General features: G+C 42.3%; 2 protein-coding genes across 5 annotated transcripts in view; one reads left to right on the top strand and one right to left on the bottom strand.

Annotated features, from left to right (window-relative positions):
* LOC134401817 (poly(rC)-binding protein 3-like) overlaps positions 1-41,329 on the bottom strand; it is a 355,457-nt gene extending 314,128 nt beyond the window's left edge. For all 4 annotated transcript variants that reach the window (XM_063131119.1, XM_063131129.1, XM_063131092.1 and 1 more), the window contains exon 1: positions 41,148-41,329. The gene's annotated coding sequence lies outside the window, so the exon portion shown is untranslated. The remainder of the gene's footprint in view (positions 1-41,147) is intronic.
* A 42,969-nt stretch (positions 41,330-84,298) lies between these two features.
* MOCOS (molybdenum cofactor sulfurase) lies at positions 84,299-232,319 on the top strand. The gene is made up of 15 exons (XM_063131242.1): positions 84,299-84,492; positions 103,533-103,622; positions 105,136-105,202; positions 117,221-117,859; positions 154,122-154,198; positions 174,995-175,194; positions 187,080-187,196; positions 188,475-188,930; positions 197,202-197,364; positions 209,621-209,702; positions 212,363-212,487; positions 213,881-213,986; positions 219,294-219,420; positions 224,758-224,862; positions 232,045-232,319. The coding sequence occupies exons 1-15, from the start codon at positions 84,360-84,362 to the stop codon at positions 232,186-232,188; spliced, it is 2,631 nt and encodes an 876-aa protein (XP_062987312.1). The 5' UTR covers positions 84,299-84,359; the 3' UTR covers positions 232,189-232,319.
* Positions 232,320-243,899: the final 11,580 nt, after the last annotated feature.

Below are 243,899 nucleotides of genomic sequence, written 5' to 3' on the forward strand. Positions count from 1 at the left end.
AGAATTTTACTGTGCTCTAAATCTCAGGAGCCAGATCTATTGCAATATGTTTCTTCAATTTAATAGCATCTGAACACTGAGATTTGGAGCTACCACAATATTCCTTTTGATTGGACAAATAAGGTTATTCAGGGGCATGCAATGTAACGCAATATGATGGGTCATGTAAGAGCATGCCCTGTGTTGAAAACGCAATATCCACAGATACTATTCCCAAGTACCACGGAGACTGCTGCACAGACAGTCCTGATTTAATCATTATTCTTTACAAACAACATTCAGCCTCAAGGTACCGTGGGTTATTAGATTCCTCTGACAGAAGAAGATTGAGGAGATCCCACCCTTTCTCCAGAATGGAGAAAGAAAACGGTTTGCCTTAGACTTCCAAATAATTACATGACAGAAGATGGCAGGAAAGAATCTCTCTCCACTCCCCAGTGAACACTTAATGTACCTCACTGATGCGGTGCGTGGCACTGCAAACCACAAATATAAGAACGGCTATCTAGAAGCTGTGACGCATTGAACTAAACCAACACAATACAACACAGTGCTATACAATAGGTGTTGTTAACTTGACTGCACTTGCACCACTATACAGGCTGGATTACAACTGAATGCTCACAGTAATGATTGCTCCTATTCTTGCCACATATGGTTGTGTTTCTCCCTTATCACTGCCACAATAGCAGAAACAAAGCAGGAGAAAAGTGACCAAGGAAATGAAAGAAAGCAGCATGGGGACAGAGCATCGGGAATTACATGCAGGGATCTCCAACCATTTGGGCCAGTGGGCAGATTTGAATTTTGAAAGAGTGCCATGGGCACTGACACAAAGTGGATGCTATGAAGGGGAGCCCATTCAATTAACAACTGCTGTTGTGGACATAACTAGTCAAAAGACACACACATTTCACAGAAAGGTGAAGACTAAAAATTAAATAATTCACCCCAGTACCGGAATTCAAGGCAGAGATGAGGTCTGAGCCCCCAAACACAAACCCACTCCTTTGAATCCATAGTTTCTTTCTTTCTCTCAGGATCACACCCCAAAACTTCTCTCTGTCACCCCACACTCCCACAAAACATGATCCACTTAACCCACACCCCAAAAGCCACTCTTTTTCAGGATCCTCTCAAAATCCCCCCTTTCAGATACACACATACACACACACACACACACACAGAGAGAGAGAGAGAGAGAGAGAGAGAGAGAGAGAGAGAGAGAGAGAGGCATATTAACCTCACCTCCCCAATCTCTCCCCCCTCCCACCTCCACTGGCTTCCCCAACTGGTTTACTGTTACCTGCCTAGTCCCTCCCACTGGATTTTGACTACCCTTTGACTTACCTTTCCTAATCCTTCCCTAGCTTTCACAAACCCTCTCCCACTACTCTCCAAATTACCCTAAATTTACCAGGTAGTGGCAATGGGAGCTGCTTTCTCTCTTTCTTCTCTTTTGGTAGACCAGGCATGGAGAGCCTCTTTCAGCCCAATCACCATATTCCGTTTCAGAGAAGCTCTCAGGGCTCCCATTCCAGTGGCGGGTGGGGCTAAAGGCAAAAGCGGTGGAGTCAAAAGTGCCAACAATACCAGTGTATTTAGCTTAAAGCTCCTTATTGCCAGTAACTAAAGCCTTACTAGAGGCATTTCAACCTTCTAGAATGGGGGAAACCTGCACAAAAGCTGGGAAACCCCCAGACAACTGGCCTGAGACGCACCCCTGTGCTGGGCAAAGCTCAAGCCTGTAGCCCAGTGTCATCTTCACTTACCAAGAATGTCTCTGGAAAAATAAAGAATGTGGGAGCTAGAGTCCAGAATTTAGCTTTAAAGTGATTACAGCTGTTGGGAATTAAAAAAAAGATGCCCCCATGGGTACTGTGTTGCCATTCCCAGAAGTACACAGTCTGAACAGAGAATCGTGCATTAGATAAGGGTTTTAACCTAGTGAAGTCACTAGGACTGTGGGTATTCAAGCCTCAGGGATCTTTTCCGGCACAGAAGGGAATGGAGTGTGCGGTAAAGCTCTCATGATCAGCTGGTTGGGAAATACTGGGAGTTGTAGTACTTATTTCCATCTAAGCATGTATAGGATTGTGCCCTGAGTGTCTTTACACTTGCATCAGCCTGTTTTAGAGACTCCATCTACCTGTCTATCTCCTTCAGACACACCAATGAATTCCCCTTAAATCCTTTCTTGATTATAGCTTGGGGTTTTCAGTCTCTCCACTTTCAATACGTTCTGTAATTGCACCTTTATCAGGTTCATATCTTGGACTGCCTTAAGGCCCAACACTGGTATAGCTCTCTGGAGACCTACAACTACCAGCTCTAGCCAGTGTTTCTTGTTTGTTTCTGAATTAGCAATTTTGAGTTTGAATTTTCCCAGTGGATTTAACTTAGCATAATTTTACATTTTTTGAGAACGTAAGAGCCACGCCGGATCAGACCAAGGGTCCATCTAGTCCAGCACTCTATTCACACAGTGGCCAATCAGCTGTCAACCAGGAGCAGGATACGGGTGCAACAACAACCGCCTGCCCATGTTCCCCAGCAATCGGTGTTTATAAGCTTACTGCCTTTGGCTGCTATTGCAACAGCGACATACTGACTGAACTCCTCTTTCCAGGTAATCCATGCCTGAGCTAAATTCTGAGATTTGCAGATTTAATGTGCCTGGTGGCTTCAGAGCCTCCATTTCCATCCCCCTTTTCTCTCCACATCTCGCGCCAAATTCACTGTTGTTCTTCTATCTGGGATTCAATCATCATTACCCCCTGATTTCAATATTATGAAAATAATTCCTTCTTTCTACGCCAAATTTATTTAAATCAAAGTCTATAGAGCTCGCTCAGTCTGTGGTCTCTCTCTCCTCAGGCCAGAAGCAATGGGCTCTGGTTCCTTCCAGGAAGCATAACACACTTAAGTTTCATTGAGTGGCTCTTTCACAGGGGCCAGGTTTGCACATAATGACAACCCAGAGTACAGGTTGAGTATGGGTTGTTATTGAATTGTGGGTGGTTGTTACATGTGAACCCAGCACTATGGTTTAACTATGGGTTGTTAACCACAAACAACTGAACATTCACAACCCAACAACAACCCATGTAATCGCTTCCTGTGTTCTTCGATGTTGCAGCCTTAAAAACCAACTCTTACTCAATGCAAAATATGCCCTATGTTTTTTTTTAAAAAAATAGTTGCTGGCAAGGCCTAGGCCGACCTTACAGTTGGCATGGCAACCAAGACAGCTTCTTAAAGGGCCAGTATTCTTTTTTGTTGTTTGTTTTTAAATGGTTAGGATTAATTTAAGGATATTACCATGGCTAAGTGCTTTATAAAGAAGTGCTGAGGGAAAAAATGTTTATTCCAATATGATTTTATTGGACTCAATGACCCATGAGATTTTCTACTAGGAAGGAATTTGCTTTCTTACCCTCCAGATGTTTTAGACTACAACTCACATAATTTCTAATCATTGGCTATGCCAGCTAGGGTTGATGGGATTTGTAGTCCAAAACATTTGGCGGGAACCAGATTGCCTATCCCTGAGGTACATGTTCCAGTGATACCAGAACATACAAAATCTGTATTTACATAATTTTTAAAACCTAAGAAGAATTCTTGGAGCATACTATATATTCTTTTAAATAATATTTTGGTACCCATTGTATCTAGCACTTTATTGTGTGTTGTTGTTATTGGCCCCGTTCAGACAGCACGCTAAACCATGCTGCTTAACCACAAAATGGTTAACGGAATGCGGTTAAACAGCATGGTTTAGCGTGTTGTCTGAACAGGGCCATTGTTTAAAATGGCTGGTCTCTCTCCTTTGTTCTCCATTCACTGTGACCAGACCATGTTGCTCATTCCTGAACAACTAGGATGGGAACCACCAGCCTGTCAACTAGATATGGCCCATGATGCCTTTGGATCTGGATGTACTCTGTGGTGCCTTTCCTCCTCCCCCCACCACTGCATGGCAATTAGGGTTTCCCAACCCCAATCCCCCATAAGCTCCCATTCACACAAATGGGAGCTTTTCTCCTAAGTCTAATTGCCATGTGGAAGAGATTTGTGGGATAGTGCTAGCTGGAGAAGGCATGGCTAACCATCCAATTCTCTATGAGCTCCCATCCCTAAGTCATACATACCCTGCATGAAAATTAGGCTGGGGTGGGGGGAGATTCCATTTGAGCTAATAAGTCTTTTTAAAAGTTCCATTCATTCAAATGGGACCTTTTTTTAACTACCACACTGGAAGGGATTCTGGGCAGTGGCAGATAGGAGGGAAGGGCTAACCCTCCCCATGTACTGCCTCCCCTCAGAAATTTCCCTTGAGTGGCAATAATTCTTAGACAGCAAAGTCCTACTCATACAAATGCCACCTTTTTTCCAAGCTTAATTGCCCCATGTGGTGGTGAGGACATTTGACAGGGAGGAAAGGGGGAAAGGAGAGAAAGAGAGATAATGAGAGAGAGAGCGCAGGATCAGAGCAAAGGCATAATCTCATCCAACAGCTTCTTTCCCATGGTGGCCAATCAGACACCTCTGGGAATCTCACAAGCAGATGTTTCCCAGTGACTCGTATTCTGAAAGACATTGTCTCTGATAATGGACAGTAGTATATAATCATAATCACCCCTCATCATCCATGAGTTTTGTCTATTCCCCTGTTAAAGCCTTCTAATTTGCTTGCCATCAGTTCCATAATTTATCTATGCATGGTGTGAAGCACTTCCTTTTCGCTGTCCTAAATTTCTCCCCGTTCAGCTTCATTGGGTGACCCCAGTTATTATTAGACAGCAAGAAAAACTTCTACCTATCCACTTTCTCTACACCATGTAGAACGTTGTCTCCATTATGTCTCCCCTTGCTCACTTTTTTTCTCAGTAGCCAAAATCATAACTTTTTCTTATAGGGGAAATCGTTTTGGTTGATATTTTCAGCACCTTTTCCAGCTCCAATAACCTTTGGTGGCAAAAAGTGCACATAGTAGTCCAATTGTGATTGCACTATAGATTTGTATACAGCAGGGGTACACCACCCATGCACCTCTACTGCCTCTCTGTGGTCCACCATATTTTGTGCTCCTTTTTGTTTTCCTCATTTGGGTAAGACTCTACTCTTTAACCACATGTATCCTCTTGGATGTGGTGGTACCTTTCCTGAACTGCAGTATACATCCTAGCTGGGCTTGTGTTATTGTGGTTTTGAATAACCCCAAAAGTGTTCTGGAGAGATTTGACTCTATTGTCTTTCCCTTTCAGTTCCCCTTTCTATCAATATTCACGTATTTTAGAAGCTTACTCTTTTGAAGATAAACATGACTGTGTTGGACTTCCTTGGTAAGGTCTCACTTACATCTAAATTGAAGTTGATAGTATTTTCAATCTATCCAACAACACTTGCATTTTGCACCAGCTCCTGGATGCCATTTAGGATTAACTGCAGGTTCTGGCTAATTCCATTAGCAAGTATTCTGGGGCATAGTCATTTAGAGAAATTTTACCCAATCTATGTCAAGGTAATTGAAGCCATTACAATGCTATCTCCTTTGGATGCCTTCCTGAGTTCATTCTCAATCTCAAGATCACTCTGAGTTTTTTGGTCACGGGGATGATAGTTTGACCCAATCTTAGTATTATCACTCATAGCAATTATATGGAGAAGTCTTCCCCTTTTCAGATTTTTGTTTCTTTGACTCTATGCAATCTTTGATGTGGAGAGCATCACTCTCCCCACCACCACCATGCACCCTTCCCTGTCTGTCCTATAGAGTTTGTCTCCAGAGAAACCATGGCCACAGCTAGACCTAAGGTTTATCCCAGGATCATCCAGGGTTCGCCCCTGCCTGAGCACTGGATCCCCTGTGTGTCACCTAGATGAACAGGTTTGACCCCTGGACGATCCAGGGATAAACCTTAGATCTAGCTACGGCCCATATCCCACTGATTCTCTCATCCCAACAGGTTTCTGTTGAGAGAGGAGCTATTTCACAAAACTAAATTACTGGGTCAATTTCATAAATGTTTGGCTGAATCATGGTTTCTTTCCAACCCTAATAAAACATACACCTATATATATATATATATATATATATATATATATATATATATATGTCCCTCGCCTAGACATAAAACGCAAAGAGAGTGCCCGTCAGTGGGAGGAAGTTTACTCCCACATCGGACACATTTTCTAAAAGGGGCCTTAATGGCCATGCGGCGAGGCCCGGCGATCAAGGATCGCCGGAGTAAGAACGCGAGTAAATAAAACGCAAAACAGATAGAAGAAGGATTAGAATATAGAAAGAGGAGATGAATAAAATAGAACGAATAGAATAACAAGATTTTTTTTAAAAAAATTTTAAACTCTAGGAGGTCTGACGAACGGAGAGATTCCGAGATGAAGTTGCCACAATGGCGGTCAAAGAAGAACTGAAGAGGTGGGTGGGAACCCCTGGGGATATGCGCAGAAGGAACAGGGTTCCCGCCAAAACTCTAGGCTATGGAAGTTTCCCGAATGAAGCTCAGCGCAGGCGCAGAGCCCATCAGTGTGATGCACAGAGACCACGAAGAAGAAATATATATATACACACACACAAACACACACCACTAGTAATTTTGACCATATGATACCACTCCTCAGAAACTTACACTTCCCAATGCCTCCCACATTTAGCAAAAATTGATTGCCCGTACACGTTAAAGCCCCTCAAAGACATGGCCCATGCCTCTCTTTCTGCTCTTACTCCTTGCCTGTGATTTTTGCTTCTCTACTCAGCAGTTTCCTGCTCTCATAAATTATTGTCTTCCTTACTGCCCTTTTGTCTGGTCCTTCCTTCAAATCCCAGCTCAAAACCCAACTTTTCTGAGAAGTCTTTAGCTTAATCTTTAGTCCTCATTCCCCATAGCAAAGCCTAAATACATATAACTAGAATCATAACTACCTTTGCTCCTATTCTTACTGGAAGAGCACTTGACAATGGCTCACATAGCTCTATGTAATGTCAGTGTTCAATTTCATCCCTATGTCTTTGGATGATGCACATCAAGAATTTTAAAAATAACCAATTTAGATGCTGCAAAATATTTTTACAAGGGCTGCAGTTTTATTACCTAGAAAATGATTTTCAAGTGCATATATCTAAATTTCTCTTCACTTTCAAAAGAATTTCCGACTTTAACAATCTGTCTTAAAACTCAAAAGGGGTTTTGTGTGTGTGTGTAGAATTACTTTTACACAAATCATATTAATTGCAAGTCTTTTGATGTGGTATAATCTCAGAGAGATGAGCCTTCCTGTGGAGTGCTTTAAAATGCAAATGCAGAGAATCACTATCCATTTTAAGAAGGCCTACTTGGCATATAACACCTAACCAATCTAGATTTGCCACTGATGTTTGATCCTTTAATATTGGTTCAAAGTCTTGGTTATTCTCATAAAAATAGTGCAGTATCATTCATCAGAGAGATTCTCAATTTGGTACTTCCTTTCAAACTAAAGCTTTGTTGACCTAATTTATCTCTCATGCAGAGTTTCTATTCCACTTGAAGTATAAATGCAGCATTGGTAAAAGAACTGTACAGGAGAAACTGGAATGTGAAAGAATGCCAGCTTGTTGCTTGTTATATGAATGTTTAAAAAGCATCTTATTTTTCTCATTTTCATCAAGCAACAGCCCTTAGTTCAAAGGCTAGCACATTTGAGAACATTTGTCAATTGTCTCATCAACATTGTTATTCACAAATATCTGCTTGAAAAGCTGTTTTTAGTTGTTCTGACCCTAGCAGTTCTCCATGCCCCCCACCCCAACAATGCTACTTTGTGCTTATTTTCTCAATGGATGATAATTACGAATCTCTGGATTCAGGGCCAGCTATTTCCTGTATTTTCCATTTGGCTTGCATAATTACATTCTGGAAGCAGGGATGCAATTTGCTCAAGCAGAGGCATGGCATTTTGAGGATGTAAAGCCCACCACTTTTAGAATGGTGAACATTTGCTTTTTGACAAGATTTCTAATTCTGTAGTCACCCTACAATCCCAGTCTTTCAAATGCTTCAACATGCAGTCCACAGAGGGCAATCTGAAAGCCAGTTGTGTAGTGGACAGCGTATTGGACTTTAATTGGACTTGATTTCAAATCTTTGCTCAGCAATGAAGGCATTCTCAGCCTAAATGTCAGGCCTAGCCCCAGACCCACTATCTCCAGTGCCAACGTGGGGCCCATGGGTTCAGAACCAGACTTTGATTCAGGCTTAGAACAGGATAATTGGGAACAGTCCAGTCATGGGAAACGCAAGGCCTGGGAGCGTGGATCTGTCACACTTCCCCTCTGATTACAGGCCAAAGGAGAGCAAAACTCCCTCTCAGCCACAGATCGAAGATACAGCTGTGAGTCAAACCCCTGATTTAAAGCATGAGAAATCTTCTGTGGGAACTGAGCAGGAGACTTCTGCAGGGGAGGAGGCTTTGAAGGGTGTCACACAGATTGAGACACCCTCTCCGACATGGTGGTTGCTGACGGGTCAGACTTCCCTGTCAGGGCAGCCCTCCCCCATATTTAAGCTGGTGTACAACCTGCAAAGCCTTTGCTGGAAACAACATCTCTAATACCTGGACTACTTTCTTGTTTGGGCTTCGCCCATATTTAATACTTGGGCCAGCTATACACCAAGCAGGATATAGCACTATGAAAGCGGTATATAAGAGGCAGGAGCCACACTACTGCTTTATAGTGATATTGAAGTTATTATTATTATTATTATTATTTATTTATATAGCACCATCAATGTACATGGTGCTGTACAGAGTAAAACAGTAAATAGCAAGGCCCTGCCGCATAGGCTTACATACCATATACCTCTTTCCTAGTGCTATATCCTGCTTGGTGTGGCTCCTGCCTGTTATATACCACTTTCATACCACTTTTGTAGTGCTATATCCTGCTTGGTGTGGCTCCTGCCCTGGACTCATCCTGAAACTTGAGGTTTTAGCCTGCTTGAGATCTAGTATAGTAGAGACCCTGAAAGGGAAACTTCTCTACTATCCAGTGCTCCCTCTTGCCTGGACTTATTGATTTAATTGCCTGAGATACTGTCTTGCCTGGACTTATTTATAAATCATGAATTTGAGACTCTTGTCTGCCCTGGAACTGATGCAGGAGCTGGAGCAAAGGCTGGCAAATCTGTGCTGGGTATCTTGTCTGTCTTTGCCAAATAGCTTCCCTGCCTGGACTTATCATGAACTGCGGAACTCTTGAATCTTGTACTGAGCCTGTGCTTGGAATCTTGTCTCCCACCCACCCTGAAATACTTCCTTGCCTGGACTTATTGTGAATCTTGGACCCTTATTTGCTTTAAAATGGCTGGATTACTTGTGAGCTATTGTTTGCATTGAATCATGTACCTCTGTCTTTGATTGCCCAGAATGTTTCCATGCCTGGATTTGTTGTGGTTTCCTGAAATCTATACCATTGAGATTCCATCTTAGAATCTAACATTGGCATTGATTTCTGACCATGTGTGATTTCTAGCCTTGAGACTCCCTCTTGAATAAAGCAATGTGCAGTAGCTTTGCCTAAGCTACCTGATTTACGGTGGGATTATAAACATTTAAAGCTAAGTACCATGATCTCTAAAGGTCTGATTTGTGTAACTTGATCTGCTACGGAGATTCACTGGGATCTTTGTCTGTGTCTGGTTGCCAAGGGTGTAGCAGAAAGCCAGGCTCTGACACTAAACTGCCTCACAAGACTGTTATGATGATAAAACATATTGATGACCATATATGTCAATCTAAGATTTTTGGAAGAAGGGTGGGAGTCACCCATGCACTTCATTTTAAAAGTTTACACGGATTTTTATAGTGATGAGATAGCATAGCAACATGTTACTGGAAATAGTTAAAAGAACTTTAAAGAACTTCAAAGATGCAGTGTTGTTTCGTAATAGCAAGCATGTCAATGCTGTGGCATCAAGAGAGAGAGTATCTATCTGGCCAGTGTGGTGAGAATCTGGAATGGAAACCACTGCCCCAAAGAGATGTGAATTACTAATGTTTCCACAACACCTAGTTCATAAAGTCATGATTTGGTAATGGCAGTGCCATGATTGAATCTCAGGAAAAACAAGAAAATTACATGATAAAACAAAAGAAAACAGAAAACACAAGAACACTTTTACAAAATTTGCTTCCCACATAAAAGATAGTTCCACGGCTACTTTACATTTTTGCTTTCTACCAAGAAATTTCCAGTCTCAAAGCATTCTGGTTCAGTCCCCTCGCTAAACATGCCTTTTGCAGACTTCAGAAGCCAAATCCCTACATGCTGTCATCTGTAATACAGTAGAAAATACAACAGAAAGATAAATGCCAAGCCGAGGAAAAACTAGAAACTGCATCCTCACCTCTTTCCATGCTGAGGTAGTACAGAGTTAAACTACCAGCTTGGAGTGATCTGGCTTCTTCTATCGTCTATGTGTCAAAGCTTTCCTTGAGGAGCAATGCTGACATCAGAATAGCCCTCATGCTAAAAGACAAGACTAAGAATTCCAGAAATTCTCATGGTCTAATAGATTTGGTTGCCTCCATTTTGTCCCCATCTTTTCATTTTGCCTGGCTGCTTCCATCTTGTTTGTTTAAAGTTGCTCAGCTAGTAAAAGATGACAACCAAAGACAAGAAAGACCGAACTATGGCCTTTGCTAGACCTACCTTTTGTTCCGGGATGGAGGAGGGGAGAGCCCGCGATACAACTATCCCGAGATCTTGTCCTCATTTGCACTCGAGGTGCGACGAGCTCTGGAGAAGAGCCGTTGCGCCTGCCATTTCTCTTTAAATTTTTAAAGGGGAAGCAGCGCGGGAGCGCTCCAGCGACTGAAAGGTGAGGGTTTTGTTTTTTAAAAAAACTTTCCCCGCTCCCCACACCCTGCCCTCGATGGGTGCAGTGTTTCTGGGGAGCGCTGCGCCCCGTGCGTGGCTCCTGGCTACGCGCGAGTAATCACACAACGCCGGGGAGAAGCCGCTTCAACGGGCCACACGCTTGCGGTCTCAGGCTCAGCCGAGACAGTGGGAAAAACCAGGCCCAAAGTGGTGCCCATTATCCCAGGGCCAGGGAGGGTTGATCCCTGCCTGAGCCCAGGATCCCCTGTGCGTCATCTGGATGCACAGGGGCGATCCCGGGTATCAGCCCGGGATAACCCCTCATCTAGCTAAGGCCTAACTAAACTAGCTAACACCCTCCATTGAAATGGAAAAGAGATGAGGTTTTTAGACATGCTATAGCCAACCTCTCTAGTGTCCTATTGCAATCAAGGCAATGCTATGCCACTCCTTAACTGATAATACCAAAGAGCCCTGAATGACTTTCCACCTAGTAGTGCAAACAACACCCATCCAATGTCAGTTGCCCTCTTTCACTGCTCCTTTTGTTCCCCCGAAAAACCCCTTGCTGCATACATCCTCTGACACTGTAATTGCTCCTCGATCCCTGAATGAAGCGTGCTTGTTGGTCTTGCTGCCCACAACTCTCTTTTGAAGCTCCCACCCAATCCTAGAGTTTCTGTCCAGAGGAACCCCTCCTGTAGACTAGGAGTGCCTGAATGGGTTTTTTTTCCTGAATTTTTGCACACTTTTTGAGAGAAGTCCTGCATAGTAGTGTGGTGGTAAATGTTAAACTGCAGTCTCTCGTCATGGCAGCTCCCATAGCCATGCCTCCAAGGAGAGCCCAAAAATTCAGACAGCCACGTTGATCCATATTAACAACCCAATTCTAGCCATTTTCATCTTCACCAGGGGCTCATCCACACGGGCGCTTTGCCCTGGATTGCTTCAGAGTGGCGGCACGTGATCTACTATTATTTTTTTACATTTCTTTTCCTATGTTTTAAAATGTATGTTTTAAACTTTGTAAGACCGCCTTGAGGCCCAGTATTGGGCAAATGGCGGGATACTTGAAGTGTCCCTCATACTTTTGGCTCAGTTCTAACAATGGTAGGTTTCACCTGTGGCATTATTTTAAAATTAGGCCATAGATTCTAATTATTCAAATTGAATTCGAACGCTTCATTTTTGAGGTTTGGCAATATTCACCCTTTAAATTGACACTATCAACAAGTTGAATCCTGTCTATAATAATAATAATAATAATAATAATAATAATAATAATAAGGATTCCTGGGGTTGTGTTGGTGCTGGCAGATGATGTCATTGTCCCTGCTTATCAAAAGGTCCCCGTGCTTCGACCCTGAACACCCCAGTACCACTACACCACTCGTCTTGTAGAAAGATGTTCTTCCCAACTCACTCCTGGAAGCCCATTCTTGTATCTCCAACCAAGCAGGGGCTCTGGGATGCAAAGCTCTACTGCAGCCTAAGAACACTCCCCTTCCCTTCCATCAGGTACAACAGGCGAAATCTCTCATTTACACTCACTCCTTTCCTCCTGCCTGATCTTTTGGCTTGCTTCTGCCTGCTCTTTCCTCCCTCACTCTGCCTGCTCTATGCCCAGGCACAGCCGCTTCTCCTTGACTGGCTGCCACCCCCATTTTTCCACTCTCATCTCTCAGACAGCTTTCAGTCACATGACAGTGATATTATCTCTTGCTGTCTTTTAATATAACTCCTGTCTTGAAGTCTCCACTGAGTTTGCCTGCCTGAGAATCCTACGGGAATGCTCCACTATCCAAACCAAAGACCAAAATGTTCCCCGTGCGGTTAATTTGGAACTTGTACTACAGCCTGTCCTCTAACAGAAATAGATCCAGAAGGCAGAAAGGGAGGTTCCCACTCTGCAGTTTTTATTATTTCTGCCATTTTTATTTTTTAATTGTATTGGTTTGATTATATTTTATGTTATTCTGTTTTAAGATTTTGTAAACCATCTTAAAATGGGTATTTATCATGACCACCCCCCAGCCCTGGGGCCCTCCAGTGAGCAGCAGAGGATTCTGATGAGGACAAGGCACAGGCTATTTCCTTGTGGACAGGATAGTCACTGCCTTATTCAGGGCCCTCCTGGCCAGAGGACGCAGCCCTGTCATCATCCTCAGAAGATGAGCTTCAAGCAGAACCTCCATCTCCCCAGACTCGCAGAAGTCTCAGGCCACAAAATCAGGTGAGGGCCCATTAATGGTCAGCTCCTCCAGGAGGGGTGGAGCTGATCACACTACTGGTCCTGCCAACAGAACCCACTCAGAGCTATTCAGGGTTCTACTTTCTTCCTGCCTTTGAACTTACTATAAGCTTTCGTTGCGAGCCTCCGGAGGCCCTAGAACGAGACATTTTAACAAAAATAAATACAAATAAAATGTGTAAGGGATGAAGAGCCATCCCAGCCAATCATTGATCATGTAGTGATCATGATGACAAAAACACCACATTGCTGATCAAATATGGATATGCAATTACATTACTGAGGACAAACACTGCCTATTGCCTCATGATTAGACTACTGTAATGCACTCTGTGTGGGGCTACTCTCGTGTCTGGTTTGGAAACAGCAGCCCCAGCTATACACATATTACACTTGTGTTAAAAGATCTACACTGGCTGTTCTAAACCATGTTCAAGGTTTTGTTGTTGACATACAAAACCCTAAACAATTGAGGACCAAGATAACAAGCTGACTGCCTTCCGTTACAAACACCCAGTCAACTCCTAAGATCTTCTGAGGAATTGGTCATTCCATCACCTACCAACTAGCAGCAGGTAACAACACATAAGCAGGCCTTCTCAGCATTGGTACTCACCCTCTAAAATGCCACACACACCCCGACACACATGTTGTTTGAGAGGCAGAAACTGTTGTGAGCCTTTCCTGACTTGTAATGGATTGTAACACTTCTGTTTTATTATTGTCTCCATTTATTTTTAAAATTAATTATTACTTTATATTGTTTTTACATTGCTTTTATATTTTATTATATATGTATTGTGAATCACTTAGATATGTTTAAGATATTAAGTGGTAGAAAGGTAGTAGAAATAAATTAATAATACCTTCACTCAAAATGTCTGCTCTTGATATTATCAGCCTGGTTGTCAGTCAAACGGGCCAGTGGTTCGCTGCCTGCCGTGTGGTGCACTTGCAAACCCTTTCACACATAAGCCTGTGAAGAAAATCACCCCAAAGGCAGTGCTTTTCACTGCCTGCAAAAATCTTCGAGAGAAGCATCCCTCATACTTTTGGCTCAGTTCTAACAACCTGTGGGCAGGGACTGTCAAGAAATACTCTTGTAAGCCGCCGTGAGAGCCTTTTTTGGCTGAATGGCGGCATAAAAATCCTTAAATAAATAAATAAATAAATGGTAGGTTTCACCCGTGGCATTATTGTTAAATTAGGCCATACATTCTAATTTAGGGTGACCCTATGAAAAGGAGGACAGGGCTCCTGTATCTTTAACAGTTGCATAGAAAAGGGAATTTCAGCAGGTTTCATTTGTATATATGGAAAACCTGGTGAAATTCGCTCTTCATCACAACAGTTAAAGGTGCAGGAGCTTTTCTAGAGTGACCAGATTTAAAAGAGGGCAGGGCACCTACAGCTTTTAACTGTGGTGATAAAGAGGAAATTTCACAAGGTTCTCTATATATACAAATGACTCCTGCTGAAATTCCCTTTTCAATACAACTGTTAAAGATACAGGAGCCCTGTCCTCCTTTTCATATGGTCACCCTATCTAATTATTCAAATTAAATTAGAACTCTTCATTTTTGGTGTTTGGCAATATTCACCCTTTAAATTGACACTATCAACAAGTTGAATCCTGTCTATGTTAGTATATTCTTCTTCCAGTTTACTTGCTTGCAATAGAACTACAAAGACTGCATTCCAAAGCAATTCTGTTTCTCTAACAGCAGAATTTCAAAGCTTTTCAAAGATGGGAGTTCAGGGCCTAATTACATGTTACTTTAAATGCATCGCTTGGGGTGATGCCAGGGATTTTAAAAAATTAAAACCAAGCAAGGGGGCCATTGGGTTTACCCCTCCCCTCCCCTGCTGTGATCCTGAAAGAAATCACATACACCTTGAGCAGTAACCAGGGATAGTAAGAAAACCCTCCCATTCATGCTAATTGCAGGACTTTTCACTAGTCTATTTGCTGCTGGGTCTGTGTATGGTGTTTTTGAAATAATTTATAGCTAGGCCTTAAGGGTTTGTGATACAGGATGGGGTTCTGCAGGTCAAAGAAAGGTTTGTTTTAAACAGGGTTGATTTGATTTAAATTGATTTAAATTGATTTTGTGAAGAACTCAATTTTAATTATTTTAAACAGTGAGGAAGATCCTATTTAATCATAATTTTTAATAGAAGTACATTGTTTTTTAATATAAAAGTAATACTTATCTAGAGATGTAAGCTTCATTACAAGGTAGGTACACACAAAACCATTATTCTGAATTGTTTTCAGCTAATTTTCATCCCAAAAAATATGGGATGATAATTTGGTCATTTTAGTACTAAAGCAGAATGAACTTGTGAAGTCATTCAGGAGATGAACCAGCTCCAAGTGTTCAATTAATTATGATACTTTTGTCATGATGTGCCAGAAACACCACCACTAAACAGACTTTTAAATTATACTAGTTTTCTTCTTCAACAAACAACATTAACAAAATACATACATGGATGTTGGAAGGGTTATCTATTTCAGTTTTTAGATAAATGTAAAGTTCTTTTAAAAAAATAAAGTTTAGGTAATTTTAACCTCAGCAGGTACAAAAACAAAACATTCCCAAGCGCAGTCTGTTTTTACAGCCTGCTGCTGCCATGTACACTGATGGTGCTATATAAATAAATAATAATAATAATAACTAAATATTTCCTTCTACAGTGGAGGAAGTAGGAAGCAGCGGATGTTTCATCAGGAGTCAGGACTGCATATATTCTGTTTGCTATTGGTTTCACTTTCTATTCCCCCCCTCCCAACCCTTGCATTATAGCCAGATTTCTCCTTGTTCAGATCTCCCAAACTTCTCTATTCATTGACCTTCTCTATCTTTGCACTTAGAGGCAAGGCCTTGAAAGAGGGTGTGTGCAAGACCTTGAGTGTGCCTAAGGTTATTCATTGGATCCTAGCCCAAATATTCCAAATGTTGATTTTGCCACAGTACTTTAATCAGTTAAATGTTCTTTTCAATTACCAAACTAAAGCTGGACTCTCCATGGTTAGCAGAAAATGTCTTTTTCTCAGTAACTGCATCAGTTAACAAATTGATCTGGTCCTTTGTGAATTAAATGGACATAGCCGTCTGGCTCTCAGAAGACTGATCAAAACAAAAGATAATTAGACAGGCAGGTGGGGACAATTTCCCCATGGATATGGCCCAACATGGTTACTAATTGGGGGTCATCTCATCTTAATATAATACAAAGAGATTAAGGAGGAAAGAATATCTCCTGGGAGCACTTCTTTTCCCTTCTCTAGTGTGTGTGTGTGTGAGTGAGAGAGAGAGAAGAATCTTAGAATTGTAGAAGCCAATCCAAAACAGAGTTTAGCCTTATGCTAATTTTTTAGCTAGTCTATGTAAGATTCTGTATAAAAGTGTTCAATAAAACCATTGCAGATCACAAGGATGCATCCCAGGATAAGATGGGATTCTACCTTCACTGGAATGGTTTCACCAGATCAATGATTCCCTTGTTACTGAGAAGTTCAGCCATGATGGCTATTGTTTCACATGCAGTTTGGATTTTATATTTCTGTTGGCATCAGCCTAGCACTTTATCTGCTATGCAATGTACCTAAATGTGTCATTTTGCTAGCACAAATGACATTGTACTAACAGAAACTAGGTTCCAAACCATGTGCAAGGGAGAATCCAACTAAAATTCTGCTCGTGCAGAATTTTTGCACACGGGGTTACACAACCACTTTCAGGAGTGAGTCATGTGGCACAAGCATTTGTGCAACTGAAAGATTCAATGGAGCTTCGCTAGAGCTATTTGAGTTTGCAGAGTGACACTGTTTTTTGTTCTGGGAAATGCTATGTGAACAAGAGACTCATTGCAGCTGGAGCAAGAGGGTCATGTTGGTAGTTTGCTAGGCTACCTGCTTTTAGTGCAACTGAAGTTTATTGAACTGTGTTTCCTGCACTGCAAAGCACTCTAAGTTATCTGTTAATTTCTGTAGGAATTCAAAGAGGAAGATTATGAAAAGAGATGTGGATTGAAGCATTCAAACCAAAACCCTCCGAACAGCATGTTGTACAATGTGCTAACCCAGGAACATAATGACAGAATTACTTTTTCTGAATAAAAAGATGGACTAGAGATCACTGACTGCTCCCATTTCTTCTGTTCAGCTATCTAACCTTTTAAACAATGGTGTAATAAAGATTAGAGTTTTGAATAAGGCCATAGCTGAGTTTCATCCATTCCAACGTTCTGTTCTTCATCGGGTTGGGATTTTTCAAAGTCTTTTATATCTGAAGCCCCAAGACATTAAAGCAGGGGGAGCACTAATGTAGCCAATAAAATCGATTAGAAAGAATTGACAGGGTGGATAGAGTACATTAGGAGCAAATGCGGGAAGCCAGAGGGGAGACCTGGTTGCTTTTCTTACACATGCTAAGAGAGCCAAGAGCAAACAACTGGGGAGGATCTAATTTAGCCAGCCCAATTTAATGTGGCATTAATGGCTAATGGAAGATAGAATTGAATTATATCAGCAACTTGATGACATTGATAGGAGTAAGGAGGGTTCTGAAAATTGAATAAAGCGAGACGCTTCTTTTTAGTTCAGTCTCAAAACATTCAGAATGTAATTCTCCTTCTGAAATCATCCAGTGTCCAATTTCTGTGTTTGGATAGTGTCAAAGTGCCTGATGCAGTCAATGTGGCTAACTTCAATTAAGTAATGTCAGGCTTGCAATGTTCATTATATACTGCCAGGTATCTTGCAAAGCTCTACCACCATTATAACTAAGCCTTTGGCATCGGCTGCAGACAAAATGCCTGTCCGGAGAAGACAATGTACTTCAGTATCTTAGAAGCAAATGTATACATTTGTGTAATTTCAGCTACTTCTGGGGGATGCGTGGGATTAAGAAATCTTCTGTATGCATTTTAATTAAAGCTATTTGAATAGGCAATTTTTTAAAGGCTGAATTAAAAAACACACCTCTGAAATTAGTATTACGTTGAAGTGCATTTGAAGTGCATTTTTAATCTCAGCTTTGAATTAAATTTCTTAGTTCATGCTAGTTCTAATAGCAAAATTAGGATGTTGCATTTAATGTCAAGAAGGCACACAATGTTTTGTATCATATTAGCTGGGGATGAATTAGATGTTCTATTACAAACTAACATTTAGTGATTAAATTAACATATCCTTATTGTGAAGTGATCTGTTTTCAAAAGTGCACATTAACATACATTACCTAACTATTCAAAATTCTGTATTTCTCTCTAGTGTGGACAATCTCCAAAAACTGACATTAAACTTGATACAAGCACCTAATCACAGCCACAACATCCTTGCAGAAGAACCAAACTTACACGTTACATGAGAGAAGCATTGGGGGGGGATTTATAAATTTATGAGTCACCTTCAGCCCAAAAAGACACCACCCATGGCAATCTACAGTTAAAACTATAAGTCATATGTTACAATTTTCTCCCAACCATTAAAGAAGCATTTTAGTTTCCCAACTATTATTATTAAAATAACAAACAATGATAGGATGCAGCAAATTTTAGGCAGGGATTCAAATCATTCAAAACTTGCATTATGTTCACTGATGTAAAGGGTAACTGATAACAGTGTGAAAAGTAGGTAGACTAGGTTCCTCTAGAGCCCCAGACCCACATCAATCATCCCCATTTCACCCCCTACCAAAGACACTCCCATATTCCACTGCTACTCTACCCAGAGTGCTCAGCAATGGTTCAAAGATGAAGGTACAGCCTTCCCTATCCTGGTGCCTTCCAGATGTTCCAGATTATAACACCCATCAGCCTCAGCCAGTAATGGTCAGACCTGATGAGAACTGTAGTCCCAAACACCTGGAAAGCACTGGGGTGAGGAAGGCTGTTCCAGAATATGGGAACTTCTTTCCTGACAAGTCATATGACGTTGTCAATATTATGATAAAGGCAGTGATGCAGAAAAATGTCTAACGTTACATTTTTAACAGGAACCTTATTGGTCCAAAGACGCATCAACATTTGTGTTTGAAAGCATAAATGCAGCACAGCAGCCAGTCTGGTCCCCAATGGAGAAAGCCTTCTTTAAAGCTATTTAAAAATTCTGCTCAAGGACAAAATGACTGAGTTTCAAGAAGAGATACATCTTCTGTCTAGATTTATCATTGTAAAGACAAATCATCCGCATATTGACCTCAAAGAGACACTTGGGAAGTATGAGTTCTCAACTCTCCTAAGATCCCTCTTCACTCTAGATGGAAATATGCTCTCCATCTCCTTATATATGAAAAGTCAAGAGTCAGCCATGCCTTAGGGCACACACACTGCTCTTTTCATCCCCACTCACACAGCCCTCCAATCAACAGAGCAACTCGCTCAGGCAAAGCTCCCAAAGAGGTTGTCCTGTTATTGGATGCTTTGATTATACCTCTCAAGACCAGGGAAAGACTCTCCATTTTTAGCTGTCTGCTCCAACTGCCTGACTTCTCGAGTCCAATTGCTTATGGCCTTCAGGAATATGGAAGAGAGGTTATCTCAGCAAAACTCTCTACATGTTTAAGAGGCTACTGCTTTTTTTCTCTTTGGGGGCATGGAATATATGGTAGAAGAATTCATACTTCTTTAAGCATTGAATTCCTAGTTGTACACTAAGGTGTCACAGTACAAGTCTGCTGTACCGTACTTGTGAGTCTCCATTTTTCCTCTTGTGCTTAAGTGTGTGTTTTTCGTCAATATCCCTCGCTCCAAATATAATGTTGTTGGAATTCATAATGCCTCCTGTGCAAAGCTTGAATACAAACTCGTCTGTATTAGGGCTGCCAAGTTCCAGGTTTGAGGATTTCCTTTCACTCTGTGTACACTTCAAAAGCCACCAAATGCACTTCAACATACAGTCTTCCTCAGTGGTCTGCCGCAAAGGACATGTTCTAATGTATAAAAGGTAAACAAATACTTGTATACAGACACAATGTATTCATTTGGTATATTTACATTGGTTTAATTGGCATTGGTTATCTTTGCCATGGTTAGGCTTTTATAGCACAACATTGCATTCTCTCTTATTGATTTGATTTATGTTTTAAACTACACAGATAAAAAAGCCTTTATCATTAGACTTTGTTATACGTATTTATTATCACCAGTAAGCCCAGCCCAGTTGTTTCATTGCAACAGGGAGGAAGATTCATGGGAACTGGGAGGGGAACATAAAGCCTGGGCAGTGAGTTGATTTCCTCGCCCTATGAGTTTGGGGAGGGGGCGGGGGACAACTGGCAGATTTACAACTTTTTGACAATGACATTTAAGTCCAGATGCTTCCTAATAATGCTAAGAGCAAAAAAAAGGGGGGGGGGAAGCCTGTACACCACCCTCAAGAACACTCCTTCCCACCAGGGCAGTGGCAACAGGAAAGAAACTTGCCCAGGCACCCTCAAAGCTACTGGTGCCTCCAGCTGTTCCATCACACAGGCTTGGAAAGAAGGTGTTGGGCAGCTCTCTAGTCTGCTCCAGAGTAGGAATGTCTCAAGCACCTGACTGAGTCCAGGAGTCCAACAGACTCCCCAACATCTGCCCCCCACAACTCACTCAGGCGCCTGTGCTCAAGCACTCACAAGACCCCAGTGAGTGCTTGACAGCCATTCGCTATGTCAATGGCACCTTTACAGCCGCCATTAATGCTGCAGGGGGGAAGCGCACAATTTCACCAGCGGGAGTGGACTGCGGCTGAGCACTCGTCAGGCTGAGCTGAACCTCGGAAGAAGCTTGCACAGCCCAACAAGCGAGGGAGGATGGCGGCAGCAGCGGCAGGTCTAGGGTGAGTTTCCCCACCCCTACGCAGGTCGTCTCTCTCTGCAGCTTGCTTCTGCCTTAGGTTTCCTTGAATACATAGGGAATCAAAGTCAGACTCAAGACTTTTAAGAGCTAAGCACTCAAAGCCCTCTCCCTGGATGGATGAATCTGTCAGTTTCTCTTTCCACTTTTTTAAAATCTCAAATGCTTTCCATCCCATTTATGAAGAAATTTGTGAACTTTGGTAACTTCTTGCAAAAATATTTTTTTTAAAAAATGAACTCGATGAAATTCTCACCCATCCCTAGTGCTGCCTTTCTACTTCGAAGAGATCCCTGAAATAAAGTGAACAATCCCCTGAGAAAGAGCCACTAATGGTTGAAACATTGGAAGTTATATTTGAGCTGCAAGATTTTATCAGTTTAATCACTGCACGCTGCAGTTGATGAACGTACTGATTTAATCAGTTGGGGCCAATTTTAAGTTGGTGGTGCTGTGAGCGAAAGGCACAGTTAATAATAATTAATATGATGTGCCAAGCATCTAAAACAAGTTAGATGCTGTGTACAGAGATTACACGACTCTGCCTGTAATGTTTCAGTCTCTGTGTTTTTACAGTGTTTTATTCATTTACATTTATTATATAAATAATCATAACTGTGTATTCCAAAGATTGGGATTCATCTTCGCTTCTGGTTTATACTTTATTAGGGAATGAAAGGAAGCATTGATGACAGCCTCTCTTTACAATGATTAGTGGTAATATGTGTATATCAAATTACACATTCTCACACTTCAGGACCTCAAAAATGCACCCATGTTGAGATTTTTATAATATGCAAATGTATGTAAATTTAATTGAGCAACCATTTACAAAGAGATAATCGAGTAAACATATCGCATGAGCGCATGTCTCTAATCACCTACTGCCCGAAGAATACTCCATGGGCCTTGCTAGACCTGCCGGGATAAGCCGGCAGGGAGGCGGGGCGACGGCGTGCAAACTTTAACGCGCGCCGCCCAGCCTCCTAGACGGCCGACCCGCAGGGACGACGGAAGCCCTGCAGCGTCGGCCATGTTTTTTTTTTTTTAAAGGGGCCATGTGGGGCCCGAAGCCGCCGGAGAAGGTAAGGGTTTTTTTTAATTTAATCCCCCCCATCCGCCCCCCTCGCCGTCTCCTTCGTCGCCCTCCGCCCCCCCACCATCTCCTTCGTCGCCCTCCGCCCCCCCACCATCTCCTTCGTCGCCCTCCGCCCCCCCACCATCTCCTTCGTCGCCCTCTGCCATCACTTCATCGTCTCCTTCGTCGCCCTCCGCCCCCCCCCAACATCTCCTTCGTCGCCCTCTGCCATCACCTCGCTGTCTCCTTCGTCGCCCTCTGCCATCTTCCCCCCCCCGGATCACCCACCTCCTGGCACGATGGGCACAGCGCATCGTGCCAGGTCCGTGGCTTTTCGCGGCTCCTCGCGAGTAAGCGAGGAGCCGCAAAAAGCCGCGGAACTCTCCACACTTTCCCCAGCTCCGGCCTGAGGCCGGAGCTGGGGAAAAGGCGCGCCATAAGCGACTTCGCTTATGGCGGGTAAGACCAGGCCTCAGCGCGGCCTGTCTGCGGATTCCCCTGTGCGTCATCTGGACGCACAGCAGGGAAGCCGGGACAGAATGCGCGCTAAGGCCTCGTCTAGGAAGGCCCCATATCTCACTTGCAGCCAGTAAATTACTCCTTTTCATTTTACATGACAACCCTTTTGTCAAGAGCAATTTCTTCCAACTCTGTAAACAAGGAATGTAGCTCATAATTAGATTGTACAAAATATTGCATTAACTATATTACGGCAGTTTTGATTCTGCTATGACAAATGGATATATTTATGACTCTAGCTCCTATGTTTAACACCCCCAACTCAGGAAAACAATTTGTATTCTGCTTTACTTATCCATGAATGTTTTCCAGTTGCTTGATATATACCTAGAATATAGTGTCATTAGCTCTGGGTATTATGTGTTTATTTCCACCACCACCACCACCGCAGTGCTGCTGTCACAGTTTAATTTCCTGTACGCTACAAATTTAGCAAAATGGTGACAACACTCCCTGTATTAAAATTTCCCTTTTTGCTATTACTTTCTACGGCTTATTTTCTTCTCCTGTTCAATGGAAGCCACTAAAACATTATAAAATTTACAAAAGTATTCAGGTATCTCTTAATACTTGTTCTATGACTTAAAAAACTACATTTGCATCTTCAGTAACTAGTTCCTACACTATAGTTTCACTAACCCATTTATCTTCAGCTGTTGAGTTGGGATCCACAATTGGGTTACTCTCTTACCTAAAATGGATTGTACCAGTGATTTTTTTTTATTTCCTTTTGTTAGTGTATACTTTAAAAAGAAAAGAGAGGGAGAGGAGAACATGGGCACATCATTCCCTCTATCTTTGATGTTCAGACATGAGTGCCAATGCTTATGTAGTGTTGCCAAAGATGCCTACTTTCCCTGCCATTTGAGTATTTCCCCAGTGCTTTGTTTCAGAAGGTTTCATTTTACCTGGCAAGGTGATCTAATCCAGGATTAGTTACCAAGAGCAGAATGGGTTGCAAGTAGGGCTATGCACGGACGCCCTGAACCACTTTGTGGCCCGATCCACAATGTTTGGTTTGGGACGATCCACCTCTCCCCCACTCCGCTCTGCGGAGCAAGATCTGGAGGGGCGGATCGACATTTTGCCCCCCCTACTTACTTGCCTCCGCAGCAGGTGGCGGAGGCAGGTAAGTGGGGAAGGGGGCAAAATGGGGGCCAAATAAGCCCCTCCCCCTTACCTGACTCTGCCATCCGCCGCTGCACTGACCACGCCGGCAGCGGATCCAGGTAAGCCCTCTCCCCCCCCACTTACCTGCCTCTGTCGCCATCTTCAACTGACGCCACAAGCTCAAACTGTAAGACCAGGCCACGGCCTGGTCTTCCGGTTTGAAGCCGCATCATCAGTTGAAGCCAGCGACAGAGGCAGGTGAGCCCTTCCCTGCCCCCTTACCTGGCTCCATCGCCGTCGCTGCATGGACTGTTCCCCCCCACTTACCTGCCTCCGTTGCTGGCTTCAACTGACGCCGCAGGCTCAAACTGGAAGACCAGGCTGGCCTGGTCTTCCGGTTTGAGACTGCGGCGTCAGTTGAAGCTGGCGACGGAGGCAGGTAAGCCCCCCTCCCCCCTTACCTGGCTCCGCCAGCACGCAGTCTGCGGCGGCGCCAGCAGCGGCACTGACGCCAGGTAATCCCCCTCCTCCCACTTACCTGCGTCCAGTTCGAGGCAAACTGCTTCGCCTCGATCCGCAGCTCCCCCCACCTGATCCGCCTCCGCCTTTAGCAGAGGCGGATCGAGTCGCTCCGCTCCGGATTCATCTATCCGAGTGGAGTGGAGCACAGCCCTAGTTGCAAGTATACACTGGCTTCACCCTATTAGCATGAACAGGAAGAGCATTTCTCACCCTGGATGTGTGATACTCCTTATTCAGCTCCACTCTAATCAAGTCACACAGCATCTCAGTTGTAAGAGGCCCTTGCGAGTTTGGGCTTTCCTACATGAGGCATTTCTCGTGTGCTTATCATTCCTACTAATGGTTGTTTATGGGTTGTTTAAATGACATTGCGACCAACCAGGATTTTCCATAAGTAATTTAGAGCAGGGAATTGTGGCATTTAGTTGTGAAAGTAAAGAAATTGCAATATCTTATATTTGTGTTATTCTGCTATATCACAGTACCCCCTAAAGGTTATGTAGCAGAAAACCATTAGTTTCCATTCAGGTTAGGAGCTCACACCCAAAAGGTACACACAGACACACCATTTTGCACCTTGCACATTTTGCACTCAACACCCTTAAGAGAAGAAAATCCTACTATAAAAAGACCCTCCAAGGAGTTCCAACCTTTGGAATGTTATCTACACTTGGTTCCTTTGCATTTTGATTAGCGTGGTAGGACCAGGCTCCAGTGGATTGACATTAAGTTGATTTCTGTTGGAACAGACCCAGCAGGGTTGCACTGGGAAGAGTTTGAGCTAAATTTCCCCAAGGCATTCTTGCTCTGGAAGGGCTTAATCCATCCCAAGACAAAACATGCAGATGTGTTTAGAGACATGTGAGTGTAGACAAAATGGCACCAATTCCCACAGAAGAGGAAAGAATCAGCAGGCTTGGTGGAGCCTTGAGGTTTACAGAAGTACAACAACAACAAAAAGCTAAGGGGCGAAAAACTCCAAAACAGCCTGATGGGGACAGGGTGCGATCAGTAGTCAGGAGAGGAATCAGAGTGGAGTATTGTGACTGAGGGCATAGCTGACTGAAACAGTGAATAAGAGCACTCAGTGCTGTAACACCTTGTTGCAGCTCCCAGTTGCATTGTAAAGTATTTAGAAGTAGTTGCCATATTGCTGGTTGGGCCAGAGGAAGACACCGCTTCCCTAAAGTTGGAGAATACTGCACCAAGCCATGTTCCAATTGAAATTCTATTTTTATTTCAATGAATTTGACCATTTTGCATGGTGATGCCTCTTGAGGTCATTCTCTGCAATATGGAATTGTAGTCATAGGCCACAGCTAGACCTAAGGTTTATCCTGGGATCATCCAGTGTTCATCCCTGCCTGAGCACTGGATCCCCTGTGTGTCACCTAGATGAACAGGTTTGACCCCTGGACGATCCAGGAATAAACCTTAGGTCTAGCCATGGCCATAGCTAGACCTAAGGTTTATCCCTGGATCATCCAGGGGTCGAACCTGTTCATCTAGGTGACACACAGGGGATCCAGTGCTCAGGCAGGGGCGGACCCTGGATGATCCCAGGATAAACCTTAGGTCTAGCTGTGGCCATAGAGTGCCATGGATGTTAATAACTCATAGCACTCCCACTAGATCAGTCTAGAAGGGAAAGCCAAGTGCCAATTGTTGACCCTAGTATTTGGTACAGCTCTTCAGCCTCCCACCATACTTAAGACTTGGGACAGTACATAGCTACTCTGCCAGATCAGGAGAAATTAGAACATAAAGCTGAATCAGAGAAGGCAGGAGGAAAAATTATTCTGGGGTTTGAGGAAATATATGGAAAGAATTGGGGAACCCTGAGTACCTTTTTCTCAACTGAACAAAGAATTCTACAGAACAGCTTTCCCCAACATGGTCAATGGCCATGCTGGCTAGAGAGTTGTTATCCGACACATTTGGAGAGTGCCAGATTGGGGAAGGCTGTAGTAGAATATTCCCATCATTTCAACCTATGATAATTGAAGCAGGCATTCACACAAGTTCTGAAATAAACATTCCAGGGAAAGGGTGGGTGTCTACTTGCCGTCATTCTTGGTTTCGAAGGCACAGGCTTGGTTTTACATTTATTTGTGTACATTATTTATAGGCTTCTCTTTAGCTGAAGCTCTCAGAGCAACTTACGAGAATAAAACCATAACACACAGTAAATAGCAATGGGTTGAAATGGATCACAAGAAAGCAGATAAAATTCTGGTATAAAAGAAACAATAGATCTGTACAATTAAAAGAAATAAATTCACCTGGCACTGAATAGGAAATACCTTGTGGTTCCAGGTGAACCACCCTGGGAAGGAAATTCCAAAGTCAGGGCACCACAAGTGAAAACATCTGTCCTCTAGTCACTGTTAACCTTGCTTCAAATGGCAGGGGATGTGAATCAGGGTCTCGGAGGACAACCTTAATGTCTAGACAGAGTCATGCGGGAGCAGCTGATCCTTTAGATACACCGTTCCCAAGCTAGCTGGGCTTTATAGTTTAAAACAACATATTAAATTGTGCCTGGAAATAGACTGGGAGACAGTGAAGCTGCTCCAAATACTGGCAAGATGTATGCCCATATGTCTGCTCCCAAATACTCCAACATGATGCTGTATTTTGCACAAACTGTAGCTCCAAATACTCTTAAGACTTTTACATGGCAAACAAAACAGACTCCTAATGGGTACCCCGCCCCCTCCTGTGAAAAGCCATGTGGGAGGCTGCCAGTCTGAGAAAAGCAATGGCAAGGGGAATTTCCCCTTTGAAGATTTCCTATATCACAGCTGCTGGAGGTGTTGTTACAGATTCTGAGAGAACGTCTTTTGTTAGTCTGATGGCTTGCTAATAATCCAGAATGATAGTTCTTGTTTCATCCAGGGGGATGCTAATGACAGGAGATGTTCTCCTAATAGCTGGGAATCATGCTCCCACTTTTGGAATTTAATATCCAGTAGAGGTTGGAAAGGTGATACCCTCCTTTAGGTGGGAGCAGGTAGAGAAAATGTTTAGAATCAATTTGAATTTGGGGATAATTAGAAGCAGAGAAAGCAGAACCTGGGGTATAGGGGCTCTCTCTGGGAATATGACGAAGGGTTAGCTAAAGCTTTTTTTAACTTAAGAACATAAGAAGAGTCATAATGGATCAAACCAAGGTCCTTCTAGTCCAGCATTCTGTTTACACAGTGGCCAACCAGCTGTCAACCAAGGGCCCACAAGCAAGACACGATCTTTCTTACCTTCTCACCCATGTTCCCCAGCAACTGGTGTATATAGGTTAATTTCCTCTGATACTGGAGGTAGCACATAGCCATCAGGACTAGAAGCCATTGATAGCCTTCTCCCCTAGGAATTTATCCAACCCCCTTTTAAAGCCATCCAGTGGCTATCAAATTCCATAGTTTATTTGCTGAGTGAAGAAGTACTTCAGATATGCTGCTCTTGTATATTCAAAGATATTATAAAGACACCATCGATCTCCAGTGCTCTCTCCTCCAAAGGAAGCCAAACTCTGTGGGGTTGCCCCCAAACCTCTCACTGCTTGGGAAGTGGTGGGCACTTAGCACTACTGTGTACCAAATGAAAGCCTCTTATTCTATACCAAATGACAGAATATTGGTTGCCAGTAAAGAACCAATAGCCGGTTTGTCTAAACACTTGAAGTGCTTCTATTAATTATTTAGAGGTACACCAGGAGCAGGAATCCATTTAAAATCTTCTGGGAAACCCAGATATAAAACAACATTCATCTACATTTCATTCACAATGTTGCCCTTCTTTAAAAACAGACACAACCCCCACCCTAATTAAAGCTCAATGCGTAAAATGATTCCTGACAGCATAACCATCTTTCTTACTGTTCTATACTTTAGCTTATTGGGTACACAGAAAGAAAGGGTTTAAAAAGAATCAACCAATTTGCCAAATTGAGTCTAACCAAAGAAGTACTTGAAACATTTTCTCCCTCCAGAGAAGTGATTTCACTATGTGCAAAGTGCTGCTCTGGCAAGAAAAATGCTTCCAATCAATAATTAAATATAATGAAAGTTTGATGTTTCAGAAGGACACCCACAAAGCAGGCAGGGAAGGAAGGAACAATTTAGCCTTTAAAATTATTATTTTTAAAAAATTAAAGTTTCTGAAGTCAAACCAACTAACCAAACATGTCCAAAACATATTAAAAATGTTGCTAGTTTATTTCTCTAGTCGTGGCCTTCTTTAGACAAAGCCACTATTATACACGTTATACAAGCCACTATTCAGCTGTTTAGGAAGCCCAGCATATTGAAAGACTTGTCTAGAACAAGGATCCCTAATATTTTTGAACTTATGGGCACATTTGGAATTTTGAGAAAGTGGTGTGAGTGCTGTTACAAAATGGCTACCAAGAGGGCATGGCCAGTCACAAAAGAACCATTTCAGAGAACGCAAATTGGTGGGGTTAAAAGCCAAGCAACCTGCCCAAAAACCCAAGTACAAGATGGAGGTGGAGTCTGAACCACAAATAACATGTTACACAGATCTTTATTTCACGCTCTGTTAGCTATCTCCTTAGCCCAGCCTTTCTCAACCTTGTTCACTCCAGATGTTTTGGGCTACAGTTCCCATCAGCCCCACCTTGCATAGCCAATGGTTGGGGATGATGGGAGTTGCAGTCCCAAAAATCTAGAGGGCTCCAAGTCAGGGAAGCCTACCCTAGCCTATGTTTTCTCTTTAACTTATTGTGAGACAAAAACATTTTCCTTCCAGATGCCTTGTGTTCAGTGCAGATTACAGTATTTGCACTGAACATGGGGACAGGGAGTCCTCCATAAAAGCCTAGAGTGAAGTGAAATAAAATCCTGTCCCTCCCCTGTGCCCTCTGATGTGTGCAACTGACTGGGAAATGGCTGAAGTCTCTTCTATTGTTTCACAGCAGGCTTTGGAGAGGGAAATCATCTCACTTGCTGCTTTCCCCTTCCTTAATGCCTGGTGCAAAGCCATTTGTGACCTGAAAAAGAAAAGAAAAAAAAGAAAAACCCCAACTCTGTTCTAAGTTGCAAAATCTTCCTGGTTTGGTCAGCAAGGAGATTGGCTATTTACAAGTCTGACTCCAAATCTACATGCTATTTTATAGGCTTAAACATTCATTTATTCAAGCTGTGTCCAGCAGGTTATTAAGACCACAAGAGATATCAGGGTTTTGTTTTTTTTTAAAAAAAAGTCCATTATGCTTTGTACTCATGAACCACTCCTCAAGTGTACACTGGCTTAAAAACCGAGCCACTTAAAAGCCCCAGCATCATGACACAGCATTTTCTTTGCACTTAGGATGTTATAGACGAATGCCATTATTTAGCTTTTGCAAACTCATTAATAACAAGATAGTGCTTGTTTGCTTCTGCCACTTTGAAACTAGATCTTTAAAAAAAGAACTGAAAGAAGGATAGAGCCACCCGCCCAATGACATAAACATTGCATTTATGAGGCAGTTTTACAACACGGTTTATAACATAACCAACACAATTCTAAAATGCATTAAAAGTCAAAAATCATCTATCAGAAGCCATGAATAAACTGGAGAACAGAAAGAATTAAACAAAACAGATTGTTAAGTGAGCTTTTGAGAGCCCTAGTGTGTAAGTGACCTACTCAAGAAAGGATAGAAAAATGTAGAATCACTGTAACAAAATTAATGGGAAATCATCAAACACACTTCTTACATTGCTAAATTTTCTTAGGACTGAATGACTTCTTGTGCATGTGCAAATATGTTAAAACAAAATCCCCTGGGGATGTTTGTTAAATGGCATCCTTGGCATGGATGTGGCTTAAGGAAAGTTGCAAAGAAAATAGAAGGCTAAAATACTACTGCTTTTTTAAAAATTGTGTTTACTTATCTTTGTATTACTGTGTTACATTGATTTTGGTTTACACTGATGTTGTCCCAAAAGAAGAAACAAAGGGATCAGCTATTGTAAACCTGATCCACACCAACAGGGAAAAACTGATTGGTGAAGTTAAAGTGGTAGAGTCCTTATGTGGAATCATCTTGGAATACTGAGGAAATGGAAATCTCAGCATGTACCCTTGACTTTAGGAAAACTGATTTCAACAAGGTGAAGGAAATAGTGGGTGGGTTTCCATGGGTTGAAACATTCATCAAAAATTGAAATAATGCAATATTAGCACTTTTTACAGATTGGAAGGCACTTTGTTACTTTAGAAACATAAAACATAATTATGTCCAAGTTAGCATTACATTTGGTATATTAAAAGTACAGTGTATTCAAACAATTATTACAAATTGAATTTACTTTTATTTACTTTTTTTCACTTCTTTTGGTAACAAATGGAGCTTCAAGCTCTTGAACTGTTAGGAACTCCTGAACTGTAAGGAACCTCTTTGGTTTTGCCAGTTTATGAGGAGCAGGCCAAAAACAATTTAAAAAAAACATTAGTAACAAAGAAAATTATTTATGTCTCCGCTAGTCCTCCACAGTGTCAAGCAGACATAAAGCACCCATTCCCATGAAAAGAATTGAGAAAAAGGGGGGACCAAGATTCAATAAATATGCATGAAATTTAATCAGACTCATATTCTGAGCTATAGTTATCACTACCAGTTTCAGGCTCTGCTTCAATGGCAGTGCCCCCTAGAGGCAGAAATTTATCTTGTTCCTGCATTTGAGAGTTGTAGTCTCAGTTTGCAACCTAGGACTTGCTTGTCCTTGGTGCACAGAAATTCTAATAATCTGATACTATACATAAGTTTTTAGAAATCATTTGGAGAAGTAAATATCTGAACACTTTGTCTTAAACATTTTATTCATCATACTAAAATAAAACATCCCATAATCCATTTGGAGAAGTAAATATCTGAACACCCTGTCTTAAACATTTTATTCATGATGCTAAAATAAAACATCCCATAATCCATGTTTCTTCATTTTTTTTCAATTTTTCCAATTTTTCAGAAAAACAAAACAAAACAAAAAAGGCTTTGGTAAAAAATTGGGAAATTGGTTTTCCCCTGAATTTTTTCATTTTTTTTTTTTCTGGGCCTTCACATCTCTCTGTGAGCCCTCCCAGGTATTTGCACATAAACTAATGTTGAACTAAGCAGTGTGGTTAGGAGACAACTTGAGATATCTCTGGAAGATTGTGAAATATCAAGGCATAGATATTTCACAGGTCTGTAATTTCCCGTGCAAGACTGGAAAATCCTTCCCCACAGGAAAAATGAACGTGTTGTCCAGCCATGGCCGAAGGCATGTTGGTATCTAAGGGAGAAAATCCAAGTGGAGCCCTGATAGTAGTCAAAAAACCACCTCTAAGCAATACTGTTTCATCATCTGCCACTTGAGGCCGTCAGTCTCATCTTGACTAACGGTAGGGCTGGCCGTGATTGTGTCGGTGGGGAAAGGGTGGATCAGTGCACATTCCGCTTCATGTTCCTTTAAAGGAAAAGGTTTTGCTAAGGAAGGAGGAGAGATAGCAAAACAGCTAATATGAGGAGCATCACCTGATAACTGTCCAAACAAGAGCAAAGGATATTGATTGGAGGAAGGTTGGTTTCAATTTAATGAGGCATTCACTTTGGCACAAAGAAACCCGGAAATTGGAATGCTGATCAAGGGCAATCTGACAAGACACAGTATGAGGCAGGCGGCCTGATCTTCTTGTACTATTTTCAGTGACAGATTGTCTGAAAATGAGCTGGTGTAGACTGGAGACATACCTTATATTTACCCAATGAACATTAAGTGACACTTTCCAGCACTGCTAGAGATTTTCTTTTTCTCTAATTTCACTCATACTTCTGATCTGGCAACAATTCTTTGCCCTAAAGCAATGATCGTCATGCATATGCCCCCAGATGGAGTTGTTCATAGTTAAAAGACCTGCACATATATTGTTGAGCAACATATATACTTTCTGTTTTCTATCTATTTAAGGCTGCTCATCAACATTGTTAGTATATCCCACATACACAGCATCATAAATGTTATGGATCTCTATTTTTGAAACAAGGGATCGTCAGTAGAATTTGATATCTACATTTAGATATGTGCTAAATTTAGTAATAAATTAATATTGTGGTTATTTCTAAGATGAGTGAGCAATTGCTGCTCAATTTTATTCTAGTTGTGGATTTAAGCTTCTATATTATATGTTATGCTGTACCTTGTGGTTTTAATTTTTGTGAACCATCCAGAGAGCTTTGGCTATTGGGCAGTATAGAAAGAAAGAAAGAAAGAAAGAAAGACAGACAGACAGACAGACAGACAGACAGTGAGTTCTGTCTAGCTTTAAAAAGATTTCCCCCTTCTCCCCTCATTTTAGAAACCTCTGTCCTGTCTGCCTCCCTTTCCTCCCTAAACTAAGAAGGTTCAAATGTGTTATCTGTTCCTCATAGGGAAGGCAGTTTATGCTGCAATGTCAGTTGCCCCTTTCCTGTCCTTTTTCCAGCTCTCTGTCTTTTCTGACCAGAACTATGCACAAAATTCCAAAAGCAGCTGCACCGCCAATTTAAATGAAAACATTATGATACTTGTTCTATTTTCAATCTTTTTGCTAAGAATTACAACCATGAAATTGGGTCTTTTTTCACCTCTGCTGCACGCTGAGTTGATGTTCCCAGTGAGCCATCCAACACAGTTCCAAGGTATCAGCCTAGGAGAGTTACAGCCAGTTCAGATTCCATCAGTGCTTATTACCAAACACCAGGCCTTCCGGTCCAACGTATTGAAACTTCTCTTAACCAAGGGGGCAATGTTCATGGCTCAATCATTCCACTGCAGATCCTTAGAGTTATTTGGATATCATTCCATTCATTTTACAACCTGCTGTCGAACTAGCACCAGCCCAACTGGGATGCTTCCATGAACACTGGCTACTTGCATTCCATTTTAGCCATTGTCTATTCTTTGGCATTCTGTGGTTTCCACACCAACCTCTATAGCAGAACTCCTTACAGCCAGAGAGCCAAATTCCATTTAGGAGATGCTCTTAGCAGATGCACTCACAAGACAAAAGAACCTTTTAAAGGTAGCTGTGAGTATAGTGCTAAGTAAGGAATGCTTACTGCTCCATATGTGTATGTGTTACTCATGCCTGGCTGGGGACTCACTTTGCTGCTTTTGCTACGAGATGACTTTTTGGCACAAATAAATACTGCAGGCTGCCCCTACACAAGCCATTCTTGGTTTTGTGGAATAGTTGGCTGCTATTATCAAGTCTCGTCAAAGAGTACTCTGTCAATCAAGCAACTCTATAAGGTATTTAGTACCTGCTCACATTCGCCTATCTTTCTGTCTGTCCATCTATCAACATCTATCTAAAATTATTTCTAGGCTGCTTTAAAGGGTAGAACTATAATAACAGCGGAGTGGTGGGAAATGTGTTCCCCTTTCTATCCTGAGTGAAATGCTATCCATGCAAGACTACAACATCAGGGCTGAGGAGGAGACAGCTATGGCAGGTGCTAGAAAATCCTCAAGAGGGGAATTTATTTTCTTGTCTTGCATGTGCACATTGACTAATTGCTGCTGTCATTTCACGGAAGCTCACAGTAAAATCTGGAAACCCAGAAGACTCTATTGTTCTAGGGGTGAGCTTTTCAATCATCACGTATACATTGCTCAAAAATCCATGGAGCTGCTTTAAGCATTCCACCCATATAGTTATTCCAAATGGAAACAGATGTAACATTCAACTTATTGAACATATTACAAACATGCTGCCAAATTAGTTACATGGAGTAATGTATTAAACAAATCTTCCTTGTGTATATTTTGGAACAAAAGTCCCAACACCAGTTATGCAAAAATACCAGATGCTTTCACTTTGGTTTTCAAAAATATACACAAGTTAACCTCTTCCTACCCAGAAGCTGCAATCTCATGCACTTTGACTTGAGAGTTAAAACTCTGGATTTTGCATAGTAATGTGGAGTAAACATGCATAGGATTGACCTGTAAACTAGAATTTACTATTAATATCTTTTTTTGTTTTATCTGAATAATTCTCAAAACAGAATAAGTTTTCAAATTGCATCGGAATAACTTGTACAAAATATCCAAAAGGGAAGAAGATACTATGATATTCGAGTGCAATGAAAAGTGTGGGAGCATCTGAATTCACTAGAAAACCTTTAAGGAGAGTGCTTATATCAAGCTTGCACAACTTGTGACCCGCCATGCCAAATGCAGCATGTTTTGTGGCCTTTCAGATGTGCAAAACATAAATAAATCTGTTTTTGCAGTCCCAGGCACATAACCAAAAATAAATAACCCCAAGACTCTGATGGGCCACCAAACAGAGCTGGAAAGGTGCTCTTCGCTTGGCATACTGTGCTGGCCTGCCCTATATTTATGTAGTAAGTAAACTTAACTCCTATTTGTGATTGTGAAATGATATACGTCAGAGAAGCACTGGCAGCATTCTCATGTAGCCAGATGTAATGATGGCCACCAACTTGGATGGCTTTTAAAAGGGAATTATACAAATTCATGGAGGATAAGGCTATCAATGGCTATATGCTACCTCCAGTATCAGAAGGGGGATATCTACGTACACCAGTTGCTGTTGGTTTTGCCCTACCCTGTGCCTGTTTACACTTCCCTGTGCCTGTTTGCATTCTCCTTCCCTCTTTATTGTTTACTACAACTTATTAGATTGTAAGCCTATGCGGCAGGGTCTTGCTATTTACTGTGTTATCTGTACAGCACCATGTACATTGATGGTGCTATATAAATAAATAATAATAATAATAATAAGTCATGTCCTACTTGTGGGTTTCCGACAGGCAGCTGGTTGGCCACTGTGTGAACAGAATGCTGGACTACATAGGCCTTTGGTCTGATTCAGTGTGGCTTTTAAGTTCTTATGATTCATTTTAACCATGGTTTGTTGACAAGGGCAAAAAAGAATCCACAGTGGGCTGGTTTGCAGTGGGCTGGTCTGTTGCAGATTTGAGGATTGTTTAACTTTCGAACACCCTTGCTGCTCGGGTTTGGATGACACAACAAACCATGGCAACCACCAGCTGGGAACTGAACGTTCAAAATGACTACTGGCATGCACTGCAACTCAGTGTGGCTTAAATAAATAAATAAATAAATAAGCAAGCCACATTGGGCTGTGGTGATCATGCAAACCCAGTCAGTGTATTTCTTACAATCCTGGTCTGTTCCATCTGACCCCCACCCCATCCCCTAGCTTTCTCTGCCAGTTCCTAGTTGATATCCTAAATGGTTCATGGACTGGTGTAGCCTCACTACATTTGCACAGGCAGTATGTGAAACTGGCTCGACATCTTTCGCTGCTCTAAGTGTGCCATGAGCCAAACAGTATAATGGAGGCCAGATTGCTGAATTTTTTAATCCTTACCTACTATCATGGGGGAAGAGGTGGGGAAATTCTCTTCAAGATGCTCACAGCAGCTCCATGGGTTTTTCCTGATATCTATGACCAGTCAATACAATTGACTTAGAAGAGGCAAAGGGACAGGTAAATGCTTATCCTGTTGACCACCCCCAGATGAAAATACACATGATGGAAACAAACCTGCCTCTTGAGGTCAGGATTGATTAGGCCTTAAACAGGACAAAGGGGCTGGAACTTCATGGCACCACGAATATAGCTTTCTGGGATCACTGTTATTCACTGAAGTGCTAAGGACTTTACTGGATTTTCCCAGTGACAGAAAAAGGAAAATTGTGAAGGGGAAGGTCAATAAGCCTTTGCTCTCTTTGTGAGTTATTTATTTTATCCTCTGTAGATATGAAGTTGTCCTTTCAACATATGAAGTTGTCCTTTCAACATATATTCTGGGATAGATGCTGCTAGCAAAGTAGACAAAGGTCCTTTTGATTTTCTTGTAATTGCAAAGCAAAAAAAAATAAAGCAGCAAAATTAGGTATTCATGCTTGAAAAGGAGGAGTTGGGCAGGGAAAGAATCCTGTTGCCAGGAAGAATGAGGAGGGAGGGTGAATTCTGGAACAGTGCCATGGAGTTGCTTAGCATGTAGAAAGGTTTCATTTTCTATCCACTCTTGCCTCGTGCATCTCTTGCCTAACAAGTGGCTGGGATGCCAAAACAAACTAGGAATAACTCATAATCCAACGGTCAGATGTAACAAAAAAACTATGGTCAAAGCAAGTCATAATTCGTAAGCCAACAACAGCCCTTCCTGAGAACTTCAGAAGAGGCCTAATTGGTTGTTCCACGACCAATAGAATGTTGTTAGTTAATAGCAGATGAATGGGCCTTCTCTGCAGTGGCACCCACTCTCTGGAACACTCTCCCATGCATGGTTCGAGAGGCAGAAAGTGTGGCTGACTTCAAAGGCCTCTTGAAAATGTATTTCTTTATATAGGCTTTCCTGACCTGTAATGGACTATGACACTGCTCTGTTTTATTGTTGTCTGTTGCAAAGTTTTTTTTTTAAAAAAAATTATTTTATATTGAATTGAGTATGCATTTTAGTGTGAACCACTTAAAGATGCTATTATATTAAGGGATATCAAAGTATAATAAATAAATAAATAAATAAATGAATGAATCATAAGTTGTGGCCATAAAATAAACTGTGGTTTCTCATCCAGGCTGAGTTTGAGTGTTCAAACAAACCACAGTTAGGCAAGCATGCTTGCATGTAACACACCTGGCTTAGAGCTATGTGCAAGCACAGCCTATAGAAGTATGATCTTCCAGGAGGTCAATTGCACACAAGATTACAAACCCAGTGGAATTTTGACTCCTTTTTCCCTTTGAAAAGCTGATACCATCCCCACAAACTGCTTCCACACACACACACACACACACACACACACACACATCAACTAAAAACAACAGAAAATAGATTGCTGAGCAGTATATGTGAGATTGTTGCTTGAGGGGAAAACAAATCTAAATCTAATGGATGTTGTTACCATAGTCAATATTAGGGTCTATGTGTCACTACAACAATTATAACAATTTCCAGAGAGGGAGCTTCATTTGTCTGCTGCAGCATCTAAAAGACGAACAAATATGGCATAAAAGAAGTAGGTTTTAGTTCATGAAAGTTTAGATGATAATAAATGTGTTAGTTTTTAAGATGCTATATGACTCTGTTGGTTTTACATACACACTGCATTTTTAGGTGTACACCAAACTTGTGATAAACATACACCCAAAAAACGTGAAGTGTGAAAGTAGAAAGAAAGAAAGGTGTCTGCAAACACCTCTCATACACTATAGCAGGGGTATCAAACCTCTTTCAGCTCAAGGACTGAATTCAATTTTGAAGGAACTCTGGAGGGCTGCATTTCATTGGTGGGCAGGGCTGATGGCAAAAGAGCGAGGCTAAACTCCCAAAAATACGAGGCTATTTTAGTTTAAAGCTCTTACTGCCATAACTAAGCCTTAGGAGAGGCATTTGAGCCTTTTAGAATGGGGCGGGGGATGTGGAAAAGCAGGGAAGCACCAGTGGAGTCTGGTGGCTCTGATGTCCATGGGGCAGTGAATCCATGCCGGCTGTCAGTCAGAATTCCAAAGAAGCTCTCCAAGGTGCTAGATAGCTCCTTTAGAGAGGATTCGCCACCCCACCAATATCAGAGCCACCAGCCTCCACTGGAAAGCACCAGATAATCAGGGGGAGGGGGTGGTGGGGCCATTTGGGGAACACCAGAGCAGTGGTTTGGGACATCAGGAGGACCAGATTTGGCTCACAAGCCTGAGATTCAGCACCGCTGAACTATCAGTACACAACACACATCTAATTGGCTTTAATTCACTGTCTTGTGTACACCTACTGGCAAAACTGGGTTTGCTACTATGTAATGTGTGGAATGGCCCTATAGTTCTGCCTACTGCTATTCTAAGGGGATATCTGTTTCATCTCAGGTCAGATCTACGGGGAAAAATGGTTCACAACATGTCTCTAAGCCTTAACTCCTAGAAAATGGACATTAACGTTTGCAAACCATTCTCAACTACCTTAGCCAAGATGGTATTAGTTAGCTATTTTTCAAAGGAAGTTGGATGTTGGAAGATGCTCCTCCTATAATAAATGAAATTGTCTAGCTCCACTGTTAATTAAGAGTTTATATGACGTAGAACAAAATTGCATTCACTGGGTAATATTTTACCCAGAAAATCTGACCTACTTGATTATAGTACTATGAAAAATGAATGTAAAACTTATTTACCACATTCATTCACACTGCGGCTTCAATCATCTCTGAATTCAGTTGTTTCATAATCAAGCATGTGAAACATGGCATGCTGCATAGTCTACTGAATCAAAATTCATTAATTTGAATTGATCTTAAGCAGTTTTCTATAAGTACTTTTCTTTAGATTTAACAGATGATAGAGATTTGCAAATGCTAATTATGGATGTGGTCTAGCCAAAATGTGCAAATGCTAATTATGGACATGATATAGATTTCCAAATGCTAATTAAGATGTTATCCAGTACTTAGGTTTATCTGTTTAGAGTGGTTGAAGATATACTTCAATAAACTGCTGGTGAAGCCAATGTGATAAAAGTGTTCAAATTGGGCTAGATTTTGCCCTACACTTGCAACTGTAGCACTAGGCATGTTAGGATACACAGAGCACCATATTCTCCACTTCATGACCTATTAAACTATATTTGAGGGGGCCACAATGGAATGTTTTCATTAAGAGTGCTAAGGAGCAGACAAAATTAATAGTAGACAGACGTTATAAAAAGATCTTCCCTTGTAGCATAGCGTAAGTCAGGGTTGTAGACGGGTCAGTTTGCAGGAAAAAGATGCATACATCAAAATAGTTATTTGACACAAATTTCAGTCGGAGTCTATCAAATTAAGCACTACATATTTTGTGCAATCACTTACTGTAAGGGGGGCAAAGAGGGGATTAATAGTGACAAATAGATTTGCGAGAAATGACAATAAAGCTGAACAAACAACAAATATTAATTTTCTCAAATTGGGGTAGACTGAATTTCATATGTCACTGCAAGTTCATGAGTGAAACAATTAATTTTTTGCAAGCAGCACAGGGGGAGAGCAAAGGATAGTGTATGAGGGGACAGCACTCAGTACAATTTTTGACATTCTGTACTTTGAATTGAGTTGTAGATGACTTTTGTAGGGAGTGTTTTCATACTTGAAGATTCAGATATCAGTCGTAGGCAGCTTTCTAGGGACATCTCTTTATGCAGACAAGGAATTCCATAATTATGTCAGCCACACTCCACAATCACAGGTCAGTCACAGATAACTGTACAGTCTAGATTACAGGTAACAGGGAAACATGGGACGCTGTCCATTATAAGCGTTGTTGTTGGCTCTCTTTTAATGCTCAGATCAGAGGTTAAAATGAATCAAGAATCTGTTAAATCAGGATGAGTGATCATACAAACATGTATTTGATCGGAATACCTATAGTCAGAATTGCTATTTTCCCCCTCTTTCTTTTTTGGGGGGCTGTATTTGGGCTGAAAGACAACTCATACAATTATTATTATTAATAATAATAATAATAATTCATCATTATTTAATAATATTCACTTTTTAAAAACTAAAATCACATTTAGAGCACTTCCTTATGCAAAGTTTGAAAAGACAGTTGAGATTGCATAAACATTTGAAATAACACATTTTTCCCATTAAGTTGTTCTGGTCCAGTTCTCCCCTCCCCCTCTACTGATATCATAGTTGCTAACTTGTTCAACCACCGCTGATGTGACTTGAAGAACAGGTAGAAGCTATGCATAAATTTCCATTGCACTTTCATTACATAAAGTCATTTTGACTCAAGAAGCTGTAAGGTGCATAACCACACCTTATGACGTGAATCCATCTAATAGATTGGTATTCCCAAATTCAAGAAAGGCAATTGTGTTTTGAAAATTATTTGCTGTGGCTGCCCTTTAACAGCATTTTCTTTCAGGTTTTATGCAGTTAGGGGAGGGGGTGGAATCACGCTACTGACCGAATTCCTTCAAATGAAAGCTTTCCACAACACGAGAAAACTTTGTGATTTGCAGAACTGAATCTGACTGAAGTGTATTTGACTGAAGTGGAGGCTAATATGACGGATGGTCAAGGTGTTTTCTCTCTCCCTCTCTTCTCAAATGATCATTGCATTTTCCTAAACCCAGAAGGGCCATTCAAGCAGTTTGGCATTTATTAGCTAACTGAGAAGCCCATATTTTGGGGCAGGTTCGCTAGCGGCCAGGCAGGGCGGGTGGGGAGGAGCGCGCACGCCGCCGTGATAAATGAGCGTGTGAAAGAGATCAAAAGAAAAGAGATCCTCCAGGAGCCTCGGGGTAGATCACTTCACCAGCTCAGCCCAGCCTCCCTCCACCGCTGATCAATTCCTCCATCCAAAACCTTCAGCTGCCTTTCCTTCTTCTCAGCTGCCCAGTGGGGGGTTGCAAACTGTACCCCCTCTGGCCACGAATGGCAAATACAGACGCGTCCCGGGGGGGGGGGGGGCGGGACACGCGCATCCCGGTTAGTTCTCAGTCAAGTCCCAGGAGAACAGCTCAAATCCGAAACTGGGGGGGGGGGGGGGAAGCAGAGTGGGTAAGGAAAAAAACGATGGGTGTGTGTGTATTGGGGGGGGGATATGAGATTTGCTGCTGTTTTTACTCTCCTTGATCCCGAAGCATGCAAGACCATTGAGATCAATCCTAGTAGTTTGAGTCTAGGGTTCTACATCTCTGGAAAGAAGGAGCTGGTGGGAATGTTGCTGAGACTGCAGGAGGGAAAAGGCAAGTTGTTGGCTGTTCTAGGCTCTTCTTGTTGTTGTTTTGCATGGATCTTTTCTCTCTCTCCCCCCCCCCACAACCTACGCGCCCCCAACACACACACACACACACACACACACACACACACACACACACACGCCCCAAGAGAAGAGGGAAAGAAAAGTGAGGGAGAGAGAGAACTCACCTTCACGGGAGGCTGTGGGAAGGCTGACAAGAGGAAAGGTGCCTCGCACGACAGGTTGGGGAGAGAAGCTCGCCAGACGCAAGACCCGAGTCGCCCAAGCCCAAACAAGCGGGGAAAGGGAGGAAGAAAAAGGCGCCAATCCGGAATGGCCAAAAGGGCAGAAGGAAACGGTCTTGGGAGCAAGGCGGGAAGGGCAATTCAATCGATTGGCCGAATGCTGGCCGCTTCGCAGAAGGTCTTGCTCTTGGGGGGCGGGGGGGCGGTGTAATTCCCAGGGTTTAAGGCGGCGGCGGCGGCTTCGCCTTGCTGCTGCTGCTCCCTTCGCAGCTGGCGGCGGCTGGGCTGTTTCGCTCTCGCTTCTGCTGCTCTCGTGGTCTCAGCCCGCGCTCTCGCTCAGGCAGGCAGGCAGGCAGGCAGGCGCGCTCCTGTGCGCGGCGGCGGCTCGAGACGCTGAAGGATGGGCTCCCAGCAGCCTCGGTCAGGCGACGGAAGAAACGGGCAGGACGCGAACCGAGGCGGCGGCGCGCGCGGCTCTCTCTCTCTCTCTCTCTCTCTCTGTGTGTGTGTGTGTGTGTGTGTGTGTAGATGCGGGCCAGCCGAGCGCGGGGAGGGAGGGAGGCGGGCGGAGGCGGGCGACATTAGCCCTGGGCCCCCCAAGGCTCCTGTCAGTGGAGGCTGGTGGCTATGATGTCGGCAGGGCTGTGAGTCCGCTCTGGGTTTCAGCCAGAACTCTAAAGGAACTAGCCGAGTTGTTGAACCCATTTGCGGGGGGCTGGGGCTGGGGTCCAACACCCTGGATAGCTCTTCTAGAGTTCTGGCTGAAACCCAGAGCGGATTCACAGCCCCACTGACATCGCGGCCACTCGCCTCCACCGGCTCCTGCCCCTTCTCCGCGAGGGACAGAAGGACACAGTTCTTGTGGCATTAAGCCTGAAAGCAAAGCGGATGGAGGAGGTGTGATGCCCTCAGAGGATCCTGCAAGGACTCCTCTGCTGGATCTTTGCTTCTTCTCCCTATAGCCCAGCATTCTGATTCCAGCAGGGACAGCCAGGAGCTCAGAAGACATGAAGCTGGCAGGCCCAGTTTGTGTTTGTCTCCAGAAGTCCATATTGCCATCATGGTCAATACAGTGCCAATAATAATAATAATAATAGGCCATACCTCAGTGTGTTTGTCCAATCCTTTCAAACTAACAAACCCCACCTGGGCATAGAAAGCAAGTAGCCATCACCATGGTCTGTTCTGTCTGAAGAAAGACTTCCTTTTCTCTGTCCTGGATTTCTGCTAACCAGTTTCATAATAACACCTTTGCTCTTAGGAGACAGGAAGAAAAAAGGCCCTGTCCTCTCTCCACACTGTACATAAATTCATATAACCTCGATACTTGAGGGAGCGCCACTCCTTATATATGCCTGCCTGAGACCTGAGATCTGTTGGAGGAGCCCTTCTCTGCATCCCACCAGCACAACACATTCGCTATGTTGGGACAAGGGAGAGGGATTTCTCTCTTGTGGCACCCCCACTGTGGAATGCCCTCCCCTTGGAGGCCCGACTGGCACCAACACTCATTTTATTCCAGCGCCAAGTGAAAACATGGCTTTTTAACAAAGCTTTTAATGATTGAATTCACTAGGCACATTGTTTTAACTGTTTTAATAGTTTTACTGCTTTTAATTAATTTATTTATTTATTACATTTTTATACCGTCCAATAGCCAAAGCTCTCTGGGCGGTTCAACTTGGTTTATGGTTTCATTTGTTTTTTGCTGTGTATATTTACTGTTTTATACTGTATGCTTTTATCTGTACGCCGTCCTGAGATCTTATTGATATAGGGCGGGATATAAATGTTTTAAATAAATAAATAAACCTTTATCTCGGGCTCCGTTGAAGCAGCCTCCCCTTAGGCATCTCCCCAACCCCAAAATATTCCCAGATGCTTGACCATCTTCCCCAGGAGGAAAAGTCCTACCCTTAAGATGCAATCCTCTGCATAGTTAGACAAACAGCAACACACCCACCCAAAGTCCTACAACTGCTAACATTCCCCAGCCAGAATAGCTTGGAGTTGGAATGACTTTTCCCCCCTGTCTAAATATGCATGGAATCGCACCCTAAATCATTTTGATTGCTCATTCTCTTGATGTGATATCTTCTTATTTTTGTTTATTGTTGAGGGGGAGTGACTGGAACTGCAGTAATGTGGCTCCATCAGAGATATATAAAATGGTCTTACATGACTTTGCCATTCGAATCTTAGTCTCTTCTGTAACAACTCTCTCAACACTGAGTTTGCTGTTGCAGTGCCATCATATTGGAGGGGGTGGGGTGGGGGGTTCAGCTGTATACCAAGTGTAAATATATGCACATGGTTGAAACTTTAAAGACATCCATTCCTTTTACAACCAGTGTTCATTGCGCAATACTGTTAGGACTTAGCTAGACCTACCTTTTGTTCTGCGACGGAGGAGGGAAGATCTCGCATTGTGATTAACGTGAGATCCCTCCTCCGTTTACAGGTGAGGCACAACGACCTCAGCAAGAGAGGCGTCGCACCCACCATTTTTTATTTTTAAAGATGACAGACCACATGAACGCTTGTGCACTGAGGGTAAAGGTGTTTTAAAATTTAATTTAGTTTCCCCGCTTCCCCCACCCTAACCCCGATGGGCACAGCTCCCAGTTCCACACGAGTAATCGCGCGGAGTGGGGTCAAACCGCAGAAACAGGCCACACGTTCCGCGGTCTCGGACTCAGCCTGAGACCGCAGAAAAAACAGGCCCAAAGGGGAGGGCTCTATCCCGGGGCAAGGGAGGGATGATCCCCCCCTGATCCCGGGATCCCCTGTGCGTCATCTGGACGCACAGGGATGATCCCAGGGTTCGCCCCATGATAAAGCCTGGTCTAGCTAAGGCCTTAGTGTTGCCCATAGCTAGTCCATAGTTATGGAGAGGAGCTAGTGTGGTGAATTAATTAGTCTCTTTGACTAGGAACAGGAATCATATGAAGCCCACAGGGTGAGTTGGGCCACTTACTGTATCTCAGTATAATCTGGAGTACCTACAGCAGGAGTGAGCAGAACGTAGATTGGGTTCTCCTGCTAGATCACTGGGCGAGTTGCAGTAGATCCAGTGGTGGCTAGAGCCCCTTGTAGCTGGTGAGGCAGTTGGCAGAGCAGCTAATGATAGGAAGAGCAAGTGGCAAAAGTAGTCAGGCATTCTCTCACACACACATAGGCCTCAACTACACCAAGCAGGATATTATACTATGAAAGCGGTATATAAAAGGTAGGAGCCACACTAAGCAAGATGTAGTGGTATGAAAGCAGTATATGGTATGTGTCAATGGGCCCCAAAAGTTGTCAGTGCATTCCAATACCATTATAAAGCAGTAGTGTGGCTCCTGCCTCTTCTATACAGTTTTCATACCACTTTCATAGTGGAATATCCTGCTTGATGTAGATGAGGCCTTAGTTACTGGGAGCCAGGCCTTTCATGTTTCTCTGGGCTCCATCACACCTATTTTTCCCCTGGTTTGCGTCCACATTTTTTACCTCCATTTCATAAGCCCTGCAAGCGCTCCTCCCTTCCACGATCATAGCTATACCAGTGAACTCTCTTTTCACTTGTTTGCTCTCCTGCTGCTATTGTGCCCACCCCACCTCACCCCACCCTGCCCGTTCTTCTTCCCCCTCCAGTTCATTGGTTCTTGTCATTAACAGATATTGTGATGGACGTGGCAGCCTTCCCCCCCCCCCCCCGTGCTCATTGGAGCTCCTATGGGAATTAACTAAAATGCTTACAGCTCCCTCATTTTTAAAGATAAAGTGATCTATCTTGGCACAGTGATAGCTCTTAAGGAGGGCTTTAGGCATGTTATGTTTGAATCAGATCAGTTCATCCCTTGATTTTTAAGGAATTTTTAATTCCCCCCCCCTTAAACCGTTTCCCTGATAGACCACCAATGTGAAAGTCCACCTGTTTGCATTTGTGGAGGATCTATTTTCCTTTACTTTGATAATGCAAAGCTGTACGTCTCCAGTTCATAAAATAGAGATCTGCTAGTTCCCTTACTCAAGAGTAAATCCCATTGATTTCAACTGTATTTACATCCAAGTCATGCTAAAATCCCAGGCATCCTTACCTTTGAGTAAATCCCAGTGAGTAGAGAGAGACTTACTTCTGAGTAAACAGAAGACCTCAGAAGTAAGCATAGGGTTGCACAGCACTTCTTTCCAGTTTGCTGTTTTAGACTTAAAAAAAACAACTTCTGAGTGACTACACTATTAAAAGTCAGTTCTATATGTGTTTACTCAGAAGTAAGCAAAGAAACAGTAAATATTTTTCCCTCCCCCAAATATCCTTCTAAGTAGTTTTCCTCTCCAAATTGTAAATATATCTTAGCATTATAGAGTCCAGCCATTTATCCCAAGTAGGATTTCGGGTCTGATAGCTACCATACACAATCATAGGCACTTAGGTACAGTATATTACAATGCAGTTTAGACAGAAAAAGGCCTACAACTCCCAGAGCTGTAGGCCTTTTTTCTGTCTAAACATGCATAGGATTGCACCCTTAATTATTAAATATAGAGTTGGAAACCAGGTCACTAATGCCTAATGCTCATTAAAGTTCACATAGTATCACACTCAGCAATTTTAGTTTTCAAAGCAACTATGACAAAACCCCTATGCATTATATTTCTACAGAACAACTTATTTTTATTCGTTCTTTTTCAAAAGAATGCTTGCATTTTAAGAAGATGCTTGCATTTTAAGGATATTGGTGGAAAGGACAAATACAGGTTTGTTCAAATGCACAACTCTGCCTTTGCAAAGGTTACAAACACAATGTGCATAATGCATTTCCTACAGATTATGGAAAGAGCTCTCAAAATATGAATAATCCATGAAATTATGACAGTTGGCAACTGTAACGTTCAGGAAGTGGGGGATGTGGAACATTAAAAAAGTGGGTGAGGAAGACACTTCTTCCGTATGTAGATCAGGAGTGGGCAACCTGTGGCCCTCCAGATGTTTGGCCTACAATCATCATGCCTTACCATTGGCTCTGCTGGCACCATGTACATTGATGGTGCTATATAAATAAATAATAATAATAATAATAATAATAATAATAATAATGGGAGCAGTTGGCAAAACATCTGGAGAGCCACAAGTTGCCCACCCCAGATATAGACCATGAGTGGCAAACCTGCAGCACAGCTGCCACAAATGGGTCAGAAGAGTCCTATGGCAGAGAGGGAGGCCTACATTCTTGCCTGACTTTCTAGTGTGTCACTGCTTCCACGGTCAAAAAATGTAGAGAACAAGTCACTCAAAAGGAGGCAGAAGGTGCATATTGTAATGAGATTTGGAAATGGCCTAAATGACCTTTCAGGGATCCTTTAATTCTAGGTTGTGTGATTTGAGTTTGATCAGAAGTAGGGATGAATTAATCTGTTAGTTTGGGGATTTCTCGTTTTCTCTTTTTTCCAATCTTAAATTCAGCTTGTCTCAAGTGGGTTTTTGTTTTACAGTCTTAAATTGGGTTCATCCTGAACTTTGTGGAAAAATGTATAAAGTTTGCATGAAAACGTTATTGCATATTTGTGCACATTTTCCCTAATGTTTGCACAATTTGTGTATGCAATTTGAAAATGCTATGGTATAGACCCTATAGGTGGGCATGATCAGCTGGAAGAAGGAAAGGTTTATAATACCTGCAACTGGGAAAAGCCCATCAGGTGGGAAGCATGAAGCTTTGTGGGTGGAAAGAGAACTTCTCCAAACCTTGAGAACCTGCCATATATGTAAGATACTGGATTCTAAGGGAAGTTTTTGGTGAAGTGGAACTGTAGTAAGGCCCAAACTACATGTGATGGGGCAGAGCAGCATCTTTCAATGCAGGCCCTACTCCATTCACATGTGAAGCAGAGTGGGAGTATATGTATAATTTTAAATGGTCAAAGGGACACATGGGCAGAAGGTGCTGACCTCCCCCACCCCCATAGCTTTCCCCCTACAACTGCTTCCTCCAAGCACTTTTTAGACTGGCTTCCAGTATCTGTGTCTGGCTGGGAGCAAAACACTTGAAAGGAACAGACTGCAGGGATAAGAGCCCCAGGCAGAACAGGATTCAGAACAGGAGAGGGGCTGTCGCTCAGTGGAAAAGCATATGCTTTGCATGCAGAAGGTCTCAGGTTTGATCTGTGGCATCTCGAGGCAGGTCTGGAAAAAACTGCCTGAAACCCTGTAGAGCTGCTGCCTGCTGGTGCCAACAATACTAGGCTGGATGGAACCATCTGTCAGGGATGCTTTAGGCTGGATTCCTGCATGGAGCAGGGGGTTGGACTCGATGGCCTTGTAGGCCCCTTCCAACTCTGCTATTCTATGATTCTATGAACAATAGCCTGACTCAGTATAAGTATGTTCCTAGGGTTAAGCATGCCTCTGGAAAAGGTATTAGATTTTGATATTTTTTCTCTTTCATTTTCCTGATCTAATTCTACTAATTCTCCATTCTACCCCTTGTGATGCCCAAACCTTTTGTCATTTATTTATTGAGCTTGCTCCATTGCAAGTAGCCCTTTGATGTAGTTTGCCAGGTCCCTAGTGCCCTTCCATACCCTTATTTGGCATCAGTAGCTTCCCCATTTCCATCTTGCTTTCTCCCTGCTTCCCTCTCAAAACCTGTACATTTAATCAAATAATCTGCCAGCCTGAGTTCCAATTTGTCTGCATAGATATACTTATATATACCAGTTTGGCATATTCATTTATCTCTCTCTGTTTTGTAATAAAATACATGCCCTTTTAGCTAGATCTTCTACCATAATCTATTGCTAATCCCACCCACCCCCATAATCTATTGCTAATGCCCACCTCCCAGGGGCATTCTGGGAGTTGTAGTCCAACACATCTGGAGCGTCCCAGGTTGAGGAAGGCTGCTCTAGACCCAGAATGCAGGAAGCATCTGTCAGACCATTACATGTGTACATGTGTAATGTACACTTCCAGGTATGATCAGAGACACACACTAACATTTGAACTTGCAGAAGTGTTAGCTCCTGAGAATATTTCAACATGTTCTTCCAAAGGAATGAGCCCAAATGGGAGGAGTTCCCCCCCCCTAATGCCTTTTCTTCTGACAAAATCTTGGAGAGGAACAAGGAGATCCATAGAAGTCTCTTAAAATATGGGCTGGAAGATGCTCCTGTGGATCATCAGCCATGTACAAATAGAACCAGGGCCAGTTCCAGACTTTTGTGGGCCTTCCGGCAAGAGAGTATCAGTGCCCCCCCTTTTGGCACAATCCATTTCGCACCCCCCTGCTGTCTATTACCACGTCCTTCCCTCTTTATGTCGTGACCCCAGGCCCCTAACCAATAGGAATAGCCACAGTGCTGTTCTCCTCCAATCACAGTGTTCAGGGAAGTGGGAAACACTTAAATGGTGGCTGCTGAGATGGAGCACGTTTCTGCTCGGACTCAAAGAAGACAATAATAATAATTTCCACAGTGTGAAAGCGCTGGATGGTGAGTGAGAAAACTTGGCAGGCTCCTTCAGTGTCTGGGTGCAGGACAGGGGGAGGGGCAGGGGTTCCGTTCAATAGATCTGGAGGGCACCAGGTTGGAGAAGGTTGGAGTGGAGAATTTTAAAAAAAGAATTCCTAAAAAATCAAGGCATAAACTGATCTAATTCAAACTTGGTGAAGCTAAAGCTCTCCTTACGAGCTATCAACTTGCCATGGTTCATCTCTTTATCTATAAAAATTCCACAGATGTAAGCATTTTGTTAATTTCCATTTTAAAATTCCTAAAAAAAAATCAAAGCTTGAACCGATTTGATTCAAACTTGGTGGGGCTAAAGCTCTCCGTAAGAGCTATCACTGTGCCAAGATTTATCTCTATCTTTAAAAATGAGGGTGCTGTAAGCATTTCTGTTAATACCAGTTACCTGAATACTGAACGGTCCTTCAAGAGTAATTCGATGAGACGGAGAGAGGGGAGGGGCTCCAAAATCAAGGCAAAGAATCACCTCTATGGAGCTCCAGATCAGATTTTGAGGCAGAGAAGACCCACTTTGTACACCCCTACTAAACAATCCCAGCTGTTATAACCTTCCTTCATAGGGGAGATGCTGCAGCCTCTTGATCATTTTCGTTGCCCTTTTCATTCAGATTCACTGGATGACCTTGGTGTCTACTACTATGAGAGAGGGCGTAAAACTTCTCTCTATCCATTTTCTCAACACTGTGCATGATTTTATACACCTCTGTCATGTCCCACCTCCTATTTTTCCCCCTGAACTAAAAAGCTCCAAACATCATAACCTTTCATCATAGGAGTTGAGGAACCTCTCGAACAAAATGTTTGAAGAACACAGCATAGATGTACCTTTTCCAGTTCATTTTCAAAATAATCATAGGTATTTTAAATAAAAGTAATTTAAAACATGCTTATTTTGCCACTATGCCCTGTACCGAAGCAATGACATCCTGGAGCACTTTTCAATACATCAGACTGACGTTAGCCCTTCCCCCTTGGTATTAGCTCTTTTATCAAACTTTAACAAACTCTCTGTACAGGCTTATTGGTAATTCTTATCTGGCCAAGGAGATTACTGACAGGTTCATCCATTTTAAGAGAGTGTAGAATGGATTTCTCATTTGGCTGTCAGTTTTTCTTTCATTTGTCAAGACTTGGGTTCCCAGTCATAACTAGCAAGGTAGAATGTTACTATTCATCCCAATGATTTAACAGAAATGCTTGAAGTACAATATTAATAAGACTTCCTGTTTCTGAGAGATGGAAACCTCAATACATCAGAGGTTGAGACAAAAGATGAAGAGCCATGCTGGATCAGTCCAAGGGTCCGTCTAGTCCAGCACCCTGCTTTCAACAGTGACCAGTCAGGTACCTCTAAGAAGCCTACAAGCAAGTCATGACCCCATTATGCATTCCCAGCATCTAATATTCACACACACACTGCCTCTAAACAGATACTTTGCCTAAAGTAATAATAGCCAGTAGACCTATCCTTCATTAATTTATCTGAGCCATCCATGCTAGTGGCCCTCACCACATCCTGTGACACTTAATTTCACAAGTTCACAATATGTTCAAAATAATACTTTGTTTTATCTGTTCTGAACCTGCTATCATTTTTACTAGTGACCCTGAGGTCTAGAATTATGCAAGATGGAAACAAAATAACTCTCCACTCTTTCTATATCATACACAATTGGGAACCGCTTACCATGTCAGGGATACCATGAACCCACAGGACACACTCCCCCTGTCTAGTCCTCCATTTAGGTCATCCACCAAAGTGACCAAGTCTGTAACTGTCCCAAAACCAGGCTTCAACCCAGACTGGAAAAGATTCAAATAATCAACTTCGTCCAAGAAATCCTGGAGTTCTGATGCCACCCCTCACTTTAAGACCTTCCTTTTAAAAGAAAGAATGGAAATTGGACAATAATTAACTAAGGTAGTGATATTCAGTAGGGCTGTGCTCCGCTCTGTTATGGATCCCTGGATCCGAAGCGGAGCACGCCAATCCAGACCTCCAAAGCCTGGTTCTGGAGCAGATTGGGGGAGGTCCAGATCGGCCCGAAGTGGTTCGGAGCAGTCCAAAGCAATTTGGACCATTATGAAGCTTCGGAGCCAGGTAAGTGGAGAGGGGAGCTTATCTGGCTCCCCCATCCACCGCCACCACGGTCCATGCGGCGATGGTGCATGGACCGTGGTGGTGGTGGAGCCAGGTAAGGGGGGAGGGGGCTTACCTGGCTCTGTCGCCACTGCGGTCCATGTGGTGACGGTGGCGGAACCAGGTAAGGGGGAGGGGGTCTTACCTGGCTCCGCTGCGGCATATTTCTGGCCTTAGGCCTGGGCGGCAGTTGAAGCTGCTGCACAGACCATGGCGGTGGTGGACGACAGAGCCGGGTAAGTGGGGGAGGGGGGCTTACCTGGCTCCACCATCCGCTGCCATCACAGTCTGGGCGGCGGCAGATGGAAGAGCCAGGTAAGGGGGAGGAGGGTTTATTGGGCCCCTATTTTGTCCCCCCTTACCTGCCTCTGCCATCCGCCATGGAGGCAAGTAAGTGGGGAAGGGGGGCAAAACATCATCTGAATATCAATCCGTACTTCTGGATCTCGCTCTGGATCTGGTTCCGGAGCGGATCGGGGGAGGTCCAGATCGACCCGAATCGGTTTGGGCCCGATCCAGAAGGTCTGGATCAGGATCCAAAGCGGTTCGGGGAGGGAGTGCACAGCTCTTATATTCAGTGATGGCTTCTTTAGAAACTGCTTCTTTTAGAGGAGTTGGAATATCACCCTCTTTCAAAGAAGTGTTTATAGTCTCTTCCAAACAACCTGTCCACATCCTCCAAACAACTTGTCCACATCCTCAGGCTGTACAAGATGAAACACATCCATCAAAACAGGACAAGCAGATGCCTGAATCACCACCAAAGTCTGCTCTCAATGTGGAGTCCAAGTCAGAATGGATGTGTGTGACTTTATCAGCAAAGTGTTTTGAAAATTTGTCACAGTGGTTTGCCAAAGGCTCCCCCTCACTACTTTCAGGTCTAGAATATATTAACCACTTAACCACTGGGGGAAAAACTCTGCAAAACCACACTGTCCTGTGATACAGTGGTGACAGAGAGGAACAGCATCTTTGCTGCCCTCACCACCACAGAGTAGGCCCTAAAATGGGTTGAATGTAGGGATGTATTCCGCTTCTCCTCGGACCGGAGAAGCAGGAGCGGATTGGGGGGCTTCGCCTCTGCTTAAGGCGGAGGCGAAGAGATCGGGGGAGCCGCGGAGCGTTGCGGAGCGGATCGAGGTGAAGGTGGATCCTTCAAAAAAGGTAAGGGGGGGTTAGTTGGCCCCGCCGCTGCCGCCCGTGCAGCGATGGTGGCAGAGCCAGGTAAGGGGGCAAGGGGGAGGGGGGGTCTTACCTGCATCCATCCGCGGTCCCGCAGCTGCTTCAATGGAGTCTGAGGACTCAAACAGGAAGACTAGGCTGAGTCCTCGGGCTCCGTTGAAGCAGCCGCGGATCCGCAGACGGATGGAGGTAAGGGAGAGGAGGGAGGGGGGTTACCTGGCCCTGCTGCCGCCACCGCCCATGCAACGATGGCGGCAGAGCCAGGTAAGGGGGCAAGGGGGAGGGGGGTCTTACCTGCATCCGTCCGCGGTCTCGCAGCTGCTTCAATGGAGCCCGAGGACTCAAACAGGAAGACTAGACCGCAACTGTGGCCTTGTCTTCCTGGTTGAGGCCTCAGGCTCCGTTGAAGCAGCCGATGGTCAGCGAACGGATGGAGGTAAGGGAGAGGAGGAAGGGGGGTTTACCTGGCCCTGCCACCGCCGCTGCCCGTGCGGCGATGGTGGCAGAGCCAGGTAAGGGGGAGTCTTACCTGCGTCCGTTGCGGCCCATCCCAGCTTCACTAGAGCCCGCGGCTCAACCAGGAAGTGTACGCCGCAATCAGGGCCTACAGTTCCTGGTTGAGCCGCGGGCTCTAGTGAAGTTGGAATGGGCCGCGATGGACACAGGTAAGGGGGAGGAGGGAGGGGGCCTTACCTGGCACCACTCCCCGCCACTGCGGAGCTCCGATTCAGAGCTGGAGCTCCTCAGCGGAGCGGAGTGGCCCCTAGGCGGATCGAGGCGGGGCGGAGCGGGCCCGATCTGCAATTTGCGGATTGGGCACGAAGAGGATCGGGGGGTCTGTGCACATCCCTAGTTGAATGTGTTCCGTTAGATTCATCCGAGGCTTTCTCCACAGTCACTCTAGTCATCCACCTAAGGCTTAGGTCCTAAGCTAGCTCTAGTGGCTGGAAAATCCCCCTCCCCCTTGTGGATCCATCAGACTCAGAGGGCTGGCCATTTGATAGACACCCCACCAGCTCCAAGCTGGAGCTTGTTCAGAGGAGGGCAACCAGGACGATCAGGGGTCTGGAAACAAAGCCCTATGAAGAGAGACTGAAAGAACTGGGCATGTTTAGCCTGGAGAAGAGAAGATTGAGGGGAGACATGATAGCACTCTTCAAATACTTAAAAGGTTGTCACACAGAGGAGGGCCAGGATCTCTTCTTGATCCTCCCAGAGTGCAGGACACGAAATAACGGGCTCAAGTTAAAGGAAACTTCCTGACTGTTAGAGCAGTACGACAATGGAATCAGTTACCTAGGGAGGTTGTGGGCTCTCCCACACTAGAGGCATTCAAGAGGCAGCTGGACAACCATCTGTCAGGGATGCTTTAGGGTGGATTCCTGCATTGAGCAGGGGGTTGGACTCGATGGCCTTGTAGGCCCCTTCCAGCTCTGCTATTCTATGATTCTATTATTCTATCTCCTACAGAGGTGAGGAGTCAGAGCAAATCTAAATTCATAAGACAATGATCTGTCCATGACAATAGGGTATTTTTGAACTCCTCTACCCACAGATCATCTTCTTCTGACTAACAAAAAACAGGATGAGGGCTACATCTAAATCGAGACAGGCCCATAGTTGCCATGGAAGCCATGAAGTCCAGAGGCCTTGACATGAGTGTTAAAATCCCCAAGACGATATGTTTGGGGGATGCCAGCACAACCTCTGTTCAGGCAGGGAGATAGATGGGCAATATACCAAAAGAATCCCTATCACAACTTTCCCCAACCTGGAGCCCTCCAGATGTGTTGAACCACAGCTTATTTGATTGAGGGTTGCTGGGAGTTGTAGTCCAACACATCTGGAGGGCCCCAGGTTGGGAAAGGCTATCCTATCTCACTGCTCTATCCCCACACTCTCAAATCTTGGCGATTGCCAGCCAGGGTACCTCAACAGTGAAAGAAAGTAACCAAAAGTAAAGCTACTTTTAAAAGCACTTATTAGGGAATAATTTGGCTCATATACCATAACCCAAGGCAGACAGCTAAGAAAAAATAACTTTCTGTTTTACAAAAGGCAACTGTATTATCAGAATTAATGAAGCCGCTACACTTTTTCTTTTTTTGCTGAATATTATATGGTATGACCTACCAGGTCACTCACTCTTGTATGAGGAAAATAAATTGTTAATATTGAGACTTTATGAACACATTTAACTTCATTTGCTTTGTGACATGCTAAAGAGTTCCATACAGACTGGTTTAATGGCCATTAATTGAATGAGAATGGTGTAGTAAAAGTAAGCAGCCCCCAAAGGCTTGTAGCTGAAGACTGAGGTCACAATCTAATGCCAAGTTTTGTGCATTTACACAGCAATCCTATGGACCCTGGAAGGGCATTGCCCCCAAGTCTGTAGATACTTTAGTTCCACTCTTTGCCCCTTGACAGAATCAGATCTTTTTTTCAGTTTCTGAATTAGTGCAAATGCGAATCAGCACAAATTTGCACATGCGCAACTGTGCAAATTCCTCCAAGATGCAAATCCCCACAAACACATATTTTTATGCTTTAACCTATGGGAAAACGTGCATCTTTGTCCATGTTTTAAATGTTTTGCTTATTTGTGCAAAATTTCCAAAGGTTAGGAAAATAGCTCACAAATCTGCAAACTCCATCCGACAGGGGAAAAGCCAGTTCGCTGCAGAATCCACAGGTCGGATTCATTAAAATCTGAACTCATTTGGTTCCGTTTCAGATTTCTCTGACATTCCTAATGAATATTAAGGAGAAATATGCACAAACATGTATACACTAGTGGAAATAACATTAAAATGCATTATATTAGGAAAAATTGCTTGCAAATATGTGCATTTGACAAAATGCACAGAAAAGCATGTATTAAAAGAAATGAGCACCAAAAATGCATACCGTACTTCTTCGATTGTAAGACGCCATCGATTGTAAGACGCACACTAATTTCAGCACCACCAACAGAAAAAAAAACCTAAGACACACCCGCGATTCTATGACTTTAAAACTTTTTTAAAAATCTCAACGTTTAGGATGAACCAAATTTAATATTAGAAAATTCTCAAAAGTACAGGATGAATCAAAGTTAAGACTGGAAAACTACTTCCCAAATAAATTCTCAAATGTTGGGACAAATAGAACTTAATATTGGAAAAGTAAGAAACCAGGAGAAATGAAAATTGACAGATTCATCCATCCCTAGTAACATGTTATTAGCCATCATAATTCTCCACATGCATCTCCACAAGAGTATATAGAATGTCCTGATTAATTGTCATAGTGGTTTGAAATGTGATGGATAGCTATGGATGGGTTTAGGTGCATTTTTACACACGTTTAGACAGGGGGGGGGGAGTTCTACAACTCCCAGCATTTCCCAGCCAGGATAGAAAATTGTGTTTGCTAATTGAATGCTGGCTGGGGGATGCTGGGAGTTGAAGGACTTTTTTTCTGTCAAAACACAGATAGCACTGCACCCTAAATTGAAGACATTTTTATAGTTCCTTTGCACCTCTTTTCTGCTCTGTCCCCAACAAAAATATGTATCATAACTAACAAAGAGGCAAATGGATAAAAATCAGTGCTATCAGATCATTTCAAAACAGTATTAACAGAAAACTGAGATCCTGTGCATGACAGCAACCTTGGGATGCTATAGGATATACAAGAGCTTTGAAATTAATGGATGGTGACAGTTCCTTCCAACCACCAGCATAAGGAGTTTGGTTGAAGAATGACTAGGTAATATACAAATGCTCTGAGTACCTGCTTGCTAATAAAGGTGTGCTTATTTCTGTACAGCAAATAGGAATGTTCCAAAATAGCTCATCCTTGTGAAAATATGACCCAAATACTTCCACCACGCAAGGTCAGCTAGACACATGACTCAGCAGATACAATTGCTGAATTGTGGCCAATTAGCGAACACAATTTTCTACTGAGGTATTTTAGAAACAACAATTTCCAACGGAAACCTGAAAACTATTTCCCCCATGACTTTTAAAGTAGTGATATAATAAAAACAAGTGTAAAGTAATAGTATGAGCGTCGACCTTTATCCTAGTTCGATACAGCAAATTGCGGATAATTCAGTCATTCAGGGGGGTAATCATGGCCGCCTACTTACAATATAATTATTATTAAACATGGAATTGGAAAACTGGTCACTAATGCTTAATGGTCAGTAAAGTCTTTCTGTTATTCCACTCAGCAACTTTAGAGTACATATGACAAACAAAACATTCTGCCTTGTTTGTTTCCACAAAACAACAGGTTGCAATCCTTGATAGACTTACTTGGGAATGACTCCCATTGAACCCAATGGGTCTTACCTCTGAGTTGGCATAAATAAAATTGCACTGTTACTTGTATCAGGAATTTTAGTAAAACATTATTTGCATTTTTGTGTATGTGTTTGGACAGGATTAATTTAGATTTCTGCAAACTTGCATTCTTCTGGATACATTTATTGCTGTTATTGTTGTTATTTTTATTGATTTATTGTTGTTTTGTAAATTGCCCTGAGGGCATATGCAAATCAATCAACCTATCAGTAAGTGGCACAGTATGTATGATTTATTAAGTGTTTCACTGTGCCACAAATGTTACATGAAATTCTGTTATACAGATTTCAAATGGGAACCCACAAACCCTTGTAGTATAGCTATATTGTATACAATTTAGAGGGTTATCAGACGGAGGAAATCACAGTTTCTTACCGTCGCTTCTCCACCCCCACTCCTGTCCCACATCACTTCCTCTTTCTTCCCAGAGAAGAAAGAGGAATTAAACAAAGACCAGGGGGCGTTTTTATCATGCCGCTTTTTCTGCACACAGCAGGAAATGGCGGACATTCTGCTTCCAAAACAAAGTCAGATTAAAAGGGGTCCATTTTGTGATGAGAAAAAGGCAAGAAGGAGAGGAAGTGTTGTGCATGGCAGATGGCGTCATCTAAAGGACGTGTGAAAAACCATGAATGGGCAGTAGTGAGCGTACGATAAAACGCTCGTCTGATGAACCCCTTAATTTAGTATTATTGCGCTTTAGCATTAACTAATGATAGGATCCTACAGGGCTTCACAAGTCCCGAATTCTAAGCTGAGATGCCACTTTCTTTGCTGACTGTGTTTATAACAGCTGTCCAATAGGCACAGCTTCTCCATAACTGAACCTCAATGAGGTTGCACTGAACATCTGCACCTGTTGAATTTCTGATGGATAAACAATTGTTACACACTCAGGCTTTGTAAGAGACAAGACAGCAACCCACACTCCTTCTGAAGTAAGATTAACTAGAACTCTCCCCTGGACAACAATTATAACCTGGTAAACGTCTCTTAAGTGGAAGCATCTACTGATAGCTATTGCAAGAGGCTGGAAGGATGAGATAACCCTTGAAGTCTTTCCAACTCTTATTCACTTGAATATTTTTTTGGTGATAGTAGTAATAATTATTATTTTGCCTTTGGGTACAGATACTAACAGGCCTTTAAAGAATTAGATTTTCAAAATGCATTATGCTTGTTAATTGATTTTTCTTAAGATACCAAAGGAGCAGTAACATTTCCTTTGCCATTTTAATGATGCATGCGTTTTATGGATTTTTAATCACTCTTTTCTAGAGGGAGTGAAAGTTATGACTGGTATCTAATTTATCTGAGATGCCATTTGATTAAACCTTTGGAGAATCTGTGTCAGAGCATTACAGTCACATTTGCATGATAACGAGAGCAGAATTTTATGTATCCCTCTTAAGAAAGGCACTTGTCTGCTAAGGAGCCTACAAGAGGTCTGCTGTATGAAATTGGAAAACCAATACAGGAAAAGTTCATACTCATTAAATGAAAAGGATCCTTTTGGATTAAAATGGAATTCTTTGAAGTTATAATTCTTAGTAATGCTGCATATATTCTTATCTGTGCTCAACATACTAATTATGAGCAAATGCTACCCCAGTATGTTCTGGTGATAGCTGCAGGCCCAGATTTTAAACTTTCACTGCATTTGTACTTGGTTTATGTGAATTGCCCTGAAGGCATATCTCAATTTGGGTTAAAGGGTACCTATACCAGGGGATATGTCAATTGCATAGGATTGTACTCTAATAAAGGGAAATGTCCTTAGTGGTCTGCATGTTTTAAGACAGAGAATCTCATTGTTTCTATGTGCAAAGCTTTTGTGAACTATTGCGAGAAGTTTAAACCTGAAGGATGCATGTGCTCCTTGGATGTAGTGATATGCATTTTGTGGTGTGTGCAGGAAATGCCATTGGAACATAGGTCGTTGGTCCACACTCATGACTTTCAAAATGAAAGAAAATAAATCTAGTTTTGGCCTAATGGCTTCAATATTCAAAGTGTGAACCTGACATACTTCATTTTGAATAATTGTAAAAAGCTGGAATTCCAGGTTAGGTCAGTAACATGATTAAAATGTTCTCTCCAGATGTCAAGAGATGATGAAGAGTTTATTGAAAATGTGATGCACAGGAATGATTCATGCCAGCTGTGATCATCCTTGATGCAAAACTAGCAGGCCACAATTCCACTAGCTGAAATAACATCTCAGATATCTTTGACAACCAAGTGTGGTCTTTAAAAAAATAGAAGGGGAAATAGCAGTTTTCAACTCCCCTGTGTCCTGTTCCATCTTTGCAACAAATGCAGAGTAATACATATTGTTTTTCCAGATAGGTGGTTTCACAGATGATATTATTTCCTCAAAGAATAAAATGCCTCATTTCACTTTTCATAACTACAGTTCAACTACGATAGTGTGCATTTTCAGTTTGTTGATGTTTAGACAGAAAAAACACTGAAAACTCCCAGCATTCCCCAACCAACATGCAGAGGATTTCACTGCACCTTAAATGTAAGCCAAGAGAGATAATTATTCTGTTGGCTAAAGGTTTGCCCAAGGAGTAGTATAACACATATTATGTATGTTCTCTTAAGGAAATTATGTTTATATTATTTTATAAAAGGCATGTTACAAAATGCTACACAAACAGACATGTCTGTTCAGAGACCCCCCTAGTAGTTTACTGTCTACTTGGATAATTAAACTAAGAAAGGCAATCAAGTTAATTATTGTGTTTACCTTGTTCAAAGCAGTTACAAATTCTGCCTGGAATTAATATTGCTATACTCTTGAAAACAACTCATTCTGTAAAAACAACCACAATGGTTGTTTAGGGTGACATCCTTTTTTTTTTTTTTTTTTTTTTTTTTAATTTTTATTCATTTTCAACACTATATAAACATAGATAAACATTTCCAAAATATAACTGAAACTAACACAATAAGAAAAAAAATACATCAAATATCTGCTGCATACATATTGAATAATTGTTGAGTACAAATATCAAAAACTATTACATATGCCTTATCACTCTACAACATCTTCATTCTTAACATAAATGTGCACCCCCCACCTCGGGATCATTCTTGAGTCCAAAATCTAATCATTTCTTCTGCTGGTGGTTTCCCACTTCCCTTAGTAAACACGAACACTAGGAACTGTTTCCAGATTCCTTCGAACTCATTTATTTTAATTACGCCTTTTCTCCACTTAATATTACATGTCAGTTTATCATTAATGGCTATGTCCCATACTACTTTATACCATTCCTCAATAGAATATTCCCCTTGGATCTTCCAGTTCCTAGCTATCATCAATCGTGCTGCAACCAACAAACTCGATATCAGCTCTATAGTTCCTTTTCCACACTTTATATCTTCAAATAGTGACAGCAATGCTATTTTTGGTGTTTGTTCTATTTTCATTCCCACTATTTCTTCAATTTCTGAAAACACCATCTTCCATAATCTTTGTACATATTTGCATTGCCACCACATATGTAAATACGTTCCTTTTTCCCCACATCCTCTCCAACAATTTGCTGAATGTTGATCACTTATCTTATTCAATCTAACCGGGGTTAGGTACCACCTCCATAAAATTTTAAAATAATTCTCCTTTATTCTTACTGATAAACTTCTCAACACTCTTTGTTTCCATAGTCCCTCCCAGCTCTGTCGCCCTATTTGTATCTTCAAATCTGATTCCCAAATCATTTTCTCTGTATTCTCTCTAAACTCCTTCTCTAACAATATTTTATATATTTCACTCATTAATCCTTTTGAAACTATACTACTTCCTTTTCCTTTCTCCTTACTTACTACTAATTCTTCAAACCTCGTCATCTTTCTGCACATTCTATTATCTTTAATCCACTTTTTATTCCATTGCTCTAATTGACCATATTCTAGCCAAGATAGCTTCTTCTCCTTTAACAAATTTTCCATATCTTCTCTTGTTTTAATATCTCTTACCCAATCCTTTAATTTTATTTTATTTTTCTCTTTTAATATTTTACATAATCTACCCTTTAGATCCTCTGGGAAATTCTTTAACATTATTATCGGTGCTAAGGGAGAGTTGCTCGGAAGCAGCTTCCCTTTAAATTTACTCCAAATTTCCCATTGAGTCCTCAGGAGTGGATTATCTATACTTCCAACCCACTTTCTTCCTCCATCTTTAAAAAAAACATTCTCCAGATTCATCTCTACCTTACTTATAATTTTTTCTTCCATCCAATATAAATCTCCTACTCCCATAATTGCTTCTACAACATGCCTTAATCTATTTGCTACGTAGTATAATTTTATGTTTGGGAGACCCATTCCCCCCTTTTTTTGGCTTAGGTACCAATTATTTTTATTCACTCTTGCTCTCTTTTCTCCATTACAATATTTATTAATAATATTTTGCCAACTTTTTATCTCGGTTTCTGATATTTTTATAGGTAACATCCTAAATACAAAATTAATTTTAGCTAATATCTTCATTTTTATCAAAGCTATTCTCCCAAACCAAGATAAATTTAATCTTTTATATTTTTCCAATTTCTCTAGTACCTCCTTCTTTAACCTCGTTAAATTTTCCCTTTCTAAATTCTCTAGATTTTTTGTAATTTTAATTCCCAAATATTTAATCTCGTTCTTAACTTTCAATTCCATTCCCTTAACTTCCCAATCCTTTTCTTCCCTCTTAGTATAGTTAAACAACATCATCTCTGATTTAGACCAATTTATTTTTAACCCTGTAATTTCCTCAAATTCCCTCAACTGATATTTAATTCTTTCTAATTTTCTTAATGGATTCTTAATGGTCAATAAAGTATCATCCGCAAACATGTTTAGCTTTATTTCCCTTACCTCTCCAATTCCTTCTAATTCTTTATCCTCCCTTAGTGCCTTCGCCAAAACTTCCATAACCATTACAAAAAGGACCGGCGAGAGCGGACATCCTTGTCTTGTTCCTCTGGCTAGTCGTATCTTTTCAGTAAGTCCGTCATTTACCACCACTACCGCCGTATTTTGGGAATATAGCTGTTCTATTACATTTTTAAATTTATTTCCAAATCCCAATTTATCTATAATACTCTTTAGTGCCTGCCAGCTCACACAATCAAAAGCTTTAAAAATATCTAATGCCATAATACCTGCCTTAATATTTGCTTTTTTTATTACATTTATTACATTTAAAACTCTACCCACTAAATTATGCATATGTCTTCCTACCACAAACCCACATTGATCTGCTCCTATATATTCTGCCAAGAATTTATTTAATCGTTTGGCCATAATAGATGTAAAAATTTTAGCATCCTGATTTATTAAAGAAATAGGTCTATAAGAATCGGGATTAGTCAAATCTTTATCTGGTTTTGGGATCAGAATTATCACTGAATGTTCCCATGATTCAGGTATCTTCTCTCCTGATAATATCCTATTATAAAGTTCCATTAATTTTGGAACTAGACAATCTTTGAAGACCTTATAATATTCTGGACCCAAACCATCTGCTCCTGGTGATTTACCCACTTTTAACTTATCAATAACCTCTTCAACTTCTCTTTGAGTTATTACTGACTCCATTAACTCCTTATATTCTGATTTTATTTCCTTCTTTATAAACCTTCCAATATACTCCTCCACCTTTTCTTGATGAATTTCTTTACCCTTGTACAATTCCTGATAAAATTCCTGAAAAATTTTTATTTTAGCTTTCATTGCATGACAATAATTCCCTCGGCTATCTTTCAACGTTTCTATCCCATTCCTCCCTTTTTCTTTTTGTGTGAGCTTGGCAAGCAACCTCGAGTTCTTATCACTATTTTCAAAATATTCCCTTTTCATATACATTAAATTCTTTTGAATCTCTTCTATATTTAAATTTTCTAATTGTTTCTTCTTAGCTTGTATTTCCACTAATTTATATTTATCTTTACTTCGCCAATATCTTTCCTCCAAGTTTTTAATTTCTATCTCTAACTTTTCCTGTTCTGCACGTTGTTGTCTTTTTAAACTACATGTTTCTCTAATACAGATTCCTCTTGCTACAGCCTTCATGGTGTCCCAAATGACTGACCCAGCTGTTCCTCCTTTTTCATTAATTTCCCATGACTCCGACAGTTCCTTCCGAATTTTATCTACTATTTTATTGTATTTCAATATCTTTGTGTTCAACTTCCATCTATATGCCTCTTTATAATCTTTCTTAACTGTAAATTCTAAACTTAACAAGGCATGATCAGTTACTTTTATTACCCCCATTTCCATTTTACAAATCCTCGTTGCAAAGTCTTTTGAAACAAATATATGATCTATCCTGGAGTATGTATGATGAACTGGGGAAAAATATGAGAATCCAGGCCTATTCCCGTTAAGTAAGCGCCACGAATCTAAATAATCATTTTCTTTTATTAATTTATTCAATATAGTCATATTGTTTCTCTTTTCAACATTAGTGGGATTTGACCTGTCTCTTTTATTATCCATAACCATATTAAAATCCCCCGCTAATATAACATACCCCTCCTTAAATTCTTCTATTTCTTTAAACAACTTTATAAAAAACTCTCTATGCCTCTCATTTGGGGCATAAACATTAATCAAAGTATAGACCTTTCCCTCAATTTTACCTTTTAACATAAGATATCTACCCTTATCATCCTTTTTTACCTCTTCTAATATAAACCCACTTTTTTTTGAAATCAAAGTGGCCACTCCATTTTTTTTTGATGTCCCTAATGACTTTTCATAATAGGCTAGCCACTTTAATTTTATCATATTCGAATTCTCGGAGCCTTGGTGTGTCTCTTGGATCATTATAATATCTGATCCCTCTTTATTAAGCATTTGTTCTATTCTCTTCCTTTTCACGACTGCCCCTAAACCTTTAACATTGAGTGTTGATACCTTTATCTTTTTATCCATAATCACCCTTTTGAAATCTCTTCCGATCCCTTGTGCTCAGCAGTTCAAACTTGCTTACATAAAAACACAAACTCCATACATAAAACCCCCACCCTCCTACCCCAATCCCTCCTCCCCTACCTTCCCCCCCTCCCCACCCCCCCACTCTAATCCCCCCCCCATATCCCCGTGAGTCTAGTACTCCAGCCATCTACTTTAAAGGGGGAGGGGGGAGGCAGTGCTGTGCCTGGCCGGCAGGTTTCTATATTAGCATTTTTATTTGCAATTATCTCCAAACATAATTAACAATTCTCTTACTCTCCAGATGTCCCAGCCTCATTCCCTCCCCCACCCACTCCAGCCCCATCTGCTTCCCCATCCAGACCCAGCCTCTTCAGCAAATCTTTACCTTGATCCAATGAGGTTACTCTGTGTTCCCTCCTCCCATATGTAAATCTTAAAAAAAAACCGGGTAACCCCATGCATAAGGAATTTCATTCTTCATTAATGTTTCCATTATTAGTTTAAGACTACTTCTCCAATTTAATGTACGTTGAGAAAGATCATTGTAAATTTACACTGGTTTGCCTTTATATTATATCTGATTCTTAAATCTCAATTCTTTCATAATTTGCTCTTTTTTATAATAATTACCAAATTTCACCAAAATGTCTCTTGCCCCTTTGTGGTTTTGCCCCCCCACACGATGGACTCGATCCGGATCCAATCCGTCTATTGATATATCGGCATCAGCTCCTTGAACCAGTTCACGATGATTTCTCTAAGATCTTCTCCCTGCGACTCCTTTAGCTGCTTTATTCAAAAAGTAGATCTACTAGATTAATCTTCCGAGGCAATCGATCACAGTACCCATTCTTTAAATTGTATATTAGTTGATTTCTCAAAAGCCTCTTATTCCTTCTGGTCCAAGTCCGCTTTAGCCTCTATCTTTTTGATCTTATCCGAATTTTCCACCTTTTTTATCCGCTAAATACACAATTAATGTCTAAATTCACTCATATGCTGATCCATTTTTTTAAAATATAACAATGTTATTTTCAGCTATAATGGGCCTGATCTCCATCAACGAGGGAGGGTTACTACCACTTTCTCCTCCTTCAGTCATATTTTTTCTTTATTTGGTATTGTATCCAAAGGGACTGGGTCTTTATCTTCCTCCTCTTGCTCAACTCCAGGGGCTGTCCTTTCCAGGAGGGAGAGGCATGCCAAATTATGATTTGAAAGTTCCTTTTTTTTTTTATAATTTGAAGGTTTCTTTTTTTTTTTTCTTCTTTTTTTCTTTTTTCTTTTTTTTTTTCTTTTTCTTTTTTTGTGTATTAAGCTTTGCCCAACTCTTGATCTTTCTTTTAATGTTAGGCATGGGACTCTTCTGGGTAGGGCATAAATCTTAGAGTGTAACTCGCTTCCTTAGCAACTTATGCTGGCTTCTCTGTTATATATCAAACACTTTTTCTTTCTTCATGAGGGGGGGGAATATCCAGTTCACAACAGCATTCACTAGAGGGGATCAGTTTAATCATTCGCAGCCTCTCAGCTTCCCACATCTCCCTCACCGAATGCCGAATGCAGCTTCTTCCACCTTCTCTCCCCCCCTTCTCACCACGCCAATAAATCCAATCAACAACTTCCACCTTACAAAGCCAGCATTTCAATCTTTCCCATGTGAGATAAGAATGAAAGGTTATAACACAAATCAATGTCCAGCAAGCATAAATTCCTTCTTTTTAAACTGCGTCAGTGTTACTTTCGGTTTCGATAGTGTTACCGTTTATACAGACATTGTATTAAATATCAATCATCTCACCTCCCTTCTTCAAATCTCTCAGCTTTTCCAGCTCCTGTGACTTTTATAATCATTTTCTGTCGTTTGCTCAAAGATTTATGCCCATTAGAAGAGAGATAATTGCTTTTTCTGGCAAACGCCGCTTAGAGCCTCAGAAGAAACCCGCCATTGCTCAGGCGGCCAGCTCCGCCCCCCCTAGGGTGACATCCTAAACTCAAGTTCCGCCAGCAAGGAGCCATTGGATTTGATGGAAGTGCTGCTATGCTGGCAGTTCTTGACATGTGCCCCTGGCTAGAAAGATGCACCAGCAGAACTGCGCAGATACACCTGCAGAATGGCCATAATGGGACAGAGTCATGAGTAGGATGTGGATGGCGTAGGGGAGAGGAACACATACACCATATTCTATAAAACGGGTGCAGAACACAGGTGGGATGGGAACTGGGCTGGATGACATCAGTGGGCATCGCCACTGCCTCTGACTTCATCTAGCCCCGTCCCCCACTCAGTTTCTCTCCTCGGCATGGAGAAAGGGACTCACTGGTGCTGGGAAGGACAGCCATTCCTCCCAGTGCTGGCTGATTCCCAGGGTTCGCATATTTCTTGTCATTCCTATGGGGTTGGCAAGTGTCACATGATCAGCTCTGGACCCCACACTTTAAGAAGGATTCAGATAAAATGAAATGAGTTCAGAGAAGGGCAACGCAGATGATCAGGGGACTAGACATTAATTTCTAGTGGAAAGATTGAAGGAACTGGGTATGTTCAGCCCTGAAAAGAGAACACTGAGGGTGATATGATAGTACTTTTCAAGTACCTAAAGGGTTGTGACACAGAAGAGGGCTGAAACCTGTTCTTCATCATCGGAGGCCTTGGCTAGACCTAAGGTTTATCCCGGGGTCGTCCCTGCCTGCTCCCGGGATATCCTGTGTGTCATTTACATGAACAGGGATGACCCTGGGACGTTCCCGGGATAAACCTTAGGTCTAGCTAAGGCCCAAGACTGTAGGACATGAAATAACAGGCTTGTGTTACAGGAAGGCAGATTTTGGTTGAACATCAGGAAAAACTTTCTAACCGTCAGAGCAGTCAGACAATAGAATCAACTGCCTAGGGAGGTGGTGGGCTCTCCATCTGTCAGAGTTGCTTTAAACTGGATTGCTGCTTTGAGCAGAAAGTTGGAGATGACCTAAATGGCCCCTTCCAACTGTATGATTCTGTGAACAGACTCAAGTGGTGCATGAATGAGTTGGGTACTTCCATCTGCCTCTTGCTGTGCCCATCATGGACATCCAGAGGTGTATAAAGGAAGACCCGGGTCCCTGACTGCATCCCTGCAATTATCTCCAATGAGAGATAACAGTAGTGATAACCCTATGTACAGTACCTCCCCCTGCCATTGGGCCTCTGAAGTCTTCTAGAAGATATTTTGTACTAAATTCATGTTTTAATATAATCAACAACTATTTATTTATATTGAGGAGGAGGAGGAGGATAATTTTGTTCTGGAATTATATTATGCCAAAAAAACCTCCTATGAGGATGTTTTTTTTCATCCGTTCTTTTTCTATACAAATAATCATTGAGAGTTATTTTAGATTTAAAATGTGGTTGCATTTTATACTTCAACACAACCTAAATTAAAATATATGTGCCAATATTTAATTGGTCAATTGATTATGTGTTTTGGTGTGTGTGTGTCTTGTTTTTTTGTTTCCCTGGTCAAGTGCCAACCCTACTATCTGGATTGCATTTGAATGGATGTTATTTTTGGTGAGGTCATTGAAAATGACACTTTGGGCTTTGCTAGACCTACCTGTTAATCCGGTCGGGAGTAGGGGCAAGCCCGTGCTGCAGCTAGTGCGGGCCGTCGCCCCAGTCTACATGTGACATGCGATGGGGTAAAGGAAAGCCCCATCGCGTAGGCCATTTTTTTTAAGGTTAAAGGGGTAATGTGCACAGGAGCGCACCAACGACAAAGGTAGGTTGTTGTTGTTGTTGTTTTAAAAAGTGTTCCCCACTCCCCCTGCTTGATTCCCCCCCGTGATGTCTGATCCCCCCTGCCCGCAATGTCCAATCCCCCACCCACCCGCCATGTCCGATCCCCCCCATCGCCCCTGGGACGCAATTCCCCCTCGATGTCCCGTGGCTCCACTCTTCCCCCCATCTCTCCTGCCAGGTCCGCTCTTCCCCCCCAGCCCCAATCTCCCTTCCCCCCACTCTCCCCCCCCCGGCCCGATGGGCACAGCACTTCTGTGGAGCACTGTGCCCAATGCACGGCTTCTCCCAGCTACTCGTGAGTAAGCCGCGTAGCTGGGAAAAGCTGCGGAACCGGCTAGACCTTCTGCAGCCCCGGGCTCAGCCCAGGGCTACGGAAATACCGGGCCACAACTGGTGCCGGTTATCTCGGGCCAAGGGAGGGTTTAGCCCGGGCTGACCCCGGGATCCCATGTGCGTCATCTGGACGCACAGAGGTGAGCCCGGGTATCAGCCTGGGCTAAACCCTCATCTAGCAACGGCCTTAGTTCATGGTTAGGCACCTGAAGTTCCTTCACCCAGTCATGCATGCACCATTCCATTGAAACAAAAATAAATTATCCCCCCCTCCCTCTTCCTCAGCTGCAGGATTGCAACCAGATCATGTATCATATTCAGTCTTGAGGCCTAGTTCTTCTGAGGTGGTAAACTTCTGTCTGGTAAACTTGTCCCAACATATCCAAAGTCTTGGGGAAGCTTCTACTATCCCCTGTCCCCATCATATGCAGCCATGGAAATAATCAAGGAGAGTGGGGTGACTTCTAATGTATCTATTAGCTTGCTTAATTGCTACAACATCAGCGATAAAAGCCTCGCCCTGATTAAAGTAAACTCCTTCCTTTATCTTGGCCCAATTCAAATGGTAACGTTTAACTTCACTGGGAGCTGGATTGAGACATCTACATCAAGCAAGGCACAGTTGATTGGATTAAGAAAAATAAAATACCCCGGCCACTTACATTAATTGCATATACACTCAACACTCAAACCTTTGAATAAAAGCCTTCTAATAAAATACTGTGTTAAAAAAAAAGGCACATAGGCTTAATTATTATTCATCTAGATTTACATGCTGTGCCATCCCTTCCAAGGATTTATGCCTCATATATCAAATTGTAATTAGTAAAATGGGAAAACGCATTCATCTCCTCTTCAAAGAAGAAAATCCCACACTGCGAGATGCTCAGAAATGGCAAAGAAGTACAGGGAGAACAAAGCAAGTGATCAAAGCGCAACAGTTGATCTTTCTCTAGCGTAGCCATGGGAAGCTTTTGGCAAAGGCTAGCATGAGTGAGGTGTTTTTTACACGGATGTAGCAGAATGGAAATGCAGGTGGCTCTGTTTTGAGAATGGCAGCCAGCCTTTTAGAAGGCATGCTGGGTGCACAGGAAGGGTTAGGCACCTATAGATTGGCTTTTCCACCTCCGATTCTCTACTTCTTTCTTGTTTGCAAGCTGACAGCAGTAGCTTTCAGTCGCTTTCACCAAAATCTGAAACAAATATTTGGTACGCTGTGCCACACATTGTAGTAAAAAGGGTAAATGTGTCAATTCCCTGCATGGTTTAACTTGTTGGACATGCGGCCATTTTGATCACATTAGTTTGAAACACTGATGTACCTTCAAGGATTACAAGATAATGTATGTGAAGCCCCTTAAATACTCTAAAATATTTACATGCCAGTGTTGGCATATGAAGTGTGGTGTAGCGCCAGCATGGTGCAGTGGTTTGAGTGATGTACTGGGTTCTCATTCCCGCACTCGGCCATTGGGTGACTTTGGGCCAATCACTGATCCTCAGCCTAACCTACCTTACAAGGTTGTTGTGAGTCTAAAATGGAGAGGAGGAGGACATAAGCTGCCTTGGGCCCCTTGCAAGAGGGAAAAAAGACAGGATATAATAATAATAATAATAATAATAATAATAATAATAATAATAATGATGATGATGATGATGATGATGATGATGATGTATGCAGGTATTAGAAATGGGGAACCTTCAGCTCCTGGGCCAGGTAAGCCTTGCTTGGCCAGTCATTATTTGCCCCAGGCCCTGCTCTTCCCCCCCAGATTCCCTTTTCCCACTGCCTTTTGGTGCTACTCTGCACACAGCATGGAAAGGCTGTGCTTTGCACACTGCTCTATCAAGTATGGAAAAGCAGCCATTTTGAACTATTCCCCCCAGTTAGCTGCCTTTCCATGCTGTGTGGTGCTTTCTCTTCCTGAAACATGGGAAGGATGTGTTTGTGAGCTGTCCATGGAGTGATCTCTCCCTCTAAGGGTAGTCAACTGCTTTTCCATGTAGGGTGTGTGCACGTGTGTGAATGGTGTGTGTGCACGTGTGCAAATAGGGTGAATGATACAGCTATGCATGCGGGGTGGGGGCCGGCCAGCAGCTGTGGCTGCATACCAGCAGTGGGGATGATCCCACCCATTTTTCACTAAGGCCCCGCCCACTCTGGCAAGTGGCTCCCCAGTGTGCTTGCCTAGAGATCTTCGGGCCAAAAAATGCTCCCTACCCTGCCATACTAGGCATAATTATTAACAAAAAAGCCAAACAATCCATTATTGATTATACTTTTAAGACAAATGACATTTTCGCACCTGATACAGTCAGCCAATCATAGACGCTTTAGAAGACTTACACCCGACTGGAAGCGGTTAAGATAAATGCCTAATCAGTTTATTAATGACGTGACACAGGATTGTTTAGTTAGTGGGTTCTCTCTCCGGAAAACATTTACTAGTTTTGTACCTCTTCTGATCATGTTAACATCAGTTTGTAGCTTGGTCAGACATGACGTTGGTATATTTGTCAGCATTCATGTGCTAGTTCTCCCTCTGCTTCTCCTTGCATTTAACTAATGTGGCCTGAGAATGTGTGATGCCTCGGAGTTATTGTGCTGCGGTCTAGTCTAGTCTAGTCTAGTCTAGTCTTGTGCTGCAGTGGCCTGGGAAGGCCTGATCATCCCGCCTTATGCTAATGATTCCCTCTCTCCTTCGCAGTTCATCTCACCAGACAGGTAAAATCTTCCTTTCTGTCTTTCCTGCCTCTCTTCCTTCCTGATCTCTTGGCTCATTGCCCTCTTCTTCGGCCTTCGGCCTTCTTTTCCTCCCCCCTTCTTCATTTAAGCATAGCCACACAGCTGACCTTGACTCAATTTGGCTCTCCCTCCCTCCCTTTCTGGGATGTCCTTACAACTTTGTATCTTAGCATCATTTCATAAAACACCTTTCTGGATTATGTCCCGAAGCCTCAGCTCTGTTCTTTCTTCCTAGGAACCTTAAAAGCATGCTTCACTGTCTACACCAGGGATGCAGTCTAAACCAGTCCATGGGGCACCTCAGTCTGGCCTGCGTCACCTCTTGGGGTTCCTCCAGAGGCAGGGTTTAGGCTCCCCACTTCTACCTCTGCTTTGAGATTAAAGGTAACCATGGGGATTCCCCTGCTGGTGCACAGATCGGAGATAGTGGTGGGGATGCCCAGCTGCTGGGTTAAGACTCACCTGAGCATGGGGAAGAGCAGGTGCTCTCCCCGCCCCCCATAAGCAAGTCCTGCCACCTCTCATTCCTGTTGCTGTCTCTGGTCTCTAACGTAGCAGTGGGGATGAGAGGTGGTGGGGTTTGGGACTTGCCCGTGCCATAGAAAGATCTGCTGCTCATCCCCGTATGTGGGTGAGTCCCAACGCCTGTCACCAACAAAGAAAAAAAGGTGGTGAAGTCAGGTGACAGGACCACACCGAAGACATGACATCCGGGGTTGGGCCATGCCCACTGACATCATCCAGCCCATGGGGAAGGGGACAGTCCAGCCCTCACCCCAAACAGTTCTGCACCTCTTGACCCACAGTGTGATGTTCCTGCTAAATTTGACAAGATCTCATCTTTTCTGAGCTAGCAGAAATGGACTTCAGAGAAAAGATGTTCTCCTAGCACCAGACTAATTTCCCCCATCATCCATTGTTCCTGAAGGGCTTATTCCCTGGAAGTATGTTCAGACGTATGTTATTGCAACAAATCTTACGATTCAACACTTGCTTAAGGCCAGTCGTACGTTGGGTGAATGAGGAGCACATGGTAGAGCTCCTCTATCGTGGAGGGGAAGGAAAGAAGTAACAGGATCACACACAGTCCATTTATAGATGCTTAATTGAGCTTTAAGTGTAAATTGTCTTGCCCGAGGCTACTGAGAGCAGGAATAGAATGGAAAGGATCTTCTGAAAACTTTCCTTTCAGCAAGCTTCGAAACATGAGCTTCACAAGGGCCACACAAGATAGCATCCAATTCTTTGCGGTCCATATAACTTCATTTCAATTGATAGCATAATTCAAGAAGACTGTAGTGAAGTGCTTGGTGTCTTGGATGATAAGGGCATAGCCAGAGAGGCTTTGTTGTGACCTGGTATATTGCTGTGACAGTCCCTTCCTATTCCTATGTTCTGTCCATGTTTGCACTGCAAACAAAATCGTAGGCTAGCCATGTGGTGTTTTTTTTAAAAAAATACTTGTACAAGCAGCATGTTGAAAGCAGGCACCCGTACCAGACCAATGATTTGATGATGGCTAATGAGCAAGGAATACAAATTGCAGTCCATAATATGAGAGGATAATCAGCACACCTCTCCTATTTCCATGCAAGAACATAATAGATCATGCTGGACTTTTGCCTTCAGACCAGCCCACCAGTGCAATGCAGCCCCAAAAAGTTTATACCCCTGGCATAGAGGAACTCTCTGATGGTTGTTTAATTGTTGATGGTCCTGTTCAGACAACACATTAAGCCATGGTTAGGCCACTAACCCTTTTGCAGCAAATGGTTAGTGAGCATGTTTAAACCATGGTTATGTAGCCACTATGTTTAGGAATGATTCACACAGTACATTAAGCCATAATTAGGGTGACCATATGGAAAGGAGAACAGAGCTCCTGTATCTTTAACAGTTGCATAGAAAAGGGGAATTTCATCAGGTGTCATTTATATGCAGTTGCGAAAGCAAGGAAAACCCCGTGGGGCAGTAAAAAATAGCCAAAGGCAAGGGTGGAACCAAGTAATCTTCAACAATAATATTAGCAAAAGTTTTATTAAAGTGCCAGGTGCCTACGCGTTTCGAACGCAGTTGCGTTCTTCCTCAGGGCTTTATAACATTCGTGAAGTTGTCTGCAGAAGCTGCTAGACTAGAGCAGAAGCTGCTAGACTAGCGGTCAACCTAGCCATAACGTTTAGGTCAAAGTGCTTAACCACCGTGGCTTAGCATATTGTCTGAACATGGTCTTTGCCTGTAAAAGAAGGCATCACATCATCTCTAACAGAGGAAATTTGTCTTGTGAATGTATTCCTGATCCCAGCCCTGCTATTGGGTTCCCAAATGGTAGCTATGGCTAAGAATATCTTTTATCAGCTTTTATCCATATCCTGATAACCTCAAGGCTCAACATAAAGCTGACCTTAAAGCAGGGGTGAGCAACTTGTGGCCCTCCAGATCTTGTGGCCTACAACTCCCAGAATGCCTCACCATTGGCTATGCTGACTAGGGCTGAATGGAGTTAACAGGCCAAAGTTGTTTGCAGACCATGGAACATGGAGCTAAGATGGCACTGGGTTAGAGGAGGTTCTGTATTGTTAAGCATTTCCTAGAAGAGGAATCTCTGCTAGGTATGATTTTTCCTATTTCTGAAACTCTATAATCCTCCAACCTTAATGGGCAACCAAGGCCACTAGGAGGTGGACTGGGGTAGGATACAGGGTGGACTACTAATTTGAACAAAACATGGCAGGCTTCTGGTATAATTTTTATTTTAGTGCGCTTTGATTACAATAATTTAAAGTGACAGAGCTCTGCCCACTGACATGGGAGTGATACCGGATAGTAGGACTTACAGAACAAACAGCTATTATATTTAATTGAATTATTCATATTTCTGTGTAGCTGTTTAGATGCTCTTTTGTGGTGCAGATGTACTTGTATAATACCTGTAGATTGCGAAGCAACCTCACAGATTGTAGCCAAGGGTGAGATTAGATGAGAGACTCCAGGCCGTGGCTTTTCTCTTGCCAAGACTCATGTGGGTGTGATTTTGCTGCTGACCAAAGTCTCATCCGAACCATTTGGCAAAGCCCTTATTCAGCTGAACAGATGGATTTTTAATTGGTTCTGTCACTTCATTTTCTGTTTACTAAATACACATTAGTCTGTATGTCAGGGAACATTAGGATCAATTTTAAGAACAGAATCATCCCTAGAAATCATAAACTGATCAAAACAAAACATAATTAGAGACTAAATTAGATGCTCCGTGATATGCATTGGATCGATGCACAGCACTATGGGACTCATGGCCCCATTAAATCCCTATTAAGGCTGCAATCATATACACACTTACATAGGAGGGAATTCCATTGAACTCAATGGGATTTGTTTTTGAGTAAACACACTTGGGACTGCACTATAAATCACTGTTAAGATCATGCCTGTTTGGCTGCAGTAGCCATGACACAGGTTTTATGGCAACCTGTTGCCTGTGGCTATCATCCAGTTTTGGGGTACGAATATGTTGTCTAATTAGATTCCTTCCAACAGAGGTGCCATTTAGGATTTCATGGGGAGGGGTGCAAGGATTCTTAGCAAGGTTCAGAGGCCTGTTCTTAGATGTTTTCAAGAGCTAAATTGCTCTGGAACAATGTATTTAAAGGTATTTGCTGCTGTTACCTTTTATAGATCACAAGCACTTTTATCACCATAGAGTGCCCAACTGCTTTGTTGTTTTAAACCCGATGTGTTGCACCTCTTTCATCTCAAGAGCCAAACTCCACTTTGGAAAAAAAAACAAAAAACCTCTCAGGGCCTCATTCCAGCAGTGGCTGGAGCCGAGGGCAAAAGGGGCATGGCCAAAAGTATCAGCATAATCCAGTTTAAAACTCTTACGGTCAGTAAGTATGGGCCAGGTCTACACCAAGCAGGATATTGCACTATGAAAGCGGTATGAAAGCAGTATATAAAGAGGCAGGAGCCACACTACCTTCATTCCCCAAACTGGAATATTTCTGGCAGCAAAAAGCAGTGGGCAAGTTTTAAACCTCAGCTCACTAGAGCTGGGAGTTCTGGTGGCTGAAGATAGACAAGCAGTCTGCTTCTTTTTCCCCTTCAGCCCAGTTATAGCTCAAACGTAATGCACTATCTGAAGTGAGGCCTCACAAATATTGAGAATGCCCTTTCAAAGGAGATATGATTGGCGCAATTATTTTTGTTTTGATGCCAAGTTATGTTTCTTCTTGTACAGGCATTTTAACATTTTAATTTTAATATTTTAAATTCAGATTATTTTTTAACTGAAATGATATTTGCTTGGTTTGCTGGTTGAGGAGTTGTTTATGTTGTTATTGTCGTCGTTTGGTTTGCTTTTTTAATGTGTAATTGTATGGCTTTTATACATTTGTGTTTTTTGCTTTTAAAAACAAATAAATAGCTTTTGTCTGATTTACATAGGATTATACTGACATGGTTCAACTGGATCAAGATGTTTGAGCTTAAGTGAATTCATAAGATTTTGCAGATGACCGATGTTTAAATGAGAAGGTGTTATAGCAGTCTTCCCCAAACTGGTGCCCTCCAAACATGTTGGACTGCACCTCCCAGAGTCCTAACCATTGGCTATGCTGGCTGCAGGTCAGGAGAAGTGCAAAATCTCCTGAGGGCCCCAGGCTGGGGTATGCTGTACTCTAGTATCTGTTGTGCTTCATCAAGGAATCAGTCACCTACTATCACTCTGGCTCAGACAAAGAGGCATGAGATGAGAGAAGTGACTCGATCACGTCTGGGACTAGAGTTACTTTCAGGACCTTGGAGAGCAATCCTGGATCCAGAGAACAACTAACTGAGAGCAACTGGCAAGGTTTTATCCTCAGGCCAGGAGAGACTTTTTTGGAAGCTCCACCCTCAGGTGTTATAGCTGGTTGTTAAAGGGCCAGCGGCCTTTTCTTGCAGGGGAGTGAAGGTTGGAGGAGTCAGTTGGGGCGTGCTCCTCAGGGTCTCCCGATTCACTAGAGGAGTCTGAAGTCCACTTCTCAGAGTCAGGGGCCAGTGCACCTCCTTGGGTCATGTGGCTAGAACATGGAGTGTGATGCAGTGGGACCCAGCTCAGAAGGGTCGGGGATTGGTTCTGGTGTCTCCCAAAAGACACTGTCTCTGGACATGTCAGTCTCTGCAGACTATCAGTATCTTTGTTTACAAATGTTTACATAAAGTTAGCTTGCTTTCTGACAGTGTTACTAGGCTACACATGTCTAATCATGCACATGTTTGGAAGCCTGGGCATGGCTGGCATGTGTCTTCACTTTGTCCCACAGCCAGCTGAACTAGAAATAAATACAGTGGTGCTGGATGTGAACTGCCCATGGAACTTCAGCTATTGGGTGGTATAAAAAGGCAATAAATAAATTAAATAAATAAAAACGTGGCTTAGTGCTGCGGCATTTGCCTCATGCTCCTCCATTTTTCTTTCTGCCGCATAAAGCCCAAGATAGCTAAGGGGAAAGAGAGGAGAAGGAAGTTGAGAGAGGAAGGTGGGCCGGGAAGAACACATCAGAGCAGGCAGGGCTCCCTGTCTGCTTCTTCTCCCCTACTGCTGTGGAGTACCTATGTGATGAGTATGGATCATAGGTTGCCCACCCCTGCCATGAATGGCTGGAAATACATCACTTTCCATTTATGTGTGATGCATGAAAGTAAGAGTTGATAAAAACATCTTGCAGTTGGACAATCATTCATCAGAAGCCACTATCTAATAGCCAACCAGCAAAAGGTTTTGAAGCAGAGACAGTTCCAACTTTTTGTTGCTGTTGAGAATCAACATTCCTTAAGATTTGTCTAAAATAATAGGCCAGGCAGAATGAAGCTTGCCGATTCAGCATTCTCCTTTTGAAACACAATATCTCCTTGGACAATGAAATGTCAGAATGAAGTACACAGTTCTACTTTGAGCAACTCCTATGCCCATGTTTAAGGGGGAGAGAGGAGAAAAGAGGCAAAATGCATTGTTTTAGAGGACAACTATGGCTCAGCCCACAGGACCAAACACATTTGCAGCCCTATTCAGGTTCTGAGCTGGTAGTTGTCTCTCAGTCCCAAATTAGTTAAAGGGCCATAGCCCAATGGTCGAGCAGCTGCTTTGCATGCAGAAGGTCCCAGGCTCAATCTTGGGCTTCTCCAGGTAGGGCTGAAAAAGAATCCTGCCTGAAACCCTGGCGAGTCACTGCCAATCAGTGAGACCATACTGGGCTGGATGGACCCATGGTCTGACTCGGTATAGTGCAGCTTCTTACGTTCCTAGTGCATCTGCCCTTAATGAAAATTGGACAGGGGAAAAATTCCCCTCCAAAAAAGTTGGAGAGCACTCTCAATGTCGTCACATTTAATTTTTGGGGTTGAGGCTGTCCTTGCCTCAGTAAGCTGTGGGTGCATCTGAATCCCTTCTCTTTCTTTTGGGACAAATCCAATGAAATTCTTAGGGCTGGGACTGGAATGGGGCTTCCCCCCTTCCTTCTTGAATTGGCATCTTCTGCCATGGCAGAGCTCCTGATTTTTCCTTCACAGTATCCATTGGGTGTCCTCCCTGCCCTAACAGAGGACAGCCAACAGATATTGGGAGGGAGAATCCAGAGCTCAGTACTCTCCGGGTGACTCTGAGGCAAGCAAAGGGAGGGAATGCCAGTCACGTTGATCTTTCTGCAAGATGATAGCTCAACGTGGCTTCCTCAGGGTCCTCCCCTCTGTATGGTTCGTACTAGAGTTCCTACGCCAGATCCAACCCAGTGGAGACAAGAAAAGGAGCTAAGCTCATGATTGAGGGCAGATCTGGTAGTGCCCCACCACACATGAAAGAGGGAGGGGTTTGGGGTGGGTGATCCTTGAGAGAAAGTGTGTGTGTGTGTGTGTTAGTGCTAGAGATGGCATAATCTGTCAAATATGATTCTGCCCAATGTCTCATTTTTCTGGCATTAACTTAATTTCATCTTATTTCTTATCAGTGTGCTTTTATTTTTCCTCTAATATATACATTTTGTATTCCCTTCCCTAAATATGGAAATATATGCATTTCTTGCATCTCTAATATAATGCATTTTATGTGCACTTTCCCTAATATTTTTCACTATTGTACACATCTTTGTGAGATCTTTTTTTATCTGCAAATGGCATGGTAACGTTCAGAGAAGTATGGATATTATTGTGGTCCTTGCATAGGTTCAGAAAGTGCAAATTTGGTAAGTTCACATTAAAACGCAAACCAAATCATTTTCTCACCCATTCCTAGTAAGTGTGCATGTGCTTCGTTGGTGATCCTGTGCGAGAAAAGGTATGCATGAGTGTTTGCTTTGTGACCCCACCTAAAAAAAGATGTGCATTTTGCCAGTCAATCAGTTTGCCTTCTGTGAAAAGTGAATTTTGTTGTGCTTTGAGTGGTCAAATATGTGGTTTGGCATTTGGGACTCAGACAACCCTTGTACTCAGTTTCTTGGAAGTAATTGGTCCTTTGTTATTAATTACATCACAGCCATTTTGTGGGGGTGCTGACACTTTCTCAAATTTCTATGGGCCCAAATTTTGAGGACCCCCTAGAGCAAAGTCTTCAAAAGCAGAGGGGATACAAAGCAAGGTCTTAGTCAGTGAACTTCAATACTTTCCTAGCTGGCCATCTCCCCTGGTTTCAGTGTACTATCTTCCTGCCTGAACTCTGTCACTATGCCCTCTTCTTGCATCATCTGTTCATTTTACCTCTACAATATACTATGGTGGTATTTATTTATTTATTTATTTATTATATTTTTATACCTCCCAATAGCCAAAGCTCTCTGGGCAGTTCACAAAAATTAAAACCACAATAAAACAACCAGGCAGGTTAAAAGCACAATTACAAAATACAGTACAAAAAGCACAACCAGGATAAAACCACACAGCAAAATTCATATAAGATTAAAATACAGAGTTAAAACAGTAAGATTTAAATTTAAGTTAAAATTAAGTGTTAAAATATTGAGAGAATAAAAAGGTCTTCAGCTGGCGACGAAAGCAGTACAGTGTAGGCGCCAGGCGGACTTCTCTGGGGAGCTCATTCCACAACCGGGGTGCCACAGCGGAGAAAGCCCTAAATATTCTTCTTTCAATTTGTTATCTGCCCCCAAACCTATACATCTAAATAAAAATCATTTGAAAACTCAAATATATTGAAGAACTTTTCTGGTTTGTGATGCAGCACTATTACAACATTCAACGGCTACTTTACCTCCAGTCCCATAAGTCAGATTCTGAAGTAATTTTGGATAAACAGGGAGTTAATGAAAAACAAAAACAAAATGATGTCGAGAACTGCTACACAATGCCCAATGGGTCAAAAATTGCTTGCAAACAAGCGAATTCTGACCCTTTGGGCATTTCATAGCAGCTTTAGATGCCATTTTGTTTAAAATCAGTCTTCCTAAAATTTAGGGGGTGGTAAGGGCCACATGTTGTCACCCCTGCCCTAATGCAAATCTAGTGAGTCCCAAAATGGCAGGGAGGAGACTTAAGAAAACTTTCTAGAATAGACCATACCTAATTCCAGTGACTAATTAATTCTACACAGTTTTTCTGCCAACAGATTGGGGATGGACTTCATGCTCTGCTTTTTTACTTCCTGTTAATATCTGGCTGGCTGCTGATGGAAACAGGATGTTGGACATAATGGAAATAGATCACTTCCTGTTTCATTGGTGCATGTCCCTTGTCCTTCTCAGAGCCTGGGTAGAAACCTCTGCAACCACATGGGGCCTTTGAAGACCCCACAGAAGGGAGGCCTGCAGTGCCTGGAATGGTCACCCTGTGAGAAAGCTTGCCCAACAAATGGGGATGAAAAGATGAATAAAACCAGTTTTGCATTGAGCTGGACAGCACAACTTTTAGTATGTTATTTCTAGTGCTGTGCAGAATCCTGCCCCTTATTTTCAGGAATTTCCTCTCTCTACATATCTTTTTAAGTTTGAGAGATAGCTGGAAGATCTATTTTTTATTATTATTATTTTACTTGAAAAATGCCCCAGCATGAGACTCTTTCCAGAGAACCTGACAGCTCTTTCTGAACTCCCAGGAGACCATGTCACCTGGCCTCTCCTTTAGGCATTCAGGAAAAACCCTCAGGCTGCAGTAGTGTTGCAAAGAGTCAAGAGCTGTTCCAAGCAAGAACAAAAGGGAAATTTGGAGCTTTAGAGAGAAAAAAACACCCCTTTTTTCTTGCTTGTTCTATGTGCCTGCAAGGAAGAAGTGAACTTTTCTAAAAGCCTCGTTTGTTCTAGCTTTGTGGAGCTTTTGCAGGCCCAGAGCCTTTGCCGAATGCCTATTAGAGAAGCTGAGGCCACATGGTCTACTGAGAGCTCAGAAAGTCTGCTGGCTGGAGAAGAATCCTGGGCTTCTACAAATGCAAAATAAAAATAGAAAGAAGCCCCCTCAGCCTCTGCCTACACTTAAAAAGGTAAGCAGAAATCCTGTCTACTCCCCAAAGAGAAAGTTATTCGAAATTCTCACCTCTCCCATCCTCGTTCACCAGAGTTTTAATTTTACCCCTAATGCCCCACAAAATGCCAAAAATGGAAGATCAAATTCTAGTGCTAGAATGACTATTGAGGGAATGATTATTCTCTCAAAAAAAAAAAATCTGTTGCAATTATTTTAACGTTTGCATGTATTGTTTGCTCTCTCTCTCTTTCCTGGGCTAGTGGGATGTTTCTCCAAAGCTGTTAGATATGTACAGAACTCAGAGGCAACTCTAGACTTCAGCTCCCCACCATCCAATCAGTATCAGCTCAGATCCCTGTTTCATTAAATAATATTTGTGCTCCATTATCTTTCAGCAGTTTATTTACTCACACAATACAGCTATAGCTTTTCCTCAAACGTTTCTGCTAATAAAAGGATAGCTGGAACTTATTTTCTGCCTTGCTTTCCTTTTCCACTAATCTCAGCTCTTGTGTGCTATAAATACCCGATCATTTCTAGTACTCTGGGGATATTCTGGCAAGCAAAGTACCGGACTGAGAGCTCCCAACTGTCAATCAGCTGGGGTGGAACACTGAATGACGCTTCCGTGTCCGCAGACATGTAGGTGTAACGGCTGCCACATGTCAACTTCAATTACAGAATGCTACCTCCAATGGCTTTAGAAATGCATTTCCTTATAAAAGTGTAGAGAGCTGCTTAATTATAGGAAACTCCATTTTTTCCATTATTTATGAAGTGAAACATAAAAGATTTAGGTGAAATCTTTTAAGAAAATACAAGAATAATCTTGCTGTGCTGCCATGGCACATGTCAACACTTCAATGCCTCATTTGAACGTATTTCTATGGAGCGTGAGGTGGCAGAACAGAACGTGAAGAATCAATTTAAAAAAAACAACTGCTATATCAATCAGGCCCCAAACAGGAACTGTCATTTCTTCTTGCATACTTCTGGTTTTGTAGCTTGAATGCCTGAATTATAGTTGAACCTCTTTTAGCCTGAGGGCAGGATTTCGTAGGAGAAGCTCTAAGGGGATACATTCCAGAGGTGGGTGGCGCTGAAGGCAAAAGGGTAGGGCTACAATGCCGATATGGTTTATTTTAAAGCTCTTGTGGCAAGTAACTAAACCTTTGGAGAGGCATTTCAAAGTTTTAGAATTGGGCAAAAGCTGCACAAAACTCTGAGAAACCACCAAATGATTGGTGGGAGGGAAAAGAGAGTGGGGCAGGGGAAAGAGAGTGGGGCTGGAGAAAGGTTGTTTGGCTTCTGGAGATTTGTCCCCAGGGCCTGAGGTTCTGGGGTCCTGCTTTAAAGGCTGAGTGAAAACATTTCTCAAACCTCAGTGGTCTGAGACCAAGGTCCTTGAAAGTATGCCTGCTCCCATATGAGCCTGTCTGGCAATTGAAATTGTTGTTGGAGGCCCTTCTCTGAAATGCATTCACTTGTAGAGGCTACTGGAGAGAGAGGGCATGTCTATGTGGGACTTTTATCCCAGGGTTGTCCCTAGGTTGTTCCCGTGCATCCACATGACTCCCAGGGGCAACCAGGGACAACCTCTCCATTTCCCCCGGAAAACTGGTTCCCCAATTAACCCGATTTCCCCCGCATATGAATCAAAGACCTAGACATTAATTTTTCTAGACCCACAATGAATGAGAGAAGTTACTTCCATTGAGAATTTTGAGTGGCCAAGAAATAAGTTCAACTTAATGTAGAACACATACTGTATTTGGGGGGATTTTGGTGGCTGCAGGTTGTCATACAGGCATAAAAAGCTGCACTTGTTGAAACCCTCGTCTTGAGAACTACTGAAGGCACAAGAGTCCTTTCCTCCTTTTGGATTAGGGTGGTGTTTTTTCAAACTTTCCACCATCAGGGAAAAAAAACTTCCAAACTGATTCATCTGCTGAGGAATCTCTTAATGGCTGCCAGGAATTCCTAGTGCATCACTAAGATTCTGGGGCATGTTTTATTTATTTATTGTATATCCTGCCAGTATGCTAGTTTGCACAAGCCAAAGCTTGAAAAGCACATTCTGCACAGTGGCAGTTTGCACAATCCAACACAGAAGAACTATCTGAGGTTTTACTTTTATTTTTCTTTTGTTATGTAGCAGTTCCTATCTTTTGGTAAGCATTCTTGATTTTAAAATATCCATTATTTTTATCTTTAAAAACAATAAAGAAAAGTTATAAATAAAAAAAGGTATCCAGTTGACCTCTTACAGCTTGATGATATTATTATTATTATTGATATAGTGCTAATAGCGTTTACAGTATTTGAAGTAGTAAGTGCTCAGTAACATTGCTTCAAAGTAAAGCTGAGTTCCACTGATTTTTACTAGCACAAATGACATCAAAGTAGAAATTGCAAAAGAAACATACTTTCAAGCTAATTGAAAGAAGATCATTTTTTTAATTAGTGCCGAAACAACCTGTAGATCGTTGGGGGGTGGGGGTGGGGGAGGTTACAGGCACTTGCTTTTTTGCCACCCTGGCTCACTGCAAACAGTACATTAAAACGACAGCTACAAAAAAACTGCCAGTAAGCTCAACTTAGTGCACCCTTCAGCTCAGCTTGGTGCCCCTTCAGCTCGGCTGGCACCCTGGGCAGCCACCTAGCTTGCTTATCCCTAAGGCCAGCCCTGTCCTGTGGCCTCCTTTGCGAAACCCGGTTGGCAACGTCACTTTGCAGTTTTCCTGCCAGCTAGAAATCTCTTTTTGTTCCACAAGGCACCAAGGGCTAATGATGCCAGTTGATTTAGGGCACGACCCTATGCATTACTAGACCGGGGGGGGGGGGGAGAGGCCAAGAACTCCCAGCATGCCCCAGCCAGCATTTTTCTGTCTAAATGTGCATAGAATTGCACCCTTAGTGACTATTAACAGGAACGTATGAAAAACAGGTGCTCACCTTAACCAAAAGTTAAACAATGGGTAACTACAAAGTTAAGGAAATAATGAAACAATAAACTACAAAAGAATAAAATGTGGAACACTTTTTAGAGGCATACACACAAAGATAATAAGCATACAGACAATAGTTATACAATAATAAAGCTGCTCCACAATGCCTGTGAGTTCTCACAGGCATTGTGGATCAGCTTTATTATCGTATTGCTGTTGTCTCTATGCTTATTATCTTTGTGTGTATGCCTCTAAAAAGTGTTCCACATTTTATTCTATATATGATTGTTTTTGTTATAAGTTTATTGTTTCATTATTTCCTTAATTTTGTAGCCACCCACTATTAACAGGACCATTTATGACTGGCTGGGGAATACTGGAAGTTGTAGGACTTTTTTCCGTCTAAACGTGCATAAGTTTGCATCCTAGATTGTTAAAAGAAATATCATTGGTTTTTGCTGCTTTTGCTTGATGCTGCATATGCTACTGTGCTGTGTTTTATCTTGCTTTCAAACTTTGTTATGTCACCTGGTAAACTTAAATTTTGTGAGTGCTAGGAAAGGTAAATTCAAACGTACTTTTATTAATCATCATGATCGTCATCTCACCTTGGCAGTTCACTATTGAAAGGCAACTTTAGGTTGTAATTGTAAGTCATCTTGGAAAGCCTATCAGGGTCAAAAGGTGACTCATAAATTTGGAAATAAAGACAAAACTTTTTTTTGTTTTGTTTCTTAAACAAAATTCATTATACATATTGCCAACCAACATTAAATCTGTGTTACATATACAAACATAGCATTGCATCCAAATATTAACAGAACTTCATAGCAACCTATTACCTTCCCACCCAGACAGCAACCAACACATTTATATGTGCAACCTATACCCCAACCCCTAATTTCCCTCCATATGCTGGTTTAAGAGCACAATCCTAAACATATCTACTCAAAAGTACATCCCATTGAGTTCAATGGGGCTTACTCCCAGGTAAGTGGGTATAGGACTGCAGCATTCATTTCTTTGATAAGAGTACCAGGTTTCCTAATAAAACCATAAATAAATACACATAATAATGTAACAATTCATTCATACAGTGACATTTTTAAAAGTAATAAATGGTCATGTTAATAGTCACTAAGGGCACAATCCTACGGATGTTTAACAGAAAAATGCTGACTAGGGAATGCTGGAAGTTGTAGGACTTTTACCTGTCTAATCGTGCATAGATTAGCATCCTAAGGATCACAAATGCAATAAAATCTTTATAAATGCTGTTGTTATGAGGATTATGAAGATTATCGCTGCACTTCCTCCTGCTCTTCTTTTTCTTCTTCATTTCTCTTTAAGGACACGGTAATCCCTGCCAGAGATCAGTGGAGGCTAGTGGCTCCGATGTCAGTGGGGCTGTGAATTCGCCCTGGGGTCAATCAGAAGCAGACGGCATTCTAACAGGAGCTATCCAAGGTTCTGAGTACATTTTGAGGATCGGGTCCAGCACCTTTAGAGTCATGACTGGTTCTGACTGAAACTCTGAGCGGATTCAGAGCCCCACTGACATCGGAGCCGCCAGCCTCCGCTGCCAGAGCCAGCTGTAGCCGGGAAAGGCAGAATTGCAGCGCTCCGAAGCGTCTATCTCTATCTCCCCGGGAAGCGGTGGGAGGAGCCGGGGCCGGAGCCAAGGCCGGCCTCTCTCTTAAAAGCCGAGCTGCCTTCCTGCTCGGGGCAGGCTGCGCTTCGCGGCTCGTGTTTCAAGCCGCCCCGGTCGCCTTGCAATGGCCCTGGAGCCGTGGGGAGAGCGGTTGTCCTTCCAGTCTTTCCTAAGCAGGCTTCCCCCGGGGGCTGCGTATGGCTACGGTGGGGAGAGCCCGCAGGGGGTGCGCCAGAGGGAGTTCGCCAGGCTAGGAGGTAACCCGAACGTGCGGGGAAGGCGGCGGCTGGAGGGGAAGAGAGAGAGAGAGGCCAGCAAAGCCCAGAAACCCGCGTGACTCTGCCCTTGGTCTGGCCCGCCTTGGGCCAAGCAAGCGCTGCTGCCCTCTGGCTTGCCAAACTACACGCAGGACGGGGGAAGCGCGCGCGCAAGCAACACCGCGGGGGCAGCTAGGGCTGACCTTGGGCGCAAAGTCCAGCCCTCCCCCCCCCCATTAGAGAGTGGCACGTGGCGCGGGCAGCCGAAGCAGCCAAGGTTTTACTCCTGCGGTGGTATGGTTTAAGTGAGGTGAAAATGCAAAACTGCACGTGCTTCGGGTATTTCTTTTTTTAAAAGTGGTTTTGTTGTTATTGTTCTAACGTATCAGGAATGTGGACGCAGTTGTAAAGCATGGAATGGCAGTTGGAGCCCTGGGTAGGGTCGCCATAATCTGAATCCACAAAACCGGGACATTTTTTTTCAGCGGAGGGGTGCGATTTTTTTTAAAAAAAACCCTGAGCAATATGTAAAGGTCTAGGGAAAGCAAGCAAGCTATCTAAGCTTTAGTTATCTAACACTGCAATCCTATGTGTGTCTACTGAGAAACGAATCCTATTAAGTTAAATAGGGCTTATTCCCAGGTAAGTATACATAAGATTGCAGCCTAAAGTAGTTAAGCACCCGCAAATAAATAATAGTCAAAGAACATTTTAAGCAAACAAACAGAAAAAAATGACACTAAATTACATTTCTCCACTAGTGCTCAAAAGCTAGAGGAGACTTCAATATGGAGACTTACACTCCACTGAGCAGGCTCAAGGCACCGTTTCGGAGGTTGGAATTTCTCTGGCCGGCTGGAACAGGAATCCTGGATTCTTGACTGACTGGCAGGGACATTTTGGAAATGCTTGGAAACCGTGACATTCCCGGTTTTCCGGGATGTATGGCAACCCTAGTGGCGGGGGATGGGGACGGGGAAACAGTTGTGTGCTTCACAAGGGAAGTAATGCACATGGCTGCCTGAAGGCCCCCGGCTACACAAACACACACACACACTGTAAGACCGGTAAGTCCAGTGTCTGAAATTACCTGACTGCACCACTGCTTAACACTGCCACTTTTCTTTTGAAGGAGAAGCAGCTGATTGGGTGACTAGAGGTGATCAAACAAGTAAAGAGCTAACTCCTTCCTCTCCCCTTTCAGCAGAGGCTGGAAGAGAACAGGGCAGAGGAATTCCCAAGCCACCAAGTCCCCTCCCCATTTTACCCATCCCACCCTATATCTGTTCAGCTTATCCTCTTTGTGAGGGTGGGCAGGAAAGTGGCTGCCCCAACCTCTTCTCTCTCCTCCTCTCTGTTGGTCTCCCTCTCGGGGTACCACTGCAGGAAGGCTGCTACCTACAGAGAAAGTGAGCAGGCACCTCTGTCTTGGGGCAGTGCAGCATAGTAGGTTGGTCTCTGAAGGAGCAGGCATCTCTCATCCTCTCACTCACTCACCTGTGTGGTCTCTCTCTGAGTGGCATAGTGGTGGTGGGGATTGGGCCCAGTCAGCCCAATCCTCCACACTACCCTGAAAGGCTGGGAGAATGTGCAGGCGGAGGTGGGGTCTGCTCCTTCCCCTCTGCACCAGTGAGAGAGGACAAGTGAGTGGGCCATTGCCTTCTTTTGCTCCCTCCTTCCCTTCAGACATCCTGCTAACCCCAAGCTTTCCTGCTGCATTAGCAAAAGAGACAAGATGCAGAAGCAGGTCGAGCATTGCAGAGGGAGAGGGCACTTGCAGACCGCGGCAACCATCCCTCGCCCAATCCTTGTTCTCCCAAGGAAGAAAGGCCGAGCAATGATGATGCAGAGGCAGTAGCTGATCCTATGCAAGGAGAGGCTGTTGCCTCTTCCTTCCCAGCCCCCTCTCTCTGGGTGGCACAGCAGGAAGGATTGGGTTCACTGGGCAGAATCCCTACCACTGTGCTTCCCAGAGGGAGAAATTAGGTGAGGATGAGGTGGTTGCTCTTTCCCTAACCAATCCTGTATGCTGCACTGCCCAGAGAGGGTGTGTGTGTGAGAGAGAGTGAGTGGGTGAATCATAGAACCATAGAATAGTAGAGTTGGAAGGGGCCTATAAGGCCATCGAGTCCAACTCTCTGCTCAGTGCAGGAATCCACCCTAAAGCATACCTGACAGATGGCTGTCCAGTTGCCTCTTGGTTGCCTCTAGTGTGGGAGAGCCCACGACCTCCCTAGGGAATTGGTTCCATTGTCATACTGCTGTAACAGAAAGTTTTTCCTGATGTCCTGCCGGAATCTGGCTTCCTGTAACTTGAGGCCGTTATTCCATGTCCTGCACTCCGGGAGGATTGAGAAATGATCCTGGCCCTCCTCTGTTTGACAACCTTTCAAGTATTTGAAGAGTGCTCTCATGTCTCCCCTCAATCTCAGTTCTTTCAGTCTCAGTTTTTTCAGTGAACAGGCAGAGGCAGCACTGCTCTCTTGGGCCTAGTCTTCCATGCCCAGAGAAAGGAGGTAGGAAACAGTTTCTGGCTTGCATGCTTCTCTGCCTTCCTCCAGAAGCATGCCACCCGGGGAGAGGGGGGTGGTGAGCAAAGGGATGCAGTGTCTTTCAAACACCCCCACCCCTTCAGCTTCCTCCCCACAGTCACTCAGCTTTACTTTTTCTTGGCAGGGTTGGGCAAGTGATGTCTCTGGTTGCTCCACTCCCCTCTCCTGGATCTTCTACCTGCTTGCAAAACCTTGGGCTATGTAAAAGGAGCAAGCAAGCAAATGGAGGTCTACTCACACTCTCTCACTGGGTGGTGTGGAAGTTTGGGCCCAATCCTCACTGCCATCCCTTCTGGAGCAAGCATCTGCAGGTGGCTGAGTGAGAGGATTAAGGAACTTCTCCTTCAGTGACCAACCCTCACTGCTGCACTGTCCAGAGAGAGGAGCTGAATAAGCAGGCAGAGGCGTCTCCTAATATTCTGCCTTTATGCAGCTATGTGGGCCCAGTGCACCTGCCATCATGCCCAGGGAGGGGTGAGCAAGAGAGAGGAAGTAGCAGCTGGCTTCTCTTGAATGCATGAGTTTCTGTCCCCATCCCTTGTGGGAGAATTTAAGATAAAGCAGCCTTTAAAAAAAAAAAGTTTAATGTTATGCATAGTTTGGCTCATATTAGAGCCAGCAAATCTTCTACTTGCTGTCACAAAGCCAGCCAACTATTCTTAGCAATCCCTGAAAAATAGGACTTGAAAGACACAGTCGGATAGAACTCTCTCCTTTTCTCCTCTCAGAGGTATTGGGCCCTGACAAGTTGGAACTTTGCACACATGTCAGTCCAAACCTAAACCAAATTTGCAAACTGTCTGCATGTCTCAAATGGCTGTTTATTAGCCCTCTCTTCCTTGTTGACTTTGCCCTGCCCCCTCCCTATCACTTCTTTTGGCACCTACCTGTATGTTAGGCAGAGATTCAACAGGTGCAGTTTCCCCTAATGTAGCTCAACACCTCTTGGAAGTTTTTGCATGTTATGATCCTGTTAAAGGAACAAGAGCCCCCACAGTGGGGAAGGGAGATTCCATTTCCAGATAGATTGTGGGGAGGGGAGTTGTGATGTAAGGTGCTCTAGTATCTTAAGAGTTTGTTCTAGATCTGTCAGGTCCCGAAAGTTCAAAGCAAGTAACAAGCACCTGCCCCAGTTTCCGCACTATTTCCTGACAGGTAGAGTAACTAAAGAAACGCTAAGCCTTAATGGGTTTTCATAGATGCATGACTGACAAGGTAGTAGGTTGTCACCTTAGGGTGCAATCCTATGCATGTTCAGGCAGAAGAAAGTCCTTTAACGCCTAGCATTTCTCAGCCAGCAATTTTTGATTCCACCCACCCAATTTTTCAGAGATAATAGAAGCCTGGCATCTTTCTTTTTGTAATTTCCCCCTTCTTAATGGGTTACGCATGCATATGTGTGTTTGGTGTGGGGACAGAAGAGCTGCGGCTGCAGGGGCCTGTTCTCTGCAGTTTCTTCCCCCCACCTGTTGAACATTCAGCTTTCCATCTGCTGACCAGGTGCTTCGCCTTCCTTTGGAAGTATAAGACCCAGCCTGCCAGAGGCAGCACCTCGGTGACATGCAGAGCGCAGCGCCGAGTGCGCACTTGGCACTGCACTTTGAGTGGCACAGAGGAGATACCCCTACTACTTGTGCCTGTCTAGATATCACCAGCCAACCAGCAGCAATTTGCAGCTTTTAATACGATTTTATCAAATTTTAATATGTGCATGGGATGCTCTGGGGGATATGGGATTCCCCACATAATTGTGGTCATGGGTAGGGGGAGGTATGGTGCTGGGGGAGGAGAAGAGGGGCTAGATTCTTACAGCTATCCCCTCTTCTGGTTCTTCCCCCAACCGGATAGTTCCTGGCGGCCTTATCAACTTCCTCTCGGGTCTGGTGCTGCTGCTGCTGAATGCCAGGTCAGTCCAAAACAAAATCTCCCTCATACGTGATCTGATTGTGGATGAGGGGGCTGACCTGGTATGTATCACTGAGACCTGGGTGGGTGAACTGGGAGGGGATACTCTCACCCAGCTCTGCCCTCCTGGGTACTCAGTGCACCACCAGCACAGACTCGAGGGCTGGGGAGGTTTTTTTGCCGTGGTCTATAGAAATACGATCTCCCTTTCTAGGCTTCCTGTTCATTCTAGTGCTGGTCTTGAGTGTTTGTACTTTGTGTTGGGTACTCTAGACAGAGAAGGGATTCTGCTGGTGTACCATCCACCCCGCTGCCCAACAGTCTCCCTGCCTGAGTTGACAGAGGTTGTCTCAGATCCGGTGTTGAGGACCCCCAGGATGGTGCTTCTGGGGGATCTCAACTTCCATGCCGAGGCTGCTGTATCCGGGGCGGCTCAGGACTTCATGGCTGCCATGACAACCATGGGGCTGTCTCAACATGTCATCAGCCGAACGCATACAAAAGGACACATGCTTGATTTGGTTTTCTCGACTGGGCTGGAGGATAGTGATCTGAAAGTGGGGGAACTAACATCCACCCCTTGTCATGGTCGGATCACTTCCTATTGAGGTTTAGACTCTCAGCAGCCTTTCCTCTCTGCAAGGGTGGGGAGGCCTATTAAAATGGTCCGCCCCCGGAGGCTAATGGACTCAGATGGATTCCAGAGGGCTCTGGGGGATTTTCCTGCTGATATGGCCGGTGCTCCTGTCGAAGCCCAGGTTGCTCTGTGGAATGCAGAGATGACTCGGGCGGTTGACACGATCGCGCCCAAGTGTCCTCTCCCTCTGAGCAGAGCCCGGTCAGCTCCTTGGTATACATCTGAGCTGAGGGCGATGAAGCAAGAGGGGAGACGGCTAGAACGCAGGTGGAGGAAAACTCGTGCTGGGTCTGATCGAACACGGGTTAGAGCTCACTATTGAGCCTACTCTGTGGTGGTGAGGGTGGCAAAGAGGCAGTTCTTTCCCACCAGCATTGCGTCTTCTCAGTGTCGTCCGGCGGAGCTTTTCTGAGTGGTTCGTGGCCTGTTACACTCTGGGCCAGGGTGTGAGATAGTTGAACCCTTGGTAGCATGCTGTGACGAGTTTGCACGGCACTTTGAAGATAAAGTCTCTCAGATTCGTCATGAATTGGACACCACACTTAATGCAGCTCCACTAGTAGAGGCGTTCAGAGTGCCATCTGGGCCAGTTTTATTGGATGAGTTTCAGTTATTGAGGCCTGAGGATGTGGACAAGGTGTTTGACCAAGTCCGGTCGACCACCTGTGTGCTTGACCCTTGCCCTTCATGGCTCATTACATCAAATAAGGAGGGGATCGCTGGCTGGGTCCAGGAGTTCGTAAATGCCTCCTTGAGAGAGGGAGTGGTGCCGGCCTCTTTAAAAGAGGCAGTAATCAGATCACTCCTGAAAAAGCCAAACCTGGACCGGGAAGATGCTAAAAACTATAGGCCGGTGGCGAACATCCCCTTCCTGGGCAAGGTGCTTGAGCGGGTGGTTGCAGGACAACTCCAGGCACTCCTGAATGAAACGGATTATCTAGATCCATTTCAATTGGGTTTCAGGCCTGGCTTTGGAATGGAAACTGCCTTGGTCGCCCTGTGGGATGACCTCTGCCGGGAGAGAGACAGGGGGAGTGCGACCCTGTTGGTTCTCCTGGACCGCTCAGCGGCTTTCAATACCATCGACCATGGTATCCTTCTGGATAGGTTGTCTGAGCTGGGAGTTGGAGGTACTGCTTTGCAGTGGTTCTGCTCCTACTTGGATAGCTGATTCCAGAAGGTGGTGGTGGGGGATTATTGCTCTGTGCTGTGGCACCTAAGCTGTGGGGTTCCACAGGGCTCTGTTTTATCCCCTATGCTGTTTAACATATACATGAAGCCGCTGGGGGAGGTTATCCGGAGATGTGGATTGAGCTGTCATCAATATGCGGATGATACCCAGCTCTGCCTTTCCTTTTCATCAAACCCAGGTGAGGCAGTGGCTGTTCTGAACCAGTGCCTGGGCATGGTAATGGACTGGATGAGGGCTAATAAACTGAGACTCAATCCAGACAAGATGGAGGTACTGTTAGCGGGTGGTTCATCTGTCCGGTGAGGTGATGTTTGCCCTGTCCTGGACGGGGTTGCACTCTCCCTAAAGGATCGGGTCCGTAGTTTGGGGGTGCTCTTGGATCCAGACTGTCACTTGAGGCACAGGTGAACTCAGTGGCAAAGAGCACCTTTTCTCAGCTTAGGCTGATATACCAGCTGCGCCCTTATCTGGACAGAGATAGCCTAGCTACAGTTATCCATGCTCTGATAACCTCTCGTTTGGATTACTGCAATGCGTTATACGTGGGGCTGCCTTTGAAAACAGTCTGGAAACTTCAGCTGGTACAAAACAGGGCAGCCTGTTTACTAACAGGGACTGGCCAGCGAGATCACATTACGCCAGTCCTTTTCCAGCTTCATTGGCTGCCAGTCCAGGGCCTGGCCCAATTCAGAGTGCTAGTACTAACACTCAAAGCCCTTAACAGCTTGGGGCCAGGTTATTTGAAGGAACGCCTCCTCTCATATGTACGTGCCCGGACCTTAAGATCATCCACAGGGGTCCTTCTCTGTGAGCTTCTGCCAAAGGAAATGAGGCAGGTGGCTACTAGGAGGAGGGCTTTCTCCACTGTGGCACCCTGGCTGTGGAATGAGCTCCCCAGAAAGGTTCGCCTGGTGCCTACACTGTATTCCTTCCGTCACCAGCTTTTTAGTTTCTCATTATTTTAACACCTAATTTAACGTAAATTTAAACTTTGCTGTTTTAATTCCGTATTTTAATCTATATCCATTTGTGCTGTGTGATTTTATCCTAGTTATGGTTTTTATATTGTATTTTGTATTTGTGTTTTTAGACTGTTGGTTGTTTTATTATGCTTTTCATGGTTTTAATTTTTGTGAACCGCCAGAGAGCGTTGGCTATTGGGTGGTATAAAAATGTAATAAATAAATAAATAATGCATATCACAAACTGGGGGAAGCAGAAGCAGTAATAATAAATACGTATCAGTTAGACTTGAAGAGTAGGACCAGGTGGCCCACCAGATGTTTAGGGCATACAACTTCCATAATCCTTCACCATTGGCTAAGCTGGCTAAGGCTGATGGGAGTTGCAGGCCAAAACATCTGGAGAGCCACAAGTTGCCCGCCCCTACTTTTCAGCAACCATAAGCCTTCATACATGCCAGACTAGTTCCATCTCTCTCCAGCATGAGTAAAAAACAGAACCCAGGAAAGGGCTCTGTAGACTTGATTATCTCCTTATGTAAATTTAATACAGCAAAGATAATAGGCTGCCCTGTGAGATATAGTGAGGAGGGTACAAAACCTACCATTCATCCCAGACACTGTGAGGTTTTCAGGGAGTAGATGTAGCCCTCATCCCAATGATCGTCCTATAGAAGTTTCATTAATCTAATCTGCAGTACATATCTGTGCACTGAGCACATCCATCCTGCAGTATTAACCCACCCACCCAGAAATGACCCATCATAATGGTGGAGTATTTAATAGTGACAGCTTTACTAAAGTGAAGGAAGAAAAGAAAGAAAAAAACCCTCCAAGCTATAATATCTTTCAAAGAACACTGTATTATCTATTAAAATAAAATGGTGTTTGTCTGCTTCAGACATATTCTGAAATGACAAGCCTCTGCAGTGTCACCATTGTAAAGACTCTTGCTTGATGTCACTAATTTATTAGATATGCTCAGAAACAAGATTTAACGCCTCAGGGTAGCATTTATCCATAAGGCTCTTCCTTAAAGGGAATGCATTCCAGTGCATTTTACACACTATATTTCGCTGGTATATTTACTTCCACTTGTGAATTAGGTAAAATATGCTGATGGAAATGATGTAATTGCCTATTTTGTGCAATAGTAAACCAAACTATTAACCTGAATTTCTAGATCAGAAACAACTGTCATTGATTCCCTTAAAATGTAAGCTGTCCTTGGAAATGGGTGCAATTCAGTCATGATGGTTTATCTATCCTCTGTGGGGGCTAGGTGTAACTGACTGTCTCCGCTGACCTGCCCTCCTCAGGTGCTGCATCGCCTGGCCTTGGCCAGCTCTGCCCAAGAGTTATATGATCCAGGCACACCTACTGGCTGTGGGCCAACCTATAAGAGGGCAGAGAAGCCAGAGGGCTCGAACTTGTGGGGAGAGGCAGAGTAGGCCAGGCACAAACTGGCTGTGGTGTCTTTAATGGGTGACTCTGCCCATAAGGTAGGGGTGTGGAACCTTTTTCAGTCCGAGGGCCAAATTCCATTTTGGAGAAGCTCTTGGGAGGAGGGGGGAATTCCACTGATGAGTGTGGAGCTGAGGGCAAAAAAGGCAGGGACAAAATGTGAACAATACAAGCATACTTTAGGTTAAAACTCTTACTGCTTGTAACGAAGTCTTTGGAGAAGCATTTGATCCTTTTCGAATGGGGGGGGGAATTGCATGAAAGCCAGGAAACCACCAAAAGATTGGTGGTTAAGGAAAGGGGCGTGACCATCCGGGGAAGCCTGGGGGACTGGAATGGGCCTCTGGGCCTGAGGCTCTCTACTAGGGATGTGCTCCGCTTCTAATCGGACCGGAGAAGCAGGAGCGGAGCGGGGGGCTTCGCCTGCCCTTAAGGCGGAGGCGAAGAGGATTGGGGGGCCGGCGGAGCGGATCGAGGTGAAGGCGGATCCTTCGCCTCGATCCGGAGCTCCGCCGGAAAGGTAAGTGGGGTTTATCGGGCCCTGCCGCTGTCGCCCATGCGGCGACAGCGGCAGGGCCTGGTAACCCCCCCCCCCCCGCCCTCCTCTCCCTTACCTGCCTCCGTCCACGGTCCGTCAGCGTCTTCAATTGAGCCCGTGGTTTCACCAGGAAGTCTGGGCCGCTTGCGGCCCAGACTTCCTGGTGGAACTGCAGGCTCAATTGAAGACGGTGACGGACCACGGACGGAGGCAGGTAAGGTCCCCCTCTCCCTTGGTCCCTTACCGGGCTCTGCCGCCGTCGCCGCATGGGCGGCGATGGTGGCAGGGCCCGGTAACCCCCCCCTATGGGGGGGGAACGGAGCTCCGATCCGGATCCAGAGCTCCGAGTGGAGCGGAGTGGGCACAGGCGGAGTGGGGGCGGGGCGGAGCAGCCCGATCCGAAAATGGCGGATCTGAAAGTGAAGCGGAGTGGGGGGTCCGTGCACACCCCTACTCTCCACCCCTGCCATAAGGCAAGGGGCTGGAGACAGAAGCTATGTGGAATGCCATTTCTTTCCTAGAGAAGACTCTGACAAAAGAGAGGCCATGAATGTGCTGGGATCATTGCAGAGAATCGCCGTGGGAAAGCGCAGGGTGAAAGGGCACTGGGTGGGTCAAGAACAAGGGTAGACTAGGGCTCTGGATAGAATCTTCCTCCCAGGAGGGATTGGGGACAGAGTTGCCAGATACTTTAGCTGTGCTGCAAAAAGGGATACTTTTAGAGTAAAAATTCAGAGGACCTGTATGTGTTCATAAAATGCAGGTCTGGGTCAGGCTCTGGATTTGAAGGCAGCAAGTTGAGATCAGACATTCATGGAGAGACACAACAGACAGCCCCCTTGGAAGGCAGGTGATGTGCTGCATTGGGAGTGATTGAAGAATCCCATCACACACATTACTGTAACTGAGAGCAGGGTTGATAGGAGGCAAAGCTAGAGCAGTAAATTGTTCAGAGCCCCAGTGGGGTGCATACTTTGGCTGGCAGAAAACTTTGATTATTTCAGTTCATTTCATTGGCACTCTCATGGGGCTCTTACGGCACGTCGTTTGACAAGTCCAGACTAGATGTTGCCTGATTGCAGAGGGGGCATATTTTTAAAGTGTGACTCCGTTCTATACTGTGCCTCTTAGTCACATGGAGGCATTTCCCATCTATATGCCTATAGACAAGCCTGTGTTGAGAAACACATGGAAGTCACAAATGCAGTCTGAGAACAGTCTGAAAGGGTTTTCTGTCTGGCTACATGGAGCAGACATCTGTAATCTCCAACATCTAATTTGATTAGTCTGGATGAGCTCCAGCTGAGAGACTTTTACACCAGCAATGCCTTCTGGCAATAAAACAGCAAAGTCCTTTAAAAGGGGAATAGAATTTCCTACAAAACTCAAGTAGGACACCAGATCTAATTAAAACCTATTGGAACTTTTAAACATATGATCTCTCTCTCTCTTAGTATTGAGTAACGGTGTGGGAAAGAACGTGTGTGTTACTGAATGCCTCAAGAATAGCCATTCAGACTATGTAACAGCAGATGGAATCGAACGGACACGGAGTGGGCGAGAAGTGAGACTGCCAGCAAAGTTTAAGGACTATGTTATGGGATAGTGGTGAAGAGCTGAGATTGACGAGTTAAGATTTAATTGAACAAAAGTTATTGTTTTTATGGAGAAGGGGGGATGTGATATGTGGATGTATGTACCTTTAAGAGGCCTGTAGCTGCTAGTCTCCAGGTCCTCATCGAAGGCCTGGGCGGGGCCTCTGTTTCAGCCACTTGGTGGTGTGGGCCTTGCAGCAGGGTTTTGGTGTGTCACTGTTCTAGGAGGTTTTAGTAATAAAGGAATCCAGCAAGGAAAAGACTCTGAAGTTATTGCCTGGTAGTTGCAGGCTGAGCAGGTAAGCTCACCCATATGGTCCCTATGCCTGAGGGATACTGCATGGGGGAAGAAGAAGGACCGAGGGGACAGGAGCAGGCAGAAGTAACATCGGGGCCTGCTCCTGCTGGACTCTTCCCCCCCCCCAGGGCAAACTGCCATCTTGGCCCTGTGGGGAAGAAGAAGGACCGAGGGGACAGGAGCAGGCAGAAGTAACATCGGGGCCTGCTCCTGCTGGACTCTTCCCCCCCCCCACAGGGCAAACTGCCATCTTGGCCCTGTGGGGAAGAAGAAGGACCGAGGGGACAGGAGCAGGCAGAAGTAACATCGGGGCCTGCTCCTGCTGGATTCTCCCCCCCCCCCCCACAGGGCAAACTGTCATCTTGGCCCTGTGGGGAAGAAGAAGGACCGAGGGGACAGGAGCAGGCAGAAGTAACATCGGGGCCTGCTCCTGCTGGACTCTTCCCCCCCCCCCAGGGCAAACTGCCATCTTGGCCCTGTGGGGAAGAAGAAGGACCGAGGGGACAGGAGCAGGCAGAAGTGACATCGGGGCCTGCTCCTCTTGGACTCTTCCCCCACCCCCCACAGGGCAAACTGCCATCTTGGCCCTGTGGGGAAGAAGAGGGACCAAGGGGACAGGAGCAGGCAGAAGTAACATCGGGGCCTGCTCCTCTTGGACTCTTCCCCCCCCCCAGGGCAAACTGCCATCTTGGCCCTGTGGGGAAGAAGAAGGACCGAGGGGACAGGAGCAGGCAGAAGTGACATCGGGGCCTGCTCCTCTTGGACTCTTCCCCCACCCCCCACAGGGCAAACTGCCATCTTGGCCCTGTGGGGAAGAAGAGGGACCGAGGGGACAGGAGCAGGCAGAAGTAACATCGGGGCCTGCTCCTGCTGGACTCTTCCCCCCCCCCCCCACAGGGCAAACTGCCATCTTGGCCCTGTGGGGAAGAAGAAGGACCGAGGGGACAGGAGCAGGCAGAAGTAACATCGGGGCCTGCTCCTGCTGGACTCACTCTCTGTCTCTCTCTCTCTCCCTCCCTCCCTCCTTGACTCCTTTTCCTTGTGTGTCATGTCTTTATTAGATTGTAAGCCTGAGGGCAGGGACTGTCTTTTTTGCTAAGTGTAAGCCGCTCCAGGAGCCTTTTTTGGCTGAGAAGCGGGGTATAAGTATGATAAATAAATAAATAAATAAAATAAAAATTCTATAAGTGAAGAATATAAAAAGAGTCCCACTGAATCAATTAAAAGGTCTGCCTGGTCCAGAATCCTGGTATACCTGGTGTGGCAGGAATGGTTTTAAACATGTAATGACCTCATTGTAAATGGTGATAAATGACTCTGTTCGGAGATAAGGGTAGGGGCTGGTTGATGACCTGGGGATCTCCATCCCTGGTTTAAAGCATTACTTTGGCTGGAGGATCCTAGGCAATTGCTTTTACTTTCCCTCCAGGGTTGGTGTACAGATAGTTATTTGCAGCAGTTGTAGGGGTTATGTGGAGAAACAACATGAAGTCAAATGGCTAATGAACAAGTCAACCTGGGGGGAAAAGCCAGTAAATCTAGCATTTCTGAGCATGAGTTATATGAGGTTGTTGAAGATTTTTAATTTGGAATTTAATTTGGATAATCCCAACAAATCTGTACCTGTACCTTTATTTGATGTCAGATTTCTGAATGTGGAGTGAGAAACAGGTTAGTCTCAGTAATTGATTCATCTGATATACTGTACTCTAGAAATGAAGATTAGGTGTTTTTTTTTACCAAGCCCTTCTGCATTGAAGTGGGATTGTAGTGTGTGTGCACGGAAATAAATGTTGTTTGGACTTGCAATTTTGGGGGAAAGTGATTGAGAATTGACATCCCCCCCCCAGTTTACACTACACTCAAATAAAGCAATCTATTTCCTTCCCCACCCCAAAATATAGGGAGGAACTACATATTATGAGAAACATGGGGCTACCACCCAAAGTGTGTGTCCCTTTGAGTTCTTCCTGCTTTCATTCCACATACAGTAAGATTGGTAGCTGATAACAAGAGGTTGAAATTTGGAATGCTATAGCATCACAGAATATGATAAGAACATAAGAAGTGCCCTGATGCTGGATCAGACCAAGGGTCCATCTAGTCCAGCACTCTGTTCACACAGTGGCCAACCAGCCGTCGGCCAGGAATGAACAAGCAGGACATGGGTGCAACAGCACCCCTCCCACCCATGTTCCCCAGCAACTGGTGCACATAGGCTTATTGCCTCGAATATTGGAGATAGCACACAACCATCAGGGCTAGTAGCCATTGATAGCCTTTGCCTTTAGGAATTTATCCAACCCCCCCTTTGAATAGGGTGACCATATGAAAAGGAGGACAGGGTTCCTCCTTTTCATATGGGAGGGATTTTCAGCAGGTGTCATATGTATGCATACAGCATCTGGTGAAATTCCCTCTTCATCACAATAGTTAAAGCTGCAGGTGCCCTCCTCTCTTTTGTATCTGGTCAAGAGGGCAGGACTCCTGTAGCTTTAACAGTTATGATGGTCACCCTACTTTTCATATGGTCACCCTACTTTTGAAGCCATCCAGATTGGTGGCCATCACTACTGATGAGTCAATATTGGTTGGTGTTGATTAAAACTGCAATCTTATACCTACCTATTTACCTACCTGGGGGTACCGCCAAACTCCATGTGTACAGGATAGCACTCTAAAAAGTATAAACTCACTGGTTCAGGTTTTAGTGCTTTGGAAACAGCTTAGTTTCTTGAATTATCTCAGTTTCATTTAAACTGAGTTATTTAATTTACTTTGAGTATTTATTTTTGATCATCATAGATTCCACCTGGTTCTAATGAAGACATTGAGGCTCAGACTTTGAATGTTAAAAAAGCTAACCATAGACTGTCGTTCCAGTGACATCTCATAAAATGACATACTCAACAAAAGTGTGTTTAAAGCTAAACAGCGGTGGCCAGGCTGTTTTTCAGTGTGCAAGTATTCACATGCCATTGGAAACAAAACACCTGCCTAAGCAAGTTGAACTTTGCAACACAAGCATTGTAATTACCTTGTGAATTGTGCCAACTTAACTTTTAATGTATGATTACGAGGGTTAGAAATCTTGGCTTTCATCAAGATCCCAGACGCTGTGGATGTAGTGAGGGTTTTTTTTTTAAAAAAAAAAAAGGAAAAAAGTTTGCTATTATGGCTTAATATAGAGCTGATCTGGGAGGGGTTGTTGGGAGATACAAGCTGAGCATTCAGCACTCTTCCTTGTTCTATCACTATGGGCCTTATTGTATTTCACCTATATGTATATAATGCTTATCAATATGGCCAGCTAGTGTTTCTGTTCTCCAAAACACTGCAATGAAACTTAAGAACCACTATTTAGCACAGGAGTGGGCAACGTGCAGCCCCCTTGGCCATTTTTGCAGGGGCCACAGGTATGTGGGGAGCCTTGGTTAATAGAGCATTAGGTTAATGACAGCATTAACCCTCCAGCAGATCCAGCTTCCCCATTAGGTCTCTAGGGAGACCACCAGTTTCTTCACATGAGGACCCTGGATGAGTACATTTCCCAGAGCTAAGCCGTAGTTCCCAACTGGCCATCTTCCTCTAAAGTAGTCTATCCATTGAGAGAGAAAAGCAGCACAGTTGGATAGTCTGTCACAGCCATCAAGATAATATCCAGGCTACTTCCATTACACCTCTCCTAACTAAACCCCAGTCGTACAACTAAGAATCACTGGGCTCTAAGGGACATTTCAAATGTTATCCAGACGAATGCTCCAAACATAGAACAATACGCAAAGAAGCCGCTATGAACACAAGCCAATTACAAATTCGGTTGAAGGGCACTTTAAATAGAAAGGTCTTTACTGTTCAATTAAGTGCCTGCACAGAAGAGGCTACGCTCACGCCACTAGGATGGGAGTTCTTCCACAGTGTTGAGTCCACCATTGAGAAGGCCATACCTCCGGGGCAGGCCAACCTAACAGATCTTATTTATTTATTTATTACATTTTTATACCGCCCAATAGCTGAAGCTCTCTGGGCAGTTCACAAAAATTAAAACCATAATAAAACAACCAACAGTCTAAAAACACAAAAAATATAGTATAAAAAGCACAACCAGGATAAAACCACGCAGCAGAAATTGATATAAGATTAAAATACAGAATTAGAACAGTAAAATTAAAATTTAAGTTAAAATTAAGTGTTAAACTGCTGAGAGAATAAAAATCTTAAGAATGGGTACTCATGAAGGACACCTAACATAGTATGTGGGCTGGATTACATGGACAATTTACAGTGTGAGAGGTTTAAAGCTTCCTACTGAGCCACCTCCCCCCCCCAAAAAATTTACCCCTCCATGGGGGCTAAAACAAAAGGGAGTGAAAAACGTCTACTGGCTCCAGTGAAGGGTTTTCTTTTCTTCTTCTTTGTGGTCTCTGTGCATCACACACATGGGCGCAGAGCCTTGATCGTGAATGTTCTATAGCTGAGGAAAACTTCTTTGACAGGAACCCCTCCCGCTCCCTCCTAATGCGCACGCCCGTAACGGTTCTTGCTCGTTCCCTCAATTCTACTTCCACCACTGTAGTGTGAGCCTCATCCGGAGCTTGTCTCTTAGACATTGCGTATTTAAAACTTTGCTGAGGTGTTTTTTTCTCTCATTACTTTATTCTTTTATTCCGACTTTCCTTCTCATATATTTCTGCCTCTCAGGATTTCCATTTTCAGTTGGACGGTTGTTCTTTGTTTTCTTTTTTGTGATCTCCTCTCCTTTAGGAGGTTGTCCTTGGAGGCATACGACCTCCAAGGCACTCTTCCACAAATGTGTGAAGTGTGGCAGTAAAATCCCATCTACTGATGGGCATTCACTCTGTCTGATGTGGGGTGCATTTCGTGGGGAGTGGCTGGATGGGGAAGTTTAAACCTTCCCTATCTGCATATGGTGGTGCTAGTCTGGATCGGGGCCCTGCACACTTACTGTGAGATAAAAAAGGAAAGCTAGGATCAGCTGCATACTTAGTGTAGCCTTTAGTTTAGCCCTATATTTCAGCTTGTCCTCCCTCATTCAGAGATTTATTATTATTATTATTATTATTATTATTATTTATTTATATAGCACCATCAATGTACATGGTGCTGTACAGAGTAAAACAGTAAATAGCAAGACCCTGCCGCATAGGCTTACATTCTAATAAAATCATAATAAAACAATAAGGAGGGGAAGAGAAAGCAAACAGGCACAGGGTAGGGTAAACAGGCACTGGGTAGAGTAAAACTAACAGTATAAAGTCAGAACAAAATCAAGTTTTAAAAGCTTTAGAAAAAAAAAAGATTTGTTGAAGAGTTGCACTGGCCCTCTTAGAATTATAGGTGGAAAAGGGCTGCAGGTGTTTTTTTTAAAGGCATACTAAGCAGTTCTCTTCTGGCACATGATTTGGCAACTGTAGCCTAATTTAAAAGGATGGGGAGCCGTGTAGACACCAAGACTGAATTTAAAAATCTTTTTGCTATTTTTTTTTAGTGCTGCTGCAGGAACAGCCATGGGGGAGATTATTAAACAGATGCATAATATAAAAGCCAAACCCACTTCAGCCTTGGGGTGGCATGGCGTGGCAGGGAGGGATTATATTGATCTCAAACTCTAAGGGATTAATGGCATAGAAGAAAAGCACAGGTCTGTAGCCAGGTGGATGGATAGTACACAGTGCTCAGTACTTTGAGTTAAGATTGAAGTGGGTAGAAATTCTACACACATCGCTATAGCATGAACTGTATGACCCAACATGCCAGTTAAAGTCCACCCTGTGCTATGCAAACTGTTGCTCTTCTGTTAAGGTTCAATAGTCTTCTAAGGTTTTCAGAGTGCCAGGGAGTGATGGGGATGACAGCATTTGCATTCAACTGTTTTGGCTTCATCATTGAGTGCTTGAAGTGTGCTACAGCTTTGGAGGTTGAGTACCCATATGAGAAGTTGCAGGACTTCAGTCCACAATCTGAGAAAACAGGGCCCAATTCAGATACCATGCTGAACCATTGTTTAGAATCCAAACCACGGTTTTAGCTTCCAAACATAAATGTAGGGTGACCATATGAAAAGGAGGACAGGGCTCCTGTTTTTTTAACAGTTGCATGGAAAAAGGAATTTCAGCAGGTGTCATTTGTTTATATGGAGAACCCGGTGAAATTCCCTCTTCATCAACACAGTTAAAGCTGCAGGAGCTATACTAGAGTGACCAGATTTAAAAGAGGGCAGGGCACCTGCAGCTTTAACTGTTGAAATGAAGAGGAAATTTCACCAGGTTCCCCATATATACAAATGACACCTGCTGAAATTCCCTTTTCAATACAACTGTTAAAGATACAGGAGCCCTGTCCTCCTTTGGGCTGCTTGTCCGCATTTGTTGTTCTACACTTGAATAGTATTGTAATTTGCATTTGGATTTTGGGCATGACATGTTTATCTGTTTATAAAAAATCTGCCGCTTTAAGGCCAGATTTAAGCCTATCATATTTCTTCAATTGTAAGACGCCATCGATTGTAAGACACACACTAATTTCAGTACCACCAACAGGAAAAAAAAAAACCTAACACACACCTGCGAGTCTAAGATGCACCCCATTTTTAGAGATGTTTATATGGGGAAAAAAGTGTGTCTTAGAATTGAAGAAATACGGTATTTCATACTCGTTCAAGTTCCACAAAGCCAGTAAACTGGAAGCCAAGGCTGATGCCTTAATGGGTGGCCTAGTAATCAGTGTCCCGTGATCAGTGACAAGGTTGCCCAATGTCACCAATTGGGTTTGCTTCAAAGAAACATAGAATAGTAGAGTTGGAAGGGGCCTATAAGACCAGCGAGTCCAACCCCCTGCTGAATGAAGGAATCTACCTTAAAGCATCCCTGACAGATGGCTGTCCAGCTGTATCTTGAATGCCTCTAGTGTGGGAGAGCCCACTACTTCCCTAGGTAATTGGTTCCATTGTCATACTGCTCTAACAGTCAGGATGTTTTTCCTGATGTCCAGCCAGAATCTGGCTTCCTGTAACTTGAGCCTGTTATTCTGTGTCCTGCAGTCTGGGATGATCGAGAAAAGATCCCGGCCCTACTCTATGTGACAACCTTTCAAGCATTTGAAGAGTGCTATCATGTCTCCCCTTAGTCTTCTCTTCTTTTCTCTTCGCTTCTCTTCTCAAGGCTAACCATGCCCAGTTCTTTCTGTCCTCATCGGGCTTTGTTTCCAGACCTATGCTTACAGCCACCCAGCATACACACTTGTCCTTGGTCTTTCAGTATTGTCTTGTTCTGTATTGCCTTATGAAGCATCTGTACTTTACTGTATTGCAAGGAGAATACTCTTTTGAGTTGACCCATGCCTGTTTGTTGCTTACATCAGTAGCTGGCAGGATGGGTTAAGCAATGAAGGGGAGCCGTCTCCTATCACCCTTCACTATTTTATGCTGGCTTAATACAGTGGGGGTTTTTGTGTGGCACTACAGTTGTGTGCAACTCAAGTTTCTTATTCTGGATTTGGAACTGCAACATGATGAACGAGAGAAGAGAAATAACTCACAACCATGTCGCATTTTTCACCAGCAGGCGAAAATCATTTCTCAATCATTCTGTGAGAAATGAACCCGCTGCTTCTTTTCAGTGGTTTTAACCAAAGAATGGATTATTGTAATTTGTATTTAACCTCTGTGCCATTTCTTTCTTATAAAGCAAATTTGAAAGGGGTAATTTGGAGTTGGAACTAAGTGTGTATGTGTTCCTTAACTCTTTTCCAACACACATGATTTGCATAATTAGTAAATTGGATTAATTGGCAAATTAGGCCACCTGAACTTGGAGAATGGGAATATGACCATCCTAATAGTTCAGTATGTAATACATTTCGATTTATTCCGTTACAGGAATTACTTACCTTGACCATGCAGGCACTGCACTCTTCCCACAGAGTTTACTAAAATCCTTCACTGATGACCTCAATGAAAACGTTTATGGTAAGGAAAAGTCATGCAATGTAGTCTTTCTCTCCCTTTCCTTTTGCAATGATTGAGGTTCTAATATTTTGTTCTGAACAGTCTCTTTAAGGACTTGTTTGATGCTTTGATTTTTTAATGGCAGACATATTTAGCTTTGAGTAGGGGCTTCACACACTAACGCACTGTGCAGTTAGCTGAGGCCAAGGGCCTCTTAACCCTACCTCCCCATTGGGAACTGTAGAAGAGGATTTGGCAGAGTTCTTCACTTACGCCAGGGGTGGCGAAGCTATTTGTGTCTGTGGGTTGAATTGGCCCCTGGAGCCCGGCCCCCAACATGGCAGGGGAAAACTTCTTCAGTTAGGGAGCCTGCTTTGCTTCACCCAAGCTTTTCCCAGCTGGGCAAAGCACAGGTGGAACAAAGCCCACCAAGTCTCTGGTTTTGCTCCTCCGCACTGCTGAGGCCATCAGAAGGAGAGGAGACCACAGCCCTTGCACTGTGGCCATGACCTGCTGACTTTGCAACTAAGAACCTAATGCCTTAGTTTCCTGTTTCCCTCCCCTCCCCTATTCCCTTTCCTTTATGTGTGCCATGTCCCTTAGATGGTAAGGTTGCATGTAAGGATTATCTTATTTCTGATCTTTGTAAGCCGCTCTGGGAGACTTGCCTGACAAGTGGGATAAAAATGCTTTGACTGACTGCGTAAATTAATAACATTATTATGACTTAAGATCTATAGGCTAGTTGGTAATCTAATTACTAACTAGCCTTTAGATCTTAAGTCATAATAATGTTATTAATTTACGCAGTCGGTCAAAGCATTTACCTCCTGTTTTAATGGCTAAGCAAGTAAAAATTATAGCAAGATTATTATTTTTAAATATTCTACTGTGCATAATTTCATTTTATAATCATACTGATTTTTAACAGCAAAACATGAAGTACCTGGCTTGAGTTGAATTGTATTTGCATTAAAGGAGAGCCTGCTTTATTGAAAGCAAAGATAATGCGTATAGTACTCTCACAATTATCATGGCTTATTATATTTCTGGTGGGTAGCATTGCTCTTGGAAAAGCACAGCATTTCTGTTGATTAAAATATAACCCAAATTTACTGGCAAGCGCTCCAAAAAAGCCAAAATAAAAATCTTTCCAGTTGAATATGAAGAATTTACATTCCAAAGAGTCAGACATCAATGCCGTGTACAACTAACAATAGCTTGATTGGCGTGTTACACTTGTATTCAATGGTGGTGCCATCCACTGTAATTGTAGTGTGTGTGTGTGTGTGTGTGTGTGTGTGTGTGTTTTAATCATACTTGATTCCACCAAATCTTTTTTGAGAGTTTTATTGTTATTGCTTGCTTTGTTAATTAGTTCCTCTGAAAACTTGCTAATAGCTTCTGAGCACTGGAGTGAAGTGTAAAGTGAATGTTATGTTTAATCACATCTATAAGTGTTTTGGGGGGTTAGTGCTTTACTAAAAGGAGAACTGTCTGTTTATGAATCACTGATATCTCTTTTACCTCCTAGGGAACCCTCACAGTCAGAACATCAGCAGCAAATTGACATATAACACTATCGAACATGTCCGATACAGGTACATTGACATTCAGTTTATGTGCTAGGGGCTGAAAATGCTTAAATATATTTATAAGGACTATCTGGTTAATGAAGTCTTATTTGGAGGGTCCCTTCCAGGTGCCTCCACTATCTGAGGTAAGGTAGGTGGTGATCAGAAAGTCTTCTCCCAGGGATGCCTACATGGCAATTGCTTTGTTATCCTTCAATTCCAGGCAAAGATGTTTCTATTTTCCGAAGTCTTTTTTATAGTGAATTCCTATGCATGTCTACTCAATGAGTTGCTTACTCTCTAGGTAGGAGGGCATAGGAAGTCAGCCTGAATTTATTGTTTTAAGATGTTGTAATCTAATACATTTGGGTTTTATGTTTGTATTTTACCTCGTTTTGTAAATCACCATGGAAGCTCTCTTGAAGGGCAATATATAAACAAAAAAATATAAAAGTGATAACTGGATGATATGTGAAGTTAATCTTAGTTTTTTATCAGGCTGTGGTAGTTTTGTTGTTAATTGTTTTTATCTGTTTCAAACTGTTTTAAATTTTTGCAACTTAACAGAGCAATCTTATGGACCCTGTCAGAGTATCCCAAGGACCATAGGGTATGGATTCCCCCTCTCAAGGCTGTAGACATTCCTATGACCTCTGGAGGGGGAATCTGACATTGGCCATGACCTTGCTCCCTTGCAGCCATCCTGGAAAGCACCATGGCAGCTGCTCTTCTGAGATTGCAAAGGAGACCTTAGAGGAGCTCATGGAAGGAGGAAAGGGTGGCATTTCAGTGGGTGGAGATAAGAGGTCATATCCTGACACCTCTCCATTGCCACCCCCCGCCCACTGCTAGTAAATGAGCTAGACAGGCTCAGAGGCCCATGTAGCTGAATTTCACTCTTTTTTGAGGAGGTGGGAGGGAGAATCGCCTCTGTCTATCCTACCCTCTGTTCCTACCACCCTGCCTGGCTCTTGCTGGCAGGAAATAGGATAGAGGGAGGGCTCTGATCTTGGAGCCCTCTGTGTATCAGGAGCACATTCCATAGGATTGTAATTTAAAGGTTTTATATTATGTTGTGGACTGCTCAGGGAGCTTTAACTATTGGGTGGTGTAGAAATGTAATGAATGAATGATGGCACAGACTGGGCTTGCCATTAATTCAAAGTAGCTCAATACTACATCTGTTTGAGATAATCTGGGATGCCACTTAGGCCCTGCTTGGCATTTGTGTTTCAGGCTTCCTCTGGGAGTGAGGGTGGGGTTGGTTGGTCAGGATCCCCTATATCTCCTGTTTGCTCACTGGTTCTTTACCATAGGTGGCCAATTTCTGGCCTTCCAGATGTTTTGACCTACAATGCTAAAGGGCTGGTAGAAGTGGTTGGCCCAAGCATCTGGAGGATCACAAGTTGCCCACCCCTGTTCTATACACTGGAGGCCAAACTAGACATGACATGACATGTGAATAGTCTCACAAAGGGTTTTGTTTTAACTTCCAAGTTCACAGCCAGTTCTAACTTTTATGTTCTTACCTCTTTGCCATAGTGTGCCACTTGGAACCAATTAAAAGCAACAAGAGTGCCCCAATCTTTTTCTTTCTCATCTAAGTAAGTCCCGCTGATCTCAATAGAAGTTTTCCACATACTCATACTTAGAATATTATTGTTGATGTAGGGGGAAAAACAGTTGACTAACATCAGTGCCCTATCACTGCTGGTTTTGAGATCATTCAGGCTGTATTGAAACTTTCCATGGTTTTGCTCTCAAATGTTAGTAGTGTTTGTCTCAAAACAACAGTGTTGCAACCGTTGACATACATGACAGTCTCTTTTGACCTTTAACGCACGGTAAGAAACATCTGATACGGTCCCTGCTTAGTATTGGTTTGTCCTTTTGAAAGGTCACTAAGTAGAGACTGTACAAAGGAACGAAACGAGAGCTCTTAAAAGCCCTGTTTCAAAGTTTGGATGACTCAATTGCTAATGCTTGGTTAAAAAATTCCAGTAGGTTGTCTAATTCATTCTCTATTTATTATTCTTTTTTTAATTTTTCCTTTTGTTTAATTTTTTTGCCTCTTTTATCCTAAAGCGAATAAATTTAATAAGAAATATCCCATGGCTATTTTTAATGATTTAATCCAATGCAGTTTTTAAATGAGGGTTTTACCCTGAAAAGCGGTCTTTAAATCTATTAAATAATACATAAATGCAGAATTTTTGTGCAGGCAAATGAGAGGCTGCTGGGCATAAGCCAGAAAACTGCCAATGCAGTGCAGCCTTTTTCTCCTGGGTGGTTGTGCTACAATAATGTCCAAGTATAGATTAGCAAGGTGCCTACCTGGAGCTAGAATAGCAGTTATGGGAATGAGCTGTGAGCTCAGAAGTCCTGGCTCTAGTCTCACCACAGCCTTTAACTCCTAAGTAGTGCAGCAGCCCTACCTTACCTCCATGTTTATCCAGAATCTGAAGTAGGTGCTCTTGCTTGGAGCCTGGTGCTCCAATGTTACTGAGATACGTTCAGCTGAACCCTTTGCCTTCTGAGCCATGTAGGGTGGGCAAGTGTCCTACTTTACAGAAGACAGCCTTCTATTTTGGAGAGCTGGTAGAAGAGAACCTTCTATTTGAAGATGTCCTCTTTGTCCAGTCTGAGTATGGTTTAAAGTCAAAGAACCATAAGAGGGGAGAGAGCAGGGGCATTGAAGTTTATTTATTTATTTCATTTATATCCCGCCTTTTTTCCTCAAAGGAACCCAAGGCGACATACCTAATCCTCCTCCTCTCCACGTTATCCTCACAACAACAACCCTGTGGGGTAGGTTGGGCTGAGAGTATTTGAGTGGCCCAAAGTCACCCAGTGGGTTTCCATGGCTGAGTGGGGACTAGAACCCAGTTCTCCTGACTCCTAGTCCAACACCTTAGCCACTACACCACACTGCTCTGTAACAGTTGTCACCTGGTCAGCAGACTGAACAGGCACACAGGTCACCTAATTAGTCTTCCCCACTATGATGAGATGTTCCGCATTTCTATTTAAATAGATGTCATTTCTTAATTTGTACCTGAACAGAAATGTTTGCATATGCAAATGTTATGCAAATTGTTGTTTTTGGCAATGTGTAAGTGACTATGTGCCAGGAACTTCCAGGGAAGTGAGGGGGCTTGGGAATTGGGGTCAGGATGAAATTATGAGTTCCTTTTCCTTATTGAAGGAATCTACTCCTCTGGCCTCAGAGGAGCAGTGGAGGACATATTGCTGTAACATAGCTCCACTTAGATATTTCCATCAGAATCCTACTGCTGAACTGTGCACTAGTTGAAGTTTCCAAATCATCTTCAAGAGCAGCTCCATGTATAACACATTACAGTAATCCAACTGGGAGGTTACTAGACCATAGATCCCCCAAACCAGAAGACCCCTATTTTGTAAGCAAAGAGAGGTAGGACCTATGCACATGTCATGCCTGCCTATCCTATCCTTGGCTTGCAGCCGGTCCTCAGCTGTGAGCATTTTCTTGACCTGATAGTCTAGTAGTTTTTCCATTTTAAATATTTGGTGATTGTTGCTGTGTTGATATGAAAGAACAGGAGATCTAAAAATGGGGAAGATTTTATTGGGCTAATTCCTTTGGTGCCAGAGTATTAAAGTTTTTATATTATATACAACATTAAGCAGAATGTAAAGAGAGCTAATTTTCATTAAAGTAGACCACAACGTTCATTACAAAAACACATGATCTCGGCCCCTTCTAATAACCATGTTTAGTACTTCAGATGCAATACAATAACCAGCAAGGGGTTAAAAACACTTACAACACAGTACTGTTTTTTCACCTCTTGGGTACAAAAGAAAACCATGTACTTGTTAAGAAACAGTCTGGGTGACAACTTTTGATTTGGACAAATCTTGAATAATATAACCAGGCGTTCTTGGCTCATTAAGAACTTTCTTTGGGGCTGGCCTCCTGCCTCCAAACTTCATCTCATTATATCATTCTAAAAATAGCCCCTGGTCCAGAGCAGTGAACTAGGAGTGGATCTGTGAGAGGAAAGGCAGCAGTTCTGGTCTGTGCAGAGACAAGGTGCCTTTCTTCCCCAGAATGCTTGCCTTCTTGGAGTTGCAGTGTATGTGCTCCTCTTATCGAAGAGTAGGGCAGATTCCATATGGAATAAGGAGATCCATGTGAGCAAGAGTGTAACTCTCTCACACACAAACATAAACAGAGCTTGCATTTTGCAAGCACAACTAATGCCTTCCACTGCAGAACTCTTCCCTCCCACCTGCCACCTAATTTGAGCTGGTTCATGCATGGGAAGGAGGAGCTACTACACCCTTCCATTCCATGATATGGCGTTGGAGAAGCTACTTTTCAGAAAGACTTCAGGACCTGGGTTTTGAGGAAGAAAGGTAAAAAAAAACCACTTCACTTTGGTGACTTTTCTTGAAATTGAGTATCTTTTAGATCAGGGGTGGGCAATATGTAAGCCAAAACATCTAGAGGAACACAAGTCCCTTCAGCCCTCACCATTGCCCATACTGGTGGAAGTTATAGGTCAAATTTCTGAAGGGTCACAAGATTCCCCACCCTTGTTTAAAATTGTGTGTGCGTACCAAACTTCAGACGTCTGTCTTTAATGAAAGTATCCTTATAATTGGTGCTGGCCCAAGATATTTTGTTTCCCAACACAGAGCTCATTCATTCATTTCTTTATTTACAGTCAACAGACCAATATAAAACAAGAAGATACACCGTTATATAAAACAATACAAAGTAGGGATAAGGAAAGAAGAGGGAGCTCAATTGGCATCCCACCACTTTAAAAAGTCTTTCTAACATCATTTTGTCACCATTCCTTCCTTCATCTATGCCTCCCACCCTTTCCTAGTGCCACCTGTAGCAAGTCACTTCGCCCTGCAGTGTGGCAAGGATGGCCCTGATATATAATTTTGGGACTAGGGCAGGATCTGCACTACTGCTTTAAAAGGATTTATAACATTCATGACAACTGTTGGGGCCCAGGACACACTCCATATACAGTTTTCAAAGTGTCATATCCTGCCTGGTGTAGATCTGGCTTCAAGATCTGGCTTGGCAGTGTTCATGATCATCTTCCTATGAGGTAAGTTAGGCTGAGAGTCAGTAACTCATAGTGAGCATCATGGCTGAATGTTGGGCTTATTCCCAGGTCTTCCCAGTCCAACACTCCTAACTTCTACATAAAATTCTCTCTCACTTCCCAAAGTGGTGAGTCATTTTCTGGGACAATACTGCCCAAGTCAACTTTCCTGTGGATGAGAGAGCACTGGAGACTTAAGTTCTCTTTGTTATATTTACTTTATGTTTAAATATACCTTATACAGAGCTCATACTTGTTCCCTAAAGTCCCTAAAACTCCCTAAACTGAAACATACTCCCTAAAAGTCCCTTTTTTTTAATCCTAGGTCCTTAAAGTCCCTAAAAATGGGTATATGCATTTTTTTGAATAATTTATGTAAATTTTTATTATTTTCAGTATAATTTTTTAGGCAAGTTGCAGCAATTCAGGCCCGATGTCTTTAAAAATTGGTAAATTTCAACCTTTCGTCCCGGGCATGACGTTAAACTTCAGGGCCCTTTCCCCTTGTTAAGGGTTGGGGGTTTTTTTGCCCTGGAGGCTTTCCTCTTTGGTTAGTCAACAAGTTGACAAAAGAAAACATTAAAAAAACCGTGAAATAAAACTTGGATCCTTACAGTTGAAACTAGCATTACAAGGAGCTGAGGTCTGTTCAACTGCTTCAACTTCAACATCAGAACTTATTTCTTCACCATTAGAGAATGCAGCTTCAACTTCAACAAGCAATGAAGAATGTAGGCCTGATTCGGGTCAGTCTACAGTTGGAATTCTTAAGATGATAAGTGAGAAGGATGCCTCCATTTCTGCAGAACTGATCCTGGCCATGAAATATGTTATTTGTCACTACTCTTATGCATCTTGCTCTAATTTCAAAGAAACATTTCAAGCTATGTTCCCTTGACTAACATAAGAACACAAGAAGTGCCCTGATGCTGGATCAGACCAAGGGTCCATCTAGTCCAGCACTCTGTTCACACAGTGACCAACCGGCCATCGGCCAGGGATGAACAAGCAGGACATGGTGCAACAGCACCTTCCCACCCAAGTTCCCCAGCAACTGGTGCCACAGGCTCACCGCCTCGAATACTGGAGATAGCACACAACCATCAAGGCTAGTAGCCATTGATAGCCTTTGCCTCGAGGAACTTATCCAACCCCCTTTTAAAGCCATCCAGATTGGTGGCCATCACCACATCCTGTGGTAGTGAGTTCCATAACTTAACTATGCGCTGTGTGAAGAAGTTCTTCCTTTTATTTGTCCTGGATCTCCCACCAATCAGTTTCATGGGATGACCCCGGGTTCTAGTATTTTGAGAGATGGAGAAAGATGTCTTCCTATGCTCATTCTCCATACCATGCATATTTTTGTACACCTCTATCATGTCTCCCCTTAGCCTCCTTTTCTCTGAGCTAAACAATCCCAGTTGAGTAACCTTCCCTCATAGGGGAGATTCTCTATCCCCTTAATCATTTTAGATGCCTTTTTCTACACTTTTTCCAGCTCTGTAATATCCTTTTTTAGTTGTGGTGACCAGAACTGTACACAGTATTCTAAGTGTGGTCACACCATAGATTTGTATAAGGGCAGTACGATACTGGCCATTTTATTAATTCCTTTTCTTATAAAGCCTAACATGGAGTTTGCCTTCTTTACAGCAGCCGCACACTGAGTGACCATTTTCATCGAGCTGTTCACCACAATCCCAAGGTCTCTTTCTTGGTCGGTCACCGCTAGCTCACATGGCACCTACTTTACTGCCTTTTTGGCACCAGGCAAAGACCTTTTTATTCTGACTCTGCAAGGTTGCTGACCTGGAGAAGAACTTAAAGAGTTAATATGCATTGAAAAGAGTTTTTAAAAAAGTTTTTTGGTTTGACCTTAACCGGCTTAGTATTAGGTTGTGTTGTGTGTGTTTTTTAAAACAAAACAAAACACCAACAACATTCTTTGGAGTGACATTTTTGTTGTTTCCATAGTTTTTATGAGGTCCCTGTTTTGGTCCCTTTGTTTGACCTGAAAGTACCCTAAAGTCTCTAAAATAGACCTGAATACGGAGTATGAGCCCTGCTTATATAAACCTTCTTTTAGTGGGGGAAGAGTGAAGTGCCATCTTCTCCAAGCTGTGGTGGGTATCCCATTCAAACACACATTGGGATTGCCAAGTATCACCCTATCCTCCCTCATTGAGAAAACATCAAAGATCTATTCTAGGCAATTAACCAGCAGTGTACTTAAGAAAAGAATCCTCTTGGCCATCAGGTATAACACTATGTGAAGGCATGTTGAGATTGGCACATTAAACCCAATTAAGTCAAAACATATCTAAGGATGTGCATCCCTAATTTTATTCCCTTGCAATTTTTGCTGAGATGTATTCCAATTTCGTTGCTCATGTACAAATGGATGTGGCTGGACTAGATGTTGTTGTTGGTTGTTCTTCAATGCATATAATGGTCAGTGAAGGCATTGATTTTATGCTCTGTGATTTCTCAGAAGTGTTGTACTGGCACAGTTCCTGTTCATTTAACTACACAAATCCATTTAGAAGCAGCTGTCAATCACTGCGTACAGATGAGGGCTAATAAACTGAGACTCAATCCAGACAAGACTGAGATGCTGTTAGTAGGTGATTCCGCTGACAGGATGGGGGGTGTTCTACCGGTTCTGGATGGGATTGCACTCACCCTGAAGGAGCAGGTTCGTAGTTTGGGGGTTCTTTTAGACCCATCATTGTCACTTGAGGCTCAGGTGACCTCAGTGGCACGGAGTGCCTTCTACAAACTTCGGTTGGTGGCCCAGCTACGCCCCTATCTAGACAGGAATAACCTGGCTTCAGTTGTCCATGCTCTGGTAACCTCCAAGTTAGATTACTGCAATGCACTCTACGTAGGGCTGCCTTTGAAGATGGTTCGGAAGCTGCAGCTCGTGCAAAATGCAGCGGCCAGATTGATTTCGGGAACCAGAAGGTTTGACCATATAACACCTGCTCTGGTCCGCTTGCACTGGCTGCCTGTATGTTTCCGAGCCCAATTCAAGCTGCTGATTTTGACCTATAAAGCCTTACACGGCTTGGGACCACAATACCTGACGGAACGCCTCTCCCAACGTGAATATACCTGGTCACTACATTCAACATCTAAGGTCCTCCTCTGGGTGCCTACTCCAAGAGAGGCTCGGAGTGTGGCAACAAGGGATAGGGCCTTTCGGTGGTGGCCCCCAGACTGTGGAATGATCTCCCTGATGAGGCTCGCCTGGCACCAATGCTATCTTTCTGGCGCCAGGTTAAGACTTTCCTCTTTGCCCAGGCATATGGCGGCACATCCTAATTACCCACATGTTTAGTTTTTAATCGGTTTTTAATGCTTTATGTGTGTATGTTCAGTGTTTTAGAGTTTTAAATTTTGTATACTTGTTTTTACCTCAATTTTAGAATTTCTGTAAACCGCCCAGAGAGCCCTGGCTATGGGAGCGGTATATAAGTGTAATAAATAAATAAATAAATAAAATATATTGATTTTGGTTGAAGAACATTCTGCCACCTGGTAACAGGAACTGCACAAAATATGGTACGATAAGTTAAACAATAGTAGCAATGAGTGAGACCTGTAACAAAATGTTCCAGTGTGGACTGCTCCTGTCAGGGTTCCGGCCATGCCCTCTTCCAGAATATTCCATTCTTTCTCATCTCAATTGTAGGTTTTATGCTCTCCCCTTGCCACAGTCAATCAGCATTCTGTGCCTCATTGAACAAAGTCAGTCCCCACTAGACTGTTTGTTGTTGTGTCGTGTCCCCGCCCCACACACATTAGAACCACCCTAATGTGTATTAGTACATCTGTAAACTTTAGGGATCCCCAAGCATGCTAATATTTCTCTCTTGTGTATCGGAGGTACTGTTCTGACTACATAAGGATCCACACTTGGAGAATGAGTTCACTATTATTAATATATAGGATTCTGAATAAGTCTGGAGTTAAGTCCTTTAATGCTGCATTTGTCTAACAAGGCATTTAGGATGGCAAAAAAATAATCCTATAAACATATGGCACTTTGTAGTAAGGTATCTAAAAATTCTGTTGCTTATAATGATATTTCCAGGGGATTATTCATAATGCCATTGATATGCACGGTACTGCCATACAGAGAAGCAAAAAGTCAGGTCCCTGCCCTAGGGTATATACAATCTAAAAAATTCAGCGCATGAGGAAAAGAATGGTAGCAGAAAGAAACTTAGCAGGATGTGTAAGCACTCTGGTGAAAAGAGCTTGTTCTGGCTGTGACTAATGATTCCTATTGTGAATTGTAATGTTGTACTGTTTGCAAATCTCTGATTTTCCGAAGCACTTAGATGGAATCCGTGTTCAAAATCATATCTAGGCTATTTGAATCAAACTTCAGCTTTTCATTTCTGTGAGAGTAAATGCTGATATAAACTTGTCCCACTTCTTGAAGGAAACTTTCTCTTAAGAAGATTAGACAAATTTAGACACTGATTTTTGCGTACAAGGATTATGCAAAAACAGCATTGAAAAATGTGTTCGTTAGCAAATCCCAGTTGCAAACTAGTTTTGTGCTTAAAAAAAAAAAGTTTGCAAGGAATTGATTTGAGCCTGAACTGACCTCATTATTTATTTATTTATTTTAAAGAATTGGGATGGGGGGGGGGATCACATCTCTGTCTAAAAATAAAATTCTTTTTGCTTCAGAGATAATTGCAAGATTGTATATGTCTAGGTAGAAAAATAGCAGACCTAAATTTTTGTAGAGTAAGCTAGAACACTGCTGAGTGCAGTCTGCAAAGGGAAACTCATCACTATTGCATATACAGCTGTGCCCATTAGGAGGATGGAATGGCTAGGAGATGTATGCTACTAATCTTTCAATTCAATGGCACAATGTTTGTTTTGAAAAGATGATGTTCTAATTGGTGGATATGTTGGATGCAAATAGAATAAACTGGAGTTGTAAAATGTATGTTTATGGGAGACGTAAAAAGGTTTGGTCTGAAATTTGATGCTGGTGGAAGAGGGAAAAGTTCTTCCGTATGTGCCCTATTAAAGAACGAAGTTGGAGAATATAATAACCGACACACCTAGTTCAGTTTACAGCAGATCAAATGTTGCAATCTTTATCAAATTAAATGTTGCAATCTTTATCAAATTAAATGTTGCAATCTTTATTAAATTTTCAGCCCAGCACTCCAGCCTATCAAGATCACTTTGAAGTTTGTTTCTGTCTTCCAGGGTGGGATAGCTAATACCCTGGAAGACAAACTTCAAAGTGATCTTGATAGGCTGGAGTGCTGGGCTGAAAACAACAGAATGAAATTTAATAGGGATAAATGCCAAGTTCTACATTTAGGAAATAGAAACCAAATGCACAGTTACAAGATGGGGGATACTGGGCTCAGCAATACTACAAACGAGAAGGGTCTTGGAATTGTTGTAGATCACAAGCTGAATATGAGCCAACAGTGCGATATGGCTGCAAGAAAGGCAAATGCTATTTTGGGCTGCATTAATAGAAGTATAGCTTCCAAATCACGTGAGGTACTGGTTCCTCTCTATTCGGCCGTGTTTAGGCCTCACCTAGAGTATTGCGTCCAATTTTGGGCTCCACAATTCAAGAAGGACGCAGACAAGCTGGAGCGTGTTCAGAGGAGGGCAACCAGGATGATCAGGGGTCTGGAAACAAAACCCTATGAAGAGAGACTGAAAGAACTGGGCATGTTTAGCCTGGAGAAGAGAAGATTGAGGGGAGACATGATAGCACTCTTCAAATACTTAAAAGGTTGTCAGGACATGGAATAACGGGCTCAATTTAAAGGAAGCCAGATTCCAGCTGGACATCAGGAAAAGCTTCCTGACTGTTAGAGCAGTACGACAATGGAACCAGTTACCTAGGGAGGTTGTGGGCTCTCCCACACTAGAGGCCTTCAAGAGGCAGCTGGTCAACCATCTGTCATTTATGCTTTAGGGTGGATTCCTGCATTGAGCAGGGGGTTGGGCTCAATGGCCTTGTAGGTCCCTTCCAACTCTGCTATTCTATGATTCTATAAGGAAATCTGGGATTATGTACTTACTGGGTATATGCCTTTCAAGGGCATGAACGTAAAGCGGCCATTCTTAATCTTTGTGTACTCTAAACAATGATGAGTTTGTTCTCTGGGATTCTCTTACATTGTGTTTGGCCACTTAAAAGTCTTCTTTATTGAAATTCAATTCCTTCTACATTGGTACTGGACACTGAGGGTAAAGGGAAAATTAGAAGCATTGCAAGAAATGGAGCTTCTGGGTTCATCATTGCCACTTAAGGGCCAGGAGCGCCTTTTATCAGCTATGGTTGATACAGCAGCTGTGACCCTATTTGCGTAGAGATAGCCTGGCAACGGTTATCCCCGCTCTGGCAACCTCTTGGTTGGATTACTGTAATGGCTACACATCCTGTCTGCTTAGATCTTAGTTTAGTTCAGGTTAAGGGCCAAATTCTTTCATCTTAAGGGCCAAATTCCATTTTGGAGAAAGTCTTGGAATTCTAGTCCAGTGGTGGGTAGGAGCCAGGGGCATATGGGGTGGGGCCAAAATACTAAAAATACTAGCGTATTTTAGCTTAAAGTTCCTACTGCTCGTAAGTAAGCCTTAGGAGAGGCCTTTCAACCGTTTAAAATGGGGGAAAATGTGCAAAAGCTGAGAAACCACCAAATCCTTGGTGGGTAGGGGAAACAGGGTGGGGTCAAAGAAAGGGGACATGGCCATCTGGGGAATCACAGTGAGCTGGACTTGGCCCGCAAGTGGACTGGCTTTGGCCCATGGACCTGAGGTTGGACACCCCTGGTTTCAGTGCTGGAATAAGAGACAGTAGCCAAGTAGTATAACATAAGGAGTGGGTGAAATACCTCTTCAGCGTGGCTGTTTTGTTTTCCTCCTTTTTTTGCAGGATATTGCAGCATTTCAATACAACTGTAGAAGACTACTCTGTCATTTTCACTTCCGGAAGTACAGCTGCACTCAAACTCCTTGCAGAGGCCTTCCCTTGGATGCCTGAAATCTTGGGGGATCCTGGGAGCCGCTTTTGCTACCTCACAGACAGCCACACGTCTGTGGTGGGCATGAGAGGGATCACTGCTACAATGAATGTCTCGTTTGTTCCTGTGAAAGCAAGGGAGATGTTGTCCAGGACAAATAACATGGCGACTGAAGAGAAGAGCTGCAGAACACCTCACCTCTTCTGCTATCCTGCTCAGAGCAATTTTTCAGGCACTAAATATCCCCTTGCATGGATAGAACAGATAAAATCTGGAAAGCTCTGCCCCATCAAGGCCCAAGGGAAATGGTTTGTACTCTTGGATGCAGCAACTTATGTCAGCACTTCTCCATTAGACTTGAGCATTCATCAGGCGGATTTTGTGCCCCTGTCATTCTATAAGATGTTTGGATTCCCCACTGGTTTAGGTGCACTGCTGGTAAAGAATGAAGTTGCTTCTTGCTTGAGGAAAACCTATTTTGGAGGTGGAACTGCAGCTGCCTACCTGGCAGAAGAGGATTTCTATTCACCAAGATCATCAGTGGCTGAAAGGTAAAAACATAAAGCACCATCTCTTTTAATCATCCTCAGTTATTCTTCTTTTGTATACGTTCCTAGTCCCAGTGACTAGCTCAGTTTAGATGTCATGTACCTGATATGGCAAACCATAGTTTAGAGGATGAGGAATTTACAGTACACAGCCATCTCTCCTTTTCTCTCTGTATTCCTTCCTCCCTTTCCTGGTTTGCATAACCACAGTTTATCATGATATTGGAATCAGGCAAACTATAATTAGTGCTAACCATGATTTGATGTGGGCTTGTAACTTATGTTTTGGAAGCAATCCTAGTTAGTTTGTTCACATTCGTTCACAGCCTTTCTTACTGTGTTTTTCTAATGTGCTACGGCTATAATTGCAGCGTACTGCTCCTTCTGTGAGTTAACATTTAATAACAATCTCTAAAAGAGCAGTTAGTTGATACGAAAACTGTTGTGTGCTCTTTACGTCTAAGGATAATTATCTGTCTTAATCTGTGCTCTGGTTCAAATCTGTAGATTACATTATCTGGATTCATATTACAATTATTTCTGAAATTCAGGGGTGGGGGTGGGGGAGAATGGATTTCACTTAAGAATATTGCAGTCCAGGATCCTCATGGCTAGTCTGATTTCCCCTCACACTTTAAATGTGCTTATATAGCATGTATTTACAATATCTGCATTTTCATGATAACTCAACCCTTTTGTGCTGTATCGTCTGTCGTCTTGTAATGTTTTAATCCTTGCATGCCCATTTAGTCATCTTGCTTCTCATTAAATATCTGCATGCCAGAATACCTCTTTGTTTATGCAGATGTAAGACTACAAACCCATGGCGCATCTCCAGTGGAAGGAAAACATGGGTGTGAAAGATCAAGGGTGTTTTAGTTGAAGTGAGTTATTAACCAAGTTGAAGAAATGACAATATAAGCCAATACAATCAATATTTAAATAGGCAGACAGGTTTTCCTATGTGCTTTCCACAGAACCCCTCTGCTACTCAGACTTGGGGAAATGGCCCTTCTGGCAAGTTTCACACTTACTCTGCCAATATTCCTTGGTAAAGTACTCTAATGTACTCTAGGGATGCCTAAGTATTCCTGCGCTTGTCCCCAAAGTGACTGAGGCGTGGTGCATTTCCAGAGCAAGTGCTCGCCAAGCCTTAAAGGGAATCAGAAACAGCTTTTCCATTGCTGCCACTGCCTTCCCCTTCTTCTAGGACGAAACATACTTTAGGGCAGGTGAAGCAAATGGCAGAGGAGGCAGCCTTGTAATGTCCACAGTTCAACCTGCTGTCAAAGGAACGGGCACAGAATGCTTACAGAAATGTTAGTGGCTCTATTTCCAAAGTGTATGTGTGGGCTCTGTAGTGTATCCACAAGAGAACTACTAGGTGGCTGCAAGAAATAAATGACAAGAGAAGTCCCTGTAAGGGCTAGATAGATTGTTGCCGCTGCATCTCTGTGAGAGTCACTGCTCTTGAGTACCTTCCTCCCATGGTTCTTCCCACTGTGCTTTTGCATTGGGAGCGATTAATTCATTCAGTCACACAGTAGAATAAACCTGTTTGCAAAAGAGGCTGTTCTGGGCTTGAAGACAGCTAATCAGGAAGAAATACCAAATCAGTGGCTCAGGCAGAAGTACAAGGGCTGAGCTCCTCTGAGGATGGGCAGTTCTTATGGAAATGTACTTGGGAATAAGTTTTTTTTTTTTTACTTTAGAGAAAGTCTGCCAATTCAGATCAGGACCACTGCATGCTCGAGGGGAGGATTTGACCTCCCCAAAAGCTTTCTTCCCCCAATTCCACCCCCCAGGGGTTAAAAAAGAAAGAAAAAAGCCTGCATTGATGCCAGTAGAAATTTTTTGCATGTGTGTGTGAGGGGGGTTAATCCTCTTACTACATGTAAGGGGGCAGGGAGGGTAATTTCAGGAAGCAAAATGTGGTGGGGGGAGGTTTAATCCTCTCTTAGTGTGTGGTGGTCCAGATTTGAATCAGGGCTATGTGTCAAGTAAACTCCCAGTGATGCAATTAAAGTAATGTGTAATTCAATCCTCAGCTGTTAGAATTCTGGGAAACACTGTATTAAGATAGGTGTATATTTTGAAGTTTGTAGCTAAGCTCAGTCATCAGTTAGCTCTTCCCAACTTTTAAAAATGAGTCTTTTATTCCTCCATAGGAGGAAAAGGTCAGGGCATGTGTACAGTAGATATGCAGCTGATGAATGTTGTTGGTGATTGATGCCTTCTTGGTGTTTGGCTAGCAGAAGCATCCACAGTGGAAGCTTTGGTTACAGACTGAAACGTCAGAAGGAACACGGACATCTGATATTACAAGCCATACAACGTGTTCTGTAGAACTTCTTTGGTTGTATAAAGTTTTATGGAGCCAAAGTTTATCTGATAGATGGCTTTAGCCTCCTTAGATGCATTCCTTGGAACTGTGCTTAAGAATGTGTAGTGATACTAGACTGACTGATTTTGGGAGGCAGCTAAAAACATAACTTTATGTAGGTAGCTTTTGCCCTGTGAAGGCTTTATTTTCTAGATTTTGACCATCTGTTTTTACAATGTTTGATTCCTTTTCATGAACATCCTCTTAGGCAGGGTTTTTTTTGTTTTTGATGATGATGAAAGGCAATTGATAAGTGTTTAAAACATATGTGGATCAGCTTTACATTGACATTTGTTAAGAACCTGTGTACTTTCAAAATCCTCCATCTTCAGAAACTGGTTTCATGTCTCTTTCACAGGCATATAATGAAATGGCTCAGAGAACTGGGTATATATAAAATAGCAATCAACACTACAGCTCCCCACTCCATTCCACCCCAGTAACTAATCTAATCCAGTGCTAGTCTTTCCAACTAAAGGCTTAGCCTGCTTTTGTGCCTTTTACAGTAGCTTGATTTGTAGAAATCGCCTTGCAAACCTTTGACTTGCATGGAGATATCATTGCTTGCTAAAGTGCTTGGTCACTTGATTGATTTACATCTGTTTGGCTAACCATGGCAGCATAGTACAATATCCAAAACAAAACAAATAGTATCATTAGGGTCACCCAGAAGGTATCTGAACCTGTTGATCTGTATAAGAGGTGAGAATGCTTCAGGATTGAGATAAATTTCCTGCCAAGGTTCTGGACTGGCCAGTTCATCAGCTGGGTGGTGGCATAGCAGTCAGGCAGGCCTTTGCACACTTCCTTTAATCTAATCAATAGAGGAAGCATATACACATTGGTTCGGGCCCCTATGTGGCCATCCAGAGCCTTATTGATGTTCCTGGTAGCTCTCCATAGTGCTGCTTTTGGAACCAAAACAGATTCTTCAGCCAAAGTAATGTCATTGAGCTCCATAGCATCGGGTTATGAGGTACAGTACCAAGCTTGGCTTGTGGGGCAGGCAGGTGTGGGCACTGTGGTTTTGGTTTATAAGGATTCCATCTTCCTGATTAGGTACTCAACCCAGAAGCCTGCCCATTTTCAAGTGCCTGTTCCTGGTGTACCTTGAGACAGGATTAAATGTCATTGATCAAATTAGCACAACATTAATACTGGTTGTAGAAGCAGCTCAGTGAGCATCCCACAAAAAGTTGGGCCTAGTTTTCTGCAAGCTGGAAGTATTCCAGTACCCAGAATCTCCTTGTATACTATTGAGAACCAAGCAGTAGGAATGTAGAAAATAAATGGAATTCCTTTCAGGAAAAGTTATTACTATCCAGGCATGGATGAATCTATCCATTCCTGTTTTTCTCAGTTTTTCTTTTTCTAATCTTAAATTCATTTCATCCTGAACTTTAAGAATGTTTCTAGTCTTAAGTTTGATTCATCTCAAACTTTGAGAATCTTTTTGTTTAGAAAGTTTGCATGAAAAATCATATGCATCGTGCTGCACATTTATGCATTTTTGTATACAATTTTACCTAATATATCTTTTTCAGCAACTGTCAAAATATGCATTTGAAATTAAATTTTCACTAATATATACATTTTATATGCAAATTCCCCTAGTATATGCATTTTGGCATGCATTTTTGACAGGAGAACTCCATTACGACATTCAAAGAAGTGTGAATTTTGATGGATAACAGGATTTCAGTTCACATATAGGTTCCAAAGTGTGAATTTGAGTAAGATTGCATTCAAATGCAAACCAAACAAATCCCCCCATCCGTATTGTCTTTCACTTGGGTAACAATATTTTCTGTAGTGCTTGTTTGAGGGGTTAAAATGGACACATAGAGGCAGCAATTGGAGTTGGGTAGGGTCACACACTACAACAGTACTCTAGTCCCTGAATGTGGCTCCTAGTTGTCTTCTGGGCACAGCTAAAGGTACTGGATTTGATTTCCTAAAGTTCTTAACCTCTTAGAACCTGCCTTTCTACCACCATGACCTTTTTCTCATTCTCTGTATTCAAAGTGCAGTATATTGGTGTGTCAGGGTGTTCCTCAGTTCTTGTATTTGATTAATAAGGTCAGTTGGGCAATCCCAGTGAATAATAAACCTTACTTTTACTATGAAAGCCAGAATCACAGTACAGGTGACGAAGGCTGCTTCCACACTGGGGTCTTTTAGTCACTATTCTGCTGTCAGCAGGGACTGGAATTAAAATGCAGGTTGCACATGGCGTTGAACATTCTTTACCCAATTGGAATGCTCTGTTCCTGTCCATACAGCAAAGGGGGGGGGGAATGTATGTGTTTTAAAAATAATGAGGTTAGACCACTTCCTGAGTCAGAGAAGTGGTGAATGATCTCGGAGAATATCCAGCTGTGCACTGGCTTGAAAAACTCTAACATTGCAAACTTTGTGGTCCATGCACACAATGTGTACATTTATAATGTCTTGTGATATTCTGAGGACGAGACACTCTATGAACCAAGGCTGTATGAACCAATCTGTCTGCTAAATGAAATGTTCTACAGAATCCCATGAATGGAAGCCTGCTGCATCCTGGTATGTCCTGAACCAAGTGCCAGTGTTTATGAATGACATGTCTAATACTCTGGGATAAAAGGTTAAATTCCAGAGGTCAAAACAACTTGTCAGCCCTAGAATTGGTCTGACAATCAAAAAGGGACTGATAAAGACCATGGCATCCAAAAAGGGAATCTGCAGACAGTAAATGTGACATGTAAAGTTCATGTCCACATTGATGGAATTGATCCAGTGCAGATGGAAATTTACTAGCATAATATGATCACGTTGGCCAATCACCATTAACAATCTAGCTGCCGCATTTTGGACCAGCTGAAGTTTCTGGACCATTTTCAAAGGCAGCCCCACGTATAACACATTGCAGTAATCCAAACGAGAGGTTATCAGAGCATGGATAACTGTAGCTAGGCTATCTCTGTCCAGAATAAGGTGTAGTTGGTATATCAGCCTAAGATGTTAAAAGGTGCTCCATGATACCGAGTCCATCTTGCCTCGAGTGACATTTTTGGATCCAAGAGACCCCCAAACCTGATCCTTTAGGGGGAGTGCAACCCCCTCTAGAACACTTAGCTGGGCAGATAAATCAACCACTAACAGTACCTTCATCTTGTCTGGATTAAGTCTCAGTTTATTGGCTCTTATCCAATCTATTACCATGCCCAGGCACCAGTTCAGAACACCTCTGCTTCACCTGGATTTGATGTGAAAGAGCTGGCTGTTATCTACATGCTGATGAGACCTCAGCCCACATCTTCAGATAACCTCCCCCAGCAATTTCATATAGATGTTAAATAACAAGGGGGAAAGAATAGAGCCCTGTGGAACCCCATGGCACAGCTGCCAGGGCACAGAGCAATAATCCCCCAGCATCACCTTCTGAAATCAGCCAACCATGTAGGAGCAGAACCACTGCAGCACAGTGCCCCCAATTTCCAGTCCAGACAACATAACCAAAAGGTTAACCTAGGTTGATGGTAGCAAAAGCTACTAAGAGGTTCAAGCTGCTAAGAGGTTCAAAAGGGTCACATTCCCTTTGTCCCTCTCCTGGCAAAGGTCATCCCACAGGGCAATCATGGCAGCGATCCATATGAGACCACCTACTTGTTGAATGAAATGTCCAGTGTCCCTAAGGTATGAATTAGCCAAGACAGGTAATAGAAAAGTATCTAAATACTGGGCTAATGGTTCCAGCAAAGAACCAGATCCTGAAACAATCGGTCTCACTGGGGGTCGAAAACGTTCGTTAAGAATTTTAGGTAGAGTATAAAACACTGGCATTCTGGGACAATCCTTGATAAAAAAAAATGTAACTGTACTAATATCTACATAGCCCAATGCTAATATGTTCTGTACTCCAGTCTTAATAAAGAATTGAATGTCATTAGTGGGTCTTTACTAAGAAACGTATAATTAGTAGTATGGCTCAGTTGACCTTGCACTTCTTGACAATAATCGGTTTTGCCCAGAACAACTATGGGTCCACCCTTATCAGTTGACTTAATTATAATATTGGGGTTATGAGCCAAAGAATTAAGTATTCCTTACATGAAGGCACAAATTATGCCATTAATAATTTTGCTCAAAATCCCAATATTAGTCAATCAATCTTTATATGGTAACAGACCCTTTAGAATACAGGATAACCCAAAAGCAGACTACATAATACCAACAAACAAAACAAAACAACGATACAGCAGCTATTACAATATTTTAAACCTAAAAATCATCAGCCAATTATTACTTATGAGTCTGAAGAATAGCCTTGCAAGTCTTAACAATGGAAAATAATTTTTTTTTGGCTACGTATTTATTAGTATCAGCCAGTAGGTAGGTCACGTACCAGTCAGAGGACCTTCCAGGGAATTTATTTAAGATAAGTTCAATACGTCTTTTTCTCTCATCTCTATAAAAGTATTATTACTAAAGTAGCTGATAAAGGTGAAACTGAAGGAGAATATTTAGCTAAGTAGAGATACATTGCTGATACAGACCACCTTTACGTACATTCAGATAATGCCTTAACAGAATGCCTGTAGTTCCACTGGCTTCACTGATGATGTAACACAGTAGTACAAAACATGTATTTGTCTTTTAAATGAAAATCCTGCAAATTATATCCAGGTTTATATCAATATTCCAGGATTATATCAATAAATGTAATTTGAGGCTTCCTTTACATATTTAAATGGGGCCACGACTCCAGTGTTGAACCATACTTGTGGATGTATTTCCTAAAGTCTTATGCGCTCACATTATTTTCTGGAAAAGTATCAGGCTTCATTCATTTTGTAGAAGAGGCCATCAAACAAAGGTTGCACCTGTAAACATGAGTATTGATTGTCCTTGTTGTTAGCCAATTAAAGGATTGTGAAGTTTCTAAGGAAATTCAGCATAGTATTTCTTGACATGTCTATGACAAAGGAGCACAGTACATTGTCTTCACTGGCAGAAAAAAAGGGACAGGTTGACAGGTTATTTTTCTGTGCTGGTGGTTACAAAACTGAGCTAATTAATTGTCAGCATTGTCTCTTGTGTCACAATTGTCACCAGTGTTTTTCTCTATGGAAGTTAGAGGTGTTAACTGACCTATTCCCTCCCCTTGAACTGTTGACTCCAACTGTCTTCAGCTTGGTATTGTAATTTACAAATGTGCTACATGCAAGGGATTTGGAGTTAGTGTCAGAGTGACCTAGAGAAGTGAATAACCAATATATGCATTCCTCAGCATTAGATAAGGAAGTGCATGTCAAATGCAGATGCAACAGTCTTTTGGTTCATGTCATGAGCAATGTTTGCATTCAGGGTACAGTGATACCTGTAAACTTCGTTTTCCACTGTAAGCATCTTGTTCTCTGCCTCTCTGGCTTGTATATATTTTTAAAAATATGTAGACTCCTCTGCTGAAGAATTGGTACATGCGTATGATGCTTATGTAACTACTCAAATAACACAGTTAATGTTTAGAATTTAGAAATGGTTCCTAATGTCAAGCTGCAGGCACTTTGACACCAATTACCTGCTGGCCATGGGTCTATTTGGACTTCAGGCTTTTGTAACATCCACCTCTGCCCCGCCTCCCCCACTGCCCCTGATTCTATACAGACCTGCTCTTTTCCTACTGCTGCTAGCGCTGAGGAAAGTGATCTGTATCATAATTGCTAGAACAGAGGGAGGAGAGAAGGCCGTCTACTCCTTTCCAGTGAGGAAAGTGTGTCCATGCGCAGCCCCTGAGCCAGCATCACATGTGTTCCTCGGGACCAAAGATTGTACACTCCTGCAATAGATCCTGGTCTGTCTCTCTGATGCAACAAACTCCAAGAGTTCTGCTGGCACAGGAGGTTAGGTGCTGAGGGCTGGCTGCTAGAGACGCCTTGGTGCCTTACACAACTTTTCCTCTGTACTCTAAAGTGAACAAATGTTCTCTTTGTTCCTTCCTTTATATGCAGACTGCTCTGATATAGAATCCCCCCCCCCGAGGGCAAGGATGCCATAGAGCAGCCTTTCTCAACCTGGGGCGCTCCAGATGTGTTGGACTACAACTCCCAGAATGCCCCAGCCAGCTCTGCTGGCTGGGGCATTCTGGGAGATGCAGTCCAACACATCTGGAGCACCCCAGGTTGAGAAAGGCTGCCATAGAGGAATATAAATAAAACACGCAGGCTAAATTTAGGGTGCTGAGTTGTCACCTTCCCGGTTCAGTGATTTCTTATAGTTTGCAAGCACTAATGCATTCAGCTGCCCAGGGTTTCTCCATTCAGTTCAATCGAGGAAATGACATTGGGTGCCATTTTATGGTGCCAAGATTGGGGTGGGGGTGGGGAATCTCTGTTCCTGGACATATATGATTATTCTTCGGGATCACTTTTTAAGTACACAAGAGCATAAGAAGAGCCATGCTGGATCAGACCAAAGGCCTATCTAGGCCAGCATTCTGTTCCCAGAGTGGGCACCAGATGCTCAAATGGAAAAACCATTAGCTGAACATCAGTGTAATGGCATCCTCCCTGCTTATGTTTCCCAGCAACTCGTATGTTCCCTTGTTGTTGTTTTTAAAAAATGGTGTTATACTGACCACTTTCCAATCCTCTGATACAATCTTAAGGAAATAGTATATATTTTTAGTTAGAAAATCAGCAAGTTCACATTTGAGCTCTTTAAGAACTCCTGGACATAGATGCGCACAGCACATTTTGTTAGGGTGCGCACCCAGGGAAATTTATTAATTCATTTATGGTGAACATTTATGAAATAATCATGAAGGACATTATTTTTATTTATTCATTTATTAAACACTATAGACACTGATGCCTTACACCGTATTTAGCTTGCCTGTCCATGGGAGGACTGTTGCAGGTGAGTGAGGGAATGAGGAGATGCTCCCCAAGCTCCAGCATTGGTGGCGCTTTGTGGTAAGACTGACCAGAGGAGGGTTTCACAAGGCGATATTAGCTTTTGGGGGCCCTCCTCCTGGCCTCTTTGAAACGTGGCTCCCAGCAGAGCTATTCCTTTTCACTCCTGTGAGCAACAGTATTCTCTTGGAGGCAATTGTTCTTCAGCATGGCGGTGGAGCAACTGGAGGGCAGCCAAAGGACTGTTCCCTCTGAGTCTGGATCGTCCTATAGATGCCTACTCAATGGTCCCCTCAATTCAATGCATATTGCTGGAGACATTAGGGTGTGCCTGGGTACACCCGTTGCGCACACCTATGCTCCTGGATGAGATACCTTCTGGACTCAGTGATTTGTCCTCACTGCCTTGAACTCCCCAGCCCCCCTTTTTTCTCCTCCCCACTTCAGCACTCAGTGGAATGCCAAGAAAGAAAAGAGAAAGATTAAAAGTGCTATGGGGCTCAGAGTAGCACAGGTGGTGTTGGTCCTCTGTTGACACTCACCCACCTTAAATATTTATTTATTTATTTAAGGTGAACATTGATCAAATAATCATAAAGGACATTATTTTTATTTATTCATTTATTAAACACTATAGACACGGATGCCTTACAACGCATTTAGCTTGCCTGTCCATGGGAGGGGCTGTTGCAGGTGAGGGAGGGAATGAGGAGATAACGGTATTGCAGGGAATAGCTTCTCTTCCATCATCCACCAGGGTGTGGTAAGCCCACGGACGGAGTGGAGCCATGGAGGGCATTTTTCCAGGGCTCCCTCAAACCTGGAGCCAGACCTGGTTGCTCCCCACTCCTGAAATAGGGCCCTAGAGAATGGACCTTGCTGCTCTTTCCATTTAAATGAATGTTGCATTCTACACACTGGAGTGTCTCATTTGTATGTAAGCATTTGTGGGGCTCTCAGGATGATAGATGTTAAATTTTATTTGAAGACTAAATGTTTATTAAGTAACAGTATGCTGAGCAACATTTTCTTCTGTACCCCAAAGGTAATTTTTGCTAGTGAATGCATCATATGAATTGCATTTCTTAACAACAGTAAAGTTTCCATCAAGACAACAACAATTTTAAATCCACATGGTATGAGGCAAATCATTCTCCTTTCCATCAAAGGAATCTTCCCCAGATGCAAGAAAATGAGGTTTTAAACATCAGGGAATAGCAAGCAGTTCTTGCCTGTTTATTTCTGATCAGGAAAGAGAAACAATGTAATCTGCGCTTTCTAATTGGTATGAAAAGCCTGTTTGGAGAGTGTCTTCTTTAGCGCTGGACCAATATTTGCAGCTGACCTGTTTTTGACCATTCACAGAGGAGGTGGGGTAGAAGCTGTCTGGCACTTACCTTAAGAAGTAATGTCACAATGACATTTAGCATTAAAAACACACCTTTGTCAGCTCTCCGGTATCTTTTCAGCTGCTGTGCTTCCTGGAAGGCCCATGGGAGAAGGTGGCATCATGACATCCTTCTAAGAAGCTTTCCAGGAAGGGCAGCCAGCCTTGGAGGCTACCTGCAGATATGCCAGAGAGCATCACAAAGCCTTTTTTTTAAAAGTTAAAACATCCTTTTAATTTTTTTTAAAAAATCCTCACTCCACTCCTGCGTCTCTGCTGGCTGATCTCACCAGTTTTTGAAGTGGTGTCACTTCTAGGATGAGGGAGGGGACAGCCCTCTCCCTGCCCCAGGAGGGAAGGCAGAGGTCTTTGAAAGCTGGCAGTCAGACAGTTAAGACTTGCAAAGATACCAGAGAGCAGTGTAAAGGTTTGTTTGATTTTATGTTAAAAGGAAGAACCCACCTGAGTAGGGAGAATGCTTGATAAAGCATCATACCAGCTATCAGCCAGTGCAATCTGAACTTCCACAGCACTTTTCTTGCTGGTTTAAGAACGCCGCTGGGAACCATGATGTGTTATGTTGTTTCTCTGGGTATTCTGTTCCAGCCTCCCAAGAAACCCACCTTGAGCCACTATATAAAGACGCAAAGGGGAGGAAAACCTTTAACCCCCTCATAAAGTTAAGTATGGTAAGTTCAGCCAAAGCTTCCACCACCATCCCAAAAATGTCAGGGAAATTCCACCCCACTCCTAGAGATGTGAAGGCCCAGAAAAAACGCCAGAAAAATTCAGAAAAAAATGTGGTTTTTTTCTGTTTTTTTCCAAAGCCCCTTTTGTTTTTTTCTGAAAAATTGAAAAAAATGAAGAAAAAATGGATTATGGAATATTTTATTTTAGCATGATGAATAAAATGTTTAAGGCAAGGTGTTCAGATATTTACTTCTCCAAATGATTTCTAAAAACTGTACAGTATCAGATTATTACAATGTCTGTGCACCAAGGACAAGCAAGTCCTAGGTTGTAAACTGAGACTACAACTGTCAAATGCAAGAGCAAGTTCCATTTCTGCCTCTAGGGGGCACTGCCATTGAAGCAGAGACTGAAACTAATACTGATAGCTGTAGGTCAGAAAATGAGCCTGCTTAAATTTCATGCATATTAATTGAATCGTGGTTCCCCCTTTTTTCTCAGTTCTTTTTATGGGAATGGGTGCCTTATGTCTTGACACTGGAGGACTAGCAGAAACGTAAATAATTTTCTTGGTTACTAATGTTGGTGGTTTCTTCTGTTGTTGTTTTAAATTGATTTTTTGCCTGCTCCTCATAAACTGGCAGAACCAAAGAGGTTCCTTACAGTTCAGGTGTTCCTAAAGTTCAGGAGCTTGTAGCTCCATTTGTTACAAAAAAAAAGTAAATTAAATTTGTAATAATTGTTTGAATACACTGTACTTTTAATATACCAAATGTAATAATTTTATGCCAAACCAACTTGGACATAATTACAATTTATGTTACTAAAGTAACAAAGTGATTTTCAATCTGTAAAAAGTGCTAATATTGCATTATTTCAATCTTTCTGAAAACTTGTTTTTCCCTGAAAAAAACGAGGGGGGAACCGTTTCCCCCCCCCCATGGCTTCAAAATTTCTGGAAATTTTACATCTCTACCTACTCCCCAAACCCAAATGTAGGCAGTAGAAAAATGCCCTCTATTTTTCCATGGCCTTAGTGGGTTTGCAAAGTTAGGGGCGGTTTTCAGTCCACTTTAATCTTGCTGTTCTAAACATTTATGACTATTCTTGCTCACCCCCCTGCCCCCACCAACACACTTTGGATATGAGCGTGCTTCAGTACTGAATAGGAAGTGATATTATAAAAATGGTGAGGGGAATGTTTTGTGCTTATAGCTGCCCTCTTGCATTTGGAGAAAAATGCAAAGGACAGCTCCCCAGGTATATAGTGTGCAATAAGCAATGCATTATGTGTACGCATCATAATGTAGCTTTTCACTGAACCCCTTAGCTTTATGTCATAGTGGCAGGTGGGATTGGGCAAAGAGCCAGTGTTCAACTCTCCTCTCAGGCATGAAGCTCTCTGAGTAGCCATGGTTCAGTCACTGTTTTTTAGCCTAGCCTAATTTATAAGAGATTCTTTGTTTGTTTCTTTATTACACTTATATATCACCGCCCTTCTGCTCGCCGGCCTGGCTTTCTCCACTTCTCTCAGGGCACACAGTCATGAACTCATAGACATTTTTAATGCTAAATGTCATTGTGACATTACTTCTTAAGGTAAGTGCCAAACAGCTTCTACCCCACCTCCTCTGTGGATGGTCAAAAACAGTTCAGCTGCAAATATTGGTCCAGCGCTAAACAAGACACTCTCCAAAAAGGCTTTTCATACCAATTAGAAAACGCAGATTACATTGTTTCTCTTTCCTGATCAGAAATAAACAGGCAAGAACTGCTATTCCCTGACGTTTAAAACCTAAATTTCTTGCATCTGGGGAAGATGTCGGTGAACCTGCTTCAGTGTCAGGACAATCAACTTGATTGGACACTCGGAAAAGATTTCTCCCCTGAAAGGGCAGGTATGCTTAAATTAGTGCTGAGCTGAAGTATTCAGCTCAGCTGAATTTCATTTATTTCAGCAGTGGGGCAAACATGTCCCCTGAAGATTGCATTCATTGCCAACAGAGGGAGATAAGATGGGAAGTGGTACCATTCCACCAACCTTGCTGGAAGGCTACACCTATAAAGGCTCCTCTTCCCTCACCTGTCACCATCAGCAGCCATTACAGCAGCCTGTACTAGACGGAGATGAGTGGGGAAGTCAGGCCATTCCACCAACCCTGCTGAAATACTACTTTCCCGCTCTCTTCCCTTCCCATCCTGTTTCTATTTGTGCCATGTCTTTTTTGGATGTAAGCCTGCGTGCAAGTACTGCCTTGTTTCACTCATTGCATGCAAGCCAGGAGGAATTTTGGCTGAGGAGTGGCATACAATTTATTTATTTATTTATTTATTTCATTTCTATACCGCCCAATCGCCGAAGCTCTCTGGGCGGTTCACAAAAGTTAAAACCATGAAGAGCATAATAAAACAACCAACAATTTAAAAACACAAATACTATATAAAAAGCACGACCAGGATAAAACCACACAGCAAAAATTGATATAGGTTAAAATATGAGATTAAAACAGCAGAGTTTAAATTTAAGTTAAATTAGGTGTTAAAATACTGAGAAAATAAAAAGGTCTTCAGCTGGCAACGAAAGGAAAACAATGTAGGCACCAAGCGAACCTCTCTCTTATTCCACAGCTGGGGTGCCACAGCAGAGAAAGCCCTCCTCCTAGTAGCCACCTGCCTTACTTCCTTTGGCAGCGGCTCATGGAGAAGGACCCTTGTGGACGATCTTAATGTCCGGGCAGGTACATATGGAAGGAGGCGTTCCTTCAAATAACCTGGCCCCAAGCCGTTTAGGCCTTTGAATGTTAATACCAGCACTTTGAATCAGGCCCGGACCTGGACTGGCAGCCAATGAAGTTGTAGAAGGACTGGCGTGACACGATCTCGTCGGCCAGTCCCTCTTAGTAGGCAGGCTGCCCTGTTTTGTACCAGCTGAAGTTTCCAGACCGTTTTCAAAGGCAGCCCCACGTACTGTATAACACATTGCAGTAATCCAAACGAGAGGTTATCAGAGCATTGATAACTGTAGCTAGGCTATCTCTGTCCAGATAAAGGCATAGTTGGTATATCAGCCTGATATTACAAATACTTGAAATAAAAAGTATGTTATGCAAAGTGGCTGAGGATAGTTAAAACAAAACAAAAAAAGATCATTCTCTGCCAATTCGTTTCAGGTTAGTTAAATTCTTAATCTTTCCCTGCCCTCACCCACAGAAATTGCCCCCCAAAACACCACCCCCTCTGTTTGCAGGGGATGAATGGTCCTTTGAAAGTGGGTGGGAGGGGTATTTGGCCCAGCTCTACCCTAAAGAGACTCTGTGTGTAAAATGATTGTAGTAGAAATTGGAATGGAGGAATTATTCACATTAATTTGTATTGTACTGGAAAGTGTCTCCCCCTATTCTCCACATCTGGTTTAAACTAGTCAATAACTCATTTTTTATATTTTATCCTTTAGCTTTCTCTGCATGTCTAAATTAGGTAATTACCATATTTTACAGAACAATGACATAGATTTAAGAGCTTTCTACCAGGTTTGGGGAATTTGCCCCTGTGTTTTTTTTTGCCTGAAGCTGCTTTTCTGTGAAATAATCTGCATATAGTTAGCTTTCAAGATGTTCAGCAAGACATTTTAAGAAGACTTAGTTGCTGAGAAACTGTCACACAGATGTGGGTCTTAGTATTATTGCTCCAAATTGTATTTCAGGCAGGGTGATAAACAGCATCATAATAACTTTACTCAGTTGTCATTAATTATAACTATAATCTAATCGCAGTTGGATTCCCCCCCCCCTCAGTGTAATTATAACCTATAAAGGCAAACATTAATATGTACAGGGGGAAACAGACTTTCATAAATGTCAGCAATGTATTGAGGATCTTCCTGGCCTGACAAATCCTAATAACGCTAGGATTCTACTTACAGCTAGTTGAGGTTAAGACAGCAAAATATCAGGCAGGGTTTCATAATTCTGTTTTACAAATCTGACTGCAGTGAATGCAAGATGTTCTTTACTGACATCCAGCTGGAAGTTCCCAGTCGTGAAAGTATCATGTAATGGATGGAGAGGGAGTACTGATAAAATATTTAATCTGTTGTGGTTGCTGCCTCTTATGATGTGAGTGTAAGAGAACTTCACTTGCTGGCAATTTGTTTCCAAGTGCAGTTTAAGGTACTGCTGTTGACCTATAAAGACCTACCTGGCCTGGATCTGGGGTACGTTAGACAGAAGGCTATTGCTCTCTGGACCTACGCTGCATACGTTAAGATCTTCCGATGGAGTTCTGTTCTAGTGGTCTTCCCCATCATAGGTGAGATTGATGGTGTTTTTGTATACAAGCTTTTTGGTGTCATGAGTCAATTGTGATGTTTGCTGGACCACAGGAAAAACCTTGCATCTAAGCAAGCAGCAAGTCACAGAAGCAGTTCATAATTGTGCATCACCTCACCAGTTAATTCCTGTAGGTGCAGAACCTCAGGCCTGGGAGCCAACTCCAGCCCACCTGGCATCCCAAGCTGGATCACTTGGGGTGAGCACTGCCCCCTTCCCCTGGCCCTGCCCCCTTCCCCTGGCCCTGCACACTTTCTCTCCATTTCCATTAGTAAGAGCTTTAAGCTAGAATATGCTGGCATTTTTATTATTATTATTATTATTTTGTAATTTTGCTCCCTCACCTCCACCCGCACTACTGGACTGTGGACTCTTGAGAGCTTCTCTGAAATGGAAATCAGGCCACGGGCAGAAAGACATTTAACAACCCTGCTGTAACCTAATACTGTCATCTACATGTTGATGTCATTAGATAAATTCTTTTCTTTTGGCAGCTACACTAAGGCTTTATAAAGTTTGTAAAGCAATCTTTCAAAATCAGGGAAATCGTACACATCTTCAACTCAATGCTCACAAAATTTGTTTTACAGGAGTAGGGAACGCAGCACACACACACACACACACACACATTACTTCTACTATTTCAGAAATAAAACATAAGCACATCCCAGTGTTTTTTTTTATTTTAGATAAAGTTTGTGTATGCATGAAAAACTTGTAAACTCTATGCATTTTCAACACAATGTGCACAATTGCAGCTTAACCTCTTTCTTTTTGCCTTAGAAGTAAACACACAGGGCCCTGAACTGGATCAGGACCAGCACACATGATTACCAAGGTTTGAACTTTCCCCTCCCAGCCACTTGTTTTCCTACATTTAAATTCCTCCCCTGGACCCAGGAAACGAGAGAGAGAGAGAGATGCCTCCATTGGTGTCTGGGGTGTGTGTGAAGTGATGGTATTGTGAACACAGGCGTACCTGGGTACAGCAAAAATAGTTTATGCATCCTCCTCCTCTGCCATGAATGGGTGAGGGGCAGAATACAAGGAGTGGGATGTGACCAGTCCAACAGTCACTTGTGTTTTATGGTGAATCTCTGTGGCTTGGAATGATGTGCGCAGCTGGGAGCATCCTAGCTCTCACCCTGCAAAACTAGCCTGCCTCCACAATGGTTGTAGTACAGTCATAGGGCATGTCTACACGAGGGGTTATCCCAGGGATCGCTCCGGGGTCATCCCTGTGTGTCCACATGATGCACAGGGGACCCCTCCCTTTCCCCGGGATAACTGGGACGGCTTTAATCCCAACTTTTCCAACAGTCTTGGGATAGTCCCAAGACTGCGGGACGTGTGGGCCGCTGTTCTGGCTTCGTTCCGGCTCCTTGTGGGTATATGCGCGGAACCAGGCAGGGGGCATGGAAGGGGGAGCGGGATCTTTTTAAAAACAACAACAACAACCCTTATCTTTTTGATGGAGCGCTCGTGTGCCCCTCTTCAATTTTTTTTTTAAAAAAGCACCAAATGGCAGTTGCGACGTCCTCTTCCTTCCGGGACATCGCACGCCGTGTGTGGACTGTTTGGGAGGATCTTGCGATCACCATATTGTGAGATCCTCCCAGCCCTAGATCTAGACATGCCCACTGTCCACAGAGGGCTGCATGATAAGGATGGATGGATCTGTCAACTTTGGTTTCTCTCAGCTTCTCATTTTTGCAATCTTTAGACCATCCTATTTCTTCATTAGTTTGTGATTTTTTAAAAACATCTGCATGAATATTTGCATGCCTTTTTGTGTGTGGTGAATTTCTCTTAATATATGCACTTCTGGATTCAGTTTTGCCTAATATACACATTTTTTTGTGCACTTTCCCCTAATACAAGCAATTTTTGAATGCACTTTTAAATTGGATAATAGCTTTTCAGTTTGCATATTTGTTCGCACTTCCCCAATAAATAGGAAGTAGGTTCATAATCAAACGGATTTCTCCCCATCCCTGCTAAATCCCTACTCTTGTGTGGCGAAGAGGGGTATTGTTTTGTTTTGCAAGCCCCACTTTTTCTGAATGCAGAATGCTCCCCACCATTGTGCAAAGTGCAGTTTCTTCTTCGTGGTCTGTACTCCTCACACATGAGCTCTGCGCCTTCGCAATCGCGGAGCCTCAATTCGGGAAGCTTCTAGCTGAGGCAATTTGGGCGGGAACCCATCCCCCACCATCCCAGTGCACATGTTCCTAGCAGGTTCCTGCTTCTCCCCTCAGTTCTCTTTCAACTGCCATGGTATAGGGAGCTTCTCTCGTTGTTCACTCTGTTTAGTGCATTTCTGACCAAAAAAAAAAAAAAGCTGAGATTTTATTCTTTGTTTCTCTCTTCTGTCTCAGTTTTTTCTACCTTTCTGATTATTTGTTTTTATTTTCATTTATTTTTTGTGACTTTCATGATTGCCCTCAGGGGCTTCCCCCCCCCCCCCCCGTTGTATCCCATCACCAAAGATTCCCTTATCAGCTCAAAATGTGCATGACATTTAACCAGATAGGTGTAGCTTCATGTTGTGCAAGCTGTAATCTAAGTTATGGACAGCTGTTGTGGGCGCTATATACTGGCAGGGTTTTTCTGTGATTGGCTGCTGTGTTATGTTGTATCCAGGGCTTCACCACTCCCCAGTGGGCATGGTGGATAGTGAGGGGTCAGCCAGTCAGAAATTGTTTTTTTCCTCTCCTATTGGAGACAGTGATGGAAAATTTGTTTAAAACTATTCTTGGCGAGATAAAACTTTGCGTTTTTGATGTGTCTTTGTCCGTCAACGGGGTTTGGATGCTGCAGATTTAGTACAGCATCCAATGCTGCCACTCTGGTTACCCACTGACGTAATACTAGCATAAGCTACCTCTAGTACAATGTAAATAGCATACGCTGGAGCCATGGGTTTCCCCGGAAAACCCATTGTTTCAGCATAATCTATTGGCTTTACACTGTATGTTGGTTATGCTAGTGCCATGTCAATGGTGTAAGCAGAGCAGTGACATTAAATACTACCCATTACCTTCTTCTGATAGTTTAGCTTTATGATTTATAATTAAGGCAGAAAGACAGAGTTCTATGCATAGCACAGGAGTGGAATTCCCTATCTGTTATTAGAAAAAATTCACATCTATCAAAATCAGCTTGCACATGGTAGACAATTTTTCTACATGAAATTTCCTTGTTTCTTCTACAAGAGATGGCTCCATATGAAGTATAGGAGAAAGATAAATTTCTCCACAGAACACATGCAAAGTGAAATCAGACTTAGCAGAGTGTTTTTGAGGGTGTTGTTTTTTGGTTTTTTTTTTTTTTTGGTGTTAACATCCTTGCAACTACTTGTCAGTACGGTTGTCTCACACTTAGAGAAGCCAGACAGTAACACATTTTAATTTTCTAAAAAGAGGGGAAAAACAAAGTACAAATTACACCAGACACAATCCTGAGGAGGTAATTTAAAATGTGATGTCACTTAAAAAAAAAAAAATCATCATTGCTAAATGTATAGTCACAAAACTATAGGAAGCTCTGGCCATAGGAAGCTGTGGGATTTTAGCAATGGGGAAAGCATCTTGTTTTGTCTTAAGATTTGCCATGTCTGAGATTTCTTGTTTTCAGGGTGGAGGCGGGCGGATGAGGGGAGGTTGGGGGTGGGGGGAGAAAAACCTGGTTCACATGTAGAGCAAATCGTAGTAGTCTAACCATGATGTAACTGCTGCCAGATCAGACTGATGCAGGAATACTCACAACTGGTGTACTAAATATGTCAGGCAGGCACTAACGTTGCTTTGTTTTCAGTGTCTCCTAAAGACATTTTTATATAAATAAGCTTTTTTCTGAATGACCAGAAATTGTTTTATTGATATAATTTATTGCATTTTGATTGATTTATTTTCGGTTCTCTGGGGCCAGCATGGGTCTACAGAGAGCATGACGAGGTGCTAGCAAAAGCGACTTCTAGTGGAAGGCCAATAGCATATGCTGCAGCAACAGGTTTCCCCGGAAAAGCCATTGCTCCAGCTCCAGCTATTGCCATTGCACTGGAGGTTGGTTATGTCAATGGTGTAAGTAGAGCAGTGCCATTGGACACAGATTGCTCATTCCCTTCCCACCAATCAGGTGGCTCCCAGGAGGAGGGCCTTCTCTGCTGTGGCACCCCGGCTGTGGAATGAGCTCCCTGAGGAGGTTCGCTTGGCACCTACATTATATGCCTTTAGACGCCAGGTGAAGACCTTTTTATTCTCCCAGCATTTTAATAGTCTATGAATAAATTTTAACTTGGTGTTTTAAATTTGTAATTTTGTATTGCTGCTGTTTTTATCTGGTTGAGCTTTTATATTGTATTTTATAGTATGGTTTTATACTATTGTTTTATACTTTGAATGTTTTTAATTTTTGTGAACTGCCCAGAGAGCTCCGGCTATTGGGCGGTATAGAAATGCAATCAGTCAATAAATAAATAAATAAATAAATAAAAATGCTACAGTGGGAGAGGAGCAAACAGAGCTCTCCAGAGCAGCCCTTCTGAGAATCTCCCACAATACTTGTTTCTGAGGAAGGGCTGTATATATGCACTCCTTAGCTTAAGGAAGTGCATCCCAAGTAAGGAAGCAGAGAGGTTTTTGTTCAGGATCTGGCCTGTGCTTGGTTCAGGGTACAGTTAGGTCCATTGACCTTCTTTCTCCATATGAACATTTGTATTCTGCTTCTCTTGCACATGTGTATGTTTTTTGGAGTTGAGGAAAACTGCAGAATTGGTACACACATATAATGCTTTTGTATTTTCTTTGGAAAGTTGAGGCAACTACCTAGAATTCAAAAATGCTTAAAATTTATGAGTACTTAGCTATTTTTTCTGGGACATGTCAGATTTTTATTTATATGATACTTTAACATGAGAAAATTGCACTCAGTGGGCCATAATACATGGGGGTGGGGGAAGTAAAACTAACAATAATTCAAAAGAAATAATTCAGGTCTTTTGAGTTGGATCCAGGATCTTTTGGGTTGGATACATGTTGAATTGGATCCAGGATCTGCCTTCCACAAAAATTAGTGCTCTGTTCGCAGAAGGTCATTCCGCATAATTTTTGGGAACCCCCTCATGGTCCAGAGGGGCTGCTGTGGGAAGGAGTTGATCCAGCATAAAACTGGATCCAACCCAACAATTATATTTCAATAAACACATTCCTTAACAGTCAGTTCTATTAATATAAAATTAACATGCATCCCCCCTGCCTGGCTATCAGGGAGATATTGTGTGTGTGCGTGTGTGTATGGGTATATCCCAAACACACTGGCTCTTCACTTTTCACTTACCCATTAGCCACATGTAGTGCTGAGTCCAATCTTCTGCGTTCCAATGGGCTGGTGCAAAAGACTGTTTCTTTCCTCTCTTCCCTCTTAAAGCACTGAGATTTTTTTTTCTGTTAAAGCTTATTCACATGGACTCTTTATTCAATTTTCTTCCATTTATATTCAATTTTGTAGGTTGTGTGTTTTGTATTTTCCTTTTAGGTAACAGCTGCATCATGCATCTTGTTTATCTTTTATTCAGTAAAACATGAATTAAAGCTTTTATTCTTGTGTCTGTGTCCTTCGTTATGCTTGATACAGGCTCTCTAGAGCTGTATCTAGGCTCTGTACAGCACCATGTACACTGATGGTGCTATATAAATTAATTAATAATTATTATCACTAGGGGTAAAAATAATAAGAACTGTTGACAGCACTCTGAAGTTGGGAACCATTATTACTAGGGTTTTGAAAGACACGCCTGCTGACTGAGGTGACACGGAAATCGCAAGGGCCATTAGGAAACTAGTCAAATCCATCAGCCTCCTAGGGTGGACCATCTTGAGTGGTCTCCCACCTCTGCAGAGGTCTGAGTCCCTGTAAATCTAAGTCCTATAAGGTAGTAATCTGCCCATGACACAGAACTATAGGAAGTTCCTCTACATCCTAATCACTACCATTCCACCCAACATAGAAAACCCAAATGCAATTTGTGCCCTGCTGATTCAGTCTGGCTAGATACCAATTGGAACAGATCCATGGTTACCATGAAGGCCTGAGCTGAGGCAGCCTCAGCATGTATGTTGAAGGCCCCCCAGCACAACAAGCCAGGGGGACTCCCAGGCACAATTTCCAGAGACTCCATTGTGTGCCCAATGGAGGCTATGGAAATTTCGCACTTCCCCTTGCTGTGTTAATGGTGGCCATAAAGGCCCCATTGACACAGCACGGGAAAGTGCTATTTCAGCAGCAGGGGTGGAAGGCTTCCGAGCGCTTGTCAATCTGAGCTGAAGTTAGGGTTACGGCTCAACAAGTGGGGGCAGATGGTGGGGGCGATGGGTTGAGCATCCAATGGGGCGAATGCCGTTGAGTTCACCCACCCCAAAAACTGAAATAGCCTATGTAGCCAGTTCCTCTGTTTCTGGCATAACTGGCTATTTCCCTCCCCCATCCCCTCTTAGCAATTTGTGATTTTAAGTGGACTCATGCTAGCTAGAGCACTGCAGGGATTGGTTTGGCCAATAATTATTGTAAATTGCTTAATTGAAGCATTATGACAATCTATTCTAATTATCTTCCTTGAAAACTATCATCGCATTTAAGCTTTTTAAAAAATGTGTGTGTGTGTTTTACCTGAGGTTTCTCTGTCTAGAGAGATTAGAATGTTAACTATCCCAGTTTTAATCAATTTACATAGTCCCTTCTGAGACTTTGTTCAAAGACTACAGAAGGGATTAAGGTAACCGTTTCAAATTAAGACCCGCTGAGGAATAAAAACGGTACAGTGTACGATTTCCAGGCTTGCTGATTTGGTCTTGAGTTCTTGCACCCCACGTGTGAAATAATGAGAATGACAAATAATCTTTTCAATTCTCAAGGGTATGGACTCCGCCTTGGGATGATACATACCTACATGGGGCCATTTTGGAATGCATGGATTTGTTTTCTTCCCCTAAGTCATAAGTATTGTTTAAGTTTTATTATTTAAAAGCATCCATACTGTGCTCAGCATTTTACAGAATATGTTGATACACTCCCAACCAAGAAGGCATAATCAGACAGGAGATGGGTAAAAAGTGGTCAGACATTGGTAGGTACTTAGGAAGTGCCTAGAGAGGGGGGAAATGGTGTGTGTGTGTTTTTCCCCAAGAATTTTAGGAAAAATTGTGAAAAAACTCCCCCCTGCAAAATAATAATAATAACAACAACAACAACAACAATAATAAATAATTATTCATGGGGTTTGGGGTGGCAGGTTGAGTATGTTTGAAAGTTTAGTGGGAAATGTGTTTGCTCAAATTTAGCTGTGAAGTTAAAGATTCCCAACTGTAGGACCTTCTAAGCTGGACCATGGCCAGTCACTCCGGGCAGGACATCTTTGTGGAGATTGCAGCTGGGAATGGAAGAGGTATCTCTTGCTTTCCATCCCTGTACATTACAAATCACCCCTCCCTGCATGTAAATATTAGATTAGAATATTTATTAGATTGTAAGCCTATGCGGCAGGGTCTTGCTATTTACTGTGTTATCTGTACAGCACCATGTACATTGATGGTGCTATATAAATAAATAAATAAATAATAATAATAATAAATAGCTTTACAAGTTGTGAAGAAAAGGAGTAAAGGAGGTTAATAGGGGTTAACCCCAAACATCCAGCTCTCTACAATGTGGATAGTGGGCAAATAAATCACCTGGTAGATTGCCACCACCCCTTAACATCCAAACCCAATCTGAGCCAGGGGATATTCAGACCTTTTAGGACACACTTGGGACACAGAAATAAGGGTCCTAGCTGACACACCAAGACCATTTTCTAAACAGCAAGACAAAAGCTGAAGGCTCTGAATTCAGTACTGAGGCTTAAGTGGAATGAAGGTAGTGATGTGAAGGCCCAGGAAAAAAACCCAATTTTTTTTTGGGGGGGGAACGTGTTTTTTCCTTGTTCTCTTTCGTGGTCTCTGTGCATCACACATATATGGGCTCTGCGCCTGCGCTGAGCCAACCGTCAGAACTTCTAAAGCTGAGAACGTTGATTTAGGCGGGAACCCCTCCCCCACCATCGAGTGCGCATGCGCTGCGGGTTCCCGCCTATCTCCTCAGTTTTTCTTCGACCGCCTTGCTGGCAACATGTTCCGAACTTCGCTCTTCTACTCACCTAGTTTATCCTCTTCGAGAACATTTGTTATATTCTTCTTCTCCTTCTCCTTCTTTTCTTTTACTTCTTCTTACTCTTCCTAAAAAAAGAAAAGAAAAAGGATTATTATTATATATATATAAAAAAATTCTTTTCTCCTGCCTCTCTCTTAGAACCTTTACTGTACTTTCTATAGTAGCGTATGGCATTAAGAGCTGCCTTTAGGAAGTGCGTAAAGTGCCGCAGTAAACTTCCACCAGCAGACGGACATTCACTCTGCCTCCTATGCCTGGGCGAGGCGCATATAGTTGATTCCTGTGCCCATTGCATGAGTTTCTCTAAGCAGACTCGAAAAAATTGGTCTGACCGCCTTAAAGCAGTCCTTTGGAAAAATGCGCTACTTGCAGTCGACCAGCCGAGACCCATGTCGACAGAACGCTCAATGGGCACGCCCTCACGGGAACAGGAGATACCGGCTCCTCGGCCAACGAATGCAGAAAAACTGCACAAGAAGCCGAAGGCTAAGCATCAAAAAAGAGGAAATCAGATACTTCTAAACATGAAGTAAAAAAGGTGAAAAGATCGGGGGTCGATCACACATCCCCAACGCCTTCTGCCTCGCTACCGTGCCCGCCTCCACCTCCTTCGACACCGACACGCTCGATGTCAGGGGCTGATCATGGGAAAATGCAAACAACTCGAGAGGACAGCATTCCTCGGTATCAGAAGGAACCAACTCCAACTCATAGCCATCGCTCATCTAACCACGGCGACCGACCACATATATCGAGAGAGAGTCGACAAAACGCAGCATCACTCTCAGAAGGAGAGATTCAAGATTCGTCGCCTCCTGGCCCAATAATTGTCATAGATCTACCACAGCAGCCATCGCCCAGACAGCGAGGCTGTGGCTCTAACCTGTCGATAGCGTCCAACACGCCTAGACATAGTTCATATGAGTCAGAGCACAGATCCCCCATAAGGGATAGGAGTTGGATACGCTCTTCGGCATGGTCGATACCGTCAAATCAACAAGGCCTTCGGGACTTCGACCAAGACTCACAACCATCAAGAGCAGGCTGATCAGGTTTCTCGACTCCACATCGATATGCTGCAGCTACTATCTCTTTTTTTTTTATTATTAAACAACATATAACAACAACAAAACATCAAATAAAAACACTTGTTACATAAACATAAAATTACCTTAATATCAAATATTCAAATTTTGCCTATTAAACATATTTATACTAAACATAACAGTGCTCCCCCCCCCTCGGGATCTCATTCCTGTTTCCAAAAACTCATAGTTTCTTCTGTTGGTGGTTTCCCACTTCCTTTAGAAAATACAAACTCCAGGAACTTTTTCCATATACCCTCAAAATTCATTTGTTTTTGCTATACCTTTTTTCATTTTAATATTACATGTCAATTTATCATTTATAGCAATGTCCCACACTTCTTTATACCATTCTTCAATACAATAGTCTCCTTGCATCTTCCAGTTCCTGGCTACAATCAGCCTCACAGCCGTCAACAGATTCGTTATTAACTCTTTCGTTTCTTTATTACATTTAAGTTCTTCTTGCGGTGAAAGTAGTGCAATCCTTGGTGTGACTTCTACTTTAAATCCCACTATCTGCTCAATCTCATAAAAAACCATCTTCCACAACTTTTGCACATGTTTACAGTCCCACCACATATGTAAATACGTTCCTTTTTCACCACATCCCCTCCAACAATCTGCTGAAAGCTGATTATTAATCTTATTTAATCTGACCGGAGTTAAATACCACCTCCATACCAGTTTGTAGTAATTCTCCTTTATTCTTACTGACATATTTCTCAACACTCTCTGTCTCCATAATCCCTCCCATCTCTGCTGTCCTATCTGTATCTTCAAATCAGTCTCCCAAACCACTTTCCCACTACTATCCCTCACTCCTTTCTCAGTTAATACATTATATAGTTGACTCATTAACCCTTTTATCCCTATATTTTGTCCCTTATCAATTCCTTTTTTTCAATTAATTCCTCAAATTTCGTCTTCTCTCCACACTCTCTATTTTCTTTTACCCAATTTTTAGTCCATTGTTCCAATTGCCCATAGTTTAACCATGATAATTTCAAATCTTTTAAAACATCTTCCAACCTCTCTCTTGTATTCATCCCCTTTAACCATTCACTTAATCTCATTTTATTTTTCTCCTTTAAAACTTTACCTAATCTATTCTTTAAATTTTCAGGAAATTTCTTTAGCATTATCACTGGTGTTAAAGGGGAATTAATTGAAAGCAATTCCTTTTTATATTTATTCCAAAGTTCCCAATGGAACTTCAAAAAGTAATTATCTATTTCGTTAAGCCAATTACCCTTCCCTTTTTCCTTAAAAAATACATTCTGCAAATTTAGCTCAATATTATCTAATGTATTTTCTTCCATCCATTCTAAGTCCCCTACCCCTAAAATTGCTTCAGCAATGTGTTTTAACCTGTTTGCTATATAATAGTACTCAAGGTTCGGGAGACCCAATCCACCCTTCTTTTGATTTATATACCATTTACATTTGTTAATTCTTGCTTTCTTCTCCGCATTGCAGTAATTATTTATAAGATTCTGCCAACTTTTTAACTCTAAATCTGAAATTCTTATTGGTAACATCCTGAAAATAAAATTGATCTTAGGCAAAATTTTCATCTTTATTAAAGCTATTCTTCCAAACCAAGAAAGATTCAGTTTCTTATACTTCTTTAGCTTTTCTATTACCTCTTTTTTCAATCCATTTAAATTTTCACTTTCCAAATCTTCTAAATTTTTAGTAATCTTAATACCCAAATATTTAATTTTTTCTTTACTATTCAAAACTGAAGCCTTCCCTTCCCATTCCTTCTCTTCCTTTTTAGTGTAATTAAATAACATCAACTCGGATTTTGCCCAATTTATTCTTAACCCCGTAACTTCTTCAAATTCTTTTAACTGCTGTCTAATTCTTTCCATTTTGCTTATCGGATCTCTAATAGTCATCAATGTATCATCTGCAAACATATTCAACTTAATTTTCTTTCTACTACCTATCCCCTCTATCTCCCCATCTTCTCTTATTGCATTTGCCAACAATTCCATCACCAATACAAACAGGACTGGCGAGAGTGGGCATCCTTGTCTTGTCCCTCTGGCTAGTCGTATCTTATCCGTTATTCCATCATTTACTACCACTACAGCTGTGTTTTTAGAGTATAACTGCTCTATTATTGCTCTGAATTTGTTACCAAATCCCATTTTGATTAAAACCAACTTTAACGTTTGCCAACTCACACAGTCAAAAGCCTTAAAAATATCTAGCGCTAAAATACCCGCCTTATTCTTTGACTTTTTTATCCCCTGTATTGCATTTAAAACTCTCCCTATTAATGTATGCATCTGTCTGCCTGCTATAAAACCACATTGGTCTTCCCCTACGTAATTTGCTATAAATTTATTTAATCTTTTGGCCAAAATAGTTGAAAAAATTTTAGCATCTTGATTTATTAACGAAATTGGTCTATATGAATCAGGGAGAGTCAAATCCTTATCCGGTTTCGGGATTAAAATTATTATGGAATGCTCCCATGACTCTGGAATCTTCTCCCCTTCCATTATTGCGTTATATAATTTCAACAACTTTGGCACTATTAATGTTTTAAATCTTTTATAAAACTCTGGTCCCAAGCCATCTACCCCCGGTGCTGCAGCTACTATCTCGAGACCTCAAGATCAACCACCACCGGTTCCACCCCGCGGTGTCTCACTTACTACCAGACCAACGGCCATTGCTTCAGTGGCGCCGTCATTCGATGACCGCCCACTGCCGCCGCCACCGACATCTCGCCCGAACAACCATCACTCAGATTCGGGGTCAGACGACGATTACCTCTCTGATGCCACATCGATGTCATCACCACGACCTTCGATCCCGTCTCCCGCAAAAGCAGTAGAAACTCCAGAAGGTTCGTCTCCGTCTCAGGACACCTTTCACTTCAATGACCAGATCCTAAGAATGGCACAATCCTTAGGGATCCAGACTCATCAACCTGTGGAGAGAATCGAGGATCCAGTTTTTGATGCGGTCTATACTGAAGCAACAGCTCCAGTTTCGATCCCATTCCAACCTACGCTACTACAGACAGCCAAATTATCCTGGAAATCACCGGCTACTATGGCCCCCACATCAAAAAAACTAGAATCCCTTTATAAAGTGCAAGACAAGGATGTAGGGTTTCTTTTTACCCATCCAAAACCCAACTCCATTATTGTGGAATCGTCACAGGGCAAATCCCAGAGAGCCCATGCCTCCCCATCAGACAAGGAAGGCAGGCGCTTGGACTTAATGGGTCGGAGGATCTATTCCTCAGCGGCATTAGGATTCAAGGTTGCTAACTATCAAGCGACCATGTCTCGTTACCAACTTTTTCTTTGGGAAAAAATCGCTTCCCTATGTGACTACCTCCCAGAGGAAAAAAGAGAATTAGCCCACGTCCTTCAAGATGAGGCCATCCGTCTGTCGAAACTGCAAATAAGCACGACCAGGCACCAAGTCGACTGCGACGCAAAGGCCATGGTCGCAGCAGTCGCTTTACGCTGACACGCTTGGTTGCGCTCAGCCTCGATAACACCCGAGGCAAGATCTTGCATCGAGGACCTGCCGTTTGACGGTGAAGGACTGTTCAACGCAAATACAGACGACACAATGGACTCCATACAAAAGGCCAAGCAAACTGCAAAAAAGATGGGCATGACACAGTTTCAGCCCCAACCTTTCAAGACCAGATACTGGAACAGATCCTTCCCACAAAATAAACAATATTCTGATTGTTTCCACCGTACAACTCAGCAACACCACCAAAAGAAGCAACAATACCCTCGCTTCAAACAATCTCGCGGGAAACCGGATACTGCCTCACAACGGAGGCTTTGACTCAGAATATCATACTGCTCCAACCAACTCCTCCTACGACTTCAACCATCGACTCCAACCCTTTGCCACCGAATGGGAAAATATAACATCAGATGCCTGGGTCCTCAAGATCATCCGGGAAAGGTACAAAATAGAATTCGAGACACTCCCTCACGTCCGTACCGTAAGAGTGACAAGACCATCTCAACTTCTTGCAAAGGAAATTGCCACCCTCCTGCAAAAGAAAGCAATCACAGAGGTCTATCCAGACGTGAAGAACAGTTTCCTATCAAGATACTTTATGGTACCAAAGGCAGACGGAGGTCTTCGCCCCATTCTAGATCTAAGAAATCTCAACCGCACAATCAAAATCAGGAAATTCCATATGACCACCCTTTCTACCATCCTCCCACTACTACGCCAACACATGTGGTTCGCTTCAATAGACTTAAAGGATGCGTATTTTCATATAACAATTCACCCAACGCACCGACGCTTCCTGAGATTCCTAGTCGGAACACAAATGTTCCAATTTCAAGTTCTCCCATTCGGCTTGGCAACAGCTCCGAGAGTTTTTACAAAATGTGTCGCCGTCGTCTGCGCTTTTCTAAGGAAGAAGGGTATAGAAATCTACCCTTACCTGGACGATTGGTTAATAACAGCCCATACCTACTCAGCGCTCCAAGACGCAATAAAGGAAGTAATTCAAACAGTGACGACACTCGGTTTTTACATCAACCTCGAGAAATCACAACTCACTCCAACGCAGAAGATAAAATTCATTGGCGCAGTCATCGACTCCAAGACCGCCAAAGCTTACCTGCCCAGCGACAGAATAGACAAGATAATAACCCTAGCACACCGACTATCCAAACCCAACCAGACAACTGCCTTCCACATTCAACGCCTATTAGGGCATATGGCAGCAACTGTGTCAGTGGTTCGGTGGGCAAGACTGCATATGAGAACCTTTCAACACTGGTTCATCAAGTCCTTTCCAAACCTTGTAGACGCCAGAAACCTCCACGTCTACATCCCACAAAAAATAAGGGTATCTCTCCTATGGTGGCAAAACAGAGACAATCTCGATCGTGGCATGCCCTTTGCACAGACCTCCCCGTCCTACACCCTGACAACCGACGCGTCGACACTCGGATGGGGCGCTCATTGTGCACATCTCCAAACACAGGGCAAATGGACCACCTCAGAACGCAGGATGCACATAAACTTACTAGAGATGATCGCAGTCCAAAAAGCGCTTCTCACTTTTCAAGACCTTCTAACAGGTCACCACATACAGCTTTTGACAGACAACATGTCAGTTCTATGGCACCTGAACAAGGAGGGAGGAACACACTCGTCATCCCTAATCCACAAGACTCTGCAGATTCTCGAATGGTGCATCCCACAAAACATCTCGATAACAGCTATACACATACTGGGACAAGAAAACATCCTGGCCGATGTACTAAGCAGAAAGATACCAACATCCCACGAATGGGAGATGGACCAGTCCGTCCTGATCCAACTTTTTCAAAGATGGGGACAACCAGAAATAGACCTGTTTGCTACCCAACACAACTCAGTCCTACTGACCTACTGCTCCAGAGGAGGTGTGGGGAACAACTCAAAAGGGGATGCATTCCAAATCAAATGGGGCAAACTCCCGTTCTATGCGTTTCCCCCAATTCCCTTGATAACTCGCACTCTCCACAAGATAACTGTCGACAAAGCCAAGGGAATATTGATAACACCGTGGTGGCCCAGGCAAGCCTGGTTTGCCCCTCTCCTCAACTTATCGAACAAGCAGTTCTTCCACCTTCCGGTGTCAATGCCGCTCCTAACCCGACACCAAGGGAAAACACGCCATCCAGACCTCCAATCTCTAAAACTAACGGCGTGGAACATCCAGCACTAGATCGACAACTACCACAAGAGATAAAGTCAATCATAGAAGCAGCCAGGAAACCGTCCACCCGAAAGGCTTATACAGCCAAATGGAACAGTTTCCTCAGATTCACCGCCGAGAATCACATAGACCCACACGAAAATTCTATTCATGGAATACTCACCTTCTTGAATATGCTTTTCCAGAAGGGTCTGCGCCTAACATCGTTAAAAGTCTGTCTGGCTGCAATCTCCGCTAACCGATCCACAATCAATGGATACTCAGCCTTCTCACACCCATGGGTCCGACAGTTTTTAAAAGGAGTTAACAACCTAGCTCCACCGTTAAAAGTTTTCACTCCACAATGGAGCCTATCAGTAGTTTTAAAAGCCCTTCTCGATGTTCCATTTGAACCTTTAGCAACAGTGGACTTAAGGCTTCTCACTCTGAAGGTGGCCTTCTTAATTGCGATCACAACCGCACGGAGGGCCAGTGAACTTACAGCCCTCCGCATCGATCCACCTTTCCTCACATTCCACAACGACAAGGTAGTCCTCCGTACAGACCCGTCGTTCCGGCCTAAGGTAATATCTGAATTCCACATTAATCAAGATATAGTCTTGCCAACTTTCTTTCCATTGCCTGCTTCACCATTAGAAAAGACACTACACACCCTCGACGTTCAACGAGCTCTTGCATTCTATAAGGATAGAACAGCTCCGTACCGAAAGACTAGGCAACTTTTCGTATGTTACGGAGGTCCCAAGAAAGGACTACCAGTATCAGTTCAAAGATTTGCCTCCTGGGTCGTCTAAGCTATACAGTTAGCATACGAATCTCAACACCTGCAACTGTCACAGCTGATAAGGGCACACTCCACTAGAGGAATGTCAACGTCCACAGCCTTTACTAGAGGAGTCTCCATCCCGGAGATCTGCAGGGCAGCGACCTGGTCAAAGCCAGCCACATTTATAACACACTATAGGCTGGATACCAGAGCTAGGAGTGACTCTAACTTCGGCAGAGCCGTCTTATCAGCGATTCTTCAGTAACGACAGCCGACACCGACCCACCTCCGGTAAGTCAGCTTGCTAATCTCCCATATATGTGTGATGCACAGAGACCACGAAAGAGAAAGACAGGTTGCCTACCTGTAACCGTAGTTCTCTGAGTGGTCATCTGTGCATTCACACAACCCCCCCACCATCCCCTCTTCGGTGTCTACTATCCTCGGCATCGATAGAGATACTATCTCCTAGATTCTGGAACCAGCAATTCGGTCTCGGAAACTGAGGAGATAGGCGGGAACCCGCAGCGCATGCGCACTCAATGGTGGGGGAGGGGTTCCTGCCTAAATCAACGTTCTCAGCTTTAGAAGTTCCGACGGTTGGCTCAGCGCAGGCGCAGAGCCCATATATGTGTGAATGCACAGATGACCACTCAGAGAACTACGGTTACAGGTAGGCAACCTGTCTTTTTCCCCCCTGAAAAAATGGGTTATGGAATGTTTTATTTTAGCATGATGAATAAAATGTTTAAGAAAAGGTGTTCAGATATTTACTTCTCCAAATGATTTCTAAAAACAGTGTATAGTATCAGATTATTACAATTTCTGTGCACTGAGGACAAGCAAGTCCTAGGTTGCAAACTAAGACTACAACTCTCAAATGCAAGAGCAAGATGCATTTCTGCCTCTAGAGGGCACTGCCATTGAAGCAGAGACTGAAACAGTATAGCTCACAAAATGAGTCTGATTAAATTTCTTTCATATTCATTGAATCTTGTTCCCTGCCTTTTTCTCATTTCTTTTTATAGGAATGAGTGCTTTGTCTGCTTGACTCTGTGGAGGACTAGCGGAGACATACATATATATTTTTTGTTACTAATGTTGATGGTTTCTTCTGGGTTTTTTAAATTATTTTTGCCTGCTTCTCATAAACTGGCTAAACCAAAGAGGTTCATTACAGTTCAGGTGTTCCCTACAGTTCAGGAGCTTGTAGCTCTATTTGTTACCCCCAAAATGAAAAAAGTAAAAAAGTAAATTAAACACATTAAAAAATACACTGTACTTTTAATATACCAAATGTAATAATTTATGCCAAACCAACTTAGACATAATTACATTTTATTTTCCTAAAGTAACCAAGTGACTTTCAATCTGCAAAAAATGCTAATATTGCATTTTTTCAATTTTTCCAAAAAATTCCATTTTAATAATAATAGTAATAAATTTATTTGATACCCGCCTCTCCCTCTGGATCGAGGTGGGGTACAACACAAATAAAAACACCATAAAAAGGTGTTTTTTTCCCCATGGCTTCAAAATTTCCAGAAATTTTACATCTCTAAATAAAGGACACACAAATTTTGAAACAGAAGTGAAGTTTATTAATAGTAAGGGAGTAAAAAAGGTATGCCAATGTCAGAGGAAATAAAAAAACCCAAAGCCATCAGAGAAATCCTTTAAACAATAGAGAAGTTTTTTAAAGCAATGCTGCAGGTGAATACAATAAAATACTACCTACGCTATCCTATACTTTACTTAAGAAAGGGTCTTCCTATAGAACAGGATGCAAAAGTTCCCAGGCTCAAAGGCCAGTTAGCAGATGAAGTCTGGACATCAAAACAAAAACTGGACTGAAGATAAGTAGTTCCCCCTAGCTTTATCACCCCTGCCAGGCACTTAAGATGTATGAGGAGATCTTCCATAGCTTGGCTTCCAGGAGAGGGGTGGGGTAGTCAAAAGCTTTTATGCAATCCAGCTGAAATCAATCCATCTAATTTTGGCAGAAATTCAGGTCTGATCTTTAAGGCCTGGAGAATAGAAAACCTTATGATAAGGCACACAGGTGGTTTTAATGAGTGCATGACAAATGGAGCTTTTTACCAGCAGCTAAATCTCAAAAGGAAACTGGACTTCTTGACCCAAGGGGGCAGTTTTCATGGAGACTGCAACTGGAGAGGGAAGGGTTATCTCCTCACTCCCCACATGCTGTAGTCTCTCCATGAATATTACTACCACTCCACATCCAGAGCCTCGTGTGGCGCAGAGCGGTAAGTGGCAGTTACTACAGCTGAAACTCTCCCCACGGCCTGAGTTCGATCCCAGCGGAAGCTGGTTTCAGGCAGCCGGCTCAGGTTGACTCAGCCTTCCATCCTTCTGAGGTTGGTAAAATGAGTACCCAGCTAGCTGGGGGAAAGGTAACTGCAACTGGGGAAGGCAGTGGCAAACTACCCTGCTACAAAGTCTGCCAAGAAAACATCAGCGAAAGCAGGTGTCCCGCTAGGAGTCAGCAATGACTCAAGTGCTTGCACGAGAAGTTCCTTTCCTTTCCTTCCACATCCAGTCCAGCAGTTAGGCTTTACAAAACTTCCCATGGGAGCAAATGGGAGGCTTTTTTCAAGCTTAAATGCTGGTCATGTGTTTTGGTATGTGCGTCTGTAACACTGTGTTGTAGACCCCAGTTAGAGAGATTCTCTTTCCCCCTTATTTATGAAGTATTCTGTGTTGTTTTATTTTATTCTGCTATTGCTGTCTATCAAACATATGCTTAAATGATGACTTTCATCTTCAATATAGCTCTCTGGAAGTGAATGCACTCAACAATGTGAGTACCTTACCTGCTGATATAGATGATGGTAAAGTTGGGTTTTTTCATTGTGTAGAATTTTCCCAATGTATATAAAAGTTAAATTCCTGTTGTCTGTTCCAGTTCTTCCTCTGAGGTATTTCACAACTTTTAGACAAAAAACAAACAAAAAACGTTTGGATAAGAATCTTCCTCCTTGGTTATGGACACTGTTCCCTAATTGGCTCTGGTTATATCCTGATTGGTCCCATAAATGTTTGGCTACATCTCCCAAATGGTTAAAAACATTAACAAATCAGGTGCTGAATTATGGCTGCTCTACTACCTCAATACATGTTGAGTGCTGTTTATTTTATTGTTTAAAGTGCTTTTACGCCAGCTGTCGGGTCAATGCTATTCCAGGGCAGCTTACAAACTATCATTAGCTTCATATACTCAGCAAGGTTATTATGTTTCCAAATGATTTCATGTGTCCAAGCCCTCAGTACTTGTCCTTTTACCCAGCCACTTCTAATCCATTCTACCTTGCTGTCCTCTTGGCTCCACCTTCCTCCTTGGTTGGTCAGCAGGGTGGTCATGGTTGTGCGGGCCTGGGCAAAATGCCCTCCAGGAGGGGGCGCTCACACTCCTGGGTGCTCTAGCCTCCCTGGTTTCTCTCCCCCTTGCTCCCCCCCCCGGTGTTTTCTCTTTCACTCCTTGCTCGTTCAAACATCCCCTCACGAGCTCACTCTCGCTGTCTTTTCACTCTCCCTCCTCCTTCCCCTTGTATCTTTATTTCTCACTTTCCCCAGAACCCCCCTTGCTCACTTGCTCTTCTCCCTCTTTTCAACTCCCACAGTGCTTCTGCTCCCCTCTCCAACCCATACTTGCCGCCCCCCGCCCCAGCATGCTCACCATCCCTTACCAGTGCAGCAGCACCATCTCCCTGCCCCAGCTAAACAAGGGTTCTGGTGCACAGCAAAGCAAAGCTGCAGCTGCGCCCAGCATCTGGATTCCCCAGACTGCCTCCAGGCCCACTTTGGAAGGCCCTCTGGAGAAATGAAGATGCCAAGGGCATCTGCGGCTTCACTCCACAGGGTGCTCAGCCTCTTCTGTTCTGAGTTTTTTGTAAAAGCATTGTGGACAGCTGCTGTGATTACTGTTTGGGGGCTCAGATCTGTAAGCCCGGTAGTCTGGCCCTCATGTTGCGTCTGTGATAACGTGGATCTTTGAAACTGTCTTCAAAAGATTTTGGAATTTGAATGACACTCCTTTTCAGATATGGTTAGACTCCCCTGGCTTTCTGTTCTCCAAAGCCCTTCACACCTGTAAGACAGGAAGCAGTGGAGGCTGGTGGATCCAATGTCATTGAGGCAGAGAATCCACTCCGGGTTTCAGTCATAATCACTCAGACTTCACACATTGGAAAGCTCCATTAGAGCTTTGACTGGTTCTGATTGAAACCAGGAGTGGACTCGCCACCCCAGTGACATTGGAGTAACCAGTTTATACTGACAGGCAGTAATTCATCAGGTCACGGAGCTGGAACTAAGCCCAATAGGAGGGGCTGATGAGCCCTTTGAACCAACATTCTGAACTAGGTGTTGTCAGGGGTAACCATGGATGTTGTTTGAAATGGCACAAAGGAAAGTGACGTGTGGCAGTTGGCTTCAGAGACTGGAGAGAAAACGTCCACTCAGCAGCACCGCTGGGGAGGGTTGCTACATTTCAGACCCTATGTGAGTATTACTCAAGAGTTCCTCTCTCTCTCTCTTTTTATCGGTGAGGCATTATAGTTAACCACAACAAACGCTCCTAAAATACACTACTTTTTTTCTTACTCCCCCCTGCTTTTACTTTTTCTTATTTGGCTGCTGTTAGGAGCCACACACTGTGTCATTGTAGCTGGGTCAAAACCGTTAATCATTTTTTGCTAATGTTTTTTCAAATGTTGTTAGCTTTTGTACAAATAGTAGCAAAAAGCTGATTGTGGTGTAAATTCTTCCTTTTCTCACTTCACGTAGGTTTGAAGATGGGACAATTTCTTTCCTTGACATTATTGCACTGAAGCATGGATTTGATTCCTTGGAAAGACTCACAGGTCAGTTTGCTCATCCAAGACTCATGACATTAAGTATTAGCAACAGTATTGTTATTCTGTGTTTTCATAAACAGGGTTTGTTGATCTTCTGGATAAGACCTCTTGATTTACAATCTTGGGTATCTGCGTCTCTATTAAACAAGGCTTTAAAATGTGTGAAGCTTTAAGAAAAAGAAAAGAGAAGTAGTTTAAACTCATATCAACTGTATCAGTGTCCTCCAGTCAGCTGGAAGAGTCAAGCTGACAACTTTTCATCAATCCTTGCACAGTTAAGTTCTTTCTGGTGGTGTTTTTCTGTTTCTGTTGAGTATTTATTTTACCAGGCTTATTTTTTTTCACTAGTATTTAATATTAGGGAAAACATTTTCCACTCACATCTTGCTGTGTGTAATATTAAAACATGTAACCTATTCCTACGCATATTTATTCAGAAGTACTTCAATTGGGTTCAGACAACACATTAACCCATGATGGGATTAAATAAACTACAGTGGTTTATTTAACCCATGATGGCTTAGCATATCATCTGTGGGTTATTTCCCCCAAATAAGATACCCTGGGAACCACAGTCTACAGTAAGGGCTATTTTACCTATATTGGGTTAGAGTATTTTATCTATGGTGGGTTAGATCTGAGCAGGCTGAAGGTCTTTTCTGATGATCAAGGACTGGAGATGAAACCTTTTGTTTGTGGAGAGGAGGCATGGTCTAGGAAAGAAGCTGGCAGTCTGGATGGGGAATCACATACCTGATGAATAGGACTGCAGCTGTACTTTCTGTGACAGAGTGGGCTTGAAAGGCCCACCATTTCCTAACTGTATTGCAATCTCAGATGTTAAAAGTATTTAAAGATCTCTATAGTAGTCTCATAAGCAATTAAGAATGCTATGTTTTTGAGGAGGCTTGAGTCACAGTTTAAGGCTGGAATCTTACACTTAACTGAGAATAAGCGTTATTGAACTCAGTGGGACTTCGTCATAAGGTTGCACTACAGTTATTAGTTTCTTCTATAGGATTTGCTGGTAGTCTAAGCAATTGATGGGAAGCGTGCAGCAAACAGATTTATACTATCTGGGTGTGATACTGGGGACTACATGGCTTTCATTACGTAAGTAGTTAAAGGAACACCTCTCCTTATATATCCCAACTGATGCTCCAACGTCTGTTGGGGAGGCCTTGGTGGTGTCACTGATCAACATATCAAGCCCCAGAGATGGTGGCACAGAACAGGGCCTTCTTGTGGTTGCCTCTAGCTTATGGAACTCCTTCCCAATAGAAATCTGGTTGTCCCCCATGTCGGCTACCATTTGGCATCCCCTTAAAACATTTCTATTTTACTAGGCTTAGTGATGCTGAGAAAGGGTATGGTGGTGGTTTCTGATTTTTTTAATGATGATTTTGTGGAATGTAATTGGGTTTTTTTAAAATGGTATATGTAAAACTGCATGGTCTTAAGTATTGTGGGTGGGCTCCTGTCAGGAAGGGTGTGCTATAAGAACAATAAATAAATATATCAGAACACATCCTAAACCAGAATAGCTAAACTAATCTCATTATGAGTTTTTTTTTTTAAAAAATATAGTATTGATTTTCCTGCAGAAGAGCTCTGCGCTGCTGCCCTCAAGTGGACAAAACATTGTGACTTGGGCTATATATAAACTGATGTCTTTCACAAGGCTGTAACGTTGCTTTAGCTTTTGTGGTACAAAGGGCCACAAATTCTGCTGAACAGTAGTGACAACTTGGTCTTTGTGATAGGACATAAAAAAGAGCCCTGCTAGAGCCTTCCAGGTGCTTCAAGCAGGGCATGTAGACAAAAACACTCAAGTTGTTTTTTCCTGCCAGCAACCGGTATTCAAAGGTATGCTACCCCTCAACATGGAGGTTCTATGTATCTATTATGGCCAATAATACCCAGTGATACCCATGCAGTGGTGTAGTGGTGAATTTTGCAGTGCATGTTGTCATCATGGCAGCCCCCATGGCCACACCCTATAGTCTTGCCCTATATCTTCATTGCTTCCTGATGTGCAGCTAAAGGCTAATTTGCATGGCCACTAAAACTGGGTCTGAAATATTCCATCCTGTGAAAAGCGGAAATAACAAAATCCTTGATAATGATTTTAACATATCAAGCAAAATTAATGACCTATAGACAGAGGGTGCAGGTGTTAGGTATCTTTAAAAACCAGGAAAAACAGGTATCTAATTTTAGGCACCCCAGGTGTATTGCTCTGGATTCTTAGCAGTTTCTTTGGAATAGAAATCGAAAGCATGTTGAAGAAATTCTTCTGTTCTGGCTGGCCTTTCTGGTGTCTGTTGATCCAGTAACTTTTGGGACATGGTTGTAAGCATGAGGAACTCATTGGTTTGGCTCAATTTAGAACTGCCAGTCTGAATTTGCGGCAAGTAAAGCTGTCATTTATTTCAGTTGCTTCCTGTTGGTCTTGTCTGCAGTTCCAGAAGGTATGTATGCCTAGCAATATAAGGGTGACCAGCTGGGAGAGGCTGGGTTATTTGCTGGCTGGAAATCTTCGTTCTTCAGACAGTGCAAGTTGTTGTAATAGGTTCAAATCCGTGGTCACTAGGCTCTACTAAAAATGAAATAAAATCTAGCTTGGATGTGGGTTTTCTGCCATCTGACAACATGACTTCATTTTTCACTTTTGGGTGAGAGGGCTATTCAGTAAGTGATTGTCCAGCAGCTCCAAGAACACAAGGCATACTATCTATTTCCTGAGAAGTAGCCATATTAGCTTGTTGCAACAAAGCAGCAAAGAGTCCTGTGGCTCCTTAAAGACTAACACAGTGATTATGACTAGGGATGTACAGATTTGGTTAAATCCATCCCATTTCTGTTTCATGAATTGTCAGGCTTCTTACATTCCATTGTCCACTCATTGATAACACTGGGTTTTTTTAGGGATGTATGAGAATTTCATTCCACTTGCACAAGTGTGCATTAGCACATGCACACACACACACAAAATAAAACACCTGTCTGCATACCTGCAGAATCCACGTGACTCAGAAAAGCTGGTCTGCTGTGGAATCTGTGGGTCAGATTCATAGAAATCCGCTCAGCTGAATCCATTGCAGATTTCTCTGGCATCCCTAATTATGGTATAACTTCTTAGTTAGGTGGGCACATTTGGAATTTTGAGTGAGTGTCATGGGTGTTCTCACAAAATGGCTACCATGGGGGTGCTTGCCCAGGCACAAAGTTGCTGACCTGGAGGACATGGCAGGTCACAAAACATTCTTTTCCCAGAAGACAAACTGATGAGATTACACAAAAATTAACTTGCCTAAGAAGCTAAGTACAAGTCTGAGATGGAGTCTGAGCTCCAAAACACAAACCCGCTATCTTGAATCCAAATATAGATGGCGGCTAATTGAGCCTACGCAACAGATTTATTTTCTGGACACTACTGGGCAATTACATAATAGAATATAATGAAGACCTACTGAGCACTACATGTAGTGGTTTAATCCAGACTTAGTCATATTTATGGCAGACCCATTGAAATCAATAGGACAAGTAAGTCATGACTAACTTACTATTCCTCTACTCCAATTTGGAATAGCCAGTTATTAGTTAATTGATCTCCTCTAAGCATGACTAAATCTGGATCCAACCCACTTACATGTTTCTAGCTTCCACCCAGAACTCACTACACAATCTATAGTTTGCAGCCAAGGACTAGGCGGCCCTGCAGCAGGCCCAGATGCCAACTCTGTCCCCACATCTTCTCTGGCAATACTGTTACACAATCTAATAATGTCATCCCCTTCTAGTTATGAGCCTCGTGTGGCGTAGAGTGGTAAAGCAGCAGTTACTGCAGCCGAAACTCTCCCCATGACCTGAGTTTGATCCCAGCAGAAGCTGGTTTCAGGCAGCCGGCTCGGGTTGACTCAGCTTTCCATCCTCCCGAGGTCGGTAAAATGACTACCCAGTTAGCTGTAGGAAAGGTAATAATGGCTGGGGAAGGCAATGGCAAACCACCCTGCTATAAGGCCTGCCAAGAAAATGTCCAGGAGTCAGTAATGACTCAATGCTTGCACAAGAGGTTCCTTTCCTTTTCCTTTCCATCTGGTTATAGTTCCAGGTTTTGCCATGTTGCAGTAAATAGAAAAGGCAGAAATATTAGAAAAGCATATCCCATGGTAAACTGAGGCAGTTTACACCTCAGGGTAATTGAGCCCCTTGACAGTGCTGATGCAGGATCATAGACCGTTTTGCCTTGAGTTAAAAACAATATTATGACCTTTTTGCTTTTGGGTTTAAAGAAGCATTCTAACCAATATAAAGTTTGAAGTACATGTATATGGAGCTAGTGCCCTATGATCTTTTGACTTCCAAGTTTTGTGCCATTTTTAAACAGCTAAAATATAAAGTATATAGCAATTCTGTTTATAAGTGAAATGCTCCAGTATTTTATATAGCAGCCTTTCCCATCCTCAAGATGTGTGCCCTTCAAATACATAGTATGGCAACTCCCGTCACCCACAGCCACTGTCCTGGCTAGGGTAATGGGAAATGTAATCTAACACATCTGTAGGGTACCAGATTGGGGAAGGTGTTACAGAGCATTTTGCTTATATTTGCCATGATTTTGAAGAATCATACTTAAAATTTACTGCTGATCATTATGAAGCACAAGGCTAAGATAGAACATTTCAACAATGTAATGTAGTCTTGCATCATTTGGTTAAAGTCATTTTCTAGGGCATACCCATTCAAACTTTTTCTTCACATGTGATGGGTACAGTAACATAGCAAGGATTATTTCATTTGCAAAATCTATCGTTTCTCAGCTGGCTTGATCCAATCCTTCTGCAGTGCAGAAATGATATGCTAATTCCAGAGGGACCATATTAAAGCAAGAGGAAATCTGCATATTTTGTGAAACACCACTTATTCAGCAGCTCCAGATTAAATGGTGCTAATCATAAACACTAGATATAGTAAATCCTTTTGAAGTCACCATGGGGTTAAGTCAGCTGCTGCTTTACTCTGCCGCAAACTTATGAAATATGTCATAAAGTCTGTTTGACACCTTCTCCTAATTACTGCATATATTGGAATAAGTTGCTTTGCCAGATGATGTATGCAGTTTGAGATCTTAGACTTGCAAAAAAAATTAATAATTTCTACTGAAGGCATATGTCAATTAGAAGCTAACTTTAGTTTACTGGTTAGTAGCTAGTAGCAAGCCAGACAAATAAATTGGAGAAACTATAGGTATCATGTGACAAGTTTACAGGGGCAGGATGGGACTATGGGTGCTGCCTCTCAATGCTGCTGCTGGTGATCGTGGTGCCTATTATGTTTTTAGGATGTTTTAATCATGTAGGAAATCATGTAGAGCCTCGTGTGGCGCAGAGTGGTAAAGCAGCAGTTTCTGCAGCTGAAACCCTCCCCACGGCCTGAGTTCGATCCCAGTGGAAGCTGGTTTCAGGCAGCTGGCTCAGGTCGACTCAGCCCTCCATCCTCCCGAGGTTGGTAAAATGAGTACCCAGTTAGCTGGGGGAAAGGTAATAATGGCCGGGGAAGGCAGCGGCAAACCACCCTGCTATAAGGCCTGCCAAGAAAACGTCAGCGAAAGCTGGCATCCCTCCAAGAGTCAGTAATGACTCAGTGCTTGCACGAGAGGTTCCTTTCCTTCCTAATCATGTATGCTATGTTTTTAATCAGTTTTTAATGTGTTTTATATTTACTGTTGTTCCCCGCCTCAATCTAAGTGGAGAGGTGGGTAATAAATAAATAAATAATAGTAATAATAATAATAGAACAGAGGCATTCTGATACTATGAGTAGAGTTTAAGACTTGGAGTCTGGAGACCCAGGTCAGATCTCTGCTCAGGGTCAAGCTACACATGACAGTGGAATGCCATATAAAATGGGACATGGAAGGCCTCTCCTTTTAGAGAAGGGGTAGGGAACCTGTGGCCTTCCAGATTATTTTGGACCATAACACCCATCAATCCTGACCACTGGCCAGGGCTGATGGGAGTTGGAGACAACAACATCTGGGCTCCAACCTTGTTTTAGAGCAAGAGAGTTATGTGGGTAAGGGGAATTGTTATCTTCCCACATATGCCGCTCACCTCCCTAGAGTAGTTTCTCCAGGCATCTTTCTCCAAGCCATGCTCACTCTCAGTATTGGAGCCCTGTTGGAGAAAAAGTGATGTTGAGAGAGATACAACGAGAAAGTAAGGCACGGGGGGGGAGCTTAGTACTTTTCTCCTCCACATGTTCCCTTTGCTCTAAATCCAGCCCCCCAAACCCTGGCTCCACACCACCACTTTATACATGGTTTGGGCAAATCCTGGTTTGGACAAATAAATTGATCACCGTTGTGTGTACTTTGAGCTTCATCCATGAAGCTCATTGGGCCAGTTACTATCTCTCAGCTTCACACAGCTCAATAGAGTCATGAGGATAAAATGTGGTGAGGAAAACATACATAACTTTCCTGAGATCCTTGGAGAGAGGACTTATTTATAAAAAATAATTATAAGTGGGTTGGTCTCACCTCAACACAGGGGTCTGAGTGAGGTCCTCCTATGGGCAAGACACCAAGCAAAAGCTGGCGACAAGTCCTGGGAGCCTCAAGTATAGCGAGCGGCACATCCAGAAAACCTGTCAGCCATCTGGGCTGGGTGGAGTAGCATCCAGTCACATCTGTTGGGGACAGGACTTCGCACAGCCAGAGAAAGGTTTAAAACTCTGGCCAGTAGTTATGGAGGAAGCAACATCTGGTGAGGCAGAGAGGAGACATGGAAATAGGTGGAAGGACAAGAGAGGTGAGCAGGAAGCTGTGAAGTCACCAAGTACAAGGAAGCAGAAGGAAGAAGCCAGGGTTTGAGATGGATGGAGAAAGAGTGGAGGAGGGTGGGAATCAAAACTGACAGAGCCAGAGTGGAGTGAAGGCTCCACCAGGAAGAAAGGTAACATGACAGGGCCAAAGGCAGGAAGTGCCGCTACCTCCCCTCAAGTTGCCGAGCATCCCAGATCTTTTCCTTCACACCTGCCAGCCAGGTGGGAGGAACAGTAGATCTGGCATCCCCATATTGGAATGCCTACTCACCCCCAGGGGACCTCTTACCTGGAGCTGATTTTACCTAGCAGATGAGATCTACAGAATATCCAAACTATCCAAGGTCAGGGAATCCATAGAAAGGGGTGTGATGCCTCTGTCTTTACTTTGAAGAAGAGGAGGTGGAGATCCTGGGGTGACCTCAATAAATTCATTTTATTTTTGAAAGCAAATCTTCTCAGTTGGTATAGTTTGTGATGGAGTTAATAGAAAGTGGGGGTTGATGTACCAGTCTCTGTAGAAAACATTACAGATGGTAACAGAGTGTAGTTCAGTGCAATGATATTTTTAACTAATTCTTCTATAAAGTAGTTTGTAGAAGGCATATCGCTAAATGCTAAGGCAGCTTTAATTGTTTAGCAAAGCACATCCTTCTGTTTTCCAGTACGTTACTTGCAAAAACTTCTTTCAAGTGTTAAATTTATATCCCACACCTTCAGGATGTCAATGCTGTCAGGGAAGCTTGCAGTTTAAAAACAAAAACAAAATGAACATATGTTTAAAATTATAAAAAGGAAGTTGCTGTTACAAGTTAATGCAGAGATCTATGTGGTTGCCACAAGCTCGTGCATGGCTTTTGGATTTCAGCAAAGATTGAGCATGTGATGCTGTGATGTGTTCACATGGATACGAGTTGTGTTGTATTTTGAAAAGGTTGCCTTAGTGAACAAACTATAATAACTTGTGGACAGTCATTGAACACAAATTAAATTAGAAAACCTGCTAAATTATCGGTTATTAGTGTGTATATCATCTTCATGAGCATAACACATGAGGCTGAATTATAGCAGGATTTGCTGGAGCTGTCACAGGATGTGATTTACTGAAATATGTAGCTATACGATATCACAGTATGAATATATGATCATTCAAATCTCTTGTTTTAAATCAGTATTTCTTGAAAGCAAGATTTCTATCAAACGTCTTTTCTTTTTTTAACTTGAGCAAAACCGATGTAATTTCTAGATTACATCTAGAAACAGCTTGCAACATTAGGAATGAACAAGCCCTTTCTACTTTCTAATTAGTGAGCTTAACTGTGACAATCTGGCAAGAGGTGCTACTCCACCTCCCTTCACCCTGGCTGGGCGATGGGTCTGGTTTGGATGTCCAATGGTAGTGCCCAGAATTGAAGCCACTGGTGTGGGCCACACATGTTGGCTTGCCCAGTGCTAGGCATTTACTGCAGCTGTGGTCAATTGGGGCAGGGGAGGAGGTGGCAGGCCGAGGGTAGCGAGCTATATAAATGGTCCAGTGGGAATTCTCTATCCTCATTGTAATTGAGGAGGAGTTTTGGAGTGGGACAAGACAAACAAGCAATATTACTAGTGGGAGGCAGGCCAGAGATTTATCCCCAACTGGACATCAGCAACTGAGGTGACCAGTGAAGCTTGTCAAATTGACCTGCCAGTCCAATGGCCTTCAGCCCTCTTCAGATGGGGTGCTATTGGCCAGGTAGTCGGTCCACAGTCCAGCGAAGATTTGAGAGATCTGAAAAGCGTGAAGGAACGGGAAGTGGCCAAGAAGGAGCTGGCTCCAGTCTCACCCAAAAGACAACTGGGGATCTCCACGTCCTTCACTAGTGTAACTTTTCTTGCAAGTAGGATGACATCACTCAGAACCTTGAGACACTTACTTGCCTTGATAATACATGACATAATATGGATGAATAAATAATTGGTCTCCAACGTTTTGGGATGATGGGTATGTTCGGAATTTTGAGAATGTGTCATGAGCACTTTCACAAAATGGCTGCTGGGGATGGAGGCTTGCCCATTCACTAAATGGCTTCCATATTGGGTGTGGTAGTCAGAAAATACCTATTTCCTAGATGGCAAACTGATGAGAGTAAAAGAAAAGTAACTTGCCCAAGAACCTCAGTACAAGGTGAAAGTAGGTTTTGAGCTCACACATACACAGGTAAGACACACACACACCAAAATCACTACTACCCAAGCAATACAGGTGTGTAGCACACAAACGCAAATATCTCTAGGAAACCCACATGCACACACAATCACACACAAAACCCTGAAAACAACTACAGAGAGAGAGAGAGACAGAGAGAGAGGCCAATACCACACCAAAACTAAACAACAAGCTAACAAGCACATACACATATACACGCATTACAGGCAAATTAACTTCCAGTACTTCCCCACTAACCTGCCTAGCCTCACCTCTGACACTCCCCACCACTCCCCAGCTTATCTTTTCCTATTTTCTGGTTGGCTAAGCACATTACAAAATGAAGAACTGGGCTGCAGCTGCTTGGCATTTTTATTTTTAAAGAATATCCCTGGGGCCCATGTGGTGCCGAAAGGCGATCTTGGAAATAAAGATGGTGCTGTAGCTGGTACTTCACTTTGCAATGATTGCCTCACAGCTATTTTTTTTTTTTAATTAAAAACTAAACTTGTTCTGGATGGGGTTGCACTCCCCCCGAAGGAGCAGGTTTGTAGCTTGGGGGTTCTCCTAGATCCATCTCTGTCCCTTGAGGCTCAGGTGGCCTGGTGTGCCTTCTACCAACTTCGGTTGGTGGCCCAGCTACACCCCTATCTGGACAGGGATAACCTAGCTTCAGTCATTCATGCCCTGGTAACCTCCAAATTAGATTACTGCAATGTGCTCTATTTGGGGCTGCCTTTGAAGATGGTTTGGAAACTGCAGCTTGTGCAAAATGCAGCGGCCAGATTTATAACCGGAACCAGAAGGTTCAAACATATAAGACCGATTCTGGCCTGCTTGCATTGGCTGCCTATACGTTTTTTGAGCTCAATTCAAGGTGCTGGTTTTAACCTATAAAGCCTTACATAGCTTGGGACTACCATACCTGATGGAACGCCTCTCCCGACATGAACCTACTGTGCTCAACATCTAGGGTCCTCCTCCGAGTGCCTATTCTGAGGGAAGCTTGGAGGATGGCAACAAAGGAGAGGGCCTTCTCAGTGGTGGCCTCCCGACTGTGGAATGATCTCCCCGAGGAGGCTCGCCTGGTGCCAACATTGTTATCTTTTAGGCACCAGGTCAAGACTTTTCTCTTCTCCCAGGCATTTAACTGCATTTAACAGCATATGCTGAGTTTTTAACTGACCCGAGAATAGTTGTTTTAAATGGATATTGTTTTTTTTTAATATACTTTTGGTAGTTTAAAATTTTGAATATCTGTTTTTAATATTCATTGTTTTAACTTTTGTAAACCACCCAGAGAGCTTCGGATATGGGCTGGTATATAAATGTAATAAATAAATAAATAAATAAATAAGAACATAGGTGGTACAGGGAGCCTGGCACTACACTGGGGACCTAGAATTAGTGCATTCCAAAAAGATCTTGTCTCTTTAATTGTATATGTATCAAGGGTGTGTGTGATGTGCCCCTCCCAGTGGATGGTAACATTAAGCTTGAAGAGCTGTTGCATGTAAAGGCAGAATAAATGTAGTGAGGTTCAGGTCTCATAGGCTCAGGATATTTCAGGGGAGAGTGCTGCTTCTCCAGCCCTTACTGTTCCCCTTGGTTGCTTTGTGGAACCTACTTTAGTTGTCCTTACTACTACTTAAAACGCTGTGCACATCTACACAATAAGTTTAGGATATGAAATAAATTTGTAGGTGCCAGTTAAAGGTTGTCATTTAGAATTTCTGTAGACACTTTAAAATAACGGTAACGAAAAGTACCAATTATATAAGGCCCAGGGAGCAAAAAGGAGGAAAGATGAGGCAGATGTGGGGCACATGACAATTAGTTGGATTGAGATTCCCAATTCTGGTTTGAAACCAATTCAGCAATTTAAGTCTCCTCTGAAGCCTCATTTTACAGTTTGAGATTGCCAAAATTCTCCAAACTTGACTTCAAAGCTTGGTTCGGCTTGGTCCTATTCTTGTTTGCAAGCTGTTTTTTGTGGTTGTTTGTTCGAGTGGGGAAAGTGACTAAAGCATGAATGTGTGCATTTTTAAAGTGCGTATTTTCCAATTGTGAATGCAAGTGTAACCCTTGGGTCGGTACCCAGGGCCGGGTTCTATGTCTAGGGGTTGTTTGTTTTTCCCTTAAGGTTAGCTCAGGCTCAAGCCCCCACCCAGGAAACCTGGGACACCAATTTAGAGATGTCTGAGTAGCAACCTCACCCACACACCTGAGGTATAAGTACTGGTATTTATTCAGTTTAACAACAAGCAGCAAAAATAGAACATGGGAAACAACCTTTTGATTAACACATTTCCCTCCCAAGGTCTAGGTAGGCCGATGGAAGCCTGTGTCCTTTAGCCTTATTCACAAGCCCAGGAGACAGTGAATGAATAGGGATCCTCCAGGCATGCAATAAGGTGGATGGTAGGTGGCAGCAACCGGAACAGGGGTGCGCTGCAAAGAGAGCTGATTCAGCAGCATCAGGAACTGGGGTGCGCTGCAAAAGAGAGCTGATTCAGTAGGCCCAAACCAGGAACTGGGGTGCGCTGCAAAAGAGAGCTGATTCAGCAGCATCAGGAACTGGGGTGTGCTGCAAAGAGAACTGATTCAGTAGGCCCAAACCAGGAACTGGGGTGCGCTGCAAAGAGAGCTGATTCAGTAGGCCCAAACCAGGAACTGGGGTGCGCTGCAAAGAGAACTGATTCAGTAGGCCCAAACCAGGAACTGGGGTGCGCTGCAAAAGAGAGCTGATTCAGCAGCATCAGGAACTGGGGTGCGCTGCAAAGAGAACTGATTCAGTAGGCCCAAACCAGGAACTGGGGTGCGCTGCAAAGAGAGCTGATTCAGTAGGCCCAAACCAGGAACTGGGGTGCGCTGCAAAGAGAACTGATTCAGTAGGCCCAAACCAGGAACTGGGGTGCGCTGCAAAGAGAGCTGATTCAGCAGCATCAGGAACTGGGGTGCGCTGCAAAGAGAACTGATTCAGTAGGCCCAAACCAGGAACTGGGGTGCGCTGCAAAAGAGAGCTGATTCAGCAGGCCCAAACCAGGAACCACCTCCAACACTAACCATGTCAAAGTTCAGCTCCTCCTTCTGCAGCAAGAGACTGTTGCATGCACAACACTGTATGCAAATGAGCTCCTTCATGTTAGGGCATGTTTTCCCTGCTCCCCCCCACCGGGTGGTGTGTACTCATTTCTCTACTGCTTTACACAAGTTTGGGAATTTGCTAACGTTTTCTGAGAACATGCGCTCCTATTTGTGTTCGGGGTGGCGAACTGAAACAAAATCCATGTACATCCCTACATAAAAATGCTTTTTTAAAGCCAGCCATACTCCTAGTGAGCCTCCTGGAACTCTCTGTCAAACTTGGTAACTGTTTGATTTATTTTTGCTACCTCATGTGAAATCTTTGATGGAATAAGTGATGCCTTGTGGAGAACATGATTAAGGGAAGCACTGTGTTAAAGAGCAAGTGAAGCCGGTCTCCTGCTGGCCCTGGAAAAGAGCTCAGTAATAGTTATATTTGAGCTTAAATTTTTTTACACAGTGTGTATGATTTAAAGACTAAAGTCCTTACTTATCAGTTCAGGTAATAATACACTCTTTCATCACTCACAAATTATAAGGGTTCAAAAAACCCACTTTGTAGATAATAGATGAAATTAAGGCGGAGTTTCACTCCAAAGTACAGCTCACTCCACCTGGAAGGACCAAACCAGAGATCCTCTCCAACAGCCAGAGGGTTGGTAACGTGCCCAGCTGAAGGAGCAGGGGCTAACAGGGAAGGGGGCAGGCACCTCATCAGATGTAGGTCTTAACTAGGCCGGAGGCCTAGGTGAAGACCGGTAGATTTATTAGGAATAGTTATAGAATGCCAAAAGTCTCTGCAAACTTATCTCTGTCAGAAGTTTCCATGGGACTAGCTTGCTTCCTCCCTGTTGCGGCCTTTAAGCTGCTGCTTCTCTGGGAAATTGGGAGTGTTTTGGAAAGGTGGGGGCCATGGAAACATCACCTTAGTGGGTTGTGCTGTCCCACCCTGTTGGCACATAGGCATGGCTTACAGGTCAGAGGACCCGTCTCTGTCAATTGGCACTGAATAGGCTTTAAAAGCGGGTGCAAAGCTGAAACAGCTTTGCTAGGTTTCATTTCTCGATGCAAGGCCTGAAATCCCTTCTGCTATGGATTCCCTCTCCGCTTGGGACTTTGAAAGCACTCTGCACATGGACGCTTTGCTATTTGCACTTGGATGTCTAAGAACTGTGCCATGAAAAGTACTGTGAGGCTTTTCATAGACTTGCTGTGGATTGTGTGTGTGTGTGTGGCAAGAGAGCTCCCGCCTGAGTTATTCCCTTCCCTGTGATCATGCTTTCCAGGGTCAGCTCAGCATTCAGCAGGCTGGGATTGACTGGTGCGTGATCTTTCTCTCTGCCCGACTCAGGTGGCAGCGCGTTGCCAGTGCTAAGCAGAAAGTATGGGACTCCTGTGCCTGGGTGCTTTACCCTACCCGTGATCTTGTTTTAGCTTTAGCCACATCCCCATGAGTTACAAGCATATGCGGTGTCTGGAGAAGCTCCCTTGGGATGGTTTGCTCAGCCTTTCAAGAATTCCCTTTGTGATTGCCTGAAGCTTGGAGCCTAAAGCTTTATGTGTATATTTATTTATTTATTTATTTATTTATTACATTTCTATACCGCCCAATAGCCGGAGCTCTCTGGGCAGTTCACAAAAATTAAAAACATTCAAAATATAAAACAACAGTATAAAACCATAATATAAAATACAATATAAAAGCTCAACCAGATCAAAACAGCAGCAATGCAAAATTACAAATTTAAAAAACCAAGTTAAAATTTATAGACTGTTAAAATGCTGGGAGAATAAAAAGATCTTCACCTGGCGTCTAAAAGCATATAATGTAGGTGCCAAGCGAACCCCCTTAGGGAGCTCATTCCACAGCCGGGGTGCCACAGCAGAGAAGGCCCTCCTCCTGGTAGCCACCTGCCTCATTTCCTTTGGCAGGGGCTCACGGAGAAGGACCCGTGAGGATGACCTTAGGGTCCGGGCAGGTACATATGGGAGGAGGCGTTCCTTCAGATAGCCTGGCCCCAAGCCGTTTAGGGCTTTAAATGTTAATACCAGCACTTTGAATTGGGCCCGGACCTGGACTGGCAGCCAATGAAGCTGGAAAAGGACTGGCGTGATGTGGTCTCGTCGGCCAGTCCCTGTTAGTAACTGCGCTGCCCTGTTTTGTACCAGTTGAAGTTTCCGGACCGTTTTCAAAGGCAGCTTTAAGTGTATTTTTGGACAGTGTGCAACCATTAAGTCTGTGACCATGAGATTTCCTCAAATAAAAGAAGTTTCACTGATTTGAGTGCCTCATGTCAGTTTGCCAGCACATGTGAATGTCAGAGGGAATGGGCATGCACACGACCCACCTATGACCACATTCCTGGCCCTTGGCCAGCCCAGCCACTCCCCCAATATATGCCTGCTCTTCGGTCTGAGGCAGACTTTAAAAGCCGTGAGGCTGAGCTGCACAATATCAGAGAGCCTACAGATTAATCCATAAACATCTATATCTGTGGCTACCCCCACCCCAAAGATGATGTTGCCATTCTTGTTTGGCAATCCCAATACAATAAATACAGTAGGTGTTTTTTTTTCTTAGAAGGTCCTTGTTAATTCCAGTTCAAAAGTGCTTTCAAGAAGTGGGGTTATTTAATGAACTGAGGATGAATGCAGAACTATATATTCTTGTCAGCTTTTCAATTTGATATCCCATTTTCTGAAGGGAGGCAAGGAAAAAGGAAGTGTGCCCTTGGGAAGCAGAGAAAAGCACATTACAGTTTCATTTCTTCATAGAGGTTTATAATGTGATTACCAAAATGTGAATAGCAACCAAAATAATGTAGCAGTTTATTCCCCATAGGTAGATTTTTCCCCCGTCAAATGTTTTCCAGCAGGAATCTCCAATTATTCATGCCAAGTACTTTCCTGCATTCAAACATAATGTGTTTATGTGACTCAAACCTCAAACACTGAGTGATAAATAGCAGGATTAAATCCTGTTTTAGGAAATGATTGCAGTGGAAACACAATTAAAATGAAACTGGCTGATAAGTTGAAACTAATATTAAAGCTTAGGGAAATGTATAGAAAACTATTGCATCGAGGAGAAAATGTGTAGAGAAAAATTGCATTGAGGACAAAATGTTGTCAAAAAGTGATGGAAAGTAGAACTGAATAGTTTCTGCCCATAATCATCACCAGGGACTTCAAATTTGTGAAACAAGCCACACTTTAGGGATGGGCAAATCTCAATTTCAGTTTCCCTCCATTTCTCAGTTTTTCCACTTTTGAGCTTTTCTCCCATTTCTACATCAGTTTGCAAGTTGCTTTTTTAAAAAAAGTCATGAAAATGTGTGCATTTTATGCAATTCTGTGTAATATATGCACATTTGAAAGCAGGTTCAGATTCAGATTGTTCATTTCGTTCATAGACCAGCACATCAAAAAATACTAAAAATTCAGTATAGAAGGCATTAAAATCAATATAAGCAGGTTTTCCTAATACAATATATTTTTGTAAGTCATGTTCACAATATTCACACTTATGAGTGCACTTTCTCCTAATGCATGCAATTTTGGACACATTTTTAAGTGGGAGAATTGTATCACAAAACTCGGAAAAGTAAGAATACTGAAAGATAATTGCAGTTCACTTCGTGTATTGGTTTGGGAAGTGTGAATTAATGTTCACATTAATATGTGGACCAAATTAATCCTGCCCCCTGTCTCCACACTAGCGTACCAGGAAGGTGCTGTATATTCTCAATTTTCCAACTTGCCTAAAAAGAATTCTGTGATAGGGAAATCACTTATTCTGACTGTGTTGATTCAGTCCAGGTGAGAATTAATTCAAGCCCCCTCTTCTCTCCTTGTTCCCAATGACTGATAAACATTGTTCATCTATTTTTGCCTGGTAAATGGGGTGCCTGGATTCATTCTTCGCCCTGAGATTTTAAACTGTGTAAAAAGTGGTCTGTCTCTTCAGCCGTGGGACCCATTTTGGAAAAAAATAACATCTGTAGTTTTAGGTTGTTGCTCAGTTATCTTCTACATGTAAATGTTTCTCCTTTGGATCCTGGAACACATTTCTTCTAAAAAAGTTATGAATGTGGAGGAAAAAAATATCCACAGGAATTTCTCCTTTGTCTTGACATTTCTAGAATACTAGTTCTCAATCAAACTTGAGATGGGTTTATAACTATTCTGTATAGTTCCTGTTCCCCATCAACTATTCCACTCTATATAATGCAAAACCCTCCTGAGCCAGTCAGTAACACAGCCACTGTTTTGAACTTCAGAAGGCACCAAAGACTTCTAACAGCCACTGCTGAGAGGTCGAATCTGTGGTGGTATCATCATCATCCCCTTTTAATAGCAAATTTAGGAGTTGAGTTTAAACAGGGTTGGAGCCGAAATAGGGCCTTTGAGAAACAAGAGGGAGGTATCAGTAGGGATGTACAAGAATTTGATTTCAGCCCGCAAATCATTCACGCTTGCCCTGTTGAACAAGAATGCATTTTTATTTTTTGGAAAATGAGAGGTGAGGACAGCGGCAGGGAGGGAATTTCAGGCAGGAGAGGTGAGGGTGGCAGCGAAGGGAGGAGAGGAGGGTGGCGGTGATGGGTGAAGGACAGTTCAAGGGAGAGAAGGACGAAACAATCGCCAGAGGCACACTTTGGGGGTTCTGGCGGGCGCCGTGTTGCTAACCCCTGTGCTAGAAGTTTCAAAGGCCTTGCAAAACCATTCACATTAAAAGCACAATTAAAACAAATGCTGAAGTTCAGAAAAAGAGGGCAACATTTTTCTTTCATGTTGTTAGCAGTTTCTTTAAATGGAAGCATCTCTCATGAGCTTAAATGGTTCAATTCATTTTGTATGCAAAGCTTCTTTCAGGGCATTAAAAGCGTCTTCATTTTGAAGATTAGAAATGTTAAAGAAGAATGATAGTTGGAAAGGAAAGTGGGGAGGGAAGAGTGTTTCTTTCCTGCATTATCAATATACACAAGTGCACATAACCAGCATAGGAGATTCAAAAGGTGCTTTTGGTGTCACGTGTGAAAACACTATTTAACAACAATAAAAAGCATTATAAGTATTTAAAGTCCATATGACATAAGAAGATCTATTATGTATAATTCCCTCCCCCATTTCTTTTCTTACTAAAAGCAGCTCCTGAGGCTTGAGTAGGAGGACTGGGCTGTGTTCAACACACACACACACACACACACACACACACACACACACACACACACACACCAGTTGTGTTTTTCCATCCACAGAAAAAGATACAGGTACGCAGAGAAACTCAGGTGTATGTTCCTGCTCCTGAGGGTTGGGTTATGGCAGGGAAGGTTCCTTCTCAGTAGTCTTCCCAAGAACTGTTGTCTCACCTCTGTTTCTACATGTTGCGTCAGGGATTATTGTCTTGTTCTCTGTATTTAAATGGTCAGTGTCTTTTTCTGGGAGTGGGGCAAGGGAGAGCGGGGCATAGTGGTACCTTTTTCGGGCCTCCTATGTCAACGAGTAAACAATTAGCAGCTATTAACTATCAAGAATCCATTCATTCTGATGCAGACCCAAGACTCCCCCAAAGGTGCCTCTCTGCCCCATATATAACTCTAAAGGATGCCTACATATATGGAAGATCCTCCTGATTGTGGGTCATTACCCTTATTTCAACACTGTTGAGTTGTCCTTGAGAAGTTAGTCTTTGGACACGTGAGCATCGATATTTCTTTTTACAATCCAGGAGCAATTCATCCACTTTGGGGTGTGGGGGGAGGGGGGGAGATAAAAATAGAGATGATCTTGCTCTCCGTCAAAAATAGGTAAAATGAGTTTTATATCCTCCCACTTCTACTTCTAACTGGGATTGCTAGTTTGGAGTTTTTAGAAAGCACCATTCATTTTTCAGGTTAGTCTAATCAACCATTTTGTGCCAAAATCTCAATGACTCTTTGAAGTGAATTGCATAAGAGGCTTAATATAACTGAGCTGAAATACTGAACCATTTGCTTTTCATCTAGCATTGCTCTGTGAATAACAAGTTTGGTTTTGAAGTCTTGCTGTGAATCTTTGGTTATCACCCTTCTTGTCAGGTGGTGATGCTGGAACTTTTATGTTTGTAGAAAGCAGTTCTAAATCAGATGCTAGCCAATGAAAGTGTATTTTGTGCGTGTGCTGACTTTTTAATATCTTTTGGAAGTGGTGTGTTTAGAACACAACTTTCAGAATATTTTGTATATATTCCAAAATCCCTTATTTCTTATATGCATTTTGGGCATTTTGAAAAATATTTTTTATTTATTTTGCTAAAAGCAGCTAAATGGCAATCAACAATTATAGGAAGAAACAAGGAGCCCCTTGAATAAACCTACAACCCTTATACAAATGGGGAAAGGAAGAAACCTGGAAAATATTTATGGAAAACGTGTCTCTTTTTGTGATACACTGGCATGATTTTTTTTTTGATAATGTAAATCCATATACCTTGTTCAATGTGCTGTAATCACCTCTAATTATTGTTGTAAAAGGAAATCGTATGTACCAGTTTTTATTTTTCATATTTTTTTTAAAAAGCACCAATGTGTTCAAAACTAGGAATTCAGTAAAGCTGCTTTTGGCATACAGCTTTCAAGAGCTAAGATTTTATGAATGATTAAAACTGAACTCCAAAGTTTAAAGTCCTCTTTTCCCACCTGTTCAGGAGCTGCTACTGGCAGTGAAACTTTGTGTTTCTGCTAATAGGTACAGAGTTGAGCATCTCTATGTGTGCAGAGAGATGACAATCCCTTGCAGATAAACAATCCAGTTACTTTGATTCATCACTGGTTTTGTGTATTGATTGCTTTTTTAATCAGACTACAGTTAGACACAAACTAAATGGCTTCACTTAGGCTAGCTTATACTCCTTCTTTGTGCATCTTTCAAAACTCTTAATGTGGAAATGCTAGTGATTGAGCAAGGACCACAATTCCTTAGATGTTTCTTTACAGCTGAGTCAGAATAAAGATTGTTAACATCCTTGACCATAAGGAAAGGAGTGCAAATTAGCTATTCAACAAAATAAGATGGGGAATTTCCCAAAGCCTTCTGTTCATTAAGATAAAAACTGAAAACATTTCATATGTGGTCTAGGCGTACCATCCTGAATGGGAGGATTAAGCCTTTGCTTTCCATAATATAGGGATGAGGAGGTGGAGAGAGAGAAAGAGACCAAAAAGGAATTACATACTCAATTAGAGCTGGGTTAATATGAAATATGCCTTTCCACCACACACATGAAATTAGAGCTGTTGTGTGCTTTCATTGCATATTTGACTCATTTTTAATTTACCTATCATAGATTAAGTCAAGAATGAGGAAAATGTCTGGCAGGTGTGTGTGTGTGGGGAAACATCAGGTCACAAAAAAGCTTTAGTATGATCTTGTAGCATGCTTCATTTCAAACCCCGGTGGATGGAGGTGGGAACAGCTGTGTATTAATACAGCAAGAAAGATTTAAAATTCTAGGGCAATGCCTTTGAAACATGTGTAGTATTGTCCTTTCGGCGCCTCCTGAAAACATCTTTATTCCAAGAAGCCTTTCTTTAACATGCAGCCTTGGATTTCTGTTTTTGCTTCTTTTTTAAAAAAAATTTAACTGTTTTATTCTGTTTTTATTTTCATTTTACCTTGTACATTTTTGTACATTTTACCTCTGAAATTTTTCAATGGGGAGCGGTATATAAATATTCTAAATAAATAATACATAAATAATAATATTAGGCTGCCTTAATTGGGGTCTGATAAATCTCTCAGTTTCCAGTTCTCATTCTCTGATTTCTAAAGTTTTCTTTTCTAATGCACTCATAGTTGCTTAATATAACATGTTTGCAAACAATTTCCTTAATTCATTTTAAAACTTTATTTTCACTAATATGCACATTTTTGTATGCATTTTTTTTTATTTGGGAACTCCATTGTAAAATTCAGAGAATTGTGAATTTTGAAGGGTAACTGAGTTTCTGTGTACATACTGGTTCAAAAGTGCAAAACTACTGTAGCCAAGGAGGCATGGGGCCTCTCTGATTTGGGAATTTCTTGAGTTATATAAAACTGGATAAAGAAAGATGTTTTGAGTTGTTAGTATTTCTTCAGAACAAAGGCAGATATAGTAGATTTACTTCGAGATATTTATAGTGACACCCATTAAGAGGGTACTATACCAGATGTAGAAATTTACAGATGTACTTCATTTCCAAGGTTTTGTTATATATTTTTTTCATTCTTAGGTTTTAGTTATACGTGGAAGTTACTACAATATGTATGTATTATAATAGCTGTTTTACAAAGGTTCTTATTTGTTGATTAGTTATGTTGGATTTATCAAACAACACAAAAATATTTCTTTATCCAGAGTTATATAAACAGTGAAAATACCGAATCAGCTTGCATCTGAATATGTGAACTGCCTACTCAAAAGAATTGCTTTTCAGATTATGTAAGATGATATTAAAATTCTGTGTCTGGTGACAGCCCTGTGATGGTTCATTTTCATATACAAGTCACCAATTGAACTGAAGAGTCCAACTTTGCCCATAGAACGCATCAGTCTACTGTAAAAAAGAAAAGAAAAAAAGAATACTGGTTTGATTTAAGGAATTGTTTTTATGTTCCAGTGAAAATGGTTCAAACCAAAATTAGTTTTATTTCACTCCCCCCCTTTTTTTTTTTAGGTGGAATGGAGAACATAAAACAACATACATTTGCTTTAGCGCACTACACCTATACAGTTCTCTCTACATTAAAGTATGTTAATGGAGAACCTGTTGTGCACATTTATGGTGATACGGATTTCAGCAGCCCAGATATCCAGGGTCCAATAATTAATTTTAATGTATTGGATGAAAATGGAGAGATAATTGGCTACTCACAGGTACATTTTAATAATTTATCTTTCTTGTCATGCATATTTGTGATAGTTTGTAATATCTGTGCATAATACCATTCTCTTGTTCCAATTCTTTTCTTCTTTCTGAAGGAAACTTGTGTTTTGGCGGCTTATGACTTCTATTGGTTTATAACAAACACCTGTTTATGAGTCTGTTTTTTCTCTTCACCACAAAACCATACATGCTAAGAATATATATTATGTTATATTTATAATAAAACATACAACTGTATTATTTATATAAAACCTCACAAATTCAGCCGCATATTCATGGACCTTGCTAAACCAAAAGTAAGATAAATACATGCAAGTGCATATGCATATATAAATGATAAACTGAAAGGAGCCTTAGGCTCCACTGTGGATATGCAATTCTAAGGCAAAGAACTGTAAACAAATTCACAAAGAGAAAATTATCATTTTGAAGCTAACTAAAATGCACAAACTTCCTCTCTATAAAAACTTCCATACCCATGTATACCAAAAGGTTAACCTAGATATTAATGAGCACTCAAGAGGCTTCCATCCCAGGAACCTTGAAGCTGTGAACAGAAACGGAGAAGGTTTGGATCCCCTTTATGTATGCTTAGACTGTAACCAAAGATGTGGTTAATGAAGCCTTTAGAACTACAGTTGGTTCCTTAGAGGGCACCCACTAAAAAAACCAAAAAAAAAGTTTGGTAGAAAATTATTACAAAGCTTTAAAAGCATTCAAAAGTCAGCAAGACAATCCAAGTTGCATCGGACAACACAACCGTAGTGTCTTACCTCAACAAGCAAGGGGGTGCACGATCTCCCACTCTGTTGGCATTGGCTGTGAAAATTCTGAACTTGTGTGTTGCTCACAATATAATAGTTGTTGCTTGTTCGTGTCGCAGGACTAAGCCACAGACTAGCGGACAGGCTTCATGGGGTTCTAATATTTTGAGAGAGGAAGAAAAATGTCTCCCTATCCACATTCTCCACACCATGCCTGATTTTGTACACCTCTGTTAGGTCTCATCTTAGCCTCCTTTTTTCCAAGCTAAACAATCCCAACCTTCCCTCATGGGGGAGATGCTTAGTTACCCTTTTCTGCACTTTTTCCAGCTCTGTAATATCCTTTTTTAGGTGTGGTGACCAGAACTGTACACAGTATTCTGAGTGTGGTCGCACCATAGATTTGTATAAAAGCAGTACGATACTGGCAGTTTTATTCTCAACTCTATTTCTTATAATGCCTAACATGGAGTTTGCCTTCTCTTCACGCAGTACATAAACTATGGAATTCACTACCGTAGGATGTAGCGTTGGACACAAATATGGATGGCTTTAAAAGGAAATTGGACAAATTCCTGGAGGAGAATGCTATTACTGGCCTCCAGTATTAGAGGCAGTATGTCTATGTACATCGGTTTGTCCATTACAAATTTGTACTCTCCTCTTTCTCTTCTGCCATTTCATTGGCCAAACAGCAGTATTACTCAACGTTGATCCAGTCAAATGCTAGGCATCCTCAGCGGCTCTTTGTGTCCTTCAATTCTCTTCTGAAGCCTAATCCACCATCTCTCCCCGCCTCTCTGTCTGCTAATAACTTTGCCTCTTTTTTCAATGCTAAAATCCAAACTATTCGCTCTGATCTGGCCAGCTCTGCTCCTCTTCTAGTTCCTGTTCCTCATCTGTCAGCTCCTCCTGCAAATTTCTCTGCGTTTCCTTCGGTCTCAGCTGATGAACTGTCTACAATACTGCGCTCTTCTAAGCCTTCCACTTGTTCTCGTGATCCGATTCCTTCTCGCGTCTTTATTAATCTTATCCCTACTATCCTCCCTTCCTTGCTTCATATTATTAATTTTTCTCTGTACTCTCGTTCATTTCCTTCTGCTTTTAAACACGCTACAGTCTCTCCCATTCTCAAGAAACCTACTCTTGATAGGCTATCTCTGTCTAACTACCGACCTGTCTCTTTGTTGCCGTTTGTTTCAAAGATCCTGGAGCGTGTGGTCTACCCTCGTTGTCTTGATTTTCTTTCTAGTAACTCTGCTCTGGATCCTTTTCAATCTGGATTCCGTCCTTTGCATTCCACTGAAACAGCCCTTACTAAGATTACCAATGATCTTCTTACTGCCAAGTCTAAAGGCCATTATTCCGTTCTTATTCTCCTTGATCTAACTGCAGCCTTTGACACGGTTGATCATAATTTTCTTTTAGATTCCCTTCATGACCTTGGATTTTGTGGCTCTGTCTATAACTGGTTTGCCTCCTATCTAGCGGGTCGCTCTTTCAGCGTGTTGGCTAATGGCAGCTCGTCTTCTTCTTTTCCCCTTTCAGTAGGGGTTCCACAAGGCTCGGTGCTTGGTCCGTTGTTGTTTTCTTTATACATGTTGCCCTTGGGTAATCTTATTCAATCTCATGGCCTCCAATATCATCTGTATGCCGATGATACACAATTATATCTTTCATCTCCGGATCTTTCTCCTGATGTTCACGATCGTATCTCGGCATGTCTTTCAGATATCTCAGCTTGGTTGCTTCATCGTCGTTTGAAACTTAATATGGCAAAGACTGAATTGCTTGTTTTTCCTCCTAAACCTTCTCCTCATCTCTCTTTCTCTCTTACTGTCAATGATGTTACACTTACTCCGGTCAAGGAAGCTCGTAGTCTTGGCTTTATATTTGATTCCTCGCTCTCCTTTATTCCTCATATTGAGACAGTAGCTAAATCCTGTCGTTTTTTCCTGTATAATATTGCCAAGATTCGATCATTTTTGTCTGTCTCTTCTGCCAAGACTCTTGTTCATGCATTGGTTATTTCTCGGTTGGACTACTGCAACCTTCTTCTCACTGGCCTTCCTTCTTCTCACATCAGTCTGTTGGTTTCTGTTCACCACTCTGCTGCTAAGATCATCTTCTTGGCTCGCCGCTCTGACCATGTAACTCCACTTCTGAAATCTCTTCATTGGCTTCCAATCCACCTCAGAATCCAATATAAACTTCTCCTGTTGACCTACAAAGCTTTTCACTGTCTAGCTCCTTCCTATCTCTCCTCTCTCATCTCACACTATTGCCCCGCTCGTGCTCTTCGCTCCTCTGATGCCATGTTTCTCGCCTGCCCAAGGGTCTCTACTTCCCTTGCTCGGCTTCATCCATTTTCTTCTGCTGCCCCTTACACCTGGAACGCTCTTCCAGAACATTTGAGAACTACAAGTTCAACCACAGCTTTTAAAGCTCAGCTAAAAACTTTTCTTTTTCCTAAAGCTTTTAAAACTTGATTTTGTTCTGACTTTATACTGTTAGTTTTACCCTACCCAGTGCCTGCTTACCCTACCCTGTGCCTGTTTGCATTCTCTTCCCCTCCTTATTGTTTTATTATGATTTTATTAGAATGTAAGCCTATGCGGCAGGGTCTTGCTATTTACTGTTTTACTCTGTACAGCACCATGTACATTGATGGTGCTATATAAATAAATAATAATAATAATAATAATAATAATAATAATCGGTTGCTGGGGAACATGGTTGAGAGGGTGCTACTGCAGTCATAACCTGGTTGTGGGTGTGGTAACTGTGAACAGAATGATGGACTAGATGGTTCTTATGATTATTTATTTATTTATTACATTTCTATACCGCCCAATAGCCGAAGCTCTCTGGGCGGTTCACAGAAATTAAAACCATAAAGAACATAATAAAACAACCAACAATCTAAAAACACAAATACAAAATACAGTATAAAAAGCATTACATGATCTTATAATATCACAAAGTTTACTGGTATGCCCGTCATATGTTAATAAAACCACTATCCTTTCTATCCTCTGTTGAGTCTTAGGTAGCAATAAGTCACTTCTGTTACTATTCAGAGCCCTGTACATAGCCCTTCTTAACAAAACTGTTAACTGGTATCCTCTCCTACTTGGCTGAGTTGTAAGTATTTCCACCTACTTATGGAAATTGAGCGTGCTACTGCAGTTTTCTTTGTGGTCAAAGCATCTGTGAATAAGGCAGTTTGTGATTACTATGCACAGGCTGGTGCCACGACACAGGCTCTGAACACCAGACCTGGCCACGGCTGCTCCCTGCTCAAGCCAAGCACCACCGCTTGATACGCCTGAGGCGAGGGACAAAGCCACCTTCCTCCCGACTATGTGGAGAAAGGGGTTTAAATGGAGAAGGATTTCTATATATAAAATAGAACACTGTGAGTTATATGTGCTGAGGTGAATGATTGTCAGAGTGGGTGTTAAATAAGTAAGCTTTAGATGATAAATGCCAAACAGACACGTGGGATTTTTGTGGTAGTTTAAAAACAAAATAATTAAAATTTATTTTTAAAAGCTCACAAGTTTTGTTTCAAATAAAACATTTTAAAACCTTTTTGAAATCTTTCATCCAATCCTTTCACTCATTCACATATGCACTTTCCTTTTTCTCACACAATCAATCTTGAACTTTCTTTATTATTGGTATTGATTAGTATACATCAACTACGTGCACACACCACTCTAAAGATATCACTCTCTACACTGACTCTCAATTTTCCCAGAACTTAAGTACCCTAAACACAGAGAGCTAAAGACTCTTAAGAGTACCTAACAAGTCTCTCACAATCCCCTCAGTCCTTCCCTTATATATCACTCCTCCCCCCTCCCAAGACATTCTAACTCCGCCCACTCAGGCCAACATTCTAAAACCCACAGACTTACAAACTGCAGACATACATTTGGGAACTGACTTGTGGCGTGTAACGCCACAGATGGAATTGTCATACTTAAAGAAAGAATTTACAGCTGTATTGTTACAATATGAATCTGTAGAGAAAGACCCATACTTAACCATAGCTCTAAGGACCCTGGACAGAGCCATGCTGGCCAGACTACTCTCTCATACTTAATAGGAGCTATCATCTGAGCAAGATGCAGGATCCACCTGAGGTTTTATGACGGCTGGCTGGTTTAGTCCTAGCCTTGCCCCATTCTCAGGTGTTGCCTGAGCCCTTAAAGGGCAGCTGCCTTATTACATAGCTGTTGTTTCTGGGAAAAGTTCTTCTGAATTTGAAAAGTCGGGCAGGGTCATGTCGTTTGGCCTGGAACATCCCATACTGGAAGAGGATGACTCCTCAAACAACAGTGCCTGCCTGCTTCTGTTGTGTTTTGTGCTTGGGGTGTGTGTGATGAGACCAGAGAAAAATGCAACATGTGCTCATGAACACAGACAATGAGGACAACACTTTTAAAATGTTCTGTTTGGGACTTCGTTCATTTTGTCACAAGATTGACTGGTGTGGGCTGTTATTCAAAATGGGACTATTTGTGATCTGTCTCCCCCTGGAAATTGTAGTCCCGTGTTAAATTGCCTCTCTTCTCGCTTAAGGTTTAGTCAGTTTTATTTCTTCACCCCCATCGGTAAATGATCTGGAGAGAGGGCAGGCAGAAAAGATGAGGCAGTATTCTTAAAACATTACAGAGTGAGGTGGGAGAACTCTTCAGGGAGCTGCCATTTTCAGTAGCTGCCCAATGCCCAGTGGAGTTCAATCCCCAGAATTCGCCTAAACAAAGAAGATATGCCTGGAATTTGGACATAGCCACTGGGAATATGATGAAAAATTATCCTTTTGTCCCTTTATATGGAATGTCACCAGAGTCTTTTGAGTGATATTGGAAACGTCTAAGGCCAACTCCCTTCCTCCTTATTATCTCTGATAAAGAATAAACTGTTCAGTGATGCTCAAAGAATATGAATTAGCCATTCTAATGCTTTTAAGAGCATATCCACTCATTACATTAAATGTAATGACTCCAGCTAAGAGAAATATTCATAGCTGGCCTAATGGCTTTTTTGGCCCTGTTCCCAACAGCTGTCTCAAAACTACTTGGGTGATTGTTCACTATTGATTTTTTTTTATTGATTTAGCCATTAAGACTTCAGGCAGCTGGAAGAAGTTGATGGACTGGGAGTACAAAATACAAACCAGATTATGAGGCAAGAGATTTTGCTGATGCCTTCGGTTCAAACTCTAGTAATTCTTTTGGTTTGAATTGTTTTGACTATTGTGGACATCTTAGCACAAGTGCACTAGATTGTGTTGTTTTGCACTACTAAATAAGAGGTGATATTGAACAACTTTTTGTTATCACTAGCTGGCAGAATGCATTTTTATAATGGCTTGCAGCAGGACTATTTAAAATGTGCAACCAGACACAATGTGCAGTTCCAGGGGGAAATGGGCAGTTCCAAAAGAACATTTATGCAGTTCAGAAATTCAAGTCATGCAAAGGTTGAACTATGTTAGCAGACGTAAAAGCAGCTGATAAAGTGAATACTGATCAGACAATGATCTCTCCTCCACACCCTGCCAAAGACACTCCTTGAAGGCACCACGGCTACTGTCCACAGAATATTCACCAATGTCTCAAAAGCAAGTGCAATCATTCTAGAATAGGGGTTGGGAATCTTTTTCAGCCCAAGGGACAGATTGTCACCCATGAAACCTCGTGGGGGCTGCATTATAGCAATGGGAATGGCTACCTCACTCTCTTACAACTTCATACAGTCCACACAGTATTCATTCTCTCTCTCTCTCTCTCTCTCTCTCTCTCACTCACACACACACACACACACACACACACCATTCTTAGATACACATACATGTCTTCCTAGTCCCCTCCTCAGCTGATCTATTCAGATCAGCTGAAGAGTGGTTTTTAGTAGTTCTTTTTTTCAGCATTGGAAAGGGAAATGCTCTTATCTTTGATCAGTCACTGATTGGAGATAAGAGCTTTCCCCTGCCTTTAGAGTGGAGATGGAAACTGGCCATCCAAATGGGGAGGCCCTGCAGGCTGGTGGTTTCCACACATATTCTAGAACATAAGGCTCCCTTTTCTGACGATACATATGAAGTTACTAATGTTATGATAAGGACGGTGATGCCTGTAAAATAAGAGACAAGTTAAAACAGCCATGAGGAAACATCTTTACATGGATAAGGTACTACAACTGTATCTTCTCCCTGTGGCATGTGGAATATGTGATAAAAGATGACTATTTATTTAAGAATTGACTTCAGGGTTGTTCCAGTTTGGGATGTGTGAAAAATTCAGTCCATTGAAGGGTTCCCCCCCCCCAGGGGTCTAACCAATTTGAACAGACTCAAATGTGGAGTTGAACGCCATTTTCAGTCAGAAATCCAACATTTCCAAACACATTTCCAACGTGTTTTGCAAAGCCGAACTAAATGCACACATTTGAAAAGTGCTCCAAAAATGCATGAATTTCCAAAATATGCACAAACATGTATAGAGAGCAATCCTATTGCCCCTAGACAGCATCAGGTAGCAAAGGATTTTTTGGATTTCTGGATCTGAGTTTGGAGACAACTCTCTTACCTCAGACTTAGGAGTTCAAGTTCCCTGCCCCCTTACAGCTGGCATGGAGAGAATCATGCTGGCTGCCTCTGCAAGTTTGCAGATGTGAGCTCGGAGAGGAGGGAAAGGGGATGTGTTGGTGAATGGGGAGGGGAGGAGACTGGTGAAGCAGAGATATGAGCTATCCATCCCCCTCCCCAATGCCACTGCTAGATTGGTGAAAAAACCCATTTAGCTAAAATGCAGAGCCCGCCTTGCATTGGATACTTGTAAGCCTCCCATTGCTATAATACACCCCACAAGTCAGTTCCCAATTGTATGTCTGCAATTGGTAAGTCTGTGGTGCTTAGAATGTTGACCTGAGTGGGTGGAGTTAGAATGTCTTAGGAGGGGGGAGGAGTGATATATATAGGGAATGACTGAGGGGATTGAGGAGACTTTTATTTACTCTTAGAGTCTTTAGCCTTTATAGTGCTTGAGCTCTCTCTATGGGTTAGCTTTGTATGTTAGCTCTTGGTGTGTAGAGTACTTGGGTTCTGGAGAGTTTGAGGTTCAGTGTAGAGAGTGGTGTCTTTTGAGGGTGGTGTGCAGATAGTCAGTTGGTGTACATTAATCAATACTGATAATAAAGAAAGTTCAAGAGTGAATGTGTGAGAGAAAGAAAAGCGTGTATGAGAAGAGTGAAAGGATTGGATGAGAGGTTTTAAAAAGGTTTTTTGAAATGTTTTATTATGAAACAAAGCTTGTGAACTTTTAAAATAAAATTTTAATCAGTTGGTTTTAACTACCACAAAAATCCCACGTGTCTGTTTGGCATTTATCATCTGCAGTTACTTGCATTTAACACCCACTCTGACAATAATTCACCTCAGTACATATAATTCACAGTGCTTTAATTTATTACTGAAATCCTTCCACATAGTTTGGAGAAAGGCGGTGGTTGTCCCTCGCCTCAGGCTCCTCAAGTGGTGGGGCTTAACTTGAGCAGGGAGTGTCTGCGGCCAGGCCTGTTGTTCAGAACCTGTGTCGTGGCACCGGGTTCAGAGGCTTACAAGTATCCAGGGTGGATTTAATAGGATTGCATCCTTAATCAATGTGTATGTGGGGTGGGGTGGGGACAAGAGCAGAAAGGATTTTGCTAGTGAGTCCTTTACTAAACATCTGACATTTTCATTAAAAAAAATCAAAGATGTTTCTTTTATTATCTTTCTGCACATTAACTATTTACACCAAGAGACAATGTCTACAAATGCATGGGTTAATGGTTTTTAAAAGAGGTAGGTTACATACAGAGCAATCCTCAATACGAAGTATGCCATGAGGGGTGAGATACACCAGCCTGCAGTTTTCCCCAAATAGGCCAGCCCTACAACATAGCATCCCAGCAGGCCTCATTACCTGACCCTCCTCTCCCCATCTCCAAATGACTATCCCACCTGTGGACCCCGAGATGACTGTCCTTCTCACAGTCCAGTTGATTAAGAAGAGAGAGGAGGGACCATGGCAAGTGTATCTAGAGGTTTCCACTGATGTATTTGTCAGGGTAGCATAATTGTCAAGAAATACTTTTGTAAGCCGCCGTGAGAGCCTTTTTTGGCTGAATGGCGGCATAAAAATCCTTAAATAAATAAATAAATAAATAAACTGGTGTTTTGCTGACATAGTCTAAGAAAGGATTAATTTAATAACTGGAGAAGTGGCCCAAATTGGCCTTAGACATCAGTTGTATCCAGCAAATATCTTGCCATAATCAAAGCTGCCTGGATGCAAAAGGAAGAGAAGTCATTGGGTTGCCCCGGGTGACTAAACATTTTAAATGGGAAGCTGGAGGATAGAGATTATTATGCTATGTAGGAAGAGCTTCGCTGTTGTTTACAGGTTACAGACTCAGTCAGTTGTAGCAGTGTTGCAGCTTGTTAAATAAGTCTGACACAGTTAACTGTTGATGCATGTGAACATCAGGGTCAATAGCTTGCTATTCAGGAAGCACTCTGTATGATTAGTGCACCAGCAAAATACTCATCGTTATGATGGGTTGTGTGTAGCGCAAAGGCTTGCATATTGAAAAGATCCTGGGAGGGAGGGAGGGAGTGGGTTTCTCTGCACAGAGACATATTGACCCCTACTAAATTTCTGACAGTGGGGGCTACCCACCCACTTGAGAGTCAGTGTGGAGGGTAGTTTTTGGGCTCACTGCAATCACATGCAATGTATTTTCTCCATTGAAGTGAATGGCTACAATTATGTATGAGAGAGTTAAGAGTTTTTAACTATGGATACCACTTGGGTAAGGGCTGAACTTGCTTTCTATTGAGAATAAAGAATTGCCACACTTGCTTTGGCTATGTAGCTGGGGGGAATTTAGTCAAATGTGCTAAAGACACTGCTTCCCACTGAAACCCTAGCTCTGTTCTTCCTAAGGATAGGCTGCTGCCTGTCCAGTAGAGCTGGTCCCAAACCTAGCACTCTAACAAAAAAACACAAGGGAGCTAAGCTTGTGAAACTGAAATATTCTAGTCAAAGTAGTATAGTGCTTCACTATGGTACTCGACAGCTTAACTGGTACTCGAGAGACAACACAGCTTTTTCAGATAATGTTTTATTGAGAAAGTATAACAAAATAGAAATTGAACAGTGAAATGTTGAAGGCTTTCCAGGAATGGAGAAGAAGAGGTTGTGAGATGAGTAGTGCAACTGTGCAATCTGACTTTGGCTTCAGAGGAGGTGAAGGCAATGGGGGTTTGCTGTTTAAAAAGCAACTAGATAGAAGAAATGATAAAGAGGGAGAGCAATTTGGCTGCCCTTTCTTTAGATTCTACCCCAAAACCAGAGAAAGGGCAATGATCCAAAGGTGCAAGGATGGACTTCCAACCTGGACTCTCAAGATATAGGATTCTTGGACTTCATGGAAAGAGAGGCTATGGGGCAAGGCTTGAAGGAGGCTTGCAAGACAAGAGAACTGAATGGAAGGCAAGCACAAACTCAAAGGAACTCCGGTATTCCAAGACATTGTGACAAAAAGGCTTATTAAGCAGCAGGGTGATCCTGGAAGGGTGATTTCCAGGTAGACTCAAAGAAGATGATTGCTTAAAAAAATCAAGGCATCTGGACTCACACTGTAGTGTACACTACACAGTACTTGGGAAAAGAGCACGTAGAACTCTCTATCTCTCACCTCCTACCTCTCAAAAAATCTCAGGGATTTATTTGAATGTCTTGCTGAACATTCCTGTTCTTTTTGTTGAAGGACTTCCCCAGCTTCTGCACATACAGAAGAAGACCACTTTGAATCTTTTGATCTTCTTGCACCTTTTTGGCCTTAAAAGTCAAGCTGTGATTTGGATGTGCCAGGATAGGGAGGGAAAAAGGATGAAAAATAAAGTTAGATTTTTCTTCAAATCTATTGTGGCCTTTTGCCACCATTTTATTAAGATTGTTTTAGCTATGGCTTTGATAACTGCTTTTAGAAGATCTTAAGAACAGACATGATCCAGCAGTTTTTCTAGTCTTCCCAGGGATATTCAGCTCTTTCTCAGGTTTGCGATTTATTGTCTTCCTGCTACTAACCCATCCATCTCTTTCGCGATTTCCCTCCTCCTTGCTTTTCATCCTCTCTCTCGGGTCCTATTCCATTAGATGCAGTGGAACGAAGTCTGGGCAAATATCCGTAATTTATTCTGAGCTTCAAATTTATGCCCTTGGTGCAACATGTATTTTAAATGTTTAAATATTGGAATATATTTAATATATTTTTAACCTTTGTATATTTCTATTCATAGGTTTTTAAATGTATTTGTTTTTAAACTTTGTAAGGCCACCTTGAGGTCCAATATTGGGCAAAAGCCGGGATACAAATAAATATAACAACATGTGGGTGACTGACCATGGTGCAGGGAGTATACAGAGTCCTCGTTATACTGTTAGAACACCCACACTCTTTTTCTTAATTGAACATTAGGAGCCCCTTATATTCTTTCTTTATATTTTATTCCAGATGTTGTTGTGTATCTCATATTTCAGTTGTTGGTAATGATAACCAGTATTTGTGTCATTTTTTCCTGCTTATTCATAAATATTGTTGACATGTTGCCTCTGTTCACCTATAGTCACATTTTTTTCTCAGCATTCACATAATTTATTCATTCCAGAAACCATTAATGATTATATTTATCTCCTTGAATTTCTGAGTGCTTGTTTTCATTCTCAGTATTTTGACAAGTACCGAGTTGTCAAAACAAAAGAGGTTCAGATGAGAAACTGCAATGCAGGGAGTAATGTCTTTTCATTCCAGTCTGGCCCACGCCAGGTGTATTATACAATTATAGGATGAGAGCTACCTTTTAATCCAATTTATAAACTGTATAAATGTGTTTTCTCTGGTATAGTTTTCATTCAATTTAACAACAGCTAAATTCTTAAGTACTTAATGTTGGGGGAGGTGAGGTTCTTTAATACATTCTTTATTCGTGGCTTTAATATTTATAAAAAGTGTTGAGAATTTTCTTTTTTTGGTCTTGCTGAAACCACAAGGTAGACAAATTGGCTGGGCTCTACAACATCCACATGCGCACAGGCTGTTTCTGTAATACTGGAGCTTGTCAGCAGCATTTGGGGATCAGCTGTGAAGACATCAAAAAGAACCTGCAGGTCAGTATATTGGCCCATCAGTGCTGTCAACTTAGGAATGCAACTTCATGTTCAATTTTTCTGTTGAGTCCCAACAAAGTCTATTTAACAGCTTTACGTGGGTATGTTCTCCACCCATGCTGCCAAGGCTTTTCAATCTAAAGTATAACACCATCTTCTAGTTTATTTACAGTGCAATCTATACATGCAGGATGAATTGATTTAAATCAAGGTGATCTAAATCAATGATTTAAATCACCAAGGAAAAAAAGGCCAGTTTAATTCCACTAAATCATCTTAATTTGCAATAAAATAGCATATTACTTACATTGTTTCATTCTTAAAACCAGGCATGATAGTTGGTGCCTTCTCTAAATGAGCGATTTATAGAACGCTCATGGCTGGTCACTCATGGAAGTTTGCAGGTCGTTGTGATGATGTTGTGAACCTCCTGCACATCTCCCACTCCTTCCCCCAATTATTCTGTTTAAAAAAAAACACCAAGTTTGATATCCCGATTCTTCGGAAATATCTTGGGATTTCCTACCATGTGTAGCTGAAGTTGCGCTACAAAACACCCACTAGAGGGTGCTGTCCCATTCAATACTATGAGGAGGGGAAGTTTTCAATTACAGACCACTTGATCATTCCTTCCTCCAGTGTAATTCAGCTCATTACAAATGTGCAAGAGAAGCAGGAAGCAAAGCATGATAAGCAAACGTAATTTCCCTTTAATCTAAAGAAGCCCAACGAACCAATATTCTGTCTTGGTATTAAGCACCTTTATATGTTCGCATTTGAGTGTAGTAAATCAAATAAGATCAGAGAGAGAAACTGGAGCTTGATTATTATTGTTTGTAAAATGTATAAATAGAATGTTCATTTTACTAGGTGAAATGGACAGAGCATAAAAATGCACTGTAAAAATTAAAACCAACTTCTTAAAATCAAAATCAACACTACATTTAAAATAGGCAACAGCAGATAGATTTTCAATATTGTCCTAAAAATCAGTAAAGATAGATCAAAGTGTGTCTGTCTAGAAAGGGCTTTCCAAACAGTTGTGAATACCAGGAGTAAGACTTGGAAGAAAGTGACATAAAATAGGGAGCAGTTCCTATTCTGAAGGACAGTATCTAAAGGGATTTCTCCTCCCCTCAAAACTCCCTTTATATTGGGGCATTCAATCTGTGCTTTTACAGAATCTTATTGCTGTAAAAATAGCAAAATACACTTTTATAGCATATAGAAAAGTATTCTTAGTACCTTATATGTATATATTTATTTGTACCTAACTAGGCTGGTCACGTTTGTGGAGATGACATAGATGTAATTGACGGACATCCCACTGGGTCTGTGAGAATCTCTTTTGGCTATATGTCAACATTTGAAGATGCACAAGCCTTTCTAAAATTCATTATAACCACCAGACTTTCTGGCTGCAACATGGTTAAAAGTCCATCTCAAAGAGAAACTATTTCAGAGTCTGTAGCATCTCCCAAAGAAAATGGCCACACTTGTAGCAACAACAGTGCAAACAAGCTGCCTCTGAAAAGGATCATCCGGGGTTCTCAGCTTAGTGCCATTTCTGCTTCAGTGACAATGCCAGTCAATCTTCAGCCTACTGAGAGACATCCAGAAAGGGATATACCTGAGGTTCTGGGGGATTCAGCAGAAGCGCTGTCAAGTGGTAGAAGGCCCATCACTATCACCAACATTTATCTCTACCCAATCAAATCCTGTGCTACGTTTGAGGTAAATGATTTCAGTGATATCTTAAAAGATCCGTATGTTTTTGTTGTGCCAGGTCAGGGGAAAGGTCTTGTATGTGTTGTGCCTCTAGTGATACTGTAACATGGTTGTAGTTTTTATTTTAAATGTGATTATATCTATCTATCTATCTCCTGCAGGAGGAAGGGGTAGAATACAAGTAAGTGGTTGGTTAGTGGGGTGATAGAGTAGAAGGGGAGGAGGGTGAGAGGAGCAGGTGAAAACTTATTTTGTCAGTTAAGGTTTTAAGGCAATTAGGAAACAGTGAGGTTTTGGTGAAAAATGGGAGCTGCAGCATTAATTCCACTTCATTAAACAAGTAATACTGTTCTATAATACAGCAGTGGCGGAAAACCAAAGTATGTACCTTTTTAAACACATAATTTAACACATATTGAAATCTGGATTTCCCCCCAAATTTCCATGACACAGATTAGACAAATTCATGGAGGATAAAGCTATCATTAGCTATAGTCATCACGACTATATAATGGGGTGGCAAATCGTGGGTTAATTAAGTAACGATTTGTGAGGATACATACCACATACAAGCCACTTCCAGTTCTCATGAACGCTAACCCTAACCCATTTGTAGGTTGTTAATGTGATGTCTGAACACTTTGAGTTTTTCATGGGTAAAACAAAACAAAAAAATCCTTTCCCTCCCCTCACCACTTCCCTACATTCTTAGGTGGCTGGAAATGTTTTGGCTGGGCCCAGACCCAGTACTATTGCTGCTGCAGAGGGGAAATCCTTCACTCTCTCACACACTCACTCATCCCTCAGGCATTCTAATCCCAACCCTTCTGACAGAAATAGGTGGGAAAGGAATGGAACCCTTCACACGTTGCCGCTCATGGGTTCTGCTATCTCTCTCTGAACCTTTCTGGCATAGAGGCCTCTGGCACTTCATTGCATCTCTCCCTGGACCTGTCTGGCAGAGACCCAGAAAAGGAAGGGTGTTAAGGCTCCCTCAGCACCAGTAAAAGCATTTACATGGCAAACTCTGGGGCCTTTGACACTTCCAACTTGGCTTCCTTTTTAAACAAGGTTTTTTGACCCTCGCCACCTCAACTTTCCAGCCGGTTCACAGGTGGTAAGTGGAGACCTCACCCGTGTCCCCTCATTATTGAGATGGTTCCTCTTTTGAAGTCAAATGTGTCTGTGTTGGACTTTCTTCGGAATTTCCCAGTTACATATAAATTTAATTTGCAAGCGTTTTGGTCACTGTTGCCAGTCAGTTCCTGCATTCGCCTTAGTATTATTTCAGTCACCTGAATCATTTCTAAGGCAGTTATGTAGGCTATCTAGAAATTCATCAGGAGCTGAATATGCTTCTTTTCTTTTTATCCAGTCTATGTGAAGGTAATTGAAGTCACCCATTACCAGAACACTTTCTCCCTTACATGGCTTCCTGATTTCATTCTCCATCTCAAGATCACTCTGAGCATTTTAGTCAAGGGGCGCTAGTATGTCTCTTGTAGTAAATTCCTTTGTCACCTTTTTATTGTCACTCACAGAAATTTTCTGGAGGAGTCTACCTTTTAGAGACTTCTGGTTTGTTTGACTCGACGCCCTTTTTGACATTCAGAGCAGGAACACTGGGTGTTTTTTGTGTTTTTTCCCCATTCCAGTGGGTTTTATTATACCTACTGTATCTGCATTCTCTTTTAAAGCTATGCACTCCAACTCCCCCATCTAGAACAATATCAACTTAAAACCTGTAAATACTAATACTGTAATTAGCATGCTTGTATACTCTGGCATGACATGGGCTGCAGGCAGTGATGGGTGTATGGCACTTGAGAAAAAGTTGATTAACATGTTATAATTGAGAGGATGTTAATTTACATTACAAAGAAATGTTATAATTAAAAATACATTTGCAACAAAAATATGACATTTAAGTGTTGTGGCACTATTTGAAAGTTCACTCTTTGAAGATTTTAATTGCTTTTCTTTTTCAAAGTTAATAACATTGCCACCTTGTCTGTGACTTTTCTTTTTCATTTTTGAATAAGGTATGATGAAATAAATGGGTGTTCTACACACTGACCTAGAATCTAACTTTCCTTTGCAATGTGTTTTGCAGTGCTTTAATGAATGTCAATATTATTATAGTCTCTTTTATGAAAAGTTCCTCGCATGGATCACAGACCCGCATCTGAATGAAAATTGAGGTCAACGCCATTGATGGCTCACCTGCATTTAATATATTTTCTGTTCATTTTTTTTTGGCGGGGTGGGGGTTGCCTGGGAGTTTAAAGAATAATGTAATGAGAAATATTACTGAGGCAATCACATATTTTTCTTCAGTATAAAGAACATTCCTTTTGCATACTATGAGCACAGTCAATTCAGAGGTGCACCATTGGAAAATGAAGACTCAAACTCCAATTCAAATTTCCATGATGCCAAAGCAAGGTGACCGCTGAGGGCAGAGTTATGTAAATTAAGCACATTTACATAAAAACTATTGGTTCTTGTAGCAGAATATGCAAATTTTTATTTTAATAGTACAAAAAGTTGAATTTGGCAATCTTGCATGCGTTATTCAAATTAAGCAAACTTTCATCAACCAATCAGTACATAAAGTCCAGCCATATTTGCTGTGGCGAAAGTTCTGTTAAGGCATTTACCACTGTGGAGCACAAAAACCTCCAATGCAAGTACTGAACACATTCAAAGTAAGACTTGTGTTTCTAATGAAACATTCTTGGGGTCTGGTCAAACATGAATGTCTTACAAAAACACATTGGATACCACATGAAAGCTTCATGAACTTTTACATAAAATCAAACATGATTTAATTGTACTGGCTATAATGGAGGATGGTATATAAAGAAACTAATAAGTACTTACAACCAAAGAGCAGTATTTGAATTTTAGAAGCCATACCTTTTTCTTTGTGGTCTCTGTGCAACTGAGTTCTGCAACTGTGTGGACCATCAATTCAGGAAACTTGTATAGATGAGATGTTTTGGCAGGAACCTTCACCCAATGCCCAGTGTGCATGAACCTAGCAGTTTCCCATCTATTCCTTAGTTCTCCTTTGACCACAATCATGGTAGCCTCGTGGGGACTTGTGCTTGTCTTGTTAGACTGCTTTACAGATTTTGCTGAAGTTTTATTCTATCTTTTCTATTCTGCTGTCATTTTTTCTCACTTTCTTCTTTTTATTTCTGGTTGATTCTTTTTACTGCCATCTTCACAATAGTTGATAGTCTCAATTCCAGCAATGATGCTCTTGGCGTGGCGGCCTCACTCCGGTAGACAATCTGCAAACAGGCCTGCTCTTCCTCCAACCCTCTCCTTCCCAGGTCATTATGATGAATGCTTCCTTCCTCGGTTGGAGTGCTCATTGAGGAATGTTATAAGTGCAGAGTGTGTCACTGCGGACCGAGGTTACTCAACATATCAATCTTCTTAAGCTCTTAGTGGTCAAGAAGTCTTTAACTGTTCTGAACCAGTTCTGAACCACTGTTCTGAACCAGTGCCTGAGCATGGTAATGGACTGGATGAAGGCTAATAAACTGAGACTCAATCCAGACAAGTCGGAAGTACTGTTAGTGGTTGGTTCATCTGTCCGGCAAGGTGATGTTTGCCCTGTCCTGGACGGGGTTGCACTCTCCCTAAAGGATCGGGTCCGTAGTTTGGGAGTGCTCTTGGATCCAGAACTGTCACTTGAGGCACAGGTGAACTCAGTGGCAAAGAGCACCTTTTATCAGCTTAGGTTGATATATCAACTACGCCCTTATCTGGAAAGAGATAGCCTAGCTACAGTTATCCATGCTCTCGTTTGGATTACTGCAATGCGTTATACGTGGGACTGCCTTTGAAAACAGTCCGGAAACTTCAGCTGGTACAAAACAGGGCAGCCTGTTTATTAACAGGGACTGGCCGGCGAGATCACATTACGCCAGTCCTTTTACAACTTCAAAGACTGCCAGTCCAGGTCCAGGCCCGATTCAAAGTGCTGGTATTGTCATTCAAAGCTCTAAACAGGTTGGGGCCAGGTTATTTGAAGGAATGCCTCCTCCCATATGTAACTGCCCGGACCCTAAGGTCATCCTCAGGGGTCCTTCTCCGTGAGCCCCTGCCAAAGGAAGTGTGGCAGGTGGCTACTAGGAGGAGGGCTTTCTCAGCTGTGGCACCCCAGCTGTGGAATGAGCTCCCCAGAGAGGTCTGCCTGGCGCCTACACTATACTCATTTCGTCGCCAGCTGAAGACCTTTTTATTCTCTCAGTATTTTAACACTTAATTTTAACTTAAATTTTAATTTTACTGGTCTAACTCTGTATTTTAATCTTATATCAATTTTTGCTGCGTGGTTTTATCCTGGTTGTGCTTTTTATACTGTATTTTGTGTTTGTGTTTTTAACTTGTTGGTTGTTTTATTATGGTTTTAATTTTTGTGAACCACCCAGAGAGCTTCGGCTATTGGGCGGTATAAAAATGTAATAAATAAATAAAATAATAAATAAATTAAAGGCTTTCGATACCGGCCTGTGAGGTTGGCTCGTACAGGCGGTGACAGTACAATTGTGGTTTCTTACTTAAACAACAGGGCCATTGGCACTAGCCAATCTGATACTTAATACATTTTATTAGTGTATCCCTCGAGGAATCATTCTAGTCACGGGCCCAAACAGCCCCCTAGTGGGCTCATTGAGCTGATTGCACCAGGGATCTTATAAGTGGCAGTTGGATCGCAAAGTCCTCCAGTTGTGGTTTTCTTGATGGGGCACTCTGACAGTGGACTTGTTCATGGAGAATGCCATCTGTGGGAAGTTCTGCAGTAGAGCAGGGATTGGTCCTCCATCATTGAGGGATATCTTCATTCTCTGGTGGTCAGGAGAGTTCTTTTACCTCTTTCCTCTATTCCCACTTCTCTCGAGAGTTCTGATGAAGACAGGCAAACAGCAAGGATTGCATCCTAATAGCTCCATGATTCACCCCTCTGCTTCATCAGACCAAAGGGCACTATGTGAGGATCCTGTAGATACTGAGTCTACTGTCTCAGGACCAAGGTGGTTTCAACACCAGGACCTGCTCACAATTTTGATTGGTGGCATGGAGAATATAGTGATGAGTCGTACTCTGCGACACCCTCTGGCAATTGTGTCTGTCCTCGATACAGCTTGGAAGCCAGCCACTAGACTATCCTGTGCTAGAAAGCGGGCAGTTTTTTCTGCATTCTCCAGTATTGGCAGTTTGGGCCCTGTCTGCTGTTCCATCCCTCATGTTTTACATTCCTTGTTTTTGTTGTTTGAAAAGAGTTTGAAACTATCTTCAATTCATGTCTATCTTCCTGCAATTTCTGGCTCTTATTTGCCAGTGGAAGGAACCTGTTTTTTTCTCACCCTTTAACATATCAGTTTCTCCGAGGGGCAAACAATCTTTCGCCTCAGATTCAATTGCTGGTGCCGCACTGGAGCTTTTTGGTTGTTCTCAAAGTACTGGTAACTAACCCTTCAAGTTGCTTGTAACTGCCGACCTTTATCTCCTCTCTTGGAAGGTCGTCTTTCTTGTAGCCATCACCTCTGTCAGGCAATGCAGTGAGATTTGTGCTTTAAGAGTAGACCCACTTTATATGATTTTTTTCATGGGGACAAGGTGGTCCTTCAGTATGACATTGTCTTTCTGCCAAGGGTGATCTCCAATTTCCATTTAAACCGCCCAGAGAGCTTCGGCTATTGGGCGGTATAAAAATGTAATAAATAAATAAATAAATAAATAAATCAGGATGTGGTTCTACTGGCGTTTTCTCTTCTCCTACTTTGCTTTTAGAATTGCCTCTAGACTCTCGATGTTTGCCGTGCTTTAGCTTTTTACAAAGCAAGAACAGAATAATTTTGACAGACACTGTGAGTCTTCCTCTGCCAAGGGGGCATCTGTAAAGGGCTCCCAGTGTCATCACAGTGTTTTACATCTTGGGAGCTGCAGACCATAAAATCGTCATATAACATTGCAGGACTGGAACTCATGAGCCTGGTCAATGCGCACTTGACCTGTGGTGCTGCTACATTGATAGCATTTGAAAGAGGTACAGCTCTACAGGTGTCATGCTGAGCCATCCCGGACTGTTGTAGTCAAATAAAGAAGTACATCTCCAAGTAAATATGCTTTATTATGTGAAACAATCAATCCCATTGCAGTTCAGGTTACAGACTTGGTCATCCTATGGCAACCTAGTGCTAACATTCCTGAAAGTTGGCAGAATACTAAATAGACTAGTAAAGATCCCCTTGATGGATGCAGTACTATTAGGAGAGACATTGCTGCAAATCTGGTGCCAGCCTGCAAAACAGAACCTGAAAGGTTTTCCCAGTCCTGCCCTCAGGGAGGGTCTTCCCCTGGAGACCTCCTGTGATGGGCCAACCTTGTAGAACACCATACTTTTCAAAGTTGCTCCTCCCTCTTGACTCCCGTCTGATCCTTGCATCTGTTATGCCCAACTCCTCCCCTGCCCCGGGACTTGCTGTGTTCCCACAGAGGGAGAGGTTATGGTCAGGCTTTGATCCAACTGATTAGCTTGCACCTGGAGAGATTCTTCTCTGACTGTCTCTCCCTGAAGCTTTGGTCCCTCTCCCACCACTTTGTGTTGTTTCTCATCTGATCTGAGTCTGTTCCCATGGCCTCTTGAGAGGCGTCTGCTGAGATGCTGGGCCCAATCCTGACAACTGGTCCTTTGACAGGCTGCAGTATGGTTATAAGCATCCACATTTGTTCAGCATAAACGATGTTCAGGTTAGAGCAGACAGTGCTTTTGAAAGTGTGGTCTTCTCCTCTCTTCTACAATAGGAAACCGACCCTCCTTTGGTAAGGCAGCTTGTTATCCACCCATATGTGTGATGCACAGAGACCACGAAGAAGGAAGACAGAGTGCTTACCTATAACTTTGGTTTTTGAGTGGTCACCTGTTCATTCACACAACCTGCCCACCATCCCCTCTTCGGTGTTGTATTCAAGTTCAGTGTTGGTTCCGAGAGACTGTCAAAATAGGTGGGAACCTGCTAGAGTCATGCACACTGGAATGGTGGGGGAAGGGTTCCCGCCAAAACTTCCCAGCTATAGATTTCCCGAATTGAGGCTGTGTGCTAGTGCAGAGCCCATATGTGTGAATGCCCAGATGATGACTCAAAGGACCACAGTTACAGGTAAGCAACCTGCCCTTTTCATTTTTTTCAATGTGTTCTCCAACAAATATTGGTGTGGATTTTAGCTCAAGTGTGCCTACTTATCATACTCCCACATTTCATATGGTTGGTATCATGGCCTCATCCAATGAGTCAAATACTGGTGTGACTCCAAATATTGGATTCCATGTAGCTCTGGTGTACCCACAATCCATGAATCCAGGGAGGAGTAGACACTGGTCTACCTTCTACCTGCTGCAGAGAGGGAGCCATGTTTCCAAGGCAGATTCCAATTTGCCAACTGCAGGGAGCCAGCTGTTGACTCTTATCTCAGACTGATAGACTTTAAGATCACTGAAGTCTAGATCCTTACTTCTTTTCACAAATTCCTTCTCATCCAGCCTTCCAAATTATTCAGGTCAAGAACCAGGCAGAAGACTTTCAGGATTATTAAAATAGTTTAATACGATAAACGAGAGGAAAATCTCATTAAGAATTTCAATATCTTATAGACCAACCTCTCCCTGGAATTCAGGAGGCACCAACTGTAGCATGTTTTAGATGCCAGTTAAAGACCCATGTCTTTACTGAAACTTTCCCTGAGTGTGCTGCCCAGTCTGTTGTAATTATGGTATTGTATTGCTTTTAATTGCTTTTAATATTTCAATTAATGTTGTATATAAATGTTTTAGCAATTATTATGTATTTTGATTGTATTTGAATGTATATCATAATGTATTTAATGCAAGCAACAATTTAATGTAAAATAATAGTAGTAATACCACACACATACAGAGAGAATAGTTCTGATTGGGGTTTCCGTCATATTTGATCTAAAATTGCTACCTTTGGATTTTGAATGATACCATCACTAGTTGTAAACTGCTGAGAGAGCCTAGGCTGTTGGGCAGTATTAATACGTAACAAATAAATAAATAAAAGTGCGACCAGAGCTATGCTCACTTTAACTTTAAAGTTGTACCATATAAATAACAACAACAAATAGCCATGCTGTGTGTTGGTTTATAAACACGTAGGGATCTCTGTCAGGCTTTCCTTTTCTTTGGTTCATTGTTTATTGACTAAGTGAGAAACAGTATTTTTCTTTTCTTTTCAGGTTAGGCACTGGCCTATTGGAAATCAAGGGTTGCTGTATGACCGAAGCTGGATGGTTGCAAATCAGAATGGAGTTTGCATTACTCAAAAGCAGGAACCAAGACTGTGCCTTATACAACCCATGATTGACCTGGAGCAAAACGTGATGATCATCAAGGCAGAAGGTTAGTAAGCAAAGATTCATTGTCCATTTACTATAAGATGATTGCAGTAAAATTTGATATCACAAATAACTAATATTTCGGGCATGTACCTGCTGAGAGTTTTAGATATTGTGGTAGAAATAATGTATCTCAGGCATGTTATGAGTTGGAAAATGATGGTTCCAACAGACTGCTTGAAATTCCTTGAAGAAACTTTAAAGTGGTTTTACAGTCATCCTTGCTATGCAGAGCCCTCTGATAATCGTAAGCCTGAAAGTGTGGGAGGGATCAGGGATCTCTAGCATAGAATATGTAGAGCTGGCACAAAGATACAGGAAGAAGCCATGCCAGTTTAAAGTGGTGGGAAAAGAATGTAACTTTGTAGAGTGGATATATGCTCATAGAAGAAGTATGAGTGCATCACGTCTGTCCTGGGCCTGAACCTGGAAACTTTCTCTGACGATGACTCAGATATTGAAGAGCCCAGAGGCCCTCCAGGGCAGGCGAGGCCCCTTGAAAAAAGCACTACTCTGGCTAATCTCAGCATCTTGGTAGGGGCTGTGCTGTGTCCATCTGCAGAGGTGGAACTGGATAGACCTATAGACCGGGTCCCCAACTCCCCTCCAGATGATGTCCCCCTGTGCTGTCAGAGGAGGAGATCAAGCCACTTCCCAGCCCCAGAGAGTGCTGATGACAGAAAGTACAGATGGATGCAGCCACTCGGAGGTGAGCATGCACTTCAAGGCCCAAAACAGAGGGAGGCAACTTGTGGCCCTCCAGATGTTTTGGCCTATAACTCCATCAGCCTTAGTCAGCATGACCAGTGGTGAGGGCTGAGAGGAGGGGCCAAGGCTCAGTGTGATAGCGCACATGCTTTGCATGCAGAAAGTCCAAGGTTCAATCCCCAGCTTCTCTAGGTAGGGCGAGGAAAGTATCCTGCATGAAACCCTGGAGAGCCACTGCCAGTCAGTGTCAACAATACTGGGCTAGATGGACCAATGGTCTGACTCAGTGTAAGGCAGCTTCCTATGTTCCTATGAGTTATAGGCCAAACATCTGTAGGGCTACAAATTACCCATCCCTGGCCCAAAGCATCCAGGTTCCTTGAGAGTAAATGACTACTCAAGAGTAGGGGGCCTATAGTAGACAGGCCCTGAAGTTAGGACTAACTGCTCGCAGCTGGATCTGGGTGTGGGCTGGGAGGCCAGATTATATAAACTCTCAGTTGAGCCCTGCTGCTACAACACTTTTCTTTCAGCTTCAAGACCATTGCAACCTTGCTTTCCTAACCCAGCTTCTTCTCCTGGCTGTTCTCCCAAGCTGCTGTCTCCTGGACCCCTGCCAAGACCCTGTTTCTTGGACTGTGCTTGCTTTAGACTGCTCGCCTGTGTCTGATCTCAGCTTCGCCTCTGACCCTGCTTTTGAACTACCTTCTTCTTGACTGGTAACACTGTGCTTCTGGCCTCTAGCTCCCTTTTGATGTTGCTGTGTGGATTTGTGTTATAGACTGCCCTAGGCCTGACCCTGACCCAGCCATAGCAGGACAGAGAGTAGCGATGAGGAGTTTATTATTATATGCCATTGCATTTTATGTTCACAGCTTTGATGGCTCTGTGGAAAGTGGTATATAAATCTGAGTAATTCTTTTTTAAAAAAAGCTTTTTAAAAGATATTGCATTTAACTGCACCAGCAGACCTATACTTTTCTCATTGTAAATGTCTTGTTTATAAACGGCCTGAACTGTGTTTACCTTTTCTTCGTGGTCTTCTATGTTTATTTGGCTGGAGCAGTTCTCACCACATCAGCTTACAAGGGGGCGGGGAGCCCAGTTTCCTGGCTCTAAGGTTGGAGCCCTGCTTCCAACCCCGGAGTCAGGAAACCAAAATAGCCTATGCCCCCCAGACATAGCATTGCTTCCTAAGTGTTAGTACTTTGTCATTGTGCAAATCATGGTTTCTATAGGGCTATGCTCCACTCCGTTTTGGGTCATAGAAGTGGTAGCGGAGCGACCCGACCCACCTCCGCCAAAGGCGGATCCGATACGGGTCGGCTGGTCCGTGGAGCAACGGGTCGGCTGGTCCGTGGAGCAACGCGGAGTGGTTCTTTAATTTGCGGAGCGCTCTGCGTGTTTTCAGGGTTCTGCCCACCATTTTGGAATTTTTTCCCATACGATTGCATTGGGCAAAAATGCAACTATAACTTCTTTGTTTTTAAAGCTAGTTCCCTGAAACTTACTGTGCTTAGACATTGATGATTGGGGGTCATTTGTGTTGAGTTACAGAATTTTTCATCATGCGGTTTGCTTGCAATTAATTTTTATTGAATGGGTAAAGCGGGAAAGGGAAACCTGCTTTTTTCAGCGTTGATTGACAGGTTCATCTCCCAATCATGATAACTGATCAGCCCATGTGAAGCACCCTCCAATCCCAATGTTGGAGGGGAGGGAATAAGCAAAACGGGATACTTAGTAACTTTTCTTTCTTTGTCTTTTGTAGGACTTTTGTCACTTTTTGAGTGCATTGGTGAAGCAGTAGCCCCAGCAAACTCACACATACAACCTTAAATAATATACAAAGTAAAATAATAGATAGGCAACACAGCACTGCAAGGTACCCACCATAACCTTGGTGAACAACTGAATAGATGTGGTGCAAGTGGATGATGTGCTGTACGGCATGTGGACGTGCCCAGTGCCCACTGCCCTTGAGGGTCATCAGAACCCTTCAAAGGGGAACCAGTGGAAGGAAGCCAATGATTTGCACGAGTTGCTGTGTAATGTGGCTTCTCAAAGGCAGGTACCTAGACAGGACCAGCCAAACAACTGAGAGGTGGTGGCACAGTCCACTGGGCACGTCCACTTTCCGGTACTGGTAATAAAGTCAGACAGCGTTTTTGTTCTAATTCTTGTTGTTGTGATTATTAGTAATATTATTGTTATTGTTATTACAATTATTGGCTTGGCATACCCTGGAGTGTGTGAACTGTGACGGAGGGGTGTGTGTGTATGTGTCTTGAAAAACCAACACGTTATAGCACTTTGAAATGAGTGGATGGCATGGTAGGAATTAAGTTTTTAGAAGTATTGCGACCCAGGCATGGCAACGCAGTCTGAGTTGTTTATCCCATGAACAACTATGTATTGTACACAGCTGTACAATACATAGCTGTACAACTGTACACCCAGTTTAAAAATTTTCTATCTTGAAGTTCCCTGTGTTCATTTTTGATGTGGTTACCTGAGAGGAAGATTCTGATTTAGGTTTAACTTTAAAAATTCCCCCAAAATCAGGGCATGATCCGATTTCCTTCAAACTTGGCATGAATAAGGATGTATTTATAAGCTCTCCTGGTGGGCAGTTGCACATGTGTATCTGGAAAAACGACAGAGATACATGCTTTTCTGTAAATGGGGGGGGAGATTCTTTTAAAAATTCACCAAAAATCAGGGCATGATCTGATTTCCTTCAAAGTGGCTATGCCTAAGGATCTATTTAGAAGCTCTCCTGGTGCCCATTTTCATGTTTCTAAATTGAACACTAAAAAAGTTATAGGTGTTTGATATTTTCAATGCAAGTCTATAGGGGGGGAATGCGGAGCTCCGGATCCGCTGCAGAGTGGAGCAGACCCGATCCGATAGTTGCAGATTGGGATCCAGAGCGGATCGGGGGGGGGGGTCTGTGCACAGCCCTAGTTTCTTTCTCTTTCCTTGTGGGAAAGCCAAAGCAAAATTCTTTAGTCAAGGTTGTTGTACGTGCTTACAACTACTCCTCTTTATGACCACTATTACTGATGTAATTTGGCATAATATTCATTGAGGATGCCATCTTAAGAGCGAGAAGCCCTAATGATTGAGAGCTCCAATCTCAGAGGTTGTCAGTGGTTTGTACAGTTTATAATCTCCAGTTTGGATTGAGAGAATATGCACACTTTGTCAAAGAAAGATTTGTCTACTAATGTCCTGATTGTTTCCTTTAATCAAATAAGCTTTTTTTATTGATGAAGTAAATACTGTGAACACAAAAGAAAATACCATCAAATATTTAAAAAGCAGAATAATACTTTAACCAACATTGCAGGATCCAAAGAATTATGTTCTTTGTTATAATATCTGTAGATTCAAAGGACATACCTTTGAGTTCACTGTATCAAATTAGTTCATAGTTTTAAAACCTGGTGTACATTCAGAAGATCACTGAAATCATTACTGTGGTGAGAGGTCATGTGTAGTTGGAAAAGGGTCGTTTCTTCTCCTATGCTCTATTACATCTTCCAGTTTTTGTCCACTGCTTTGCAAGATATGTCATCAAGATTGCATCTAAGATAAACAACCTTTCGCAAAATGTATATGATAAATCACAAGTATAAAACACAGCATTAATAATGAGAAAATTCTGGGAGTTTGCCCAGTTATGCTTGTCCTGATGCTTTCTGAAATGATGCCTCTGGTGTTCACATAAAAATTAAAATCTCTTTGCGTTTATCATGTAGTAAAGTATGTGGCACCCAGATGGTAAAATAATTTGTTTTGTCATGTAAGATTATTTTCAATTAACCACATTGACTACTGGTCACATTTCTTTTCCTATTTCATAAACCATTTTCAGCTTTTATACCCCCTCAGTTTATTTTATTCCAGATGGGAAATTACAGCTGGGACAGTTAGAGCTTTTTTTATTATTGTCTTTTTAAACTTGAGGGGGAAATATATGTGCCTGTGAAAATATTTTACTCTTAGAATTTCCATGCCTTGGTCTTGTTTAATGAATACTTTCCTAAAACATTTTTCTATTTTCCTCGTTTGAACGTGTGTTTATTACCATAATTTCCCCTCTCTGCAGTATGTTTGAAAGAAGCCTACATTTTCATTTATTAGAAGTGGCAGAGCTGTGATAAAGCTGTCTTTTTTTCATAGGCGGCAGCCACGGTGGCTGCAGTAAATCTGTGCCAGTCGAAGTGTATGAGACACAGAGGGAATAAAGTTACTAAAAGCTGAAATTGTATATTGGCAAATGTGCTTTGAGAATCAAGGTCACACAAACCACGGCTATATCCTTGTTTAATTATCATTTGGAGCCACCTGCAGGCACAAAAATATAGTTCTCTACAGAAGCTACATCATTTTTACCTGAGATAGATGTAATGCTAGCTCCCTGCAAGTCATAGTTTGCAAATCAGGAGCTAGCCTAAGGAATATATTCTTCCTCTCTTTTCGGTGTCCACTCTCTGGAGTGAATTCACGCCTCCCTTTACATGGTTATGTATGATTTTATGATATATACCTCTGAACCAAAACCTATTTCTCTTATAAACCATGACTTGAAGTGGATTTGCAAATCATGATTACAAGAAACCATGACTAGCTTCAACTGTGGTTAGAATCGGGGCACATGTATCAGAAATGCAATCAAGGAATGTGGGGTGAGGGGAGGTAGAATTCACTTGCTAAGGCTTCTAATTTAGTGGAATGCACAGATGTTGCAGAGTGCTGCTATATCCTGAATGGGCAGTGCTATTGTCACTGAGATAGGGTGGCCATATGAAAAGGAGGATAGGGCTTCTGTATCTTGAACAGTTGTATTTCTCCGCTGTGGCACCCCGGTTGTGGAATGAGCTCCCCAGAGAGGTCCGCCTGGCGCCTACACTGTACTGCTTTCGTCACCAGCGGAAGACCTTTTTATTCTCTCAGTATTTTAACACTGAGAGAATGTTAAATTTTACTGTTCTGACTCTGTATTTAATCTTATATCAATTTTGTTGCGTGGTTTTATCCTGGTTGTGCTTTTTATATTGTATTTTGTAATTGTGCTTTTAACATGTTGGTTGTTTTATTATGGTTTTAACTTTTGTGAACCGCCCAGAGAGCTTCAGCTATTGGGCGGTATAAAAATGTAATGAATAAATAAATAAATATTGAAAAGGGAATTTCAGCAGGTGTCATTTGTATATATGGAGAACCTGGTGAAATTTTCTCTTCATCACACCAGTTAAAGCTGCAGATGCCCTGCCCTCTTAATGTATGTCTGCAGTTTGTAAGTCTGTGGTGAGTTTAGAATGTTGGCGTGAGTGGGTGGAGTTAGAATGTCTTGGGAGGGGGGAGGAGTGATATATAAGGGAATGACTGAGGGGATTGTGAGAGACTTTTTCGGTACTCTTAGAGTTTTTAGCTCTCTGAGCTTTAGCTCTCTGTGTTTAGAGTACTTAAGTTCTGGGAAATTTGAGGTTCAGGGTAGAGAGTGGTGTCTTTGGAGTGTGGTGTGCACATAGATGACATATATTAATCAATACAGATAATAAAGAAAGCTCAAGAGATTGTTTGAGAGAAAGGAAAGTGTGTATGTGAATGAGTGAAAGGATTGGATGAAAGGTTTCAAAAAGGTTTTTAAATGTTTTATTTGAAACAAAGCTTGTGAACTTTTAAAAATAAATTTTGATTGTTTTGTTTTTAACTACCACAAAAATCCCACGTGTCTGTTTGGCATTCATCATCTGAAGTTTACGCATGTAGCACCCACTCTGACAATAATTCACTTCAGCACATATAACTCACAGTGTTTTATTTTATATATAGAAATCCTTCTCCATTTAACCCCTTTCTCCACATAGTTTGGAGGAAGATGGTTTTTATCCCTTGCCTCAGGCATATCAAGTGGTGGTGCTTGGATTGAGCAGGGAGTAGCTGTGGCCAGGCTTGGTGTTCAGAGCCTGTGTCGTGGCATAGTAAATGGTGGCAGCGTCGGGATCTGAAGTAGACTCTGTTCATTTATAGTGACAGAAGTCAAAAAGGATTTTATTTGTGAACAGGACTCTGGGTGGTTACTGTGAAGCACCTCTGAGGTCCTTAGCTGTGAAAGTTACATATTACCTAAGTCAGAGGTTGCACTGATACAATTCTCTGACAGGATATTTTTGTCTGTGGTGAGATACGTATTATATAATATCAAGTTTACTACTCCTGACCTCAATTGAAAACTCCCAGTACCATTTTATTTATTAAGGTTAAGTCTCTGTCTGATAACGATGGAGATTTTAGGGTTGAAGAAACATGCCCTGACAGACAGATGTAAACATTTAAATTTGCCAAATGAAGGAAAGACTGTTGATGAAATGAAATGGGTTCTTATAGAATATTACAGAGTTCATGCTGCGGGTGAAACTGAGGTAAATCCTCTGAGGCAAATGCCTGTAGAAATGTCTCCTCAAGACATGGAGCTAGAAAGAGAGAAATTAAAATAGCACAGAGAACTTGAATTAGAAAGAATAAGACAAAGAGATAGAGAATTAAAACAGCAGAAGACTGATAGAGAGTTGAAGAAAGCTGAGTTGGAACAACAAGAAAGGCTGATGGAAAAAGATCATGAGGCAGAAATAAGATTAAGAGAAAAAGATCGAGAGCTAGAGCTAGAACGAATTGCTTTGGAAAAGAGAAAATTTGAGCAGGAAGATCAGGGGAGAATTGAGGAAGAGGCTAGACCTCCCAAATTATCTCCTAAAGACTTTACCCCTTATATTGAGGGGCAAGATCCCCAAATTTTCTTCAATACCTTTGAAAAGGCAGCCATGATGTGGGAAGTAAAGCCACAAGATTACATGAAGTTTATCCCCAACTTGATCAAGGGAGACCTGGCTGAAATTTATAACAGTTTTCCTGTGGGGGAAGCTTTAGATTTTGCCTCATTTAAAACAGCAGTTTATAAAAGATTTCGCTATGGGCCTGAGTATTTCCGGAAGAAATTTAGAAGCCTTAATGCTGTGTCATCCAAATCTTTTGTGGAGTTGGGACACAAGTTAGCGGATCATTTTGAGAAATGGATCACCTGCGCTGAGGTGAAAACCAAACAAGATTTAGTTGATCTGATGATTAAAGATCAATTAATTTTTCAAATCCCTCAGGATATAAGATTGCTGGTAAGAGATAGAGATTCCAAGACTTATCAAGATGCAGCTTCCCTAGCTGATCAATTTCCCTTAAATAGGGGCTATCATATGACCAGCAAGTCTACTAAAGAAAATAATATTAAACCATGGTATAAGCCTAATGGGGCTGAAAAAGAAGCTGAGGTAAATAAAAATCAGTTGCCAACAGAAAAGGCGGGAAACACCACCAACCCTCTGTTTGGAAAAACAGACCTCACATGTCATCATTGTGGGTTGGTGGGGCATATTAGACCACAATGTCCCAGGCTGAGAGAAGAGAAAGAGAAAAGTACCTCAGTAAGGAGAGTAGATATAAATAAAGATGCTGAACATCCCCCAAGTTCTCAGTGTTACACATTGGTGTGGGGAGAAATGAAAGAATCAGATCAATCTTTGTGGGAAGATGTTCTCATAAATGGAAGGAGGCATAAAGCTATTCTAGATACTGGAGTTCGTTTATCTCTAATTAGAGCAGATGTTGTAATGAGTGAGGAGATTATTCCTCACAGAAAAATTAACATCAAACCTGTGACAGGGCCCATAATTGAAATTCCTGTAGCCGAGATGGAAGTTACATGGAGGGGAGTCACAGGGAATTGTATTTTGGGTGTTAATTCCTGTCAGGAAGAACCTCTAATCCTAGGTACTGATATCATGGGGTTAGAAGGTAGAAAAGTTTTTATTATTACACGCTCATAAGCAGCAGTGGAGGGCTTGTCAAGCAATTGGAACAAATCTGGAGATGCTGAAGGCATGCCTCTGCAGTTGCCTAGCAACCCAGCTGAAGGAACTGCTGAGCCAGGAAACATCGTTGTAAAAACTGATCCCACGTTTGCTTTACACACAAGAAATGATCCCAGCTTGGAAGTTTTAAGATCCAAAGCTGAAGCACAAGAAACTTTTTTTAGTGACACTCAGAAATAGCAGGTTTTCTGGGATTGGGGACTCCTAAACCGAAAGTGGTTGCCCAGGAAGAAACAAGGAAGTTGGGGGGCTGAAAAGCAGCTTGTGGTACCAAAACCATATAGGGACCAGCTGCTGAAATTAGCTCACGACTCCTTTTTGGCAGGCCACATGGGGATAGGAAAAACCCGGAAAAGGTTGATGGCTAATTATTACTGGCCAAACATTTCTAGGGAAGTCACAGAGTTTTGTAAGTCCTGTGAGAGTTGTCAGAGGGTGGGGAAAAGTGGGGACAAGGTCAAGGCTCCCCTAAATCCCCTACCACTTATCTTACTTTTTAAAGATAGGACTGGACCTGGTAGGACCCTTCCCTAGACCTACACAGATAGGAAAAATGTTTCAATTGACCTTTATAGACTTTGCCACAAGGTTCCCGAATGCTGAAGCCCTTCAAAATGTTGATGCCTTGTCAGTAGCAGAAGCCCTATTAAAAATCTTTTGTTGCTGGGGTTTCCTCCATAAAATTTGGAGTGATCAAGGCTCAGCTTTTCTCTCTGATGAAATGAGATGTTTGTGGAGGTGTTGCAGTGTCAAACATATAACATCTACTGCTTTCCACCCCCAAACAAATGGGCTAGTTGAAAAGTTTAAGGATACCATTGGGCCAATGATTAAGACCTATGTGGCAAACTATCCCTTTGATTGGGACCAAGAATTGCCCTACTTTCTCTTCGATTTTCATGAAGTTCCCCAGGACTCCATTGAATTCTCCCCCTTTGAACTAATGCTGGGGAGGAATGTATGTAGGCCCCTAAGTATTATGAAGGAAAGCTGGGAGGGAGAATTAGAAGAAGGGAAAGAATCTGGGGTGAATTATGTTCTGAGCCTTCAGAATGACAAGAAAGAAGTTATAGAACTGGCACACACAAATTTGGCTAAAGCCCAAACCAAGCAGAAAACTTGGTATGATAAAAAGGCTAGAGCCTGGAACTTTGGAATAAGAGTTAAAGTCATGGTCTTCCTTCCCAAAAAGAATAATCAGTTCGAGGCTGTTTGGGAGGGACCTTACATTATTCAAGATAAGACTGATCCCACTACCTATCAACTCGCAGTGCCAAGTGTGAAAAAATTGCAGGTTGTGCATTTTAGCATGTTGAAACCTTACTATGCGCACACTGTCCCAAAGTATCAAATTTCATGCACCTCCCCAGATAAAAATCTAAATGAGCCAGATTTACTGATGGAGAGTAAAGAGGAGGGTAGCACTGAAAGCATTAAATGGGACAGCAATACTTCTCCAATGGTGAGGGAGGACATTTGGGAAGTTTTAGAGCAATATTCCCACCTGTTCAGCTCCAGACCAGGGCGAACAGAATTATAAAACAAGAGATCAAGACTGGAGCCCATCTCCCTGTTAAGTCGTCTACTTATAGGGTGAATGAGAGAATACCAGAAGCAGTAAAAAAAAGAAAAGAAAGAAGTTTATTCTGGGCTCAGATGCTTCGGAGGTCAGAATTGGAGCGATGCTGATGCAGACAGTGGACAATGTGATCCATCCCATGGCCTATTCCAGCAGAAAATTGACAGAGGGAGAAAAAAACTGTTCTATTGTCCAAAAGCAGTGTCTAGCTATCGTTTGGGCTATGGACGAAGTCAAGCTGTGTGTGTGGAGATGGTGGTTCATCCGGCAAGCAGATCATCAAGCAGATCATCATCATCAACCATGGAAAGCCACAACCAACTTTTGCAGCGGTGGTCATGGCGGATCCAGGACTTCAACACGGAGATCCAGCATGTGGCAGGTCAAGAGAACATCAGTGCAGACGGACTGTCTCACCAGGAATCGTCCAATTCAATAACGTGAGACTTTGTTGTGGATATTATGATGCTCCTGGACTTTAAAATTGGAGCCAAAAAGTGGACTAATAAAAATGTAGTTCTTTTAACTTGTTTAATTTTCCAAGAGGTTTGTATGTATATATATTGTTATTGCTATTAATTGTTATGTATAAACGGTTAACCATTTTATTTCCCAAACCCTATGTACAGGTCCAGGTATTAAACCAGCCCCATACTCGGGTTTTTTTTTTAAAAAAGGAGGGGGAATATGTGGTGTTACACCCCACAAGTCAGTTCTCAAATGTATGTCTGCAGTTTGTAAGTCTGTGGTGAGTTTAGAATGTTGGCGTGAGTGGGTGGAGTTAGAATGTCTTGGGAGGGGGGAGGAGTGATATATAAGGGAATGACTGAGGGGATTGTGAGAGACTTTTTCGGTACTCTTAGAGTTTTTAGCTCTCTGAGCTTTAGGTCTCTGTGTTTAGAGCACTTAGGTTCTGGGAAATTTGAGGTTCAGGGTAGAGAGTGGTGTCTTTGGAGTGTGGCGTGCACATAGTTGATGTATATTAATCAATACAGATAATAAAGAAAGCTCAAGAGTGATTGTGTGAGAGAAAGGAAAGTGTGTATGTGAATGAGTGAAAGGATTGGATGAAAGGTTTCAAAAAGGTTTTTAAATGTTTTATTTTGAAACAAAACTTGTGAACTTTTAAAAATAAATTTTGATTGTTTTGTTTTTAACTACCACAAAAATCCCACGTGTCTGTTTGGCATTTATCATCTGAAGTTTACGCATTTAGCACCCACTCTGACAATAATTCACCTCAGAACATATAACTGACAGTGTTTTATTTTATATATTTATTTATTTATTACATTTCTATACCGCCCAATAGCTGGAGCTATTGAAATCCTTCTCCATTTAACCCCTTTCTCCACATAGTTTGGAGGAAGGTGGTTTTTATCCCTTGCCTCAGGCGTATCAAGCGGTGGTGCTTGGCTTGAGCAGGGAGTAGCCACGGCCAGGCTTGGTGTTCAGAGCCTGTGTCGTGGCAGGCTCCTGTATCTTTAACAGTTGTATTGAAAAGGGAATTTCAGCAGGTGTCATTTGTATATATTGAGAACCTGGTGAAATTTTCTCTTCATCACAGCAGTTAAAGCTGCAGGTGCCCTGCCCTCTTTTAAATCTGGTCACTCTAGCATAGCTCCAGCACTTTAACTGTTGTGAGGAAGAGGGAATTTCACCAGGTTCTCCATATATACAAATGACAGCTGCTGAAATTCCATTTTCTATGCAACTGTTAAAGATACAGGAGCCCTGTCCTCCTTTTCATATGGTCACCCTAACTGAGACCATTATCCACTGTTGGGGATGGGAGAGGGGCTGCAATTTGTCCACCACGACCCTCAAAGAGGTGATTAATGATTTTTGTATGAACAATGTTGAACGTCTCATTAAATTACCTACTTGCAACCTCAATCCTACAAGGAACACCACAAATGCCTTCCAAGGTGCTTCTTGAGGAATTCTTATTAACTTGGATTCACCCATGCTGGTTTAGCCTATAAATCTGACTATTATAAACAGAGACATGAATTTTGTTGTTATTCCTTTTCATATAGGAATGGAACCTATCTCCGTAACTTTGGAAGAAAGCAGTGGAAGTCTGACTGAGATCTGTCAAAGCAAGGTCTGCTCACACAGGTACAAGGAGTGCAACTACAGAGCTGGAGGGAATCTACATGTCGTACTGAAGGCGCTTGCGTGCACCTCCAGTGCGTCCTCAAAACGATGGTGTAGACGGAGAAAGAAGAGGCGGTGGAGGAGGCGGCTGGGGAACCGGCCGCGTCCTTGCCGCCGCCTCCCTGCTGGCCTCCTGCTGCCGGGGTAAGAGCCACCCAGGTCGGAGAGCTCGGAGTTCTCCGACCCGGGTGGCTCTTACCCCGGCAGCAGGAGGCCAGCGGGGAGGTGACGGCGGTGGCAAGGATGCGGCCGGTTCCCCAGCCTCCTCCTCCACCGCCTCTTCCTCCGTCTCTTCTTTCTCCATCTACACCATCGTTTTGAGGACGCACTGGAGGTGCACGCAAGCGCCTTCAGTATGACGTGTAGATTCCCTCCTAAAGTTGTTGAAAACCAAGGGCACCATCTTATCAGAACTGGAAGAAATGAAGGAGACCAGTAATTGTTCCACACAAAAACAGTGGCTGCATTTAGATGTAACACTATGTCCCCATTCATATGTGCATAGGTAGGGAAATTACAGAGCTGGAAGGGATAAGGTAACCACTGCACAGGGGGTCCATCACATGAGCGGCATCCACACAGCATCCCATGGTTCGCTTACCCCTCCCCGCGCCATGTGTAGATTCCCAGTGCTGATCATCTCAGTGGCTGGCACAGCAGGGAAAGAAACGCGCTGGCTGCTCTATCCGTTGCGATGTGCAACTGAGGAAGTCACGCTGGATAGAAGGTTGGAAGTGGCAGGCGCTCTTGCCGGCAGAGTCTATGGTCAGCATGTTATTTACACAGAGCAGCGGCATGAACTACATGGATTTCTACACACATGACACACTACTCACCCTCATGGCTTATTATCCCCCTGTAGAAGGTGGGTGCTTGACCCATCAATGGGGAGAGCACACACACACACACACACACACACACGACATGCCAAGCCACCTGGGTTGTGTTTTTGAGCGATCCACAGTGGTTTAGCATGACATCTGAACAGGCCCTACATGATTGAGCCTTAGTCCCATAGACAGACCCCTCCCCTCTTGTCCTCTGGTGCAGCTACAAGAAGACGACTGGAAGCATAGTTTGTTGTTACAACTAAACTGTAACGAAATGTGGTTAATTTTTACTATGGCTTGTCCAAACAAGCTAACATCAAACCATGATATGTGATCTTGGCTTGTTTAGATAAATGAGAGCTAAAAATAACCATACTTCCAGTTCAGATGTAACAACAAACTCAGGTTAGTTGAAAATGGAAGTGGATGCTTTTGCGCTTCCAATTCTGAGTGATGATGTTGAACTACAGACGTTATTCTGGTTTCTGAAATCTACTGTCTGGCTGTTTTCTATGTATGTCTGTTTGGATGACTGGAAATGTGTTTCAACAGTGGGCTCTAAGCAGGGCATCCTCTGGTCAGGCCAAAAGAGTAACCTTTAAACACCTCTGTGGTCATTTCTTAGTCAGAAGCTGAAATCTGCTGCAATAAACACTACACAAACGTATATGAAAACACAATCCTGCCCAGCCCTAAAAATGCCGCAATAAACCAGATGTGTCTGGCTTTGTTTTAATCAGTAATTTGTCTTTGGCATCCTCCTGTATTTCTTTTGACTCTTTGCAAATGCAAGTGGCATTTGATCCCCAGGGGAATCAATATTCAGACACTGTCCTTGTTTCTCACTCTATAAATTACCCAGCCAGTGGAACCAGCTGTACAGCACTAAAACTAAATTTGTTCATGGAAAAGGATAGTGAATACACAGCTTTATAGCCAGTAGTATCCAAGGGAAAACCTGAAACCGATTTATAAATGTGCCAAATGAAATGTAATGCTGACAAATGTATAGCAATACTCAAGGAAAATGTACATAAAACAGAATAAATGGATTTGGGCTGTGGTAGAAGGAGTTTAAGAAGACCTTGAAAGACTAATGGACTTGTCTGAGAAAATATAGCAATTGATTCTCCGACACTGGAAGGGTACTTTAGCACTTCTTACTGCCTTTTGGGTCTTGGGGTGATGAATGTCATCCCCCAAACTCCCCCTTTCAGAGAGGGAGAAAAAAAACCCCAATGATCATATGTTTAATGAAGGCCATTAACTTTTTTTTTTTAAAAAAATAATCTGATCTTGGTATATTATCCTGATTTGTTGATGGACACAAACTCAGAGTTCCCTTGTTTGGACATAATGGGAAATGCTGGCTTAATGCAATCCAGGATCATTACACAAAACCAATGCACAAGGTGGATGGGCTACAAGGCCACAGCAGCTATCCTTGGCTTCATAAGCCTTTATTTATGAAGTCAGCAATGAACATCTGAACCCATGCAAGTCAGTTCAGTCTCAATTCCCAACTTGTAGAATAGTAAGAAACAAAAATTGTAAGCAATTTACAAACTTAAAAGTGCTATGTAAATTTTAGTAGATGGCATTCACTATTAATTAAATAATGCTTCCAAAAATTGGCAGGAGGCATATTTATGATAGCATTTTAGTTTTAAACTGCTGTAATAGATATTGCTCTTTTGGGTAGCAGGCAAAACAGGTATCTAATTATACTTCGCTTTTGCAATTGAAACAGATTGCTGAATCCCAACGCCCCTTCCACTTTTTCCCTTACAGAGTACAGACGTATGATTGTGGAGAAAGAGTGGCTGATTGGTTTTCTGAATTCCTAGGCCGGCAGTGCCGCTTGATCAGGCAGAGTTCAGACTTCAAAAGAAATGCTAACAAGAAAGATGAAAAAGGTATATATTTTGCATGGTTGTTAGGGGGTGGATTGCCTAGCTCCACAAATGTGAAATGTCAGCATGGCTTATATGCTCTGTTATAGATGAAAATCAAAATTGCAACAGTGCCCTGAAATTACAAAATGAACATACAATCAATGGTCTGACTTTAGACACACAGGTTTTAGATATGGGAAAGCATATGAGTTTTATACTAAGCACCTTCTTAGTGTCCAACAATATATAATTCTGTTAGCTGTCCAAAGTGTTACTAAAACTATATATTCATATTGAATATATCATTAACCAAAAGTGTAAATAAAACATTACATCTGAAAATACCTTATTATTGCTCCATTTCTTGAAGAAAACCATTGACTTGAATGTTAACGTCAGTTTACTTGCTGTAGGATTGACTGTGCCTGGTCTGTGACTTGGTGGAAGACCACAGGGAGACCTAAGTGAGGTCCTCTGTGCTTCCCAAGAATGAGCAGAACAGAATATAAAATAATATTTACCAATAGCTTCCAAACATGTCTGTCATTAACACATGAAGACTTATTACTTTACTCTGGCCTTCCCCTGATTATGTTTTATCAGACTGGACTCGATGGCCTTATAGGCCCTTCCAACTCCACTATTCTATGATAGCTACAATTGTGCTCTAGGTTCTGTCTTTTGCTGCTTTTATTACTGCATCAGTTTTTATTATGAATTTTATTATATGCATTATATTATTGTAAGCTGCTTTGGGAGGGCTCCTGCCCTGAAAGGTGGCCTATAAATATTTTATTTGTTTATTCATTACATTTCAATACCGCCCAATAGCCGGAGCTCTAAATAAATAAAATAAATAAAAATAAATAAATAAATAAATACGACACAAAAAAGAACACTAGGGGACTGGAGGGAGAAAGAGCCCCTGCGTAGCAGATTCCCTGCCAACAGGTTTCATCCACAGCATGCATCAGAAAACTTGTATTACCACCTTCCCTTTGCTCTTAATGCAGAATGGGAATAAATAGTAATATGCTCTTATTAAGCTGTAATGCGCACATGGTGGGCCAAGAGGATAAGTGCTGATGGAAGTGAACCAGGTAGATTCAGGTGGACCAAGCAGAAGTGGTCATGAGCAGACTCCGTGGGAGGGAACAGGTGAGGACAGGAATTTTACATGAGTAGATGACAAGTGGGGTAGAATCAGTTGGGTGGGGCAAGGGTTGACGCTTACGGTGAATGCATTTGAGCATGAGAGACACACACATGGAGCATTTATGCTAATAGCAACAACAGGTTTACCCCCTAGCTGTCACCGTATCTGTTTTGATGATAGACCTTTGATAAGAGATTGGATTTTTATGCTATATTCATTCTTTCTGATAACTATCACCTTACCCTGGATATATTTCAGGAGGGGCCTCTGCTGAAGTGGCCTCACTCTCTCTAGTAAATGAAGCTCAATATCTCCTGATAAATAGGAAAAGTATTGCACAATTGAGGGATCAAGTTGTTGCAAGGTAAGACCATCCTCTTCTGAAATAGTATATTTTCCCATTTGTCAAGTTGTAGATGTAAAACTTCTGGATCTACAGACTAAGAACTTTTAGTCTACACAGCCTGAATCCGGAGGAATTTCCCTAAGGAAAATTCCATCGTCAGGCATTCCAAACTGCCACTCCGGGTATCCATTTAACAGCACAGCTACTGACAAGGGTAGAAGCCGAAACATTTAGCTCAAAATATGTATTTTTAAATACTCTGTTGTTAGTCTTTTTATTTTTCCTATACAGATTACTTTAAGTCTGACTGAATTCATAGTAGATCCAGAGTCTTCGTGTTGCTTTGCTGTTGTACAGTTCTATACACACACACACTTTATACTTTATATTCTCTCTCTCCCTCTCCTTATACCTAAACTTATTTTTTAAATTCTGTTCAATAACTTTGAGCATGTTGTGCCCTTTAGCCCTCCCACCGTACATAATTGACACCCTGAATATGGCTTAGACTTTTTAATAAATATTTTGCTGACTTTTTAATGAACACTGTGGTTAAGAAGAATTTATTTGATAGGATAGAAAGCGTCACTGCTGCCATTGAGCATTGACAGCTCTGCATTAATACCCTGAAGCATAGAAGCTTATGTTGGGGGCGTGGGGGGGTGGGCGCCATCTCTATTAGGCAAGGCTGGCCACCATCATGTTAGGCAAGGCTGTAAAAACTGAAGAGTTAAGGGGCTCATATTACTATAAGTACAAACACGCTTTGGGGAAAGGAGAATGCAAGGATCAAGTGTGTTAGATGGGTAACATTTAGTTAATTGGTGCCATGATAATAAACAGTGTCACAGAAAACCACAGCCCAAATCTAGACTCCAATGTGTAAGGCATGAAACATTATCCCTGTCTTGAGGATCTATTTTTGCTTCACCAAGATTATATTTTATAGGGAAAAACTGTGCTATGGCCAAAAAGAATATACGTGACACACTACTGCACATAAGAAGTAAGACTGGAACCTTTTCTTAGGAAAGGTTAATTTAAAGCTCCCTTACCATTTGTTTGTTTTCTTCTTCCTTCCTCATTATTTTTGTCCTTTTGATGGTATCTATTAGATTGTGAGCCTGCAGGAAGGGACTGTCTTATCTTTTAATGTCTGTACAGCACTTAGGAAATGTATTTCTAAGTGTTTCATCATCAGTATTACCATCCCATCCCATCAATATCCCATACATGTCCATTCATAAGAAAAGCAGCAATAGTCACTGGATGTCATTTGGATGGCTTTCAGCTTCTGTTCCCACTTGTAATATAGAATAAGAGTGACCTATTTATTACATTGTGAGCCTGCAGGAATAAGAATATAGAATAAGAGTGACCTACCTCAAAGGGTGGTTGTAAAAATGATAGTCATTCTGTGTCACAAGGTTGGTTTTAGTCTGACCTCTCCTGAGGATACCTAAAGAAAGCTGCCAGTCTCCTTTCCCTGGCTTCTGTTGTCCCCAACTGTCACTCCTCCACAACGATCCACCTCTTCTGTTGATAGCATTACCCGGTAACAGGGTCTTCAGTGTTCCGGAAGCCAAGGGCCTCCAGAGAAGGCCTTCTTTCTGGACAACAGTGTGGTGGTAAGGCTACCACTAAGGTGGGTGGGGATAGAAAAGACACTTTAAAGTGCATTTGAGCCTCTCTTGCACTATTTGGTATTATAGAAGGAAATGTGGATGGTTTTCCACTACCTTGTTTAATTAGTGCCAGACAAAGAGTGCATGCAACACCCTATACTCAAGGAACCAATTCATGATGCTAGTGAAGCCCTTTAAATCTCTGCATGGTCTTTGATACTTGAAATAATGGCTCCTCCCACATGCTACAGAATACTCAGGAAGATGGCCTGTTCTGGTGTCCCCTCCATCTGAGTGCAGGCTGGTGGCCACTCGATCTAGGGCCTTCTTCGTAAGTGTTCTTTTCCTACAAACTTCCTTGCCACATCTGAATCATTCCTTACCTTCAGGGCCTGTGATGAGCCAACGAGCCAGGTTGCCAAAAAGGTTAACGTATCATATGGGGTGGTACATTTTTTGTATTAGAACCATGTTTTGTTGTACCAGAAACTGTGGCTATAGCAAGTTTTAGTACTGCCATTCTGCCACAGCAGGGAGCAGTGTTGTGCAACTATTCCCTTTGCACATTGTAAAAGGAGTCTGTTTAGCCCTTTACTGAAGGCCTTGGTGATACAGCACTCATAAAACTCATATTCCTTTACCTGCACTTCCTTCTCTCAGAGCCATACATCATGTGGAGAAATCTATGTAAAATGGGCACTGTGATAAACACATATTTGATACCCCACATAGTTCATTCTATTGATCCTATGCCAAGTGCAGTGGTGCAGCTAGGTAATTTTAGACCATGGCCTTACTGGTCTTGTGGTGGTAGTAGGGCATTATTATTATTATTATTATTATTATTATTATTATTATTATTATTATTATTATTTTATATAGCACCATCATTGTACATGGTGCTGTACAGAGTAAAACAGTAAATAGCAAGACCCTGCTGCATAGGCTTACATTCTAATAAAATCATAATAAAACAATAAGGAGGGGAAGAGAATGCAAACAGGCACAGGGTAGGGTAAACAGGCACTGGGTAGGGTAAAACTAACAGTATAAAGTCAGAACAAAATCAAGTTTTAAAAGCTTTAGGAAAAAGAAAAGTTTTTAGCTGAGCTTTAAAAGCTGCAGTTGAACTTGTAGTTCTCAAATGTTCTGGAAGAGCGTTCCAGGCATAAGGTGGCCATGTGTATTACTTCAGTTGTGAAGCACAAAACTAACGTTTCTCTCCCTGTCTAAATGCCCTTCCATGCTTTAAAACTGCTTCTACAGTCCTGATATGTTAGAACAATAACAGCAAAACTGCTAATCTTATTTTTATCCCAATACTCTGTGGATGTGCAGTTTTGCATTTTAAACTCACTGAAATCATAGCACCATTGTGACTACAAGAATAAAATGATGTTTACTTCTGCTGCCCTAATGCCCCTGAGTAATTCTTTGGAGGGTCGGGCGGGCTGTGGGGACCTGGACTTTGGTCCCAGGGTCCAGCCCTAGCTGCACCAGTGAGCAAGTGACTTCCAGATAACTGTTGGGGGAGAGGCAAAGACTAACGAAGCTGGCTTCTCAGGTGGGATGTTGGTGGCCCTTCTGTCCTTCTCTGCCCTGCACACAGCCTGCTGGAAGCTATACAAGATGACAAGCATTAAAATGCTATTTTGGAATAATATCTAACTAGACTTGTCCTCCTAGGCAGAAACAGTTGAATCAAGTGCCTTTTTTGGAAAGACAAAAAAAATTCTCCTCCCTTTGTTTCTGCAAAAAGAAGAAGTAGTAGTACTAATAAGATACACTTATTAATGATTAAATAATTGCCTCCTGCTTTTCACAGAAAGCAACAGTAACTATGTTGACTGTAAGTAAAGATCCAAAATCCATATTAGATCAGTACCTTTATTAGACCAACCAAAAGATCACAAAAAATCTCTGTAAGCGTTCGAGATTTCCAGATCTCTTCAGCAGTCAAGATAACATGAAAAGTAGATGATGTGTGGGAATAGGGAAACTGAGTTGATAGTAAATTGCTTGCGTGCTAGCAATGGGGGAAGAGGGGTGCTGCTGACGTTCAAATTAGGGTCTGCAGGTCATGTGATGGTTATAGGTATGACCTGCAGCTGCCCTCTAGGACTGCTGTGAAGAAGAAACGGGTCGGGGGGGAGTTCAGTCCTGATAATTTTAGATACTGTTCTAGGTTTAAAAAAGAGTAAATTGAATCAAAACTGGGTAGCTTTACTTAGTACTATGAGGGGATGAACCCTCAGAGTCCTAGCTTCTGGTGGTATAAAATCTTCTATCTGCAATGCAGAGTCCAGCTGTAGAATGGGTAAGTTCTCCAAGTCTCACAAAAAGCAAAAGTAGCCATTTTGACCCAAACTAAAATTCCAAAATCCATGTTAGCATAATACTTTTATTAGATCAACCAAAAAACCACCTAAACATGATTCCCCCTCCCATAACTCCCCCACCTGCTTTTTATAACATCTTTCCTAACAAAGAGAACTCAAGATCTTGAAAACTTACACATTTGTAATTTCTCAGGTATCACTAATATGGATTTTGGAATTTTACCTATGGTCAGCATGGCTGTCTTTTCATTTTAGTACCTCACAATGGGATGGACCACGTCTATATTCTCAGGGGTTCTCTAGGCTGGAGCTGGGTATGTATTTGCTGCCCAATCTAAATCTTTAACAGTGTGAGGCTCTACAATAAAGCCTATATTACCGAGCAATAAGGCCTTGCAGTTACAGAGTACATGCACTCAGATGTGGCCAGGGCATACAAAAACCATAAAAAGAGAAATTTAATACTGTATTTCTTCGATTGTAAGACACCATCGATTGTAAGACACACACTAATTTCAGTACCACCAACAGAAAAAAACCACCCTAAGACACACCTGCGATTCTAAGACGCACCCCATTTTTAGAGATGTTTATATGGGAAAAGTGCATCTTCGAATCGAAGAAATAGGGTATTAAAACATGACGTATTTCTATCTTACAGTATTTGAAAACTTTATATCTGCCACCTTTCCTCAAAGCAGGGTATTTCCCAGTACATGCCCAACACTGTGCTTAATTTGGGAAGCAGCCACATCCAACTAAAGGGTACTATTCACACATTTTCCTGTGCATTATATTTTTTATGCTGGTAATTTAATATTAGGAGCAGTCAAAATTCAATCCAGGAGCCTTCTCGGAATGGTGAGCCAATCAAAACTGGTCTTTTCTTTATAAGGAGAACTGGGCCACTGAGAGGCACATTGATCCTCCTGCCTTAGAGCCAAATTACATTTGTATAATCTCCATTAAATTGTTTTCCTCTTGAAGTTTTCCCATTGTAGTTGATAATGGAATGTTTACAGCTACTTTTTTTGCTTTGTACATCAGTAACATTTGACCTTGTTATCCAACCCATTTTAGACATTCGACGTTTGTGTCACTTCTTTTTTTTAAAAGTCCCAACATCCCATTGCACTGCTGCCTACATCCAAGACACCCTTTTAAGCTTCATCCTTCAAAGAATCTAACTGCCATTGTTGCCTAAATATTGTTAACTTCCCTCATGATGGTAATTAAGGCTGTGTAATAGGTTTGCCTTTAAATGTAATGGAAGTCTGTCTTTATTGTGAAATCGCAAGTGAGTAAACAATTCATTTAGGTTAATATAGCCTTTTGTCTCCTGCTTTGCTTCTGTGGAACAGACTTGGTGAATCACTTCTCCCCGATGAACTCATCTATCGCTTCCGTGCAAACATTGTTATCAGCACAAATGAGCCATTTGAAGAAGACCTGTGGGACGAGATTGCCATTGGAACTCTGTATTTCAAGGTATGAAAAGGCTGCCGCTGTAGCTTAAAGCTTGCTGGGAAAGAGAAAATAGCAATTCCTTGCAAGGCCAAAGTCTAAGGCAAAAAAAAAAAGTGATAGGCTGATTATACAGAATAGCTGCCAGCTACAGCCGTGCAAACAGCAACTTATATTACGGTGTGTATAGACAGGATGTCCAAGTTGTGGAAGTGACCTGGTACTACAGCAGCATCCTGTGGTGCAGTGCCCACAGGTACACTCACAGAAGCTTTCTGTCCCCCCACAGCTGCTATTGCCCCTCCCCCATGAGATGCCCTCACCTGGGTGGTGGGTGGTGGCAGCAATTTTGTGTGGTAACTGCATGGCTCCCATCTGCACCAGGGAGCTGCACCACTGAACAATGCATTTTGGTGATATAAGATGGTGGCTGCTTGTTTTGCATGCATTCTGTTCAGAAGCACCAGCCCTGTCTCAGCTGAGGATATTGCTAGGGGAGGGTTGACTGGCAGCTGCAGTGATGGAGCCAGAAAAGAAAAAAAGAGAGAGGAAAAAGGGTGGGGAAAGAGAGCGGAGCAGCCAGCTGAAAGAGAGAAATCAGTGGGAGGGGAAGCAAAGCAATCAGGAAAAATGGAGAGAAAACAGGGCTGGGTGGGACCAGATCCAGTTCACACGGCAGGCTTCCATAGCTGCTGTTTTCCAGTCTTTAAAGGTGCTTCCAGATGGAGGGCTCTGAGCGCTAGCAATCCAAAAACATTGTGCAGCTGCTTAAAGGGAAAAGATGGAAGAAGTGGTAAGAAGAAAACACAAGCGGATCAGAGTAGAAGATGACAATGTTTGGACTTCCAGTAAATTTGCATGAAAGGACAGGATGATGGTTATGGAAGTTAACCAGATAAAAGCATTATCTGGAAGTACCCATAAGAATATATATTCACAAAAGTGAGGGGAACCAAAAGATTTTCAAAGGGATGGATATGTGGGGAAGGTGGTTGCTGAATTTTGCAAACCATATGCAGGCTTGTCATTGCTTGTGTGTCCCAAAAAGATCGAATAAGTTTTACTGTAAATATGTTTTAAAATTTTATGACTTTTCTCCCAGTGTCTGCAAATCTACAATTCAAATACCCAATCATTTCCATTCCTTTTTATGCCAACGATAAAAGTGCCTGGGTAATTAATTTCATTAAAGCTTGACTGAGAAAGGAACAGGAATTTCTACATCTTCCCTAATTCAAGGCTTCCTGCTTACCAGAATTTTTCTGATGCATCACATTTGTATGAGTAATAGGATTATGTCAATGCAAACATTTGTCTTACTTAAGCCTCCTACAGTCTGTTGCATGCTGCAGGGTGAAGGCAGGAAGCTTGGAGGCAGGCAGACAGACAAGCAGGTCAGCAGAGAGAGGGAGAGAAAACAGAGAGAGCAGAGAGGGATGTAGCACACATATAGAATGCAGAGAGAAAGCACAGAGAGAGTGCATGTGCACAGTGGCGCACTCCCAATATTTTGACTGGCCACAGCAGCCATTTTGTGACCGGCTACAACCCTATGGCAGCCATTTTGTGGTGGTGCTGACAAAACTTTCCCAAAATTTCTGATGTGCCCGTGGGCCCAAGCATGATGGGAAGTCCTGCATTATGGCAATGACAGGGAAATTGTTGCCGCTGCACATCAGGATTCACCAAGATTCAAACCAGGTACTTCCTGGTGTGTTCATTAGCATCCTTTGTGGTGGAATACTCAAGGCCAAGCTATGTTGGAAGAAGGGCTAGAATTCCTGGGTTTAAAAGAACATGCTCTACATTAGGCTACCCTTAAAGAGTGTCCAAAAACTTCAATTGGTGCAAAAAGTGGCAGCTAGGCTTCTAAAATGATGCACGGTATCATGATAACATCATCCCAGTACTGAAAGATCTGCACAGTTGTTTTCTGGGCTCAACTCAAGTTGCTGATTTAACCCTTAAAGCTCTAAATGACTTAGGACCTGTATACCTGAGGGACTACCTATCTCAGTATTAACTTGCTCAGTTATTAAGCTCAGCAGGAGAGACCCCTTTGAAGACACCATCACCTGCAGGGGCCAGCATGTCAGGCACGTGGGAAAGGGCATTCTCTTGTGTTGCACCCAAACTCTGGAATGTAGTCACGCTGCTGGAGTTGTGACTGGTCCTAAATCTCTCTGGATTCAGGAAGGGGGTCAAGAGACATTTTTATAACTTGCCTTTTTTTTAATAGTTGTTTTTAAAGGTTGTATTCAAAGTTTTACTATGTTTTTATTTGATTATGGTTTATATTATTTGAACGTTTTGTAAACCACCTTCGTTGAGTTTAGAAAAGCAATATAGAAATACAGTAATAAATAAATATGCTGTTTTTAAATGATTAATTATTTAAATGCTTGTTTTAAATTATGATTATTTTACATTTTTATCTGACCTTTCAGCTGCAAAAACATGCCTTCCAAAGTGCCAAACACCAATTGTATTTCAATTGTATTATAATCTTATGTGTCCCATATATGTGGTAATTCAGCTGTATAATGTTTAAACATATAAGTATATTTGAAAGTCTTAGTAGCTTTAATCAGTCATGCACAGTGTAACTGATCATCCTTGGAATACTCTTCCCAAGGAAGTTCACCTGGTGCTGATACTGTCATCTTTTTGGTGCTAGGCAAAGACATATTTATTTTCCCAGGTGTTTGGGCATTAGCTGTGTTATATTAATTATATGTATAATATATCATCAGTGTCCTTGTATGAGTCACGTTGAGACTGCTTTTGTGGTGGGAAGCGAAGCATAAATATAATAAATGAGGGGAAATTAATTTGATATAACAGCAAGTGTGCTTTAATAATTAATAGTTTAATGAAAACTGGACTCTTTAATTTTCTTATACTGCATAATTATGGTGTTGCTGATGTAGGTAACCTAAGTACTAGTCATGAGCTCCTCATACCATTTTTGCTACGACTAAGAGCTATTGAGTTGTCTGTAAGTAATGTTTTAAGGGTACAAAATCCATGCCTTGTCTCTACTTACCTGAGCCATGGCTTTCTTTGATCAGTAACCTGTCATTAACTGAAGGCATTGCAAGCTGAGAAGAAATTTCTACTTCACAGGGGCTTTTCACAAAAGCAAAATGCCCTTAGTCTGCAGTATTTCTACTACTTTCCCTTTCAAAGGAGAAACAAAAGCTGAGCAGTTAACATTTCAAGATGTATTTAAAACAACAACAACACTTGAAATGACGAACATGTTTTCCTTGGAGGATGAAAGCAAAAAAATAAAATTAAAAGTATCATCTAATTATTCCCTTCAATTATGTGGTGCAGAGATAGGCAACAGGCAATTTCAGTTTGGCTTATAGTGGGATTTATTTATTTATTACAATAGCTGGAGCTCTCTGGGTGGTTCACAAAAACAGTATTCCACCATACCCATCCCCTGATTCCAAGGAGTCTTCCATTTGAATTTTCAGCTCAGTGTCACAATCCAGGGCATGGGCGGCAGGGTCCTTAGGCAGGAACACCGGGGCCGGGACGGATGGAGATGGAACCAGCTTGGGCAGTTGGAATACTGGTGGAGCAAGCTGGGAGTGAGGCATGGGTCTCAGGTGGCACAGTCCAACAGAGGGCCGGAGGCAGATCCAGGAAACAGGCACAAGGTCAGACACAGGTTCAGAATCCAAGTAGGAGCCAGAGGCAGAAGAGAAGTCCAGTCAACAAGCAGGCAAGGTTCAGGCAGGGATCAAGGCAAGAAGAGGCAGAGTCCAGGAGGAACAGGGTCCAAACAAGGACCAGAGGCAAAAGTCTGTGGTCAAAGGCAAAGCAAGGTTCAGGCACGTACCAGGTAACAAAGGGGGTAGAGGCATGGTCAAGATGAACAAGAGACCTGGCGAGGCAAGATCTGCGGTAGCACGAGGAACTGGCTGCAGCTAGCACGAGAGACCGTGTTGCTGTGGCAAAGGCTGAAGGGGAAATGCAGTTCTTATATAGGCTTTTCCTGGCCGCTCCCAGCTGTTCTGTATGACCCAAACTTGGAGTGCCTGCTGGTCTGGGCCTGAACCCTGCAAGGCTTTACCAGCCAGGGCTCACATCCTGCGAAGCCCTGAGGCTGGTTATATGAAAACCTGCAGCCAGATGGTGCTGCAGGATAGGACAGATCCTGACACTCAGCCATTATCTTCTATATGTGCCAAGATGCAGGCGAAGGGCTCAGTCTCCTCTTATGAGAATAGCAGCAAGGTTTCACCAATAATAATAATAATAATAATAATAATAATAATAATAATAATAATAATATCATACCTATTTTCCTCTTGTAAAGCAGCTTTCATGGGCCTCCTCTTCTCCATTTTATTCTCACAGCCACTCTGTGAGGTAGGTTAGGCTGAGAGTCAATGACCAGCCCAACGTCAACCAATGAGCTTCATGGCGGAGTTGGGACTAGAACCTTGATCTCCCAAGTCCCAGACCCACACTTTAACAAGTACCCCACACTGGCTTTAAAGGGCATAGAACCAGTGTGGTGTAGTGGCTGAAGTGTTGGACTGGGAGTCGGGAGATCTGGGTTCTAGTCCCCACTCGAACATAGAAACCCACTGGGTGACTTTGGGCCAGTCACAGACTCTCAGCCCAACCTACCTCACAGGGTTGTTGTTGTGAGGATAAAATGGAGAGGAGGAGGATTATGTACACCGCCTTGGGTTCCTTAGAGGAAAAAAGACGAGATATAAATGTTGTTGTTGTTATTATTATTTTGAAAACGGTTTTCACACAATGTGCATCCCATCATTAACCCATAAATTAATTAACCCATGATTGTTGCCATGATGTGCAAACAGCCCCATTATGTAGCCATCATGACTAGTAGCTGATAGCTTTATCCTCCATGAACGTGTTTAATCTGTGTCAGGGAAAATTCTAGGAAATCAAGATTTCAAAATGTGTTAACTTTTAAGTTCTACATTTTAAAAAGTGCACAGTTTGGTTTTCCAACACTGCTGCATAATAAAACAATGGCATAACTTAATCCCAGACTAAGGCTTTTAGTGTCGAAAGTGACCTCAGTGTGACAGAAGAGAAACCGATGCTTCCTTCTTATCAGGGCAGGGATGGAAGGAATTCTGGAAAACAAACAAAAGCATCATGTAGCAGAAGGACAAGTGAACACCACTGCCAGTAAGTGCGACAAGCACTTTGCCTTAGTTATATCCTCTCTCACCACCCCACATACTTGATGCCGATAGTATATGGTAGAAAGAGTTGCTAGGCTCCTCTTGTCAATGGAAAAGCAGGTGTGTTTTACATTCTCTCCAAGTCAAGATAATAGAAACTTTTCTGTGCAAATTTCAGGTTATGGGGCCGTGTCACCGATGTCTGGTTATTTGCATTGACCAACGAACTGGACAACGAAATAAGGAATTTCTTCAGAGCCTGGCTGCCATTAAAGATAGAAAGGTCAGTATACAAATCTCTCTCTCTCTCTCTCTTTCTCTCTCTCTCTTTCTTTCTTTTTAAAAAGGTGACTGGATATTGCAATATCCTCCCTTTCTCATCTGCTTCCTTTGCCTGTTTTGAGGATATAACCTGCAGCCTTACCGGATTTGAAAAAAAGCCAAGAGGAAATGGCTCTGCAGATGGTGTCTGTGCATATTTGAGTGAATGTATGTATAATAATGGGTAGGAGCCAGACTAAAGCCTAACCTACACTAAGCAGGATAGAGCACTACGAAAGCGGTATATAAGAGGCAGGAGCCACACTAAGCAGGATATAGCACTATGAAAGCGGTATATGGTCTGTGCCAATGGGCCCCAACAGTTGTCAGTGCACTTCAATACCGCTATAAAGCAGTAGTGTGGCTCCTGCCTTTTATATACCGCTTTCATACCATTTTCATTGTGCTATATCCTGCTTGGTGTAGATTAGGCCACAGTTAGTGCCACTTAGTCATGACAAATTTAGCTCCCATTGATTTCCATGGGACCTCAGGGTAACTTAGTCTGGATTGAACCCAGTATAAATAAATGAATGACCAGATGGAGATAAGGTTAATACTGTTCATTAAAACATTTCAGCTTCTGCTTTCCTCAGTTAACACAGTTGGGGTTTCAAACAAGTGCTAGAAGCAAAGGTAGCACTTGTAAAAACACTCAGGATGGAAGCATTCTACCGAGCACTTGGTGGGGTCATACGGTGGGTCAAAAATAAGACTTCAAGGGTGGCCTTAATTACCTATGGGGATGAATGGGACTATGTGAAATCTACACCTTGTTGCTGGGTGTATCAAGGGTGCAGAACCTCAGATTCCAGGGGCCAAATCCAGCCTGCCTGGGGTCCCAGTCCAATCCCTCAGGTTTCCCCAGATGGCCCTATGCCCTTCCCCTGACCCCATTCCATTTCCCCCCAACTACTGACCACTTGGTGATTTCTTGGCTTTTGTGAAGTTTTTCATCCGTTCTAAAAGTTTTTCTAAGGTTTAGTTACTAGCACTAAGAGCTTTATGCTAAAATATTCTGGCATTTTATGGCCTTGCCCCTTTTGCCTTCGGCACTGCCCACTCCTAGAACGCAGCTCCCAAGAGCAGCTCCGAAATGAAGTGTCGCTCTCAGGCTGAAAAAGCTGCTACACCCTTGTTTTAAATGCACTACATCTAAATAGTGTTTCTTCAGAAGAGCATGCTCTCGAAGTTGGGTAGTCCCACTTGCCCTGAAGGAACCAACAGTCCCTGAATTCATACAGAAGATCATTTAAATACACACTGACAGTTCAGGTGCAGTAAAATTATCCTTACTACTTCCGTAGAATTTTACAGATGACATAAGAAGAGCCGTGCTGCATCAGACCAAGGGTCCATCTAGTCCAGCACTCTGTTCACACAGTGGCCAACCAGTGGCCCATGAGAGACCCCAGGCAGGACAAGGGTGCCACAGCATGCTCCCATCTCTGTCCCCCAGCATAGGCATGCTCCCTCTGATACTGGAGGGAGGGAGCACAGAGCCATTGATTGCCTTCTTCTCCAGGAATTGGTCCAATGACCACACTTACCTTAGAGTAGTTTGGAGGAACTTCTAGACAGCTGTGATCGTGGAATACAATAATATAAAAAGTAGTGGGGCCTTTCAAACTAGCGTCAGTTTTCTTTTATTCAGTCCTAACAGTAGTGGTGCAATTTGTAACCTTAATTTCTGAACAAAGTAGCATGCCTATTTTCTTGTATATTTTAAATGAATAGCTAACTTTAAAAGGTGGGGGAAGACACTTCAGTGGAATGTGTTCATACCAGTTGTTTATTTCGCCAAAGCCTAATGGATAACAAAGCCTAATTGTATTACATCTACATTCCTTAATTTCTCTGTACATCTCACCCCACATACACAATTAATCCCATGTTTTTGAGTGTGACTAAATACGTGCTTGAAATGACACTTTAATATGATATTATCTCTAGCACTGCCAGTGATTAGTAGTTTTTCCGTGTCCTTGATAGGTTTTATCAGAATTTCCAACTGCGAGCTTTGCTATTATGCAAGCTTTTACAGCAAAAGTAGCTTTTTACTTGTATCTTTCCTCTGATGAAGAGTCATGCAGAAGCTAATATTCTAACCCCCCTACTGACATCAGAAGGTGTACATAAAGCTATGTAGTTCACAGCACAGCATTCTGCTTAGTGTTTAAGCTTGTTCTGGGAACTTGCATTCTGGAAAAGGATGTCCTTGAAGTCAGCAAAGAAATAGAGTGAGGCTTAGTAGCTCATGTTGATAACTTTGCAAACTGCAATCTCAAAGTTCATTTTTAATTTTGGGACTACAGAGTCCTCCCCCACCCCCATTTTTTTTCCTTTTTGTATGTGTTATGTTCAAATTAAACTTGCTCAGGTGGACCAATAAGACAAAGGTTTGCTAAGCCTCCTGTTTCTAAGGGTGAAGTCAGATAGAACATTCTTAACTACAGTTGCTGTATGCTCTTAACCTATGGTGTGGATCTGGCTTTGCAACTGGCCTTGCTCACTTGCATATATGAATCAGCTGTTAAGCTGCAATTGAAAAGACTTTTATTAGGCAGTAAGAGCTCCTTCAGATGGGGGGGGGGGGAATCGTGTCCCCTTACCATTAGCTCTGAAGCCGCATCTCTTCCACAATGAGCTGCAATTACCCAGAGGAAGAGGAGCAACTGCATGGCCCATTCAATGTAGTGGGCATTTTATAGTGAAACTTCTCCTGCACATGGCAGGAAATAGTGACAAATGTCGCTATAGCTCAGAAGAGTTGCATTTTTGGAGGATTATTTTACAATGAAAAAAAATGGCGGAAGGAGCGAGAGACCAGCAGGAGGAACACGTCGTTGTCAAAATGATCCGTGAATATCCGTGAGTGGCCAGTTGTGAGCATGCAATAAAACACTCATTTGAAGAAGCTCTAAGTGCCATTGCATTTAGTGGGACTTGCTTCTGAGTAAATATGCTTCAGATTGCCCTTATAGTCTTACCCCTCCATGCATGCTTTCAGTCAAATTGTTTCAAGAACAGGGTTATGTGTGTGCACCTCACTTCCAAGCAGTAAGACGTTCCAGTGCTTACCCCTGGTTCAGTTTCCTTAAGAGAAGGACACTGGGACTTAAGGAGTTTATGTGATATAGGTTTTATTTACACACATATATACAGGTGGACCTTAAGATAAGGGTTCATGGCATTAACACTTCATCAGATTCCTACACACCATCAGATGTCTAGAGGAGCCCATACAGAGAAATATGTCAGTCCTTATAGTAACAAAGTCAGAGTAATTTTAGTTGATGTGTGAGGTAAAAAAAAATTAATTGAAGCCAAATTGTAAGTATTACTTAGAGATGAGCAAACATGTAATGTTTGAGCTCATTGAGGTTCTCCTATTTCTTCCTTGAAGCTCAATTCATCTTGTTCACGTTCTTAAATGTGAGTGTCTTTTTTTCTGATCTGGAAAATTTTTATTTCTAGAAGTGTGCACCCAAAATGGGCACTTACCCCCCTCATAAGCTAAAGCGTGAAAATGTAGATTTTGGTGGTGGTGGGGAATGCACCTTTCGAGGAGAAATGCACATTTGCTGAAGTGTGCACTTTCAAATGTGAGTGCAGGCTTGGTAAATTGTGAACATTTCCCCAAAATTATGTTCATGTTTGCAAATCATGTTCACATGATTTGCAAACAGGAACGAAATTCTTGTACAACCCTAGTACTGGTTGCGGGGAATGGAAATATTAGTGCAAAGTCCCTCTTCAGGTGATGGAAAGCTTGTCTTCTTGAATGGCTAAATATGGTATTTTCTAAAGCACATTTTTAAAAAGCAAAGATCACTGTGCTGGTCCATGAGAAAAATCATGGACAGCTGGGCAACAGCTTTATTAGACTTTATTGGTTTTATTAGGACCAAACAAAATATTACAAAAGTGTGTACACTTTTGAAATCTCAAGTACTGTTCATCAGGCTAAGTGGTTAAAAAACAAAAAGTTGGGAGAAGGAATTTTAGAGAAATCTAAAAATTTGGCCAGATGTAGTGCCCATGTTGTGCCGTTTCATACCCTACAGATGAAGATTTGCAGACTGAATGAATTAGTCATTGGTAGGTGTTGCAAGTATCAGATTACATCTAGCAATGCATTCTTGGACAGAGAAGCTATCTCCATTCCTGGAAACATAAGGGCCAGCTATAACTCATATCTACCACTTGCATTGGGTGAAACACGCAGGGTCCTCGACTTTTTCTTAATTAAATTAATTTATACTTTGTTGCACTGGTTTCTAGCTACACTTGATGTTTGTTTACTGAAAATTCTCACTTCAAACTGAAGTTTTCCTACATCATTCACTTGAAGCAGCAATAATTGGAAAGTTTTTTCACGTCTTAACTCACTGACCATTTCTCAAGTTTCCAAACCAAGAAGCAGTAAAGAAAGAATGAAACTGGAAGAAATGAACTCTGTTTCCCAGCAACAGTGATCCCACGATTAATGGCCAAGTATTGGTGGATGTCAGAAGAATTGCTCATGTGGTTTAAACAATGCCATATCTAAATCTCTGCTGGATTGAGTTACTCACAACGAGATCAAATCCCTCGTTTCCACTGCAATTACAGGCAGCAAATAATGCAGCAGTACTTCAGCCTTCCTTGCAAGCTCATTAAGCAAGTGTATAGAGATATCATTAGCTTTGCTAATAAAGTGGTTGCAATTTATCTTCAGCAGAATATGCTATAAGTATTCGTTTCTGTTCATGATTCAAAACGTGGAGCCTGTCTTCCTTTTTCTTTGCATTTTCACTTTATCTCTGAGAATTTCTCTCAAATGCATTATGTAATGAAGAAGCTGGAATGGTCATTTGATTCCCTTTGGACGATTTAGTATAACTTAAGCAAGTCTGTACTCCATGCTAAAATAAATTAAAATTCTACACTCAAGCAATTCAGCCTCTGTCATGAGAAAAGTGAAATTCTGTGATCTGTATAAGTCCCATTCAATTTGAACCCGTTTGCATAATTTACATGCAATTCTATACTCAGGATATGCTGGCTGAAGGGGCTATGAGTGGAAGCCCTGCTATACCAGCACCATATCCTATCACAATTCAATGGAAGCATTGACCCATTGTGAGGCAGCTGTGAGAAAAGCAAACTCTACATTACGAATCATTAGGAAATGGATTGGAAATAAAACTTGCAATATCATAGTGCCTTCATACAAATCTCTGGTGCATACAATTCAAATATTGTAAATAGTTCACATTGCTACACATCAGAAAGTATGTTGTAGTGAGGAAGAGGTGCTGAAAAGGGTAATGCATATGATCTGGGGGGAGGGGCTAGTTACAAAATCTGGGGCATTCTAGCTTAGAAAAATGGTGAGTAAGGGGGACATGATAGGGGTTTATAAACTATTTGTGGTGTGAACAAAGCAAATAGGGAGACATTTTTTCTCTTCCTTTCATAATTAGTATAGACCCAGTGTTGCCACAGGGCTAACAGTCTGAGAAAACAAAACAAAAATTAGCTTAATCGGTCTGCTACGCAAAACTGGCAGTGAATCCTGTTTTACAAAGGCGAAAACAAATAAAAATGAGCAAAATCTGCCTGGTACACAAATAAACCGACGAAGGTAAGGGGGAAAACGTTCTTTTTTAAAAATGAACATTTAGAATTTCTTCAAGTTTGAGGTCAAAAACATGTGATGTCATGTCAGGCGCTATTTGGCGTGGAGGAAATAAACCAGCACTAAACTGTAGAGTAATGGGAGACTGTTTGGCAGGGAGCAAATAAAAATACTGTTTCGCTTTTAAAGCTTGAACTTCGAACTTTTCAACATTTTCTGGACGTCTACATTGCTTAGGCTTCAGTTTAAAAAAATGAGCAAAATCAGTCTGGTAGATCTCTAGTAATAAGTGTTACATTGACATATGTTTATATAGATACTAGTGCCAGGCAATCATACAATGAGGGGGAGCATATTTCCCCTGTTTCACATGATAGGACTTGAACTCACATCTCCTGCTTCCCAACCACATGCCCTTGCAGTCAGCGACTAGAGATTGCTGCCATCCATTTCTGGCTGTGGCTCCCCATGTTTTAACTATCCTGGTCCTTCCTTTTTCCTGCTTGGGCAAAAATTCCCTTAGTGGGTCCTGAACCCTCATTTTCAGGAGGCTCTATGCTGGCCTCCTGCTTAAGGGAACTATGTGAGTTCTGTGTGATATGACTACCTGCTGAGTGTTGTGAGCAACAATTGTGCTTGTGATAAGGGACAAATTTCTGCCTACACAGATGCCTGGGGACTCTCAGTAGCTGGTTCATTGCTGCTTATATCACAGGACCTCATGGCAAGGGGGCATTATTTTGTACATTAAGCGGTGCATGGAGGCTTGTCTATGTTGACATCCATGTATTAGCTCTCTCCATGTCTGAGTGGCATGGGTTGTGTGTGTTGTCACTGCAATAACCTGTGATTTGTAGGCATCAGTGTTGTCATGAATGCTGTGGGTGTAACCTTCATTGTTGCTTCTGGAGGGGGAAGAGTAAAATGTCCCCTCCCTGTGTTTTAACTTTTGTCTTTAAGCCTCAGGTGTGATTACTTTAATTGCATGGTAACCAATGCCCTTTTGGGCTCTTATTTATTTATTTATTTATTTATTGCATTTTTATACCGTCCAATAGCCAAAGCTCTCTGGGCGGTTCACAAAAATTAAAACCATAATAAAACAACCAACAGTTTAAAAACACAAATACAAAATACAGTATAAAAAGCACCTGGCCACCTCTTTGCCTTGTGAGATTTCAGCAAGCTCGTTGCCCCTACCTTGTCAAGCCCATTTTTGCAGCCATATAGAGCTAGAGGATTACCTTTTTAAAATAAAAACTAAGATAACTTCTATGGTAAATACTGCAATGCTCCCTCAAACTCTCAGGATGTGTTAAATCTAAATTAAGCAAATAAAAAAATGGAAATGGTTCTAAACATCTTAAGTGATATAGCTATTTTCATTGTTCAATATATTGCTACTATTTACCATAGATATTAGAATTTAATTTATTCATCTAAAGTCATTACAGTTTTCTACTGTGCAATCTATTGGGTATTTGATCTTCTAGACTTACAGCTACCTTGTTGTTTTTTCAGACTAACTTTGGAATATACCTGATGAATCACCCTGGGACAGCATCTTCTTCTCCAGGTGGCTTGTCAGTGGGATCTCAGGTACTTCCAGTGATCAAGAGCAACATCACAGCATTACCATCTACTGAAGAGTACACGTTAGGATGACTTCAGACTGTTCACATTTGCTCTGAACATTGAGAGCCTTCTCCAATACCATTAATTAAATGACAATTATTTGTGAACAATCAGTAATTACGTGCAAAATCTATTCAAGTTGCATCACAGGACAGGTGCAATTTTTTATTATTGCAGGATGATAATACTGAGTAGTGAATTTAAAGTTGACACACACCACTTCATGTTAGATGCAAACGTGGTATGGGTGAGACAGAAAAATGCAAGAAAACTATAAGACTCTATGAAGTTGCAGGAAATCTAGTTCAGTTTCTCAAAAACATAAAGGTTACATAATTGGATCCCATGTGAATAAAGAGGATGGATGGAGTTCTGAAACTCTTAACATGGAAATGGATGGAATCTACTGAGAATCAAATCCATTCCTAACTGCATATCCCAACCCTAGTTTCACACTGTTATTCATGCTAGAGCATCTACCATGTTTGGGACAACAACTCCCAGGACTCTTGACCATTTGCCATATTGGCTGGAGCTGTTGGGAGTTGAAATCCATGACATCTGAGGGCACCAAGTTGAAGAAGACTGCACTAGATTTACCCAAGAGCTGGAACACCAAAGCTGGTTAATACATATGCTTATTCGGGCATTCTGATACTGGGTACAATGCACCTGTGCAGCTATAACAGTATTATCAAATTTAATTTATATGTAAATTGAAAATTGCCAAAGAAGTCCAACATAGTGACACTGGACTTAAAAAAAAAACAAGAGAAAAAAAAGCAACTTCTCAAAAATGAGGAAACAGGAAAGAAGGAAGTTGAAAGGGAAAGTCAAGAGGGTCAAATCTCTCTAGAATGTTTGGGGGTTACTCAAAACAACAACAATAAAAGCTCAGCCAAAGTGTATGTCACAGAACAGTAAAAGTAGTACCAAGTCCACCAGCATAGTTAACAAGTAGTGCCAAGGATACTATTGGAGATAAGAAGGCTTCCTTCAGAAAATAGAAGAGTTGCCCAAACAAGAAGAAGAATAAGGAACACAAACTTCCACAAACAAAATGCAACCTATCAATAAGGGCTGCAACACTGGATTTTGAGGAGCATTTAGCTAATAACATTAAGATGAACACTAAACGTTTCTTTAGATACATCAGAAGCAGGAAAACACCAAAGGAGGCAGTTGTACCACTGGGTGACAAGGTATGAAATGAATACTAATTGAGGATAAAGAGACTACAGAGAAGCTGAATGGATTCTTTGCATCTCTCTTCGCTGCAGAAGATGTAGGGCAGATAGCCATGCTTGAAGTGATATTTTCAGGAAGCAAGTCTGAGGAACTGAGGAAAAGAAATGACATACTAAATCTTATTGACAAATTGTAAACAACTAAACCATCAGGCCCAGATGATATCCATCCAAGAGTTCTTAAAACAACTCAAATGTGAAATTGCTCATCTTCTAACAAAAATATGTAATACATCTCTAAGAGCAGTCTCTGTACCAGAAATCTGGAGAGTGGTGAATGTAAAAAAAAAAAAATCAGGAAATTATGAGCCGATTTGCTTAATATCTGCTCCAGGTAAATTGATGGAAATTATTATTTACAATAAAACTTATCAAAAGTTATAAAATAACAAGTTTTGCTGACAAAGATTGAGCATGGTTTCTGCAAAGGCGAGTGCTGTCTCACTAACCCTTTAGAGTTCTTTGAGAGTGTCATTAAACTTGTAGAGATGATCTGGTATAATTTGTTCACTTGGACTTCTAGAAGGCTTTTGACAAAATCCCTCACCAAGGACTCCTGAGAATACACAGCAGTTATGGCATAATGGGAGAGGTCCTCTTATGGCTGGGTAACTGGTTAAAGAATTAAAAGCAGAGTGTAGAAATGAATGATCAGTTCTCACAGTGGAGGCTATGGGTGGCAGTGTGGTGGCCAAGTTTGTTAACAACATCGAATTATTAAGGAGAGTTGGTAAAACAAAGAGGGGTAGTGAAGAGCTCCAAAGGAACTCTCCAAACTGGGAGAATGAGTATTAAATGCCAAATGCAGCTCAGTGTGAGCAAGTGTAAAGTGATGCATGCTGGGGGCAAAAGAATGCTAACTTCATATATACACTATGTTCAATGGGGCTTACTCCCCAGGAACTGCACGGGACTGAAGCCTATGTGTGGAAAATCCACATGTTCTGATCTATTGTCTTGTAGTAGCATCAGTAATTCACTAAGTATGTGTGGAAGCACACCAGTTTTCCCCATAGGTATTTCACAGTAATCTGGAGCTTGTTAAGTGTAACACGAAGAATATGTCAGGAGAAATTGTCTGTGACACTCCGTTTGAGTGACTATCCTGTCCGAATTGGAGTAGTTGAATGGAATAGAGAGCTTTATTTAGCTACAGCCACAATATAATGCTAAGAAAATGGCAGATGTAAATTGAGATACTTCCCCCCACAGTTGAAACATCAGATTATGTACCGTTTGTATAAGATCATTTTACTATATAACGTTCATAACAATAAATACCATTGTATTCTGCTTTGCAAGGTTTAGCATTGAATATGCTCTAAATATTTTTGAAAGCTCACTCATTTGCCAGATATCTGGGATCTATATTTGATGTGATATTTGATTTTAATATTTTATATGTAATAATATTCATTAGGTGGTATGTGAGATAAGTATCTGAAGACCTTTGATGAAAAACATGAAATGGAAATAGTTTGTGAAAGCCGACAACATATAAGGTTTCATGTTTCACGCTTGCCGAAATAGTCAAATAATGCCAACAAATTACGATGTGCAAATGAGAAGCTCAAATGTTGAGGTAAAATTTTGCTCAAAATGTGATTTTTCAATCTTACGTTTTCATTCATTTTTTTTTTTTGAAATATTTCTGTCAGCTCTACTCTTGTTCTAAAATATATTATTAATATATTCGTTGGACTCATATAATTAAGACAACATCTTGATTGTAAATACATTTCCTTGGAAACTATTCCTGACAAAGAACTTACTTCCAAGTAAGAGTATTTAGAATTTAAATAACAGTGTTTAGTCCTAAATCATTAAGTAGATGCCATAGTTTTTCAGTGTTTTGATTTATTGACTTATTCCCCGGGGCCAGACTGCCCAAGGTCACTTCAAACTCTTACCTTCATTTATTAATGAGGTGTTTATGCTGCTATCAGATTGTTTGTATCCAGATGTCAACAATTTAGGGTTGCTGGGACTGGAATCTCCATTCAGGTTTGCATCTCTAAGCCAAAAAGTCAACATTCCTTACAGAACACTTAAAAGTCCAAGCATGTTGTGTTCCTCCACCTTTGGTTGGGTCATCCAAGGGACTGAGGAGCAATGGTTAGGTTCAGCAGCTTTCTTTTGCCTGGGATGCTGCGTGTGGCATCATAATGAGGCTGCCTGTGAGCTCTTTGGAAATACCAGGCAACCTTTGTGAGGAGGCAGGTGTCCATGATGCAACACAAAGCACCTCAACATAGTCCTGTGCTGACATTGTCAGGCCCAGGGATCAAAGTTTAGAAAGCAAAGCAAGGCTGGATGAAATGAAGCAGAGAAAAAGTGAGTCTGTGCAGGGAGGGCAGCAAGCTGATACCCCTTCCTCTGATCCATCAGAGTGCAAGCCAAATCCTTTATTGGGGCTGGGCCTTATCAAGTGACCTGGAATGGTCTATTGCTCACCATGAAACATCTTTACTGGGCTGACCAATTACACAGCAATCCCCTTCTTTGTCCAAAGCTTGGTCTCCACTTACTATTCCTTAGGCCACAGATTCAGGACCCTCTATGACAGAGGTACACAATCTGCACGCCCCCCCCCCCAAAGAACTTACGCATGACCCTCCAAGAGTACACTGACCACCCTGCCATTGCTGAATTAACCCCAGTGCTAATTTCATAGATGTCACGCTTTCCATGCTGTTGCTAGCAGTGAGGGAAAAGCAATCTCTATCAGGATTGTTGGAGAGGGTGTGGAGAGAAGGCTCTCCTCTCCCTTACTGCAAGGAAAGAGGTTCGCTTAGTTGGGCACATGTGTAGCTCCCCAATGCCTTGTGCATCGCATGCAGCCTCAGGGCTGAAAAGGTAGTGCACTCTCTGCTCTATGGCATGACTTCTAAGAGGCGCCTGACTTTTATCATCGTTGCTCTAGTCTGCATCTCATGCCCAAGCATGAAAAGTCACTCCCATGCAACACCTACAATATTTTCTTCTGCTGCCCCTTATGCCTGGAACGCTCTTCCAGAACATTTGAGAACTACAAGTTCAATCGCAGCTTTTAAAGCTTAGCTAAAAACTTTTCTTTTTTCTAAAGCTTTTAAAACTTGATTTTGTTCTGACTTTTATACTGTTAGTTTTACTCTACCCTGTGCATTGTTTGGTGCATTCTCTTCCCCTTCTTATTGTTTTATGATTTTATTAGAATGTAAGCCTATGTGGCAGGGTTTTGCTATTTTATTGTTTTACTCTGTACAGCACCGTGTACATTGATGGTGCTATATAAATAAATAAATAATAATAATAATCTTGTTGATGGATTTCCCCACTGGGAAACACATGGAATTGAAACCCTCCTTTTTACTTGTCTTAACTGAGCAACAATATGGCCTGAAATGTATAACTAGCCAGATACTCAAACTCTAGAGAGATGTGCCAGGAGAATATTTCACCCCCCAAAAAAAATTTGCTTCAGGATTTGTTTCACATGAGAAGCGATATATAAAAAATGCTAATAAATAAATTCTAGAGGATGAGAATGAGGTTTTGTTCTTTGAAATGTTGAAATCTCAGCCATGATAATTGAAGTTTTTTCATTTCCAAAATTATTGTCCTTATTTGTTTATTTTTTAAGTTAAGAAAAGTTTTCTCAGAACTCAACAAAAGCACAACTGGGTAATAATTTGAATTGTTAGAAGTTCTTGGGTTGGAGGTTCCTTATTTTGCCACTAGATGGCAAACTTCCTCTTTTTTATAAACCTCTCTTTTCTTTGTACAAAAAGCAAGCGTAGGTGTTTTAGCAAAAGGGGAAAAAATCCAAATTAGGGCAATAGCTTTATTATGCCAGCCCTACCCAAAGGTCACAAACTAGTGTGCAAGCCTTCCGGTTCTCCAGAACTGTTAATCAGAACTCATTAAAGCAAAGAAGGATGGGAGGCAAAGAGGAAAAACCTGGCTGGTATTAAAGCCATAGTAGCTTCATATAGACATATTCTTAAAATGAAATGTGAGAGGAGGTTGCAAACATTCAAATTAGGCCCTGTTAGGTACACCTAGGACTGTTCCTTGGGCTGCTGAGATGAAGAAACAAATAATGATTGATTTTTGACAATATGAAGCCCAGCTCTTACCCAGATTTGCCACCTCAGTATAGGATGCGCCTTTCATTGATTTGGTGATGTTCTGTGCAGCAGTTCAAGAGTTAAGATTTTTGAGCCTCATGAAAGCCCAATTCAAGGTGCTGGTTTTAACCTATAAAGCTCTACATGGCTTGGGACCACAATACCTGATGGAACGCCTCTCCCGACATGAACCTACCTGTACACTGCGCTCAACATCTAAGGTCCTCCTCCGAGTGCCTACTCTGAGGGAAGCTCAGAAGATGGCAACAAGGGAGAGGGCCTTTTCGGTGGTGGCCCCCTGACTGTGGAATGATCTCCCCGATGAGGCTCGCCTGGTGCCAACACTGTTATCTTTTAGGCAGCGGGTCAAGACTTTTCTCTTCTCCCAGGCATTCAACACCATTTAGCAATGCTAAGTTCATTTTTTAACTGACCCCCAGAACTGTTGTTTTTAAATGGATACTGTTGTTTTTATACTGTTGTTTTGATGTTTTAAAATTTTGTATACTTTTAATGTTTACTGTTTTTAACTTTTGCAAATCGCCCAGAGAGCTTCGGCTATGGGGCGGTATATAAATACAACAAATAAATAAATAAACTGCTGGGGCCTCTCAAGTGGAGGATAGGTGTGTGGAGGTTGCTGCCATTCTTTCCTCCTCTGAGTCTTCATCCCCCCATGGTGCAGCAGTAACTGTTGCTTGCTCGCTCCTCTTCCCCTCTCAGCCCTTGAGGGTGCAGTTGCAGGAGGATGGGAAGAGAAAGGATGCTCCATGACTGAGTGGCGCGGTGGCTTCTTCCCCTCCCCTCCCCTCCCCCCCCCCCCCATGAGTGAGAGACCATGAAGAGTGTTTTTGTGATGGTGGAAGGTGATAGCTCTGCACCAGGTGAGCCACTCAGTGCTTGTTGGCTCCTGGTGGGGAAGAGGAGAGCCTAGGAATTCAGAGATGGCAACCGTGCCTTCCTGGTGTTGGCACTTGAGGCAATTGCTGCCTTCATGGACCACTCATGGCAGCCCTGCTTGAAGGCCAAGGAGGAAATGGCACTAGCAATGTTACTGCATGCCAGCCGGTTCTGACACAGGTGCTCCAAGTTCATTAGGAGAGTGGACTGCAACAATGGCAGAGTCGCATCTGATAAGGTCAGGTCAAGGAAATAAGGCAGAGTCATGTCTGGTAAGGTCTGGTCAAGGCATGCAAGGAAGAGTTGGGCCTAAGACAAAAGCCGTTAGGACCTTGGGCAGATCACTGTGCAAAAGTTGCCTAGAGTGTTCTCACCCACGGAAGGGGTCTTTTGCTTCTACAAAGGGCACAGGCCTTCTGGAAGCTGGCCAGCCCATGTCCCTGACCCCTCTGAGGAGCTTCTGTGCTCTGGGGCCTGGTTCTGCAGCCACTGGCTCCCTTCACTTTGGATTGATGGGGGTTGCTCTGGAAGTGAGACTTCTGAATCGGAAGCATCTGTTAAACAAATTCCCTCTATCCTGGAAAGACTCAAGAGTGAGAAATGGCGACTCTTCAAGAAGCGCCTCCTCCTGAACTGCATCCTCAAGTATGGGTTGAGGCCAGAGAACATTCCAGGTGCACTGCATGTTGGATACCATACTTGAATGGTAAAGGACAGGCTTGGGATGAAGTACAAGTGAACCTGGGCTGCTGGATTTCTCTTGGCATAGCTGGTTCTGGTGCTGGGAGCAAGCAAGGCAATGATTAGCTGTTGGGTCTCTATGCACCAAGATTCCACAGGATTTTTGACATCTTATCTGGTTCTCTCTTGCCTGCTGGTGCCAGCTCCCAAACCTAGGTTGTTTGAAAGTGTAATAGGAAGTGAGCAATGCTGTTTTTGACCTCCTGGGATATGACTGGCGCAAAACAAGATGTTTTCCTTCAGATAGTAAAGTAAAAAGGCCCTGAGCAGGCATATGACCCAGGGGGAGATTTGGCTGCTAATTCTGTCACACCAGAAACTTAGCATTGCGTTCCTGAATCCCTGGACCCAGAAGTGGGCTGCCACAAGAATAAGGAAGAACTCTAGAAATGGAAGCTCTTTGGTAACAACTTGGTCCACCCAATCTTGGGGCCAGCACTCAGCAGACCCACAACCCCTAAGAAAACAGAGCCCTCCCATTCCACAGCCTCTGCCTGCACTTGCAAATTGTCTTCCAAAAGGAGGACAATCTTACAAAAAGACACTCCATTAAATTCGTGCTGGAATGTCTTCTATTTGATAATGTCAGCATGCATATGGCCTGACACCCTTTTGTGGTAGCGGTGACAGGCCACCAGAGGCAACCTGGTGTCAGCACCTGGGCCACCATGAGTATGCCAGGTCCAGCCCCACCAGGCCTCATGCTGGTTCCGGTAGCAGCCTCTCTTAACATCGTATGTTTAAATGTTGGGGGATGGCTAACCCAACATGTACATAGTTACAGATGGTCATTTTATTAGTTTTATTTTTTAAAAAAATATCCTTTACTACAACAAAATAGTGCTTATTCCCAAGTAAATGTGTTTAGCATCAGGGCTTTAGAAGCAAGTTCTAATTTATTCCTGTAGTCATAACGGTGCTGTGCTATGATTTCAGTGAGTTTAAAATGTGAAACTTCACATACATGCTCAGAGTATTTATTTATTTTTAATCAGGGTTGGCAAACAGATTCAGGGGACGGGTTACTCCCCTCCTCTGCCCTGAATCAGGAATGTAAATGCAGTTGCAAAGCATGGAATGGTGGGCAGGGGAAGAAGAGAAATGTTCATTCTGCACTTCACAACTGAAGTAATATACCTGGCTGTCTCACCACCTCCCACCCCGTAAATCCAGGTACTAAAATTACGTAGCTACACCACTGTTGTAGCACCTTTTTTTGGCCTTCGGGACTATTGGCTGGGGAAATGAATATACAGCACCACAGCAGAAGAGAGATCTAAAGCCACGCCCTTCATTATAAACTGTAGGAAGGGGGTTCCTATATACTCTTGTTTATTACAATTCACCACCAAGAAGCCTTCAAAAGCTATCTCCCTAATTTGTGACATTGGGTTATTCATAAGAAAGGTATTACACTACTACTATGCTTTTGATTTGTTCTAATAAGCAAGCATGGTTACTGGCAGGTATTGCTTGTTTGGGGTGTACACCTAAAGGGGTTAAGTATGCACCTTGAAATGAAATCCTCATTACCACTTATTTAACCCCGTGTATTTTATATAGGTCAACAGGGCGGAAAAGCAGATTCAAATGCTTTGAGGAGAGAGTAGGTTAGCCTACGCGGTTAAAATTTCCTTTTCGCAAACCAGAGAAATTCATTGATCAAAAAACAACAACTCACAGGAGGATTCCTCTGACAATCACCAGACCCAGATGGTATCCATCCTAGAGTTCTAAAATAACTCAGTTATGAAATTGCTGAACTTCTGACCAAAATATGCAACATGTCCCTAAGTTCAGCCTCTGTACCAGAGGACTGGAGGATGGCCAACCTTGGGAGGTTGTGGGCTCTCCCACACTAGAGGCATTCAAGAGGCAGCTGGACAACCATCTGTCAGGTATGCTTTAGGGTGGATACCTGCATTGAGCAGGGGGTTGGACTCGATGGCCTTGTAGGCCCCTTCCAACGCTATGATTCTATGATTCTACACCAATTTTTAAAAAGGGATCCAGGGGGGGAATCAGGAAATTACAGGCCAGTTAGCTTAACATCTGTTCCAGATAAATTGGTTGAAAGCATTATTAAAGACAAAATTAGTAAGCATATAGAAGGACAAGTCCTGAAAAAGAGTCAACATGGCTTCTGCAAAAGTAAGCCCTCTCTCACTAATCTTTTAGAGTTCTTTGAGAGTGTCAACAAACATGTAGACAGGGATGATCTGGTGGACATTGTTTATTTGGACTTCTAAACAGCTTTTGATAAAGTCTGTCACCAAAGACTCCTGAGCAAACTTTGCACTCATGGAATAAGAGCAGAGATCCTCTTATGGATCAGTAACTGGTTAAAGAACAGAAAGCAGAGAGTAGGAATAAATGGTAAATTCTGCCAATGGAGGGAAGTAAACGGTGGGATTGGGACTAATTCTTTTCAACTTGTTCATAAATGATCTGGAATTAGGAGTGAGCAGTGAAGTGGTAAAGTTTGCCGATGACACCAAATAATTTAAGGTTGTTAAAACACAAAGGGATTGTGAAGAGCTCCAAAGGGATCTCTCCAAGCTGGGAGAGTGGGCATCCAAGTGGCAGAGGTGGTTCAATGTAAGCAAGTGTAAAGTGATGTATATTGGGACAAAAATCCCAACTTCAAGTATAACCTAATGGGATCTGAGCTGGTGGTTACCGATCAAGAAAGAGATCTTGGGGTTGTGGTGGACAACTCAATGAAAATGTCATCCCAGTGTGTTATCCTATTGCTATAAAGAAGGCAAACTCCATGTTAGGTGTGATTAGAAAAGGAATTGAGAATAAAACTGCCAGTGCCATACTGCCTTTATACAAATCTATGGTGCAACCACACTTAGAATACTGTGTACAGTTCTGGTCACCACACCTAAAAAAAGATATTGTAGAGCAGGAAAAAGTGCAGAAAAGCGCAACTAAAGTTATCAAGGGACTGTAGCATCTTCCCTATGAGGGAAGGTTACCACGGTTGGAATTGTATAGCTTGGGGGGGGGGGAAGGAGGCTAAGAGGAGACCTGATAGAGGCATACAAAATTATGCATGGTGTGGATCAGGTAGATAAGGAGACACTTTTCTTCCTCTTCCTTAATACTAGAACCTGGGGTCATCCCATGAACCTGATCAGTGGGGGATTCAGGACAGATAAAAGGAAGTACTTCTTCACACAGCACTTTGTTAAACTGTGGTGATGGCCACCAATTTGGATGGCTTTAAAAGGGAGTTGGATAAATTCCTGGAGGAGAAGGCTATGTGCTACTTCCAGTATCACAGGCAATAAGTTTATGTACACCAGTTGCTGAGGAACATGGGTGGGAGGGTGCTGTTGCACCATGTCCTGCTTGTTCATTCCTGGCCGACGGCTGGTTGGCCACTGTGTAAACAGAGTCTGGACTAGATGGACACTATCTGGCCTGATCCAGCATGGCTGTTCTTATGTTCTTAAGTAATTCAACTATTCTAGGAATTTGTTGGCTTATTTATATTCCACCTTCCTTCCAAGGAGATTGGGCCAATACATTTTATCTTTGCAACAACCCTGTCAGGTAGGTCGGGTTGATAGAGAGTGCTGGGCCCAAGGTTACCTAGTGAGCTTTATGGCCAAATAAGGATTTGAACCCTGTTCTCCCTGCTCCTAGTCAAACACTCCAATCATTGCCAGACACTGGGGTGCTGTATATACACACTCTAAACCCCTCATTTTGAGGGAGAGATTTACAGAATTGTCCCCTTTCAGACTTTTCTAGTAATTAAGGTGTCTTGTGATTTGCATGTGCCAAATGTTTGCTTAACCATTCCAGGTTGCATTTCATATTCCCCACTTGGGGAGAGAAATGGACAACCACCTGTTTTCAGATTTTTTTTCTAGTAATGAGGGTGCCTTGAACTACATGTGGGTACTAAAGTATTGATCATGGACAAGAAAGAATACCCCAACAATTTCAATAGCCTAGTGAGTCAGGGAATGGTTCCTATCCCTCTCTCATCTCTCTCTCTCCCTCCCTCCCTCCCCCACCCCTGCACACACACACATTTTCAAGGCGGCAAACTGAAATGCCAGCTATTGTTAGTGCATGCAACAGAGTGAATGGATGCAACAGACAAAGTGGAGTGATACTATTGTAGTCTCTCATGGATTCTGTGCCTCCAGTTTTCTTCTTAGTCTTCATCCTCATCATCCTGTCCTTCCTTTAAGAAGCTCAGGGCACCATACATGGATCTCTGATCTCCTATTAACCTCACAACAACCCTGTGAAATAGGCTAGGCTGAAGGCCACTCAATGGGCTTCATGGCTGAATGGGGTATAAATGTGTGTCTCCTTATTCCTAATCCAACACTCTAACCACTATATCACACTGGTTCACTCATCTATGGATTCACTTCTTGGATTTCTGCCTTCTGCTCAGATGATAAAGGTACAGGAACCCTGCCAAAATAATAAGTGGCAGCTCTGAGTGAAGTTGTTTACTCTTGACGTTTGTGTTATCAGGAGCAACTGTACTGTGAATGACCACCATTAACAATGTGATTATCACTGCCAATACTTTCTGCATTTAATTTCCTTCTGACTTCACAATTCTCCCTGCCATATTACTGTATGCAAACCTGAAATTCTCTGTAACACTCCATGCATATGATAAAGTGAATCCATGCTGCCTGGGATGTGCTGGGAATTGTAGGAGGGTTTTTTTTCTGTCTAAACGTGTGGAAGATCACTCCCTTAG

This window comes from Elgaria multicarinata, chromosome 1, assembly GCF_023053635.1.
Source record: "Elgaria multicarinata webbii isolate HBS135686 ecotype San Diego chromosome 1, rElgMul1.1.pri, whole genome shotgun sequence".
In the NCBI taxonomy this organism is placed as follows: Eukaryota; Metazoa; Chordata; class Lepidosauria; order Squamata; family Anguidae; genus Elgaria; species Elgaria multicarinata.

Excerpts from the sequence above, each read along its gene's own strand:
- MOCOS (XM_063131242.1), top strand. The coding sequence starts at position 84,360 with ATGGCCCTGGAGCCGTGGGGAGAGCGGTTGTCCTTCCAGTCTTTCCTA. Across the intron at positions 105,203-117,220 it reads ATCGAACATGTCCGATACAG|GATATTGCAGCATTTCAATA; the intron begins GTACATTGACAT and ends CTTTTTTTGCAG. Across the intron at positions 197,365-209,620 it reads GATGATCATCAAGGCAGAAG|GAATGGAACCTATCTCCGTA; the intron begins GTTAGTAAGCAA and ends CTTTTCATATAG.